At 51.5% G+C, this 279,870-nt stretch overlaps 9 protein-coding genes across 19 annotated transcripts; 3 read left to right on the top strand and 6 right to left on the bottom strand.

Annotated features, from left to right (window-relative positions):
• The first annotated feature begins 376 nt into the window (after nt 1-376).
• Nucleotides 377-131,045, top strand: ERI3 (ERI1 exoribonuclease family member 3). 3 transcript variants are annotated; one of them, XM_088169769.1, is made up of 8 exons: nt 377-483; nt 10,165-10,439; nt 24,183-24,299; nt 30,422-30,481; nt 32,666-32,757; nt 52,468-52,540; nt 93,906-94,005; nt 129,484-131,045. In XM_088169769.1, exons 2-8 carry the CDS (start codon nt 10,188-10,190, stop codon nt 129,564-129,566), a joined length of 777 nt encoding a protein of 258 aa, XP_088025895.1. In that variant the 5' UTR covers nt 377-483; nt 10,165-10,187; the 3' UTR covers nt 129,567-131,045. The 3 variants fall into 3 exon arrangements, with proteins under 3 accessions (XP_088025895.1, XP_014727588.1, XP_088025894.1); XM_014872102.2 differs by lacking the exon at nt 377-483 and adding an exon at nt 705-794; XM_088169768.1 differs by lacking the exon at nt 377-483 and adding an exon at nt 782-820.
• Nucleotides 131,046-136,569: 5,524 nt separating this feature from the next.
• Nucleotides 136,570-165,638, bottom strand: DMAP1 (DNA methyltransferase 1 associated protein 1). Of its 2 annotated transcripts, none has more exons than XM_088169766.1 (10): nt 165,515-165,638; nt 164,987-165,142; nt 162,277-162,368; nt 161,746-161,941; nt 157,284-157,442; nt 155,984-156,151; nt 154,859-155,044; nt 151,916-151,987; nt 139,814-139,886; nt 136,570-137,983 (listed from the first exon to the last, which is right to left on the bottom strand). In XM_088169766.1, the coding sequence occupies exons 2-10, from the start codon at nt 165,086-165,088 to the stop codon at nt 137,637-137,639; spliced, it is 1,395 nt and encodes a 464-aa protein (XP_088025892.1). In that variant the 5' UTR covers nt 165,089-165,142; nt 165,515-165,638; the 3' UTR covers nt 136,570-137,636. The 2 variants fall into 2 exon arrangements, with proteins under 2 accessions (XP_088025892.1, XP_088025893.1); XM_088169767.1 differs by lacking the exon at nt 165,515-165,638 and adding an exon at nt 165,315-165,497.
• Nucleotides 165,639-170,873: 5,235 nt separating this feature from the next.
• On the bottom strand, nt 170,874-174,604 carry KLF17 (KLF transcription factor 17). Of its 2 annotated transcripts, none has more exons than XM_014872103.2 (3): nt 174,293-174,604; nt 173,070-174,045; nt 170,874-172,234 (listed from the first exon to the last, which is right to left on the bottom strand). In XM_014872103.2, the coding sequence occupies exons 1-3, from the start codon at nt 174,416-174,418 to the stop codon at nt 172,059-172,061; spliced, it is 1,278 nt and encodes a 425-aa protein (XP_014727589.2). In that variant the 5' UTR covers nt 174,419-174,604; the 3' UTR covers nt 170,874-172,058. The 2 variants fall into 2 exon arrangements, with proteins under 2 accessions (XP_014727589.2, XP_014727590.2); XM_014872104.2 differs by having other exon boundaries at nt 174,326-174,598.
• A 30,936-nt stretch (nt 174,605-205,540) lies between these two features.
• Nucleotides 205,541-222,889, top strand: SLC6A9 (solute carrier family 6 member 9). Of its 4 annotated transcripts, XM_014872106.2 has the most exons (14): nt 205,541-205,698; nt 208,119-208,265; nt 216,583-216,739; nt 216,896-217,027; nt 218,045-218,297; nt 218,376-218,508; nt 218,934-219,068; nt 219,148-219,251; nt 219,329-219,566; nt 219,653-219,787; nt 220,077-220,176; nt 220,384-220,484; nt 220,669-220,839; nt 221,061-222,889. In XM_014872106.2, exons 2-14 carry the CDS (start codon nt 208,236-208,238, stop codon nt 221,271-221,273), a joined length of 1,902 nt encoding a protein of 633 aa, XP_014727592.1. In that variant the 5' UTR covers nt 205,541-205,698; nt 208,119-208,235; the 3' UTR covers nt 221,274-222,889. The 4 variants fall into 4 exon arrangements, with proteins under 4 accessions (XP_014727592.1, XP_088025898.1, XP_088025897.1 ...); XM_088169772.1 differs by lacking the exon at nt 208,119-208,265 and having other exon boundaries at nt 205,543-205,698; XM_088169771.1 differs by lacking the exons at nt 205,541-205,698; nt 208,119-208,265 and adding an exon at nt 212,467-212,569.
• A 495-nt stretch (nt 222,890-223,384) lies between these two features.
• On the bottom strand, nt 223,385-230,103 carry B4GALT2 (beta-1,4-galactosyltransferase 2). The gene is made up of 7 exons (XM_014872107.2): nt 229,927-230,103; nt 227,243-227,629; nt 226,649-226,884; nt 226,385-226,575; nt 225,999-226,121; nt 224,815-224,919; nt 223,385-224,681 (listed from the first exon to the last, which is right to left on the bottom strand). Exons 2-7 carry the CDS (start codon nt 227,556-227,558, stop codon nt 224,531-224,533), a joined length of 1,122 nt encoding a protein of 373 aa, XP_014727593.1. The 5' UTR covers nt 227,559-227,629; nt 229,927-230,103; the 3' UTR covers nt 223,385-224,530.
• Nucleotides 230,104-232,584: 2,481 nt separating this feature from the next.
• ATP6V0B (ATPase H+ transporting V0 subunit b) lies at nt 232,585-239,179 on the bottom strand. The gene is made up of 8 exons (XM_014872108.2): nt 239,013-239,179; nt 236,061-236,109; nt 235,395-235,478; nt 234,874-234,951; nt 234,236-234,305; nt 233,860-233,911; nt 233,279-233,469; nt 232,585-232,903 (listed from the first exon to the last, which is right to left on the bottom strand). Exons 1-8 carry the CDS (start codon nt 239,077-239,079, stop codon nt 232,880-232,882), a joined length of 615 nt encoding a protein of 204 aa, XP_014727594.1. The 5' UTR covers nt 239,080-239,179; the 3' UTR covers nt 232,585-232,879.
• A 200-nt stretch (nt 239,180-239,379) lies between these two features.
• On the top strand, nt 239,380-243,236 carry DPH2 (diphthamide biosynthesis 2). Its single transcript, XM_014872113.2, has 6 exons — nt 239,380-239,553; nt 241,000-241,112; nt 241,241-241,461; nt 241,654-242,292; nt 242,414-242,599; nt 242,690-243,236. The coding sequence occupies exons 1-6, from the start codon at nt 239,407-239,409 to the stop codon at nt 242,818-242,820; spliced, it is 1,437 nt and encodes a 478-aa protein (XP_014727599.2). The 5' UTR covers nt 239,380-239,406; the 3' UTR covers nt 242,821-243,236.
• Nucleotides 243,237-243,687: 451 nt separating this feature from the next.
• Nucleotides 243,688-275,029, bottom strand: IPO13 (importin 13). 3 transcript variants are annotated; one of them, XM_014872110.2, is made up of 20 exons: nt 274,881-275,029; nt 264,842-265,578; nt 259,314-259,454; nt 259,003-259,144; nt 257,860-258,026; nt 257,368-257,488; nt 256,922-257,069; nt 256,575-256,756; nt 255,685-255,711; nt 254,874-255,008; nt 254,521-254,664; nt 254,052-254,132; nt 253,333-253,470; nt 253,162-253,258; nt 251,279-251,331; nt 245,131-245,197; nt 244,921-244,979; nt 244,702-244,791; nt 244,369-244,550; nt 243,688-244,252 (listed from the first exon to the last, which is right to left on the bottom strand). In XM_014872110.2, exons 1-20 carry the CDS (start codon nt 274,944-274,946, stop codon nt 244,156-244,158), a joined length of 2,874 nt encoding a protein of 957 aa, XP_014727596.1. In that variant the 5' UTR covers nt 274,947-275,029; the 3' UTR covers nt 243,688-244,155. The 3 variants fall into 3 exon arrangements, 2 of the variants coding, with proteins under 2 accessions (XP_014727596.1, XP_014727595.1); XM_014872109.2 differs by having other exon boundaries at nt 243,688-244,255; XR_015805363.1 differs by lacking the exon at nt 251,279-251,331.
• Nucleotides 275,030-275,474: 445 nt separating this feature from the next.
• Nucleotides 275,475-277,770, bottom strand: ARTN (artemin). 2 transcript variants are annotated; one of them, XM_088169541.1, is made up of 4 exons: nt 277,707-277,770; nt 277,442-277,512; nt 277,117-277,306; nt 275,475-276,747 (listed from the first exon to the last, which is right to left on the bottom strand). In XM_088169541.1, the coding sequence occupies exons 1-4, from the start codon at nt 277,753-277,755 to the stop codon at nt 276,314-276,316; spliced, it is 744 nt and encodes a 247-aa protein (XP_088025667.1). In that variant the 5' UTR covers nt 277,756-277,770; the 3' UTR covers nt 275,475-276,313. The 2 variants fall into 2 exon arrangements, with proteins under 2 accessions (XP_088025667.1, XP_014727696.2); XM_014872210.2 differs by lacking the exon at nt 277,707-277,770 and having other exon boundaries at nt 277,442-277,572.
• Nucleotides 277,771-279,870: the final 2,100 nt, after the last annotated feature.

Raw genomic sequence — 279,870 nt, forward strand, 5'->3', positions numbered from 1 at the left:
AGTTCAGAGAATCACAGAATTGTTGGGATTGGAAGAGATCTCTGGAGATCATGCAGCCCAGTCCCCTTGCCTAGGCAGGGTCACCAGAGCAGGTGACAGAGGAACGCTTCCAGGTGGGTCTTGAATATCTCCAGAGAGGGAAACCCATGACCTCCCTGGGCAGCCTGTTCCAGCATTCCTTGCCATGCTGTCCCATAGCAGCACAGTGCTGGCTGCTGTTCCCTGCACAGCTGGCAGGGATGGGGGCTCAGAACCCTTGCAGAGTATGACAGCTAGCGAGATTTGACATGTCCTGGCTCAGGGTGCCAGCCATGTGAGTGGGGAGGAGCTGCCACAGCTCAGGGGTGTCAAGCAACGACCGGGCACAGTTCAGACACAGCTTTAGGATAAGAGAGATGAGTGAACACAGAGGCATGGAGGCATCAGGAGCTGGGGGAGGCGTCCTGGGGACACGGTGGGATGGCCCTTGAGGACACAGAGCAGGTAAGGGGCGGCCGCGGGGGAGACGAGGAGTCGAGTCGGCAGGGAGAGGATGAGATTCCGCCGGGCACGGAGTGTAGGGATCGGCGCCCGGGAGCCCGGCGGGGCCGGCGCGGCGTCGCGCCGCGGCCACGCGGCGGGGCCGGCCGGAGAGAACTACAGCCCCCAGCGTGCCCCGCGGGGCGGTGCGCCGCATGCGCCTGCGCGAGGGGGCGCGGTGGGTCGGAAGCCCCGCCCCCGGCGGCGGCGGGCGGCGCTGCGGTTGGGCGGCGGCGCTGCCGCTCAGCGCGGGGTCGGGGGTCAGAGTGCGGGCGGTGAGTGGCGGTGCCGGGCACTCGTGGTGCGGAGTGCGGGGCGCGGGGCCCGGCCGGGCCGGGGCGGCTCCGCCGCGGGGGTGGTGCGGGAGGCGGGCGGCGGCTCGGCCCAGCCCTGCGGGGCCCGGCCGGCGCGGGGGGCTCCGTAGGCCTGGCGGAGACGTGGGGCCGCTGTGGCCCGGGGCGGGGGCTGGAGGCCCGGCGCGGAGCGGGGAAGGAGGCCCGGCGCCCCGCGGCGGGGGGGTTCGAACCGAGGGCGTGGGGCGGGGGTGCCGGTGGGGACCGGAGGCGGCCCCGGCCCGATGGGAGGGCGTGGGGTGGCGGAGCCTCGTCCGCTCGACGGCCGGGTTGCCGGGCCCTCCGCGCCCCGGTGCGGCCCTGAGGGGAGGTCTTGGGGGTGGCTGTGGCAGCAGCCCTCCACATCCCAGCTGGAGCGGGATCAGTTGCTTTCAGGGCTTGAGGAAAGGAAAACAGCCCGTCTGCCCGGGGTTGGGCACGGGCTGAGCTGGAGACAGCAGCAGCAAGGATTCTTTTATGTTTTGGGATGTAAAGGTAATGAGGGAGTAGGAGGTTTGTTGGGGTTTTTTTTCCTGTGTTTTTTACTCTGTGAGATTGAACTGAACACCTGTCTCAGATCTTGAGTGTGAAGTAAACTTGAGAAAGCTTAGGAGTACAGGCTGTTTACTTGTTTCCTAAGTGGCAGTAGGAATTTCTTCTCTTTTTCTTTTCTTGCCGCTATGCTTTTACAGGTGTTTTTTTCCAAACTGAGATGTATGAAGAGGTGTTGTCATTTACTGCTTCTGTTCTGTCTTTTACAAGTCCTGTGTCTGGTGGATTTACGTGGTCATTGCTGGCCTGTTTAAGTGTGACATTTGTTTTGCTCCTTCTTTACTTATCTAGTTTCTTTATTGAGCTTTTGGTTCCAGAAATGATGGATTGACAGCTGTTGTTTAGTCTGACCTCTTGATATTATTTCAGGTGTGATACAGGGGACCAGCAAGTTTTCTAATATGTTAATGTTTACACAGTGTGTCAGGAAGGATGAGGTATACAGGGCTCCAGGAAGGTACATCTCCAAAGCACTTGTTCCATCAGATGCTGTTAACAGCCGTTTGAGGATTTTACCTGATTTATTTCTAATGGTAACTTGAATTTATTTTGTCCGGTAGTGGTTTTTTGCAATATTGTAGCATCTCATATCACGTGATATTAAAGTTGCCATTTGAATTTTTATCCAAGAATGAATTATTCTGAAATTCAGTAGTATTAGTTAGAAGTCCAGTTGGTTATTCCCCGCTGTGTAGGCTTGGGAAGTTTGATTTTCAGATATTTTTATTTCCATTTTGAAGCACTGAATTCTGCCCTTTGCAACTGAATTTTCACATTAATTTACACTGTGGACTAAATGCTTGTTTTGTTTCAAAGAGTGGCCCCGTGACCCTTTTATGCATCTTGTTCATCTCAAAATTTGGGTTGCTCTACATGAATGGTGTGTTGGGTTTGTTGTTTTTTGTTGGGGTTTTTTTTTGTTGGTTTTTTGATTTTTTTGTTGTTTTTTTTTTTGTAAAGTTAGTGTGTCTAGATAGATTTGAGTGGTACCAAAATCCAAAAGAAGAAAGTGATTAAAGCCTTTAAAAATTGCCTGTGTGCCTGATGCTAGATAAAGAAGACCTTGGATTGAATAAACACTGATAGGATGTAAAGTTTCTGTTCTGCACTTGAGAGATACTTCAGTTTGCTTTCATTAGAGGACCTGACAACAGTTGTTTTGGTGCTTATCTTATTTTGATTCTGTTAACTTTGGTAGGACTTGGGGGTTTTTTTTGGTTTTTTTTTTTTTTTAGCCCCCTTAAATTTTGGAAATAGAGTTCTGGAAGATACTTAAGTGTGTGAAGTATTTGCATTTTACCCTATGTTTGTGTCAGTCCTGTGGCCATCTGCAGTGGAGGGGCCCAAGGCTGTAGATTGCAGGTATGGTGACATCCAGGTAAATGGTGCAGGACTGCCCAGCGTACCTGGGCTTACAGGAGAGCATGGAGGGCTTTTGTCACAAGTCTTTCTTGCATCCGAAGCAGATATTTTTGCTAGAAATAGTCCTGCTGACACTCTGGTGTTTCAATCTAGTAGTGATGAGCTAACATACCAGTATGGTACCATGGCAAGCAGGGGAATAAAAGAAGAAATGGACAAGTTGAGGCTGTCAAGACATAACCTAGAGCAGAGGTGCTGGCTGTGCTAGGGACCATTTGGACCATTTCCTTTCCCTAAGAGAAGTGATCTCTGCTGGCCCAAGGCCAGCTGAAAAGTTATGTTCTCTCTAGATGTGTTGTGTAGGAAAAGATACTTCTCTTCCAACCAAAATAAATTTTTTTGTTGTTTTTAATTTCAGCTGTATTTGTTACAATCATTATTTTTGTTTCGTGGTTGAATATTTGGGTCAACATCTTCCCTGGCAGATTTTCTGGACTGAGACTGGGTTGTGTGGAAACCATACCCCACTGTAGCTGCTACCCTGCTTGGAGCCTTTGCCAGTGTAACAAGACAGAGCTTTGCCAGAGTACTGGTTTTCTTTTAACACTTCTGGAGCTCATTTGTGAAGATCAAAAGCTACCAGTCTATTGGGCAATGCAAGTTTTGTTTCCCCGAATCCAGGCTGAGATTCATTTGGCACTCTCAGGTGTTAACCTTCATTTTTCAGATAACGAAGATGTGCAGCTGTTTAAGTGGTTTGAACAACTATGGCATTCATGTGTATGGAAATGAAGTAATTACGCATGCCAGATTCCATTAAACAAAGGGTGGCCTACTATGTCTCCTTTCCACTAAATTAGGCCAATATGCAATAGTAGCTTTTACTGACTGTGTAGTAGCTACAAATTTCTAGCTCCTGGCACTGGGAGCTGTGCTGAGGATTGAGAGCACTGAAGTGCCATAAATTTCAGAACTTCTGTCAAAGACCAGGGCTGGGAAAGTTTGAATGAAAACTAAGACATGTTGTTTTTTGACAGCGAATGGATTGACCATTGAAACGAGCTGTCTGAAGGTAGAGGGGAACCTCCACTCTTCAAGCTGCAATTAAAGGCTAGAAACTTTTCTGAAAGATGCTCAAGCCTTTGGGCTCGACTAAGGAATGGAAACTTTAGGGCCAGCATTACATGAAGTTGAGACAGGATGGTCTGGTGGGGCTTTGTGAATTCAAGTTTAATGTGTCTATGCTGCTAGAGCCAAGATAACTTCTCCATTCTCTGCAATGTGCTACGTCATCCCAGGTGTCTCTGTCCTGGTCTGAGTACATGGTTTGGTGAGCAGCTGACTTGACCAACAGCCCCGGTGGCTCATCTCATTCCTGCTTCTGCCAGTGTGGGCCCGTCCTCTTCTTTGAACTTTGGTATTCATCTAGCTTGGCCCTGAGCTAATTCATCTCACTAAACCAGCCGGAAACTATCTTGTTTTAATTGTGTTTTATTCTGGCCGTGTTAGTCCTTTTATAGGTTCCTGTGGTTGAATCAGCTCACAGAAGGGCCAGACAAGCTCAGGAACTGGTGTAATGTAATCAGCAGGAAAGTAAGACTGAGATGGAAGGACAGGCCTGCCTCCTTTTGGCCTCCCAGAACTATTGGCTTGGTTAACCTCGTTTTGTGTAGTTTCACACTGGTGTATTTTCTTATGGCTCCCAGGCAGATGCAGGAGATTGGACTAGAGGATTTTCGGTCTGATCCTGTGAAACGGTTCTTTTCCTCAATAGCAAATCTGTTCTTCTTCTTTGGCTTTTGCTGTATGTGTCCCTGTTATTGCTTCTTTGTTTTAATTTTTGTTCTTTCCTTTCTCTACGTTTCTTCTAAGTGACCAGTCCTTTGCTGTGTGGAACTTCTTCAGACTCCAGCTTAGACCCGTTTACTCATCTGCAGTTACTCTTGGAGAAGGTTTAAAAATACACAGCAAAGCCTGTCTTAGGAGACCAGTCAAGGAGCTGACGAAAGTGGGTTGCCTAGCAGAGGCGGCCTAATAAAATTGGAGTGGAATTGTACTGTGCATCTTTGGGACGGCTTCTGGGTGGTCTGTTGAGACAAATTCATGTCCTGCTGGTGTGGAGTCTCATGTGGGTTTCACTGTGTTGTCAAGTGAACTGAGATGTGTTTGTTTCCCAGCTTTGTAGGGTGCCATAGCTCCAGCAAGCGCTTCCCTAAGTAATCAGCGCCTTCGGCCTTGCACATTGTGATCTCACAAGCCATCGCGTCTGTGATGTCACAATGGAAGAGATTCTGGTGCTCTGACATGTGTGGTCGTGCCTTTGACAAAATCAGCCAAGGAACCCAGCGGCAAGAATGAGCTCAAGAAATGGGAGAGACCTTCCTTAACCCAAGAGTGCCCTCCATCCTTTAGGCAGCCTTTTCCATGTTCACTTATCTCTTCCACAATGACCATACAGAGGGAACCAGTGCTTGTATAGGGCGAATTATTTTTTTCAGTTGACCTACCAAGATGCATGTTTCTCCCAGATGAGCAGCTGCCCAACTCTCCTCCTGTACCCCTCATTCTTTTCTGTTGTTCCCCTCACTTGTACTGCTTCTAATTTTAGACTGTAAGTTCTTGAGAACAGGGACCACCTAATCTGTAGTGGGAAGAGCCTGGGTGTGATTATGGAGTACTGTAAAAACAAAATGATGAATTCCAAGTTGTATCTGGGCTGAGTAATGGTGGGGCAGCATATAGACATGCCATGACATTACAGATTTTCCAAAACACAGGCGTGGTTGTCTAGCAGTGCCGGAGACAAAGCCAGCCAAACATGAAGGGAGTGCAGCCGTGAATTGTACTGTTCTCATGTTCAAGTGATGATACTGTGAGGTTAACAAATTAAAGAAAGAAGCAAATTTACCTGTCTAAAATTGTGTCACTTTATTAAACAGTTCTAAAAGCTTTGTCTTTTGTTATTTGTTTTACTTTATGTTGGTTGGGCTTTTTTGCAAATTTGAGTGGTGAGAGTGGGTAAGCTTGTCTTGTTCATAGTCTCTTGTTTCCTGCCTCACAGACTAGCCAGATGCTGTCATTTTTGGACTGTAGTTCATCTAATGAAATACTTAGGTTTAGGTTAAGGTTGATTAAAAAACACCCTGAGTTATCTCTATTATTCTTCAGTTATATCTTCACACAAGTAAAATATGGGCTCACATTTGACCTCTCAGTATGCATTTGAACAGCTACCAAAATTGAAGCCCTGCATTTTTTGTTATACTGTGTTCCAGGTGTTGCTGAATATATGCAATTTCGTTCTACAGAAAGCATTCCATAACTTTTTTCCTCCATGATTCAGTAAAATAGGCAAACCTGACTTACATTTTGGATTGGTTTTGGTTGCACTAGCCTTGAGTTCAGTTGTCTGTTGGAGGCCAGAAGGCACAGCTGCCCCTACCCAGGTTTTGCAAAAAATAATAAACTGAAGCATTTTACTCCCAGAGCTTGCTTGCTTTTATTTTTTAATTTCAGTTTGTCGTTTAGGTTAGTTGGGGGTTTTCTTGTTTGTTTTGTAATATGGTGGAGTGCTGTCTTGCAATGCCAAAATAATTTAACATGTAAGTGAAGGCTCTCATAAAATGTAATTTCTTGGGTCACCCTGCCAATGTGAAGTTAGATGTTGACTTCCTGCCCCTTCCGTACTCAGCTTATCAAACTGGAAAGTAGAGAGGAATATTTTGGGCTTAAAGGCAAACTGTAATTTTAATTAGATGTACTTGTAAAAAGTTCATATTTATGTTATGTGCCAGGAGTCATTAAGCTCAAGTTTGTAGTAGGCTAATTTATCCTGCCATTGATGAATTTGACTCATCTGGAGCTTAGGTGATGCACATCTCTCTGTGGTTTTGGGGCTGCCCTGCAGGCAGGGGGACAGCATTTGCACTGCCCTGCTGGCTCTTGTCACCAGCATTCTTCACGTGGCAAGAGTTCCCTGTCTTGTTCCTTGCTGCTTTGGTTGTCCCTAAGCAACTTTCCCAGGAGGAAGCCTGGCATGCAACAGCCGCCAGTGCAGATTCTCCGCTTCACACTCAGTGGGGCCCCTGGCAAAGCTGATGGCTACAGCTGGCACTTGCCTTTCTCTTGGCTTTCCTTCCTTACTGGTGATCAAACTGTCGTGTTTTACTATCATGTGCTTGGACTGCTAAAGAAGCAAGAGCTGTGGTCAGCCTGAACTTGTCATGGTACCTGCAGCTGATTTTTTAAAAAATTTATTTTTTAAATGCTGATTTTAGCCATGTGTCACATGGGACACATGCTGTTACACAGCACAGAACACATGCTATCTTCCAGCTGAAACCCACCACATACGGCCATTTCCCATCTTACTGGGTGTAGCAAATGTAAAGTGCTGTCACATTTTCCTAGGTCTGTGTACAATCTGTCAAAATAATTCCTGAGGTCCAACCTCAGTTCATGGTCCCATTACATTTCATACGTATCTGTGTGAGGAATTTGAGCTGTGTGATATGAAATATTAACCTAGTAGGGTTGACTGCCAGATGTGACAGCTTGCACTGTCTGAGATTATAATCTGATCCTGTGTGTATAAGAAATATATATATGGTGTTTTATATAGGTTTGGAAATGGAATCACTGAACATGTGGATTTATATGGCTAGAGCTGGGTTTTTAATTTTTGAAGCTGCATTGCTTACTTTGTTGTCTCTTGGAAAAAAATACAGGATAATTACTAGTGCTTTGCATTGTCATAGCCATTATAAATGCTTTTCATGACATCTAATAAAGTGTGTTTGCTCACCAGCTATCTTGTGCTCTGAGGCACTCTGACCTTGCCAAAGAAGATGATGTGAGGTCTTCCCAGGGCAACCAGAGCAGTGGCTGGGTAAACATACCGTTAAAACTTCATTTGGCTGAAGGTGCAGAGTTTGCAGTGGGATTGCCCTTATTTGTATGCTGCCTGTGTAGGGAAATCCACATGCAATACTCCACTCACGCGCCTTTGTTCGGAGCACTGCTCCCTCTGCCACACGGGAGAGTGGGGAGGGAGGCTGCCTTTAGGATGGGGAGCCTGATCCTGTTGCTAGATATGGACCATTGCAGAAGCTGGTAGTGTAAACGGGCACTGGATGTTGGCTGTTGCTTCCCTCCGCTGATGTCACATGGTACTTTTGTGACCCTGACCTGCCATGCCAGGGTCTGGCATGATGCTGCTGTGTCTGCGTGGGGATATGCCTGAATCCTGCCAAGGCGCCTGGTTTACCTTTGCCATGGACTCAGTGGCTCAGAAACCTCTGCACCACTGTGTGTAGTGCAACCCAGCCTGAAGATTCATGGGGTCCATGTCAGATACCCTGGTGTTGCCAGAGAAGAGATCTTGCTGCGGGTGGGTGGATAATACATGTTTTATTACCTGTATTTGATACAGGCCTGTCTACCTCCCCCACTCCAACTGTGTATTTTACTTGATGCAGTAGGCTAAAGACCAGGTTTTCCTTCAACTAACTTAAAAGTGGCTTTATTCTGAGGGATTGTATTTGTTGTGATGGGCCTTTAGACTCATAGTAGTTAGAAGATTTAAAGCATGTTTACCTTAAATATGACTTATCTGGCACATGTTAGAAGTAAATATATGTACTTCTATTTGGTTGTAATGCATTTATGAATGGCAGCCAAAGCTGTAGATGGAAAGGCAACAGGTAGAACTGAGCCCCTTTAATGCTACGTTGGTCTCTTCGTTTTTGGTTTTGGAGGTACCTGCTGTCTGGCACACTGCTTTAATAAAGCAAACAGCTTCAAAACATGAAGGCCTTAAGCCAGGGGTGATGCATATATGCTGTGGAATTGGCAATGTGGGCACACTGGCTCGGTCTTAAACATTTCAACTTCTTTGATTTTTGCCTTTCACTCAAAAGCTTGGAAAGGGAAGGTTACCAAATGTGTGTTTACTCGAAGCACACAAACTGCTTATCTGCAATTATCTCCTAATCTGGTCCTTCCGAGTTTCTATGGTCTCACAGGTAAATACAGATTTAGCTGTTATTCAAGGCATATTATTTACCTCATTAAGTATGTGTTTTGGCATGTGCATTATTTACCTGATGGACTAACGGATGGGAGAGAGCAAATGCTGTCTTTTGTGCAAACAGTGACTTTGTTCTTGAGCAACAAGTCCCCATTTTGCTGTGGCCACTTTGTCTCTATGTCTCACAGTGGGTGCTTCCATCCCTTTATGGTAGAGCAAAAAGCCAGCACAGGTGGGGGTTGGCCATGCTCATAAAAGGGCAGGTGGGTGGCATGTCAAGTGATGGAGTCCTTCCATGAGCAGTGAGACCAACTGTGGGGATAGATTTAAATATCTATAAGATTGTGTGTATGTATATGCACACACAAGTAGAGGGGTACTCCTATCCTTCTTGAAGAGGACTGAGTTGGTGCAATTTGCTTGTGTAGCTATTGATCCCTGTACCCACCATAAGCTGGTCTTGAATTTTCATCTCTCTAGATCTGTTTACAGCCCTGAGGCTGACCCATCTTGGATAGTTACAATCCTGGCAACTTTTTCCTTTAGAAAAGTTTTAGAAGAAAAGTAGCAGGAGGGGAAATCCTGGTAGTCTCAGGGATAATGCAATTTATTAAATAGTGTTTGTTAAATAAAAGTATCAGAAGGTGATGACTGAGTGAGGTATTTCTTTGGGAGGAAGTCTGTAGCCTATAGAATTCTTGTGTGTGATTATTTGAACTGATATCCCCATCTGAGAGAAATACCTGAAGTAAGAAGTGGAGTGTAGCACTAAAATCACATCTCTGAGAAGCCTCGTATACAAAGCAAATGAGAACTTTCCTGGGGAGCAGCCTTCCAGCCACGGGGCACCTGGATTTGTAATGGAAGTGCCATATTTTGGTGCAACTGGCAGATGTTTCAGGGCCAAGCTGTTTGGATAAGTTGTAGTGTTGGAATGTGTATTGCTGCGTTTAATTTTTACTATGCACCAGAAACTGCATTGTATATGAAAAGATAAAAGGCCTCAGAAATTTCAGCAGGGCTTAGACTGGATATTCTGTGTTTTAGTTGGTTTGTGTTATGTTCTGCTATAGTGAGGTTCAGCAGTGGGGTGTGATCTGGTGCCTGGAGCCATGACTGTTGTGTATCTCATAGTTCTTAATTTAGAGTCATCTGCAGAGGTTAATTTTCAGTTGCCTGTGATTCTGGACACCTTAAGCTCAATCCAAATGTCATCTATTGCACTTGGAGCAGGTCGCTCTATTATTTCAGGTTTGCGATGCTGAAACCTCCACTCTCCACTGGGAAGCACAAAGGGAATCCCTGTCAGAGGAGGATGCAGATACCAATAGAGATGATATGTGTGCATGAGTAACATGAGTCTCTCTTCAGTTTCAGATGCCTCTGGATGTTCAATGATAGCATTTCTCCATACTGGAGCAGCAAAGTTTCCCCAAAACTTACTTTCAAGGTCAAGACAAGCTGTGTCCCCCCTCTTCCCAGCTGGTGTTCTCAAAGGGTTCAGCTCCATCGTAAGCAGGAAACTGGCGTCCCACGGCTTTGGAGCTTCCATGGCAGCAATGTCATCCTTCCCTCCACAGAGATATCACTACTTCTTAGTGCTGGATTTTGAGGCTACGTGTGATAAACCGCAGATTCATCCTCAGGTAAATAACTAATCCTGTTAATTATTGCCTTGCAACTTCCTGCTGCTCTTCTGAGAGGTAGAAATTAAAAACACAGTACTGGCTCACTAATCTTTTCTGGTTTGTCCCACCTCCTTTCTGTTGCTGGTTCTCCAGAGCTCTTGCCAGTCACCTGCTGTCTCAGGAGTAATCTCTGGACTATTTGGTGGGAATGAATAAAGAAGTCTTATTTCCATCAAGGAAGTGACAATTCATGTGTTATTGAAAACAACTTTTAAGTCATGTATACTTGTGATTTGTCTGACCTGGGAAGAGTCTAAAAGTTTTTGGCTGGAAACTTGCATTGATAAATGGCAGCCATGTTTAATTCTGCAAGGAAAAAGGCTATTGGTAGTGAACAGCTTTAGGAAAAGAATATTTTAAATGATGGGAATATGTGCAACATAATGGAATTTCTAAGTAGAGAAGAAAAACAGTTTTTAGATAATTTCAGCAAGATCAGGTATCTTGCCTGGGTTTTAACCCTGGAGTGTAATGAGACAGGAAGAGTTCAGCTTCAGAGAGATCTTTCAGCACTTTACCACTTGAGATATACAGAGATCCAGATGAAGTACAGAGCTTTTCTGCAAACAGTTCTTCCACAGTACTGTAGAGCAGATTAGTAAAAATATTCTCATCAGGATGGGCCCAGGTTTTCAACTGGAAAACTGTACTAAAAAGAAAAAAATCCCCGATACTAGGTTGGTAGTGAACAAACAGAATTTCTGAGTCTAAGGTGGACTCAACCTCCTCTGCCAAGTAATTGGTCTGCATATATTGGTAATACCTGCATTGGGTCACAAAAACTTCCTTTTGCTTTGTTTTGACTAAATGAAAGGCTTAAGCAGTTTTCAGCGTGGTGTCTCATTACTGAAGTGACTCAATGCATCGTGTTCATTTCCCAGTGCCGCTGTGGTTTCCCTTGAGCTTGTCCTAACAAAAGGTTGCTGCAAGTTAGGATCAAACTTGACTCCTCTCTTCCCCAGTAGTGCCTTGGTGGGTGCTGCCTGGTCTTCATCTTTCTTGAAAAATGTATAGCAAATTCCCTGCTCTTTTGCTGGCTCTTTGTGGGAGGCTGTTGTGGCTCTGCATCCAATTCTACTAGCAGACTCTTAACTGCTCTCCAAGTGAGATGTCAGGCTATTTCCTGCATGCTCTGCCTCGGGTGCACAGACCTGTCAAAGCTGTAAATTGGATCTACCTTGTCCCTTTGGATATGGGCTTGGTCTGTGCACATTTTGATGCAAAACCATGATGCATGTGGAGCTAGTTTACAGCTGGCAGTAAAAAGGAGCATGAGTGGAATATGATTACTACTGTTTTAAGGAGCTTTGTCCCCAAGTCCTTGCCAGGGAAAGTAATGGTCTGGGCCAATGCAGATCTGCTATATATTTTGTTGGTGAGATGGCACCTTTAAGGTGGAGATATTCTTCAGTGTTGTTTTTCCAGTCTGCTGTGTTCAGTGCCTGTCTGCATCATATAATGTGTTGAAAGGGCTGTCAGTCCCTCACATCCTCACCAACAAATTAGTTTGACAAATAAAGAAATTACTTTTGCTACATGGGGCTCAATGTAGCTGGAAAAGCTGAAGGTGCCTGCCAAAATTGGGAAACTTAATAAAATGAGGCTTCAGTTGATGTCCTTACCTTCCTCTTAAGTCTTTGCTGACCAGCATGGCTTTTGTCCTCTTCACTGCTAGGCTGTATGTCATGGTGAGCAAACTGTGCCATGCATTTCAGCGATGTTTTCTGCAAAGTTTTAGTGACAGGATCTTTCACCATGGGATTGATAGACAGGTTTGGTATGAGGCCAGAGCTGGGAGCTAGAAATGGTTAGGTGCTGATCTTCACTGTGATACTGATAATTTTTTTTGCTTTTATTTTAATACTTGCAAAATAGAAGTCTAGATACTATGAAATTCAAATGCATTGGGATTTGATGAGAAGGCTGTGCATACAGAGCTAAGCTAAGCTGTAATCTATGTTACTTTAAGTGAGTAGGCATAGCTGTAAATTTAGCCAGTTCAGCCTAAAAATCTTACAAGAGTTCACTTGCCACCTATACAGCACATTTCACATTTCTCACTCACTGCTCTTCAAAATATTCTGGCTTCTTACAAGAAACTACTGAAAGAGCTATCTTTTTATGTACACTAAGATGTGTGAGTGCCACATCTGCTCCCCCTCCCATTGTATTTACTCGTGCTCCTCTGTAACTGGCAGCCTTACTGACTTTATCCCTGGGGAAGTCCTTCATGCTCATTCGTGAGCCCTGAAGACCCCTTCATTTCCATTCCCTTTCACATTGCCTGATCTCTCTCTGAGGTCTCGTGCTATGGCCTCTGTAATGGGGATCAAGGAGGGTCAAGGACAGTGGTATTCCCCTGGGAAGCCATCTGCATTGTGGCTCCAGTGGCTGGGACTGCTGGCTGAGTGCTTTTGGCTGCTGCCCTGTGCTTTACCACTCACTCCTGTGTTGGGCATCGAGGGTCCTTCATGTTCCCTGCCCTAAACCCACAAAGGAATGGGAGCATCATTGCAGCCCTGATTTCTGACTGCTTTCAGAAGATACGCCCCTCCATCCAAATGCTTGTTTATATACACATAGAAACCGCTTAGCTTTATTGGTTTTCTGGATGTATGCATGAATAATGGGACCATCCCAGAGAGAAAAGAAGGTGTGGGGGGTTTTAACTGCACAGTATGTGTCATGTAGTGTTTTAGCCAGCCAAAGGTCATTAGGGGTTGGCAGTAAGAGATGTTTATGGCTGGCCTCTCGCATCTCTTTAAAGCTTACCTTGCGCCTTTGGAATGTGATCCGAAGCCCAATGGGGTCAGTTGGGAGCTGTCATTCTGCGGAGGTCAGTGGACCCTGAACAGTGGTGGTGTGTTTCATTTTTCAGCTCTGAGTTTTTTCTTTACTCTCTGGTAAAAGTTTATAAGTACCTTATGCTTTTATACACTGTCAGCCCATAGAGCTGGGTACATATGGAGCTTTAGCTTCATGAGAAGATGCATTAAATAAGTGAGAGTCTTGCTCTTTTGTCCCTTTGTCCTTGTAGACACCAGTGTTTATAGTGGTCAGTGCTTTCAATGACAATGTTAAGCAGCTCCACAGACTTAGATCTGTGGCTGCCTTTATTAATGCAGTAAGGAGGTGTGTCTCTTTCAGTCAGCAAGCCAAGTATCTTGCCTTCAACTTCAGCCGAGTGGTTGAAAAGAAATTATTTGTTTTAAATATAAAAAGTCTGAAGGTAGAAATCAGATCTGTTCAAAGCTGAATTTGAAATTAGCCTTATATATATGATATTAATCTCTAATCTATTAAAGCCACTTAAATGAAAATCAAATAAAATTCAAGCTCTGTATGTCTGCTGCCTGGAAGTGTAAAAGAGCATCAGACCTCTGACCTGGTAGAAGGAGCTGGATCTAGGAGCTGCTAAGCTGCTAAATGAGCTTTTGGTAATGATAAAGTTGTGTTTTCTCATGTCAGTTTTTTCAGGTCTTCAGTGTCTCAGATTTCACTCAAATTGGTAATCATTTGGGAAGTAGAAATTTGCATCTTTCAAACTCTCTATAAAGGGAAAATATGAAATGTTCAGATCTTCTCATTGCTGAAGAAGGTTGTGACCAGAAGCAGAAGAATAAATTGTTTACAGACAATGTTTTCTGTGTCCTCCTAAGCAGTACTTTTTAAATGCAAAAATATCTTGATATTTTTTGTAAGTGTATCCTAGATACTTCAACTGTGTTCAGCACACATTTAGTTTGTTATTTTGGGAGCGTTTTTAATTATAATTGCTGTCAAAATGAAACTGGATATACTAACAAATACAAAACATCACTCACTGTTTCACCATAAACACTGACACTGACTAAGCAGATGTTCAGTTACTAATTTAAGTGTTCAAACAATTCTGGATGATCATAGTACATATTGTGATTGGCAAAAGTGTATTTACAAATAGGAGCCAATCTTTCTGTAAGATAATATTAAGTACAAATGCAGAAGGTTATATCGGGTTCAGTCTGTATTTCCTTGAGTGCTGCCGTAAAAGAGCATTACACGTGTTTTCCCTTGAACATCCATCTCACATCCAGCTCACAGTCATGGGCATGTACAGCTGGAGTGGCTGTGATGATCTGTACAGCTGCCTGTCCTGCTCTATCCACGATCTTGTTACTGCAGCAGGGACAACCGAGTCGTGTGTCTCTGCTCCTGAGGTGCTGTGATTTATAGACTGACCTTGTAATGGGAATGGATGTTGATTTCCACCAAATTTAGGCCTTATCAACAGATGTGCAGTCCCTGCCAAGCTCTCTGCGTAAGGTGACTAGATAGAGCATAGAGAAGCTGCCTTGGGAGCCACAGCTGGAGCTACTTTGTAGGAGGAATTTGTCCTTGAAATCGCAAACTTGCTGCAGGAGGAGGCAATGGGGGGATGGCCCATCTGCTGGGAAGCAAGCTGCAAGGTAGCTTGTGTGTGCTTTCCACGTCATTTTCTATGGAGATTGCATCAAGGCAATCCCAGCTGAAGGCCAGGATGGGAATGCAGATGTCTCACACAGTAACAGACATTGTCACAATCCTACCCAGAGGCAGATAAAGGACATATGTGTGCCTGTACCTGCCTATTCTATCTGGACAATCCCACGTAGCAGCTTTCTTCTTGCACTGGTTTGGCTATTAAGCTCAATGCACTAGAAATCACCTGCCAGAACCTTTATTGAAGATGATCATGAGTTGCTGAAAAATAAAGAAATTCAGGCTTGTTTCCCATGGCAACTTTAACTCAGCGTAAGTATTAAAGTGGAATATTAATCTGCAATTACCTATGTTCACGCATCTTAGGCTTGGGTGTAGTTTTAATTACCTACTTCTCAATTCTGCTTCTTACAGTGCTGTTTCTAAAGAAATGCTGTCAAAAATGCATGCAACATAGCGACTTAAAAGTCTTTTCTTTCTTTTAGTAAAAGTAAGTAAATATATATATATTTATCACCTCTTTGCCAGTTATGGCTGGTTTTATGCCATTGTTCTTACGTCAGAATGCTGTAAGTTCCTAGAGTGGCAGGAAACAGCTCATATAAGAGCCCTTTCAAATGGATTTTCCTGTTTTCATTGAGTTTTGAACAAACGTCTTTAGGCCTTGTAGCTTTAGAGGGTTACACTGCACCTGGCGTCTCGGACCTGCACTCACTTTGCCTTGGAGACCTCCCTCATTCTCCCAGTAAGTGGGGACAACCGTGCTGTGACCCGTACAAATCTGACAGGGTGGGTTATGAGTTCAGGCAACAGAATTAGCTGTATTTATTTAAAACCTGATGAGCTAGAGAACATGAACAGTTATTGAACCCTAATCTCCTGGAGACCACAACCATGAGACCACCAGGCAAGACATCTGATGTATGAAAAAAAATTCAAAGCAATTTCTTATTTAAAGATATAAACCCAGCATTATTATAGCAACAAGTCTAAAATACCAGGGCACTCAGGTGGCCAATGGCTGCCGTCCTAACCTGACCTAACCTGCTCAGCTTTTGGCTGGTTATTGACAGACTGATGAGATGACTAAAGCAATCAGTCATGTTGCCCTTTCCCTCACAATGTGCAGAGGCCCCACATCAGTTATGAATCCCTCTGTGCAATTCCCCACCTGTGCTGTTTGAACACTGTATCCTTAGCTGTGCAAACATTACACATCGTTTAGGTGACAAGTTGCAAAGTTAAGTAGACTTGTTGTTACAGCAGAAAGTAGTTGAGTGGCAGTCACCCTGAAAAGAAAAGATCCGGGCTAGCTCAGGAATGTGCAAGTCTGCTGGATTGTTCGCCTCTCTATAAAGCCGCTGATGAGGGCTATGTGTGCTTCTGGAAATACTCCCATCGTGCATTTTGAAGTGAAGGGGATGGATGTCACAGGTTTGTACGTTTGCTGTGCTAGTCCTGCTGTGTGCGTGGCCCTATGTGGTTGTCGATGATCGGTGTGTGCCTGCTGCTCTTTCACAGCCTCTGACGTATGGGAAATACGTTGCATTGCTCCCAGCTTAATGTTTTAAAACCAAGCAGTATTCTTTCATGACATGGCACCCATCTAGTGCTATTTGGGGATGGTGCTTTTCAGGCTGTTGTGGTTCCTGAGAAATGGTCTTCGCTGTTTTAAAGTGGTCTTGTCTTAGCTTTGAACAAAACTTTCCTGATAAGGCAGCAATGCAACCCAGCTTTTTTAGTGAGAAGGACACAGGACATGCCTAAATCTTGTGTGATTTTTCCCCTTTATGCCAAGCTTGCTGTGCAACCATCCCTGTGTTGTCTTTGTTGGTCTATGCAATTGTTAGCTGGCAGAATAACTCTTCATAACGTTACTTTGTTCCTCTCTGTCAGGCAGAAATGCGCTGTCATCAGCAGCTAGTTGTGATGTCTGTGAAACCCTGGGTATTCATTTACATGCGCTAATGTGCCCTTTCTGCCCATCCCAGATGTTTTAGTGTCGTTGGGAACATTGATCATTTGTCCTGCTCAATATCAGGTGAAGAGGTTGGGACTTGAAATGATCTGATAATTCTGCAACTGGGACTGCACAGGCTGTTTGTCTGCCATAGACAAGAGTGGATGTGAAAAAGGATATAGTGTAGTTGCCATCTTGCAGTGGAAAGGTAATACATGGAAATATGTGTGTGTGTGCTGTTTTTAATCTGGTTTGAGTGCTAAACTTCCCCCAAACTGTCAAGCTTAAATTGTTGTTGACTGTGTCAGTAGAGATGTTCTGGGTGGTTAAATATATGTCAATAGTGCTTGAAGAAACACGTTGAAGTGTTGATGTCTGTTGGTCTATATTTCTCATCCCATGTGTGAAAAGAGGAGGGAGATTCTGCCTTATTCTTGATGTCTGGGTCCTGCTGGAAAAATCAAAATAGCTTAGTGGGTTTTGGCAGGGAACGATGCTGCTGGTGGTGAGAGGCAGCCTGGGAGGAAATGATTACTGAAAGTTTCGTTAAGGATGGCAGGACAAGAGTAGTGATCCTGCTGTCATAATTTCAGGTGGAATGGCAGGCATGAAAAACTCCCTAGGACCACAGTGGTAAGTTTAGGACAAAAGTATCATTTGCAAGACGTGGATCCTCCTTTTGTTGGCTCTGTAAGAAGTAACATGAGCTGATGAAGTATTTCACTTTGTATTCCATACTCTCTAGAAGAAAAAAAAGGTACTATTTCAAGAGAGTGAAGAAGAGAATCAGTGAGTGTGACCAGGGGTCTGCAAAACGCAGCTGTGGTATTGGGGTGTATATAAGATGAGGTCTTTGTTGCAAGGCAATGAAAAAGGCAATGTTCTGGCCTGTGTCTGCTGTGGGTAGGAAGAGCAGTTGGGAATTTAAACAACAGCAAGGGAAATTCAGATTAGACATTAGGAAAAACTTTCCAATGATAAGACTAATGAAACAGGAGGATAGAGTGAGTGCCTGGGGAGTGTGTGAGTCTCTCTTATTGGAGTCGGTAAAAACAGCCTAGACAAAGTCAGAAATTATTTAGGGGGTGATGATGCTGCCCTCAGGCAGGTGCATGGACTAGATGTCTCTTTTAAAGCTGAAGCTCCTGGAGGCATGTGATTAGATGGGGATTTCAGCTTCTATTAAAGAAAGAGAAATGGTCCCTCACACTCAGAGTTGTAAGGCAGCACTGGGAAATAAGAGCCACATTTGATGTCAGTGCAGAATGCAAAATGCAACTCAAAATTTATCTTTGAGGAAATCCAGCCTTTGACATTGGGTTTCAGTGCCTGAGTTTTGGGGGTAGGCAGTGTGATTCACCTGAGAGCAGGGGGAAGAAGAAACATTGGATAATCAATGGTCAGGCAGCAGAATTTTTCTTCACATCATCTTATCCCAGTGTTTCATGGTCTTCCCATATTCCTTCCAGTTCTCTTGTGTTTTGTTTTTGATGTGTGTTTCCCTTCACACTTTTCTGGGATATAGTAGTTCTTTTAAATGTATCAAGTTGTTAGGTGTGTGCATATGTGTATTTTAAGCTAGGTAGTGATGGAAAAAAGAAATTTGGAGGTCATCTGCTTTCCCAAAGGTTTATCAGTAGGTTTAATCAGTACACAGAGTAACTTAGCCAGGACTGAGGCACTGAGAGGCTCCACTGTGTGTGTGCAGGCAGGCATCCTTTGGAAAGCCAGGATAGCCCTGATTCAGCAGAAGTCCTGCTATTCTGCACTGGAGAGGTGTTGCCTTTATGGTATTTGTTTTGGTTAGTTTAATAAAAATTTAGAAGTGGGAAAAGACCTATGAGGTCATCTTGGTTACTGCCCCTGAGGGCCAGTGCAAGGCTGCTCATTTGGAAATGGCTTTAGTTAAAATAATAATTAAGGCAGAGAATGGAAACTGGGGAGGCAGATCCGTTAGACTAGTGCTATCCTTACTATGTCCCTTTTCGATTTTAATTGCCTTGGAAAAAAAAAGAAAATCACAAGGCTTTAAAAGCTCTGATTCTTTCTGCTCTTCAACGCCCCCACACCCTCTCCCCGATCTTGGAGGCATCAACTCTCATCTGTCAAAGTGTAAATCAGCAATTAAAACACAAACAGCGAAATGCCAAAGATGACCCGAAGCACAAAGCAACTGACAAACAAGTCCGGACAAATCGGCGGATAATTTATAAGCATTGCCCTAAAATCTAATTATTTGGCAATTCGAATTTGCAGCCGGCCAGGGCTGTGCAATAAATTTAACCCGCCATAAATTATTTAGGAGCAGCCCGTGGTGTAAATCAAAAACACGAGTGTTTGTTTAAGAAATAAGCTCCTTGTGCATAAAATGACTTTTTTTTTTCTTTAAAGAGAGGGGGGAAAAAAATCCTTGAACAAAATGAGCTGATGCTGAAGCTCTGTCCCTCCACAGATACTCTCTTGCCTCTTCTGCCCTTATATTTTTAGAAAGTGTAAACGGTTCTTTTGGTAAGAAGTTTTATGCTTTTCCTTATCAGACAAAATCAGTTTCTCTCAACAGCCTCTGCTTGTTTTTATTGCATTTTGAACAGTCAGCTCTGATTTTTATGGGCATCTTTTATTCTTGTGTTTATTAAACTTCTTCACATGGAGGTTAGAGTAAGGGATAAATTATTCTCTGGTAGTTTTTGAACTGAATAGACCATATGGTCGTCTTCAAATATATAACTCTGTGTCCTGAAGTGTGCCCTGTCCACTTTGTACATAGGCATTTGGATTAAAAGGTTTTGAGAGCTGGGAAGCTCTTGCTGGGCACTTTATTCTTTCTCTATAATGATGTTAGCGGTACCCAGATCCAAAAGGATAAGCAAAAAGATTCCTCTGTGGGAATTAGGGTAATTTTTTAGGGTGCTTTCTTTTCTGACTGGAAATTGTTTAGCAAGTATAGTTGTGTGCTTGTTCATTTCTTTTATTAGCAAGAAGATCAAGACAGCTGAATTGGTGCATCCCTGCTCTGGTGTTAAAGGGAAGGGAGTTTCATATAGGATGACTGGGTAAGGGAAGGCTGGGTTTATAGCAGTGCTTTCACATGCCATTAAGAATTTTTCGAATCCCTCTTAGAAGAAAGTCCCTAGCAATTCCACAGTTACTCTGCTGCTGCTCACCCCACTGGCTTGGGACAGTCAGGTTGCACAGGAGACTTCTACCTGGAACTTTTTTTTTTAAACCCTTGGTTTTTCAGAAGGACAAAAGTTCTGAGGAAACTGTCACATAGATTTGCTTGAAGTACCTTGAAATCGTAAATGTAGGATTGTTGTAAAGAGAGTGGACCCGGTAATGGATCTGTGTAAGCCTCTGACTCTGTAGGTTCCTATTGTTACTGTGTTTGGGGGCACAGCTGAGGGGAGGGACAGGGTGCTGATGTTTTTTTCTTTAAGCGTGTTAATATTGATTTTAGAAGCTCTTTGTTCCAACAATATAAATGCAAATGCCTGTAATTGGGAGCCTTGTGCAGAATTTCTCAACAGAAAAACATGTTCAACTTTTCTAACAATGAAAGGAAAATAAAAAGCCGCTTATTTATTGGTGGTGGTTTGAATCCTGGATTTCCTTTCAACTTACTTTGCAGTGCTAAATAAAATACCTAATTGCAGTGCTCGCAAAATTCAAATGAGTGCATTTGTTCTTCTGGTAGCTTGCGGCTATTTTCAGCCTCTGGACACCCTCAGCATTATTTTAGCATATCCATAACTCCTGGTTGTGCTATAAGGAAAAGCTGGCAGTGGGGGCAGAGGGAAGGCTTGGAAGCCCCAAATGCTGCTGGCACAAATCACTGCTAAAGTTGGAACATTTACTCAATGTTGGAGTGGATATATGTGAGGATCTCAAGGTAACACTTACGGTTGATCAGGCTCTGATAGAAGAAAGGAAGTGTCAGTGAATCTCTGCCCTTAACTCCTTCGTGCTGCTTTCCTCCACCTTTCCTGCCTGGGAAGAAGCAGTGAAGGTCCTTGAATAGTGGAGATGGAGCTGAGCATGTTGAGCTCACTGAGCTGCTGTGAAACGTGAGAGAGCACCCGGCTGCCTTCCTGCATTACAGTCTGTTGGGGGGTTGTGTATATGAGTGTCTAAGTGCTCACCATTTCATAATAATTACTAATGAAATTCTAGATCTGTAATAACATTTCAGATATCTAAAACAAACCATATGCTTGTTAAAAAAAAAAAGAAAGAGAGAGAAAAAGTGGAAACAGATCAACTTTAAGCCATAAATTCTTGGTAATAGAGGCCTCTTTTCCCCCCCCCTTTCTGTTTATGTTTGATAGATATTTTTGTTTCTGCAGGAATGTCAACTCTTAATTTCATGATGTATCATGGGCTTAAGAAAATTGAATTTAATAAAGGCAAAAGATGAATGGCACCTTTAAAGGTCCCAACACTTGTCTTTATTAGCAGGACAAACTGCAGGGTCTCCAAACACTGCTTCTCTCCAAATGAAAGTTTAAATGAAAAGTACAGCAGTGTCACAGGTTAAATTTCATTGCAGGACTGGCTAATGTCGTTAGTGAGGAGTGGGGCTGATTTCATGGGGCTGGTATCTGTTGCCTTAGATACCAGTGGAGCAAACACTGCCAGAGACTGGAAAAATCTCCGCTCTAGGAAGTGTGCAGATAAACGGCCTTTTGGGAAAGGTTCTTTACCACTTGCTTCAAAAACTGACCTGATAAGCCCAAGAGAACTCCTAAGGTGTTCTAGTTGCCTCTGGGGTTCCATCCTGCTCCTAGCCATGCACTTCCCTACAGTAATTCTGGATTTTGTTAAATTTCCCACGTTTTTAAAGTATGGCTTTTTATTTCCTCCGTCTGTCTTAATCTGACCCTCCTGAAGTGCTTTTTGCCTTTGGTTCTGGAAGGCGAGAGACGCCTTTGTGTACCAGATCAGCAGCAGGCTGTCTTTCAGTCTCACTTTGCATCCAGCCAGTTGATGGCACCTGAGGATGTTTGTGGTCCCTTAGGGCACATCCTGGCATTGCAACACAGCCCTGCTATGCAATCCAGCTGGTGTGTGTCCCTCTCTGGAAAGGGAAGTGTTCTTGCCTTGCCGTGGGCTTGCCTGCTTCCATGGTCACCCTCTGGCCTAAGGGGCAGTGTGATGCCCCAGACCAATTTGAAAGATGGGATGGTGTTATCCTGAGGTTAAGCCTGGCTCTGTTATGGCAGCCTGTCCGTTGACTTCAAACTTTGCAGTCTGTTTTCCTTCTGAACAGAAGTTTGCTGCTTTCAGAGCCTGTCTGTGGTGGCCCTTTTGAGGGGAGGATCAGCTGTATCCAGCATTTCTTACTCTCTTGGGTTTCCATGGGTCCTCCTGGGTGGCTGAAGCTGGTGAGTTTGGCTGCACCACAACAGGCCATCTGGCTAATACTCAAGTGTTTGGCATGTATCTTCTCCTTCCCTTAGAGCCCTTGGGTCAAGTTTGCTCTCTTTCCTGGGAAAACTTGGTGACTCCCATTGGGGTGGTATGGCTCTGGGGAAGGATGTGCCCAGCCATCCACTCTGCCTTATCCAGCGCAGCATGCAGAGAGTGTGGCACAGCTGACCATGAGGAAATGCTTAAGCCATGCGTTCTGTGTAGCTTCACTGCTCAATGTCTACACCTGGGCACTTCCACACTGTTAACACTTTATTTGATTCTTATATTTTTTTCTAACCCTCCATCTCAGCAGCACGTGCTCTCCACGTGCCCTGATCTGGGTTGTGCCCCTGCTTCACTGGGGAGCTGCTCTGCTATGTCTCTGGGCTCTGTCCACCATGGAAATTGGGTGTTTCTCCTGGCTATTTAAATTATCCATTGTTTCCATTTACCCACCCAGCTTCTTGCCCTCCCGCTGCCTAGTGGGGTGGTGATGTCATCAGCTCATATGTGTAACCTCTTGATAATTTCCGCCTGCAGGTCATGAGGGTTGCAACCATGGTCCAAAAAACTGTGTTAGTTCCTCTGCAGCGGCTGCATTTTTCACATGCTAATTTTACTCACAGGAGTTGGATTCTTTTTTCATTTTTTATTATTTCTTATTTGTCTCTTCCAGATGTTTTCAGGCAGTTTTTTTTTTGTTGTTAAACTAATTCCGTTCATGTTTTAAAAATTTATGAAAGCACTAATAAAAATGTCAAAGTGGTAAAAATGTTAGCTTTTGCTCTGCTTTGATTAAATTTTGCAAACTGTTTTTGAATATTAAAAAGCAATATTTTTTTTATTCTCTCTCCCTCTCTCTGTTTTTCTCCAGAAGTGATTTGAGAGGCTTGTTGCATGGATATCACTCAGCGGGCTCATTTGCACTCCAGAACCTTGGTGCCATGGATCTCTATTAAATAACATAGACAAATTATTCTTTAAAGACACCAAACAAATTGTCACTTCTCCTCTTACATTAAACTGGAAAGAAGAAAGGGAGTGGAGAAGGAGGGGGGTGAACACAAAGGATTTTATCGCTTTTATTCAGTGGGCGGCTTTTTTAATTTCATGTATATTTTTTAATAATTGAGAAATCCATCGCAACTGGATTTGTTTAAACTTTTTATTAGCAGGTCCATGTAAATTTTTGATTGCTGATTATTCAAATAATTGAACATTCTTCTGATGAAGGAACGTTTTTATTTCCCTATCAGCATAAATTGGCTACAAAGAGGAAAATGAAGAACGGCTTGCTACTATGCTGTATCCCATAGGGATGGATCTGGGGGGAGCTTTCAGCTCCTCTTCTCAGTCTGTTGGAGGAGGGCAGTTTTCCTCCACCTCTCCAGAGATGGAGGTGCTTCATGCAGTAGTCCCTGTTGTCTGTCTGATTATGTCCACTAAAAGGATGGTGGGCTGGAAAGGTTGAGACTGGTCTTGGAGAGGGCACAGCACCTGTGATGTCCTTGCTAAACAGCTGTGAGCCCTTTGCAAGTACAGCTTCACGTTCCCTGGGTAGCACATGGGAGTGGTGTGAGATCACCTTCCTTAGGTTCAGCTTAGGCAGTGATGTGTGCAGCTGCAGTGCTGAGCACAGAGACTTCCTTGCAGCCTGTCCTTGCTGCGATGAGCATCGGCACCATCCTCGTCTGTTCTAACAGTGTTGGATGTGCTCTGTGCTGCAGTACCACCTTCCCACTTCTGCAGAGTTCTGTGTTGAGTTTATTTTTGTTTGGGACTATCAGGCCACCTTGCTAGATGGGATAATTTCCAGCTTCATCTCTTGTTTGTTTTAAATGAACAGCTGCTTTTCTTTTTGCCCTATTCAGGAAATCATCGAATTCCCTATCCTGAAGCTGAATGGCAGGACGATGGAGATCGAATCCACCTTTCACATGTATGTTCAGCCTGTGGTGCATCCCCAGCTTACGCCCTTCTGTACAGAGGTAAAGTGCAAAGGTTCCCAGGTGCTCCAAGAGTCTCTCTGGGAAGCAGGTTTCCATTGCACCAGGGACTTGGGTCGCCTCTTCATGGTGCAGCTGCAAGGCAGCATGTCATGCTAGCCTTGAGTTAATGACAAAGAGAATAATTTTTTACATTAGTGTGTAAAGACCTCTGTTTGGATTAATAAATAACTCTAGCTTTGGTCTGCTAACTAAGATAATTGTATTTACAGCTAACAAATGCCTTAATTGGGTGACCACCAAATAAACACACTCCTGTTAGCCAATGTTCAAAATCCTGTAACCTCTTTATAAGCTCTTGTGATTTTGCTGTGCTCCTCTGTCGTGGGGGTGGTCGAAGAGAGCATGGACTGAGGAAAGACAGTGCTGTGCAGATGTGTGGTTCAGAGGCACTAAATTACTCTCCTGTGGGCTTGCATGTTGGAATTTGAGGAGTCCTTCAGAGTGGTAGGACAATTCATGTCTGTATTTTCCAGACTTTCTTTTTGATGTTGTAATTGTGGGCCACTTGAAATGATTGCTGGAGAAGTGGCCTCTCTTTACTTGCTTACTCTCATTGCCAAGGACAGCTGCTCTTGAGCTGTGGCTGCCTTTCCCCAGATATGGAATGAAGGTGGTAAATGTGATCCCTGAGGGTTCAAAGGAATTGAGGAGCAGGGGTTGGGTTTTGTTGTTGATTTGGGGTGTTTTTTTGTTTTTTCTTTTATTCAACCCAAAAAATTAACTGTTTTCACAAGTGTGTTTTTTCTCCCTGCCATAATCATCAAAAGAAACTTTAAGTTCCTTTTGCTTTGGGCTTTTTTTCCTGTCAGTCTATTGGTTCAATTTTGGCCAGCTCAATGACTAAAATACTGACTGTGGGAATCAGTGTATTCTTCATTCTGTCCCTGTCTTGTCTAGGATTATCAACACCATGGTGTGTTTTCCCCTACCTCTGTGGCTACAGGCTTAAGCCTGTGGAGGGCTTGTCCCACCTGTACTAGCCTGATGAAAAATGACTCCTCTGTGTTAGGTGGAGTCTTCTCCAGAACCAACCAGCCCCTTTCATATTTTCACATTGTAAAAACAAATACTTATTTTTATTCTCCTGTAACTCAAAACCATCTGAAGGTATTTTATTTAAACTTAAAAAAAAAAAAAAAGGCTAAGCACAGAAAACATTATTCCCCAGAGAAGAACTTTCAGAAATCTATAAATGTGTGAGAACAGAGAGTTACAATGGAAATGGTTTTGCAACCTTAATGCTAGAAGGCTGGACGACTACTTTGGCTGTCTTTATCCCCATGAGACTTGCTGGACATATGCTTGTACAAACGTGATAAATCTCACAGCTTGCACCTGATCTTTGCTAAAGACAACGTCATCTTCTAGGGCTGAGCCCAAAATGTTGGCCTTGCAAGTCACCTAAATTCTGAAGAGAAGTTGTCTCATTAACTCCCACCAAAACTCCATTTTCTGAAAATCTCTCCATTGCGTCCCTTCTCCTGTTGCTAAAGACTGCATTTCTATTCTTGCACAAGAGCCTGCATGACTTGCTTGGTACGTGATTGTGGTTCAGCTTCGTGAGCTGAACAGAGCCTCCAGCCTGCTGCAATCTAGATATTCAGAGGTTCTCTGGACGATGACCTTGTGACCAGCAGTCAGCCCATCTAATGCTCCTGTACTGCAGTGATGGTTTCTTGGTCTTCTCTTGCTCTCGGGGTCTGGAGCAGGTGTTTGCATCTCCTGTGTGGAGCCTTGAAGCAAGTGAAGCTGAGTGTGTCTGTGTGTGTGTCTGTGATGGCTGTGCTTTTACAGGAGTCCAGAATGGACACAGGTGTCCCAGGTCAGCATTCTATTGTAGACTCTGCCAAGAACCTTGGTCTGGTATCATGTCCAGAGTTGGGTGAAAACGGGCAGTACTGAGGCCAGCAGGCAAAATTATTGCAAAACCCTGATTTGTGTGTATCAGTGGTACAAAAATGCCCCACTACCAGGTTTGGCAAGTCCTCTGTTAATAACAGAATGCATTAGGAAGCTGGTTTTAATCCTAGCCTTGCCATCACTGGTTCCTAGTCACCCCCACATTGTACCCCTTGCTACTTAATGCCCAGCATGGCCTCTGTCCTTCCTGGCTTGGCAGTCCCCTGGCCTGTTGGAGGGGCTGCCAAGAGGTCCAAGAGTGGGATCATGCTGGAGGTGTAACTGGGCTTGTTCCTGGGGCCCGTATATGGGGCTGAGTTTGAAAGCCTGCCCTGAGAGCCACAGGTGAACCTTACTAAACAGTGGGGTGCTGCTAGATAGGTGCAGGGATCATCCTTGTGCTGCTGGTGTAGGTTTGTTTGAGACCCCAAGGACACAGCCAGGATGTGCTTTTGCAGAGCTGCTGCCTGAACTCCTCCGACACTTCTTATTGACTTTCTACTGGTTTATGTTTTCTGAAAAATACTCATTTTGCTAAATGCCAGTAAAGGGCTTTGTCTAGGCACCTCTACTTACAAAGGGTGAGATTTATTGGCCTCTTTGTCTACAAAGAAAGACCAGGCCTGATTATCAGATTGTACACCAGAGACAAGTGCTTAGGTAATCAGCAAACTGTCTTGAAGTAGAAATACGATGCTTTTCCAGATAAACTCTCTAGGAAAAGCACTGGTGTTGACATTACATGGGAGCCTGTCTGCTGTGCTGCTGATTTCTCCTCTCCCCTCTGCCTTTGCTAAGCAGTAGAACTGCTTGGTGTAGAGGAGGTGCCTCTGTGTGGAAGGGTTACTGGGCTTGTTTGACATTACTCCTTGGGTTTGGAGTACCTCTTCCATCCCTCTTCCTTCCTGAAGACAACAGCACAGCATGGGAAGGGTGCCTGGAAGGGTGGAGAGCTCGTTGCCACCCTTAAGACATCACTTTGCTTACCTTTTGATGTATCTGTGCTCTCCTCTGGCTACATGATGTTTCTCCAACTCCCCACACCAATGGCCAGGAGCTATCTTCCAGTGCTGGCTCACTCTGAAACCTCATCTCGACCCCTTTCTCCTGACCTGCTTCTATAAAACAACAGGTCATGAACCCTTGGTTGTTGTGAGGGGTGAGCTGAATGCTTAGGTGCAGAAGATGGAAAGTGTTTGCAAGTTGTTAAAAGCTGTGTTTAGGTATATAAAGCTCATCACACCCTTTTGGAAGATGCAGAGGATTTTTCTGGTTCCCAAGAAGGTTCTTGCCAGGAGCTTAAGGAGAGGTTCCCTCTACATGCAAGGTGCTTGTACAGATCTTTTCATGATACTTTGTTTTCTTTTTATGACTTATTTTTATTGATTTTTTCCTGAAGGAATAGACAATGAAAATATAAAAAATAAAGGCATTATAGCTTGCTTGTGTTCCCAAGAACCTCATGCTTCTTGGGATAACCAGTGAAATTTTACAATTGTGCAGTTTTATGTTTTTATACTTTTTCAAAGCTTCAGGACCAGATAATGCTGCAGAGATCCAATGCACTAAGTTAGATGTGGCAGATGGACATAACTGATAATAAAATGTATCAGAAAGGATGAGAGAGTAGAAATCTGGTCCAGTTTGAGAACTCTCTGACCTGCATTGAAATATACCTATGGAGGAGATAGATTCCTTTGTGTTCATATGTGTGATTTCTGCAGCGTGAATTTTGTGTGCATATACTTGGCCATGTGTCCTTGTACAGACAGACTGGTACTTTGCTTGCCATGGCAGGGAAGGAAAGAAGGAGTTTTGGGCAAGAATACATGACTCTTGGTGGCATGTCTGCATCCACCTTCATATCCCTCCCTCCTCCTGATGGGAAATGTCTGGATGAGGCCATTATACTCAGTCCTCCCATGACATCGGGTGCTTTGCTACACAGATACAGTCCTGAGGGTGCCTGGAATGGTAGAAGCCATTTGCATCAGTACTGGCTGAGATAGTGAAACAATGCCTGTCATCCTTAATACAGAAAAGACTTGGACCTCTTGGAGCAGGTTCAAAAGAGAGCCATGAAGATAAGCAGAGGGATGGAACACCTCTCCTGTAAGGAAAGGCTGGGAGCTTTGAGGTTGTTCAGGTTGGAGAAGTCTCCCAAGAGACCTTATTGCAAATATCTAGTACTTAAGATAGACTTTTCTGCTTGGCCCCATTGTGACAGGACAAGGAATAATGACTTTAAACTAGTCAGCTAAGTATACAGAGGAAGATTTTTATATTGAGGGTGATGAAACAGTGGCACGGGTTGCCAGAAAGGTAATATTCAAAGTCAGGTTGGACAGGGTTATGAGCAACCTGATCTAGTTAAACATGTCCCTGCTCACTGCGAGGGAGGTTGGTTTGGATGAACTTTAAAGGTTCCTTCCAAAACAAACTATTTTATGATTCTGTGTTCCTTTCCAAACACACCTTTCAGTCACTTCCAGAGATTTGGGTTCAGCTGCTATCTGAAAGGCAGAACCAGCACTTTGCAATCGGTGAGCTGTCCACCTCTGCCAGAAGAATGCATGGAGAAAAAGATGGCAAGAAAGGCAAAAACCATGCCAGGGAGCTTTAATAACTGCTCTAAAGAGCCATGTTTTAATTCCTCAAACCTATTTGCTTCTCAGAGTATGGAAGTCTGTAGGTAGCAGCTGCTAACCCAATTAAAACACAGATTAATATAAAAACTGTTTCTGAATATAAAAGAGTGCCTGTGTCCCTCCACTTTCTCAAAATTCCACTTCATAATGGTTTGATGAACTTGAGAAACACACCTAGAGGTGCTCTGCATTGTTAAAATTAAAATACTTTCCCTAAAAGGTATGTATTGCCATTTCATGGGAGTCACTATGAGAAAATAATCTTTCCACTTACAGTTTATTCAGTGAGGCAGGTATTTGGTATTCATTAAATGTAATTACAGTTTAATTGGAGTTTAATATCGTTTCTTTTTCTATGTTCCAAGTTCAGTGCTGTAAGCCAGGCAGCCAAAGAAACTGAGAGGTAGAAACCATTTAGCTTCCTTCAGTTGCCACATACTTAATAAAGCAGAGCCCTGTGATTTGTGAGAGGACTTATGGTGTACAAGTAGGTTGAACTGGTCTGTGTGGAAGAGTTACTGCTGAGTGATGGTGGGGCCATCAGTATCTCTCAACTGGATGATATGGCTTCCAGAGGCATGGATGCTTCTAGGTTGTGCTTGACCTTTATTTTATGAAAACGTGTGAGATATGTAGCATCAGGGAAGTGCCATAGGAAGTGAAATCCCATAGTGTGCACTTGTTTTAATAATGATTCTTTTAATTACTTGGGTGCATTGATGGCAAGCTACTGAACTCCAATATTCAATATGTTAAAAGACAGTTTTGTCAGTTGGAAGGCAGGCAGAAAAATTATCTGTTTTCCATGTGCCTCAAGTTCTCCTGGGCAGACACAGGCAGAGGCCCATGAGACTGCATGTTTTAATGCATGCTTTTAGCTTTGAACAGCCAAGCAGTCTAGGAGAATCAGTAGGACTACCTGTTGGCAGGACCTCTTCCTAAGGAACCTCCTTGAAAACAGACTAGACAGGGTTCTGGAAGAAAGTGCTTTTCTTCAGATTTCATTCCATTATTTTAAATACAGTTTTGAACTACTGAGGAAAGCTATGGTGGACTATGGAAAAGTGCACAGTGGCTGTCCAGCTCAGGGGAGGATGGCTGGCACTCTAGGTCTCACTAATACTCCTCTATTTGGTTAATCTAACACTGACATTTTGGTGTCACTGTGATAGCAGAGGAATGTCCAGAGACCTTGGTGGTTACCTCTGCGTGTGTACATCAAGGTAACACCAAAGCTGCTGAAAGGCATGTTGAAAAAGGGCCTCATGCTTGTGCATGACGCTGCTCCCCAGGTGAACCCTGCCATGCTGAGAATTTGCAGTTTTGTGCTGTGGGTAAGAGCCTCACTACATTTTTGTGTTTGGGATGAAGCTGTGCCCTTGCCTGTGGCTGGGGAGCTGCCAGGGTCACTCTGCTGTGGCTGGTTCCTCAGCAGCACCTGTGAGGGTCACATGAGCATGTTTTGGTTGCAGAAAGATGGACAGGAGAGTAGACCTCTCTAATGATCTTTTGAGTGCTGCTCTGATGACTGCTTTCCGTTTGTCTCTGTTTCAGCTGACTGGGATTATTCAAGGCATGGTGGATGGGCAGCCAAGCCTCCAGCAAGTGCTTGAGGTAAGCAAAGTAACCTTTAGTTCTCAAACTCTGACCTCTGGTCCTGTAGTCCCCTCTTCATCTCTTTCCCTGCACCCTCCCCTTGCTGAGAATCGAACCGCGTAATTTGACTATGATTACAGCTTCATTAGAATAACATTTGCTGTCACACTGGTGACACACTGCTGAGATTATTGAACCATTGATCTGTCATCTCCAGCTGTTCATGTCAAGGGTGCTGACAAGATATCCAAACTCCTGCCAGTAGATATGAGAAGAGGCGATTCTTTCTTGAGCCTGTTTTAAAGGACCAAGACATTGCTCAAGACCACTGCTCCTGGAGATTCTGCTTTCATTTCTTTTTCCCTCCCTCAGCACTTTATTAAATTATTTTTTCTACCTATTTAAATGCTTAATAATACATGTAGTATAGAAAGAAAATGCCTCTGAAATCTAATCTAAGGGATGTGTGAGTGCAGATACATCCCTAATAATACCATCTGCTTAATGTGGAATTCCTAGAGCATTTAAGGCTTAATTAGCTTCGAAGTATTTCTCCATCAATAGCTTTCGTTGGTAGTCACATAGCAAAGGAGACCTCCTCAAGCAGAGCCTATTTGGGCTGCAGGTTGGTGTTGGATGCGTCGTCTCTGTCAGGATTTCCACTGCTGTGTTACCTAATTGTTCCTAATCAGAATAATTGCAACAATTGCTTATCTGAGAAAATCAAATTAAAGGCGTTAAAATCCTCCATGGAGACAGCACTTGATGGGTGCTCACGTCAGGGAGTTTAGAAAAGTTATCATTGCTGTCCCCAACTCTGGGCAGGCTCATGTGAGGCTGGCTAGGAGATCCTGTCAGCCAAAGGGAGTGTGGCTGAGAGGCTGGATGCTGCTTTTCTGGAGAGTTTTACTCAGAGAGCTATTGTACAGTTGGTCACAGGAAGAAGCATTGACCCCTGGGAGGAAAGCCTGTGGCAGTGACATGAGACTGAAGATGGTGCTCTGCAGAGGTGATGTCTCACATCCATGCAAACCCTCAGCTCTCCAGAGAGCATATAGCAGTCTTGCTTGTCCATAAAAATATGGATGCGTGTGCCTGTTTCCCCCAGGAGGGTGAGCTCTCTTTGCCTGGATGGGTGAATGTAGGTCACTGCTGGAGTATTCCAGAAGATGGTTTGTTCGTTTCTGTGAAAGCTTCTTAGAGTGTGGAAACACTTATGTAGAATTTTTTTTTTATTTGGACAGAAGAGGTGTTCCTACAGCAGCGTGTTTCTAGGTTAAAATGAGATTCAGGTCAGGCAGCTTCTGAGGAATGCTGGTTTACTCAGGAGTGAAAGCAAGGGAAAAGAGGAGGGATTTCTGTTGCTCAAGCATTGAAAATTCTGCTTGTGAAGTTACATAATACATCTGATTGCCTACCACTGCAAGATTTTGGGCATGTTGTTTGTTAGTTTTAGCTGGAATAAGTGAATATGCAGGACTTCTGTCTATGCAGGGCTTCTAGTCTAGGTTAATTCCCTAATCTCTGAGGCGGATTGCATCCTCCAGGTTTACATGGCCCTTTTTTGAAGACGACCCCTGTGGGGAGCTGATCAGACTTTAAATCCACACTGTCCTGAACAAGCATTTCTTCAGAACTGTAGGAAGGAGAGAGGGATCCAACCTGGAGAGGAAGGGGACCCCTGGCTTTGCTTGTTACTGCCACACAGTGCCTATGTGTGCCAAGCCCTTCCATTTTTTCCCCCTTCCCATATTCCCCTGCTGCTATATGAATTAGAGTATGTGAGAAATGCTGTGGGGGAGGGATGCCATCTCAATATACCTGTCTTTCTCCTCACTGGAGGGGACACGCGTTACGTTGCCTCTGAGCCTCTTTGGTACAGGGAGAGGAGAAATGCCAGGTAACAGCACAGTTGTATCGTCCTGTTAACGCTGCACAACTTTCATCCCTCCACAAGCAGAGCTGCTGCGTGTCTGATAAGATCATCTCTCCTCTGGTTGCCTGATGTCTCCTATCAGAAATCTTCAAAGGTCCAAACGTGCTGTTGTTGAGATGGCAAGCAAAGAGAGAAGAGAGAGAGGGAGAGGTTGGATAAGATCACAATTTTCTTCTCTCTTGATTGCAAGCAGCTTATCTGAGTTAAACTGTTGTGGCTTGGCCTGTCTCTGCAAAACTCATCCCCTTTTCTTGCCTTCCTTTCAGAGGGTTGACGAGTGGATGGCAAAGGAAGGCCTCTTAGATCCCAGCGTCAAGTCGATTTTTGTGACCTGTGGAGACTGGGATTTGAAAGTGATGTGAGTATGGGAGGGGAGGAAGATTTTCCTGGGTTTTATTGCTCCATGCTTGCCTGCAGTGCATATGCCTTTGTCCTTGCAAGCCTCCAGCTGTCCCTAGGCATTGTTTCTTACGGAAATTGTTGTTTGCCATGAGTAATCGGGAGAGGAGAATTGTTTCAGAAGACAGGTGGGTGCTGGGCATGGTGCAAGATCACTGCCGAGGATATTCCCTGTAGTGAGTGAAGCCTTTCAGAACCCCAAGAAAAGTTTAAACTTGAGCTTCGTGACTTTTTGCATTTTATCCAGTATACTTTCCAAAGGGATGGATATTTTTGAGTGCATACATGGATGATCAAGTGATGATCCTTACCTGACTTCCTGCATTTAAGGCTTTTTCGGTCATCTTGGCACAGTAACTCAATGTAAATCACAGAGTAGTCTTTGGAACAGAATACAAGAATATAGGTCTGGCATGCTCCAATGGTGCTCTTATTAAGGTTATCTTCATCAGCTGGGTGAATATGTGGCAAGTACCAGGTGGGAACCTGCACTGGGATCTGCAAGTGTCAATGTATGAGCATGTTTTCTTAGAAAAGTAGCTAGGCCACAACCGAAAAATGTTATTATAAGAGTGGAGTAAATGTCCAAAAATTAAATTAGTTCAATCTTCAAAGTGTTTGCAGATCAGTGTCCTACAGAGCTGAATTCCCTTGGATTCATATGATCTTGCTTCAGCTTTTCATTTCCCTGTGGTGCTGGATAAAGATTCCTGTTGTTATCACACCAGTAAAGCACGGGTTTGACACATCCCATCCTAAACTGACAGCCACAACTCGTTAGTAGTGTTACTTGGTTTTCACTGTGACATTGGTTTCCCCAAGCTGGAAGCCTAAATAAACTGCACATCGTCTAGGAGCAATCAGCACCAGTTCTTCCCTGACGAGTAGTCTTTGCAGAGTGTCAGGTCCTTGCCTTTTCTTGGTGTAATTAGTGAAACATGAGATATGGGGTCCAAAGCTCAGCACAAGCACTGGTGGAGATGAGAAATTGGCTCCAGACAGAGACAGAGAGGTGGTATTTGAACTTCTGAGTCAGAATCTGTCTCTCTGCTCAGGTTGTGTCCAGAGTTCATATATATTGCAAGTTCCTATGTTAGTTGCTTAAATTAGGAGTGAGTTATATTTCTTTATATATAATGTTTAGGCTTCTGTTAGAGACCAGCACAGTTGCTGTGCTAAACTTCTGTTTCTCATGTATTCTATTTTCTCTGTTCTTTACTCCTGTATTGCTGTTGTGAGAGTCCAAATTACAACTTTGTTGATGATTGTGAGAAACAGTTGTCTTTGCTGCAAGCCCATCTTTCCATCACTTTCACAGTGCTCTCAAGATTCCCAGGTAATGACATCCTAACTTGATGTCCATATAGAAGGAACAACCTGGAAGTGTTGAGTGGCTTTTCTTTTTTTCCTTCTTCAGAGCTCTACAGCGGGCAAATAGAAGTAAATCTGAGCCCCATTTCTGGTGAGTCATAGGGGTTGTGAGGTGAGCTGGCTCAGAGGGACATGAGCTGTTCCAGAGTGGAGATACACTATTCACTGTTTGCAGTGATCTCTCGCATGGATTGTCCCTCACTAGTCAGCTGGAAAAGAAGACTCCACTCCTGGCCATGAGGTTGTTGCGAGTGGTTCATTTCTCCCTCTTCCTTTTAAAATTTTGTTTTAAACCATTAACTTCAGAATTCAATCCTGAAGCATCTCCAGGGCAAAGCAGAAAATACATTCTGTGTTTCCAAGCACATGGATAGCAGGAGTCTGGCTGCAGCTGCCTGGTGAGTAGCACATCACGCTGCTCCATCGCCGATTGGGTGCTGCAGCGTGTAGCGTCACATCTGATTAGCACCGTGCCAGTGGATGAGGCTCGAGTGAGGACTCCCTGCCAGCTCTGACTTGTCTCATTTCCCATTACTTTTATCCGTCACCACAAATGCCGAGTCTCCCTCCTGAACTAATTAAGTTTGCGTGTGTTTAGACACATTGCCAAATAGGGTTTAGCAAAGCAGAACTGAGCATCTCTTTTTAAAGGAAGAAAGTGGAGAGCTGAAACAAGGCTGCTTAGATGGGGAGACAGAGCCTCAGAGACATGGAACATCCATGAAGTATTCCAGGGAATCACCCCATGCTTCCCTACAAGACCTGGGGTGTAGCTGATGCCCTTTGCTACCATGATGAGACCACATGCTGGTCACAAAAGGTATTGGGGCAGTAGGAAGGGAGGTGGTGCTGTTTGTTCAGGTTTGGAGGAGTGTTGTTGGAAGCACTGCATGGTAGAAAACCTGGCTGGGTTCCAGAGGAATTGAGGACACTGAGGTGAGTGCAACGCTTCCTGGCTTAAGGAGCCACCATTTGTGACAGGTCCGCTCCTAACTTTGCTCTTTGTTTTCTCAGCTTCCTTGGTGATGACAGCTGCTTGCATAGCTGCAGTCCTCTTACCCATGTCTTGAGTGGTTTGGAGTTCCTGTACTCCATTGTCCTTAGCTTAGCTGGTAAACCATGCAGCTTTGTTATGGCTTCTCCAGCAGTGACCTGGGCGTTTAATGTGGCTTCTGTCTGCATGTGCTGTTCTAGAGCTGAGGCATGGTATCTTCTGAACTGGCCTGTCTACTGTGAAGGCTTCCAGTAGGTACCACTGGTAGGTGCCAGGGAGGCACAGTGGGATGAGCAAGCTGAATGCGGGGAAGTGGCTGTAACAAGGAGGAGGAATCTTCAAGCCTGTGAGAGTTAGATATAGAGATAAGGTGGGGAAATAGCCCTGCCTAAGCCAGGAGTTGCAATGTGTGTAGCACTCTTAGCTCAAACAAAAGCACTGGAGCAATAGCGATTGTCTGGGTACTGCTCTCTGCTGATGGTGTCTGGCACTGCTGTGTCTGCAGGATTCAAGATGTAAACTCAGCTGCTAAAGGATCAGTAAAGCCTCTGCTTGGCTTAGGGATCTTCAGGAAATGAGGCAGTGTTTGGCTACAGACTTGATTGCTCTTGAACACTGGAGCTTCCTTGAACCACAGAGCTGTTTGTCTGTCTTCCCTCAGACAGCAGGGAGCACTAGTCACAGGAGCTGGGTGCCCGGAATAGGAAGGTCTGGGTGCCCAGAACACCGAGCATCTGGGAAGGGCTTATGGAGGTTTAGCATGAGTCAAGGTCCTTGGCCATGCTACCAAAGGCTTTGTCATGAGTGTGGTGCGCCATCAGAAGGTGCACCTGTTGGAGGGATTTGGTTGCTGCTGGAGAGAGTCCATTGTGTGAGAGGGCTCCTAAATGGAGTGCTGATCCTCTACTGGCTGTGCTTGGATCAACCTGCTTTCAGTTCTTGGTGTGTGTGAATCAGGCTGGAGTCGGGGAGACAGCAGCTCTCCTGCCAGCCCTCCCCTTCCCTCTTGTTAAGATGCAATTTCTTTAATGAGGAAAACCTCTTGAGTAGGAACATCACCTTTCTTGAAGGCTTGTCCTGACAAGGCAGTTCAAGCCGACAGAGTTGCATATCAGCCTCAGCAAATATCAGTCACTCATTACAGAGACTCTTCTACCCCCCATCCCCCACCCTCTAGCAACACCCCTCATTCCCAGACAAGGGAATGAATCACACTTCTGCTCTTGAATACATCATGACAAGTCATGGTTCTAATGAGAGAGGGCCATTCATTCTGGGTGGAAAGTTCCCTGTGTCGACTCAGAAATGTTATTAATTAAAGAGAGCTACCTGAAGCAAAAGATGAAAGGAGCACCAGACCTGCCAAGCTAAAATATGAGTGGGGATACAGCCTCGTTAGACACACGGTCCTCAGGCCTCTGCATGCTCAGTGGGAGGATTCCTTTAGCCTGTTGCAAGGAGCTATAGTCCAAGTTTAACAGCTCCAGGGATGGATTCAGATACCTGATGTCATCTGCTTTAGTGCTTGGACCTCATTCTGCACCTAGGTTGGAACTGACACGAGTCATTAAGCAAATAGCATTGATGTGGCATTGGGTGGCAAGGGTAACGTGCCTCTGAAGGGGCTGAGGGAGCTGCTGACTGCAGGAGACGGGTTTAGTGGAAAAGAGGGTACTTAGTATCTGCCAGAGTTGAGCCCTTGTAATATAAGCTCTTTAGTGTAGTTTATCTCTGCTGAAATGTCAAATTGCTTTCCTCTGTGTGTGGAACCAGTTTGTGGGCTCTTAAACACAATGTGAATTAATCTTGGCAACGAAAGAGGCATTTTTACCATGTGTTCATAGATAAAGAGTTGAAATACAGTGAGGTTAAGTGAGATGCCTGTGGCTGTGCAGGCAGGCAGAGGCAGAGCTGAAATCTTATGTCCCAAATCTCAGACCTGCACCGTAATGTCAGAAGCATCAGTTAATCCTTCTCCTTCCAGATTTGGATTGTTCTGTAAATGCACCGAGCATAGCTAAAAGTACATGTAGGCTTTGGTCTATATAATTCTGACATGAAGATGCTTGTACTGCACTTACTGTGGCTGATCAGAACATGCTAATTTATGTCTTCACAGGAAACTACTGCTCAGAAGTTTTTTATTTTCTTAAATAAGTGTTAAAAGGAAAGTACTCTTTAATATAGTGATAAAACATAGTGAAGTGTCTCGAAATGTTTATAGCCCTTGGTGCTCTTCCTAGGTTGGATATTAGTAAATTCTAAGCAGTAAATTATACCATTGCTTAATTTTGTCTTACTGTTTTAATTCTTTCCTTGCAAGTTACACAGGCTGGGAGGATGTTTGTCTTCTCAGACCAGCTCCAAATGTGGCAATGGGTTGCTCTTTCCAGACTTCTGTCCTGCACATTTTTGAGATCAGAATTAGGTCATGAATGGAAAAGAATTGTTAGTGTCCTCTGTATGTGCTCTTCTTTATCACAGCATCAGGAGGGGATCAGTAGCCTCTGCCTCAGAGAGAAATTGCAGATGGCCTTTGACTGGAGTGGGTGGGAACACTTGGGTAGTCATGAGAAAAGACAGGAGAAGACATAGGATGGACTGGCTGTATGGCAGCAGGGCAAGAGGTATGTACAGAGTTGAGAGTTACAAGAAAGATCTGGTAACTGAAAGGTAATGTAGTCATCTGCATTTAAAGCTAATAAAAGAATTCCTTTCCAACTAAGATCTTCGGATTAGCTTGGTGGATGTTTTTTTAGTGGGGATCATTTTGCTGAACAAGCCTATGCTGTATCTCTTCACACGGTTATATTTGCTGAACAAAGAGTGTGGTGTGAACTGCAGTGAAGGGATGGGACTGAGTATCCAGGGTCAGGAACCTTTTGAGTCAGCTTTGCTGATGGAGTTGTTCATGTAATTACATCCTAAAGTGCTTTGCCAGAGCTATGCAAGGGAGCCTTGTGAGCACTTACAGGGAATAACGCTGACCCCATTCACTTCTGCAACCCTGCAGTCCAGCTTTTTGTTTTTGAAGAAAATGATATCACTTACGCAAAAAAAGTTTTGGATTTTAAGATTCCTCATCTGTACACTCTTATTTAAAATTAATATACCAGATTTGACTTCTGTTATCCTTATGTACCAGTTACCCTGGCTGACCCCTGTTCTTGTCTTTATTTGAAATAATTGATTGCCTGGGCTTCTGCAAGTTACGTTGTCCCAGATGTCTGGGAATGCCTTTGGTTTAAGCTTTGGACATGAAATCTTTGCATAGGGATCATCATGCAATGGACTGTCACCTTCAGGTCTGTTCCTTATCTGGCACATAATAGCAAAGACATTTGTCATAGTCAGGGCTGTAGTGGCTACAGGTTTGTTGAGCTGTGGTGCCTGGTGCACTCTGGGGAGCAGGACTCTGCTACTCTGCTACCTGGGAATTAAGACCAAAGAAGTTGGAAGCAGTGTGAAAGACGCTGGAGAAACTTACAAACAAATTTTCAGTGTAGGGGGGAGAATGAGACAGACATTGCATCATGTGCTTTATTTCCAGCACTGAATCTTTGGGATGGAGTAATAAGTGGGGAAGGTAGATTTTCGACCTCTGGGTAACTTAACTCAAGCTGTTTGAAAACAGTCACACTGAACTGGATGTAAATCAATGGTCTCAATGTCATCTGCTCATAGAGTAGGTAACCATAATTCCCTCTGCACCAGGAATCACTAGGGTGAATTCTATGTACAGTGTTTTAGTGAATTCAGGCAAAATGGTTTCAAAATAAATGGATCTATAATGGATGCTTGGTAAAAACACACCCTAGTTTCTGTCTGTATGAGAGCCCTCTAATAGCAGTTCAGATTGTGGTGATTCTGTGCCTTGGGGAATTGAATAACTGGTTGGCTTGAGACTGCAGAGGACAATCACTGGAGGGCTGTTTGCCACCTGAATTTTGTTGTTTGTGGCATGTGTGAAAAACAGGATTAGCTCCACAAAGTGTTTGTTTTCTCTTAAAAGAGCTTAATTTTTCTTGTATTAGACAGCCATAGTGTTCAATGCTGGGTCTGTCAGCTGTCTTCCTTTGGATCCCAGCTCTTCTTACTTCATAGCTGAAGCAGAGCAGTTGTGTGTTGGCACCAGTGCTGCCCTCTCAGCGGCTTGGCTGGGAGAGATGTGCTTATGGCTCCTCTGTCTGGAGAGCTCTGCTTGAAGAATACTGCCAGCCTGGGAGCAGCATCCTTCCTCTTTCACTTGCTCTGCTGTATGAGTCTATAGCTTTCTTGAAAATGTTTTATTTTGTTTGGATGTTTGTTTCCTGTTGGGAGCCATTTTCCTGGATGAGTTCAGTCCCTTTCCTCCTGAAGCTCCTGGATGGCAAAGACCTACTGGGCCATCTTGAGGTCATCCCTGGTATTTTCCCTCCAGCATATTCTCATGTGCCTTGTCCAGTGACAATCTGTGTCCTCAGGAGTGGATGACCAGGTGTGTTCAGGACTGGGAGGACACCAGAGCTACAGACTAACTTTTTGACCTAAGTCCATTTCATGTTGGAGTCACTTTTTCAGTGTTTGGTCCAGGTGCTGTCATCAGCAACCTGCCACCCCAAAGGTGGTGTCTTGCTCAAACATTGATGTGGACCAGGTGTTAGCAATGATGTGAGGCATATGGAGGTGGGACTAGAAGAAAGTAGCATAGAGAAGTTTGTTGGAAGAAGACAGAGGAAGCAGAGTCATGTCCTCCTGGCAGGGTTGTGTCCAGGAAACTCATACTGCCCAGGACTTCATCCTTCCTTGGTCCTACCAGCTTTGCCTCTCTTGGAGCAAGGATTTCTCCTCCTCTCTGCCCGGCACCTACACCCCGGGACACTCTTTGTTTTTCCTCCATAGGTGCCTCTTGGTCATCTCTAATTTCTTTGCTTCAGTTTTTCCATCTGAATGTTGGACCAAGTCTCAGTGTTGACTGTCAGCAGCATGCCCAAGGTGCCTGGGCACCAGCTGAGTTCAGTTCCTTATCCCTGCCTGGAGTCACATCTGTCCCTGCAAACTGGGTAGATGGAGTAGGCTGGTGGGAGGTTGCCAAGACCTCTCCTCTAGCTCACAGTGCTCCCAGCTCTGAAGAAAACTTTTACATTTTATGGACCATTTAGCTTCCCAGTGGTGATCCTAATTCTTCACAGCATGTATATGCCATTTCTTGGTTATTAAAAGGACCCCTGAAAAGGAGCTGCCCTCTGAGTCAGAGTTCTTCCATGCAGTTAATTGAAGGAAGCAGGAAGGCTTTCCTTAGACTGTGAGGCTTAATATTTCCAAACTCTCCCTATGCTAAGAGGGTGAATTAATACCCGGGTTTCCCCATGGCTGCAGAGACTAACCCTTGTGCACCATCAGTAAGCAGGCACGGGAAGAACACTTATGCTGGGAGTAGTTCAGACTTGGAATTGCTCTTGAGGAAGTCCACTTGATTTCTAGACAGAACTCAAGAGTGCTTTAAAGGTTGTCTGGCCAGATGTCTCAGTCTTTCATCTCTATATCCCTATTTCATGTGACACTTCAAGTGCTAAAGTAGCCTCAATTCCTTGGGGCCCCAAGCAAGCACCATGTTTACTGGGAAAGGAGTGATTACCTTGGACTTACTTGACAGATCAGCCAAAGGTTGGATGGATGGGTGGATGGACTGGAGGTGGTTCAATCAGGGAAGTTCTTTGTCAAGTCAGTGTGCCGTGTATGAGAAAACAGCGGCAGAAAGCTATTAGACTATGTATTTCAGGTGTGAGGAAGTTGCTGAGGTCCCCTGGCATTGTGAAATGCCAAGTGAAATGTTGCTTCCATGTGGAGCACAGCAGTGTGTTGGAATTAATGAGTCTGGTGTAGGAAGAGCACATGTGAACAGTCTGGAGGGTTAATGTGTAAGGGTGATAGACTTAGGCAGGGATTTGTCATCAGGATTGCTGTGTTGGGGAAGCACAGTGTAATGGCAAGACCATATGAAAAGAAATTGGGACTTGCAAGGAGAGCACTAAAAGTCATCAATTGCCAAAGTTGTTTTGCTTTGCTGCAGGCCTAAAGCAAATTGCTGGCTTAAGAGGTTCTAAGCACCTCGGTCTTGCACTGGATTTACAGGGAAGGTGAAATTGAGAAGGGGCTAAGTAATTAATTCCTCTTCCTGTGACCAGGATGGGAGATGATTCTGACTTGCCACTTCTCAGAAGTTGCTTCAGAAGCTGGTAAGGACTCTGGTTGTGAAACCCAAGAAGCAAAGAGGATCCCTGGGTGCCTGACAATTCCTTTTCTCTGTTGGTTCTTTCTTGCAGGCAGCCTCGGGCTGCCTGTCTCTTTGTTAAGAGAGTGACAGCAATGTGACACCGTGAAAATAATTACTAACAAATCACGGTGGTGACTGCAAACAGCTCGCTGTCTTCAGAGGCATGTCAGGGAGCATTAGAGCAGGGCCGTGGGAGCGGCAGAGCGGCTAGGGGCTCTTTCTCTGCTCTAGGCTGAGGGAAGATCTTTGGAGACCTTTGGCGCCTGCCACCCCCACATCATTCCTTCCTTGCTGGCTCTTTCTTTCCTCCCTTCCCTGCCTTTGCCATCAATAATTAAGCCCATTAATTGGACAGTGAGTTTAGAAAAGCTGCTAATGGTAAGACAGGGCTTCTGCCTTCCCTGGATTCAGCAACTAGACACAGAAGAATGAAAAAATTCTGGAGATGTATCATGGGCAGAAGCACATCCAAGCTGTGTTTTCCATCTTGCAGCTCTCGTGTTGCCCTGGGCAGTAATGTTTATTAGCAGCGTACCCCTAGGAATTCATGGGCCGCTGGTACAGTTGGAGGATGGCCCATGTCCTTGTCCTCGGGAGCCTTCAGTCTCGGTGAATCTGAGATAGGTTTGTATTTGCGCAGAGCATCCCAGCAAATGTGCAGTTACCTGGCGTGTCCAGCAAGAAAGTGGGCAGAAGAATGAGGATGTTCCAAGATACAGTTGAGACTGTGCCAATCAGTGTGACTTGAAGCTGCAGGTGAAGGCAATTCTTTAGTGAATAAGGAGTGAACAGGTCAAATGTGAGGAAGGTGGCTCGGGGAGTTTCTTCAGGGATGAGCCCCTGTGGCTATATTGGAGTAGGAACCTTTCTTCAGGTCTGCAGAGAGTCTGAGGGAAGCTCCCTCTAAAGCCTCTTGTTATATTGATATAAAGCTCCCTCCAAAGTGCAGGTCTAGCGGAGATACTGATAGGAAACTGAAAGGCCGCTGCTGGCTGAAGTGTCTTTCAGCAGCATTGGTAATCAACCTCCTGGGTAAGCTTTGAGAGGGAGCTCACAGCCTCCCCTCCTTATTCCTGGTGGTATTTCATGCACCAGTTTGAGAACGGGCTGTGCTGTTTGGCAGGGCTGTAAAGGGGAGGCAGAAGGTGCTGATGGGAGCCTGCTCCCAGGCGCCTGCTCTACTGTGCAGCCTTCATTCCCATTCCCTTAGTTACTAAAGTGATTTTCCTGACTGTCACATCTGTAAATAATGTTGCTGGCGTATCTAGCTGGATGCAGAGTGGCAATGGATGGGGGAGGGCTGACGCTGAGGGTGGCCGTAACAGCCCCTCTCCTCGGCTCATACAATATTTATGCAGGGCTGGGAGTCGGCAGCACTGACCTCTGGGTCGTGCTGTTAAACAGCTCCCGCAGCCCCTGCATCCTAATTGCTGCACTTGTCCTTTGCTCTGGAGGATCCGCTGCTCCTTCTCTCAGGCGAAGCAAATACTAATGGCAGCTTGTGCTTGGAGGTGGGAGTGGTCTCTTCCCCACAAGGAAAAGATAAACTTGTTTTCCCCTGTGCATGTTTAATTTACACAGAAACCTGTGCTCAGACCAGTGCTGACAGCATGAGAGCCCATGAAGCTGCTGTGCATGCAGTTTTGGGTTCTGTATCATAAGAGGGCAGAAGGCAGTTTACCCCATCCAACTGGCTCCTATTAGGATTTCTCTCCTCCCTTCAGTGGGGAGTGGGAAGAAGAAGCAATCTCAGAAGTCAGTTGAGAGAGTAGAACTGGGTGATGTGGTGCCAGAGGAAGACAGAGATGATGGCAGGAAAGAAGAGGGGTTCAAACAGAGTCACAAAACATAATGTCATCTTTTCTTGTAGATAAATGGTCTGCTTCAGTGAGTGGAAGGAGAGGTGATGCAGAAGGCTGAAGACTCCCTCTGTGGATGAGGGGCTCTTCCCCTTGCAAGTGATACAACCATGGCTGAAGGTGGAGACAGACCTGGCAGACAGGGATTTTCAGCTGATTTGAGTGGTTCAAGAAAGTCAAAAGACCAAACTTTTGATTCCTAGAGTTGCCATGGCTTTCCCCCGTGCCTTTTGGCCAGGCTCTGTCCTGCTTGGGGCTTCATGTCAGGTGTCTGCAAGTCCAGTGACCTGGCTGACCACCCACGTCCCTTATCCTGCCTTCCTGGGCTGGCAGGTCCCCTCTGTGACTGGAAAAGTGCTGTTTAGACTGGAGACTAATGGCTTTTAAGTGACATGATTGTATTATGTTAAGCGTCTATAGGCTTTACCATTAGGCACTAAACAGTTTATGACTCATAGCAGAGAAGCTCTTGTCCTGAAGAGTTTATATGCTAAATGGTCTGGACAGGCAAGGCTTGGAAGAGGAAAGGTTTGCTCCTGCCTGTCGGAGAGCAGATCTAAGGAAGGCCTGGGACAGGACAAGTCTTCTTAGTTTAGAGGAGCACCTTGGCTCTAGGTCTTGCACGTTGAGGTTTCCTGGGGAGAAATATTTCTCCAATGGGATTTGTACAGTGGGAGGAGAATCATATTTAATTCTAGCTTTTTGTGCATGTTTTGGTTTTGAGCGGGCTTAGACATGATGTGTTGTGGGTACATCCATTTTATCAGATATATTCCCTATTACTCAGTATGTAATTACAGTGCTCTGCAGCAGGAGTCTGAATGCTTCCTCTTAAAGCAGCAAGTATGCAGAGAACCAGGCGATTACTAAATTAGTGTCTGTATGAAAGACTTATTAAGGGACCATATAGACAGAGAAAGGACAAGCTCTGTGTAATCAGGCTCTGCTGGAGCATGATTCCCAGAATAATTTAAATAGAGGTCTCTAATCCAACCACCTGTTCAAAGCAGAGCTAACTTCAAACTTAGATTAGGCTGCTCTGGATCTTCTCCAGATGAGTTTGAATGTCTCCAGGGGAGAAGATTTTGCCACCAATCTGTTCCAGTGCTTTATTACCTGCATGGTGAAGAGTTTTTCCTGATGACAAATTGGACATTCACCTGCTGCAGCCTGTGGTCATGATGCATGACTTTCGCTGAGAACACAGTATTCAGTTTTGTACACTCCTCTTCATAAGATGCTGTATAATGTCATGTTTAGTAAGCAGACAGACTTTCACACCCAGTTTATCTGTAAAAATCTGTTTGTAGTGGTTTTTCATAGGGTAAAGTTCCCAAGGCTGGGGAGGCGATCTCAGCCTTGGAGTCTTTGCAGTTTTCTTTTCTGCAGTGTCACGCATTTCTGATGTCAAAGGGAAGTCCACCTAGTTGTTCTCCATTCTGGAAGGGATGGTGAGAGCATTTGCTCTACCCCTCCACCAATCTGGAGTAGTGCAAATCTTCCACCTCCTCCGCTTCTAATCTCAGCTGAACCATGGAGCCAGCAAGCTCTGTTTTCCTGCATGGTAATTAAGTACTTCTTTAAAAATCAAGAAGCTCAGTTCTGATCCTATTATCTCTGGCTGTTTACAAACTCCACGTAGAGTTACTCTAGATTTACTCCACATGCCTAGCAGCAGAATCAGGCCCAGTAAATAGAGCTATGAATCTTTTTAAGAGAAGCTGTTAAGAAGTAGCACATAGATTTATTGTAGCATCATGTGTGTGCAATTGTTGATGAACATCTTCTGTTGGAGGCTGAATACCTGCTGTGTTACAGCCTTGCTTTTAATGTTGAGATAGCATCGCTGCCAGCATCTCGTTGATGCACAGACAGATACCCATAAAAGGGCCAGATCTCGCTTGGTGTTAAATGCCTTCATGTTTCATTAAGGTTGATGGCAGTGGAAGGCACACACTGCTTTGCAGGACGAGCAAGTCACGACGAGCCACTTGCCCTATGTGCTTTCTGTGGCAGAATTATGTCCCTAGTGTATGCATTTCTCTGGCTGCAAATGGCTAACACCCTTTTCCATTCACGAGCTAGCAACTTGGAAAGCAAGGGTCTTGAGGTTCTCTCAAATTTCTTAGTACCCATCAAAAATTTAGAGAATAGGGATCGCGCTGTTAGCATGTGATAGGTGTTCAGATATTTCTGCCAATGCTGCTAAGAGTCCTGAATGTTAAGGTTTGCAGCTTGCCTTTTAGGCTTCCTAGGCAGGAATTTGTCTGGTAGAGAGAGACTGCAACTCTGTCCAGACTTGGCATCACAGAAAAAGAAAGAAGATCTGAAAGTGCCAGGTATTAGCCTTGCTGCTTAGCCTGTGTTTTTGGCCTCATTACACTAATCCAATTAAAGACTGATGGGAAAAGAACGCACACTCCAGTGAAGGGGTTTGTGTAGCAACTGCTTTCCTTCCTGAGCATCTGGAGTGGCCTAAGTTATGTTGTGCATCACCACACCTCCTCGGGCCCTGCAGACCCACTGGTGCCTCCATGTGCCATGGTGTGTGCTCTTCTCCTGCATCGTGTCTCTCTTATTACTAATGGAGCATGGATGCATTTTAGCTGCTGGTCAGCCCTCATTAATATCCAGAGATGACAGGTTGACATTTGTAAAGAAGACTTGCATTGACCTTCATGTTGTGCATCGGTGCGGTTGCCATACAGTGCCCTGTGCTGGATGCTTCTCCCTGTGCTGCCTCGGGAATGCATTTGTGTTAGCAAAGGTACTGACTGCTCTATAACCCTTTGCTGCTGTCAGGAATTCAGGCAGTGTGTCTGGATGTCTCTGCATCCCTCTGCCCATTCCAGGACTGGTTGCTGTAGAGCCTCTATCCATCCCAGTGAACAGGACTGGAGGGTGTTGGGGTTGCACTTCTGGCTCCTTGTGGAGGTTTGTTATTTGGATACTGGGGCCTTAATGAAAGACAGCTTTATGCCAATAGCAATGACCCATCTTCTTCCTTTTCTTGGCTCTTGTCTGGGAAGCAACAGAAGAAAAGGCTGTGCTGCCCAGGCATCCTGAGTGCTGTCAGTTGCCTGTCTCTCCCCCAGCCCACGCCATCCCGGCTTGAGGATTGCTGCAGCCTGCTCAACAATGACATTTATTAACAGAGGGGGCTTTGAAAAAAGGCAGGCTGCTCCTGCAAAGGCTTCTTGCTGTAACTCTGTCTCCTCTCACCAGCCCGTCTGAGGCAATGGCTGCTGGTGTTGAAATTCATTAGTGTTACCTGACAGGCGATGGAGGCTTGCTCTGTCTGTTCCCACTTCCCTGCTCTCATGTCCCTGCTTCATGCATGCTGATATTTAAAGCTGATATGTGGCTCATAGGCTTGTTGCACTGTGACAAGTCTGAGGGTGGTTGAGAGAACTGAGAGGGTGGAAGGAAAGCAAAGAGGGAGGGAGATAGGACCTGTCTCAGGATTTCTGTGAAAGCCCAGGGCTTTTCAGACCCTCTCCAGATGTACTGTCTTTCCACAGCCACTGCTTGTGAATTTTAAGTACAGCCATGCAGGTGTGGTTTGTCCTGCACTGATGGGGGGCAGAAAGCACACTGTGTGTGCTTGGTGAGAGTGGGGTGCAGTCACCTGGCAAGGGCTTATCTGGTAGAAAGCAAGAGCAAGTGGGTTCCTCTGGCCTCTTGGCTGGTCTGTGGGGCTGTGAAGTGTGTGAGTGGAGAGCCAGAGGCACAGGGTTTGTCCTTCACTTTGGACAGAAGCCTGTTTGCACTTAGTGGCAAAGTCACTCCAGCGCTGAGGAGGAGACACCTCCTGCCAAAGCCTTCAGTTACACAGGAAAGTTGCCCCAGTGTAACCTGAATTACTGGGATGAGGGAGTTGGGATTTGGGGATTTTTGTGGTGGTGTATATCAGCATGCTTCAGTTTTTGTAGGCTGTGGTGTGGCTTGGGCTGTTCTCTGTGCCTGGGCCACTCTACTGTGTACGGTTGCTGTGACATCGCCCTGACAGAGGCCTCCTAGTCTGGCATTGTGGTTTTGGCAACCTGCAGCTGCCCCTTTGGGAGGGTATGGATCTACCCAAACTGCTCTGAATTCCTAGCTTGACCCCATCTCATGGAAGTGTAGGTTAAGTGCAGACAGATGCAGCTTTGCCTGTTGTGGTGCCATTTCTCTGCTAAATCAATTCAGATGTCTTAGCATAGGATGTTATTCCCTTGCTAGCTTGCGCTCTTGGGAGAGGACACCTAAGCTCTCCTCTTGGCTGGGCAGACATGCCACTCCACATCAAAACAGAGCAGCACCTCTGAGCTGTGTGGTCCAGAATGTTGACCAGCCTTGCTTTGAATGAAGAGGCCCAGCTGAGGTGGTTTGACAGCTCTTCTCTTTCACCATGATGCTGTTGTATGCTTCAGCATCCAAGCAGCTTCCTTCTTCAATGAAGCATTTCTAGGGCAGGAGCCTGCCAGTGCTCTCCTTTGCATCCCAATGCACAGGTGTTGACCAGGACACAATTAAAATGTTCTGCATCTCTTACAATGCAAGGTCTCCAAGGAATGGATTTTTTTTGACAGTTAAGATCAGGTCTATAAACCCCAAGATTTAATGTCCCTTTATCTTCCCATAGAGGAACTTGTTTTTTAACTGCCTCGGTATCAATGCACACCCTGTGTATAGCAAGTGGCCCAATTTCTTTGTCTCCTGACTTCCTGAACCCAGAAGCAGATGGACGTTAACCAGCTCTGATTAGTTGGGAGAATCAAGCATTAATTTTTTATACGCCAGAACCACCTGAGTGACGGAAATCAATTATGGCTGCCCCTCCCCCTTCCATATTAATGTGTTGGCTCCGAGCAGAGATGGAGGGACCTGTTGAAATGAGAAACCCCTATTTCTTCGTTTGACCCTCTAGATAATTAGGGTTAAATTGATATGCTATCGCACTGGTGACACATTTTATCTGCCTCTGTTTGTACAAGAGGATACAATAGTGGAGGAAGGACCAATTTGTGCCCTGCTTTAGCTAACCAGACTCAGATAAAAGGTGTCACTAGTATGATAACGTTCTTGCCTCATGCTCCTTTATTGTTGCTCAATTTGCCTTTTTTTTTTTTTAATCCTCTTCTTTTTCTTTCGGTTCCCTTGGTCATATTTTAACTCCATGCCATCGCATAATGACGCCCTGCTAAATGTGTGTGGAGATAGGCAACTCTGGCTGACAGCCTTCCCTGATAACCGAATTCCAGCCCATCCATCACTAGGCTGCTCTCCCTAACTTAAGGAAAGTGATAACTAAAGCAAGGCCGTTTATCACCGCCAAGCTGTGCGCTTCTTGCTGCCTTGGAGAGAGCTGGCTTCAACAGGAGAAATGCAGCCATGTCACCTCGCCTCCTATTTGCATCCCGTTCATCTCCAGGCCCCATTTACTCTGCAGGGTGGTGAAGCAGGGCTGGATGGAAATTTGAGCCTGGGGTGGTGAAAGCTCTCTGGAAATGGTGCAGAGTTGCTACTGCTGACCATGGTCTAAGAAGGACTTAGACTTGCTTAGCTGGTAGAGGCAAGTGTGCTACCTGATGTCACTTGCTCTTCTGCCCAAAGGGGATCTGCCTTTTGGGAGCAGGCAGAAATTACATGCTCCCATCTCTGCTTCTGGGAGGACAGAGCACCAGAGCTGCATTGGAGGCTGGAAAATCCCACAGCTATTTTCAAGTTTCTCTATATTGAATGCAGTTTGGCTGATGGGGTGGTTTTTGAAAGCCAGCTTCCTTCCTAAGGAGTGAGATCTTCAGTGTTTGTGAAGCCAATTAGACCTCATTCAAAAACTGGAATGATCGTGGGATGTTGAATGCAGCAAAATGTGCCATCGTTTTTCTTCTCCCTTACCTGAGGGAGGGCCAAATCCTGAGCTCTCTGCTAAAGCAAAGCTGCCCTCAGTGAGCAAGTTGGCTCTGGCAAGAGCAAGAAGCCATACTGAGCATAAAAGCTTATTTCTCATATAAGTGAATGCTCAAGTGAATGGTGGCTCTCATAAATAGACATACTTCCTTACAGGCCATGGTACTTTAGTTCCACAGGACAACCACAGATGTGCCTTATTCAGTCCAGCCTGGAAAAGATGATAGAGAAACTCCTGCCTGGTCACCAGGCTGAAGAGTGGGGGAGACCCCTGCAGGTGACAGTCTTGGAGCTGGGGAAAATATTTTGCAAAGGTATTTTCCTCCCAGTAGGTACTAGGAAACCTGGGTTCTGTGTGGCGAAAGCCCCTAGTTCCCTGTGCCAGGACTGCTGCATATTCAGACTAGACCACACCCATGTAGCGATCCCTTGCTAATCCTTGCTCAGTGACTGTGATCTCAGTGGCCTGGAGCCACCAGGACTGCATCTTCCACCTCAGGGATAGACTTATGTTTTGGTATGTGCTGCTGACAGTCTGCCTGCCCAGGTTATAACGTGAGTGTTGATCTCCTGGTGCTTGAAAAACTTGAAGCCCCTCTGCTGCTGACAAGAAATGAGGGGAGCAGAAGCTTGGAGGGGGAGGGGGAATGTCCTGAGGTCAACAGCTTCACAGGCAGTTTCTGGGGTTGTTACTTGTTTGCAAAAATGCGTCATTTATTTAGTTGACATATTTATTTGGAGCATTTATTTTCTCCAATTAAAGGCCCACTGTCCAGTGCCCAGGGCACACTGCCATGAGTCTCAGGGTGAAAATAGAACCAGACTGTCCAGTTTGCTGGGCCTTTTGGTCCCACAGGGATGGCAGTGCTTTAGATGTCATTCGTTGCACTGGGTGGTTTGCTGTCAATTCCTGTGGCTAACAAGAGCAATGCTGCTCTCACTTCTTCTGGGCTCTATCCAAATGTTAGGTAAATTGATAATTTTTCTTCTAACTGGAGCTAGGCTGAGACCTGTATTAATGAGAAAGCCTCTTGGGTTTGGAAGCGAAACTAAGTTTTTGTAACATACTTTTTGTTAACTTCTGTCATCATCCTCACTAGCTAAATGTGAGCAGACTGAAAGAGGTTGAGCTAATCAAGCGCCTTTATTTAGACCGGTTGTTTCTTTTAGATGATTCTTTTTCTTGTGATCTTTCTTGATTTGGGCACCAGCAAAAAGCAGCTTTTCTGGAGAAAGAGCTTTCTCAGCATGCTGCTTGGGGCTGGTCAGGTCTGTTCAACTAAGGGATGTCATGAACATCTGTGTAATGGCTGTAAAATGCATGGGCCAGGCTGCTGTTTGTGTGGCAGTGTGCAATTGTGAGGAGTGATTCCAGATGCTTTATTTCAGCACGATGGCATCAAATAAGCTGTGCCCAAGCATGGGACTGTGCTGTTAACTTGCACTACTTGCCCTGCAAAACGCTGTGGCCCTGCTCTTTGCAAGCTCGGTCTTTTGAAGCCTTCCTTTGTCCTTTGGACATTCTTATTCAAATCTGTTTGTATGACTTAAATGATTGATCCTAAATCATCACATGTACAAGTTCTCAGGACCAGGCATTTGACTTTGGCATAGGAAGTCTATTACTTTCCTAGCCTAAGCAGGGCAAAGGTAGTGCACAGGTGGGTCCCAGGGCATGCTGGCTCTGTTGGCCATATATATCCCAGGTGATTCCTCTGGATATGTTTCCCAGCTTCCTTCCTTTTCTTCACATGGAAATGAACGAGTCACCAAGACCAGACTGCTCTGGTACTGCACTAACCTGGGTCTCACATTATCTGCAAGTGCATTATCTGTATTGCTCCTTCATCTCTTTACTTGGGGAAATGTCTGGAGAGATGCTTCCCTGTTCACCAAAGACTTTGGAGCTGGGCTGACCACTCAGGTACTGCTTGGGATACTGATGGTGCACCTTGGGGTGTTTCCCTTGTGTCCACTTCTCACCAGAGCTTGAGTCTGAAGACTAGTCTGGACTATTCACTCTTTCATCCTTGCAGAGCAGGAGAAGACTTTGACCTGGACATCTTGGTCTGTGTTCCAATGTTTGAGCAGCTGAAGCTGGCACTTATAGCTCTTCCTCCTCCCCTACAGTCTCCTCCTACAACTTCCATGTGCCTGAGGAAGTTGGGAGATTCCCCACCCTCTCTGTTTGCAAAAGCTGATTTCTGGGGTTGTGACTTTTAACATGCACAAATGGCGGTAATTTAGTCATTTATTTAGTTGACATATTTATTTGGGATGTTCCTTTGCTTCACTTAAAGATCCTGTGACCAGTGCCCCAGGCATGCTCAGCAGTATGTGAATGAACAAGATCCATCAATTACTCTTGATCAGATCAAAGTGGCCAGGAAATACTCACATAACTCATGTCCCTGCACAGGCTTGGCTGGAGCCACATGGTTTGCAATTCAGCGTTCCCCAGCTGAGGGGCACATCCTCTCTTCCCTGAAAACACACTGGGATTAGTACAGTGTGGGAGAAGCAGCTTTCCTGAGGTGCTGCTGTCCCTTCAGGCAATCTGCCTCCCTTTCTGGTGCTGTTTTGTTTTGAGCCTTATTCCATCGGTTTGCTGTAGGAAGGGAGAGGATCAATATGTGTGCTCACAGGTCTGGCTGCTGTGCTCACATCCCTAGTGAGACAGTGGTGAAACAGGGATTCATCTTGTATCTTCAGACTTGTGTCTGCTCTCCTTCCAAGCACCTGCTTGGAAAAGAGCTCCTGCTTTCTTAGCCCTACAGCTTTGCTATCCAAAAAATGAATGCTGTGGTGCCGTCTTCCCTCCTTCATATCTCTTTTGATGTTTTAACTGTAAAGGCCAAATAGAGAAGCACCAGGGCATGACAGGTGAATTGTCAGTCCTTCTGTCTGCCCTGTAAGCTGCTGGCAGAGCAGGATGGTTTTGCAGGGATTTGTGAGGGGTTTGCTTAGCCCAAGGACAGCCTGGATACTCCAGTTGTGTTTGTGTGTTAGCCAGTGTGGAGAAGAGCTGAGTGCTGCACTTGTACACACAACTGTTCAAAATGTTTAGTCTTAAAGGTTTCAGCAGCCTGGATGTGTCTGGATGTATGTAAGTCTTAAGCCAAGCTATACTCTCATGAGATTTTTTTGCCAAGAGTGATGGTGTTTCTGATGTGCAGCATGATGTTACAGCAGACTTGAGAGTCTTTTCCATCTCCGAACGAAATGCACTTAAGAAAACAGAGTTTGTGTTGTCAAGACACTGATTGAATCAAACTTGCTCTCTCTTCTCTCTTACAGGTTACCAGGACAATGCCAGTACTTAGGGCTGCCGGTTGCTGATTACTTCAAACAGTGGATTAATCTGAAAAAGGTACTTCTGTGCAAGCTGCCGTGGCCCCTGTTTCCCTGCCTCCCTCCTCCCCTTGTCCTTCACTTTTCCTCTTTAAGGAGGTGTCTAATAACTACTGCTGTTTTGCATTGAAATGAGTTATTTTCTCAGAAGCTGGGCTGAGCTGAGTCCTCCAGCTCCCTATTGTATCTTGTCTAATAGAGTCTTACTGTACTTGATGGGATGTGTTCTGCAGCTGGGGAGAATCCCATTGTGGCAGGCACAGTGCAATGTCTCTGCATAATACTGGGACTCCTTTTCAGTGAAGGCTGTGTTGTCACTAGTACTGCTGACTTTGTTTTGTTTTGCAGCCGTATGAGGCTCCTAGGAGCATGGTTCCCACCAGATGAAATTCCGGTTAATAAATGTGGAAATATTCCAATATAAAAATCAGCATTTCTCTTTGTGGCATGAGGAAAGGGGGCTGTCTCAGCAGCACATTCACCTAAGAGATCAGTGATCGCTTTGCTAAGCAAATTGCCTTGGACTGAGTACTATCTAGTGCCTTGTCTTTTGCTCCATGCCTTTACTGGGTGGTTAAGAAGTAGCATGCTGTGCATCCACAAGGACTCCTGGCACAGCTGCTTCATCTGCACAGAAAAACGTGGTAATGCCATAAGGCACAAACCAAAGTGGGAAGAAAAGAACAAGTGTGATTACAAGCAGGAGCAGGGTGAGGGAGGAGGCTGCAGTTTGTGTACAAGAGAAATTGGGGTGGCCCTCCTGGTTAAACCTTTAGATGAGTAAGATTCCCTTCCTCCATCCAATTTAGTGCTTTATTTGGGTTTCTATGCCTTTTCCTGGTAATTAAGGGTCTCAGTAAGTGGAATTTTCTTATAAACAGCTCGTTGTTCTTGCAGGCTTTTCTTTTGTTCTTTTATTTATTTATTGTTTTAAATGGAAGTGTGAGTGACAGGCTGAGCGGCTGCAGAAGGACAATTTGCATGATCTGTTCCGTCAAATAGGGTAGAACATGAACTTAACAAGGGATGCTGGCAGCACATTCCTGGCTGAACTTGTCAAAGGGTCTTGTATTTCCCTGCTGTCAGAGCAAATCTTTTGGCTGATTGCTGGTCCTTGGTAAATGAAATCTGAAAGCACATTGGGGCATTCTGCAGTTCAGTGACCATTAATGATCGCCATTTGAAGTTCACTAAACTTCCGGTGAATGGATAGCAGCTATATAACCAGCAGGTTGATGGCTACAGAATAATAATACTAAAAAAAAAAAAAAAATCATCCCTGTGTACTGTGATGCTTGCTAAGAAGTAGGTTGATCCAGTCATGCTCCTCCTCTGGGCCTCAGGATGAATGACTTATGGCACTTTCCCATAGTTCAAGGCTCCTGGATTTATTGTGTTAGGAGCTAGGATTCATCATTATGTAGATGTCCAGGGAAGTGTGTCTTCTTTGAGGTGAGCATTCATGTATTTCATGTCAGCAAATACTCTGATAGTAAGCTGAGGGCTGGTAAGCATCCATGAAGTCCCAAGGACAGAGCTAAAGGCAGGAGCAGGAGGGAAGTTGTTAGAGTGAAATGTTCCCATAGGTAGCTCACTGAAAGGATCACATGCTGAGCATGTAGGATGGGGGCACGTGGGTTGGGTTGTCCTCCTCTGCAATTGTGTTACTTGGAAAGTAAAGGTTCAGCCTCCTTCAGATTGTGCAGGAAAGGGAATGTGAGAGAGAAATGTTGATCTTCTTCCGACCCCTTTAGTCCCTTAAAAACAATCAAGTTTTTCTGACACTTTAATACCTGACACTCTCTGTGCCACGCTCTGCTCTCAGATGCTTTTGGGGCAACTGCCTGTGTGTTTTCACAAGAGAGAATTTCCAGCCTAGATAACTGATTCTGTCCAAGCAGATGGACCCAGTGGAGACTCAGTCTCTATTGAATGAGCTCCCAGTGTGAGACAGATAAGAGTGGACAGGTAACTAGACCCCCATTCTTCCCTGCATAGCTCAGGTGGCCCTTTTTCCCCTCCCTCTGGCACATTCCTGACTTAGAAATACCTCCTAGGCTGTCTGCCTCTGACCTGATGCATGAAGTAAGTGAAGGTGTTGGAGGGTGGGTGGGGCTTGCAGTGTGAAACTGATGCTTTCTCGGTCATGGATAATGCAGAGACTTGAATGTTTCAGATCTCAAGAAAACAAGGCACATATGACAGAGAGCAGTTTCCTGAAGGATGGCCCCACCTGCACCTGCTGTATCTTCTTTGAGTCTTTACTTATGAACAGTGATAACAAGAGGACCTTTCTGAATTAGGGAGCACCTCCTGCAGCTACCAGACAATGCTGAAGTAGGATTACACACAGACAAGTTTGTGTACCAATGTGTATTGCGGTAGCAACAAAATACGTTCCAGATTCCTCTGCCGATGCACACAGAGCTTCAAGTCCTCTTTGTCTCTGCTTTGTATCGTTTAAAAAAACAGTCCCTTGTCTGGACTCCCTCTGTCAGAGCTTAGGATGCTCCAGAGCTCAGCAGGTCTTCTTCCTGCAGTGGTGAGAGAGTCTTTCTTAGAGTTCATTTGCGAATAAACTTCCCTTTTCACTGCTGTGCTGCAGGAGTAGTTGAGGTGAGAACTTTGTGCCTGCAGGCAGCTTTCACGGTTTCCTACACCTGCCTCTCGGGCAAGCTGGAGACAGGAATTGCCTCCAGTAGCTGTCACACTTGCTTTGCCTCAAGCAAACCTTGTTGGATTGGTCTGGCCGTTCAGGTGGTGGTGTGCTCCACATGTGACTGCTGCAATGGTGGCCACAGTGTCTTGAGATCTGTAAAAAAATCTTCTGTGGAGGAGATGGGGGGGAAGGGAAAAGCTGCCTGTGCACTTGACCATGTTTGCTGAAGTTTTACCTTGCCCTGTGCCCTCCCCAGCCTGCTAATGCATCCCTTCCATCAGGCCTGATCGGTGTTTGCTGACATTTTTAATGTCACTGAGCGATCTTGTATCTCTAGTGAACTGTCAGTGTAGAGCTGACTCGGGGCAGAGAGTTTATCATGTTCTTCACTTCGATTAGCTCAGCCTTGTGGGAGGGGAGCAGAAGGCAGAGGAGGCTTTCTTTGAATGCTGCAACATTTCAGATATCCCCCTAAACCATCTCAATAGAGACCCACCATCCCATCTGCCAGTTCTCCTTAGATACCTGTCATGTTGATCTGCAGAGGCCCTGTGGGTTAGGACTGAGGTGCAGAACCTGAGCTACATCACTGGAGCTGCATGCTCAGGGTGGAAATAACAGAGAGTGCTTCATGTCAGGAGAGAGGGGCACCAGTGGAGTAATGTGTGCAGAAAGCAGGAGGCCATGGGTCAAGATTTATGCAAAAAGGAAAGCTGCTGCAGCTAGCAAGCTACAACCAAGCTGCTGCCCCAAGAGTATCCTCAGATAGCCTGGGTAAAACCATTACTGCTTATTCTAACACAAGGATCAGCTCTCATTTGTGCTCCCTCTGCTCTTTCAGGAGCCTCTGTGGTTTGTTTTCCAGGTCCCACTGGAGTTAGCAGCATGGCTGGTCCCATGGTGAATCATCACCCCTGGGACTGGAACCAGTACTTGTGTTAGGCTGAGGACACAGTGCCTGCAATCACAGGGTGTCCAGAGCCTGGGAATGAGAAATCCTGCAGGAAGTAGGAGTTGTCAGCACCATTGGGCTGGGAGCATATTACTGAAGGGAGAGCAGTTTAAAGGAGGGAGGAGGTGGAAGAAGAGGGGTGAAGATAGATTTTTTTTTACAATGAACTTGTGCAAGAAGAATGTTAGAAAGATGATGAGGCTATCAAAATGGCCAGACCAGATATGTAACCCAGATTATCTTTATGCCAGAGGCCAGTAGCCGATGCTTGCAGGTGTAAGAGGGAGGCATGGTTTGAGTCAGCTTTCTCTGATTCCCAGCAATTGTCTCCTCAAGACCTGAGAGCTGTTCCTGGACCACTGTATCTAGCACCCACTGTTTTTACCATGGCCACTAGAAACTTGTACACACTTTTCTGAATCTGCTCATGCTTTCAGTTTCTACAGCATCCTGCGGCAATGACTTTTGCTATTTAATTATGCATCAATTATACTCTGTTTCTTCATACATTGTATGAAGAAGGTCCCTTTGTTTCTTTTAAACCTATTGTGAGATAATTTTCTTGGACCTAGGTCTTGCATTGTGTGAAAGAACACGTTTCTAGTCCTTCATGGTGTTACTCTTGATTTGAGACCTCAGTCTTATTCTTGCTCAGTTGTCTTTTCCAGCAGAACAAAACTTGTTGGAGGGCTAGCACAAAGGCACTTACAGGCTCTGCGACTCTAGGACTGGCTTGTGGAAGTTATTCTTAACATGTGTACACTATCCTGATCTTCCATTTATTTTCTGGATGTTTTGCAGTTGAGTGTTTTATGTATCCACTAAAGGGTTTGTTTTATTCCTTGTTTCTCAAATTATTATTTTTTTTTCAAAGAAGACAATCTTCATACCTATCACAGAGCTGTTCCTTTCTCCACACAGCTATCCTGGCACCTTTGACCATCTCTGATTTCTGTTCAGAGGGTGCAGCATGCCTTTAGGTACAGTAATAGTGGCTGCTTTAGGAGTGACAGAAAACTGGTCTCAGTTTGACATCCTCCTGAAATTCAGGGGAGTTTTTATGAAAGGCAAGAGTTGAATGATGTGTGTGAAGGAATGCAAATTTCCTTCTCTGGGCATGATGAAACTAGGTTGACAGAGCCTTGGGGAGTACAAAGTGACCATGCTGGAGTGCTGTGGCTGTGCACAGAGCTGGTCCTTTCCAGGGTCAGCCTTTATTGATCTGTAGACTTCCTATTTGGAAGCAAACTGTTAACGCACATTCACAAATGTTTTAAGGTCACCTACTTGCGTTGTGAAATCTGCCAGAGGAAGCATGTAATAGGATGTTTTTGTTAATATTTGGCTACTAGAAATAAACACATCTTAAACAAACAGATTTGCTAACAGCTTTCTGTCTCTCCTCTGAATTAACAATTCCTTCTTCCTTTGGGATGGGAGGAGGGGCTCCGAGTACTTCTCGGGCACTTGGTGCTGAAGTGTCTTGAGTGCTTTGGATGAAGATCGTTGAAATGGGTGAGAAATGGTTTATGTGTTAACCCATATATTTGGAAGTTGCTTTTGTGAGGTCTAATTTCTTGAGGACTTAGAGTGGATGTTATCAATGTCCTGTTTATTGAGTTACTGGCTGCAGGGAATATAAAATGCCTGGTAATGTTAGAAATGTCAGAGAGGGACTCCTCAAGCTAAGTGCTTCATGGCCAGAGCATCAAGCACATGAATAAATGTTGCCTCCCAGCTGCAAAGAACTGTGCCCAGGGCTTTGCTGTTTTGCAGCACAGGTGCCTGTTCCGAGACACTATCAAAACTTACTTCAGTGGGAGCTGGGCTTGCTGGGTTCCTCACCCCATCAGTGAAGCTCTTGGCTTCCCAGAGGATAGAAATGAGAGAGGCTGTGAAAGGAAGCACAAGGAGAAATGTGATTCCGGGGCTAGGAAAGTAAAGGTATCTCTTTCACAGAGATGAGGAAAGAAAAATATCTGTGGAATGGCATTGGTTGATAGTTGGAAGGAAATGGAAGGAATTGCTTGTAACAGCAAAATGACTGTGTTTAATAAATACTTTGCTCTGTATTTAAAGAAAGGCAGAGGTTGCCATATTACTGAGCAAGAGGTTTGGTGTTAAACACAATTTTCTGATAAAGTTGAGTGGTGAATTGGTTGGTATTTTGCATAGCTGGTTTATAGGAGTTTTAAAGACCTGGCTGAGATGACCTGGACTATTAATAAGTCTTTGAACATGGGGGAAGTTCTAGAGGACTGGAAGAAAGCTAATGTTGTACCAGTAATTTAGAAGGGCAAATGGGATGACCGATGAAGTAATTATAGCCCTATCATCTTGACATTAATTCTGGGCAAAGTAATGAAAAGCCAGATATCATAGTTGATTAATAAAGAATGAAAAGAGGGTAATATAATGCCAATCAATGTGGATTTATGGAAACTAGATCTTTTTCAAACTAACTTGATATTTTTTTTATGAGAATACATGTTTGGTTGATAAAGGTAACCACGTCAATGTAATATACTTCTGGAAGGCATTTGACTTGGTACCTTATGACATTTTGATTAAGAAACAAGAGTGATACAAAATCAACATGGCACACATTACATTGATTAAGAAAGAGCAAACTGACAGCTCCTAGCATTTAATTGTAAATGGATAATCATCATGGAGTGCATGTCTTCCTAGTGGGGTCCCACAGGGATCTATTTCTCAGACCTCTTGTATTTAACACTTTTGTCAATGCCCTGAAAGAAAACATAAAAATCATTTTCGGTAACTTGTGCAGATACTGCATCCAGAAGGTGGCTGCTGTTGGATTTATACACAGGGAATAGTGAGGAGGAGCAGAGGAGATGGATCATTTCTTTCTTTGGGTCTGGTTTGACCAGTATGGGATCTGCATCAGAAAGAATTCTGGAAACTTGAAGACTGGATGAAAACTGCAAGACTGGAGGAGCACTGACCATGCAGTAACAACACCGAGAGCCATTTAGGGTACCAGAGAAGGGTAAGAGCTGTAGTTGCCCTAGTTGCTATAGGAGAGCCAAGATGTGACAAGAGGTTCCTTCACAGAAGCAGACAAAAGCATAAGCAGTTCCAGTTCCTGGAAGTCAAAGCAAGGTAATTCAGGTGCAGATCTTTACAGTGTGGGGTAATTAACCGTTGGAACAACTTACCAAGGGCTGTGGTGGATTATCCAGCTCAGGAGGGAAGGCTTTTTTCCTAAAACATCAGCTGTGGTTCAGACAGGAATTTGGGGCAGTGCTGTGGCCTGTGCAGGTCAGGCCAGTTGATGGTGGCTATTTCTCCTACTGTGATGATCTTTGCCCGTTCATCTTGCACAGCTTTGGCCACTCTGTTCCCTTGCAGTGAGAGCGCTCTCGAGGGCTCCTGGCTTAGGGAGCACAGACAGAACGAACAACACAAGGCTGAGAATGGAGGAGGAAGCATCCTGGGGAATGTGGCACCTCTGGCATGGGCAGAGGAACCTTCCTGCTCCAGGGCTGGAGCACAGCAGCCATCCACAGCTTCTCCTTTAAATCTGTCGTGCAGCTGTCTGAACTCTGAAATTTCTTTCACTCTCTCCCTCTCCTTGTTAACATGTGTTGCCTTTGGGGTAATCAGGGAAAAAATATTATGTCCTTTTACAATTACCGGGTTTTGGAATATTAAAATGTCTCTCTGCATCGGCAGTGTTATTTTGATTGGTATTCTAACCTTTGACTAGCCCATAAAGCGAGCCGCTCTTCAAGCCAATATTGCGGGACTGAAATTTAATTCCGAAATGATTCCAGATAATAGGGAGACAGATAATATATGCATGAAGGATATTATGTTTGGACTAAATGCAGCAGGGCCAGGGCTTGGGAGTTGAATAATAGCCCAGAGTGAGTTATAATCTGTGGGACAGAAATACCTTACTGTCAGGGCCAGGAGAGGAACTCTTAAATCAAAGGGAGGGATATGAGGAGGGAGTTGAGGATAGTCATCTCAACGGGAAAGGGCATCCAGGAGAGGCCTTAAAGGAGCAGCCCTTTCTGTCCTTCTGCAGAGCAACCTGTGCTAAGTAAAAAGGTACTTCCATTGAAAACCAATAGGCAGGGATTCTGGAAGTTCTTGGCAGTCTTTTCCCTTTTGTCTTCCTGGATTCATTAGAAGAAGGTACAGCATGGGTTGATGTCTCAGTTTCCCTACAAGTTGTAACCAGATGGACCAAGGGGTTGTTGTTGTAGTGGGTTTGCAATACATGCTAAGGTAGAGTGCTCACATAATACAGAGTAATCAGGGTTGGTTTTGACATCCACTTTCACATAAACCAAAGAAAGCACAGGCACAGTGTGTCGGCTACGTGGACAGTAGTTGTTGTTCAGGGCTCTTCCCCCAACATTCTCAGCCTGGGACTCACTGCCAGGCAAGGCTGTCTCCCTCCCTCAGAGCTGCTCCCTAAGCTGGTAACTGGAGACACAGAGTAGAATTATCTTCTGTGACAGCAGAGTGACTTTTAAACATTGGAGGCTTTAAGAAACAACACCTCCCTCTGGACTCTCTGTACCAGGGAAGGGAACTTGAGGTTTTTGCTATATACTCCTCTACAAGTGGCACTATGTGCTTTGCCAGCAGCTTCCAAACGTGATGGAGTAGTCAGCAGGATACTCTCCACTCTGCAGTAGCTCAGTCCTGTAACTTAACCTGCTGGGCAGGGTGTTGGGAGCTTCCTGTAGCTAGAGTTTGCAGAGCATTGCAGATGACTGTGCTGCCAGCTGTCCTGGGAGGAGGGGAACTGAGCAGGCAGAGATGGAAAATCATGTCTGCCACTGGGTGACACAAACCCATGTCGATATAACAGGCTCTGGCTCAGTGGCACGAGCTTATAGTTTCAAAGTAATGATCCCAGCCTCACATTTCATTTCCTTTCCTCGCATTCTTAGGAGCTGGTCTTGCTACAGCTGAGAGGGGCTCTAGATGCAGCCTGGAGGCTTCACTGGTTTTGGATGACTTGAACAATGACATGCATGCCCATCTCAGGAGGGCAGAAATAAAGTGTCAATTTTTGCCTAAATCAAATGATTCTGTGTTTCCCCTCCTTTGATTATTGGTTTTGGGATTTTTTTGAAAATTATATCATCAACATACAGGAGCAATTTTCTGTGGAATTTATGTCTGTACAAATTGTTTGGAGAGACAGGAAAGATATGATTCCCTGAGGGTTAATGTAAGTTATATGGAAGCCACTAGAGGTGGCTTCCAGGGTAAAGGGGATGCCTGAGTATTTTGGTCCTATTAACAGCAAGCTCTTCCTGGAACTTCCTTCCATCCTTCTATCCTCTTCGTAGCTATGCCGCTTGTTTTCTCATGACATCTCACACACAGGTTAACTTCTTTACCATCAGGGGTTCTCCTACATCCGCTTTTGCTAATACATACTAAAATGTGCTAGGTGCATGTTAAAGTTCACCTCTTTTCCTAGGCAGTGTTTTGCAGCCTGGTCTTACCTTTGGAACAAAAGAGTTTCACATACTGCATTCGGGGAGAACCTAGCACAGGTGGAAAATCCCAGAGAGAGACAGAAGGGTCAGAGAACTGTCCTCCTCCAGAGGAGGACTGAGAGATTTAGAGGACAGAGCCTCCACCTGTGCCAGGGAACGTTTAAGCTGGACATGAAGAAGCATTTCTTCACAGAAAGGGTGATTAGATATTGGAATGGACTGCCCAGGGAGGTGGTGGGATCACCGTCCCTTGGAGGTGTTTGAGGAAAGACTGGATGTGGCACTCAGTGCTATGGTCTTGTTGTCAAGGTGGTGTTAGGTCATAGGTTAGACTCCATGATCTCAGAGGTCTTTTCCAACCTAATTGCTTCTGTGATCTGAGATATTCAGCCTAGAGAAGACTAAGAAGAAATCATTTTTGAGGAACGAAAGTGCTCAATTTCTGACTGGTTGTGGTGTATGGCTCTTGATCACATCCTTACCTGCTGCAAGAAGATCAGTAAGAAGTCTCTATGGGTAAGAGCAGGAGTATGGGACTTCTAGCTCTTGTGAGTTCAGAAGAATGTGGTGGGGCTGGTTTGGGTAGAGCTGGTCCTGCCTTGAAGTAATCAGTCAGTCATCAGTTCTCCCCTCCTGCTTGCCCTGTGTGCTCTGATAACTACTTCCTTTGCCCTTGTGTTGGGACACGGGCTGTCTGCATTCCTTGGGACATATCACTGAAACTCAAGAGTACATGAGCAGGGAAAGAAGGGGTATTTCCCTTGGGTGCCATGTACAGTCTCCACTCCCCTCCTGATGATGTCTGCCCAAAGCCCAGATGTTTGAACTGGGAAAATCCCAAGGCTTTACTATTTGGTCTTCAATTAACAACCAGGGTCTCCTGTAGCCACATCTGATACAGAGGACTCTCAGGTAAGGTCAGAAAGTACAAGAGAAAACTGAGGAGAACAATTATGTTCCTTGGCCCCATGTAGCCTGCAGCTACTGGACAAAGCAGAGAGGAGAATTTGTTGCCTTTGAGCTTTTTTTAACCAGGGTGAAAGATTTGCCTTTTAGGTGAAATACTGAGCAGCTGTTTGCTGAGCACACTGCAATGGTCACTTTACCGAAAACATCCTTATCTATGCAAGTGGTTGGAGGCAGGTTGGCATTTGTGATTCTTTCTATGCACGTCGTTTTAGCTACAGGCAAAAGGCAGAAAGGCAGCTGCTAGACTTTGTGTGCTGCTCTTTCTGCTGAGTGCCATATTGCTTGGCTGCACCTCACTGTGCCTGCATTCCCCATGCTGGGGGATTTGAACATCTGTCCCCTGCACCAAGGAGCCTCCTGGTTTCCATCTGGCTGTGTGTATGTGCTGCTGCTGAGGTTAAACATACTCCTCAGACCTTTGTTCTGTGGGTCTGATTGCTGCTTGTGGGTTGAGGAAGGAGCCACGCTGATACTCCTGGTCCTGCCTCTTTATGGGGCTGTGTGCTGTAGGTGCCAAAGACAAAAGTTTTAGAAAGGACTTGCACCCAGACTTGGTGGCCTTAGCATAGCAGGCCAGGAGCAAGCCAGGGAAACCACAAGAATGGTCAGAATTAGGCGTTTGTGAGCTGGATGTTAGTCTGGCACAGATCTGGCATTTCACATGTGCCTACAGCCTGCTGTGTTGGCAGAAGCTGGGGCCTCCAGTCTCACCTGCCTGTTTATGTGATGCTGTGGAGCATCCTGCATTTCCCCATGTTTCGAGTACTGAGGTCCACCAGAGGGGCTGGAACCTTCTTCATGCCCTGGTATTGTGAGAGGGAAACGAACCCCAGGCATGACACAGCTCCATGCAGTCAATACCAGAGCAAGGCTGGAGGAGAAGGGATTAGAGGCAGGGCATGTTTTACAATAATCTGCAACATGTGCTGCATTCCAGGCCAGGCGGAGCTGGGAGTTGAAGGCACAAATGTGTGAAAAATGGCCTTTCCTACAGTCCCATGGGAAAGGCAAGGCACAGAGCATCCCTGCATCCCAATCCTTCAGCTAGAGATTTACTTGCGTACCAGCACAGCTGCCTAGTGCCTGGCAAAGGAGCTGGTTTTCTCAGCATTTATTTGGAAGACAGGAGCTCCATGCAGGAGCATGAAAATAGGCTTTTGCAGTTCTCCAGGAAGACATGATGGGCTATCAGATTTTCTAGCCTTGGGGATTAAAACACTAACTGGTTTGGTCCTCATTGTCCTACCATAGCTACAAAAGGGACTGCTTGCCATCACCACCAGCAACAGCAGGCTGGTTTTATGCTAGCCATTGGCTTACTTGTAGGTGGGAAGAATAGAACTTTTTTTTTTTTTTTTTGGATGAGATGTTCCTGCTGCCCTGTGCCATGTGTGATGCACTGTCCTATTGAGAGGGTTTGGACTTTGCTACTGGTGTCTTGGCTGGGAAAGTGTGGGTGTGCAGCCTCTGCCCCGTTGCACAGAAGCATACCAGGCTTCTCATGGGCTCAGTATAAAAGCGTCCAGAGATGGTGAGCAGCGAGATGGGAGATACAGTAGTAGAATTCGTATATTAATAACTTGCAGTACTTCACACTCATTTAATTAATTAATTAATTAAATTCCTCAGAACCCCAAGGCTACTAAGCAAGTTGATTTCAGAGTTAGGATTAAAAGTCTCCTGTCACCCTTCCCCCATGCTGGCATAGCACTTCTGGCTTCATCCTGGCTTTTGCTCTTTCCACTTGCAGGTTTCCGTGCTTGAACTCTGCCTGCAGTCCAAGGATTGAATCTATCAAAGTGGCTTTTCTAAGAACTGGCTGAAAAGTCTACAGATATGATCTACTTTTGTGTAGAAAACAACCCATCTTTTGCCCTTGTCTGGGCATAAACTTCTCTTATTTTTTGGCCTGCTGGGGAGGGCAGCTCTCATCACTCTGAAGGATGAACCCAGCCAGAGTTTATCCCATAGTAACTGGTTTTTCCAGTTGCCTGGGCACTGTCTCCTACAGACCAGGACTATCATCTCCTTGGGTGCTCTGACATGAGTGTTGCTGCCATCTTTATAGGGCTTCAAAGCTCCTCAGCAAATGGCCATTCCCAAGCTCGCTCTGTACCTATCAAGCTCTCAGCAGTCCCTTCTGAGTGTCAGTAGGTGTAGTGGGGCAAGATGTTTTTATTTACTGACAAATATGCACCTTTCCTTCCTTGTGTTCAATGTTGTGTTGCAAAAGCTCATAATCATGTTGTTTGATGTTTTCCTGGACATCCTATGCACAGCTGAAAATGTAGGTCTTACTCATAGCTGATGGATCAGCTCCATCCACCTCACCTTTCTTTGAGTCAGATCACTCACTGGCATTTCAAAACTGCACTTAAAATACCTTAAAGCAAATTACTTACATTAAGCCACGCAGAATGGGGTGTAGTTGAGCTCTTGTCTCTCCTCCAAGCATTGGCTGACATCCTCAAAGGTTTTAGTGGTGTGGATATGAAACATCAATTACTGTTCTGCCAGTAACTCCTGCATGTGCTCCTCCTGCATGTATCCTGCAGATGTTTTTAAACAAAGTGTAGATATTTAGTGTATGGTTTTGTGCCAATTTCAGGAAAGCCTCTTCTCTATGCTCTCCCAGTGTGGTAACCTCTGTCAGCCCAGCCCTGATTGATGCTGTTAATATTTGAGAGATCATTTGGGATCTCTGCCTTGGCTGTGCTCCTCACTCAGGGAAGAGCTGTCCTGCATGGACACCACAGCTGCCAGAGGGTGATTCTTGCCTGACAGTGTGTTTTGGAGGAGGCAGTTCTACCAGGACTAAGGGTAGCACAAAACTTTCAAAGAGCTCATTGCTAGCTCCAGCAGGTCCAGACTGGGCCTTTATTTCTGTAGGTGGGGATCTTTCAGCCTCCACGGGGCATGTCGTTCTGTTCTTGCCTTTTGGCACCAACTGTATTTGGCCACTGCAGTGGAGGGGTGTCCCCACACCTCTGCTCAGCCCTCCCAGGTACTGGAGCTGGCCTTGGCAGAGCTGCCAAACCAGAAACAGCTCTGAGTCTCTCCTGTGTTTTGTGTTTACCTTTGCCATTGTACCACGTATGTTTTGCCCATATGGAGCTGGTTCTGCTGCAGCATTCCTTCCCCTGTGGGGACAGTCCATGCCTATCAGGAGGTGACTGATCCTCTGTTGGTAATTCTGCCCCTTGCAGTTCCCAGCTACCTCCCAGGAGCTGCACATGGACCATCTGCTCTACACAGTGGAGGTGCATGGTCACTTCTCTTGATGCAGAAGAGTTCTAGCGATACATTCCTTGCTCAGCTTTCCCTATGGGGTCCAGCTAAATCCAGCTGTAAGAATGGGGCTGACGTGCTGTGGGGATAGGGGCTCCGACAGATCCAGGAGACAGTAAAGCCATATGACTGAATACCAGACTGTGTTTGCTCTGCCTAATTATCAAAAGTATGAGTTTGTTCTGCTAGGTGCACATTATGCCTTTATTGTGGTGTAATTATGCCAGCTGCCTATGTTTAGTGTCATAAAAAGGAATAAAATGCCCATTACCCGCCTAAAGAATTCTTCTTGTGGGTTTTTTTTATTTTTATTGCTCTGGAGTACACAGTGGGGATATCTTTGATCGGCAATTCTCCATGCAAAATAGCTAGTGAAATACTGTGCCTTTCAGAGAGCTCCTCCAGCCAGCAGCCTGCGAAGGCAGCTGGCCCATGGGCCTCACCTGGCTCTGCCTCTGTTGCTTTCTGTCAGCCCGATCTGGTGGTCAAAACGGTGAAGCCACCCCAGTGCCTTCCTCTGCAGGAGCTCAGTTGCTTTCCAGCAGCATTTTCTTGCTGCCATCCAGGTCCCAAAGGTCCCTCCTGCTGACACAGCACATGAGAGGTGCTTTCCAAGCCTGGGAAGAGATGCAGCCTCTCTACCTACTGACCTATTCAGGAAGACACAATGGTGCCTGGGTCTGGCTGAGGTATTTTTTGGGCAGAATGCTGTGTTAAGGAGTCCCATGGCATGGGGAAGCACTTAAGGTTGTTGAGGGAGAAGCCCAGTGAGATGTGCAGGTGGGAGCCATGCGCTCCTTTGCTCTGCCTTGTCTGGAAACACAAACCAAGTGTCATGAACCTACCAACGGCCTACTGGTGCTCTTGCAAGAGCAGGGATACCAAGCCTCCTCCCCCAGCCAGCCCACAACCCCTGCAGTTGGGTTTTGGCTGCTTTGAGGTTTCCTGTGGTGTCTAAATGTCTGAGGCCATGTTTCTGTGGTGCTGAGAGATGCCTCAAAGGAGCCACATCCTCCAAGAGCTGAGGTTTTTCTGTGCAAACATAAATTATTGAAACACATACCCTGCCAGGGAACAGCAGCGGGGGGCTTGCTTTGTGTGTGTAAATCCTAGGGGCGATTTTGGTGATATTAAGTAATTTCTGATGGAAAAAGAAATAAAGCAAGCCCCATATCCAAATCCCACATTTTCAGAGGTTTTTAAAAGCTGCCTCTCTGCCTTTCCTTCTTCTAGTGTTTCAGTCTCTAATTGGAAACTGACTTTATTAGCCTCATTAGGAATGGTTACTGCTGGCTATAGATAGCTCTTAAATATATGGTTTCGGTGGATGTTAAATCTCTTAGATTAGTTGGCTTATTTTTCAACTCGATGTTATGTTCAGCAGGTCCCTGATCCCCCCAGCCCAGCTGTGCCACAGATACCTCGCACAACGTCCCTTTTAATTCCCTCCACTTATTTTTTACGTCAGGTGTTCCTTGAAGTGGCCTTCACAGTTCTCCACCCTTTCAGCCGACGACTACGTCAGGGGAAGATGGACTTGTGCCTCCCTGCAGCTTCATTGCATATGCACACGCTGTCTGCCCCGGCGGCACGATTGCCTTGGTGAAGAATCCAAGGGGCTGCTGATAGCAATCATTGATTAAGAGGGTAATTGTCCTGAAAATTCAGATTGATCAAAAGGCAGAAATGATAACTTGTGTAACTGTGTTTAAAACCACGTCCTGTCAATAGGGGAGACTGAGACGTGGCGAGCAGAAAGCAGGGAGAATTGGATGTGCAAGCAGGTGAGTGTGCCTGTGGTTCAAGGAGGAGGGGGAGCCATTCTTCCTTGGGGTCCATAGCAGGATGTTTCTTGTCACTGACGCTGGGCTATTGGAGATTCAATCACTTTTATCTTCCCCTCTCTCTCAATCCAAATGCCTTTTCATATTAGAAAATTAGAATCAGCTCTGCTCATGCAAGATTTATTAGCTCTGCTGAGCAATACCACAGAAGAGTAAATGATGTCGCATTTCAGGGGCTTTTTACACATTATGACCAAACTTGCAACTTCTTAAGTATTTTTCCATTGAGCCACTGCAGGATGTTAAAGGGATGAGGAGACAAACTTCTCTCTGGAAATAGTTCTGCACCAGTTCAGATGTCTTTTCTTTATTATCAGAATGATTGGATTTGGATTCTAATACAGATCTTTTCTTTGGGCTCAGTTTCTGTGCTTATTGCTCTGGAAATCAAGCTCTGAGAACTGAGCCTGTTTGTCACATTTTTTTCTTGGGTCCCTTTGTAGAAACTCTTTGGTGCTAAAATGTGTGTCTTTGGAGCTTTGCTGCTAGCTGGCACTCATTTACATCTGAAGAAGGCAAATCTTGTTTCCTGCTTATTTTTTTTCCGTTGTGTTATGCACTGGGTGGCTTCTTTTTAAAATGCCTTCTGACCTTGTGCTGTACGCAGCTCATGTTTTGCGTAGTTATGGTCCTTTGGTCTTCAGGTAGTAGATGTTAAAGCTCTTTAAAGAAATTAATGAATTTAAGCTCATACCACTCAACAAATGTTATTGTGGGCATACTGAGGCATGGGGGATTGGATGATTTTCCTGTGAATCCGTGTCAGAGATTGAAACAGATATTAGGTCTCATCTCTCCTGCCTCTGGACTTCAGCCACAAGGCTTGTTTGTGAGGATTTTCACTTTCAAATTGCTTTGCAGGCATTAAATCCATGCAGCATCCTCGTGGGCTGGCTGCACAGGAGGGTCACTCAGCCACAAGAGTCAGAATGACCAGTTGCTGAGAGCCTCTGCCTGAGCTGCTGTTCAGTTTTTCTCCCCATGTCAAAAACTAAAGCACTTGAGATACACAGTATTTCACTGATGCTACCTACACAAATCCCTGGTGCTCTGCAGCATTTCACCCCTCTCAGAATGGGCATCTTGTATGTAGCCCTTACACAAAAATGGCTGTTGTGAAGGTAAACACCATTTTTCTGCTATATCTGGTTTGGAATATTCTCACGAGGAGCAAATTTTTCTCCAGCCATAATTATTTAGGAAAGTAGACAGTACCACACAGGGATACTGATGCCACTGCTCAAGTGTCTCACACCAAAACCAGCATTGAACAAGCTGTGGATGGGAGTGTTCATTCCTAGCTTCATTTGCTGTCATTATGGTGTGGTGGAGCCCAGCACCTGCAGCTGAGCTTCTGCCAGTCTTTTGTCTATTTGGATCGAACTTTTTCTTGACATGGCAGAGCTGCTGGGAGGATTGCAGTGCAGACAGGGTGGAGGAGAGGTTTGGGCAGCCTCATGGTTAAGGCTCCAAATGCTCAGCAGCATCCTCTGCTTGGCAGGTGTAAAGGGACTTAATAAAAATCAGGCAGTACTAATTACATTTGAAATAACACCATATTTGGACCTGTCCAAGTGCCAGCCTAACTTGGTGCAAAGTTTTTCCATTCATCTTAACAAAAGCCATTTCTGAAGAGCTGTGTGGCTGGCAGGAAGGTTTCTCATCAGGTGCTTGGGAGGCAGATACACTTGACAGGCAGAAGGACTTGACTTCTTCCCCTTCCATGTACAAGCACTATATATTATTCAGGGTCTTCTTAAGTCAATGCTGGGTTATTAATCGGTCGTTTCTCTGCATGTTAAATTTGCCTACTAATTTTGAGGCTCTGGGAGAGGACTGTGGGTATGAGATTGCACAGTATTTTCTTTCCCTGTGTGAGTCTCTGAACACCCGTGTGTGCAATCTGTGGCTGCTGCACCCCCTTGCTTCGGGTTCAGATGACATAGTTCTGCCTGCACAGCAGCTGCATGGGGAGGTGAGGTCCAGGTTATTGACGTAATGTTCCTGTTTCCAGATAGTCACGGATGGTGGGAGAAGCAGGGGCAAGGATAGAGCAATAAAAGCATTGTTGAACCTTGAGGTGCCAAGCAAGACCCTCACACACCACCTCCTAAGGACTAGGGGGTGCTACAGTCTCAGGTGTCACTCTGGTATGGTGTCCAGGTGTGGGGCAGGCATTGTACACAGGCCAGGAGGAGTTTGATCCATGACATAGATGCTATCCACCTCCCCTTGGCTCCTGCTCTGTTTGCAGACTGATGTAATGAGTTATTTGTAGCTGGTTTGGAGACAGCCTCTTGCCTTGGGACTCTCTCTCCCCTGTACCCCAGCCAGACTTTATGCTCTGGTCTCCTCTCCCTCCACAAGCTCTGGCGGTGCTGCATGTGGTAGGCAAGGCACGTGGGCCAGTAGCGCCTGCACGTTCCAGGAATCACGTCAGCTGTCATTACTTACATTACCTTGATTGGGAACAGTCAGTTATGTCACCGTTCATCATCGCGTCTCTCCCAGGAGACGCTGAAGAAGGAGGAGAGGAGCAGGAATTATAAAGCGCTTCTGCGGTGCTCTGCCAATCCCACTGCTCCGTTGGCTGAACATCTGTCATCAGGCAGCTTGAAGAGAAGGTGCTTTGTCTGATGGATCTTCCCATTGTAGCTCCACAGGGAGGAGCCTTCTGCAACACCAGGGGTGCCTCATGGGAAGAGCACTGGGGACTCTTGGAGAGTTTAACATGAAGGGAATAATGCTGCTGCATTGGAAGCTCTGTGGGGTACCACAGTAGAGCATGTTGGGCAGCTGGGGCCACAGGATGGGCTCTGCTGGCTGAGGGCTGCATTGAGCCAGGTAGAGTTACCAAAACTGTCTCCAGTGCAAATGAGTTAGAGCTTGAACTTGGACACTGTCCCCAAGTGTGACTGTGGAGGATTTCTGCTCATGTCTCAGTTGGGATTTCATCCTCCCTTTGGCCAGGAACTCCAAATTCCCCAGATGAGAATGAGATCTGTGTTTTGATGAAGGAAAGTTCTTATTTCTAATAGAGAATTATCTGCAAAGTTTCCAGGCCTCTGCCCCAATTGATTTGGGAATTTGACTCCAGTTCCAGCAATGAGTCTCTTTGACTCTGATCTCCCTGGCAGGAGGGGCAGTAGCTGTGTCCATCTCTGGTGGCAAAGCCCATGATGCCATGTGTAGGGAGGAAGATTGTCCAGCAGTCTCCTGTGAATGAATTTGTGACTGTACTAACAGTGGGTTTGAGAGGATAAGATGAAATAGGAGCTCTGTGGCGGTAGCCAGGAGGTGCTCCAGGTCTGTAAGGCCAGGGTCCCCAAGGCTGTGTGACAAAGTTGTCAAGGCTGAAAGCAGGAAACGTTCAAGAAGCACATGTAGCCCAGCAGGACAAACTGGGAGGTGGGGAAGACAGTAGTGTTTCATGCTACGTGTGCTGGTCCTGGCACTGTGACATGGGAGAAACACTGTCTGTCAAGAACAGTGCTCACATTTTCACTTCTGTTAACTGGGCAGAGAGCAAGGGTGGCTTGACAAAAGCTGGACCTCAGTGAGTTCCAGTATGTGGGTATTCAACCCAGCTTGGGACTTGGCAGTGCCTCTCTGGAGATCAAGCCACTAAAGGGGAAGAAAGCCAGGACAGGAGAGGTCTGTACCCAGAGTCCAAATTGGGGAAGGAAGGGAAGTTGTCTAGTTCTGTATGTTTCTCCTTGGAGCAGCTCTGTCACAGGTATGAAGACTGTTCAAAAGGGAGTGGTAAAACACACAGAGGAACTGGCTGACACCAGCAGTGGCACATAGGTGCTGCACGAGGGTGGGGGGGGGGCTGTTCTTTCTGTGTGGCAGGGGCATCACTGCAGTTTCTCTTAGCTGAGTTTGAAGAGCTCTTGCTGTCCCCATCTTTAGGGGTAGGCACTGTTGTGCTGGATGGCCCAGGTGCACGGAGTTTGCTAGGCAAGGAAGAGATTGAAAAGGGTACATGGAAGAGAAGAGAATTGTTATTGAGGAAAGGTGGGTTTCCATGGTGGGTGGATAGCTAGTGAAGTGAGTAAATACTTGCTATAAACATGTTCAGAGCATCTCTGTGTGAAGAACCCAGCACAGCTTTTCTGAGAGAATAGAAAGAGAGCCCGGGTTCAGTTCATATGTCTGTTTTCATTTCTTTTCTTCTTCTGGTCAACTGTGGCTGTAGATAAGAGTTTTCTATTTGAAGTTCAGAAGGGAAGGGAAACCCATTGTTAGAAGGGGAGACTTTTTTTTTGCTTGATATCTATCTCCAGCAACACAGTGGAGAAGGAAAAGATTTGCTATGATAAAGGTAGGTTTAAGGAGGAAAAAAAAAAAGGCACATTGAGTGTTGCTTTTCTCTGTACTTCAAAGCCTGAAGTAATATGGAACAGTATAAAAGAAGAGAGAAAAAAAACCAGCCTAGCCCAGCCTCTGCACGGGGGCTGAGAGTGCCATAATAGAGCACCATCCTGGCCAGAAATCCAGAGCTCTGCCTGAGGTGTTCATCGGGGCTTGGCATGGTGGTGTTCAGTATGCACAGCACTCCTGCCAGGAGTCCACAGAGATGGGCTGCAAGAGGGATGGATGCTCCTTAGGGGGAAAGCAGAGGAAATGTTTTGCAGGTGTGCATCCTGTGGCAGGACTGAACCAAGGAAAGTCACTCACTGGAAAGAAAATCAGGCAAATGTGGAAGCAGTATGGGAAAAATGTGCCAATAAACATTTAATTATTAAAATAACTTGAAGAGTGTATGGAGTGTTCAATACAGCGTGGCAGAGTGAAAAAACTGAACAGCACAGCTCTGGTGAAGGCTTTGGGTGGGAAATAGCTCAACATTTCTGTCCATGTACCTCAGGGCCAGTGGGGTTGGCTTTCTGGGGTCCTGGGCTGTAGGATCAGCATTTCCCAGGGCTCAGCTTCAGTTGATTCTGAACAAGAGTAGAGGAGTGCTGGGGATGGGGTACCTGTGTGTGCCATTCCCTTGCTTGGAGCAGGCATGAGCACAGAGGGGGACTGCAGCTCCACAGTCAGTGGGTTTGGGCTGTGAAAGACAGGCAGGAATAGGAGCTCTCTCCTAGGGGACAAGGCAGGGGACAGAGAAGTGTAACCTGAGGAGCTGGGGCTTGTGACACTTCCACTGCAATTCTGCTCTTTTCATGCAGGCATCTCCTTTCCTCTGGCCCTCCAGCCAGACTGATGGTGTGATGCTCCATGTCTGCTCTGCTGTCCTCATGGTTTTAGTTTTCATCCCCAACCCAAGCTCCATGCATGATCCTGGCTTCTGGAACAGCCCTTGTTGTGTCAGCCAGTTGCTGCTCTGCCAGCCTGTTCTGGGCTTGCTGAGCTGCTGGGACACTCCTGGAACAGACACCATCCAAGGCCTCCTGTTCTCCTCCAAGAAGCTAGTACCTTAAATAAAGGAGAGAGCAAGCCTGTGCTGGAGGCTTTTGCCTCTGTGGGAGTCTGGAGAGGAGAAGAACAAGAAACCAACAAACTCATTTTCAGTGCTGACCTGAGCAGAGGTTGGAAGTGAAAAGATTTCCAGCAAACCTAGGCTGGTCAGGGTTGCTAACGAGCCGTTCCTTTGAGCAATGTTTTACATTCTTTAAGGATGGCAGGGTGCTCTTGGGGAGAATCTGCCAAAGTAAATGGCAGAGTCAAGTGTGCCGGCTCCTTTCTTTCCCTTTTCCCTTTTTTTTTTCCTTTCCCCTTTCTTGGTTCTCTTTATTATGTGGAGTTGCTCTGGCTCTTTCTCTCACTTCTGTTTCTCCTTTTGTTCTCTCTTTGTCTATTTATCACACTGTGAAGGTTGAAAGAGATGTTATTAATCTGGGAGAATGAAGGCAGGATTAGTGGTATGAATCGGATTTTGAGAGCTGTAATGATGGAAAGACTCGCTCTGCTGGCGGGCTGCGTGAGTTTGATAAATGGGGAGCACTCCAAACTGACTCGCGCCTTCCTCCGCACTGCTCGCTTTGCCCGCTGGGGCGTGCCATGCTCTCAGATCTGCCAGCCATCCCACACCGCTCCTACCTGAACCAGAGCAAAAAGCCAAGGGTAAATCAGAGACAAATATCTCCCATTGCACTTAAAGAGATCATTTCTTTCAACATCTTTTTCAAACAGAGTCCTGTCAAGTTCTTGGACAGCCTTGTGTGGAGGTAGGATCTTTCCCTGGAGTTTGGCTCAGAGCTGTGGCTGTGAGTTATTGTCTCCTGCCGTGGCTTTGTGGAGAGCAGTGAGGACTTAGTGTGGCTACAGCAGAGCTCCCATCCTGCACGACACAAAGAAGCAGAATCATCTCCATAGGGCTGCACTCTGCTGTGTTTGCCTCCTGAGAACTGCACCAGGCTTCAAAGTCCTTGTAGAGCTGGAAGAAAACAGGCTGTTTTATCAAAAGTTGCTTTGGAGTCTTAGCCCTGAAATCTCTTGAGGGATTCTCCTCTTGCATAACATGAGCCAGGTTTCCTGTTACCAACCTTGGGATGGGGCAAAGTAGGCTCTGGGAACAGTCACAGAGTGACAGCCCCCAGCTGTGGGCCAAAACAGGACTCTCTACAGCATCTTTAGTGAGTAGGGTTCTTTCCTGGGGTCACCCATCACTGCATACTCACACAATTGAACCCTTCTTCATCCCCACCTTTGGGTGTATGGTAGCCCACATTGCACCCTGCAGAGCCAGAAAAGCTAGGGACAGACTCATAGGTGTGGGTTATGTTGGACTTTGAAGCAAAGACAAAGCTAACTGACTGAAGTTATGCCACCAGGCATTCATATGTGGGGACTGTGCCCTTGTCCTAGGGTCCTTCATGGGAGTCCCTGCTCCACCCTCTAGTATGGCCTCTGTGGACATTTTGGGCTCCCTTCTTGGTCATGTCTGGGCTTGAATCTTGTGGTCCCACTCGAGAGCATGCATTTGCTGAGGAGAGATGTGATTTTGTGAAGGCCATGTGCAATGTGTTGAAAAGGTTGGGTTCTTCAGTGCTCCTTGTCCCAGAGGCTGTGGGAATCGACTTGGCCCTACAAGTCCCCAGGGGAGCAGCAAGTGCCTGGTGGTGGTTGCAGGATAATCCATCATTTCAAGGTTTGCATCTTGTCTGTGCTAAGCAGTGGGTTATTACTCAGTAGAGGAGGGGAAACAGCAGTGTGCAGGAGCAATCCTGCTTCCAAGAGGGAGTCAGACCACCAGGCAGTCCAGAATTGTCAATGTCCCTTTAACTACAAGGTAATGGACTCCCCCACGCTCAGGCTGAGCTCTGCTCCTGCCTTGGCAGGAACAGTAATGATTGTCAAGGTAGAGCTAATGAGACGTGCACATCTTTAAAGGATCGTGGCTTCCAAGACAAAATTAAAAGGAAAAAAATAAAAAAGAGAAATGAGGGAAGGAGAAAAAGTCCAACTGCACTGCCTTGGCCAGCAATGTGTCTGTCCATCTGTCTTGCCTGCCCTTGACAGGATGACCCTAAATGACTAGCAGGACTTCTTTGCTTGCTGCTGCAACTCCTGTTTGGCCCTGAGAGCCCCTTCACCTCCCTGTGACCTTCCATCCAGCCCCTCAATAGGCTCTGGCTAAGTGGGGAGAGAGCAGGGCATTGTTGGGTATGTGACACCTTTGCTGCTGTGTGGCATGGCTGTGGGGACAGTGGAGCTGAAAAGTGGGATAGCAGGAAGGTGTACAAGGAGATTAAGGACACAGGACTATCATGTCCTGGGTCAGTTGAAGATGTGGGGATGGCGGTGCTGTCAGTCCTGGCTCATCCCTCTCTTCATCCTTTTCTCCCAGATCTGGGAGTGATGCAATGACAGCTGTCATTTCCATGCATACATAAAAGTAGGGTCTGGATACCAGAGTTTTAATGATCTCCTAAATGCCTGTCCCATTGTGGGTGGGGAGGAAGAGATGTCTCCCCTTTAGTATTGGGAAATGCTCCATAGCCACTCCTGGCAAGGGAGAAGGCTGCGTCAAGCAGGCTGAGCCAGGATGTGACCCTTTGGGAAGAGCTGGCAGGGGAGCTGGGATGTTGTGTGCGGTGTTTGGTGTGACTGCCTGCCCACACTTTTCCTCCTGTTCTCACTATTTTGACTTCACAGGTTGAATTGGTTCAGAGCAGCCCAAACTAAATGAGGAGAGAAATGATCAGTCAAATATTTCTTAAATCCTGTCTTTAAGAGATAAGTGCTTGGCTGGAACTTTAAGGCAGGTAATGAGGCTCTCTTCAGATCAGCTTGTGATGTGGAAAGTGCTAGATTGACCAGGCTGCAACTGGAAGAAAGCTCTGTCACAGCCGGGGACAGTGCAGCACAGGACTCCCCACACTCCAGCACTCTGCACCAGCTGCTGCCAGCTGCTCTCTGCTGCCTTTACCCTCCTCCTGGCAAGGAGGAAAATGCAGCTTGGAGCTCTGGGGAGCAGCCTGCTCACACAAAACTGAGTGGCTCCTTTCCACACAAGGAATGTCAGTCAGTGCTTTGGACCCCAGCCCCAGTTTGCTCCAGCTATGCAGGCAAGAGCTTGAGTTGAGGTAGCGAGCCAGAGGACCACTGTCCCTCCAAAGGGCTCTCAGAAGTTTTCCATTTTAAGCTGACAGATTTGTTTTGCTAAAAAAATCAGAGTGACTTCAAGCCTTGCAGTGGCTCTGTGAGGGTTCTCTCAATCACCTCTCAAGCTGGTGCAAGGGGAGAAGGAAAATTATGTCATTTTTCCAGCAGCCTGGTAAGGATGTGTGGGTAGGATCATCCTTCCTTTTCAAGACATTATCCTTCCATCGGCAGTGGAGCACCAGCAGTGCTTGTTGCCTCAGGATTACACCTTCACACCTACCAGAGAAGAGGAGTTGGTTTGTTGGAGGAAAAGTGGCAGTGCAGGAGCAGCAGAAGAGAAGGGAGCAGTGCTGTGCAAGATGGGATGTGCCACTGTCTCTTCCTAGCTCCAAAATACTTGCTTCTCCTTTAGTCTGTGACTGGGAAAGAATCTGGTCTGACCTGCATGCTCTACATGACATTGCTGGTGCCAGGCTCCTGTGCCCTTGCTCCCTTGTGCCATGCCCACTGGGCAGCACTTTGCCATCCTGCTCTTCTCTAGGGCTCTCCCAGGCAGGAGCTGGGGACCCTCTGAGCTTTCTGGTTTGTATCCAGGATTTTTAGGCCTTCTGTTGTTAATTATTGAGATGTAATAATTTGATTAGTGCACTATTAAAAAAATCGCTGATATGATTACCATGGATTTAATATCACATGATATATCATTACATTGTTACATGGTGACAGATGTAATTGAAATACACTTATTGGAGCCTGGGGTCGTGTTTCATTCAATCACAGCAGCACCTCCGGGGGGCAGAGCAGAAATGGCTAAAAAAAAAAATAAAAAGACATCAGGATTGGATTTTGTAATGAAAACAAAGAAACTTGCAGCCTGTTCAAGTGTGGGGCAACGCTTCTCTGGCATTTTCTCCGTAGGAATTTAGAAAGGTACTAGTTTTGAGGATTGCCTGGAGGAGATTGGTCAGTCGAGTTGAACCTGTTTGCTCAGGGGACCAGCAGGAGGATGTGAGCAAAGGATCTATACCCAGAAGGCTTCCAGCCATCTTGCAGCACATGAGCCTGGCACTATGGGCACTATACCACTGACCTCTTGGTCTGTCTTGACTCCTTTTTAAAAGAGAAGTGGACCCAAAGATAGTATTCACTGTGCTGTGGGAAAGCCAGCCAGCTACTCCCCACCTTATGCCTAATGCATTTTTGGAGTCAGGGATAACTCATTTGCCTCTGTGTGGCTCAGGCTGTGCCACAGAGGAAGGGTAGGCAGTGGTGAGCTCACCTGCACAACTGTGACCTGGGTCATGTTTCTTTCCATGTCAGTGAGAAGAGGTGACATCTGTCTCTGCCACATTATCCTTGAGGGCATCTGCACTTGGGCTTTGGGCAGCTGGGGTGAGAAGAGAAGCAGCTCTCATGTACCATCTAAACCAGAGCCTGGGCAGGGAAGGGACTGGGCTGTCACTGCCCGTGGGGCAAGGCCTGGGCTGTAGAAATGTACCTGCAAGAGAAACACAAAGACCCTGCCTGTTGCTGGCTCAAACCTGCTGCTTCTCAACATGGTGATGGATAAGAAGCTAGTGGTGAGCACAGAGATCTCCTTTTCCTTCATCTTCTCCCCTTCCCAGGGTCACCCACCCTCCCAGTCCCCCACAAGGCAAGTTTGGGGTGTTGCCTTAGACAGGATCAGGGGTGTGGCAAGACCTCAGAGATCCAGCACAGCATACTTAATGCACTTTAATTACTCTTTTCATCACCATGTGCTAAATCTCATCCATAAAGGGGGCAGAGACGTGATTTTGTCTCAGTTACACCTGTTCCCACCTCTACTGCAGGTCCCAGGGCTATTTTGTCTTTGCAACAGTGTGTAGGTGACTTTGAAACTGAAGGGGATGTGTTTAATCTTGCCCTCATCCAAAACAAAGGAAAGAGGAAGAATTTGTGGACAGAGTGAAGGCGACTTTTCCACCAAGAGGGGAATGGCAGTGTGGCAAGCTTGAGACATCTGGATGTTTGCATAATGATGTAGTAGCATCTGGTCCTGGTCACTGGCTCAGCATTCACATGTTCAGCACAGCATCACCCCCTACTCCAATGTGTCTGTCCCAGAAACTAAACCTTACTGATGATTGAGGGATCACTTCTATTTTGGGTTTTCAATTCTGTGTCCTCCCCACAAAAAGTGCTCCTACCCCTCTTTTGTGGAGCCAGCATGCCCATTTTAAGCCCTTGTTTTGCTGGGAGCTGTTGAAATTAATTTCCAACTGGCATGGGAGCTCTCTGGCTGGGAAGACTCTGGCAAGCATCTTTCTTTTGAGGTTAAAAACATAATTTCAGTCTGACCTCTGCGTTTCAGAGCTTTTGTTGGTTTTCTCCACCCCCAGATGGTTTGTGTGTGTGATTTTAAAATAGCCTTCTTCTCTTGGTTGAAGCTAGCTGATGCGTCCACTTCTCATTTGAGGATTGTTGTGTTTTATTAATGCTGTTATTATTCCATTACTGTCATTGTGCTCTTTTATAGCAAATAGCTTAATTTAGTTGAGATACACAGATGCTGAGAGTTTAAGTGAAATCTTCAGCACTTGGTATGCTGGGCACTGAGCAAATATTCCCTAAGCACTTCAGTATAAACCTTTCACTTAAAAACAAATAGGCTCCTGGGGCAGTGCTGGGTGGCAGGAGTTTGGGAGAGGGGAGAAGGGGTGGGGGACTACCTGTTTAGTACTATTACAGAGAACCTCATAGTTAAACGTGACTATAGGTGCTGAAGAATGGAGGATTTCATCTCCTGAGGATTTCATCCCCAAGATGGGCTGTGATGGGCTCTTCCCTACCAATGCTGCAGGACACGGGGAATTAAGCCACCAGCACTGCTGGGTGCTTTGCGTTGAGATTTTTAGGGGTGTGGAGGAAAAGTAGTTTCTTCAGCTGAAGCTGCCTGGATACTGGGAGAGGTGAGGAATGAACATGCTGCCACCCTGGGGTGGAAGGTACAGTGCCAGTGAAACTCAGTGAATGTTTGAAGAAAAACGTGGCTGCTGGAAAGTTGTACTGTGCTGCAAGTAGATCTTGGAGTAGAGGAGTTGAGAAATAACACTGGTCCCAAACAACTTAGGGGCCAGGACCCTACTATTAGAAATTACTTGGGTGCTTAAGCCTCCTGGGAAGCTGAGGCAATCCAGGCTTTGAAGTACCTTAGCTACTTCTGAAATGTTACCACTTACTGTTGACAGATGTTCGTCTGAAATGGATGCTTCTTGCTCAGTGCCTCTGGGCATTCATTAATACTAGTGATAACAATTTCAGATTGTCTTCTACACCTCTTTCCCTGCCTCCATTCTTTAAAAATAACAAAGGTAAAGCTTGTTAGTATCATGTTATTTGTGCACTTAACTCTTACTGCCTTGGCAAAACCTGCTGATTTTGGTGCTGTTGGTGCCAAAATTTCTTTATGTGGGGCAGAGAAAGCCAAGAAGAGAGTAAAGTAAAATGGAGTGGGCATGTTCCTACACATTGAGGTTGAGGTGGAGCTGTTGGTCACGTTGGCTCAATTTGTCCTCTACACCTGGCCATGGCATGGAAGGTGCCATGTCCCTGCCAGGTGGTTCTTTGGGGAGTAGCAACTTTGCCTTCCCTCTCTACCACCCATAGCTCTAGGACACTCCAGTCTTACTGGGGAGGGCTCTGCTCCCCTCTCAAGCCCCCCAGGGGCAGCCTCTTTCTGGGTGCAGCTAGCAAAGACTTACTTCCCCCCTTTATTCTGTGGCCAAGCAAGGGGAGCAGCTCCCTGTGGTGGGGGACAGTTTGGGGAGAAGAAGCGCTAACCCATGCTGCCTGTCCCCAGTGTGCAGTCATAATAGCTTGAGGGTCTACGGGGAGTTGCTGAGATCATTTTTATTCCCTGCTTTGTGGCAGCTTTGTGACTTTATCTGGCTTTTGAGGCGACTGGGGTAGCTAACAACATGCATGGAGCATCCTCTGCGGAGGAGGCCTGGTGCCCGGGTTTGCTAGAGGTCTGCTTTACCACTTACGAGAAACGAGTTAACCTCCCTTTGATCTCAGTTCACGGCTAACCCTTTAACAAAGTCCGGGATGTGCAAGGAAATCAATACTCAAGGCATTGAATTTAACACCAGCCATCAACTCAAGCGTAACACACACACTGACTGACTCCGATTACAAGGAGCGCTCTGGTTTGAAGCTTGTTTGCTAGCTCTCTAGGGTGGTGCGGGGCAGCAGTGGGGAGGGCAGGCAGGCTTACATGGCTGTCATTCAGAGAGGGAGTAAGAGGGACCTGGTGTGCTCTGCCGTGTCCTCCTGATCAGCTCTGCCTTCTGGTGCCCCATGTCTCCTTATACCTCTGATTTGCAGCCCTAGCAGCTGTTCCCTGACACTGGAGCAGAGAGCTTGGATGCTGTGTGTGATCACTGAATGCCTGTTTGTGTACACATGTAATTGTGCTTTGCTGGTGAGAAGCAATAGGACCCAAGGCAAGGCAGATTCTGCTGAGCTGGACAAAAATCAGGACTGCAGGTTGAAAATCTGAAAAATGAAATGCTGCAGGCGGGAAAGGTTGAGTGTCTGGTCAAGGAGGCAGCCGTGTCATTTCGCCAGCTCCAGTCGTCCCCACAGACATCTAATTAGATTAGTGTTGAACTAATTGGGACACCTTGTTCCATACCAGCTTCTTACTCTTTGCTGGCACACTGGCAGCGGGCAGGCTGCTTGCCATGGTTCCACATTGGGAAAGCCAAGTGGTCCACAGCCAAGCACTTTCTGGACAGCCCATGGACCTACTCATTGCATGTCAGCCCTCCAGCCCCCAGCTGCAGACCAGCTCTTCTCTGGGCACATTTGTTCCTACTTGCTCTTCGTCTTTTCACCAGCCATAGCCAGAGCTGAGACAGCACATGTAGGTTAGGGATGGGTTCAGAGACAGCTGAAGGATGCTGAGGGGGTGAGATGAGCATTCTATGACCCCACAGCTCTGTTCTTGCACCGTGGCTGTGTGGGGGCCATCCCTCTGCTACACATGCTCAGTAATGTTGGGCAGAGCTCCTGGGACTTGCTCCTCAGGTCTGGTATCACCAGCAGGCAGCAAGGCAAATCCTACTAGCATTTCCCAGGCTCACTGGCGGAAAAGAGCCAGCTGAACCACAGAATCTGGGCCTCAGCAGTGGCAAGGAGTGATGGCCCCTTCCACAGGGAGGAAGACCCAGGGGCGTCCATGTGTCTGGGTGTCACAGACCTTCCCAGCACCTTAGAGAGGAATTGCAGACATGGTTAAAAGCCACATCCAGAGAGTGTCCCAGCTTGCCCAGTAAGGAGACCCTTCTTGGCTGGGTCTAGGTGGCTCCCTGTGTGCTTGCAGGACCCCAGCCCAGCCCAGGAGGTTACTGAAGCCTGGTGGCACCAAAGAGCTGTGGAGGCTCCTTAAGCTCTCTTGGATGATGCGTTGAGCTCCTGAGGACCCAAAGCCCTCCATTTCATGTCAAGTGTGACATGATCTTCCCTGTCACCTTCTCAGGACTATAACATGGTGCTAGTGCCCCCTTTTCAGTCCAGGTAGCCAGTCCTGCCCCAAACTCCTGCCTAGCTGTAGTGGTTTATCCCCTCATGCCTCCTTTAATAACCTCTTCTCAGGACCTTGCCATGTTCTCCTTGCAGGTCCCTTTATTCTCTGCTTTCATAACCTCTCTCCAAATTGATTCTCTCATGATGTGTTGCCCAGACCCTCAGACCATCTCCTTCTGTTTGTTCTTCCATTGAAATTGGGAAACCTCAATTTTGCTGCTGGTGCCCCAGCAGGCTCTGCTAGCTGAGCTGCTTGCCTGGTGTTTGCATCCATCACAGCTCTTAGAGGCGCCTCTGCTTTAACCTCCTCAGTCTTAACCCTGACCTGAGTCAATAATCATGAGGAAGAGCTGCTGCTTAGATGATCCAGTGTAAACTCTACCTTTGATTAGACAGGTATCATCCCTAGGCACTGGTACAGCAGCACCTTGTTAGCTTTCCTTGGTGTTCCTTTACTGCAGCCATGAGAGCCTCCAATGCGGGCAGGGGATGGGCTGCTGCCCTAGTAATCTTTATTGATCTTTTCCCTGATGTCTCATGCATTGTATTTCTTGCTTTTCTCTCATTCTTCCAGCTGCCTCTCCTTTGAGCAGCTTTGCATCTTGTGGGAGTGCAGAGAAACTCTGCTTTTTTCAATTCTTGCAGAGCAGCAGCACTCAGAGACTCCAACAGCTGTTAGATTGTTGCTCTGCAATGAAAACTTGGGTTTTGCTCCTGTGTGTTTGCTGTCTGGGAGGAGGAAGTAAGAAGGAGCAGGGCAGGTATCTCCATGCCCCTCTGGTCTGTTGTGTATGGACCAGTTTCTCTGCATTGCACCAGAGGGGTTTTAGAGAAGGTCATGTATGTGTCCCAAGAAGACCTGACCTGGCAAACATGAAAATGGAAGGGATTGTAGGATGTGAGCTGAGGGAGAGGTGTGTGGTAAGACATGCAGGATAGTAGTGATGAGAAGGTCCTGCAAGATCACTCTGATTTCTTTCCCATCCTCCAGGGCCTGGGTTTTTCAAACAGATTATGAAACTGAGATGTGAACATGCTGGTCACCCAGCATCCCTCCTTTACTGCCACCTTGCAAGCACCTAACTTTGGCAATGACAAGTAGTGGAAACCAGACAGTTGAATTGCCTTGTCTGGCACCTGCACTGTGAATGGATGTGCAGTTGTACATCATCTCCCCTGTGCTTTTCTCTTGGTAACCTGTCTGTGGGTCTCTGCCCTCTATGGTCCCATCATCCCCATCTGGCATGTTTGTGCACAGCAACTAAACCATCGCCAGAGGCGTCCTTGCCAAAAATGTCCAGACTACCATATGCTGAAACATGCTGTGTGTGGTGCAAAGGAACAGTGTGTCTGCTCTGGACAAATGGCTTTGTTTTACACTGGGAAAAACTGGAGTCAAAATGTCAAAGCAGTGTTTTGCACAGGAATAGATTGTTCCTTTCCAAAGGGCAGCAGTTATGTCCCTGGCTCTTATTTTGTGGTTCCCAAGCAGAACTATTCCCATACAGTGAAACATGCCAATACTTTGGCTTTTCCATCGTGGCTTAGGATGAAAAGTAATGTCTTTGGTCTTTCAGTGGGGTGGACGCAGTTTCCCAGCCCTTTACAGCAAGAGCACACTCCCTGCCAGGAGGCAAGGATGAGTCCCAGGGATGTGTTGCTTCTGCTTTCAGCACGTTTGATCCAGCCAGTCTCTTTCAAGGTGTGTGGAAATGAGCTACAATCTCATCATTCCTGCGGAGGCTTCTCGGAGGAGATAGCAGAAGGGTCACAGCGCCTCTGGAAATCTCCCTTCAGGTGATGTGCCGTCGCATTTCACAGCAGACAGACAGAATAACCTTTAGGGCATGGTAAGAGGCAGCGTTTTGAACTCTGAGCTGGGGAGCTCAGGAGCTCATTTCTCTGACACATCATCTGTGTCCCTGCTGGTTCCTGCATCCCCCTGAAATACCTTTGTCCTAATCCATCACTTCCTTAGCTAGAATTAAAAAAAAAAAAAAAAAAAAAAAAAAAAAAAAAAAAAAAAAGGTTAGCAGTTGGTCCCTTGTGTGCTGGCCACACAAAAGATAGTCTCTCCTGCAGAAATGCACCCAGACCCTCTGCTGTGGCAAATTTTGCCTTAATTTGAGCTGGTCTCAGTCTGTGTGGTGGTGGGGGGCTGCCCCACCAGGCCAGCTCCTGGCAGCTGAACAGTTCTCCTGCACTCACTTGCCTTTTCCTGCATTTCAGCCTCAGAATGTGGGTCCTGAGTTGCGTTCTGTCCCCCCGTATTTATCTTTGCAGTAGTGGGGAGATGAGTGGGCTGGAGGCAGGTGAGCTGAGGTATGTGTATGCTGGCACATGCTACCCCTATGAACCAGAGGCTGGGAGCACTGGGAAGAAATTGCTGACTCTTCCTCCTCCCTGCTCTGGGGTAAATAATGGTAGTTTTTATTTAGCTATTATTTCCCAATGGCAGATATCTCCTCGGCTGTCTGTTTAACTATCTTTATCTCGCCCTCCTTCTCTGTTTGATATAGTTATAGATAAACAGATAGCTACCTTATTAAATAACATGTTTTAAGAGACCAGTGGTATGGTTAACATAATGCAGCAGCTGTTGATTTGTCTTTCACTGTCGGTTTGTTTTTTGGTTTTTTTTCTTAAGGAAATGCTTTAAATAAGGGATACTTCATCTATTAAAAAAAATACACTTGTAGCAGCTGCTAAGCCCATCCATAAGCCTGCTTTACGTTGTATTTGTGATGGGACTGACAGTGCATGGAGGAGCCTGATTATACACAATTCCATTTTAGCAAGCCCTGCGATGTAATTTCACAGGGCGATCAGTGTTTGAATGTAATAGCAGCCTGTGCTAAGGTGTCAGAATATTAAAGGCGCTAATGGAAAAGCTCCCTGGTACACAAGGGGGACAGCATTACAGGAGACGTCGCAGATGGCTGGGCACTAAACTAATGGGGCAAGATCCAAAAAGGGAAAAAAAAACCTAGAGAAGGGAGAGCTCACGGGAGCACAGGCACCTGCTTCCCTCTCACACGGAAATTAAACAGCGAGCGAGGGAGAGGCAAGCGTGTGCGTGTGTAAAAATAGAAATTGAGGGGGGAAAATAGCCCCTCTTGAAAGGCTTGAAGGTTTTGACAGCAAGCCCAGAGCCAGCTCTGCTTGAGAAAGGCTTGGGGTTAGATTAAAAGGATGTGTGGGGCGGTCTGAGCATCACAGCCATAGTCCGCCCTGGAAAGAGTGATGGATGGATACTGTTACCCACCCTATGTAATATGGCAAAACTGCAGCTCTGTTTGGTGGTTGTTCATCTCTAGTTAAATCCAAGGAGGGTGAGTTGTATCCACTTTGCAGCTGCCCTGACAGCTCAGTTCTGCAGTAAGGTGTATCTGGTGGGGCCATCATGCTCATTTCTGTCTTCATGTATACAGGGGCTGATTATGGGGCAGTGTCAACATTTTCCTGTTTTCCAGCACAGTTAGAGGCATCTTCTCCCTCCACATGAGCCCCCAGTTTCCCAAGGAGCAGCCAGAATTGGACCAATCCATTCTTCTCTGTATGGAGAGGCTTCTGTGCCTGTGGTGAATCATCCATGAAGTGTGCTTGTGGGTTTTCCTTGGTATCATACCCAGCTTCCCGCTCTGCTGGCCACAAAGCTGCGGTAGGGAAAGGCTTAGCGCTGCTTTCCTGCTTGAATTGGCCCCACAGGGGCTGGGGTGGTCGGGGGATAGCACTGCAGGACGTGAGCCTGTCCTTCCAGGGCTGGAAGGGTAAATCAGCCACGTGTAGGTACTCCCTGGAAGCTGTCTGCCATGTCGTCATGTGTCTCTGCCTTTCAGGCACTAATCGGGGGCTGCTTGTGTATCTTAGTTCTGGGAGCCAATTGCATACATCAGAATAACCCAGCTTGGGTCTGTCACCCTGCAGTGCCACCAGGAATGCAAGGACACCATGAGAAGTCAGCCCTGCCACTTGTCCCAGACTGGGAAAGGCACTGGGCACGTGTTGCCCAGAGCCTCTGTTCACGCTAGTAGCCCCCATCCTTGGACTGCTTTCTTGGTGGTTTATGTCTCTGCTTGTCCCCTCTCCTGGGCCAGCACTGGCTTGTGCACGCCCCAGCTCTATTTCCCAGCCCTCCAGGAACCCAGACCTGTAGTTTTGTTTTGCTTTGCTTGTGACCAAACCCAGGGCTTTGACCCAGATCTCCACGGCATTAACCTAGTGTGTCACTAGCCACTGAGCACACAGCAGTCAAGAACATTTTATCCAGGATAATCCGTAGCCTGAGAGCAAGGCAAAGACTGTTCTTGTTCAAACACAGGGAAATGTGAAGCCTAAACCGCTTGGCACTTTGACACCCTGGGGTCAGGCACACCAGTGTGTTTCTACTGCAGCCTAAGCCACGGCACATGGTAAACATGCATGGCACCAGGGACACCTTTCTGCTGCCTGATGGGACCACAGCATCCAAATGCACCCTGGAGAGGGGCTCTTGGTGGCTGCAGCGTCGCTCCTGCCCCCCCTGAGGAGTTTCAGCAGTGAATTTGTACAGTTATGGCTGAGCTGAGATATTGGCAGGACACAAGCAGGATGAGGCTGCTCAGATGTGTCTGGATGGGAATAGGCAAGGCAAGAGATCACAGTGTGCCTCAGTTTCCCTTTTGCAGAGCTCCTATGTACAGAGCTCTGTTGGCATGGGCTGCTTATTTTAGTAAGGAAAGAGCACATATAGTTATGCTGCATCCTCTGCATCTTCTCTGACATCTTGGTGCCTTCCCTTAAGATTGACCTGTCCTTCTCCCATGGTCTGGGGGCACCTTATCCCCTGTAAAACATTTCCCAAAGGTGGGCAGAGCCAGGCAGCTCCTGTGTGCCTAGCGCTTCTATTTCAAAAAACAGACCATTCATCTTTTTATTTGTTTAATTTACTCCTTGATGTGAGGCATAAAGTTGTTTCTGTTCTAACAAGCAGCTTTGCAAATGGACTGAAGTGGACACCAGCTGGGCTTGCCAAAGGTTCCCGGCATCCAGGACATGAGGGAAGCTGGCTATGTGGCACTGATCTGTGAAAAGCCCTTGTGTGAAGAGGGCAGAGTACCAGGCAAAGCCTCAGCACCTTTTTAGCAATGGGAGAGGATTTTGTCCAGATCTCATCCTCTTACTGGCAGGAATTTCCAATTTTCCCTTCCACCCAAGTGGGGCCAGACCCCATGCATGGTGTCCTCTTTTTCAGTGTGTCAGCTGCTCTCCTTCCCCCCAAAGCTCTTGGAGGGTTTGTGCTCTGGAGAGTGATGTTCCCTGGGGAACGGCACTGCTCACTTCTTCTCCAGCGTGGTCCCATATCCAAACCCCAGCCAAATCATGTCCTGCAGTGGCACTGCAGATGTACTTGGCAAAGGACATAATGCTTTTGTAACCCCCACCCAGTAATGATTGGCACAGATGTTTAATTCAAGGCTTAGGTTCACAGGTGCTACATTGGGCAAAAGTTGTTTTTGTGCACCCTGTACCACTCATGAATGTTATCAGTGCACAGAGAGAAACTAATTAAACATGAGTGGTGTTGATGCTGTACCTGGTCAGTCTGGAGGCCCCTCTTGCCACTCTGTTTGTAGAAATTAAATGCTTCTTGTTAGTGGTACAGCAGAGATCTCTAATATGTGTGGACAGAAAGGCAGGGATGGATGGAGTTGGTGTCAGGGCAGCAATTGCTTATCGTGCCTTATCTGGGAATATGAAACTGTATTGCATGACATCCAGAGGCAGGCTGAATAGATATGCCAATTCATCTCGAGCCCAGGCTTTGACAAGCTAGACTGCCCTTGTTGAAAGGCATCAGTCAAACAAGAGCTGCTGGCTGCTTTTCCCTTTTTTATACTTTCTCTCGCTCCCGCGCTCCCTCTCCCTCTCTCGCCACCTCCCCTCCCTCCACCTCTTTTTTCTAAGCTTTTTCCACACAAAATTGAAAAGCTTTGGAAATAATAATAATAAAAGCTCTCCAAACTAATACCATTTTAAGTACACCCCCCTCCCTCCCCAAATGGGATTGATAAGGAACCCCAGTGTATGAAGGCATGTTTAGATAACATTGAGAATATTATAGCGGGTGAGAGAAAGTAGGGGGAAAAGCTTCCTGCCGCGTCTAAGCCGGGAAAGGCGACGGCACCCGGGCTAATACGAGTGTTTAATATTTGATGTGTTGGGATAAAGCAGGATCACCTTCGAATTGAATTGAGTGTCAGAATGAGAATCTATTACTGAAATTCTTGTGTGATTTGACAGCAAAGCAGACGATGTTATTCTTCACTAGTTACCGCAATCTTCTCCCCTACATCACTTAAATATTTTTTTCTTTGCTTGAGTAAACACACATTATCCTTTTTTTCCACCTCCCTTTCCTTTTTTCTCTCCCTCTTTTATACTTATTTTTTATTTATTTTTTTTTCTTAAATCAAACCTGCCTTTCACAGGGCTGATGGAGTAGATTGTTATTTCTTTATTTGTCCTATTAAATGGAATTCCTGATCATTTAATCCTGCTTTTGTAAGTGATTTAAAAATACTTGAAAAGCTGTGAATGTGGCAGCACTTCTGACTAAACTGCTTAAAAGGCACACGTTATACCTGGGTTTAGCTCCTGCCTCTTGACAGCCAGTGAGGGTAGCAAGCTCTGGCGCTGCTGGAGCCATCCCAGGCTCCGTGCCTCCATCCTGCCAGGCAAGCTTTCCTCTGTGCCTTCCCTGCCACAGAGGAGTTCTGCTGTTGTCAGCTGGGGCTTGGCAAGCTGCTTATTCATTACCTGACTCTTCTTTAATTGCACTCAGCCCTGTTCGGGAGCCTCCTACTAAATTATTTGGTGGTGGGGTCAGCCCCTACGTGGTGTTACATTTGCCTCTTATCACGCTGGTAAATTTGCATGGCAAGAAATCCCAACAAGAAATGTCCACCTGGACTGGCATGCAATTAAAATGCGAACACTCTGGAGCCTCCAGTGTGCTGGGTGCTATTCAGGGATGTCCTGGAAGACAGTCCCAGCCCTAAAACCTTACAGTCACTAAAAACATTTCTAACTATGTTTAAAAGCCCACTTAACCATAGACATGACCTCTTTTTTCTTCCCACTGTACGAGGTAATAAAGAACCTTGACACGTCATTGTGGCAGCAGTGGAATAAGGGCAGTTAGATGGGAAATGCTCATTTTGGGTGGATGCTGTGCACAGTTGACATGACAGGAGGAAGATGATTTTGCTGTTCCAGAGACATTTTCTCCATTGCAGAAATGTCAGGGGGTTCACCTTCGATCAGCAGGCAGCTGTGCCAGCCTAATTCTGGGGGAGCACAGCTGGTACCTGCTGCTTGCCCAAGCTAAGAGCAGCTGGGAGTTCTCACACCTTCTTTCTGTGTATTTAAAACCATGTATTTTTCATGTATCTTTTTGAAATTCTTAACGGAGATTTTCAGCAAAACCCACCACTTTTCTTATTCCTTAGTACCCACCCTTCAGCATCTTCTCAGACTGCTTAAGCCCCTTTGCTCCTGGGAGGATTTTTTCCAAAAGGAAATATTTTGTCTGTGTATTAATATTAAAATCACAATTAGCAGATGAAACATAGCATATAAAACCTCTTGGTAGGACATGTAAAATAAAATTAGTTGCCCAGCTGCTCAGGGCAGGACACTCTGTGCCAGTCCTGGAAGTTCTTGCTGCCGTGGTTTGTGAACATGCTCATGCCATTGCAAAGCACAAAGATCTGCTTCCCTCCTGTCCTTCATCTAAAGCATCCAGGGTGATGCAATGCCAGCAGCTCTAGTGGAGGGCAGAGGGGCCAGGAGCTGTCCAGCAGGTCACAGCATGGACACGTGTGGAAAGAACAAGGCTGGCTCTGCTGACATCAGTGCATTAGAGCTCTGGCAGCTCTGTGAGGACCAGCTCTGTTCCTCCCTCTGCATGTGGGAAGGATTTGTGGGGCTCCCTTATTCTGACTTCTGAACAGGTGCCTGTTTATATGCTGTGGGGTGTTTAATTTTGTCTTAATGTGACTGTCGAACACCGGTTTTTGTGAAGTGTGCTGGGCACTTCCCTATAAATAAATGATGGAGCATTATTCAGTCTACTTAGATCAATACATCAGCTTGACAAGTTCCAGTTCTGGGAATTTTCTGACCCCCTGGAACATCTTCTCTGCAGCCGTGCTGCTTATAATCCATGGTGTGCAGCTTAAACAAACTCCAGAGAGCAGCACATCAGGACCCAGCTATGTTGGTGCTGTCACTTTGCCAGCCCGGGCGTTGCTGGGGATGGGCACTGATGTGCACTGGGATTGCAGCAAGAGCAGGAGAGTCAAACTCGGTGCCAAACTGCACAAGCAACCACCACCATGGGATTGCCCAACCTCACTGGCACACCCTCTGTCCCAACACAGGGGACCATCTTTGTACACCAGTGCTATCAGAAATAGGACACAGAACATGTTTCAGGCTCTTTGCAATCTGAGGCAGATGTGTTATAGTATAGCTACTGGGAAGGTCTGTGACCTGGTGCAACAGGAGGTTGGTTTCAGATCTTTTTTTGCTCTGTTATAAAGCCAGCCTCAGATGCTGTGATTCTGCACATGTCTGTGTCATGTCTATGCCCCATGTTTTATCCCCACTTCTGGTTTTAGGATTTTCTGCAGGATATGTGGGGTGCAGGTTACCAAATTACCTGCCTCCTCACACCAGCATTTGTTTAACAACATGTGGATTATCTGTGGTGCTTGCTCTGTGCATGGAAACACAGTATGTTCCTAATCTCCTGCTGCTATTAGCTCACATTTATCACAGGAGTATCTGCTTACCTTTGATTCGAGATCCCTCCATCAGGGACCCAGAGCAGTACTTGTCTGTGAACTGCTGTGTATGCCTATGGGATTGCATAAGTAAATAAATATAATTAATAATCATCTGACTTCAGAGCAGCATTGGTAGGGAGGTAAATGCAACCTTCATAGAATTGCAAACAAAATCAGGAAAAAAGGAAAATCTTTCTGGGAGATCGTATGAATGAAAATAATTGTATTCAGGCTGCTTGAAAATTATTCTGTAAACATTGTTCAAGTGTTTTTTAGTAGATCAGAAACATTGAGTTTCTCTCTAAATTGGAATTTTGGCCAGAACCATTTAAAAATAGATTTTTTAAAAGATGCCTGCATTTTTATCAATTAAAATGCAGATAAAAATAAAGAAAACTGAGAGTCCTGGCCCTGCTTCAGTGTTGGACCTTAAAGGGAGCAACCCAGTCTCTGGCAACACTAAGACTGAACCAGAGAGTGGGAGAAAGTAGTGCAGTTTCCTCACAGAACAGGTTTCATGGCAGTTTTTTGGCTTGCGAGTGAACTAGGAGCATTTCAGACTTTCTCACAGTTTGCCACAAGGATAAGCACTGAAGAGACAGAGGTCTGCACCACTGCTGGGTCATAGAGCTGGCAGGGAAGTGGTTGACACCAGAGTCCCAGCAGCTCCAGTGAGCCAGTGGCCACAGCCACCCCTGCAGGCTGGGTACCCCTGATGCTGGTGAGCCACCGGCGCTTTCTGCCTCGCTTTAACAGTCAGAAGAAGAACTTTCCTGTTTAAAGATTAAACGTTGTCTTTAAATATTAAACAGCAAAGCTCCTTGCTCTTGATTGTGTAGCTGCTGCCAGCAGGCGGCTCAGAATTGCCACTTTTAATTAAAAAACTTTATTTTCCATCGCAGCCCAGCAGTGGCTCCTCCTCTCGGCCAGCGGTGGCTGACCTCTCCCCTGCCTTCATCCCTTCATCATCGCTGCCTGCACTTCCCTCTGCCTGCAGCAGTGATGGTCCCTGCCAGCCCCGGTGTGTGAGCAGCCTTGTCTGGGACTGATCAATGCCCCTGGCACTTCCTTCCAAAACCCCAGGAAAAACAATTAAAACCCGATCGATCCTGCAGGCAGCTTTGAATATGCATAAGTGCACACTTGACCTTCAGTGGTCAGGCCAACTTCCACCCCAGCTGCTTAGGTAGTTTGCTCAGGTATTGTGGCTGTACTGAATGACCTTGATCAGGAAAGCAGAACGCGATGCAGAGATGGGCCCAATGCTGATCCGGGGGCTGGGGCAGTGCTGCCAGCTCCCTGCTGCTGCAGAGCCAGGGGAGGCAGGCTGAGGTTTGCAGTAGCACCCAGCTGCCAAGAGCTTTCCAAAGCTGTCCCCGTGGCTTTCTCGGGGTCTTGCCAGTCTCCCCCTGTGCTCCTTCAGTTGCTTCTGGCTAGAGTCCAAGGGATGTCTGAGCTAGGAAGGCAGCCTGTGATGTGGTAGCTCCCTGTCCAGGGACACGGACACCCTTGTCCTTCCCCATCTGGGGATATCCCTTCTCGAGGATGGCCCCCACCGCTGTCCAGCCAGTGGTGCTGAGCATGGGAGCCTTACTGTGCTCTGCCTGTGTTTGCTCTGTGGGATGGAGCCCAGGAGAGGGAACAACACGTGGAACCACTTCTGCCACCTGGCAGCTGGGTGGCAGGATCCCCTCCTGCACCCCAATCTCTGGCTGCCCCCACCCTGTGGCTGGCTGGCCAGCATCCCGATCATGGCAGGGAACATACCATAGCGTGTTTGTCAAAGGCAAAGGAAATCTCCCCGTTGTGTACACAAAGTGTAATTTCAGTGAATTATGCATAGACTTAATTAGGAGTTTTAATTGCTAATCATCTCCCAACAGGATTAGCAATGCTGTCTATTAATTATCTGTGGAGCCCCCTGTTTTGCTAAGGCAGGAGTAACAAAGCAGCATGAATGGCTACATGGGCCACTAATAAATTAACTCCCCCAAGCCCTGTGGCTCCCGGGGGGGCTGCCAGCAGAAGGGGCTGCACAGGCACTGGACCTGCCTGCTCTAGACAGAGCAGCAGGTAACAGGAAAGAGGGGCTGGCAAGAGGTCCCAGCAGCAGGCAGGTGGCTGGTGGGCTGATGAGCTGGTGGGGGACACCTCTCAGCTCTGATCACCCAGTTCATCCCCATTCCTGCTGCAGAGAGCATCTCCCTGACACTTGCAGCCTGCAGAGGGTGTTAGCAATGCCCTGCCACACTGTGGCTGCGGTTAGCGATGATCCCCCGCTGCAGGAGGGAGATAGGGGCTGCTGCATTGACCTGATCTCATCTGGGGACAATGGCCCTCACGGCAGCAAAGATAGTGCCAGCATGAGCAACGCTAAGCCAACGCACCTTTCTTACTGCTCACAATGCGTTCTGAGCTTAATTCCTCAAGATGAAGAAGATATGTGGCTGTCAGGCTGTAATTACAGCCGTGCGTGTGACATGGAGGACTGGCTGCTTTTATGTTTGCATTGTCCAGTGGGTTTTTGTGCTGCTTTGGCTCCCAGCTGCCTTGCTCCTCCTGGAAGCCCTGCCAGAGGATGCTGTGAGTATGAAGCAGGTTCCCTCTGGCCAGGCAGCAGGCTCTGTGCAATGGGGTGAGCAGTGTGGCTCCCAGTAGAATTTATCCCAGTGATGGAGAGCGCCGAGGCAGTTGGGGCTTGAGGGTGGAAAGGAGAGGGAGCTGGGAGGGCTCTGCTTGTCGGGGCCTGAGACGGGGCCTGCTGGCCAGACCAGCCTGGGAATGAACACCCCTTTCTAAACCCCCTTACTCCTGTTGGCAGCCCTGTTAAGGCTGGAGTGGGTGGATGATTTTGGAGCAACTAATGGACATAGGGCATGAGCTTAGCCCCTGGCTTGCCCCACCACAGCATGGCAAAGGTGTCCTTGAGTGATGCAAGCCCCTCAATCACAAGGTTGTCATGTGTACAGGACACCACCAGAGGCTCTGAACACCTCTAAGGAGAATCAGGTGGGACAGGGCAGGGGGAGAGTGCTTTGCGTGGGCAATTCCAGAAGAGCTGCTGTGAGGGTGATGTGCGGGTCTATACTGAACACGGTGAACACAGACACACGCCAGCCCCTGAACACAGACCTACTCCAGCCCCAGGAGCAGTCAGACCTGGGCAAGTACAGGGCATGCTTGCACATGGGCTATGTCTGACCCTCTGCTTCTCTCTTCCAGGCGTACAGCTTTGCCATGGGGAGTTGGCCAAAGAACGGGCTCTTAGACATGAACAAAGGACTGAACCTACAGCACATAGGGAGGCCTCACAGCGGGATAGGTGAGTGATGCTGCCCCGTGCCATTTCCATCCCCACAGCTGCTGCTCCGGGTGTGTGGGACATGCCTCAGCTCTAAGACATTGTCCAGTCTGGGGTGCTGAGAACAAACCAAAGGGCTGCAGAGTCCCCAGCTGGTGGAAGGGATGAAGATGTGTCAGGGCAGAATGGGCACATGGATGACCTCTCTGTCCTTTGCACATGCCAGTGTGCCAGACATACCTGCCAGTCTCTCTGGCTGGGGAGCTGCTTCCCTCCTAGACTTCTTTAGCAGTGCTTGGATTAGGGTTGGGTGTGAGCAGCACCATGTGCCTGGAGCACAGCACAAAGGTCTCCAGGCTGGGTGGGATGCTCTCCCTGTTGGACCAATCCTCCAGTTGCTCTGGATGCTGCAGTCCTTGGAAAGGAGGCTGTGCTGCCTGACTTGGGAACTGGCTGGAAACACACTGCAGAGTGAAGATGCGTGATCCCAGCTGGAAAACTGAATCACTGTCCTGTTTGTTAACATGTATGATGAGTTTCGTGGTCCTGCAGCATGCTCCAAGATAAACTGATAAACAATGCTCTGAGATAAACAGTGGCAGAATTTCATGTATCCCCCAACTCCTCTGCACCAGAGATCAAAGTGATATGAGAGAGCCCTGGCCCAGGACACTGAGGCCGTATATCTGCCTGCTGCTTAACAGTGGGGATGCAGAGCTGGTATAGCAGCAGGCTGTGGTACTGGCAGGAGCTCAGATTTACTGGGCTGTAGACAGTGTTGTGACTCAGGGCTGCATCACTCTTATCTGTCTTGTTTCTCTGTGGAGCAGTAGATCGCCTCTTGGAGACCAGTGGTCAGGTATTCTCTCTGCCTCCCAGCCCTTCATCCACAGTGACTTTTGAGCATTAAAGGTTGCAAGGAGGTAAGATTTACTTGGAAGTCACTGGCTACCTGGGCCTTGAAGAGGCTGTTTAATATTGTTTCAAGACTCTAACCATTAAACTCTCCAATCAATCCAAGTTAGGGAGATGAATTATTTAAAGCTCACCAGCTTTTAATTAGCAGGCTCCTTTTGAACTATGGATCTGGTTGCATTATTGACAAAGGTAGCATTAAAATTTGCTTCTCTGCCTGGGAGCAGATTTGCCTGGATTGTGTGCCATGTTGGGAGGATCATGGGGAGGGAGCAGGAACTGCAGGAGCTGTGTGTGCATGTCCTGCTCTGGGGACTTGGGCTTTTTCAGGGGTTTCCTGGTAGATGCAGAGTTAGTTTCTGCCTCATCATTCCTCATTCTATTTGTGTGATGACCTCTCTTGTTGCTGTCATCCCTTACTCCAACAGTGCCCCCATTCTCTGGAGTATCATCTGTCTGCTATTGGTTTCTACCCCTTTATTTCAGTGCTGTTGTCTTGCACAGGTGTGACTCCTCTGCCTGACAGAGTTCAGGGATTTGCTGCTCATGTCCCTTCTTATTCCATTCCTTTAGGAGAGTTTTGCCAAACTCCCTCTGTGGAGGAGCTTTCCCAGTACAGGGTGAGCCATAGGCTAATTGCCCATAGAAAGTGAGGCCCAGCACCCGAACTCCCTTCTTGCAGCACTCCATCCCAATGGCAAACCTGCCTTTCCCACACTGCTTGGAAGGGGTTTTACATGGGTGCTGTGAAGGATGCCAAGCCAGCAGTGTGACAGTGTGACATCTCCTTGGTACTGCCAGTGGTGCACATGTGCCCTGTGTGTTACAGGCTGCTGGCTGCTCCATTTGAGCTGGCTCCAGAGCAGATCTGTCCTCAATGTCTACAATGCTCTGACTGCCTGCAGAGGTGGTAGCCGCTGGCACCGTGTGCCTGCTGGCTTTACCAGCAGGCTGAGTACCCCAGAGTGGGCTGGAGTCAGGGAGAAGAACTCTTCCTCCCAGCCAGCTTGGCACCAGCAGGTATAGCTGCTGTCAGGGCTGCTGGCTTCATGGCTTATTGCCTCAGAAAAGGCTTGAGTCAATGCTGGTGTCTAGAGACATGCCTTTCCTGGCATTTTTTCAATGAACCAGCTTCCTGGGTTTCTGGCCACTTAATTTCTCAGCCTGGCCTAGGCATGGATCAGGTGTTGGTTCTAGTAACAGCCCAAAAGATTCCCAAGTCAGGGGCTGAGGAGGGACTGCTCACTGCAGAGGCAGCCTGGCTTGCTTGGGTCCAGTGTTGCTGCCTCATCCTGGAGACAGTGTCAGTCTCCACAGCCAAGTCCTTCCATATTGGCCACTAGGACTGGACACAGTCATCCAAATTGCTGATGGTCACCCTGCACCCTTACCTCTCTCTTATTCATGCTTTTGACTGCCCGTGCATCAGTGTTGGGAGGAGCTATCCATCCCTTTCCCTGCTCAGGCTGCCCTTCCCTTCTCTCTCTGAGTATATGGAGCCTTGGTCCCAACACAGCCCTGCCTTCTCAGTCGAATTTATTTTATTTGGGCCCCTAATCAAGGTCTGCTGCAGAAGGAAGTGGAGAACAGTGAAGACTGTTCTCAGCTGCCAGCCTGTCCACAGTGAGACAAGGAGCTGGCTGTGGATCTGGGGATGGTCCCATGCCATGTAGAGCCTCCCTTCTCTTTGTGCTCAGCTCTGGAATGCAGCAGTGTTGAAGGAATGTTAGGGAGCTGAGAGGAGGCTTCTTGGGTCATCTAAGGAGCCTCTGATTTTCATGGCCCTCATGGGTCACTGATGGCCAAAAATCTGCAAGCCAAAGACAACTGAGAAGGGAGCAGCAAGGAGATCTGACAGCCAGTCTCACCAGTTTCACAGGTACCATGCACTGTAAGAGTGTTTGTGCAGCTCCTTTCTTAGCAGTCTGGGGAGCAGTCCAGGGAGATGCAAACATTCCTGTGAAGCCTCAGTGTGCTTATGCAGGAATGCACAACACGGATGTTTCCCTTCAAATCTGACAGAAAAATTGCAGTGGATAGCCACTTGTTTTTGCAAACAATTTGCAAGGAATTTTGCTGTCTTGCCTGAAAGATTCTGTATTGCTTTGTTTTCAAATCATCCTCTGTTTCACTGTCTCATCAGGTATCTGTTCCAAATCCCTGCACTTGACATGCTCTGGAACCAGTCCTGCTCTATGTTTCATCTTCTTTCCTCATCATGTTCAAAATCTGCAGAGTTCAGGGTGCTTGACACCCTGCAGGGCCAAGGCTGGATTCTGGATAGGAGCCACCTTTAGCATCCAGTTGATACAGGCAGGATGGGCTCGTGCTGGAGCACAGTGGAATCTCCCTACATCCCCTGGAACACAGCTGCACATACAGCAAGCTGCTGCACAGAGCTCAGGTTCTAGCTTTTGTCTGGTTTCTAATCATGAGCAAGTGAGCTGCAAAGCTTATTGAGAGGTTAGAAAAGTGATTTGTGTTCCCAAATACACCAAAATGTATCTGCATACACTGCAAATACAGCTGCCTTGGGGTGGGATGGGTGCAGGTCTAGTGCCATTGTGTTCTTGAGAGAAAAAATGTAAAGGAACGGGGGAAAATGTACAGATTTCAGGATAAGGAGATAGAAAAGTCCTGCTCCAGAGGGTGAGGATGCAGGAATTCCTTTGGAGATCAGGAAGGAGCAAAAGGGGTATGAAGCCTATTCTTTCATGCTCTTCCTCAGGTTGGTATTTCAACTCTAAGGATTCCCTCTGGGCTGAATGTGTCGCTGGAGACTAGAGAGGACATTTTTATGCCATTTCCATCTCTTCTCTACAACAAGTTAGATATGTGTCAGCTCCAGTGTGGGCTGTAGAATCTTGGGGTGAGGAACTTCTCTTTGTCTGCTGTTTTATTGGCCCTCAGCAAAATGAAGTTGAGTCTTGCCAAGAAGTTACTCAGTCTTACATATATGGGGACATTGCCATTCTTAACACATGTGTTTGAGGCAGTGCTTGCCAAAAACAAGCTTCATCTTTTAATGGGAGTCTTGGCACTTGCAGGCAAAGACCGGCATTCACAGGCTCCACACCAGTGGAGCTGGGAACCTGTGTTGGGATCTCTCTGCTGAGAGTCAGAGATTCCTACAAATCACAAGGATTAAAATCCCAGGTTTTAGTTGTGATTTAAATCAGACAGCAGATCACCTGCATTCAGAAATTCATTTTCTTCTGGTTTTGCCTTTTTTAAACCCGTTTCCCTGAAAAAAAGGTCAAATTTCACTGAACAGCACCTATTAAACCAAGTACAGCTTTCCTTACTACTGCCCAGTTGTTAAATCTGGTTATTCTTTTACTCATTCAACACTCTATTTTTGCTACATTTATTTTGATCGATTATGTAACGTAATATGCCTTTAGACTTAGTTTTAAAATATTTTTTGCACTAGAAAAATGGTGAATTACTATTTGTTCTTGAAGAGTTGGTGATTAAATTATTACTCATGATTGCTCTTTTGGATGAAAACTGTAATGCCGTGTTAATGCACCCCAGCGGTAGTTTGAATTGATTTTATTAGGAAAATCCTCTTTCCCTTGCAGATATTCACTACAGAAGGAAAAGTAAATCTCTGAATACTTTTTAGGTAAAAAAAAACTGGTACATGAAACCAAAGCAAGAAGTGATCAGTGAGCTGGAGGAGTGTTTCTAATACCTTTCAAGGTATTAGAATGAGTACTCTCATACTCTCACCTTGGTTGGTTGGTTTGTTTGTCTTCATTGATTATTGGAAAGATAAAAGACAAACCTTCTTTTCCATTTTCAATCTTTTGTTGTTTCTCAGCTCTGAACTAGCCAGTTCTTGAACTGAAAATACACCAAAACCAGCAAAAAATTTTCAAAACTGCAGAAGTAGCAGCTCCTACTGGAAAAGATTTTTTTCTCATTTGTCAGCTCTGCTTCCCTCTCCAGTGCATTGACTGTCTTTAAAACATGACATTATTCCTTGCTACTGATCTTTTTTGAATCTAATTTAATGTAATTGAATCTTTAAAGTTTAGGTTTTAGCACATGTATTACTGTGATTTTAGATTAAGTTTTAAATGTCTGGTTTGGGGTTTGTTAGGTTTTCTGGGGTTTTTTGGGTTTTTTTTTAGGGGAAAGACATTAACTAGCTGCTGTGTCTCTTGCTAGTGAACCCTCAGTACCCATTCCAGGTGACCAGGAGATCTGGTCCCATAGTAGCACCTGTCCTGACATGGTGCCCTCACTGGGATGTTTTACACCAGCTGTCATCATCCTGTGAGCTCCAAGCCTCTGCACAGACGGCTTCACCATCTTCTCTGCTCCACAGTTGCCCTGGCCGGGGCTGTGCTGTGCTCCCTCTGTGGGGGGATCTCTGCCCATGCCAAACAGAAAAGCCTCACTTGCCTGGGCAGGTCAGCAGCCCATGCGGTGAGCGACCCAGCAAGCCACCGTGCCTTGCCGGCTTCATCTCTCTCTTTTCTTTTACTGATTGGAAATCTCGGAAGGTTAGGGTGTGATATTGTTCCTGATCCAGAGCATTAATTAGGCCTCGAAAAGAAGAAGAGGAATTGCGTGTTTTTAACAGTGAGGTTAATGGGATGCTCGCAGAGTAGACAGTTTTAATGAGCTTCAACTCGATGTGCAGTGAGTTTACTCTTTGTGTTAAAAGGGTCACACTGCAGTAGTTTGATGTGGATTGTCTCCTGGCCCCCAGTGTCATAGGTGAGCGTCTGTCAGAGTCCAGTCAGAGCGCATTTACTTAGTGACACGATTCTAATTAACTACCTCGAGCTGCCACCGCCGCGGGGAGCCGGGGCAGCGCCTGCCGGGGCGCTCCTGCCCGGCGGAGCCGTCCCTCTGTGCGCCCGCTCGGTCTCGGCGGTGCCGGGCTGCTCCCGCGCTGACAGTGAAGGGGAGGGCGGTGGCAGGTGACGGGCTACCCGCCCTAATGGGGACCTCGGGCTGTCAGCCCAGCTCTCCCCCTGGAGCTTGGCGGGGGCGGATGAGGCTGTGCTTCACCCTGTAAGGTGCTGGAGGTGCGCGGTCCTGGCAGTTTGCTGGCCTTATTTTAGCCTGATCTCACTCTTCCCTGTTTTCCTTTCCTGTCTCTCGCAGCATCTGTGTGATCCTTGGTCATCCTTGGTGCCCGTCTGCCTCCTCCGCATCAGGGCAGGGGGAACAAGGAGGTGGGACAGCATTTTGTGAAACTCCCTTTCATGTTTTTGACCACTTTTCATCCCACCCCACGTGGCAGAGTCAGTCTCACCCTCCCGGTTCATCCCAGGGTGTGGGAAAAGCCCCAGAGAACCTTGTGCTCCCCTAGAGCAGACATACCCCGTTCTTTCAGAGCTCTTCGTTTCTCAGCGGAGGTGGCACTTGCACGGCACCATCCTTCTGCTGAGGGATGCTGAGAGGGAGAGCCGAGAACGGGGCTCATTCCTGCGGAATGGGGCACTGCCCCGCACACAGTTGCCCCAGCTCAAGGCAGAAGGGGAAGGAGTCTGAATTAAATAATTAAAAGAGACTTAAGTACAAATCAACAGAAATGTCACCAAATGAGCAGTGTCATTTTGAATTAGCGTTCATAAAGGTCAGGCGGATCCAGAACAGGTGGAGCGGCCAGGCGGCGTGTCCAGCACCCAGGCAGGGTAGAGGGACCGGCACAGCCACTCCGGGGGACCCGCTGGGCCGTGGGCACAGGGACAGCGCGGCTGGAGGGGTCCGGCTGCGGGCACGGGGCCCCAAATCCCTGAGGAGCGGCGGGCAGGGAGGGCTGGCCGGGCCAGCCGGTTAGAGGACGAGCAACTGTCAGAGTCCAGTCAGAGCACATTAACGCGGTGACATGATTCTAATTAACTACCGTGAGAGGTGTCACAGCTGGAAAAGCAGTGAGCAGAGACAAGCTTTTAAAAAAAGAAAAAAGCAATGTGACAGTCTTTTTTTTCTCTCTTTCTTTTTCTTTTCTTTCCCCTTTTTTTTATTTTTTTTTTTTTTTTACTCTTGTGTGCTCTCTCCCCTCCATGTGGGAGTGGATCTAAAGATAATTAGGATGTCTGGCTGCCTGGGAACCTGAGCCGGGGCTCTTTTGCTTTCAGTCATTTAAGTTTTCGACATCTCTCTGAAGGGACTTGGTGGCGCAGTGGATTACTGCGCGCCAGAGTGACAGAACACTCTTCTAATCGTAAACCCTTTTTAGAAAGGATTCTGCTCTCTCTTTTTCCCCTGGAGCAGCAGGGGGTATGTTCTGATCACTGCAGCTCTGTTCCCATACATGCTACAATGGGAAACTCAAGGTCTTTCAGCTGTTTCCTGCAGTTAACAAAGGAGGCACAGAAGAAAGAAAGGAAGGATGATTGAGTGTTTGTGTTGACTGCACTCACCCCTCCATCCTACCCTGCCAAAAGTTGGTCGTGTGCCCATCTGACCCCACTGCCTGACAGGGGTGTGATGGGTTTGTCACACCTTGTCCTTGGCTGAGGGCTCGAGGTTCCAGAGAGCAGCCTTTGGAGGGTCCATGAAGGCTGCAGGGACTTCAGCTGCCTGAGAAGTCAGGGTGCTTCCATGTGCTTCTCCCAGCCCCCAGGCAGGCAGTGGCAGTTCCTGCTCCCTGGGGATGTGTGGAAAGTAGGCTCGAGTCCCTCTCTTCTGTCTGGAAGCAGTTGTTTGCAGCATCAGTGTTAGACTGAAGATTTAAGAGGGATTTCTGGATTGTTTGCTATGCTGCAGTGCCTGGGAAGCCCAGCTGCAAACCAGGACAAGTCTGTCTCAAGTCTCAGATCTGGCTGATCCCCAGCAGGATGGCTCTGCCATCATCTTGGAACTGCCCTTTGGCACAGCAGCAGCTCTACCCTTTTCCTCTGGCTTCTGGTTTTAGGAATAGTGGTGGGGACTGTCTCCTTTGGCAAGAAGATTTGCTGTCCTTCCATTCCTCCCTTCCACCCATGCCAGTTGTGATCTTCAGCCCAACACCTGGCCCAATTTCTGTCCCCAGTGACAGATGAGAAACCTTTTAAATATATTTTTCATATCACTCTCAACTGTTGTAGTGGGAGCACAGGGAGAGGCCGATGGTTTGTATTACATTTGTATTATGTCTGCTCTGTTTTAGTGATCAGCTAGTCCCAAAACCAGGAGTTCGCAGACCTGAACTTATCTGTGCTGTAGAGACCCTTGCACTGCCTTGTACTCATTGCGCTCCTGGCTATTTGTCCAATCTTTTTAGTTATCTGTGGCTGAACCTTGCAAAATATCCCCCTCACTGCTACTGGAACAACCCTTGCACTTCCCAAGCCCTGTCCAATGTTGTGCTGGGAAGGTAGAACATCTTTGCTAGCACTTGTTCTCCTGCCCCTGTAACAGACAGCACTTCCCAAGCACCATGATGCACCCTCTGACACAGTGAGATGTGTTAGGTGAGAAACCTTGGAAGATCATTAACTTTCTACAGAGCTTTTTCTGTAGAAAGTAGCAACGTAAAACACCAAGTGACATTTTGATTTCCCGTAGATTCTTTTGGTGCCTTGGTGTCTCTGCAGTATGTCCCAGACAAAGCAAAATAGTAGCGTGTCTTCCCTTACCTGTGAGGAGGGGAAGATTTTCCTGTTAATGAACATAAACATCTCAGTTAAGGGCACGGATTATCTGCCCTGCTCCGCCCTGGACTCTGGTGGAAGGTGTCTTTTAATGTCTTAACTGTCCTGCAACAGCAGTGTGTCCCCAAATCTGCCTTTACATGACTGCATCCAGGGGGATCACAGGCCTGCTGTTGTCCCTCCTAGGTTAGCCCTTGTGACCAGAGTTTGGGCATCTACCTTGTCCCCTCTCTGTCCTCCCTAGAATGCACAGGGCTGGCGAGCACTGTGGTTTGCCTTTGCGAGGAGGAGAGACTCCTGCCCAAGTTTTAGTAAGGATCTGCCTTTAAGGAGAGTGATGGCAGAGGTGCAGAGGGAAGGCTGTGTCAGCAAGGGACGCCGGGTTTAGAGCTGCCCTGCTTCACCTAATGAGAACCGATTGCAAGGTGCAGGAGGGCAGGGGGTAGCAGTCAGCCAGAGAGACTCCACCACAATTTAACAAGTTTTCATTCCCCTGAGTTCCCTGATAAGACCCCCCTCGAAGTCTGTACAGGAATTCATAAGAATAGGATAATTAGGATGTTTCAAAGCTGCGACCCTCAGAGGAGTCCTTGGATTAATCTGTTTTTTCCCTTAAAGACATCTGTAACTACAATCTTTGTTTCTCTCCTCTTCTTCCCCCCCTCCTTCTTTTCCCTTCTTGTCTGTCTCTGTATCTCCTGTCAAACCGTGGCAGACATAAATGACAAAGAAATCAGAAAGAGAGATCAATGCAGTCCAAATTAGCACTTGGAGATAGACTGTGCTGGAGATGTCAGAGCCTGACCCCAGTTGATCTGCCAGCCTCCACTGGTGATATTATGCAAATTGCATCCATCTGGCAGAGCCCAGTAAAGGACTAATGGGGCAGGGAGGTGGCCAGGACCAGGCACCTTTGGGAAGGGGAGAGAGATGGGGGTCTTTGGGAAGGGGGGTCCATGATCGACGGGGGAGATAAGGTACTGCATTGGCTTTCTTTGCACTCCTGGGCGGATTAAAAGCCAAACTCCAGATACAAGATAACCAAACTTCATTTTGCTTTTTATTTTATTCTTTATTGCTCCCCCCATGCAACCTAGTACCAAAAAGAAGTGGGGGAAAAAAGGTGATTCTTGGTGCTCGTTTCCTGCACGTCATTACCACTAATGGCAGTTTGAGGGGAGAGACAAAGTCAAGGAAAGAAAGCAAAAAAAAAAAAAAAAGCTGGCTGCTTAAAAGACTGTTGTAATAGGAGCATGGATAATAGAAATCTCAAATTACGGTGATCGCCTTGTTAAGAAGTTTGAAAATACAGCCAGATTGTCTTTAATGAGAGAAATATGGCTGTTAGTTAGTGAAGGAGGAGGGAATGGACCTTGTTTCAAGATCTGTAGCTCGCCCATCAAAGAGGCACTGTCTGTTTCATTTCAAAATCCTGCTCCTCTGCCTGATATTAAAAATAGTTGTTAAAGGCTTTGACTAGCAAGACGATTCTCTTTGACTTCCTACTCTCTTTCCACCTCCCCCAAAAGACTTCGCTAAGATAACTTCTGCTTTAAAAAAACACCTAAGCAAGGAAAGAAAGAAAGACTAAAGTTTTAGGTGCTGCAGGATGATACTGCCTCTGGCACTCCAGGGTGCCTGGAGCTTTAAGCCTGAGCACTGCCAACACCCGCCATGGCCATTCCCACCATGGCAGAGGGGAGCCTCCTCTGTGCCACGTGCTGCTGTGCTGGGATGAGCACTCAGATGTGGTACCACCACTGCTTTCCTCTTGGCAGCCCTGACCCAGGCACAGGGCGGCAGTGTCTTTTTTTTGCCATCTGGATTCCCATTAAGTATCATGATGCTGCTTTCCTTTGGTCTATCCTGAGCCTGGGAAGTGGCACCAGGCCAAGGATGAGGATGCACAAAAGGGCTCTGACAGAAGCCAGGTCTGGCAGCTGCCCACCACCCCCACCTCTTGTGAAGAGCTAAGGGGCACCTCTGTGCTGTTAGGCTCTGACCCGTAACTCCTGCCTCGCTGTGGTGCTGACAGTCCCCTCTTCATTCTCCCCTGAAATCAAAGGATCACATTAATTGGTTTCAGGATCGTGGCCCCATTTCCTGAGTGGCCTGTTTAAGATAACGAACTCAGAGTGTGTTAATAGCTGGTATAGCTCAGCAGAGGATCTAGGAACAAGGCCTGGATAGGGAAGATGCTGCTGGGTGGGGAAGATGGGCATTGACACATCTAAAGTCTGTCCAGTGCTGTGTTTTACTCTGTCCCTGATTTGTGAATTAGGGTAATTCCCTCACTCCCAAGTTGCTAATATTTTGAAATCCCAGGGCAAAGGACACTGGCCAGAGGGGAGAGCTGCACCAGCCAAAATTGCCCTTTCCCAGTGTGGCCTTGCTCTTTTCATGGGTCTGCAGCGGGATCAGAGGGGATCTGCTTGTATCCTCCATAGCTTGAGGCCCTTCCCAAAGGTGAAGCTGCCACTGCACAGGTTGATCCCAGCTGTGCCATTAATCACCCAAGTTCTGGCTTGTTCCTGATTCTGCAGGAGATATCCGCAGTGGGCTGCACTGGGATGACAGTATTTCCATCTGTTCCCGAGAGTCATGAGCAATCCAGCTCCAGCTTGGAAGCTGCATTTTTCTAATACAGAAGAGCCCAAGCAGTTTCTCCCAGCCTGGGCCCTGAACTGGGCTACCAGTTTACAGGACCTGGAGGGGAGGCAGGAAGGGAGGGTCACAGTCATTGCTGAGGGTGAGTGTATCCCCGTTCTGCTGGCACCAAGATTCCATGTTCAGTACTGTACTCTGACATGTCTGTGCTTGAAGGTCTCTGAAGAAATGGCATGAAGGAGGGGCTCAATGACTCCTATGAATTTTTGGCCAGCTGATGGCCCAGGGATGCAGCAGGATCAGCTGGCTGGGCTGCCGTGCTGGGTGGGTTGCAGAGCTGTCCTTCCTCATCCCCTCATGGCACAGAGCTGATTTTTAACCCCTACCCAGAGATGCAATCCAAACCCCTCAGTGATGGAGAGTGCCTGGTGGTCCTGGGTCACTTTTCCCACTATAATTAGCCTCACTGTTAGTTACTTGCAGGCCTGTGGTGTACAGGGGTAGCATCCACGCAGCCACAGGGGCTGCCTCTGCACAGACCCTCCTGCAGTGCACCAACCAACCCTGCATGTCCCCTTGTCTCCTGCCCACCTCAGCAGCAGGCATGGCACTGGTGCTGTTGGTTGCCTTAGCATCCCAAGGTATGCATCTCCCTGCCTGCTGCCATCTCTTAGCCAGGCCCCACAGGGAAGGGGACCTGTGCCCTGGCACTGCCACCTCAGGAGCCTTTCCCCAGGGGCTCTGTGGAGGGGTGAGCCTGCAGACAGCAGGACTCCCAGCCCGTTGCCCTAAGGTGGGCACAGCAGCACCACCTTCCAGGAAGCCCACTACAGCCCTTAGCTGCCAACTGCCTGGTGTTGAGGGTGTTGGGGCCGGGTCCCCTCTCCCATGCTGTGTGCTTCCAGCCAAGAACCACTGATTTGGCTCTATGTGCATGCCCAGGAGTCTTAGGGCTTGGCAGCTGGGTCCTCTCCAGTACCCACAAAGCCTCCTGCTCATGCTCTCCCCCTCTGAAAGTACATACATAACAGCCAAGAGAGGCAGAGAGGGAGAGAAAAGGAGAAACGCCAGCTTTGCCTCCACGCTCCCATCCAGAGCAGTCTCCTAATGAGAAGAATATGGCTGCTAGTTAGCAGAGGGGTGTGTCCTGTAGGCTAAAATGAGATAGTTACACTGCACTGATTGAAGGTTGAGGTTAGAGGGCAGCACAATTATGTTCAGGAGATTCAAGGGCTCTGTTTGATGCGGCAGTTCTAAGCTCCCAGCCAGTGTCAGTAGTTTAGCTCAGGGTTTCTTTTTTTTTTTTTTTTTTGTGGGCTAAAGACAGGAAGGATAAAAACTATGGGAATGAGTTGTTTCTATTATTATAAAGTGGTGTGAGTTTTCTTTTTTTTTAAACCACCAGTTCACCCCCCTTTTGCTTAACTGTTTCCTGATCATTATTTTTTAAGCTGCTCAGAGGGAAGAAGAGCACATCCCTTTCCCCCTGGAGAGTGGCTCTGAATTTCCCCCAGACAGGGAATGTGATTTTTTTGTGTCCACTTCTGCTCAGTTCACTGACTATGGATCAGGAAAGCAATTAGCAGTTCAAATTATGTCAGCACCAAATTCTTTGTCTCAAAATCATGGGTTAAGAGTTGCAAAAGAACCTTAATTGTCTGGTGCTGAACTAGATGTTGTTTTTTTTTCTGAAAGCATTTCCAGTGCTTAGGGCTGTTTATGGGGGGAGCCTCTTACGTTTTGAAAATTGTGGGTCCTTTTTCCAGAGCCTGCAGCAGCGTTCAGGCTCTGCAGCAGCATCTCTGGGCTCTCCAGCAGCATCTCTGGGCTCTCCAACCTGTCTCCCATCAGCTGGCTAGCTGCCTTGCAGGCAGCCATGCACCATCTCAAGATGATCCTGGTGACTGTCACCTATCTCCACTGTCCTCTAACCCATGTGTAGCTCTCTGGTCACTGCACGCAGCCTCTGCCACCTGCATGCACTGCAGGGAGATGAGGACCAGAGGGACTGCTGGCCTGCAACAGCAGCACATGGCAGCTCCATGGCAGCTGCCTATGCAAGGAGGCTGTTGCTCTCTTGGTGGCAGCACCCAGCCCTGCTGGGCTGAACACTGTCCTGCCCATCTCATCCTTAAGGATGAATGAAGGGATGCCTGCCCCTTTTTCTCCTTGCCTGCTCCCCAGGGCCCATTTTGTCCCAAGCCCACACTTTGCATTGCCTTTTGATCTGAGTGACAGCCTGGTTTATTTACTCTAATGGTTCTCAGTTTTAAATGTTAATTCCTCCCTCAAGAAAATGTCTTTTCAGGATGAGTTGCCCATCAGCAGAGACATGGGTGTGTTTGCATCCCCAGCCTCTGTGCAGAGCCAGGCCTTCCCCCAATGGGCAAGAGCCTGGGAGGTGATGCCCAGGGAATACCTAAGTCCCTGTCACCACTGTGGTTGGGCTGTCCCAGGGACATCTCATTGCTGGGCAGATCAAGGTGGCATGAATGCATCCCTAGCATCGCAGTTTGTCCCTGTGCAGCCTGTTTGGCACAGTGCCACACATCACTGCCACAGCCCCCCGTAATCCTGGCTGCAATTAGGGGTTGATGGATTGTCCCTGGGCCAGGGTCTCAGTACAGTCCCCTAAGAGGGACGAGGCACACAGAGAGACGGGCAGGGGCCTGCTAGGCTGCCGCCATGCAACAACAATTTCTAATCTTGATTGGAGAGGGGGGCGGTGGGGTAGGGCGGGGGGAAGAATCAGAGATAAATGTTAGCTCATTTCTTAAGTAATTAGTTACCTCCTCATCCCCATGTTGTAATTGTGAACAAGCTGTAATGTTTAATTAGTGTGTAAATGAAACCCCAATTTCATAATGGCTGCGGTGACAGCGCTAAGTGAGACAGGCACAGAAGGGGCCGCATTGTTTCAGCAGGAGATGAAGCTGTCGCCCAGCAAGCCAAGCGTCTCTGGGAGAAAATGGAAATGATAAACGAAGTGAGGCTAATTAGCAAAATCCTACAGGCCCCACTGATGGTTCTCATCAAGGGGAGGTAATGAAGCGGGCGGGCCAAGCTGAGGGGGGATTAATTGGAGCTGATTGCTGCACATAGAGGCACTGTAGAGCAGTGGATGCAGGGATGCAAACTTTCCCGCTTTTCTCCTCTTGCCTTTCCCCAGTCCAGCTGTGGGTAGAGCCTGTAGGGAGGACACAAGTGAGAGTCTGGTCCTGGAGCAGGCAGGACACAGATGCACAGGGCTGTTCCCTGCCTGCAGGTGTTGGGCCAGAGGCACATGGGCACCCATCCCACATGAAAAGCATAGTATGAAGGATCTGAAACACTGGAGAGTTGCTGCAGAGCTGGTTTATAGCACACGGAGGATTATAGCTCTTCGATAGCTCCCTTGAAGTCCTCTTCCCGCGCTGACTGTATTTTGAGTATAGACATTTGGAGAGTAAATAAAGCACCTCTGCATGATGGGTGCTAGGGAAGGCATGAGTCCTCCCTGCTCCCCCTCTGGGTGAGAGTTTCTGCAGACCTGATACCTGTGGCAGCATAGTGTGGCAACCGAGCCAGAGCTCACTGTGGTGGGGGAACCTGGGGCATTGTGGAGCTGAACTTTATCCTTTCAAGCTGTGTAAGAAATGCCCTTTCTGCAACTGTTGGCACACAACCCCGATCACATTGCATTACTTAGTGACATTTCAGGGAGCACACGGAGCTCTGCTGCCAGTGGGCTCGGTCCCAAATGTCCCATCCCTGCTGTGGGTGGGGTTCATCTGCCTGCGGGCCAGACTGCCACACAACTTGCTCTTTACCTGCTGCCAAATCAATATCAGAAGTGAGCAAAAGCCTTGCCAAGCAGAAGAGAGGACAGCAATACCTCTCTGAGCTTGCATGCATTAGTCTGTCCAAGCAAGTTATTCATGGCTGCATGTGGAACCATGGTACCATGAGCAGGTCTCTTCAATGTCTCAACCTCCTTTTCTGACAGAAAATGAGAGAATGAATTGTCTGCTTGACAAGTGCCCATACCTGGGATGTCCAGTGCCTGCCCAGAGTCATTGCATCCCTTCCTCACGGCATCTCCAAGCCCCCTGCTGCCTCTCTTGCTGAGTAATGAGAGATTTCCCTGGGCCTCTAAGGGCTCTAAAGAGGAGCTGAGCAATATTATTTATTCAGTTGTTTACAGAAGCGTTTGATCGGGAATAGTTCTTCACTGCCAGCCTGTTGTGTATTATTCATTGCAATAATCTCTGCAGATTGTGATAAACTGTAACTGCGGTGGGGCAGCGTGTAGCTGGGTTGTACTGCCACCACTGCCTGCTCTGGCCTCTAAAATATCGGCAGCTGCAATCATAAATCTCAATTTACAAGTGGGACTATTGCACGGGGAGTTATAGTTATACTAATGATTACTTCTCTGTCTTATTTTTCATGTTGCAACAGAGTAATAAATTTTTAAAAACAGCCTGGGCAAAGCGTCAGCAAAGACTGTGCATCCTCTCACCATGCTGTCAGCAGAGAGGGGCATTCCTGTTCTCCAGCAGGCATCTCACTGGCAGGTCACCGGCCCCACTTCTCGAGGAGGTGGCTCAAAGAAGGGGGACTTTGTGTCCTTACACTGGGAAAGATGCCATAGAAACTCCCTGGGCATGGTGGGGCAGCAGGCTGGAGTGCAATGTTGGGATTAATCCTAATGCTTGCTGTACTGGAGAAGAGAGCTGAGCTCCCTGCAATGTCTTCTCTGCTGAGAATGGGGACTGAGCCCTGCATTTGTCACTGACCTAGTCTTTCTCAGTCAGATTTAGGCTATCCTAGGATTGATGGGGCCAAGAGGTGGGGATGGCCGAGAGTGGAGCTGGCATTTGAAGGGTGTATCTTATTCCTGTATTCACCACACTCCCAGCACTGGGGCTTTCCCAGATACAGAGAGTTGGAAGCTGTCTTTTTGCAGGCAGTGTGGAAATGGGGTGATGGCTTGGATGATTCCACCTGAAGGAAAGCCCCCCTTTCCTGGAGGACAGCAAGGGTCAGAAGGAAAGGCTTTGGCTTAGAGGAATTCAGACCTTGCCCCCATCCCCATCTGGGAGCAGTGACTCAGGAACACTCAGTGGCATCTCTCCTGGAGGAGTCACCATGGGGGGCAGCCACCAAAGACCAAGTCTCTTGCCCTGAAGGCAGCAATGGGGCGCGGGGTTCAGCGAGCATTTCCTGAGTGTTTATCACAGCTTCGAGGTCTGTGATGTGAGGTCTCTGATGGATGCCTCCATTCACAGACTTGACATTATGATGTACAGGGAGCCTAGAGATATATAGATTTTCAAAGTGGCCACTTTGAGCATAATTATAAATATCCAGCCTCTTTACATAGTGAATTGCTGCCAGGAAAAGAAGGACCCCTGGAGCTCTGAAATTTGGCATCCAGGATTTCTTGAGAAAGGAGCCTTCGCAGAGGTTTTACACCCATTTTGGGGCCAGGATGGCGTGGGTGTTAAGGGATGATGATTTTCCCATCCTGAGCCCCCCTGGCAAGTCCTCCGCCGTTCCTCATGGTGCTGGCAGTGTCCCTCTGTGAGGGACATCTCCAAGGCACTGTCTTGGACCCTCACCTCCCCTACTTGTCTGCACCAGCACACTGTAATATGATTTTAACTGCTTCCGAGTGGCTGGCTCCCCTTCCAGATCACAGCACAGAGCACCAGGGGCATAACGGAGCTGAGAGTCAGTGCTCCTGGTCTCTGTGCCTGATCCATGGCCCCAGAGACACAGCAAGGGAGAGATCTTCCCCTAGCTCAAGGCTGGCTCATCTCCTTACCTTGCTTTTGGAGCATCCCAGCCCACAGAGGGCTGGGGCTCAGCACAAAGGGATCAGTTTTCACGTGAGCAGAAGATCCCCCCAGTGGGATGGGTGCTGGGTGCAAAACCAGTAGTAGGTGAGACCCAGGCACAATCAGGAGCACTCCCACATGCCCTCCTTGGATTCACAGACTCCTAGAAGAAAGGCAGCTGTCCTTTCCAGGAAACCATCTGGAAGTCCCCTTATCATGCTTTTCTCTTGCCATTTGGATGATATCAGAGCATCACCACTTCCATTTCCATGCTGGAGCTGGGGTGAGTGTGCTCTGGGGAAGGTCTCTGCAGGCAGCTGTGTGCCCATCATTGTGCATGAGTGTCTAGGCTCAAACAGGCACCAGTTATCACATTCTCCACCATGGGACTGGGGCATGCTGGAATATGGCAGGGAAAAATGAAGAGAGTGTTTGAGGATTTGTGTTCTGTTTGCGAGGAGGGTCTGGAGGAGAGAAGGTCAAAGAAGAAAATTGGAGCTGAATTTAAATCAATGGCCGGTAGAGATTGGAGCAGTGGCCCAATTAACTGCAGCAAGACAGGTGGAGGCTGGGGGAGGGCTCCAGCTCTCCAGGTTAGGACGTTTCATTGGACCTCAGTTCTGGGTCCATGGAGATGTGAATACCACAACAAAACAGGGAGCATGGCCAGGGACTTGCTGGTGGGCAAGAGCTGGAGTAGCTGGAGGCTGTGGATGGTAGCAGGAGACCTAGGTGGTTTGGTGTTGGATTGAATCCCCCTCCCTCTGTCCTTCTCTGCACGTCTTGTCAAGATCAATCCGCCTCTCGATCCAGACACCAGCTCTTTGTCCTTGTTTTCTTGTCCCAGTCTCTTCCCCCATGCCCTACTATCATCTCAGCTGTTCCCACCACCAGCCCCACTAGCTCCCCGGCCTCCACACCTCATCACTGTTTCCTCCTGCTTGTCTGTCCCTTGACTCCAGCTCTTGTTGGTGCAAGTGTTTCAATGAAACAGTTTCCTCCCTTGCACTTCCTGAGGAAGTTATCCAGCACTGAGAGCTGGCTCCCCACTTCCCATGCAGGTGTTTAGCATGGGTGCCAGGGGAGTTGCAGCAGCTGGGAGCAGGGGCCAGCATTGGGATGGGTGTCAGTGCACGTGCAGCTGCCCAGGGCCACATGTAGCTGTCTTTGCCCAAAGCTGGCTTGATTCTGATGGGAAATCCAAAACATTCCAGGTTCCCAAAATCACCTTCCCAACAGACTTCAAGGCTTTGTTCTGAAACATCAGGGTATATACAAAAAAAGCTTGCACTGACAAGTAACTGGAATTTAAATGAAATAGTGACATTCTTGTCATTCTTGTTGATGGTAATGTATTAATGGTTCGTGCTGGAATTTCCTAGGAAAAGAATTCAGTGTGAGTTGAACATCCAGCGTGGAATATTTCAGCTGAATCACTAAATTTTGGGGAAAATCATGGTAGGTCACATCAGAGCAAGGGGAAGCCACCAGCCCCTCCTTGTTCCCAGCAGACATCCCCCATGTGCACCTGGGGTCGGGGCAGCCAAGAACACAGCTCCCATGTCTATAGGCCTACAGGGGTCAGGCTTTGCTCTCTCCAGCAACCCTGTGCACTGCAGCATGTTTTACATCACCCAAGGAACATTAATTAACATTGCTGGAAGATCTCAGGAAAGGTGCAATTTGAATGATCTGGCACCACAGTCATTCGGATGCTGAGTTAATTCAATCCTTGCACACAGTGCTCCTACAGATTGTTGGCTTTAAACAAACAGCGGTGACAGATTTGTTGCTGCGGAAATGTGGTCATTAAGTCAGGAGCGTGTGTTTGACCTGAAAGCGATTGAGTGATGGATGCAAGTCATTTTAAAGCTGCAGCAGCCAAAAGGATGCTCCTTTTGGAGAGTAATCTTGCATCTAAGGAGTGTAAATAATTTAAACAAACAAGTAAAGTAAGGTGAAAGCACTGCTGTGTTGTGGCACTAAATGCAAAGCAGGGCAGTGATGCCAGTCCTGTGGTGAAGGAGAGCTCCTTTGCACAGTGCTGTTGTAAAGAGGTGCGAGGTACCAGCTTTGGGGCTGTCTGTGGGGATAAATGGTACCAACCAAGCTCCCATCACTTCATAGTCACCGTGGGAGCTGTGCACCTGCCACACTCTGAGTGTGAGCAGTGCGAGCACTGTGGGATCCCCAAGGAACAGTAATCAAAGTGGATTGGTGGACATCACTTTCATGTCCTGGAAGAGCAAGACTCACGTGTCCTGCAGTGTGGCACTGTGCCACTCCAGCTGCTTCTCTTGTCAAGCTGAAGGAGCCCGGTGCTCCCTTGGCTTCCAGACAAGGTCTGGCTTGTCTTGTCCAGCAAGGAAGGTTTGGTGAACCAGGAGCTTGGCATGCTGCTGCTCCATGCCAGCCTTGCTCTGAGCTTTCTTCTGATGGCTGTTGAAGATCCACTCGCCCACAGAGCGTGAGCAGGGAGGGAGGGTTCAGTCCACACCGGGCACGTCACATGGGTCTGCGCATTCTGCTGCTGGATGTGGTGTTCCTTTAATGGGGATGGTAGTTACTGTGCATTAGAAGCAGCCATTGCTTAAGCCTCAATATCTCGGCCATTTAATTTAATGGGTTTTTTTAAATACCAAAAGCAATTAAGTTCACATTGCGAGCTAATCGCCTACAAAATTTCATTTCAAAGATGCTCAGACTGTTTGTGAGAGAATTGCTGGGAAGCAGCCCAAATACACCACAATGTCTGTCTGTTTGTCCTTCTTTGCCTTCCCTCTTTCCCAACCAGAGTTAAGCAGACTTTTCAAAGGAAACAATGACATTTTCAGTTCCCTGCTTTTCTGATGGTTTTTCCCTGGTATGAATTTTGGATGTCTTAAGTTAAATGCTATTGATTGGTGATGATTATAGTACTCAGCTGGTACTACAAGAGTTGAAAACAGGGGTTTGAGGTTTGGCTGATGGGCAGGAGCCAGGTAGCTGTTGTTGGGGAGTGAGTGGGCACACAGCTGTGTGCCCAGGCCAGGAGGATATGGTGGGAGTTCTGATATTAGCTTGTGTTACCAGTGCCTCGAGGCCATGTGTCTGTGCTATGTCCCTAGGGGTATAAGAGTTGCCTGAGCAGTAACACCTAAACTTTACACAAGCCCTTCTGCTTTGGAAAAGTGTTCTGGGTGAGCTGTTTGCAGCATGTCCACCGTATCCCATGGTGGCTCTCCTCACGTCCCTGCCTTCCTGATCTTCCTCCTGCCTTAGCAGCTCCAGCCCATGGCATTCATCCGTGGCAGCCCCTTCAGGGATCAGCTTGCCTGTAGGCTGCAGGGCTTTATCAGATTGGAGAAGAGCCGGAGTTCTTTGACAGAGATTACTTGTTCTCCTAAACAGCCATGTTACTGAATACGGAATAATCCCCCCTCAACATCCAGCTGGGGATTTTGTTTCCTTCACTGTGGGCTATCATGTTAACGCTATCTGCTTAAAGCACCTTTGCCATCTGAGTCACCCACGTGATGCCCATCACCCGACCAGCACAGTGGGCAAGGGCACACTGCACACCACTGCCCACCAAGCTGCCTGCCCCCACTGTGTTTGTCTGAGCCATGCATGGCTGCCATCCCGTTTTGGCTATGGTGTTGCCTTCTTCATACTCCCATTGACATCCCCCCAGCTGGTTTCCCTGGATGGCAGTGGGGAGGTGATTTATGGAGTCCCACATGCACCCGGTGAGTCCAGCTCTTTGCGTTTCAGGGAGATCCATCGCACAGGGAGGGGAGGTCACTGCGTTGCAGGTTTGCTAACCTTGCCCGCTTATTAAAAATGGTAAAAGCCTCCCTCAGGACTCGTGAAGTATAGATCCAAAGAGCTCCATATGCTGTTCCCCTTAATGAGATGTCTGCCTGAAGAGCAATAGCAAAACACACCATCCAGTGCAGGGTCCCTATAGCTAGATGGCCTGGCTGTAAACAGAGCCGTCCGTCTTAATGGGCTATCGTGTAAAAACTTCTCCCAGTCAATAAATCAAAGGGGCTCCATTTATATCATGTGCTGCCTTCGCTATTAGGCTGCCTCTGGATGGCATGTTCTGATACAGAGCTCCCTGGGCCTGCCAGACGAGGCCAGAGGCTCTAATAGGCATTTAATTTAGGCTTCCCCTTGCTGATACCCATGCAGAGTTCAGCATCTGGGACTCAGCAGGGGCTTCCTCGTGGTTTGGGATAGCCCTGCTGTGCAGGAAAGGGTACCCGTGGATCGGCACCTGGCAGGCATCACCTCCCCTGCCCTGCTGGGTAGGAGCCTCTGGTGTACAGGGAATCAGACCCTCTCTGTGAAGGGGTGTGTGGGTTTGCTGAGCACCCCTACTTGGTCGGGAGCAGCAGCCACAGCCTGGCGCAGTTATTTATTTTTCATCCCCTCCCTTGTGCTGCTCGGATGCCACCGGAGGGAAGTTCCGCTTCAGCCACCATCCCAGGCAGAGATATTAGTCCTCATTACTAATTAAAGGAAGCAGGAGTAATTGACGGATGGTGGATGGCAGGGGAGCCAGTGTGATGAACAGCCCCTGTCCCTGTGCCGGGGACGCATGCTGAGCGCTACCTGTTAGCTACAAATAAACAAACCTGATAAATAATAAATAGTTTGAGAAGAGTGGGCAAGCATTATTTAAATTAATAGGGATTAGAGGGAGAGGTCTGAAAGAGCATTCCTCCAGATGAGCTATCCCTGGACAGACAGGGACTCATTTGTTGCAGACTGGAGTAAACAAGGAGAAGGGGAGGATTCATCACAGCAGGGCCTCGCAGCGCTTCTCGGGCTGATAACAGCATGGCTGTACTTTTCCTGGCCACCCCTGCACCAGGGCTCCCTGTGTCCCTGCTGCCTCACCGGTGTCACTGTGCTGTCACACCTCTGGTGCCATGCTGACTCTGAGGGAGTCAAGGTGCTGTGGCAGAGCAGTGGGGAGTGGATGCTGGGCTCCAGCTGCTGGCGAGGCCCCACACCACGACACCTGCAAGTTTTCCCAGACTGCTTGATGGCCACCTGCAGCCTGTCTCCACCCAGGCACTCACTGTCAGCCACAGGTTGGTCCCAGCCAGCGAATCCAGCTGCAGAGAGGGTCTCTCCTCACCCCCTGATATTTGGGTACCATCCTGCCTGCGCAGGGCAGGAGGCTGGGGGTGGTGGAGGAAGGAGGAATGCTGCGGGAGGCGGGGGAAAGAGGGGAGGACAAACGCTCTGCTCGCTATCACATCTACTCCATCTTATCACCACAGTAATTTGATGATAAAAAATAATCCAAGGCTGGAAAGGAAACATGTGTAGTGGAGTAAAGATTGAATATAGGTGGATTGTGCCCTGGGGCGGCGGCTGGGAGAGAGAAGGAAATGTCCTTCTGTTTGACATACTGCCGAGTCGCAGCCGTGCCCCCGCCTCGCCTCGCCCTGCCCGAGGCTCTGGGAGCCCGCTGGCCCGTGGGCCATGTGCCGGGCTGGAAGGTGCCTGTTGCGGCTCCCCCGACACATCCTACCCCTCCGCCTGCACCTCCTGTGACCCCTAGTACCCTGTGGGGTGCCGCCCTCCACCCTCCCACCCCACAGCTCGCTCCCAGCACACTTCTGTTTGGTTTTTTTTCCCCTTTGGTTATGCTTCACAACTCATTTTATCAGCTGTCAGTAACCAAATGTCTTTTTTAAGGAGTGGGTTATAGCCGCTAATGTACTGAATGCTATTGCACTGGCTGCAGTTAGTGTTCCACAGCTAAATTACTATAATTAATGTTCCACTAGAACTGTTTGTAACAGGCGGCTGCGGGAGCCCCAGGTCTGGGCTTTCACAGCCACTGAATTATCTCTTCTCCCCGGAGAAAGCGCCTCTCACAAAGGGGAGGGACGAGGTCAGCGCTGGGACAGGCAGGCAGTAGTCGAGCCAAACTCCGGCAGATGAGTGGCCTGGGAGCTGTTCCCGGGGTACAGACTCCCTGTGTCTCCCCATCTCGGCTGCTGTGCCCCATGGGAGTGAGGCTGGGTGTGCGGTGGAATTCCTGCTGGGATTCTCAGGGCACTGCTGCATCGCCAGGGCTTCGCTCATCGCCCTCTGCGACGGCATTTTAAAGATGGAGCACAGCGCCTAGAGAAACGCTTCCAAAACTCGCTAAGGGCAGTCAGCAGAAATATTTCCCTGTGCCAGGCATGGCACTTCAGCCAAGTCTGCACCCAAAACCATCCCTGCCCTCCCTGCTCCCCCTCTCAGTGAGGCAGAAGTGCAGGGGAAAAAAATGTGCTCGGCGGGCACACACACCCCTTGCTTCGCTAAATGCATTGTTCAATACCTGCAACAAACAGATTAGCCGAGGCTTTATCAGGGACAAGAGAAGGGAGAGCAGTGTGATAATGGTTTTCAGCAAATCCTCGGGCTGTCACAGATTAGAGCCGCGGCAGGAGCATTATCAGCCCTTTCCTCCTCTCCCCATCACCTCCCCCTTTGTCTCTTCTCACCATCGGATTTCTCCAGCCAATCTATCCCTGAGAGAGCCGGGCAGATACAAGAAGAAGTCGGTTTCCATCTGATCTGCAATTGGTTTTTCTCGGCAGCCGATCCGTGTCGCAGCATTGATCCTTGGGTCCCCCAGCGCTTGTCACCTTGCGTGTCTGGAGAGGAAGGTGGCCGAAGGAAGGGGGGCTGGGGTGGGGATGCTTTAAACTTGCTGTGTGCCATTGATCTGCAGGTGAGAGCATGGCCGGGCCTGGCCTGCTCTGCCACGCAGGAGGGCATGAGCCACCTGGCCTCATCAGAGGAGTTTAAATGGCTGTGACCGTATTAAAGAAGAGGAATGTCTTTGGAAGGCCAGTGGAAGAAAGGGGCCAACCCCAGGCCCTGGGGCAGGTGGTTGGGAGCTGCCCAGCCCTCATCATCTCACCAAGGGACAGCTCAGTGAGACTGGCGCTGGGGTGCTGGGGGTGCTGGGAGCCCTCCTCTCTCCAAGGGTCACCCGCTGCACCCACATCCCCATTTCTGCTCTGTACCTCTCTGTTCCACTGCAGCATGGCCAGGCATGAGTAGAGACCCCTGTCTTGGCTCTGCAGCTTGCCCGAGCTTGTGGGAGAGAAGCTGCCAGGTGGGAGCTGTTGCATTAACCCCAGTGGGTGGGCAGCTTTCTCAGGAGACCTGAAGCTGCAGAAAGTTATGTTTCCCTTCTAAATGTGGGACACAAGGCTGTCTTTTGTCCCAATGACTGCAGCCGGGGCCTGCAGGCCCCATCAGGTGGAGGTTTGTTGAAATACCTGGATGCTCAGGAGCCATGGCCCAATGGGCAGGGCAGCAGTGCTGTACCAGGCAGGACCCGACATCTTTGAGTCAAGCTGGGACGTCCTGTCTGTGCCACCTGCCCTGCCCTGCCCTATACCCTTCTGCCAGGTTCCTGCTAGGGTAGAGCTGTGGCAGCTCTGCCTTACTTCGCCTTTTCTGCCTGACCTGAGGGATGGCATGCTGGTTGCTGGGAGGGCAAGAGGGGATATAACAAGTAATGGCCCCAAGTGTGGAAACAGTGTTAATAAAGTGTATTTCACTTTTAATTTTAGCATATAATGTAATGATCTTTTTTAAGGCCCTATCATATTATCTGCATGACTAGATTATTGAGTCTTCATCATCTCCAGATAAATTTATGACCAGGATGATGCTTGGAATTTATTATCAGTCAATAGAGCTCAATACTGTAACAAGGCGTGTAATAAGATATACATATTTAATGATCCGGAGTAAAACACCCCGCTAATGGGCAGGATGAGACGGAGGCTGGAGCGTTAATTTCCATCCCTTGCCCCTTTCCACGGGAGCCTGCACCATTCAGATGAGATGCAGCCCCAGGGTCCCTTGCATTGCCTGAGGTCAGGAGCAGGGACTGGCTGGGGGACATACAGAGGAGCACAGCCCTCATGCTGCTGTGGCTGTGAGCATGTGCCTGCTGCACGAATGCACTCGTGGGAAGGCACGTGTGCCACCCATCCCTGCAGAGATATGCAGCTCTATCTCACACAGCACACGGCTCTCTTACATGGCTTTGCAGGTCTGGCTGACATCCTTGTCTGCACCAAGTAAGGACTGTCACACATCCACTTTGCAGGTGGCTCTCTCCAGTCCAGCAGTCTGGGCACGCCTTGTACAAAGCTGCTGCTCCAGCAGTTGCTGAGATGGCTGGAAAAGCCACAGAGTGATTTTTATGTTCCAGGGGCAAGCCTGAAATCTTACCTCTGGGACAGTGCAGGGCTCTCTGGCTCAACAAGGGGAGCAGAGCCTGGGGCAGACAGATGCCCTCTGTCCACACCACATGAGGACATCTCTGGCCCAGCAAAGCCCTTAGTGGGGACACAGTCCCATGCACCCTCACAGAGTCCCCCAGCTCTGGCTCACCTGGCTATCTTTCTGACAGGAGACCAGACAGCACCAGAGCAGGCACAGCCCAGGGAGGTGGCAGGTCTACGTGCCCAAGCACCCTGGCGCTGTGTGCAGCTGCCAACAGACTATGTTGAACAGGGGGCCATCTCCTTTGCCAGGCTATATTTTGAGCTGCCAGTGCTGATTTTTCCAGCCTTTTGGGATGGTGTTAAATTACTTTCCAAGGACTTTCAATAAGCACTTTTGATACCTTTGAAGCATGCAGCTTTGTGGGAAGATTACAGTCCCGCATCCATCTCGCTGGGAGAGAAACAATGGCAGCAGGGCTGGTGTTTGATCTCTCCTCCAGAAGGCAAGAGAGGGTTTGGGTTAGACAAAGAGGTGAGCTGCTGATTTACAGCTAATGTTTAAAAATAGGTAGGTCTCCCTCCAAGATAGAGAGACCTGCCCTCCTCTGTGTAATCGCCTGCCTCTGCCTCGCTGGACTTGCAGAAACACAGCTCGCTTTATTTGAAGGCTTCGAGTGCAGCATCGCAGTTTGATTCTTGGTCCTTTTAAAGCAATAACTAGGCCATCTGACCAAGCTTTAAAGAGCAGGAGAACTTTCCATTAGGACTTGCGACACACTCTTGGCAGCACTGGAATTACATTCTTGCCTTTTATTTCCTTTCTCTGACATCTCATGTCACTCAGGCAGGAGAAACCTAGCTTTATAAACTCACTCATCTCTACCTTGAAATTTCTTCCTAATTAGGGTCCCAATCCCAGTGGTGGGACTGGGTGTCAGAAGCTGGATGTGGAACAGAGCCAGCAGCAGTGGTGGAGGTCAAACCAAACTGCTCCCTGCAGCACAGGGACCACCTGGTCCAAGCAGCATCAGTCAGGGGCAGGGAGACAGCATCTCCCATGTCTGTACCCAAGATTCCCACAGAGGAAAAACAGAGCCACCATCCCTGCCATGCTAAGCATCTGCATGTCTGGCCCCCCATACTGCCTCTGGCAGGGACCATCGGATGAGTTACAACACCACGAGCACCCAGCTCCGGCCAGGCATGCCTTCACTGCAGGGAGAAAAGGTGTCAAGGGAGTCGAATTCCCTTTATCTGTGGATAACTACTGCTGCCTTTAACAGCCTGGAATAAACTAGCCATAAATATCATGATCATAAGTGCTTAGATATGGCAACTTTACACTGAACAGAGGTTTTAACCTTCCCTGCGGAGGATATCCAGCTCTACATCACTGACTGTTTCCATTCAGCTGCACGGCCAAAGACAAGCTCTTGATGAGCTGCTCAGAGCAGCTGCACCAGCTACTGGCCACCTTGCAGCCCAGTCTAACCCAGTCCTTACCCCAGTTTTGGGGTAGAACTCACTCCTGTTTTCAGGGCCAGACAAGAGTCCTGCTGCCCTCTCCCCCCCTGCCAGCATTCTTTCCTCTTAAGGAATCACCAGCATTGGAGCCTGCAGTTTACTGGGTTTCCTGTGGGGATGCATCTTCCATTCGCATTCCCGCCCACATGAGGGTCTGAGCCACCAACTTCTGCAGCAACTTGTCACCGTCACCTTGTCCCTGAGCCAGGCCAGGGGTCCAGTATCAGCAAGAGGGCAGTTTGCATCCTCCCTGCACTTTGCCAGTGCCCTGCCGTGACTTTATTTTGCATGGCGACTTTGAGGGGAGCTGTAAAACACTCAGACGAGTTAAATAATACACGACAGTGTACGGTATAAATTACAGGAAGCCAGCGGTGGAGCGACATTGTATGCTGAATAAATTAAAGGCTGCGTGACTTACAGGCAAGATTGATCTGCCGAGCATTTTGTTTAGTGACGTGCTTGTCATAAGGGAGAGCTAATTACAGACGCGGAGGCGCGCAGCTCTGGCACTCGGGAGCACAGAGCAAACTGGGCTTACGAATGTCAGCGGGGTCCCTGCACGTCCAGGATTTGCTCTTTCTGAGGCCAGCCACATGCCAGGACCCGTTAGCTGGATGCCTGCTGTTTTCCCAGGGCCATCCAGCACTGTCACAGCCCAGGAAAAGAACTGTGCTGCCACAGGGAGCTGCCATGGTTGGGAAGTGGGTGTGCTGGTGTGGGGGACGCAGGCAGCTGGTGGCTCTGGGGTCTGCCCTGAACAAGGGCTGGCACTGGGGCTGCCTCAGCAGCTTAAGGGAAATGGAGATATTGAATCCTTAGCCCGTTCTTAATGGAGCAGAGCCATATAGGAGCACATCCTTTGCTCCTGTGTCATTTTTGAGCCCAGTGCTGCTCACAAGGTGACAGGGATTTCGTTGCTCTGGGGTACCCAGGGCTGGCTGAGCAGCAAAGCTGAGAGCTGTGGGGGCTGATTTGGGGGCTGAAGAGTACAAAAACACAAACATAATTCAGAAATTAGGTAGGGATCCTGTAATAGCAGGATGCTGCCATGAGCCACCGAGGGAAGGGACAGCCTTCTTCGGGTCACAGTTTGGACTGGATAATTTTGGGGAAGATGTGCTTTACCCACAGGGATGTGGGAGTCTGGTGAGAAGCTTGGATTCAGCTGGGTGAATCTAACCACCAAACTTGGGGCTGAGTTTGGAGGCTTGTCCTGCTGGCTCTAGAGCAGAGACGGCTCCCGTGCCAGGAGATCTGTCCCCGCTGCCCCCACAGCTGAGCGATGCCGTGCAGGCTGAGGTCACGGCAGAGGCTGGGCCATGGGGCTGGTGGAACGAAGACGTCCCTGGCCTGCGCCGGTGGCTGGAGACCGTGCTCCGGCCATCGAGATGTGCTCCCCTCCGGCTCGGCCGGCTCGGCGGTTGTCTGTCACTCGGTGGGATTATGAGTAGTGAGTGTAATGCATCGGCGTATGAATAGGGTTGTCTGGCTGATGGTGATGTATCGTTTTTCATTACTGCCTCTCAAGCCCTCCTTGCTCCACGTGTGGAAATTCTATTTATTCCCTAATTTGTAAAAATTCCCTCCTTATCTGATACCAATCAGGGAGGGGTAATTGGCTCTCCAGGGCTAGCGGCTGGGGTCCTGATGAAGAGATATGTGTGTCTGCTCTGGCTGTCCAGGCACCCTGCCCTGCTGCACCAGCGACACGGGCCACAATTAATAATGATTTGCAAATGGCAGACAAGCAATAACGCAGAAAGATGTCCAGCCAGCCTCCTGCCCGCCCCTTAATTTCCTTCTGTAATATAAATGGCACAGGAACGAAAATCCAGCGCTATAAATTCTGAAATTAGTTATTCACCGTAATAAATGGTTCCCTTTTTGGTGCATGGTTCTCCCCTTCTCCCCATCCTTCTCCCCTGAACATCCCCCCCCCCCCACTTCCTCCTCCCCTCCCAGCCCCCTTGCCTGCTACCTACTTCATTTGAGTCCTAATATGCAAATGCTGTAATTTAACGGGATGGTGAAGTTGATTTTCATGTTAACTTAATTACTTTGATTTATGAAGGGCTGGAATGTAGATACAGCTCCATCCTTGCCCACCTCCCACACTCACCCCTCTGCAGTCCTGCTGACCCGCTACCTCTCTTCCCTTTTCTTCCCTTGGCTCAGTCCTCTTTTCCTCTTCTTCCCAAGTTTAGTGTTTTATTAGCTGCCTTTAAGTGGACATAAGTCCTCGCGACAATCGCATGATGCGGAGGACAAATTCCCCGTCCTGCCTTGTTTAATCGTGCCTGGATAATGGATGTATAATTGACTCATTTGAATGCTTTTGCCTACAGGAGTGCAGAGCATTAAATGTTTGATTGCCTTAATTTCCAAACAGATCATTATCCCCTTCTTACCCGCTCTTAATAAACACTTTATGAGGATTTTTTTTGTAAAGGAAAAAAATCTCCACTCCTCGTACTTCTCTGAAGTGATAAACTCTAATTAAGTCTAATATTTAAAAATATGGTAATGGTGACTTGCTTGAATAAGTGGCCTGCATTTCCATAATTTCATTATTACGTAAAACACGCTAATTATTTGAAGTGTGCTTATTACTAAAAGAGAAATCTCCTTCTAATAAAGATGAAATTGGCTTTTTTCCCTGTATTGCTGTGCGTGCTGCTCCCTTTCTCTCCTGGACGGTGAGTGGCCACAGCCAGGAGCAGGGTGATGGCAGCATTCGCTTTGTTTGCACAGGCAGGGGATGCTGGAAGTGCAGGGTCAGGCACAGAGGCTGAAGGACAAGCTGAGGTCTCTGTACACCCTGTGTCACCCTTGGCTCCAGCAACATTGGTACCCTTTGGACTCATGGGCTCCAGGAGTTGTTGGGAATGTTGCAAGACAGCTCAGCCCCTGCTGCCCATTCCCTCCAGCAGGGGTGCCCAGCTGTCTTGGTTTCCCCACATGGCATCACCTGTGCCAGGCTATCCAGCAGCCTGTGGAGCTGGAAGGTGTCTCAGCAGCCTTGTGTCTTGCAGTGCAGAGGCACCAGCCACCCGGCTCTGCCCTGGGAGGGGACCACCATGATGGGTGTGTGATGGGAAGAGGGATTCCCAGTGCAGAGGACAGGAGGAAGCATCTTGTCTCCTACGGGGTGACAGTGGCCAGCCTGGATGGGAGAAGGAAAGTGCCCAAGGTGCTGCTGGTTGATGGTCAAGACTGGTCCCCTTTTGCTGCACTTCCTACTGACCTGGGAACTGCCAGAGATGGGCCCTTCCTGCTCCAGTGTCCCTGCTGGGATAAATTGGATTTGGATGTCTTGCTGACCCCAATGTGCAGGGAGTGGGACAGGCATCCTGTCCCTCTGGGACAGACACAGGTTGAGGGAGGATGAGTATGAATTGTGTCCAGCCCCTCTTCAGAGCCTGTGCAGGTGCTCTGTGGTGGGGCAGGCAGGGAGGCACTGGGATGAAGTCAATATAAAACTAATTTTCTTTTCTTCGTGAAGAAATGAGGTGTGTGGCAGTAACGTAATTGCAGATAATGAGGTAAGTTATTCTTAATATTCTGCACGTCGCTGTCAGCTGCACCTAATATACCTGCCGGCTGTGCGGGACACGCACAGCCCCTTGCCCCATGCACAGGATTATGAGGCCATTAATTTGGGAGCAGCTCAGCAGGACCATCCCTGGCGTCCCTGTGGATCCCTGGGAGCACTTGGTTCTGACACGTCCTTGATGCCACTATGGCGGGCATCCTGGTGTCCCCACCTTGACCAGAATAATGGGGATGGATTCAGATCAGACACAAAATCCCTGCCAGCTCCAGTGTGGACAGGGTAGGTGACACAAGAGCCTGTCTCTGTGTACTAGGAAAATGCTGTCACTCCCTGCCCCGACAGTGACATTCCTGCTCACAGGGAGCAGCACAGCCCACTGTGGGGACACAGCACCCAATGCTCCCATTCATGGTTGCTGGGGACGCCAGCAGCAGTGCCAGACTGTGTGAGATCTCTGCGGTCCATATGGCTGCTGCCACTCACAAGGCCACCTGCTGTCACCCGGGGGCGGCAGTGGGGAGGCTCTGGGTGGCGGTGGCCGGGCGGCCCTGTTTCCACTTTGCAGGGAGCTGTTATACAAAGGCAGCGGTGATATTATTCATTAACAGTAATCTGCCATTAGAACATTGACAAATGGCCCCTCGGTGCCTGAGCATCAGTTCTGGTACAGCCCATAAAGCATGGGGACAGTTTAAATATGGACCTGCTCAGCTCGGGCCGGGGGTGATCCGTCTTCCCGGCCATAACACAGGTGCGGTGGGGTTGCCTCCAAATGAGCACGTTTGGGGGGGCCCTGCAATCCCTGACCACCCACAGCCCACCGGGGCAGCTGCTGGGATGGAAAAGCTCCTTCCTTGCACCGGGAGCATCTCGGCCCAGTGCACAGCAGTTGCAGCAGCTCTCAGCCCCCTGAGCCCCCGTGGTGGAGGTGTGTGTGTGATTTGATCATGTGGGGAGGTGGGAGAGGTGGGACAAATGCTGGCACATATAGGGATGCAGCCCTTGCCCTTCTCCCCAGTGCCTGGGCTGGGTATGGAGGTAATGCTCTCCTGGAGTGAGCCCGATCCAGCAGCACAGACTCCTGCTGATGGAATCTTTGAGCTCATGTTGGGTTCACAGCAGTGCCACCGTGCAGTGGCTGGTGGGAGGGCACACGCCAGGCAGTCAGCCCAGTGCCATGAGCTGGGGGCTTTCTGCTTCCATCTCAGCAGAGGAGTGCAATGGGAATGTTTATATCCCTCCAAGGACAAGGCGACCAGTGATGCTGAATGGCCACAAACTCCAGCCTAAACTAGGAGAGCGTCCTGCTGCCCAGTGTGTGTGCACGTGTTGCTGTCTTTGGCTGTCACTGCAGTGAGAGCTTGGCAGGACATGGAGAGGGCTGAATCGAGGGTGTGGAGGCAGTGTGGTGTCACAGTGAGTAATGCTGAAACACATGGAGCAGGAGGGTTAAAACCTGGTGGGCTAAGCCAGCCAGGGTGAGTGGAGGCAGGGGTGTCAGGTTACCCCACACTGCACTGGCAACTGGACCAAAGGAGGGTCTCAGAGGTAGCCAGCCCCAGAACCCATCACCTCAGGGCAAGGTCAATCCCAGCCATCCTGGGCCACTGCACGGGGACATGGGGCAATGCTCGGAAGCAGCACAGCAAGGTGAGGGGCAGGGAGGCAGGGCAGAGTCACTGCTCTGTTTGCATGAGGCAGGATAACCCCAGGCTGACCCCTTTCACACACACCACACAACACCCCTAAATCAATTGCATCTTATTATTACAATATCAATATACAATATTCCTACAATAACACCATTGATTTTCTACTCAGAGGCTGCACCTAAGTCTGTTTTAAAGAGGAGGGAGTTAATAGTGCCCTCATTAAAAATCTATAGATTAGCCCCCACCCCAAAAAAAAGAAAAAGCAGTTTATATTCATTAGGGCTATTGAATATAAAGTAATATGTTTGTGTAGGACATTGGAGTAATGTGATAATCCGTCCGCATATCAGGGAGAAATCCACTTAGCAACCCTGTCAGCTTGACAAGAAAAATGTGCCCATAAAGTCGGGAATACATTGAGGGAGTGAGTGGGAGGAGGGCGGGGGCGCGCCTGCGTGTGTGCGCCTGTGCAGAGCCGTGCTGGCCATCAGCGTGGGACCACCTTCACCCCATCCCCCTGCTCAGCCTTGGGACACAGGCAGGCACTCCTCAGGCCCCTGGAGGTGTCTGGGACTGGAACACGCCAGATGTTCTGGGATGGGGATCAAGTTGGGGGGCTCCACAACCTGCCAGCCTCCCTGGCCCCAGGTTGGGTCACCAGATGGGACAGGTTGGTGGTACTAGGGGGGGTGCTGGGGCAGCACCGCCACAGCCATGTGCCCCCCAGGGAGAGCTGGGCTGGGTGGGGGCTACAGGGTGGGCAGGGCTACCTGTGCCCTCCTGCCAGCTTCGGACTCTGCTTGTCCCCCACCCCATGGTCACCTTTGCAATGGATTAAGCCCTGAAAAGCAGCAGAGCAATCCTGGTCGCGCTCTCTTAGGCTGTCAATTGCCATTTTTGTAATAGAAATTCCTTTCACAAGGTAACGACGGCCAGATTTAGAGGATTTCATATTGTTAATAATTCCCCAAACAGCCATCTGACTGTGTTGTTTTAAAAGCCGCTTAGTTTTTTGCTTTGGAGTTTATGAAAATCTCCCACTCTAATATCCCGAGAGCCAGCCTATAATTGTGTTATTAAATCAATTGGAGCGGATTACATTGTAAAATCAATAGATGGCTGTAATTGCATATTAGAAAGTTGTTCTGCTGTTGTTGATTTTTTTTTTACATGGATAATTATAATAAGCGTGTTTACCTTAGTGCTGATTTGGAATGAGTCTCACTAAATGACATATGATGAGCTTGGCACACTCGCTGCCAGGGGCCGTGGCATCGTTTGGGACAACAAGGACAGCACTGGCGGCATGGGCATGTGGGTGGCATTAACCCAACAGGGTCCCACCAGGGTGGCAGCTCACAGTTCAGGGTGTGTCCCAGCGCTGGCGCCTGGCAACAGAGCACACTGGGGTTTTGGGGAGGCAGATGATGAGGTGCAGGAAGCAGAGAGTGGTTCCAAACAGTGTCCCCAGGGACCAGCTTCCAAATCCCAGAAGTGCCATGGGGTCTTGCTGCCGCTGCCTAGTCTCTGTGCAGTTCTCCCTCAGCAATATGGAGCAATAGTCAAGTCCCAGTGCCCATTCCAGTTCGGGGCAGTGCTGCAGGCTGTGAGGTTGGCAGTGGGACACCTGAGGCTATGTTTTCACATCCATACTGCTCACTTGCCACCCACCTCCCACAGCTCCAGGATTTGCTTTGCTGTTACTTTTTGCGGGGTATCAGGCCAGGGCTGGCTGGCCAGGGGTACTTTGGCCACAGACAGTTGCGCTCCTCTTACCTCTGTTTCCCCAGCTTTCAAGCCACTATTACCCTGTTAGATCCCACTGGGGATCCAAAGGCTGAGGGCTTTCCAAGGGGCTCAGGTGTCTGGGGGATGAGATAGAGCAGACGGTCCTAAGGACAGTGAGAGGATCGCTTGAGTGGGAACAAGTGATAACAGCAGGAAGTGGCATTCTGGCTTGGCTGGGCAGGACACCTGTCACCTCCAGGGGCCTTATGCAGCCACCAGTGTCACCTTGGGCAGCAGAAAGGATGATGGCACAGAGAGATGGGCTCACCTCTGTCCCCATGCCAGCCAGTGGGCTAGGGACCCCCTCCTTTGTTGAGTTGTCCTCATGCCCAGCGGCTGTCCCCTGTCTGGCACACAAGTGACAGGAAGGGGTGCCTTGGGAGGGTCTCAGGGGACACTCCAGAGGCACGTGGCACTGATGGAGATGTTACTTGTTTCACTGCCAACCATCAGCCAGGAGGGTCCCTGGCAGCTCATGGCAGCCCCTTGGGGAGCTGTGCATGGGGAAAGTCCTGAACCTCCAACAGGCTCTTGTGGACAGGCGATGTCTTTGCCAGTGGGTCACCGGGCACAGCAGGGCTGGGCAGTGCTGTGGTCTGGCAGGGAGCATCCAGGACGCCGGGCAGCCCCATCCCTGCAGGCAGATGCCTGGCAGCAGGACAGCACTGCCCGGCTGCGGGAGGCCCTCAATCCGGCACGCAGCACTGTCAGCAGGCAGCCTGCTGTCTCCTAGACAGTGAAATATGGCCACAATTAGCCCGGATACAGTTCAATTATGATAAACAGCGTTTGCACCCTTTAAGCTGTGATTAAAAGGCCTCCTCCCGTTGATAGAGAGACCTAATTTCACATTATTATCGCTGTAGCTTGATTATAAAGCACTCCCTGGATTTACAGTTGGGAGATGGATGTGGAGGCTTCTTTATCATTTACACATCAGTAATGATGCAGCCTTCCCTCCACCACAACATCCATCCAGCAGCGGCAGGGAGAGGGGGGCCTTGCCTGCACCCCCCTTCCGGGGCACCCTCTCCCCGTGTCAGCCAGGCCCCGCTGCCACACGCAAGTGGGCAAAGTCACCCTTACGGTAACAGCTTGATAAATGGGCGGGCGGTAATGAAATGGAGACATCAAGGCGTGGGGCGAGGAAGAAAGAGTGGTAATCGGAACGAGTGGAGCTGTCCCGAAACGGAGGGGAGCGGGAAGAAGGATCGCCTCTGCGCCGTGTGCTGTCAAGGGAGAAATTACACATTTACTCTTGCTTTTTCTTAAGGAGACGGCCCTCATAGATCAAAACATGGATTTACAAGCCAATTTTCAACATGAAATATAGACACTAGGAATCAATTTAAGCCCAGCTTCTATTTTAGCAAACGGTGCCTGAGTTTAGTCCCAGGTAAATAACACCAGAGCCTTCTCCTTCCCATCTTGCTGCTCTGCCATGGCCCAGCACCAGGAGTGGCTCTGGCTTGCCATCCTAACCACTTGTCAAATTCTGGTTGGTGGGCATAGAGAGGCACTGTGGGCTGGCTCTGGTGGGGACATGGGTGACCCAACCTTGAGGTCTAGGGCATGGATCTATCTCAGGGCAGCACTGGGTCATACTGGGATGCAGGTGGCCAGTGCTGGGACTGGGAATTCTGCAATCACACCACATCACTGCAAGGTCCTTGGGACAGAGTACCTGGACTGGTGAGGACACAGGCCCAACATGGGATTCAGAACTTGCTCCAACAACTCCTGTTTGGATCATGCCTCTAACCCAGTATCTCTGTGCTTTCTCCTTAGATGATTGCAAGAACATTGCCAACATCATGAAGACACTGGCCCATAGAGGCTTCATCTTCAAGCAGACCTCCAAACCTTTTTGATCCCCGAGGCAAGCCAGGCAAGGGCTGCATGTGCCCGGTGCCGGCGAGGCGGGGAGGACGGGCTCCAGCATTAAAAAAAATCCGGCAACCGAGGCCAGAGGAACCGACACAAAAAAAATCTCAATTTCAGCTGTTAACTCCAGTAGAGGTTGTATATATGGGAAGGCAAATCTGTGTAGACCTGATGTGACTCCCTCTCTGGGCTGCTCCGGACATTATGCCATGCTAGCGGACAGCCGCGTAGGGCGCTTGCACCACATTTTAGACTTGTAGTTCGTTCTTTTTCTTTGGCTCCTGATTTCCGTCCCTCCCTCCATATCCCACCCCGTCCTCCCTCTCCCACCCCGTAGCCAGAGCATCCCCCATCTCCACCTTGGCATGGGCCATACCCACCTTCCCTTCTTCTTTCTCTTCTCTGGTTTTATGTTTTCAGGCCTCATCGCTGCTGCAGCGATGCCGGTGTGTGCCTGCACTCGGGCAGCACTCGTGGAGGCTCAGCGTGTCGAGACGGCCCCTCGCCCACCCCGCCAGCTCCCCCCGCCTCTCCCCTGAGCGCCTTTTCCCCTTTTTCAGTCAACACTAACCCCTCTCTGACTCCTGTATGTGACAAACGCGATCCGTCTCTTTATGTTCAAGGTGAAGTGCCTGTATTCTCCGCTGCAGAGCCCCTGGCAGCCCCACCGTGGGCTGCAGGGCCCCGGAGGGCTCCCTTCAGTGAGGCAGGGGCCCAGCGGACAGGCGGGCGGCAGGAGGGAGGTGACAGTGTCCGCATGGAGCCCCGTCCCGTCCCCGTTCCGTCTGCTCGTGCCTCTTGCGGGGCTGGGTGGGACGCCCAGCCCTGCCTCGTCCCCGCCGATCAATTCCAGCTCCATGGGGGACAGGCCCGCCACAGCACCGTGTCCGTGTCCAGTGGTGGACGTGCCAGCGCGCGCTGGCCCCCGGCCCACAGGTACCTGAGCAGGGGAGCTGCAAATTGCCCCAGGCCCCTGAGCGTGCTCCCCGCAACCTCCCTCGGTTCCCGAGCTGAGGCTCAGCCCCCCCGTCGTGCTGTGCCCCTCACAGGTCCCCGCGGACGCTCAGCAGCAGCTGGCTTGTTGCCTGAGAGAGTTGCCGAGCACATCCCCTCCAGCTGGGTGGGCTCCCGGCTGGCCAGGGCGGTTAGGGGGAGCCGTGGGGCGGGCTGAGGGCGCACATCCTCTCAGTGTCACCCAGCCCCAGGGCCCTGCTGAATGGAGCCCTCGTCCGGGCACTGACCTGCAGGGAGGCTGCAGCCCCAGGCCCGTGCGTGCATGGCCTGGAGCGAAGCCGGTGACGGCAGCCAGAAGGGCAATACAGGCACTGAACTTGGCGGTACATGACTGCATGGTGTGTGGTGTTCCAGTTAAACCAACCGATAATGCAACCCCAGCATTTTCATTGTCTAGTTATTCCAATCCTTGCTGTAAATGTGCCACATGAATAAAGTTTGGGGGTAAAGGAGCCCGGGCTGTGCCCATGCATTTGCAAGTTTGTATGGGGGGGGCAGAGGGCAGGGAAGTGCACCTGGCTATGTGGGAGTAGGGTGCTCCTTGGGGTATGGCACATCCATGTTCCTCATAAAAGGCAAGGGTTTTGGCTGTGAAAGGGCAGTCAGGATTCCCTGCTGCTGGGAGCACTGCCCCCACTCTCCAGCATGGGCACTGTGGGTGGGCACCAGCCCCACCACCACCTCCGGTTTGCCTGTGCCCCAAGGCAGCTCTGCCCTGAGGGCCCCATCAGCCCATCACTGCTGGGCCTTATGCATGGGTGCACCCCATGCAGTTTTCTCCCCAGTGCAGGGTGACAAACACCACTACATCCCACTGGCACCTGTCACCCCAGCCTGTAGCCTGGCACACTGTACCCACACAGCTGCCACTGCATTTGGAGCATCTTGGCTACAGAATAGAGCCAGCATGGCTTTGCTGGGCCTTGGGGCACCTGCTCTGCCCTGGCCAGCTGAGCCAGCAACACTGACTGCAACACTGTGGGATGCAGGAGCCATACCCAGCTGTGCAGAAAACACCACTGCAGCCAGGTGGCCAGGGAACCTGCCCTGTTCCAGAGTGCCAATGGGTGACAGGGATGCAAGTATCCAGCCAGCACCGAGTGGGCAGCTCCCAGAGGGCAGGGGCAGCCCACTTGCTCCATGCAAAGGTCACAGGGGTTTTACCAGTTCCCTCTGTGCAGCCCCTGATCAGCTTTATTGACCCTTTTTCGATGGGAGTCGTCTAATTAGTTTTTTATGAAAACTAAGAAGTTGGCCTTTGTCCTCTGCTCCTCCAGGCAAGAATGTGACTCAGAGGACATTGTCACAGTGGATCGATGATGGCCAGTTACTCTTAGAAGGCAGGTGCAGGGGACACAGGGTGGGCAGGTGGGCAGCAGCCCAGAGCAGGGCATGCAGCCAGGGCCACCAGTGCCCACAGTGGGCAGCACATAAACACAGGCTCCCATTGTGATGCTTCAGCCCCTCCAAGGCCCTGCAAAACATGAGAGCAGGGACCAGGGGCCCCTCCCACCACAGACTGAAGCCTTGGGTGGGCAGCAAGAGGAACAACTCTACTGACAGTGAATGCTGGGGACAACACAAGTGTTTCCAGCAGGGGCAGCCCCTCACTCAGGCAAGGCAGCACTTGCAGGTGTCAGATACACAGGCGTTGCTGCAAGAGAACAGCTAGCTACACAAGGGCTGGGCATATGGGATGCTGGAAGGAGCTCTCCAGCCTGGTATGGGTAACACAGGAGCAGCCTGACTCAGGACATGGTAGCCTCAAAGGGAGCAGGGGCTGCAGCAACTCCAGCTGTCACCTGGTGACTGAGGCAAATGGGCTTAGGGGCAGCCACTAGCAGCCAGCAGCTCCCAATAGGGTCAGTGGCGCCTAGGCTGCCTGGGATGGGGGTGAGACAGCTCCATGCACCAGGGCTAGTGGGCACAGGGCAGCCATGGGTGGCCTGGGGCAGAGCCTTGCACATCCCTGGGGCAGCTCTCCAGCACCTGCTACAAGTGCTTGGAGGCTGCACTGCTCTGCAGGTCAGATGGTGTACAGCACTGGGCAGGGGATAGCTCCCACTTTTCTCTGGAGCACTGCAGTGTTTGCCCCAGCAAGGCCCCTGTCCAGTCCCATGGCTGCAGGCAGCCAGCAGCCCCTAGGGGGTCCAGGACAACCAGCACTGCCCCTGCACCTCCTCATCCTCACCCTAAACAGAGTGCTCATGGTTTCTTCCCCTTCTTGATGGAAAAAGAGCTGGAGGCCAACTCCCTTTACTTTCCTCCAAAAGGGAGACAGGAAAGAAGAAAAACCAGGAACAGCAGGTGGGAACACTTGGGTTGTGGCAAACACACCCACCTGTCCCAGAGCTAGCCCCAGGGAAGCACTCTAGGCAGTGCCAAATGGACTACACTGCCTGGCTGAAGGCAGAGCCAGGTCTCTGCATGACAGGAGGGACAGAGCTAATCCAACAGTGACAAGGGGGAGGGACAGCACACTCACAAGGGGATGTTACCTCCCTGGCAAGAACAGGGCTTTGGGATGGTCAGGAGGAAGGGGCTGAGCTCTGCAAGAACTCGGTGGTGCCAGGAGCCCTGACCAAGCAGCCAGCATGCACCAAGCCCTAAGGAGCAGGACAGTGTGAGAAGGGCAGAAGAGCTCTGTGCTATGGGCAGTTGTCTCAGGGATGCTTGACATGGGACAGGTCAGAGCCTGCAAATGATCCTCTGCCATCCACACCTGCTGTGATGCGGCCCAGGAGCAGATCAGGAGGCTGACAAAAATCCAGGGCTCCTCAAAAAACCCACCCCTTTTCTGGGCAGTGCACACCAATATACCTGCATGAGGCTGGCAAGTTCCAGGGAGTTCCCCTTCAGAGAAGGTTCAGGGCTGCACCCAGCCCTCGAAAAGCTGGGGCCACTCACCAAGTGGGACATTCCTTCAGCCCCATCACTGCATTGCAGTGAGACTGTGCCAGGTGCCACAGGGACCCTGTGCCCAGAGCCATGGCAGGGTCAGCACCCAGAGCTGGGCTCTGTGTGTGATGTGCCCCAGGCACGGCACAGCTACCAGGTGTGCTGGGTGCTGCAGGGACAGGAGGTGCCAGAGTCCCCGTCCCCAGGGCACAGCAGGCAGTGGCACAGGCCAGCCCTGCACTGGCACAGCGACTGCAGCCTGGTGCTTGCCATGCCCAGCCCCGCAGCCCTCCCGTTCCCACAGCCCTGCAGAGCCACTACCCCAGCCCGCAAGCACCCAGGGGATGGACAAGGCAGCAGGGACCCGCTCTCAGGAAGGAGCTAGCCCTGTCCATCCCTGCTCCCGGCGGCAGAGCACATCGTGGGAGGCCCCGCTGCCTCCCCTGGCGGGAAGCGGCCCCCAGTTCCCGCCGGGCAGACGGCAAACAGAGCATGGAATTTGCACGGCTGAAAGTTAAATACAACACACACACGGATTTCGTCAGAGGCCCTGGCACCGCTGCCTTTGCGGGATCCGATTAACAGGGAAATAAAAGGGCCAGAGAACCCACACAGCAGAGTGAGCAGATGCCCTATAAAAATCAAATACAGGGTAATCAAGGGGACCGAAAGGTACATTTAAAAAACAAAAACCCACCCTGGAAACAAAGGAGCTGGGCTTTGTGGCTTTCCTGGGAGGGCTGCAGAATTAATGGGGAAGAGCACATGTGTTTGATAATCTTTATATGGCAAAAGACCCATCTTTCAAATATGTCACAAATTCATATTAATCACCTTCCTATTGCCTTCCGTGGCACAGCTATTCCAGTTGCCTCGGGCAAAATTGGGAACTGTCTGGTTAAAAAAAATGTTTTACATTATAATTTACAAGAGCTTACAAGTCTAGTTTCTTTTAATGGAAAGAACGATTAAAAAAAAGAGAAGAATATATATACACCCTGGTATATATACACTATATATATTAAAATATATATATATAAAAGACAGATATTGTAACTCCATCTGGAAAGAGAGAATGTTTGATCTTAACAATGTAACTTCTAGCTTTCAAACAGGCTCAGAAAACAAGAAGTCAGCAGGAGTTCAGATAAAGGAAGCTTAAAAGTCAAATAATTCTGACTCTGAACCCGAGACTTCTTAGACTCAAGGTCCTTTCCTTTACCCATTAATGGGCTGACTTGTGAGCTCAGGAACAAAGTGCTGCAATGTGAGGATTTCTGAGAGTCACTCATTACAGATCACTGAGTGGAGTCTGAGTTGTGGAAATCAAAGGATCCAATCTGGAGTAACTGGCTGAACTTCTGCTTGGAACTAATTTGTTCCGAGTTCGGCTCACCTTTCACCTCCTGAAGGCCCCGAGTAAAGTCCCTACCGGGGTCAGCCTCAAACAGCACTGGGGGGATCCCAGCTCAGCTTTAATGGTCAGCCATGGGCACTGCAGTCCCTGGGAGAGGGTGGACAGGTAGCCAGGGTAGGAGAAAAGTGGTGGACACAGCAGGGCAGGACAGCACCAGGCTTCCCACTGCCCCATGGGCTCTGAGACAGATGCCTCTCCCAGCTTGGCTGACACACCCTGCTGACATGTCCCCATTCCCTCTGCTGGCCAAGCAGGGTGCTGGCAGACAGCTGCTGACAAAAACAGTATCTCGAAAGATCCCGGTGTGCCTTTGCCCATTCATTCCAATTCCTGGAAAGGAATCCAGGCATGCCAGGCAGCGCTCAGAAGTCAGGACTCCGAGTCCTATTCCTGGCTTTGCCACTCATTCCCTCCAACATCTGGAGCAAAATACTTCTCTCCAGGGAAACAAATCTGGCTTCAGGGGAGCAGCTGGTTTGGAGGCTGAACTAATCCATGCTTAATCCAACATGTAGAGTGCTATGGACAGGCAGTGCTAGACAGCACAAAGGGATTCTCCAACTCAGAGGAATTTGAAGGAGGGAGATTAAATGATTCCCCCAAAGGCCCTGGCAGCTCAGTGGCAAAGCTTGGGAGTTCAAGGCTGGCACGGCAGGGTTAAACCACTACAGCAGGACAAAGGCAGGTGTCATGGCCAAGCACCCACTGCTGCAAGAGGCGAGGGTAGGAATGGCCATCAAAATACACTGCTGTGCTCCAGAGCTGCCTGCTCCCACCACCAGCCACACTGCTGCCCTGCTGCCAGCACTGTGGGGCGGGGACAAAGCACTGTGCCCTCCACAGGCTGCTTCCTCAACACCCTGTCCTGGCCTTGCTGTCCCCACCACGGCCTGGGACACCTCAGGGTCATCGCTGTGCAGGTGGAGACTCATGCATGCACCCATCAGCCATTCCCCTTCTCAGTGCTGAACAAGCCAAACGATCTTCCAGAGGCAAATTTCAGCCATGATGTTGGATAAGAAGCACTGGAGCTGCATCTGCCAGCTCTGGGCAGGGCAGGGAGGATCACCAGGACATGACCTCTACTCAGCTCAGCCTATCTTTGGAAAAGCTGGGCATGGGCTGCAGGGAGTTGTTCTCTCCCACCACCACACAGCCCAACAACCATAGAAAGGTTCAGGGGAAACACAGTGCCAAGCCCTGCCTGACTCTCCAAACATATCTGAACCAGGCAGAACATGGTACAGCAGCCCCATCCTCTTCCTCTCCAAAATACCCCTCCAGCTGGGATGTAATTCCCCCCCGCATCAAAAGGTAGCAAAAAATGGTCACAGTGTGAATGTGCTTGACCTTTTGTCTTGGACTAATCTAATTGTGTCGTCTTTGTGTAATCAGCCGGTAAAGGTCAGTGCTGTATTTAACATGGGGGCCCTTTAGGTACTGAATTTGCCTTGCAGTGAATTAACTTGATTATATTTCTTTCAAATATGTCAGAGACCAGGTCAGTTTAACCCTCTCTGTGCTGCCTGGGCCCATGCCTTTGTTTCCAATTCCAGGAGGTGGCACCGAGGAACAATGTGGTCAGAAACACGCACGGGCTCCCTCCTCCTGCAGTTACAGCCACCACCACCATCTCTCCCCCCTTCCCAACAAGCCAGTTCTCAAGGGAGACCAAGTGTACTGTAAATCAGCCCAAAAAGTTTGCAAACCAGGACACTCCAGACCGCAGGGAGGGAGGGGTGAGATTCCAGATTGAATGCAGTAGGGAAAAAAAATAATAATTCAAAAGACTCCTTTACAAACATGAACCTGTCTCAGTGGAACTCTTCCTTACGACTCAACATTGTCACAATCAAATAGGACATCACTCAAGTCCAGGTTAACGTGTCGCCTCTGCCGTTGACAGATAAGGTGTTCTCAATATCCTGCAATACATTATACATTTTAGAAAGTAAAGGTCTGTGCCGCTACCAGGGGCAGTGCATCGGAGGCGTCAGGGATGCCACGGTGTGGAGATGGGCAGCTTTCATCAGGCAGTTCAGCTCAGCTGTGCCAGGGGACTGCACAGAGGGGAAAGCAGCCTCAGCTGATTCCCAGGCTTACCCTTGGCCCTGAGGCAGTGGTGAGGGGCTGGGCAACCTGCCCTCTGGGAGGCAGGGAGGAGAGGCCGGTGATTCACATCCTGCAGAGGTACATGCACAGGACACTGCCACAGGGCTTGCACTGGAAGAAGCCCTAGGCCTGGCTTTTCTTTCTTGGCACTGGACGTAGAGTATAGAAACCCTCCTTTGCTCTTCAAATACCTCTGTCCTTCCCAAGCCTCCTGCTCCAGGCAGGGCTACTGCTTGACTCCAGGGTCTTGGGCAGGTCATGTATCATCACCTGAAGACTGCTTTCCCCACTCGCTTCCCTCCACTGAGCAACCCTTACGAGGCTGTGTCTAGAGGGAATATGCCTCAGGTTTGCAGCTGTACTGTTGCTGCCTTAGAACAAGCTCTCATCACCCAAAGCCTCACCGCTTTGGTCCACAGTGGCACCCACACCAAGCCATCTGCCTGCATGCAGGATGTAGAAAGCCCTGCTGACCCCACCTGTAGCACCAAGAACACTGTCCAGCACAGGAGACAAGCCCAGAGAGCAGCACTGGGACTTGGGGGGGAACAGGCGTGTTCTGCTCCCTTGGACGCGCATGCCTGGAGGGAGAGCAGGGCAGCATCCCCAGCGCTTGTCAGGGCATCTGCGTCGGAGACCTGAGTGCGCCCTGTTCTGCCCCCCCGACCTTCCTTCTCACCGAGTTGGGGGTCAGTGGTGCTCCTACTACATCAATGATCTGGTCCTTGGTATCTCCCTTGCCCTCCTCGATGCCGAGCCCTGTCTGGCCATCTGGATGGGCACCTTCCACGCTGAGGGGGCCGATGCTCCCAGCTTTGGCCAGGGCCTCGTAGCGGTGCCGTAACATCTGCAGCTCATACTCGCAGTTGGCAAAGGCTTGTTTCAGCTCGTACAGCAGCACCAGGTCACTCCGCAGCTCATTGAACATCTGCACAATCTCCTCTGTGGGCATAGGGTTGAGATCTAGGGAGAAAAAGATGTCCTGTTAAACACCCAGACCTACAACCCTACAATGAAAAATCCCTATCAAGGTCTCGGCTGCTCTTTTATTCCCACAAGGATATGCCAGGAGCCTTGCTTCAATCACATGGATGAGTAGCAATTGGTGTCCCTAAGGGCTGCACACCTATATTTCAGGCTGTCCTTTTGTTCTGATCAAGGACTAAGGGCGATCCTGCGAAGTCCAGGACTCTGCAAGTGAAGGATGATGGAAGACCAGATGATTCAACCTTGCCACTCACCAGGTCACACGAAGAGAACTCTGTCTTACAGAGAGACTGGATCCACACTACTGCAAAGGGCAGAAGAGCTTCTGCTGTTCCCTACACCTTCACCAACAATGGATGGACAGGCTGAGCTCTGCTGCCTCTCTTACTGCTCCTCCCAGGGCAGGTCCAAGGCAGAGAACTGCCCTGCTGCTGTGGTTACAGACCTGTTTGTAGCAGCAACTATCAGATCACCTCCTCACACCTTGCATTCTGCTGCACCCCACCATGCACACACATAGAGCCAGGAATAGCTGCAATTGCTGCAAAAGGATGAAGCTCTGCATGTTTGCCCTGATACACAGCAGTAGCCCCTGTCTGCAGGGCTGCCCACATGACCCCCTTCCTACTGGCACTGTGTTCACCCCCACAAAGCACAGGTGTGGTTCTGCACTCTGAGGTACAGCAGGGCCAGATCCCCAAGAGACCCTCAAGATATGTTTGTTCTATGAGGCAGGAGAGGGGAGTCAGGAACCCCTCCTTACTCTCATGGAAAGTGAGCTCCAAGAAGCACTCACATGCTTCCCCCAGACTTCTCTAGCAAACACAAACAGCAACTCCCTTAGTTCTACAGCAGAAAGAGGAAACCATCCTGGCTGAGCCACTTTCACCAGCCAGAGGAGCCCTTCAGAATGGCACAGTCTCCGAGACAACAAATCGAGCCATAAAACCAGTTGGTGCAAAAAACTAACACTTAACAGAAGTCAGTGCTGGGAACAGACTCGGTAATCTCTTGTAAACCATTAATAAAGCTTCTGTTTTTCTTTCTGTTTTTCTCTTTTCCTACCTTTAAATATCTCTTCAGCTACAGTGGGGGGGAAAGGGAACATCAGGTGCCCAATCAAGAGACACTTCATGCTGGGACCTGTAATACCTGCAAACTGTCCCCTCTGCATGGAGAGCAGCTGCTGGCCATGGGCTGCACTTCTCCCCCTCTAGCCACGAGCAGGTATTGTACATGTTAAGTGAACCCTTCTTTCAGCTGCTAAGACACTCGAGTTCAAGAGTGAGGGATGTGTGTTTACTCGCCTTTCAGCAGAGATGCTCCAGATTTTCACACAGCATGCAACCTATAAAGGGGGGATGAACAGTCCCAGATGCATTTTGGACTTGCCACCGTGAGCAGTAAATTAAGAGGAAATGAAGCTTAAAAGCAAGACAGGGCAGCCCTGAACAATGCTCGTGCCGTGGTCACTAACACGCTTAGAAGTACCTCTCCCGGCAAGGCTGAGATTTGCCTTCCTAATACTGAGCTGCCTCTCTTGATGGTTAAAAAGGCCCAAACAAGAGAGAAACAAAGGCTCTTTTAAAAGATTTTTCTACTGGGAGGAAAAAAAAAAAAAAACCCTGTGCATCTTGTTCTGGCTTTTACCCTCTCTTTTTTTTAAACACATAAAATATTTTAAAAACCATTCACATACTGTTATTCAAGAAACTGGCTGTATTACTAGGGGAAAAAATAGCCCATCTTGAGAACAAAGGCTAGCTCTGTGTGTCTCTTTCTCTCTCGCGTGCCCCCTTTACTCACCTACTCCGAGTTCCATCAGCATCTGCTCCAGGGCTTTAATCTTCTTCTGTCCCACCGAGCTTGGCAGTTTCATCTGGAACACAAAGGTAACAGAGCCACACAGCTCAGAGATAGCCCTCACTCACAGCCGTCTAGTTCAAAAGGCAAGAGAGCTTTTCTTTTTATAGTGCAGGGGGAACAAAAAAAGAAAGGGAGAGAAAGGAAAATCAAGTGGTAAGAGAGGGAGACAGGGGCTGAAAGTTTTCAGACTAGGTCCGAGGGCAGGTATTGAAAAGCCCGGTCGTGAGGGCTTTTATTTTCTCTCTCGTGTGTGTGCAAGACACGCTGTTTTACAGTTTCCATGTGTCACTGAATTAACAACAAAAGTTCTTCTTGGCTTCAAACCCTCTCCCGCGGTGCCCAGCCCATCAAAGGGCTCATTTACACAGTGGCTAATGTGCAATGCTGCCCTACTTTATTCGCTTTAGCCGGCCTGATTAGACTCATGCGCTAACAGACTCACTTCTCCTTTTACCTGCTGAGCCCCAGACCTGTGGGATTCATTTACAGAGCAGGCTTTGTAACAAAGGGGAGAGACAGAGAGAGCACAGTTACTTGACTGGCAGAAGTGTGCACACACATTTACATCGGAGCTAAGGGGCTAGGTGAGAGAGGAAGCATCAGATGTGAGCTATGAAAGGGAATTGGAGCTGGCCAGGAGAGGAAGAATGCACACACTTAGCGGGGTCCTTCCTCTGCATTCATTTGGGCTCTAGCAGGAGTGCTAGCTGCTCAGACCAAGCATTTATTAGATTACCAGCAGCACAAACGCAGCTGGCACAATATGGCAGGGAGAACAGGTTTCCAAGCCCTGTGGATATAGCCAAGAAAAAATGAAAGCACTCAGCTATGCTAGAAGATGCACCAGGAAAGAATGGCTCTCAAGAGTGCATTGTCAAACACCCTTCTGCACAAGCACAGGCTGCCCCTCCATATCCAACCCTGGAAAGGTGATCTCAACACCTCAACCTGGAGATCCCAATCACCAACCCAAGTTGCCTGGCAGGCCTTTGAGCAGTCAGGAGGCAAGAGCATCCTGCACACACTGCTTACTGACCAGGGCCCCAAACCTCAGCCAAACCAACCATGAGTCTGCAAAATTACCTGAAGGAAGAAACATTATTCATTCCACCTTAAAACTGGCCTCTGAGGAGAGCTCACTGGGAACGCCTGTGGTCACCTTACTTCCCATAAGCCACAGGCTGAAGTTGCCCAAAGCAGGCAGCCCAACATCAGTCTCCCACATTAGACCCATCACTTCCAGTGCTCACTGCCCCAACACAAAAATGCCAAGAGGCTCCATCTGGAACTTCCTAATTCCTCTGAATGCAGGAGCACTGCATGCACACACACATCCCCGAACGGTGAGAGCTCTAACCTTAACTCAGCTATGTTTATGTCCCATCTGTTGCTCCACAACACCAGTGTAGGACCTGGGGGAAATCCTGCCTTCTCCATTACATCACTTCAGCCAAGAAACCAGAGCATGGATGCCACAGAGCACACCAGGGAAATGGGCCTTTCACGGTATGTGTTGAGAGGCACCAGGTCCTTTTTGACAGATATTAGCACAACAAGAAAAACTCCAGCAAAGGACCAATACGACTATCAGGGGAGGATTTCTAAGAAACCAGTCTGACCCAGAGAATCCAACAGGAGCACCAGAGAAAAAACAAAAACACACCTTCATGCAAACAGTTAGCACAGATAAGGACTTTAGGATGCCTCTGCCTTTTTTTTTTTACCCCAAAGGTCTGTGGCTTAGTGCTGGGGATTCTGCACAGCAGTCAATTTCATACTTCTTTCCTACTTGTAAAAAACCCAATTCTTTGCAACTCACCACAAAATTATTGTTTTAGCAGAAGAAAGACTGTCAAAATTATGACATATTTGGATTTCAAACAAGTCTTCAACCCAGAGTCTCAATTGGAGCAAAACTTCACTAAAAGAGGGTTTTTCCAAGGAGCTCTTCTGCTGAAAAGGACAGGGTAGAGCCCTAAGATAAGGCAGCCCAGAGCACTGGAACAGGAGATGCTCTGTTTATTTGATGGGTACCATGCTGCAGCTAGCAGCAGGATGCCAAGGAAGGAAAGGTCACTTTGCACAGCTTAGCAGAAGACTGAGTAGTTAGTCTAGAACATCAAGAAGACATCCCTGAAAGCAAGAGGATTCAGCCCAGATAATTGCACCATGAAGAATCATACAGAACATTTAAATAGGTGACATACCCAGCTCTGCCTCAGCTTGGGGATGTATGGGCTGACCTAGTCAGTAGTTATTACCCTTAACTTGGGGGACACAATGAGCCCAGCATCTCCCCACTGAAGAGCCTGTGGACACACAATACTTGTGTGACTATCACAGCCCTGAGAGACTGTCTTCACCCCTGCCCACACACCAGGCATTGGAGCCTTTTTAGCCAAAGACAGGATTTCCTTCTGTTCATTTCCCTTCTTGCAAAAGCATGCTGGCCACCAAGCCAGCTTCAGGAACAAACGACAAGAAAAGTTCATCTTTGGCTAGGCTAGGTAGACAGACAGGAGATCTTGGTTTGTTGGTCAAAGGAAGAGTACAGGCTTTCCTCTTGGGAGGCCTCCACTAATTCAAGCAACTACTGGCAGTGACAACAACCTCGCAAAGCCTTCAACTGTGATGTGCACATCTGGATCATGTCCCACAGGACTCTGGTCTTCACTGACACTCTTGAAGATTTGAGGATGGAGCAGTGAGAGGCAGGACAAATTAATTTAACTTCAAAGAAAGGAACACTAGAGATGCAGAGGAAGAGTGAGATGACGAGTTTAGTTTAAAACCACATCAATTAAGCTTCCTTTTAATTCAGGCAGAAGGATCTGCAAACAGGAAGGCTTCATTGGTTTCTCAAAGCAAGAGTATATTTTAATTTTACCATCATTAAGAAAATGTTATGATTTATGTGGCTGCTGTCAGACTAATATCTTTAGAATTTAGCTGGCTAAGCCAATTCATCTCTAAGACTGATGAAGGCTGATTGCTCTCTATGCAAAATGTATTAAAACTAAATGAGCAGTCTATTACTCAAATGCTGCTGATAATCTGTTAGCCAAGGTCCGTTAGTTGGGCTGCCTTGTTGCAAAAGAGAAGTTTTCATGCTCTGTACAGCTCTGATAAGACCAAGCTTACTTCAGGAAGCCTTTCTTTGTTTTGGTCTTTCAAGCAGATATCCAGAGAAGCAGCATAGTGCTGGAAGTGGCGCTCACTTGCCCCTCATTCCCAAAGAATGAGGCAATCTGCAGGAGCCACAAGTCCCAGCCAGCAGCCCAGAGAAGAGCTCTCTGGCTCATGATGTCTGTACTGGGATTTGTGATTTCTGTGGACTTATCTCTGCATTAATGAAAACACCCCTTCAGACAACCTTACTGCGGATACCACAGCTCCTGGAATGTTCTTGGTGCTGTCAGGGATGGAGGCCTCCTCAGGGGCTGAGGAAAATTATGTTCCTTGGAGAACTCCAGTGAGCAACCACAGCTTCTGAGGTGAATGGCATTTGCCCTTTTCTTTCCTTCCTCATAGTAGACTATTATTGTTATTTATTATCTTTAAAGTCCCCATATAATAATAATACCTGGGAAACAGATTGCTCCCGTCAGAAAACTGATTAGCTGGGATTTTTGAGGTTACTATATTTTGGATGCTCTTCTCCTTTGACAGCCTCTCCCTACAGCCCTCTTTGCAACACCAGCCTGTGCTTATAATTACACCAACATCACTTTTGATTTAAGGACTGTAATCCTTTGTCCTTGCTATAAACAACCTGCATTAAACACATGAACTGCATGTACCAAGAGAAAAATAAAGAGCTACAGAAAATTGTGAGTCAACACGAAAGCCACAGTAGTAAAGCCTGCCTATACAGAGAGAACCCTGGGATACACAGTCTCTGCTGGAATGCACTTGGTCTGGGAGCATGGAATACAAGGCACTAACCTGCCCTTCTCTCCCCTGAAGGAGGAGGATATTGCTCCAGAGTTGGGTCATGCAGTTTAAAAAGATCAGAACAGAGCACCCACGACACCTTCACAGCAAGGGCTGGGACTGGAGTGGACCCTCTGCACTTCAATTTCTGTACAGGATATCACCATGGAGTACCCTTGAGGTTTTGCATGATACAGGGTTTTTATTTAATGTTCGAGGCATTCCGCCAACAAAACCTTGCTAATTCACACTAATGACTAGGAGACCTACTGCAAATTAATTGCTAATTGGCAAAATTCATTAAATGAACAAACAGGATAAGAAATAACTGAAGATATAGCCTCCCCAAACAGACTCAGCTAATTTATTTTTGCGCACGATTCAGTTTTCATGATTTATGCTAATACTTTTAAGCACAGTTGTAAGTGTATTTGAATCTATTTTAGTAATGAAGCCTGAGTAACAGCAGAGCTTGCAACACAGTCCTGTTATATCTCACAGCATCACCACCTGGCAGGTAGAGACTGTCATGGGGACCTGCAGCAGGAATGGAAGAGGTCTGCAGGATCAGATTCAGTCAGGGCTCTTGAGTGATTATATCTGTGTGGCCATCTTAAGTGTCCTGCTTTCAATTCATCACTTTCTTCATAAATGATCCTCTTCTGATGCCCCCAACTTCCCACTCCTCCCCAAAAAATCTTCTTTTGTGCTGAAACCTTTTGTTTGGTCTATCACCAAAATACAAGGTTTTTAAAGTTAACCAGTGGTTATTTTAATATTTCACATGTACCTTCCCTGATGCTGCACTTCATTTTAATTCAATTTTAAGGTAATCTTCTCCTTAAAAATCAGCCTTCCTCAACCCTAAACAATATAACTGTCCTAAAAACATTAATTCTAAAATCTTCACACATCTGACCTGTGTCTGTACAGCTGTAAACTGGTTTTATGCACCAGCACCAGTATTGTTCAGCATTATAATACAACTCACTGACATTGAAAACCATCTTCCTTGTGGATTTCAACAGCAAGAAAACTTTCTCATTAGGCACTTTCTTCATGGATATCTTTAGAGTACTGAATGGTTTAGTAGATTTCCAGGAAGGAGTGCAAAAGTTTCAAATTAATAATGCTTTTTGCGTTTTCTGCCTGAAGGTCAAACATTCCTGGGCTGCATGGCTCTACTCTGCAGGAGCAGAGAGCCTCCATTCCTGTTCAGTTTTAAGACTCAAGGAAGGAAGGACCATAGTAAGTACTTCAGTCTTAGAGCTCTGAAATTTGAAAAACCTCATCTGAAAAATTCAGTTTTAGATATGAACCTGCACATTTCTGAAATTCTGAAGTGCTTTACTGCATGGAACTGAAGTGCTGCAGTGGAAGGTGGATGGGTAAATGCAATGAGTATATGCAAAAACTAGAAAAGTATGAAATTGCACAGGTATTCTCTGCCTCAATGAACATACATGCTCCCCTCTGCCCCAGCTTACAGCTATGTCTTCTGTCTGTGCCTGCTGCTCTGCCATGTTAAGACCTTGCACAGGTGAAAATAAGGAATAATACCACTATATGCCATCTCTCTGATGCTATGTGGGACATTAAACACAGCCATCTCTCTGGAGTGGCACATGACCATCAACTTGCTCCATCAGTGAAGTTTAATGCCAAATAAACCAATCTTTTAAAAAGAAAACATTTCTATAGCAACTTATGTAAATGGTTATTTAAGGGATTTTTGGACTGTGGTTAGACATACCTCACAAATTCCCAAATCAGTTGTGCAAAACTATAAATTCTGTACTTGCATCCGCCTAGTAAATTAACCCAGTTTTACAGGAATATACCTAGCGAAAGCTCTGTCAAGATGAGGGAGGCCAACAGATACCAGAGAAGCTCAGCACACCTTGGCATAGGGCAAAGAAGCAGCACACTGATCCTATAAACATTAATGCCTCATTATTCACCTGTAGCACTGATTCAAGGGGTAAAGCTAAAGATTTTCTGAAGGAACCGAAGGTCTGGGGCATCAATATCTCAGTATGAAGGGTTTTCACCAGTGCAGACAAAAGGGTCTTCAAGGTTTTTATACTCTCCCACCCCTTCTCCCCTGGAAAGGGGATACAGATTTCTTTGAAACAGTACAAGTGGCCTAAAATTAGGGCTACTTGGAATCCACAAAATTATGGCCGAGAACCTGGAAAGCATCAGCTCTCTCCCCATTTGACACATAGGCTATGACAAGAAACAAGACACCTGAGAAGACAAGAGGAACTCACACCTTGCCAGGACTGCCTGCCGTTTTGAAGATGGACATCCTCTGGCAAGCAAAGTATTATCAGCCACTTACCAATCCTGAGATTGCTTGTCCTTAAATTCCTTTTGCTTTAAAAATAGTGCAAGTCTATAAAACAAATGCAAAAGGACTACAGAAAGTGTTTGTGTCGTAAAAAATAAGAAAATACATGGTGCAGAAGAAAGAACTCCACAGAACATTTTGACTGGTGGGTATTTTATGCTAAAAGAACATTGCCAGAATGACACTACAGTAGTTTGCTTTAAGCAGATCTGCAGATTCCCAGATAGTCCTACTCTTGCCTCTCCCTACAGGCATGGAGACCAAGCTGAGACCTGTAGAGGTGGCTGCAGAAAATGGAAATGTCTGCAGCTTCTGAGCTGCATCTGACAGAAACAAATCAAGAGCACAGCAGTGTGTCCTGTGATTGCAGGGAGGGCCCTAGGACAGGCCACAGGAGGGGGAATTCCAAGGACATTCTACCATAGTACAAGAATGTCATGTAAACTTTCAGATCAGACACAGGAAAGTGTAGCAACACATGCATCTAGTCTTGAATTGATGTTGTTTTTCTCTTAAATAATTTAACTGAATCTGCACTTACACAAATACAAACAACCACAGTGACTAATTACAGTCCAATCATTATATTGGTTACACTAATGAAAGAAAAAAGTGATATATGTGGAGCTCCGCACATGTTACACACAATAAAACTGGCTGATGAATGACATTTGAGACTGTGTCACTGTGGGCACACAAAGGTAGTAAAAGCTTCTCAAATCCAGGACTGACAAAGGTCCCTGAGGCCTCATACTGCATGGACACTGTTGGTACTGGATGATTCAACAGAAGCAGCAACATGGAGTGTGCTTTCCAGAACTGCAATTTATTTTAAAGATCCCATTCCTGAACCCTAAGTGATCCCACTCCTGTACCCAGAGTGCTCTCCTTATACCCGAGAACCTGCTAAGGCTTTGGTCTAGATGCTCTCCCACATCAATGACCTCCACAAAAAAGGTGATGGATGCATTTTCTTTCAGCAATTTAACACTAAGTGTCTTTTGGTTTAGCTAAAAATAAAAATGGAGGAAAAGATATGTTGGATTCACCTTCTCTAGTTCATACACGATTTTGTATCCTTTGCAGTTCTCTTTAAAAATAAACACACCAATATTTTTGTCTTATTTCATTCTCTACCGACAGGAGTTTGATTAGGAAATGCACCAGCACTCTCTTGGCCCTAATTAAAGGGCATGTAATACAACAAATAGATGGCAATGCCACAACATGAATTCGATCCAGCCTGTGTCATTTCTTCATAAGTTTTATTCACAGAAATGAGAGAACTACTTCCCTTCTACACCTCTGTCAAACTCCCCATGGAAATTACTCCCAGCCACTCTCTTGTAGAGAGACATACAACTTCACTAATGAAAAATTGCTAGCAGAAGCAACAAGCACATCTCAGCTAACTAATCCATGGGATGCTCAGACCTGGAAACATAAACTTTCCCCACCTAATAAGGGTGTGCTGATCTCCACGAGATTGATGTCAGAACGCCTTGGAGTACAATCAATACAAAGCAAATAAATAATTAATTGCTTCAAGTAATTAAATTTATCAAATCCAAATAAGAATAACTGGTATTTTATGGAACTGCTTCCAAAAGCTGAACCTCTGAAGGGATGATATTGATCACAGAAGGACAGACAGATGTGTCACATGTTCACTGCCTATGAGGTCTGAGTTTGCATTAATGATAGGGAAGGAACAGAGCCAGCAGCCTCCAACGCAGGGTAAACAACCAGCATACTTGGCCATTTAATTATTGGTCAGATCAAATATAGAGAATAAACATGTCTAAACACATACATACAACCCCATCTTCCTCTAGAAATATTGTTCACCTTGGGCTTGAAGGAAACACTTAGTTCTCACTCCAAGAAAAAAAAAAAATGAAGAACTCACACACATGCTTTCCCCACACAACCACAGTAAATTCTTATTCATTAATCAGTGCTAAAAAAGTGCTCAGAAGGCTACTAAATATTTAAAAGATGGTGAGCGTGAATACTTGAATCAATGGGTACTAAAGCTCTACTTGTAATTTTCTTTCCTTTACTTCTTTCTTAATTTGTTCAACTGGCAAATTGTCTACAAGATCCCAGTTTAGCAGATGGAGTCAGGCTGCTGGCTGGAAGCCTTTTCTGAGGGGAGGAGGCCAGCTTTGAATGACTAAGCTGGAGCATCCTTCAGTCCCTTCTGCAGACTGAGAATTCTACAAACATCTTTTCATCACAGGGTTTGGTTTTGTTTCCAGATGAGACATCACTCAATCAATTCTCTTCCAGTTCCTTTGCTTCCAAACCCATGACAACAAAGCAAGGACAGACATACACACTTCAACATGCAGGAGATGGTACAAACATCCACCCTTTTCCATGTATCACCTTCCTTCTTAAAAGCACTGCTGCAACAATTCAACAGCATTACCAAAATCGTAAGTTAAAATCCACAGACAGGGCTGAGAGAGGAGAACAACTTAAACCACACTGCAGAGAGGTTAAGTATGCTAAAGTCAAGTGCTCCAAACATAACAAAGTCAAAGACAAAGGTTATATTTAAAGGAAAGCTGAACATAACATTTCACTGAGTTGAAATCAGAACAAAATCAGTTCTGCCCTACTGAAGTAAAATCATGCCCAGATCACAAACACGTGGTTACTGTTGGTTTGTCTGGATCCTGGAAAAGATCCAAGTTCAACAGCTCCCATTTTCCTTCAGGCAGATCCACAGCAAAGTATTCCTTCCTCATAGCTCCCTGCTTTCCCTTTAGTCTTTTCCTCACCTTTCCCTGTTGAAATTCCCTACACATCTCTCTTCTTCTCTGGCTCTTTGGCTGTCTTGACCTCCCAGCTGAGCAGAGCTGGTATAACAGGAAGTTCTCCAGAAGTAATGCTTAGGATTAATAATACACTTCTAATGTTATTTTCATAACACTGTTTTACTAACATCAAATGCAAAGGTCTAAAATTCTTTTCAAGAAACTCTTGGAAGACTCACCCCTTCCCAAACATCTGCTACAGCCTCTTGTTCTCAGTGGCACCAAGGCAATACACTGCCTTGAATTAAGAGGAAGCTTTTCATAATGCCCAGCTTCCCACTGCCTTAGAGAAACTTGTAGTCTGTGCTGTCAGGAGGCAGAGGGAAATCCCATGCAGAGCAAGGGCACGGGGGCTGTGGCCTCCTTTGCCTGTGGCCACAGTCCCATGGAGAACAATGGGAGACTGAGGCCAGTCTGATAGAAGGCAGCTTGTCGAAGTCACTGCAGAAGATTACTCTTCAGCGTCTGCTGAAGGAGAAACTTTCAGTTATGAAGAATAATGGCTGTAAGTGACCATTAATCCTCTCAGGAAAAAAAAAAAAACAGTCTTCAAATTCAGCCTGTCCATAAGATTGTGTAAGCTTTAACGACAGGGGGAATTTGAAGAGCCATGGCTATTGTCATAAAAACTACTGGGAACAAATTAAGTTGAATACGGATTCCTAACTTTTTCTTCAAGGACTCATTTCTATAAATTAATTTTAACTCAGATTTGAGACTAATTGTAAATCCTCAGGGAAAAAAAATCTCTAATCAAAGAGTAAGTGCTATTATCCTGGGGATGATATGGTACATTTTTCACACATGACAGAGGTTGAGCCCTATCTCACTGCAAAATCACCTAACCACGAAGGCGTAAAGCACAGTAGAAAAGTATAAAATAAAGGAGGACAACAGAAGCCTTTAGGTGAGGAACTCTTTAGGTCTTCAGGCAAAAGAACTTACTGCAGGACAGCACAAGCTTTTAGAAATCATTTTTCAATGTGCTAAGAGCAAAATATCTTATGCTGGATGTTGCCAAAGTATGAATTTCCAGCACTTCATTCCAATTCCTCACTTAATCCTAGTCAGCCTCCACCCTGATCAATTCAACATCCCTGGAGTTCAGAGGGTTTGCCATATAAATCCCACAAGTAAAATAATTTGGATTAGCATGGACTGTCAGCTCCATAACATTTGGCACTTCAGCACCTGTTACCAGTTCAAAAGGCCTGTACTGACCTCATGTAATTAATTCTCCCCATCATGCATCTGTGAAGCAACTGAGTCTAATAGCTCCTGTTTTAAAAACAGAGAAGGCTCGGATAAAGAAGTCAGGTGACTGGCTAAAAGCCACAAATGAATTAATTTTTCTAGGTTAGAGGTAGGTTTCACATTTCCAAACTGCAAAGTGTTGTTTTTTCGCCTAGATCAGTGATGAATCATCTTTCTAATTCACAAACCACTGGTAATTCTAAGAAAAGTATTTAACTCCTTAAAAATTTCAAGAAAAACATAGAAAGATACTGTAGGTCACTCCAGAAGCTCGGATGCTACAGGCTAAAAGTTGCTGAATCAGACTGCCATGCCTCAGCTTAGCACTGCATCTTGTGAGCATTAAAGGGAACAGATAAAAGCATGTACCACCCATTTTCATGAAGGCTGGGATTTGAATTGCCTGTTTGGCGCACAAAAAGACTGCTGGCTTTGCCAGATGGTTCCATCACTGATACATTATTGCTCAGCTTCTCTTCCAGAGGGGGTAAAAAAAATAGAAAAGATCAACCATTACTTATTAGTTTTCAAAATCCAAATCAATCTCCATAAATTACTCTATTTATCTTAGTGCCAAAGAACACATCTGCCACGTCTCAATAAATCTCAACACTTGCACTGCAGTCTTGCTTGTCTCTGGACTGGGATCTCCTCAAGGCTGTAGCCCCTCACTCAAACAGGTATCCTGCAGATGGTGGCACTGGTACATTGAAGGAGCCCCTCAGCAGTGACCCTGCTGAGGCACCCCACCTCTAACACACACATGCACCAGTACATCAAAGTAGCATTATCCCAAACACATTTCTATTAACAGCCAGCAAGATCTGAAACCATTCTATCAAAAGAACATTCCATGAAAAGTCTTTTAAATTTACTAGGCCAAGTGAGGATGCCAGGCAAGGAATGTACTAATCCAACTTCACTATAATAAAGCAATTAATTTTTTTTTTTTTTGGCTAGGAAAAAAGCAAAAAGTACTTGCATGGGCACACAGGATTTTGCTATCAAAACTTCTCTGAAAACATTCAGTTGACCAAGCAGGTTTAAGTTATTTGATATCCCAAAACCTGTGGCTAAGAGTCAGATGTTAAGTCTTGCTGATACAAGAAAGCAGTACAAAAACAGCAAGAAAGTTCTTTATCCAGGAGTATCTCTGCAATAGATTGAATACAGGGGCTTTTCTAAAAAATATCTTCTAAGATAATGTAAATAGAAAAGCTAAAAATTCTACGCATTTATGTGTTTCTGTTTTTCTCAAGGCAACCTGAACATCCAGTTCTTAATCGTCTTAACTAGATTATCTTTTAAGGTCCTTCCCAACCCAAACCACTCCAAAAGAACCTCTCAGCTAGTAACACACGTGCTCCAAAGGGCCCATTAGCTCTGGCTGTGAGCTGTGTTTGGACTAGACAGCTCCACTTGGTTCTGTTACAGCTGTCTAACAGCAGAGCAGGCACACTAGTGACAAACACCAGTAAGTTCAGGTGCCTCTGCAAGGCAATGAGTTGGCTTCCAGAGAGCCAGCATTCCAGGTTTCTGAGTCTCCACGTTTATGGAATTCCTTTCTTATTTTAGAGGCAAGAACTTGACTGTCTTTAGCTATAAAAGGATGAGGAGAGAGCCAGGCAAAATGAAAGACGTTAACAGGGGTCCCATGGGAACAGGACAAGAGCCTACCCTCTGGCTCCGCAGCGTGACACCTGCAGATTTGAAGTCAGGAAACTTGATGCCAGCAGTCTCAGGAACAGCCTGAAAGAGATTGAAACAGGATGTGTTGATGGAGGAAACACAAGAAACACAAGATTTCATATAGAGACTATTTGAAGGGGAAACACGATTTCCTATGACAGAGAACCACCTGCCACGGCCACATGCCAGACCTGAGGCAAGAGGAAAATCCCAAGCAAAGGGATTCAGTGGGAAAATCCCAAGCAATTCATTGAGAAAAATACTCCAGTTCAAGACATCTTTGGGAAGCTCAAACATTTTTGGTCAGTTGGTTTAAATGCACTGCTCTGCACAGAGACTTACATCCACCCACACAGAAACCCTGACCCTACATTGTATTCGTACGTATTTGCACAGTATCATCCTTATCCAACTTTGACCCATTTCACTGATCAAAACAGCCCAGGACTTCCCTAAATCTTGCCTTTTGACTGTAAACTCCCTAAGGAATGAGCTAAGAAACCTCTGATCTGTAGACATGAGCCCACTAATGAGGATGCAAGGACTGCCCCCTCCCAGGGAGGCCTGCTGTTCATCCATGTTTTGCCATTTGTCCATTCATTAGACAGTTTCCTTTCTTACTTTGTATTTTAAGCACAGCATTAAAATGCAGCAAACTTCCAATACTTCTGTTGCTGACAGCAGAGCATATGGTTTCAACAAAATGGAAAAAAACAAATGCAATCCCTTATAAATCTATGCTGATCTGCAAAGGAAAAGGTGAGCAGACTTTTAAACTATTAAAAGTGCACAGGCTATCTGAGCACTGAATGGTTTGGGGTCCCCTGAATGGGTCAGCAATACTTAGGATTCAAGCTAAGAATAGCCACAGCCTCTGCAAAACACATGCACAATTGCACTTTTTCCAAAACTAACTCACCTCAAATCTCTCCATTTCTTTGGAGACAGCATTTGTCTTGCTGCTCCCAGATTTTTCTGCAGAGAGGTTATGCAGCTTGCTCTTTCTTTGTTCCAGACAGGGCTGAGACAGCCAGGGCTGCCCCAAGATCATAAGAGATGCTGAAGGACAGAGACTCAATTTTTCAAGTTCCCTGTCAATAACTCTCTCATCCCTATCAGCTATCTCTAGGTCTTGGTCTTGAGGTGGCATCCTGTAAACCACTCTGCATGGCCAGGCAGTAATAATATTTCAGTTATCTGTTGTCTGCCCAATAAACACAGGACCCAGGAAAAGATTCCTAAACATGACCATGAAGGAAAAAGTATTCTCTAACTACCAACAGGGCTAATGAACTTGTAGAGATCACTTTGATCTTTGGTAGGATATAGCCTCCCTGCTTGCATTATTAATGACAAACAAGGCTGCAATCAAAAAACAATCCTCTCTGCTTCCTTTGAATGAAGCCTGGCTTCCAAACTCCCCAAACTCTGCCCCTCAGCCTGTTGCTGAACACCCTCACACAAGCAGTGTAAGGAAATCAGCATTGTTCCCTCAGCCAAGCCAACTCTGACTTGCATTCAGCAATAAGCAATTAAATGGGTTCTTTTGCCTGATGTGCTTGTACAGCCTGTATATGCTGTAAACGCTTCAACCTCAATTGACTCTTTGCTAAATGATTTTCCTTTGTTGAAATGATGCTGATGCAGCTCCCGATTCAAATTCTTAGTTAAAATGCAATTTTTTTCTTAACATTTCCTGGCTATAGTTGGTAATTGACTCCTAATGGACTCTGTCATGGTTGAAATGATGCTAGTGCAACAACAGAAACTGCTTCTCTGCCCACCCTGCTGTGCCTGTGCACTACATGCCCGCAGACAGGCCCCAGCCAACATTTAGGGGTGGACTCCCTCACTTCAGCATCCTCAGCATCTTTATAGCCCCATTCTCTAGCCCTCTTTTTCTCACTACCACCAATGACAAACTGCTTTCTCTACAGGGAGATATGCCAGCCATGGCTGAGCTTTCCCAGAACAACCCTTAAGGGAATTCAATGCACAAGGTGCCCAGTGATATTATACTCATCACACAGCAGGGACACACATGGGACACGACAGAGCAAAAGAGTGTTTTGAGGAAGTGGTGGCCATTAGGCAGACTTCAAGCAATAACTGTCTAGAATTCACTGCTTCCCTCCCCTCTCTGTAAAGAATCTTTTGGAGAAAAATGGCACAAGTGCTCTCTGTTCACAAGGTGGAGGGACAGGAATTCCCAGGGACTCACTGGAAACATCTGAGATTTTTTTAACAGCCCTTTCCTACTGAAGGTGCTGAATTTAGATCAGTCCATGCTGTCCTCCTCTTTCCAGAAAGGGAAACTGAGGTAGCATCAAATGTGAACTGAAAGCCGTATTCTGGGCTCCTTAGACTGCAGCTCAGCTCATGGAGAAACAGCAACACCTCCCAGAATACAAGAGTCCCACAGCAGGGCTGCTCTGATCACAGCTGAGGATCAGGGGAGGGGCATGCACTGAGCTTGGGGAGATGCTGCTGAGATCCAGGAGCTGGGGAAGAAAGGAAAACTTGAACTAGAAAAAGAAGGCAGGTGAAAGACAATGGGTTTGTGGGCCAACCCTACACAGCAGTAACAGAATACACTTGGAAAAAGCAGGGAGACGCTTCTCCTTGCCATGATGCATGAATAGTTGGCATTATTTCACCCCTTTACTCAGGCAGGGAAAGAGTAACAGGACTTAAACCAGCATTTTTCAAATGGGGGAGAGACCAAGAGCACACCAGGGGACTCTGACAATGGGTGCCTTACACCAATCTGCCTTCCAAAGATGTAACCAAAAAACATCTGCCAGAAGGCAGCCAGAAGTTACCTCCCCACCCAAAAAGGGCCTGATACCCATAGGACTGCTGCAGAAAACATATTACCCAGCCAGAACATAAACAGGGTGAAAGGGGAAAAAATGAGAGAGAAATGTTTACAGGCTTCTCTGTCTCCTTCTTCTGTGGCAGCTTCTTCTTGGGAGCCTTGCGCTCAGCACGCCTCTGCTCAGTGGTGGTGTCAGCAGCTGTGATGAGCTTCTGCAGGTCTTGGGTTCTCTTTTCTCTCTCTTTCTTCCTGGTTTCAATTTTGCGGAGCTCCTGGATGAGGTATTCTTCTTCTGCCACCTGCAGACCAGAGCACGTCAGGGCAGTCAGAGAGCAGAGGAGGCCTGGCAAGGCAATGGGGCCATCTACCGATAACAGTTCTGCCCTGGGCCAGCCCGGGAATGATTTTATGGTCCTGCTTAACTTCTTGGATTTGTAGAGGATGTTACATTCCATAACCTTACTGTGCACCCATGGCAATGCCACTCTACAGAATGGCAGGTATTGTATCACAACATTTATGATGCACTCTTCAACAATCCATAATTACTAATCCCATCTTTCAGAGACCAAAAGCACAGACAGAAGGGTTAAAGCCCAAATATGCTGTAGTTGCAAATAGAGCGTTGTGAAAAGCTAGCTCCCCTCCCTAGACATAGCATAGAGAACCCAGAACAGCTGTGCCTAGTACTGACACCTATAAATGGAGAGGAAGCAGAGTAAGTCACATACGAACTTTCCTTGGAGGCAACTAACTGAAAAGGATGCTCTCCCCCAGCCTATGGAGAACACACTTTCTTAATCTCTAAACTGTAGGATCTTTACATGACTTGAACATAGAGAAAAACTAAGCATGCGGATTTAGTCTTTGATGTTTTCTGGAAAGATTTTTAAATAAATAATTATCTCAAATAAATAACTCTCTCCACAAGACTCCTGTACCCATAAGGACACTGAGAATTTGCTTCTATCAGATGACTAATACAGGTCAGTGTCACTGAGAAAGTCCTGGCAGCTACCAGAGACGATTACTCTGCTCATGTAGGCCTTTCTCCTGGATAGTCAGATTTCTCAATTATTGTCCTTTTAAACTCCTTAAAGGGACAAAAGCTGTACTTGGGTGTTGCTTTTTTCTTGCCCAGCCCTTCTTTATCTTTCCCACCCTCTGGCCTGCATCATACACCTACTAATTCAACTTATCAATCTTCTGGAGAAGTGATGCTCTCTTCCCCAAGTTACCTGCTCTGGTGTCCTATTGTAAAGCCTTTCCAGCTGTTCCTTCCTTCGTCTCTCATGGCCAGCATCAAAGACTGGGATTTTTAGGTCTGTGCCTGGAGCTGCACGAATGTTTGCCAGCTTGGCACAAATGTGGTAATACCGTTCCTTCAGGTCCTCCACTGACCTTTTCTGTGGAAGACATCACAGGAGGACAACATTATGGAAGAACTAAGCAAAACCTTGTGCAGTAGCCACCTAAGGACCACCAGCTGAAGGATGTCACATACAGCACAAGACACGGTGCCTGGGAGGAAGGCCAGCAGAAGCCCTTGCAGGTGCTAGGGGAATGACAGGGAAGGAGGAGTTTCTCAGTGAATGCATTAACTGTCACGGGTTCACAGCTTTAAAAACACCCACCAAATGATCCAACAGTGCTGAGGGTTTAGAGACAATACAGCAGTAAAGCATCCCAAGCAGTGAAGATAAAAGGATGCAAGGAGAATTGAGAGGAGAAAGCCTGTGAGCAGGAAACTGCAATAAATGTGCAGGTCTCTGAGCTGCTCCAGACAACGGTCATTCAAGTCACAGCCAAGAGGGTATCAGCTGCATCAATTCACTGCCCATGATTTCATGAAGTCTGAGCTGTGTTCCATTAACCCAAGCACAAAAGACTTTGGGCTGCTCAGCTGGCCATACTCTTGTTATTTAACTTTGCTACAGGCACTTCATGTGAGCATTTCAGAGGATAACAGAAACAGCATTTAGTGCTATTCTGTACATGTCACATTATTCCCTATGTCACTTGGAGGCATGGAAGCAGTATAGGAGATCAGCAATCATGACTCCAGGGCTGCAATTTCAGACTGCTGATGGTCCATTTCACAGCAGAGATGATGGAAACTTGCACCATGTCAGACCACAAGTCAGGAGCAGCACCACGGAGAAGTCCCAGCCCCCAGGGTTCATTGGCAGATCTTTCTCCAAGGGCCTAGACTGAAATCCAAAACATCTAGCCTGCTCAATTAAACTCCTCAACTGCCTTATCTTCAAGGAACAACAAGATGTTCTCCTGGCAGGTGCAAACCTTCTAACTTTCTAATAAAACACAACAGGGAATGAGAACAAGTCACAGCAGATTGAATTACAAACAAAGCAAGCAGCAATGTCTTGTGCTGGAAATTCAATATTCCTTGCTGCCAATAATTCATTATTTTCCCCTAATTAAGTTGATACGAAGGGTAATTTGGTCTTTCAAGTGCAGAAAACCCTGCATATGCCATAGCAGCAGGTTGCTAGCAGCAACTTGGCCCCCAGGACTCACCTTGAACTGCTGGTGATCGTAGCGGTCGTGAATGACCACAAAGCGCAGATCAAAGCGCCGAGCCAGGTCAAAGAGATGGTCTGTCTCAGCTTTGGTCCACGCATCATCATGGAGATACATCTGGTACTCCTGCTCTGAGTAGACAGGAACCTGCACTGTCTGTGGAAAGAAGAGAAAAACCATGGTAGCTCTCCTGCAGCACTGCCCTCCTCACTGCCAAGATACCTGAGCCAAGAGCATGAGCACAGCACTGACAGGAGGGGGCTGCGGGGACCCTGAGCAATGAATCCTGACAGGAAACATGAGGAGCAGGCAGAGGACTTGATATGGAGCAATGTGTGATCCCAAGGCCATAATGAGACGTTCAGGGAAGCCTACCAGAAATTACTGCCTAGGAGGTTGAAACCTATTTCAAATGGTTGACACAGGCAGAGGTCAGCAACCCACATCCTGACTATGGGTTTCAAAACTTCAGGCTAACATGACAGTGAAACCAAGGTTCAGCCAGCCTCCCTGCATTCCTCCCATACAGCAAAACCAATACCTTGGCACAAAGTGCTCTGACAATTAACTCTTTACTTGGGTTGGGACATGCTCACTTGTACAGGAAGAACAGGAAAGGCAAGGAGCAGTAATCCCCAGCCTTTAGCACACCTTCTGCTTTGATACTCAGACTACTTCTTTCATGTTTTGTGCAGACAGTATCATGAAGATCTTGAAGACTGTGTACTGTACAACTGAAGGCCATAAACTTGGCAAGTAACTTTGTCCCTCCCTTCCCCATAGATCTTTTCCCCAGCAGAATGACAGAACCAAATGACAGCCCAGCTCTCACAGTGTCCCAGGTGCCTAAAAGACCAAGCCCACACTACTGCCATTATCCTGGAACTGCTCTGCAAGGGCTCTATCCAGAACACAGGTGTCACATGAGTACTAAAGAAACAGCAAAAGTACTTACTATATAGGGGAAATCCTAGCATGTGGTAAAGCAAAAGCATAAACAAGCCTTTGCTTTTCTCCCTTATTTCCCCTCACTCACTTCCTCAAGAAGCAAAACTTTGCTCAGCCTGAGGAGGTCCTGCCTCCAGAAGAAAACTGCGTTCATGCAAGCAGCAGATGTGCTTCAACATCTCAGTGGTTTTGTGTCTTGTCACCAGAAAAGTCGTCCTCATGAACTCCATACAGCTCTGATGAGCATTTCTGAGCCTCCAAAATATAACTTCTTTAGGTCTACTGCCCTTCCTCTATCATTTAGACACAAAAACTCAAAGGTGAAGCAGATCTCTTGGGGATGCACTGAAACTAAACCTTCAAGTACCACTTCCAGCGGGAGCAAGGTCATCTTATCAGACACTCTAATGATGTCTCATGCACATCATGAAACAAAATAATTTCTAGAGGAACACATACACACGAGAAGAGCCAGCAGGGCCTTCTGCAGGGGATGGAAGGGAAGGTGGCAGATACCCTATCAGACAAGAGAAAGCAACAAGAGCAAAGACACTTCCAGAACACTTCCTCAGCACCCACTCATGGCTGCTCAGGTGAGAATCACTGAGAAATCAGAAGGTGGGAACAGATGGAAAGCTTGAGCCAACCACCGGTTGACTATACATTCAAATGCAACATAACCATGTAAAGGCAAATATGACCCCCAGAGAGGGATTTCCAGCAGAAACTGGCAGGGTTTCAACTGCAAAACAAGAACACTGGCAGGAATACCAACTACAACACTACTGATCCCTGGTCAGGAAAGATGCACTGAAATGGAAACAAGTACAAAGAACATGAGTAATGGGGTGGTGAGCTTGTCTTCCCACAGCAGACTGGAAGAGAATAGAGCCTAGCAAAGGAAGTCTGAAAGAGAATCTGACTGCAGGCTTCAAGTATGCTAGATGAAATAAAAGGAATACTCATGGGAAGAAAAGAACAACTGAAATAAGAACAAAGAAATTGACTTGCAAAGAAATGCCAATTTAACATGGAAAATTTAACCTGGAAATGAAATGGAGCAAAGATAATCTAGAAGAGCTTCCCAAGGAAGCACAGGGGCAGGAAAAGCCAAGTGCTTTTCAAAAGGAACTTGATCAGTTTATGAAAGGGACTAGATTGTGGCAGGACCTGAAAAAGCAAAGAGGAGGATTCAATGGCCCAGAAACCCTCTCTCAGTCCAATATTTCACACTATAAACTCACAAAATTATGAGTATTAAATTAGCTGAAACTGCTCAGCATCCTGGAGCCACAAGTCAGCTCTGTGAAAACATCAGCACAGTGCCTAACAGAGGTGAAAACACAAATCAAACAGTAAAAATTATGAGGGAAATAGAGAAAAACAGCCCACATAAATCCACCGTGCTCTCCTAAGTGCAACACTCACTCCTAGTCCACCCATTTCAAAAGAAAGGATATTTGAGAACAAAGGAGTGCACAGGAGGGCATGTCACATTACAGAAAACACAGTACACAGCTAGGACAATTTACTACATCATGTAACACAAGATCTCAGAGGGACTAAACCACAAGGCAGCAGTTTGAAATGAGCAGAAGAAAGCACCTTTGCACACCACACAAAATTAACCTGAAGAACTCATTAGCATGGGTTACTCACAAAGCAGCTCTCTACCCTGAATGTACCTAGCAAGAATTATTAAATACAAATTTAAAATTAAGAAATCCTTAAACCAAAGACCACCATAAGGTAGGAAAATATGTATTTGCCCTCTTCTCATACTCTTTGGCTAAGCCTTTACTGATGGTATCCAAAAAAAACAGTATTGACTGAGAGAAAACTTTGCTCTAACACCAGCAAAGCCGCTTTTAGACTCCTATTTCACACCCTGAAACAAGGCTCAGTGTACATGGTGAAACCCAAGTTCACATTTTGGATCTCACAACAAAGAGGAGGGAATTGTATTGGAGACTGGAAGCACAGAGAAAAGGAAAAGCAACTGAGCAGTGACCCAGAAGCTTGGTTAAAGAGCTTGAGTGACCAACACAGGAAAACAGGCTCATGCCAAGGAGAGAGAAAGATTCAGCCAGAAATATCAAGTATGTGAGAAGAAACCCACGAAAGAAAAGTAAGTAAATTTCCTCTGATAAACCAAATATCTGCAAAACTCTTCATCAGTGCCTTCAACTTTGTCAACTACAGCACCACAAGGATAACAACTTGCTCCTGATATCACAGAATTGTGCATCTGCAGATGGCAGAGGTCTGTACCACTAATCTAAAGGTTACAGCCTTGCTGAAGGCTCTTCTGTATGTCAGTTCACAGTACCTGATAAAGTTAAGGAAACGAGAATCTTATAATTAAAACACCCATATGTGATGTGTGGCCCCCTCTGATAAACTCAGTTGAACTCAGCCAAAACCAGTTCCAGCAGTAGAGTCTTAGAAACAATTAGCCTCACAAAGTTTCACTCAGACAGCTACATAGGTGCCTCGACTAAGTGAGTCATACTTCAGACTTCCACCCCAGACATCAGAGAAGAGATACCACAGGAGGCTCTTACCAATGTCCCAGCTAGAGGAAAAGCATCAGTCAGCGCTTGAGCCTTCTAACATATAAGGTCAACCAACCACTTAACTCTGCAGGAAGCCAAGCTTTGTTAGAGCTGATGCTCTGTGGGTTACAAACTTAAAATATTGTATACGGTTACACACAAGCAGAGCTTTTGTGGAATCATGTTAGCACACGGTTTTTTCACTCTTTCAGATTTGCATCATGAAGGGAGTTAAATTACATTATGGAAGCACCCTAACTCCGCTCCTTCCTAACTTTGGAGGTCCTGACTTTGAAGTATAAATCTTGATGTAGTTTTCTTTGTGCATACACATGAAAGACCCAGCCACTCAAAGCAGATACATCTGGGACAAAAGACAGCAGGAGATTACAACAACACATTGTGGCAATTTAATGTAAGACGCAAAGAACAGGGGACTGCACCACACTGATACCAGGAGAGCAATTTCAGAGGGAACACAAAGTAATTCAGCATCTGTGCTGGAATCTGGCCAAGAGGTTGCAAGCCACCTTTTTGGCCATGAAGCTCAAGCTATTTTTTTCATATTGAGCAAAATAACAAGACTTATGACTTTTATGTCTCACTCAGAATAGAATACCTTTTAATACCCTGAGCCTGTAATCAGGGGGAGGATGTTGGTCAGGAACAGAGGTAAGTATCACGAGTCCTCCTCACCAAATCCATGACTACACACCTGAAACACTGGGGTCTCTAGCAAGCTCTGACCACATACAAAAGCCCACTTCTCCTGAATGTAATGGAGATATCAGTCCATGGTCACATGGCTGCAGGTCATGGTGCAATACAATTACCAGATCTAACTCAGCCTTCACTGTTGAAAGAATCAACTTCCTGTATGGACAGCCAAGAAACTGGCTGAAGGGTATTTTCCAGCTGCTATTTATGTGCTTTTGTTTGAATGTGCTCCCACTTACTTTATTAAATCTGGCAAAAGGGTAATCCTTCCCTTCCTCTGCTGCTCTCCTCCAGTGGTAGAACATCGCTCCATCTTTCCTTGCTGGGTTGGTGAAAGGCATCCACTTCCATGGCCGGACTTTCTTGGAGCCCAGTTTTGCTTTTACTGTTCGATAACCCTGAGTTGTATCACTTGGCAGCAGCGGAGGTGCATCCCTGTGGTGGAGAAAAGTGCTATGAGAAGCAAGGAGCAGCTCAAGACAAACCCAAAGAGATTTCAGGCTCAGAACTCTTTTTGCAGATATAAAAGCAGGTGCTGTTCCCAGCTGAGATTAGGAAAGAATTAAATTTCCTATATCAGGCAAACCCCTCAAATTTAGAAGAGAGAAAACAGACACTGTCCATGACTAAGAGAAGGGCACAAACATGGGCCGAGCACAGAGGGGAATCCATCTGGGAAGCAAGACTGCCCCTGGTTTCAAGAGGATGCTGCCCTGCCACCAAAAGCCCAGGCCACTCCACAACCTGCACATATGACCATGTGCTCTTACTTCTTGTCAGAATAGAGAAGTGCATAAACTTCTCGGTGCATTCCTTCTGGCCTCTTAAACGTCAATGTCTCTGAAGATTTCTTGGATTTTTTCTGAAACAAAAGAATTGCACTTTAGATTCAGATGCAGAAATTCCTGAGGGAACATTAAAACTGTATAACCTGGTGCCCTGTGATGGTTTTTACTTTTATCTGGTTTTAGACACCTTGAATTTCTCCACAAGAGTGCCTATTCCTGGTGTAAGACACTGACAGACAGAACGTACCCACCTTCAGTGATAGGGCTCACCAGTACCCACATTTGCTCTTGCTGATAACACACTTAAATTCCAACCTCTGAACATCTGGCTGTAGATTGCATGGGCTGGTGCACTAAGTCCTTTCTTACTAGGCAAGCACTGTCCTCCCTCAGAGGTATTAATGCATTTAATTAAGTGATTCTCTACCTTTTCAAGAAGACAATAAATAAGAAATATCTTCCCAGCTTTTTATAGATTTTGTCACTTTGTTCTGCAGCAGCTTCAGTTTTAACCACCTATGATTAAACTCTTGGAGTAGCCCCTTGGCAAAACCCCCAGTATCACCTACCAAAGCTCTCTGGTCCCAGCTCCACTCTCCCATTTACACAGCAAACAATTTTTTGACAGTTTCTTCATAAGAGGAATTCAGTGTACACAACTCAACCCGGCCCCTAAACTCTTGACAGAACTGATGGTCTCTAAGACACAGTCCAACTCATACCCATATAAAAGTTTATCAATAATCAACTGTATCAGCTCATCAGCTTTGGATTTAGGTAGGTACAGTAATAGCAACACTAAGAAGTTACACCTTATTTTAGAGGGAAAAGTTTACTGAGCATTTGGTCTAACTGTATCATCTTTATAACTACTACTAGCCCAGTCACTACTATTACATACTTGATTACCAAATCTCTACCAAATTTTAAATCTGAATATTTTCCAGTAGTAAAACTAACACTGCATCATAAATTATGTTAAATCCATACAGTCACTTATAGCAAGCAAATTAAAAATTCCACTGAAAAAAATAAGTCCCTGTCATCTTGGACTACAACTACTTTCCATAAAACTTCATGACAGACATGCATTATATCAGCACCTTTTCATTGCCAATCAAACACCTTTCTCCTAGTGTGTCCATCACTTTGTCCAGGAGCAATGTAAGGCCAACCAAGGCAGTTACCCACAGGTCACCACATACCCTTGTGTGAACACAGGCTTCTGGAGTTCCCCCTAAGTTCCCAGATTTATTAGAAGTTAATATCAGCAGGCCAGAGATCAGCTCACCCAGCTCTTTTAGGAGTTGAGAACAAATTACTTGGTCATGCTGATTTAAATGTTTTTATGCCTAGTAATTTTTATTTTAACATTCTCAGTCCCTAATGGACTGGAAAGGACTTCATAGTTCTCTTGTGATTTCAAGACATCAATCTGTTTCTTTTCTAATTGAGAACAGATCTATTTCCTGAGCAAGTGCTGCACTGTTATTAGCAACTTTACATTCTCCATGTGATAACAGCTTACACCTTTGGTTTGGCTTAGTTTCAGTACTTTGCAGAAAATCAGAATGTTTCATTCAAGTGGCCTCCTGCACCCCTCCTAAAACTTTTCACAGTACCTTCCCTTCCTCTCTTTTCCCATTACAGTAAACTTGAAGAGAAAACCATCTTGGTCCCTGCTCCAAAGACACAGCCAGCAACCAGTACTCCTTTGGCTCTTTGCTGCCTAACACACATGTATATTTAAACCAAAGAACTCATAACTCCAAACACTCAGCGGCAACACTGCAGGCTGAATCCAGCCAACAGGCTGCTCACCAGACACCGTTCACCAACACAGCTGATAACTGGGAATTTCAGCATTTCAGCCTTTAAATGACTGGAACTCACTGATTGTCCATTACACCAGTGTGCCTTAGCAAGGCAGTGAAACTACAGTGCTTCTCTTCAGAAACAAACATTTCAGAGGAGGAAAACAGTAACAGCCAGGAAGTGCTTTTGGGGATGGAGTGGTTGTGTATATTTAGTTTTGTTTTGATTTTTTCCCTGAATACACAGGCTTTACTTCAAATCAGACCATCTCCATAAGAGAGCTCCCTGGGCTCATTTCAAAGCACCTCCACATCTCATAACTACTCCTAAGTCGACCTTCCCAACACCTTGCAAAACATGGGACACCCACGACTTTGCCCAAATATAAAATACAGAAGACAACAAGATACTGTAGCACATTACCACACAGAATGCAGCACATCATGTCACACATCCTTAACAGAGCTTATTAACTTGCCACGTTCCCGCAGGCAATGCATCCCAGTTGTCCAAAACCCCAGCCACATGCCTTCCCCACACAGGTTGTAAGACTTCTGTCATTGAAACTAGTCAGACAATATTTTCTTACTTCTAAAACAAGACTGTGTTATATTATTTCCATTTGCTTTGAGGCTAGATACCTCACAAAATTAGAATTTTAGAGACAGCGGAGAATGTCCTAGGGCCTGGCCCAGCTCAGTAGGACACCACTTACACAGCTCCAGCTTAAATCCCACACCAGATGCCATAGCACAAGTAATTAAGAAGGTACACGCTTTATTCCATCTTTTCTTCCAATATTCACCCCAAACACCACAGGCAAGGTCAGTAAGTGCCCAGAAATCACGCAGCAGCCCCTCAGGGCACTGCAGGTCACCTTATCCGAGTTGATGATGTCCTTTTTGTTGATGGTGCCCGTGTTCTCTGACTCCACGCCTCCCAGCTCCAGGATGTCCCGTACATCTGCCCCCGTCGCCATGTCTCCGCCTGCCCTGTGGCCTTCTCTGCGCCGTCCTGTCCGTCCCCTCCAGCTCTGGGAGGGCGGGAAACCGGGGGTCGGGGGTTAACTCCCGCGGGGGTATCCCGGACTCATACAAACACGCGTAGGTGCGTGTGTATATACATACACACACGGATATCTGCGCACACACACGCATATACATGCACACGCACATTCACACATTTACATCTACATAGACACACACCCCCCTCGGCCGCCTCCCATCCCCCCGCCAGGCCCAACAACGGGGCCTTGCACCCGGCGGGTCCCGGGGGTTCCGCACGCCGCGCCCGCAGCCCGCAGCCCCGCGGGGGGATCCCGGGAGGCCCGCGGGAGGGCGTTCGGGACGCGGCGCTCCCCGCGCGGCCGCGGCCGCCCCGCTCAGAGCGGGACCCGCGCACCCACCGGCGCCGGCTCCGCGGCCACCGGGACGTGCGGCGCATACGGCGGCCCGGGCAGCGCCGCTTCCGCTCCCGCCAAGAGGCGCCCGGAAGTGCCCGGAGCGCTTTCAGGGACACACCACACGAGGATGAGAGCGAAGGATGGCGGGTTCGAGTCCCGCTGCTGGTAGGTCGTGGCCGCTCGGCCCGAGGCCGCCGGCGCCGCTTTTTTTGCGGCCCCGCGGCAGCGCCCGGCCCCAACCGGGTGTCGGCACCCCCGCCCCACTCAGGGCGTACAGCCCGCTGCTGGCGTAGCTCGCTCCCGCGCCAGGAGGTGGCAGCACCGCCGCGCCCGACCGGCGCCTCCGAGCCCGGCCCGCGGGGCGGGGAGAGGGCGCCGCGAGTCCGCTCGTCGTGCCTGTCGTGGCCCCAGGTGCTGCGACCCCGTTCCCTCGGGGACTCTGTCGTGGGTTGCAGCTCTCCCGGAGTCCCGGGGCTGACCCTAGTTTCCCGCAGAGCTCATGAGGAGTTATTCCGTCTCCTTTCCCGAGGCGCTCGCTGGCGGCTTTGCCCTGTCCAGTTCTCCCCGGCAGCCGTGCTAGGGGCCAGCCCGGTGCCAGCCGCACTCGAGCTGCTCGGCCTGGCTTCGTGTGCCACAGCATGCGCTCCTCGCCCTCATGGTCTGTGCCTCAGAGCTGCAGCGCTCACATGAGGCAGCCCGGAGTGAAAGTTTTATTAATTAATAAGACTGTCCTGTTTCCTCTTCCCTGTGGGAAGAGATGGGGAAAAAAGGAAACGGGAGAAAACAGTGTAGGGCCAGGGGGACTTCGAGAAATCACCTTCCTGTCAGATCAAAGCACGGCAAGGCTGCCTGGTAGAGGTTTACCTGAAGCAGATGGTTTCTGCACAAGGCACAGAGATTCACTGGGACCTGCTGGCCGCTTTGGATAGTTCAGGAGAGGGAGTGCCTCTGAGGGGAATCTCTTCTCCTGTGCAGCCCTGGGATGAGTTAAGCCCCACTTGCTCTTACATGGAATCCCTTAACGCCAGCCTGGCTGTGCTGAAGTTAGCACCATTCGCATCCTGTTGGTGAACCCTTCCCACGAGGACTGGCACATCACCTCTGTATCAGCGCCCAGCCAGTGCCACTGTGCCATTATAGGAACATTATGTGACGCTCCCCAGAGTACCATCTGTTGTCCCCAAAAATCATTTATCCCTTTTCTATTCCTTTCCACACTACCCGGGATGGCTTTTAGCATCTTGGCCCTTCCACAGGGACAGAGCTGATCCTGAGGTTTTCCCTGTCCTACCTATTTGCTCTCAGCTCTGCCTCATCCACCCAAGTCGTCCCCCATCAGTGTGTGTGTGTGGACACTGCTAATAATTTCTAGTACATTTCCTTGCTCTTTGCCGCAGCTGTCCTGGAAGTGGGGTCCACATTCACCCAAGGTGGGCTTGCAGAGGGAGACAAGGCTTTCCCAAGTTTTGCAGTCTCCTCCTGCCTGGCAAGCCTGGTACTGCGGCTGCATGGACAGCTTTGTAAGACCAAAAAAGCGGCCTCTCTTTTTGCCACTCATGGGGGGGGGGGGGGGGGGGGGTTGTTCACAGTCCGTTCCCCCTGTTAAACAGCACTTAAAGAAAACAAAAGCCGGTTCCAAAAAATAAAACGCAGAGACAGATGGGCCATTCAGTGCGTTTTTTGATTATATCTCCCACTTATCGGCCTGCCTCCCCCACATCTCTGTGAGCCTCAGGAGCTGTGTCCCACAAGGAGCTGTATGGACCTGCAGGTGAAACACATTAACTAGGTGCTTCTGCTAATGGGCTCATCAGCAAGGCAATTAGCACTGCTTCAGGGGGGGCCTGGAGTTATTGTTTCTGGCCACTGCATCCCAGAACTTGCACAGAGCAAAGGAGAAAGGCTGGAAACCTGAGTCATGTACCTGGTCTGTCATTAAGTCCTGCACTGGGACTGTGCCAAGACTGTGACCACAAGGGTCCTGCTTCATCAGGGCACAAGGAGAATCGAGAGAATGAAGGGAGTCGGGGAAAGCCAGCAACGAGGACGAGCCCAGTACTCCTGTGCCCTGGAACTCTGGCATCACTGTCTTATCACTGCAACACCATCTCCCACTCCCAGCTGTCCTGGATACCAGGCATGTCCAGGGTACCAAGCCTGGGCAATCTGCCACCAAGCAACTGGGGTAGACATGTGCCCCCAGATTTATCCCTGACAGGAAGGCCCCTTCCAGGCCAGCTCCTCACCCACCTCAGGATGCTGGGGAAGGATGAACCTCACGCCCTTTGCCCATGCCCTGGCTGCCCAGCATGACCAAAGGTGGCCCGAGGCCAGAGGTGTGCGTGCCTTTGGACCACGGCTCAGGGTGTGTGTGTCTCCCAGCCTGGCACCAGCGGAGGAGGACAAGTGCAAACACTGTGGCCAGTGGAGCAGGAGAAGGTTATCTGGGGCCCGGCAGTGGAAAAACTCTCAGTGTGTGACTAAGGCACAACAGCGCCAGGTGTGGGTCCAGGCAGGGCAAGTGAGCCTGGAGTTATCGCTTCCCCGTGGGTTCAGGTGCCTGAAGCCAAATGTTTCCTAAGGGTGCGGTGACAGCCACAGCCCCGTTATCGTGGCACCTGGCCCACCCCAAGCAGCACGGACATGGAGACAGGTTGCTGGACCTTCCCCCTGTGGCAGGGATGGGGCACTTCCCACTGCTCCTCTGATGAGAGGCCCTGGGAGCGTGCTTCAGCAGGGACACCTTGATCCTAGGGACTCCAAGCTCTGACCTTGTGGTGATGAATGGTCTATGTCAGCCTGTGTCTAAGTACCCCCAAATTATCCTCCCACCCTGGACCATCCAGGCTGCATCCCACCCACAGCACTCTTGTCCCCTCCCCAGCTACATGCTGTCCCCATGGACCACAACATCCCCAGGGTCAAGCCCTAGCCAAGGAACCCTCAGATCTGCAACATTCCTTCTCCCTATAGATCGACAATCCTAGACCAGCTGTGGGACCTGTTGGCTGTAGCATGGGGGTTTCCCCATGAGCTGGGTCATCCCCAGGCAACAGAAGCCCACTCAAGCTTCTCTTTCACCCCTCTCCAACTGGCAGGTGACTGCATGGTGCCAGGTCATACTGTGGCCACGACTCACACTTCTGCTGTGAGGTGTTTCTCCATACCTTGCTCCTTCCTTTCTTTACCCACTTGCCTCCTCGTTGGACCAGGTCAGCTGTACCCCAAAAACCATGGGGCTTAAGAGTTATAGAGGGTTCAGGGACCTCTGCACAGTTCTCGGGTTCTTTTTGACAGGACATGACCAAGGTGGAAAAGGAAGCGAGACATGGCCTGGCTCCGGGTTCTCCCGCTGACTGCAGGTGCACGTACTATAGGGATTGCACCCCAGCCATGCCTCCTTCAGTGCTGCCAAAGGTGTTTTCTTTGCTGTTCTCATCACTTTGCCAGGCAGGTTTTGCTGGGGAGAGGACTGGCCTCCCTCCTCCAATGGAGAGTGTGTCTTGGTCCAGGCAATTGGAAGAGGGTGTTCTTTATTAACAACAAAGTAACCATAATTGTCTTTTCCACTACAGCCACTCATCCCCTGCCATGCGGTGATTCCCAGCCATGATGGTCCATTTGACTCCATGCCCCATTGTGTGCCTGAAGGAGTGCCTTGCCTCAGGCACAGGGAGCAAACCCAGATCAGCTCCGTTTGGAGGAGCCAAAGCACCTTCCCCTGCTCTTGCCTCCATGTAAGGTAGCGGCAGCAGAGCCGGACCTCACTCCTGCCCTGGCACAGCAATGATGAAAGGCGAGAAAGAACTAGTTTGTGCTCTGATCTCAGAGCTGAACCTCAAAACAACCGTGAACCGTCACTCCAGCTCCCAGGATGCTTAGGGAGGACAGGACAGCAGAGCCAGCCTTTCCAGTGGGACGGGATGGTTGGAGAAATTCATCGTTCCCCTGGAAATAAAAATAATAATCATAATAAAAACACAAAGCCAGAGATTACTTATACGCACACAAACACGCAGGCACGCACTCTCCCCATCTGGCTTTGCCAGCCTGACTCATCGCTAATTCAAACAGCCCACACCTTTCCCTCTCCCTCCATGTGACGTTTTGAACAAGTCTCCAAGGAAGAGGCAGAAGTTTTGTCCCAGTTATCCCCTGGCATTGTAGCTTTTTCCTGGTGGTCCCAGGAACAAGACTTCCCCAGTACCTCATCACAGGCCACATGTGTCCCAAACACAGTCACCTCTCAGAAAGTGGGGCAAGCAGAGTGTGGAGGCAGCAGTGGAAAGGACAAGTGATTGAGCCTGATGGATCTATGACACCTGTGGATGCGGCCCCATGGTCCTGATCTCGGGCCTACAGGCAGAACATGATGTCCCAAACTCCTGCCACCCTGCCTGAGATCACCCATGCATTTGTGCCTACTCAAGGACAGAGCACAAGGCTGGGTTCTGGTCCCAGAACAAAGAGCCCAACACTAAATATTAGCCACTCCTCAGGGGAACATCAAACCTGCTCTGCCATTCCTATCTGAATGGGGAAGAGTGGGATCAGCCCAGCTACATCCCACTTCCACTTGCAGGGCACACAGCCCCAGGGCACCCCCCAGCCCTGGCAAGCCGATGGGGATTGCAGTGGTGAGTACAAGAGGAGGGAACTGCTGCCACCACCACCCTGGGCCAGAGCATCATACAGCCTGTGTGCTCCCTGCATTGCCAGCATGGTGTCAGGTCTGGACAAGTTCCTGCCTTCAGAGGGATTCGTGCATCACAGGTAATCAGCTGTGGGAGGGAGGGATGGAGCCAGACCTGCTTGCTGAGCTCAGGACCTGCCAGCATGCTTGTGCTGAGTCACCACCTATTAACGCAGGGAAACCTCAGCACCTGAACCCCACCAAGCTGCCAGGCCATCCTCAGGAGGACAGTGGAGACAGCACCCAGGACCAGGCAGCTGGCACCAACCTCCCTCCTGGCTGTGACCACAAGGCCAGTACTGCAGAGCTCCCACTGTGAGGCACAGCGGGACAGGACTGCTCGGGAAGAATTCGGGACCAGCAAGGCTCTCAGTTGAGTTTCGGCTGCCATTCCCCTTGGAGATGACTCACTGCAGGACCAGTCACACCATCCCAGTGCCACAATTGCCCCATCTGCAGATTAGGGAAACTGAGGCACAGGGAAGTGGGGTGACTCAAGAGCTGTTGCACAGGAGATGCTACTCAGATGCCGAGGCTTGGGCGTTCCCCATCGATCCTCCGCAGCTAACTTAAGCAGAAATGAACATCGATGTAAATATTTACTGACAAACAAGCTCAGCCTCACCCTCTCCTCTTAGAAGAAACCTTTAAAGTAAACTCTCCTGGCTCTTTCATGTTTACATCTTGTTTATTTATTATACAGCAGATCACAATATTTCAACAGTTTGCATATAAAGAAAAGTAACATTTCAGAGTGCAAGAGACCTAATGTGCCCAAGCAGAGAAATGTTAATTAACAATATACACAGACGGGAACAGTGCACTTCCCAAAGCTGAGACTCATCTGTGTTCCCAGCTGGAAGAAAATATATTAAAAAAACAGAAACATTTATATATTACTGCTTTGTTTAATTTACAAATTGCTTTGCAGAAGCTGCACATAAAAAGACTCATTTTCTTCTGAGCTTTCTTTTTTGTCCCCCCCCCTACAAAAGTTTCAAGTATAGCAGAGACCTGGGCATTCATAGCTGGACTCACTGTCCTTTACATACTAAATTTTAAAAAGCAGCACGGGGAAAGGCAGCTGCAGCAGTACCTGGTGTCATCCTGAGGGGAAGAACAAGACAAAATAAAGCAGACAAGAGCCATGAGAGACAATTTAGGCTCTTGAGCAGAAAACTGGGAATGGTCAGGGCTGGATTGCCCAGAGGGGTCCCAGGCTGGTGACGGGGGCATCCCTGCCCTCTGTGCAAGGTGATGCTGTGCTGCCAACACCTGCAAACCTTTATAGCCATGAGCCAGTCAAATCCCACCCTCCCCCCATCCACTATGGTCTTTGGGTCAGGAAGTTTTGTTCTGATGATCACAACCGACACAACCAGCAACCCATTTCCCAGCACCACAAACGACGTGCCCGACTGGCATGGCTCTTCAGCCAAAACGCAGCCAGAGTCAGCCACCACAGCCCCTAGAGCCAGGAGGGGTGCCAGAATCTGGGAGAAGGTTAAGCTGATGCCAAAACAAGCCAGGAGTTCTGGGGACAGAGCCCTTATGCACCAGCCCTGCTACTCACCAGGTACCTGGCTGGGGGAAACCCTCCAGGCATGGGGAGCTGAGTGGTTATGCCTGGGCAGGTGTTTCTTCCAGTTTTGCTCCCCACATATATCCCCAAAGCAGCCCTTCCCCACCACTTGGCTGGGCCAGCTCTCACAGGGGCAGGAGGAGAAAACTAGTTATCAACTACAAGCGGAGAGGGCTAGGCGGCCAGGCTGCTCCCCCATTGCTATCCCTGGCCCGACGCTATTTACACCGTGAGCTGGCTCTGAGGACATCGAGTCCGGCCGCAGGCACTGCTCACATGTGCCGCTTCATGTGGAGGGCGAGGTGGTCTGAGCGGGAGAAAGCGCGCTCGCAGAGGTGGCACTGGAACGGCCGGTGCCCTGTGTGCTTGCGGTAGTGGCGGGTCAGCTCATCGGAGCGGGCAAATTTCCAGCCACATCCTTCCCAGGTGCAGTGGTAGGGCTTCTCGCCTGCAGAGGAGAGGGGGTGTCAGTGGGCTTGTAGGTTCCTACCCTCCCTATGCCCTCAGCTCCGTGCCGTCCTACCCCGCATCCCCCTTTTCAAAGGGGTTCCCTGGTCCCCACCCTTCGGAGATGGGAGCCCCAGTGCACACCTCTGCCGGCCCAACTTTCCCCTTCTGTCCCCCATTTTTCTGCCCTTCCCCGTGTGCAAAGCTTTGTTCTCTGGGCATTCCTGCCCCATTACAGCATCCGTCCCATGTGTCCCTACTTCACTTTAAACTGTGGGTGGTCCCCAGGTCATCCTTCCTGTGGCATGGCACCATGTGCCCCGTCCCAGCTCGGCCAGAGGGTCTCACCTTACAACCCCCCAGTCTGTCTCCCTATTTTGTTTGTCCCTAGCCCAAGTGGAGGGCTTCTCCATGTCCCCAAGTCCCGCCGCCTCAAGCACCCCCGAGTGCCAAAGCCAGCAACTGGAGGCGCCACAAAAGTGGTCTCACTACGTGCCTTGGATCCTGTGTGTCCCTGCCAAGACCCACCAGGGGGTCCTTCTGAGCACTTCGGGATCCATTCCCATTGCCCCCTGCCCTATACGCAGAACGCCTTCACACAGCCCCATGCTGACTGCGGGCTATCTCTGGGCGCCCTCACACAGCCCCACCACGAGGACCCACCGTGCACTCCCTGACATACCGCAGGAGTCTTCTCCACACGACACGCATCCCCCCGTGTCACCTTCCCCGACGCCCCTTCACATCCCCGGAACCGCGCTCGCGGGTCTCACCACGTGCCGCGATACCCTCGCCCGGGACCCTCTGAGAGCGTCCCCGCCCCGGCGCGCCCTTACCCGTGTGGGTCCGCATGTGCGCCTTGAGGTGGGAGCTCTTGGTGTAGGTCTTGCCGCAGCCCGGGTATTCACAGTTGTGCGTGGCCGTTCGCTTGCGCGCCCACGAGCGGCGGCCGCGCTTGGGCTTGCAGTCCTCGGGGGCAGCCCCGGCCGGGAAGTACTCCAGCACCGGGGAGTTGGGCGGCGTGACCAGCAGCCCGGGCAGCCCCGCGGGGCCCGGCCCCGGCCCCTTTAGGGGCTCCCTGAAAACACTGAAATGTCCATGAAACTGCGGTGGCGGCTGGGGGGCGAAGTGGGGCGCATAGCGGTGTGGGGCCACGGCGTAGTGGGGCGGCAGGTCGGCCAAGAGGTGGGGATCGGCGCCAGGCAGCGGCTCCTCAGGGGGCCCCAAGCGGCCGTGGGGGAAGCCTGGGTAGGGCAGCGGCGGCCCCGGCACCGGTCCCGGCCCGGGACCCGGCGCCACGCGTGGCTTGTGCTCGCCGCCGCCCGGTCCCAGGTACTCGGCGGCGGACACCCCCAGCATGCAGGCGCGCTCCTCCGGCTGCTCCTTCTTGATGCGGGGCCCGAAGGACTGCGCGGGGTCCAGGGGCAGTGGGCGGGCTAGGGCCGGGTGGAGAGGCGTGTGGTGATGGTGGGGAGGGTGGTGGTGAGGGCCGCCGGACACCCGCAGCTCCGTGTACTCCCTCCGCTGCAGGTCGTAGTGGCCGGGCAGGTCCGGGGTGAGCAGCTCAGCCACGTAGCTGTGGCCCTGGCCCTCGGAGTAAGGCGCCGGGAACTTGCCCGGCGTGGAGTACGAGCCGTCGCTGTCGTAGGTGGTGCCGCAGCTCTCGGGGGTCTCGGGCAGGGGGTAATTGGGGCCGGTCGGCCCCTGTCCGCCACTACTAGTGTGCGCCAGGATGAAGTCCAAGTCTACGAACTTGCCCAGGTCATCCTCCTCCCTCTTGACGGCAGCGGGGCCATCCTGTTGTAGCATCCTCTGCGGGAAAATGAAACGTCAGGATCGGCGAGCAGACGGTTACGGCGGCATCCGCCGCCCCAACACCGCGGCTCGCGCCTCCCGCTGGGGGCGGCGGCTCCCCCCAACCCGTCCGACGGGTCGACACCACGCCGGCTGCGCTGCGCCGCGCCGCTCCCGGGGCGCCCTCCGACGGCGGGAAGGCGGCCTGCCCCCCACACCCCAGCCAGGCTGAGCCCCAGCCCAGAACGCTCCGTCCCGTACCCACCTTGCCACCCTCTTCCCGGTGCCAGGTGCTTACGTGGAGCATATCGGTGGGCCGCTCTTCTAGCGGCATCAAGTTGGCGAAAGTGGAGATAGAAGGCAGGGCGCTCTCGTCCACGGCCGCCGCCATGGCGAACCGGGCCGAGGCAGCGGGGCCGGGGCGGGCTGGGGGAGCGCGGTGCTCGGAGCCCGGCACCACTCCGCTCCCCGTGGCAGCAGAGCTGCTCTGCGCCGCCCCGCGCCCCTAAGCTGTTAACAGCATGGCTGCGTCCCGATTGGCCCGGCCGTCATTGATATTCGCCGCCGCCACTTGCCATTGGCTCTGCTGCAGCCCGAGCCACGCCCCCTCCGGCGGGGCTGCCCTGGCGGGTGGGGGTCGGCAGTTGCCGCTGTCCCGACCGCGCTCGGAGCCCGCACGGGGTGGGAGAGGACGGGCAGAGCGGTGGGGTCTCCATGCCTTGCTTTGCCTTGCTCTGCGAGAGTGTCCCACGGGGGACAAGAGTTAAGGGTGCTGTTGTGGATCGTGGAGGCCAGAATCTTGCCCGCGACGTGAGCAGGGCAGCGGCGCCCTTAAGCCTTGCCCACACTAGGAGCAGCGAGGGGGGCTGTGGGCGGCAGGGCCGGACGTCCCCCGGCACCCTGTCCCGAGTGGGGCAGGGCAGTGGCCGTGTCACATGCACCCAATGTGTGGAGGCAGAGAGTGCCAGGGAGGTCTGGCGCAGGAGTACAGGTAAAAGTATTCCGGCCGATATGCCGAGCACTACACTCGCCACGGGGTCCACCGAAGGTGGAGTCCCAAAAAAGGGTACTTGTGCCACCATAGCTGAACCAGATAGCCGAGCCCCGGTGCCCCCACGCTTCATGTAAGCGCACCCGTGAAGCCGCGTCCTCCCGCGCCGCGGCTGTCGGTGAGGCAATCAGCAGCGCAGAGCATACCAGTTCGCATCTGGCTGCGTGCAGGGTGCGTGTGCGAGCCGAGATAACTCCTCGTCGACCCTGTCGAGAACTGGCACCCTGCCGGCATAGCTTCATCTCGCCCCACAGCCCCCACAACACGTTTGTCTGCCGTCCCTAGGGACCAGTGCTGTGGCTGTCTCCGACCGCCCTGGCACAGGGGAGCATGGGCCGGCTGTCCCACCGTGCCCACCCTGAGCAGCCCCGGAGACAGTGCTGTCCTCCTGAGGGCTTCCTCATGGCAGGGCACGCAAGGACAGCAGGTTATCCCACCTTGCAGGAGACATTCAAGTCACCCATCCTATTCTGGCTTGTTGGATGACGGTACAGAGACCCAGGACACTGAGCTGGCCTCCCCAGGGGCTCTCTGCCTCCCTGTCCGGCTCACAGCAAGATCTTCGCCGTTTGGCCCCCATCCAGCCAGTACCAGGAATGGCCTTGCTACTGTTGCACTCTTCAAGCAATGGCCCTTATCTCTTGAAGCCCGTCTCCCTGCTTTCTGGAGCTGTCCACCTCTAGATACCTTTCTAAGAACTGAGGCTGCTGCCTGCTCTATTCAGAAGCAAGGAGTCAATTTAAAAAAAAACAAATATAAACACCAAAGGTGAGGTGTGCACACACACCACACGCACATGCCGCTTCTGAATCCAAAGCTACTCTACCAGTTGCTTTCATCACCGCACTTTAATTATAAGGGTGGAGCATTGCAATAAATTATTTCAGTAATCCAGTGGAACAACAACAATTCAGATCTTCCCCCTTTTACCAAGAATCCCTGCCCTGGTTTCCAGAGCACATGTTAGGCTGCTGCCTGGGCCCCATCTGCTTGTCTGTCAGCAAGGCAGCAGGTTTATTAATGGCACCTATTGGGTCGAAACACATGGGCTCCAAAGTCCTTCCTTAGAAAAAGTCACCTCCGAAGTGGCAAAGAAGCATGTGGGCATTACTTTAAATTACTTTTAGCTTGCCTCCCAGAGTAGTTTATTCAAGTCACCAGTTAATCCCATTACTTGATTCTTGGCCAAATAATAATTAATAGCAAGGCAGTTCCTGCCCCAAACTTTTATAGATAAGTAAGAGAAGATGCCATAGGAGACAAACACTAATTCCTCTTGGGTTTCCCCTTTTCCAGGCAGTTTTGGCAGCTGCACCCATGCTCACTTATTTTGAGAGGTGTCGCCAACAGATCAGCTTAATTTTTACAGCCAATATTTCTTGCAAATGTGGGATATTCCCCAGGAAACTCATTTTACTGATGCTCTGGTGGGAGGGCCAGCACAGTGGGGAGCGGCAGCATGCCAGGCACCACAGCAACATAAGCACTGCCAGCGCTGACTGTGCAGGGAGCCAGGAGTGCGTCACGGGTAGGGTTCTGCTGTGAGCCATGGGGTGGGCACAGGGTGTCCCTGCCACAGCCTTGTCAGCCCCTCAGCCACAGAAGCCCCCTCTGAGGTGAGTGGGAGGCGAGCAGGAGCAGATAGTGCACATACAGCCCCCTGTTGACAGAAGGCCGTTTAGGAAATGTGGGCTATCTCCCACACCACTACAGCAGACTGTAAAGTCACTGGCATCCCAAGAGATCAAACAGCAAGGCAAGAGAGCAAACAGAAGGTAGGAAGGGCCACTCTCCCAGGTGATGGCTAAAGAGGAAAGGGTTAATCCTTGCTTTTGGCACATCTGGCAGCAGAGGAGTGGGGAGAGTGGCTTGCCCAGCACGGTGTGCCAGAGGTGGCCCCGTCAAACCAAGAGCATTGTCAGCCCTGCCAACACTTCCACAGTGCCATGGCACCCACCCCAATAGCACAGAGCACGTGTGGGAGGGACAGGGAGACAATGCTCTGTGGCACTGCCAGAGGTGGAATTGGTGCCCAGGTTGCTGGCCCCAGCAGGGCTCCCAGGAGACCCAGAGAGGTCCCCTACCCCACAAAACATTGGGGACTGAAAAACACCTGCACTGCATCCCTTTCAGTGCTGTCACCTGGAGTTGGGAGACTGGAGTGAACCCAAAAACTCTCCTTCAGATGCATCTCCAGTGCCCCCTCTCCAACAGCACCTACAGCATCACAGCCCAGAGAGCTTCTGCATCAGTGGGAGGTAAAACCTAAGTCCCAAAAGTTTCACAGGGGTCCCCATGAGAGGTGCCAGGGAGATCCACACCACAGAACAGCCTAAATAACTGTGACATTCCAGGGTTATATCCCTGAGAGCAGAAAATGAATCTGGCTGGGTTTTACTCTGTCTTCCCTTCTGCCTGGTACTGGCCTGCCTAGAGAAGGGTCCAGGAGCCCCCAGATTTGCCTGGTATCCCCAAAGCCCCCTTCCCTTCCCGAAAAGAAAAGAGGAACTGAAAATGAAATTAAAGCATAATTCAATCCGGAGCAGGTCCAGAGTAAAGTCATCTGCTCTTATCGTGTACTGGCAGGCTCTTCCCGCTCCGAAACAAACACAATGTTATCAGGGCACAGAGGGCAGATTCGTTTGCACCGGCCGAGCAAGCTGCAGTGTCCGCCCTGCCTGCCCTGAGGTCTGGGGAGCAGTGGGATGCACGGCCAAGGACCGGGCTGCCAGGGGCCCGAGGAGGCAGGCAGCACCCCGGCAGCACCGGCAGGAAGCTCAGTCCCAGGACGGGGTGCTTTGGCTGGAGGCCATATTCAGCCTCCCTGCTCGGCTCTCTGGCCAGGGGAGACGGGTCAGTTTGCTTCCAGTGAATGTCAGCACAGAGTAAAGACTACAGAGGGACAGAATCCGCGAGTGATATCTGCCTATGGGAATAGACATGGCCTCATCTTCCATGAGTGCTGCTCAGCTCCTTGGCCAGGAGGCTGCCAAGCTGGCAGGTCTTGGCGTCCCACCCCCTTGGCAGAGCAGCCCAGTGGCACCCCCAGACCCCACACAACACTCCCAATCCCACTGCATCGCCTGGACCGCATCCTGCTTTGATCTCTGCCTGCTGCCTGGCTGTGCCCTGGTGGCTGCGGGGCCAGCGCAGCCCTCTCAGTCCTTCTTTATATACCCCTGTTATTTTTAACTCTGCCTACGCAAATCCCGAATCCGGAATGAGCAGCGGCCGGGGGCCAAGGGGAAATGGACATGGTGCAAATTTCCTGCCCTTTTTACCTCTCTTCCTCTATAACATACAGCAACGTTTTTCCTCCAGTTCTTAACTTTCACTGGTACAGGAAAGCTGAAAGCTCCAGGCTGTGCATAGAGCTACAAGGTTCAGCACGGCAATGGACGGGGTATCCCACTTGGAAGGGACATTGCACTCAGCATGGTGCCAGGAGATGTCCCTGCCTGCACACACCACAGGCTCCATCAGCAGTGCAATGTGCTGGGGGCATCCGGACAGCCCTCAAAGCAGCAGCAGCCTCACGTGCAAACATGTGTGCTCACGTGCCAGCCCCGGGGCCAGTCCTTCCCCCTGGCCCAGCAAAGAGCTCTGGCCCCAGCCACAGCAGCTGGGACTGGACCACAGCCATGGGAGCCATTCCCTTTTACCACTCACAAAAATGCTGGACATGACCTGTGACACTCCAGCAGCTCCAGGAGTATTTGCTGTTTTCTGGTTCCTTGTGAGCAACAAGAAGGAGGAACACAGTAGGAACCCAACATCTCTGGTTTAATCTTTACCAAAAAAGCCACAACAGAGAGTGCCACAGTGAGTTGCACAGGGAGTTTTGCAGAGGATGTCACGGTATGGCTGCAGTGCCCAGGGGATGTGCATGTTTGAGCCCTTCTCTCACGTGCTGGAGATTAATAGCTGTACCTCATGTAAAAGCAATTTGTCTACAAAAGTTCCAAATGACCCAGGTAAACATCTCTTGCACTCTTTTCTGAGCAGTGTCCATCCCTCCTCCTAGCTATACTCTAGGGTATTCAGTCTCCAATGAACCTGAATCCTCAGTAAGTAAGGAAAACCTCTCTTGCCATGCACAGTCAGGAAAAGTGTGGATGCCGAGGCCAGTGCTGTTCAGACCTGATCTACCCAGATATATACCATTTCCCAGCATGGAGAAAGCCTGGCTAGCTCTGGAACCCGAGCACTGGTGTGGCTGCAGTATCCAAGCACTGCTGGGCCAGTGAGGGAACAATTTTCCAATGGGAGCTGTGGGATGGGGTTGAGTGAATGGTCTGCACCATGAGTCACTGGTACCCATGGGGACACAGCTCCGTGTGAGGCAGTGGGGGCCAGAAGACCAAGCAGAGAGCTGGAGAACTCTGTGTGGAAACTGTTTTCCAGGTAATTTGATTTTGCTCCCGTGCAGCTATCTGCCCTGCCACTGTAAATCACACACCATAGCACATAGCATGGAAAACTCATCCTGCCACCATCCCATGCCCCTGGGACACTGCACCAAAGCCACCACTGTGGCCAGGATGCTGGAATCAATCACAGTCACATGTGGCTGCTGCAGTGGTTTTACAGAAGCAGCCCACAAAAGTGCATCCTCCCACCCGCAACACTTGTGGGATGTCTGGCAAGATCAGTGGCCACCCTGTGTCGAGAGCAAACCCCTCTCCACCGGCATTACATAGGGTGCTTCATTCTGCTCCAGGAAGTGGCATTTAATTACCCAGCCTCCTGGTAGTAAATAGGTTTCCAACACATTACAAAAGGCTGTATTATATTTTTTTTATCCCCAGCCTTGCTCATGCTCTGCGCCGGTGAGCTCATCCCCTGGGAATACTGTCTCCAAAATAGATTCACTCCCTTGTTGGAAATAACCAAATGGGAATCCAAGCTGCTGAGCCCAAGCCCAATTCCTCCCTTTGTTCTGGGGCTCTGGCAGTGAAGGGGTTTGGAGCAGGGTGACAGGAACTCGCCTTCTTTTTAATTGACCTTCGATGATGAAACAATCAACCAAACGATTTAGAAATGTGCATCCAGTGAGATCATCAGGAAAACTTCTCCACAAAGGGGCCTGGGGAAAGGAAGGTGCAGTAATCCACCTGCCCCAGCCGCCTCAGCGGGCCTCACTGCATGGCACAACGTGGCACAGCATGGCATGGTGTGTCACAGCCACCCAGCGCCTCTTGGGCTACCTTGTTGTGGCTTCATGCCAGAAGCTGCCTCACTAGGTCCAACATAGGGAAAAAGTACAACTAGATCTGTCCCACTGAGGACATCTGCTCCCACGGGACATCTATCCTCCTTGTTTCCAGCCCCAGCCCATCCTTAGCTACTGGGCACCCATTTATCCCAAGCCAGCACCAAGTGGTAGTGCTGCCTGTCTCTACTCCCAGACTCGCTGCAAGTGCTGCCACCCCAGTGGGCATTTCTAGAACAAGATTCCATGATGTTGTGGGAGAAAAGCCCTCCCAGCCCCACGAGCACTGCTTCCCTGGGGATTTCCATCTCTTGCACCCTTTCCCCAGCTTTCTGTATCCTGGCAGGAGGGCAGCCACCCGGGAAGGGCTGGCATGGCTCCCTGGCCCCAGCTGTGCCACTGGGGCTGCCCCGGCTTCCCCAGCCCAGGTCAGTGCACACTCCAGCTTGGCATGTGGCAGGCGCTAATTTTGGCCCAAAGGGTTTCCCTTCAGCAGACTCTGCCGCCAGGGTGGTTTTGAAGACAATCTTAGCCAGAGTCTTCCTTCCTCAGCTGCCAGCAATCCGGAGCCAGGCTGGTGTGTTTGTGTTGTGTGTACATGTGTGTGTGTATCTCCAAACCGCAACAAATATTTCATATTCGTTTTCTTTCTTTCCCTTTTTTTTCCCCTTCCAAGCCCTTGGCTGTGGTATTTAAATAGTAGGTGTGGTCCCGGTGCAGTGTGCCAAAACCAACACCAGTTCCAGAGCAGATAACCCTGCGAGCAAACGCAGCAGCAAAACCACACTGAACTGCTGGGAGAGCTGTGCCGGGATGGGCAGTGCTGCGGGGTATGGCCACGGCATGGCCCTGTGGGCAGGCAGGCAACAAGCGGGCACAGTGGCCACATGGCTCCCTGGCCTCACAGGAAAGCTCAGCCAAAGGGTCCAGGTGAAGGGAGGACGTGGTGGAATCAGCATGTCCAGCTGAAGAGCCACACACTAGCTGCTCACTGTGGGCAACCAGGAGCTGTTTGGGAAGGACTGAAATGGTCTTTTGGGGTTTTTTTTAATAAATCAAGGTAAAACATGTTACTTAATCATCTGTTTTCTATGTTATAAACAATCAAAAAGATTTGTTTGTTAAAAAGGCTACTTTTCTTCCCTAAAAATGTAGAGCGTGAGCAAGTGGGAAGAGAAGTCTCCCCAGTGTTTTAAAAGCAGTCCACAAAGAAACTTTCTTACGCCCTGATGTTTTTCTCATCCAAGCTGAAAGCTCTGAAATATGGTGAACGTCATGTATTTCAGCATGAGTCACCCAGAGAGAACCAGCTGCGTCACCTTCCCTGGCAGTGCTAGCTGTGCCTGTGTGTACTAGGGACAGTGGGGATGGAGGGAACTTCTGGGTGCTCTTCATCTAAGGGTGGATAGAGATAAGTCAGTTCAGGCAGGAGAGGAATGAAGAAGGATTGCTGCAGACCCAGAGCTGGAATGCCACCCTCCCCTTCCCTGGGGCAACTGCCATTTTTGGGGATGGAGAGGGTTGCCTTGCAGTAGCCATGAAGTTTTGAAGATTCATGGTGTGAGCATAATCCCCAGAAAGTTCACAAACTCATCCACAGAGGAGTGTGCACACAGTGCTGCAGGCAGTCAGGTGAGTGCCACAGCACCTCGACTCCAGCAGAGGCTGTGCCTGGCTGCTGGTGTCCCCCCAGAGCAGCACCCACATCTGAAAAGATAAAGGAAGATCTTTATTACAGCCTTCAATCCCCCAGCCTTCCACAGGGCTGGTAGGGCCCCAGGTTTCTCGGAGGGTTGTTTCTCATAAGATTTTGCTTCAGATGGGACCTATTTGCCTTCAGCAACCTGTGGGAAAGTGGGCCATGTCCTGGGACAGAGACTAGGGGAAGCCTGAGCTTTTCCAGACCTGGCACTCACAGTCCATTCTCCTCCTCGCTCCCTGGGTGGCTCTGGTATTGCATGCCCTGTTTGCTCCTGCTCTAAGCCAGTGCCTTGTGGGAAGTAGGCAGAAGGGGCATTGCCATCCTACAATTGTGGGCCCAAGCAGAGACCACTTAGGTGTACCTGGAACACTCATCTGCTGGGGACAATGCCAGGAGATGGGGATGCTCCTCTCCAGATGAAGCTCAAAACCCTGCCCCGAGGACGACCAGGAATTAGTGTCCCCTGGCTGGACAGTGCCTGGGGGTGGCCACAGGTTGCTTGTCCCTGAGCTGAGCTGGTGCATGGCCACGGCCAGGCGTGTGGCAGGCACAGCCAGCACACCTCTCCCTGCCTCCCGGCCCCACCGCAGCTGCAGCGCTGGAGAGGAGCCGGCCAGGCGTGCAGCACTTTGCCAGCAGCACAAGGTGCACAGCGGGGCGAGGATCCACCCAGCCCGTGGCAGAGTAGGAGGGTCCTTGGCAGACAAGGTTCTATTTTAAAATCCACAGCCAAGCCGGCTCCCTGCCCAACCTCAGCGCGTGTTCTGGCTATGGGCAAACAGCCTCGAGCCCAAACCCAACCTCTAGTGGCCTCCATTTTCCCTGACATGCTCCACCACTGCCTCCCGTGTGTCAGCTCTGTGCGGTGTCCCGTGGCTCCCCAGGGATCAGTTGGCCCCACTGGCACGTGTCCCAGCGTGGAAAGGAAAATAAAGTTCGGATGTCACCTCCCCAATCAAGAGTGGAAAAATCTTTCCCAAAAAACAGCCTTTTAATCCCTCACTGAGAGTAGCCAATGTTGAACTCCCCAACTACACAGGTTCAAAGCCAAACAGGGAATTTTCCACCTACATCAAAGCAGACCCATATGGTTTTACAGGACATGGAGGTTGTATCCTGTGCACCTGTCTGCCTGTCTTCTTGTTTTGGAAAATTGCAGTGGCCACGAGGCACTGTGCAGGTCCCCTACTCCACACCATGTTGATTCAGCCCCTCGTGCCTCTCCCAGCACCCTATGTACTGAGGTGTAGGGAGCCTGGGGGCTTTCCCAGGAATGATTACTCTAAATTCATCTCCCCTTCCAGACAGTAAAATAAATGAGGCCTAACTGAACTCATGGTACATGTGATGGTGAGGAGGCTGCTCTGCCTACAGCATGGGATAGGAAGAATTGAAGGAAGTGGAGAGGGGATCTCAGTGGTTTAGAGCCGTAAGTCTGCTCTGGCCCCACCACTACCCCCCATGCATGACCCTGCATCCCTGCCTCTGCTCTGAAGGGGAGGATGCTTGGGGGGCAGGGGGAGTTTCTAAGGGGCTAAAGTGAGGTTCTGTGGCACAGCGGAGCTCTCTCCACAGAGCCGGGGTCCCCATAGGGCTGTTTGTTGGGCTTTTCCTGAGTCAGTGGGCAAGGGATCACATGGGGAAAGCCCAGCCCTGGATCCCAGGCTTTCCCCAACACCGAACCCTTTGTAGAGCCTGCCCTAACAAACTTACAGCCCAGGAGTGGAGAATAGGATCCATGGGTTGGTGGGCAGCTGCCACATCTTAGTGGCCCAGCCTTGCTCGTATCCCTTGGGTGGATTTAGGAAGCCAGGATGCTCTAAAATTACTTGAACCCAGCTTTGCCCCAGTAAGCCCGTTCCAAGTCACTTGGTGCACACGGGGCCACAGCAGGCACAGGGACTTGGGGGTACCCGGCCATGCCTGGTTACCTCCCCCACACCATCTGTGCCCTGGGAAGGGGTATCTCCTCATCCAGCCCTCCAGTGTGGGTCAGGTGCTGTATCTTCCCACCAGCCCAATCTGATGCACTTCAAAGCCGGGGCAGGAGCACGGGCCGCCTGCCCCGGGGACATTAGTGTCAGGCAGGGGGACAGGCAGGCATGCCCGGCTGGCGATGGGGATGGTAGGAAATTGCTCCGGGAATCTGCACTTCCCGTAAAAGGGTTGATTCCGGGAAGGAACCCTGGGCTGGATCCATCAGTGGGACCATTACGGGCCACTCCAGCCATCTGGAACTTTTAGTCTCCAGCCAGGTCTGTTTCCACGGACGGTGATGTGTGGGGATTCTTTTGCCCTCCAAGTACACAATTGCAGGGTCATTTGCATCTAAAATGGGAGCTGGGCCCTTTAGCGGCTCGTCTGCTCCTGATAGCGGGGCTGGGAGCCTGCTCCGGCATTAAACGCGCTAATGCAATCAGCGGGGCCGGGGCTCTGCACATCAAAGATCTCCGGCTCCCTTACAGCAGCCTCCCGGCCACAAACTTCCCCTCGGCCACCTTTCATCACTGCCGGGGTGGCTGTCACCCCTCTCCTGGGGAGCCGTGGCTGGGAGAAGTCCAAGGAATAGAGATGATGAAGGGCCACCAGCCCTCCTTGAGTGCAGGATCACTGCTGCACCCTTGCCTGCACCCCTCTCATACAATCATAGAATGATTTGGGTAGAAAGGGCCCTTAAAAATCGTCTAGTTCCAACTCACCTGCCATGGACAGGGACACCTTTCACTAGATCAGGCTGCTTAAAGCCCCATTGAGCATGGTCACTCCCCTGCTGTTGTAGTTTCCTTCCCTATAGGACTTCTTTTGTCCCCATTCATGTTGTGGATGGAGAAACTGGGGAGGGGGCCACAGCCCCCACCACTGACCTGAAGGAACCACGGGGCCAGCACAGGACAAAAGCACCCACAAGCACTGTGACTCATTAATGGGGTTACTAATAACATCCGAAAGGAAACTGGCTGAGGCAGCCCTGCCCCACATTCTCTGCATCAGGGAGTGGCACCGTCTTCATCCCACTGCAAGGTGTCCCTAGAGAAAGGACTGGCAGTCCTGAGCTGCTTGGCACCTACGTAACAGGGTGCTGGATGCTGGAGGCTCAGCTGCGTGGTTCAGCCAGCACCTCAGGGCGTCCTGGCTGGGGCTGCTACATCCCCCAAGGCGTGCTTGCAGACCAGCCAGCATCTCCTCCTCTTGGGAAAGTGCTTTCCTCCTTGTTCATCCTGTGCACCCCCAGGGTCACCACAGAGAACCTTCCCTGAGAGTAGAGAGGACACTGCCCAAGGTGGCAGCACCTGCAGGCAGGACAAACCTGAGCCATCCCTGAATCTGGAGGACTGCATTGGGTGCTCCCACACCATGGGCTAGTGGCCCTACTCCTCCTGCTCAGGTAGACCCTAGAGCCCCCTTGGGTCACTGCATAATCCTTGCCATATGCAGGTACTGGAGACCATGCCCTCCCTGGATGGATGGGTAGCTGGCTACAGCTCCCCTTGGGTCATTCTACAGCAGGGTCTAGGTCTGCTGAAGGGACAGCACAGTGCTCCTGGAGGGACATGAGGACACCTACTTGAAGGCACAGGGGTGCTGGCTGCACTGGCTCGGAGCCATCCAGGGCGCTGGCCCACGGCTCCTGGCCAGCAGTCAGTGCTCATGGCAAACACAGCTGCTTCCCCATCCTTGTCCAGCCCCGGCTCGTGGCGCCAGAGACCGTTGCCATATGGTGCTGGTGTGTACACAGCGCCTGGGTACACAGCGTGCCAGGAGCGCCTGCATTGGGGTCTGCCTGGCCTCAGCACCCTCCAAATGTCTGAACCCTTTGGCAAGCAACGGGGTGGGGGCCCTCAAGTGCCTGTACAAGGGATGGGGCCTCACCAGTGGCTGAGCCATGTCTGATCTGGCCTGCTGGAGATGGGCTCCTGGCATGGTCAAGAGCTGCCCCCTGCCATGCTGATGGGGAGCTCTTGGGGAAAAGTTTTTTCATGCCTGCTGGTGGTTTGGTGCTCCCAGTGCAACCAGTGGGATGCCAGGTGGCTGCGGCAGTCCCACCCTGGCAGGGAAAGCTGGCAGTGACTCACTACCCACACTAGCCCTGCCTGCTGGATGACTCCTCCTGCAACCTATCCCATTGCTACTGCCAGCTCCTGCTCCCTCCATGGGCCCAGATCCTTTGGGGTGCTGGGAGGATACTGGCTGGGCTGGCTGCCACCCATGGGGGACATCCCCTGAGCCTGGGGGACCCCACACCCCATGGCCAAGGCTGCACCATTGACACTCTGTTCCTGTGCCCTGGATTGATGGTGCCACATTCAGGACAGGGGGAAAAGAAAGTCATCCCCCACTCCTTTTCCCCTGTTTTTCCACCCTCTCGAGGGGAATCCCCAATCTCTTCCACAAGATCCCTCCATCCTTCTGCTCCCAACCAGTGCATGGGACAGAGAGAGGGGGAGCTCTGCTGGAACAGTTCTGGTCCCCAGAGCAGTACCTGGGGCTGAGTCGAGCCCTGCTCAGCCAACACCTCACCCAGCTGCCCCAGGGCTTGCAGGGATGTGTACATCCTGGGGGAAGGATGTAGGCAACGTTTGCGTGAATCCAGGGAGAACGGAAAGTCATGTTGGCATGTATCCCAGCTATAAGTTGCCATTTTGGGAAAGGAGTTGTGGGTCTGGGTGGGGCAGATGGACCAGGTAGGGGTGACACAGTAGGCAGGAGGTGGGGAGAGGACTGGCTTTGGAACCCTGGAGGTTCTGTAGAGTTTAGCTTCCCTGCACTTGTGGCAGCAAGGGGGCCCCTACAGAGCAACAGTCTCCTGCAGCATGTGATGTGCTCTGGTGAGAAGTAGGAAGTTGGACCCCATCTCTGCTGGGTGGTGGTGATGTTTGGGATTACAGGGTGGTTTGCATTTTTGGAGGTCTCCCTGCAGCCCCGCTGGGAGGCTGGATACAGTGAGGGGAGGAGCAGAGGGATCAAAGAGGTGGGGGAGAGCTGAAGCTCGTGAGTTGTGGGTCATTATCTGCTATTAACATCTGTAATCTCCCAAGAGCAAACTGAGATTTACAGCCTGTTATTAGGCTGTTACTCAACCTGTTGTGCAACAGCTCAATTAAAAAAAAAAAAAAACCAACCCAAAACCTGAACGTGATTAATAGCCTGCTAATAAGGGGGAAATCTCTCCTATTTAATTCAAACAGCCTCTGCCTAAGCACTCCAGGAAGGTATGGGCTCTCAGCCCAGGTTCCCAGGCTGACTGCTGGGCTCCTGCTGGGATTCCCCCAGGGAACTGACACTGGATAGAGGACCTGGGGGGCCGGTAGGTGCTGCTCCCCACCACAGATCTGGATTCTGGGTTCCCAAGGGTATTGGGGTACAATTGCCACCTCCTTCCAATACTGCCTCCATGCAAAAGGGGTACCAAATGGTTCCTGGCCATTCTTTGTGGTCACTCTCTGGAAGAGGTGGAAACTCTGAGTCATCTGGGGTTCTTATCCAAGAATCTCACCTTTTCTTTGGCCATGACTCGAACCTGAGTCACTTTGACCCCACAGCTTCCTGCCCTCCCGCTTTTCACTGCCTGTGGTCCAGAGGGTGCTCTCTGTCCCTAGATGTTCCTACCTGTTACAGCTTCACCTCTTGACTCCCACTCCCTTTTCCAGACATCCAAACCAGTCCTCCCTGTAAACACCTCCATGACCTTGAGACCACTCCACTGGGAGTGCTCTCTGACTCCTGGGTCTTTGTTTCTTCAAATTGCCCCTTCTTAGGAGAGGAGAAGCAGGCAAGTGTCACATGGCTGTTCCCCTCAAATCCAGTCTCTGGACACCATGTGCACCCCACTGGGACCCCAAGGGCTTGTCCCTTGTCCAAGATGGGGTCATCACCACAGGCTTAAGTAGAAGAGAAGGTACCAACAGACCCACACTTTGCAGCCTGGATTCAGCCCATGTCACTAAGTCAATGGCCTCACTCAGCTGGCGCTTGACCCAGTGACTGAGCACCATGGTTAATTGGATTGCAGCCGGCCCCGTTCCTATCCCTGCTGCCAGCCCAAGTCCAGCCTGTGATCCTGGGATGCTTCAGGAAAGCCGCTGTCAGGGATCCACCTCTCTGCAGCATTTTCCTCTCCCTGCGGCATTAAATCCCTTGGCCACTTCCCTCTGAATGCACACTGGCCCTGCCCAGAGGGACTCACAAGCTCTACCCAAGGTGAAGAATTTAGCTGCTGTCTCCATCCCTGGTTGAAGGCAGCATCACCTCTAAATACCAGTGCTTCTGGTCTTGCCAGCAGTAGCTGGTCTCCAGGGCCATTCTTTACCTGTCCTGGGGTGGTTGGAGGCACCTGGGATCAGAGAACAGCCCATGCCACCTCAAAAAGTCACCCAGGGAGGACTGAAATGTCCCTGAGCAGCTTTTTCAAGCATCTTGATGTTGTTTGGGGAGCAAATTCACCTGGGGAGGGTTGAGTTGGGATATCACAGGGCAGTGTAGACACAGACAGCATCCATAGGCACCAGGGCAGTGACACATCACAGGAGGGAACAAAAACATAGAGTTGGGGTCCCTACTCCCCACACCTGACCACCCTGCAAGCCAGGCAGCATCAGTTCACCCAGCCCACGTGCTGGTGATCACCACTGGAGCTACCACTCACCACCACCTCCAGCACAGGGCTGCAGTGGACCGGGGCTTTGTTGGTGGCCCCTGGGCTCCCAAAGCATCCCGTCTGGTTGCTGCTGTGGGACGTGTGGGCAGCCACACTATGGCAGTTTCCCGCAGGCTTGCTCAACACCACGGAGGAGGGCGAGCTGAGCCCGTCCTCACAGCCCACGCGGGTAATGAGGGCTCTGGCAGTGCCTCGTCAGCAGCGCCCTCGCTGCCCCGGCCACGCATCCATCGCCCAGCGCGGCACACGCGGCTGCAGCCCGGCCGCTGGCAGGCCCAGCCCTGCCTGCTTCTCACGTGGCATTGCGTCCAGGCTGCATTTTCCACATTCTGCCCCACTCTGAGTCATCGACACTTCTGCTGCCAAAATCTGTACCTGTGCCTGGCTGTGCCAGCAGTCTGTGCTGGCTCCAGAGGCATGGCTCCATGCAAGGTGATGGGCATCTATCCCTGTGTGTTTGCTCCAGGGCGCTCTCCTCTGCCTCAGAGATAAGTTTGCCACCCCTGGCCCCAGGAGAATTGCGCAAATGCTCCTGCCTTCCCTGGGGAAGCTTTGGTCCCGAGGTCCTGTACTTCATGGGGAGCACCCAGGTTTGTACCCTTTGCCTCAAGCATCTCAGGGAAGGGGTTTGCATCCTTTGCATTCCCCAGCTCCCTAGCTCCAGGCACTGCATCACTAACCTCCTGCTGCCTCTTGTCCCAGCTCACTGTGGTGCTTGACTCTTTCAAAGGGTGCAGCAATGCTGCCAGCAGCCTCACCCTGCTGGCAGCCAGCCTGCCCCGACCCTGGCCCTTGCTCAGCTCCATGTGCACTCTCCCGTGTCCCCATCCAGACATGCCAGCAGTGCCACTCCCCCAGCCCCAGGCTGCACTGGCATTTGCAAAAGTAGCCATGACCAGGGTCAGACACATGAGAAGCACTTGACTAGGGCCACTGTGTGCTGGCTGTGGGGGTCGGGTGCAGGTGGAGAGATGTGTGGGCTCCCTCCTACCCACAACCCCCTGGCAGCACCTTGCAATGGCTGACTGTCCGCAAGGAAGGCACATGCCTCTCCTGTCACCTGTCTATTCAATCCACTGTGGAGCCTGGCACAAGTATGCCAGGGATTGCCAAGACACAGCACCAGAGCACTGTGTGACCTCCAGCATGGACGTGATTCCACCCCACCGTGGGGCCCTTGGCTCACACTGGTGCCAGTGTGGCAGTGACTTTGCCAACCATGGCTGAGCCCAGGACAGCGTGGGCACATGAGTGAACGAGTCTGGGTGATCAGCACTCCATAGCACCCCACCATCCCACAGTGAGACAGCCCTTCAGGGAGCAGCCAGGGGAGGAATCAGTGTGAGTGCTGGATGTACAGGAGCATATGGGGATGTGTGGCAGGAGTCTGTGTGGTCTGTGGATGTCCACGGTGGTGGACCATGTGTCCATATCCCCATGTGATGTGCAGGCACATGTGAGCCCAAACTGAGCCTGTGTGGGTGGGGGCCAGGGAAGGAATGAGGTGAAGGGGGCTGGTGAGTGTGCACACGGGGGTTTGCATGTGAGGAGTATAGGGAATGTGGGGGGGATACACAGTGTGGGGTCTGGGCCCACCCAGGCATGCATGGATATGGTGGGTGTGTATGTGATCTATGCATGTGTAGGGCATGTGTAGGCATGTATACACATGTGCAGGGTGTGCATGTGTGTGAGGGGTGCACATGCATTGCCATGGGGGCATTTGTGTGGTGCAGATGTGTATGGGGGATACTGATGTATGCCCAGCATGTCTAGAGGGGTCTGGGGAGGCTGTCCAGGTGTGTGCCTCACTCTTGGGGGAGACAGTGTAGAGGAGGCTGTAGGAGCTCTGTGTGTAGGTGGTGTGTGTGTATACACGGCATGTGCACTGCAAGGTGTGCATTATGTCACCTGGTGTCTGTCCACCTGTGCCACACGGAAACACGTGCAAGTGTCCACGGCAGCAACTCCCAGCAGTCAGCAATGTTCCAGGGAGCACCGCTGGCTCATTCAGTGCCAGCAGCCAGCAAGATCTCGTGCAAGCAGGTGGCTGGGGAACAGCCCTGAGCCCTTCCTGGTGCCTCTCCCCACAGTGGTGGCTCCAAGCTGTGACACAGGGACCAGGCTGTCTCTTTCCGGCTGTTTCCCAGCCTGTCAGGCGAGTCATGTTGGGTCTTGCTGCGATTTCCCGGATGGTTGCTTGGCACCTTCCTCTTCCCCATCCGGATGGACAAGTTCCTGGAGCACCAGGCTGGGGCAACATATCTCCTTGGCTCCTGCCCTACCTTTCCACCTCCGTGCCCTGGCTTCAGAATCCATCCCCACTGCTGGCCGGCTCCCTGCCTGAGTGATTTGAGGGGGATGGTGAGGCAGGGGGGCAGTGAGGCAGGGGGGCTGCGAGCTCCTGCTGCGGGCGGGCACTGAGTCACACAGGGCGGGAGGCAGGGGACAAAGCTGCCGGCGCTGCCGAGCGGTTGGGGCGGCTGGACTGGCCGGGCGAGTCAGGCTCGGGCGGGCAGCGCGTTCGCCGCTGTGGCTGTAGGACGTGCCGGGAGGAGCAGCGCTGGTGGGCACGGGCACCTCCCGGTGCTGGAGCTGGGGACACGTGCCCAGGGCTGGGCAGGAGGGCTCCCTGCCCAGGCCCGGGAGCTGGGCAGCAGAGCTGGGCTGGGATGGCTCCAGTGAGCTTGGCTCTCCCTTCCACTGTGCTGGATGGTACCGGCCATATGGGGATGCTCAACCTTGGGGAGAGGCCAGATCTCACACTGCCCGTGGAAAATCCCTTCCTTGCCCGGAGCCACTCGCAGCTCCGTGCCGGGGGTAAGGATGCAGTTTTGAGCAGAGGGTGTAGCCATGGCCACAGGCAGGCTCGTGGAAGCCACTTGCCATGCTGAGTCCTGCTGTGTCTTGCTGTCCCTGCAGCCTGCCCGGGGTAACTCTCACCATGCCACCACTCCTACCCTGGCAGCAGGATAGCTCACATGCCTGCTTGCCCACCCTTCATTCTGCACATGGGAAAACTGAAGAAGAGAGTGTGGCAGAAAAGACATGTTGAGTTAAGCCCCAGAGAAGCTGTGGGCACTGAGCCATCAGCCCTGCCCAACCCCACACACTGCAAGAGCATCCTTTGGGGAGAGCTGGAATGTGCAGCTCAGGTACTGTGGTAATGCCAGATCCATTTCAGTGTCCCCAACAGCCAGGGGACTGCCCTGGGCACATGCCCCTCAAGCCATGCTAAGCTGTGGTTCTGTGCCCTCTTGGCCACACGGGCTCTCAGTTGGGGCAGGGGAAGTGCAGGCCCTCAGGCATTCGGACCTGTTCCATTTATTCCCACAACCTGTGATTAGCATTGCTGCCAGGGTCTGTAATTACCCCCAGCTCTTCATAGCAGGAGCATGGTCCTGGTGGGACAATACCCCTGCAGGGAGCCAGAGGGACCCCTAGGCTAGAAGTCCCCTCTGGTACCTTAGGAGACCAAGGGGCTGCATCTCCATTGGAGGGAAAAAGGGCTTCCTTCATTCCTGGTGTTTCCAGCAGCCCTTTGGCTGTGGTGTCCCACCAGCCACTGCACAGGGCAGCAGGGGCAGGAGACAAATGGAGTGGGGATCACTGGCTCAGCCCAAGGGATGAAGGAGTGGGGCTGACCAGCCCCACTGCTGAGTCAGGGTCTCCTCCCTGGCAAGCAAGACCAGATCTAGGAGGGGTAGAGCCCCTTAGTGCCCAGAGGCTGGGACATTGAGCTCCACTCTCCATCCCTAATGAAGTTCTTCCCACCCCTGCCATAGACATCTGGTTAATGAGCCCCATAGCTCCTACTGAAAAGGTGCTGGGAACCTTGTCCTTCTGTGGTTGTAACCTTTCCCAACCTGGGCTCCTGCAGCCCGCCCTGTATCCTCTCCTGGCTGGCAACTGGAGGGTGAGCTTGTACCAGCTATAGGAATCCAGACTTCACAGCTATTGACAAGTCTATATAGCAGAGCCAGGGTATGTCCAGCTTGTGTGGTCCCATCCAGTCCCACAAGTATCCTGGAGGATGGCTTGGGGGAGGGCCATGTTGGAGAGACCCAAAGGACCTTGTGGACCCCACAGGGCAGTAGGGTGGAGGTACAGGAATGGGGGGCAGTGGTAAGGGCCAGGCTGCACTCTTAGTGCAAATCTGGGGTGCAGGTCTACCACTGCAGCCAGTGGCAAGGGCATGCTGTGGTGTAAGGAAGCCAAGTGCATTGCCCCAGAAGGGACAGCAGCAATTTTCATCACTGGAGGAACCTATTCCTGAGGGTGTCAGAGCCTGGCACACCTGTGCACAGGGCTCTATATGCCTGGCACACACACACAGGGATGTGCAGATTCCCTGGAGCAGCATGTGGGCAGCAACTGCAACCTCTCTCCTGGCTCTAGTTCCATCAGATCAGTGTACATAGCAAGGGTGCTGGATACTAAGACCCAAACAAACCTATCATGTTCCTGTTGTCCCCCACATTGTCCCACCAGAGCCTTCACCCCATGAGTGATGCTTGCCTGGGGCCAGGACAGGTAGAGCAGGATCTCTGCTGTGGCCTGTCATTTTGTCTCTAATTGGATCCCCTGCTGTTCCCTTTCGTCAGGACTGAATGAGGGCTGGCTAATGAGGGGAATCTGATTTGCAGGGCAGGGGGCTGGCTCTGGGCACAGGAGGTTTCCCTGGGCCAGGTAATGACAGGCTTTTGTCCCCTCTGCTCCAGCTCCCAACAGATGCAGGGGGATGAGGATGCCCCAGGCAAGAAGTGGGTACCAAAGGGCTGAACTCAGCAAGTCCTGGCTGTTCCCACTCATCTGTAGTGTCCTGCTAAGGGGATGCCTCAGCTGCCGGAGCCTGACTGGGGACCCGGGAGTCCTGGCTCCAGTTCAACTGGCCAGACCCAGTGTGTCAGCTGTGGGGACATCCCAGCACTGTCACCCCCCAGGCCTCAGGATCCTGGTCCCAGCTGGGAAACTCATCCAGCCATCAGGTCCTGTCTTGAGACACCACATTTCTAGTGGCCAGGGTTTACCAAGATGGGACAGATGCCTGGACAGCAGGCTCCAATTCACTTCAGTCCTGGGCCACAGTGCCACAGGCTGCAGAGTCACAATGGGCCAGTTGCCCCCTACTCTGCTCACCTGTGCAGGAGCCAGCATGAGGACACATCAGGCAGAACTGTTCGGGAGACACATTGGAGCCCGTGGCTGCTGGGATCCAGGAACAAGGTCTGGTTCTTGTGTGGGCTGAGCTGAGTGTTATACTTGGAAGAGGCCAGGACAGAACCAGGAGAAGAGTAGGACTGGGTCCCACTCCTGTGCATGCTGAGGGTGCTCTCAGGCCTTGGGGGATGGAGGTGTGGGTCCCCACTTTAACCAAGGCCACATAGCCAGTGCTTGGTCATACTTCAGCACTGCTGGGGTCTTGCACCCTGTGAGGCTGCAAGGATGTGGGGAACCCAGGATGAACATGGTGTGCAGAGGCAGGACCCTGGTGAAGCCAGCACATGGGACAGGTGCTGTGCCTGCAACCTGGCAAGCAGGAGAGTGGAGAGGCAGACAGATTGCATGTGACAGGTCGGGGATAATTCACTGCTCCTGAAGAGTGAAATCTTCTGCCTGGAAAGGAATCTTCTCCCCTCCGCCCTCAGCCCAGGAGGCTGCAGGGCCCAGAAGGGCAGGGAGGGGTGTGCAGGTGGGCTGCTGCACTGTTAGCCTGGACAGGCAGGGCAGGCAGTACCCTTCACTGGGCAGGGCACCTGCAGCACTGCTGTATCTGCATGGGTCCCCTCTGCCCCACGAGTCCTGACTCTGATGGACGCTGGGATAGAAGTTGGAGTTGGTGCCAGCTGCTCACCCACCCTGCAGCTGAGCATGCACACCCACCACAGCCAGCACTGCCCCTATGCCAGGTGCACATGCTGGAATGAGGTGGAGAGTGCTTCCTGATCCCACCAGTACTGGTCACCAACAGCCTGGAACCAGTTCCCGTCCTGGCATGATCCTGGTGGGGTGCTCAGAGGCCCCAGCAAGGTGCAGTATATGCACTACCTAGGAAAAAGGCTGTGGAAAAGGTGCCAGGCAGTGCTGAGAAGGCTGGGAGCCAGGGTGGCTGGAGGGCTCATGGGGAGGGTATGGCCTGCGTGTCCCAGCCCATCACTGCTGTGTTAGGGAAGCCGGCTGCGTGGCAGGCCCTGGCATGAAGCAGCGTCTTTGCTGAACACTTCTCATGTCTTAGCATCTCCCAGGAGAGGCAGCGTGTTCCTCTAAGGGTGTCCTGGCCTTCAGGCTGCTGAGTACACACATATGTGTACACATATGTCTGAGCATGAGCATACTGGCTGTGCATGTGACACATCTTCAGTCAGGGCTGAAGTAGTGAGCTGATCAGCAAATGACCCTGAAAGCATTGGCTTTCTGGGGACAGCAAAGGAGACAAATGAGGATCAGTGAAGACACAGTTTCCCTTACAGCATCTCTCTCAGACACACCTGAGCCACAAGCAGCCTCACACCAGGGTCTCCTGAGGGCGGGATTTTCGCCGCCTTCAGCCAGGTACATCCATCGCTGTTGTCCTTGTCCCCAGCTCTCTGCCTCGTTGGGAAACAGGCTGAGATGATGAGGACAACATGCCAGCAAGGATGCTGGAGCAGGCTGCTAGCATGGGGAAGGCTGGGCACCCATGGAGGTTCCCCAGGGTGGACAGACACACCAGGGGGACACAGGGACACCCTGCTGAGCTGAGGGCACAGGTGGCCATGCCAGGCACCCTATCTGCAGTGTTCAGAACTGCAGCAGTGTGAGCAGTCCTCTCCCCAGCATTGTCACACTCCCCTGCTGGTCCCCGTGTCGCCTCGCCGTCGTGTCCCGCACAAACATTCCCTCACTCCTGGCCATGGTAAATATTGTTGCAGGGCAAACAGTGAATCAGCCCTCTTTGTTTGAGTGCTGCTGGCAGCCCCATCTTGTTCGACTGCTGTTTAATGACCCTCCAGTTGTGTACCCTGGAGGTACTCATTAACCTTGCAGATGGTGAGGAGGATGGATCTGAGCTAGCCAGGAACGGTTTGACAGTGCTGGAGACAAGCTCTGGGCAACTTCTGGTGACCTTTTACCAGGAGCGGATATGGCAGAGGTTTCCCCTCACACCTCTGCAAGGTGCGGCCAACCTGCTGACAGCTCAGCATACCCACACGCTGATGTTCTTATCACAACCCATGAATTCTATTTTATTTTCTTTCCTGATTCTTTTCCCCATGCTCTTGGTGGAGGAATGGGAAGGGAAAGTGAGCAAGCAGTTGTGTGGTTCTTAGTTGGTAGCTGAGGTTAAACCTTGGCACCAGCCCACAGTACAGCACAATGGACTTCACTTGAGCAGCATCCCCTTTAGAGCATCCCTCTTCAGCTCAGCCCAAATTCCTGGCACAGCCGTGGGGTGCAGAGAAGATGCTGGCTCTTGTCGAGGAATGCTCCAGCCCCTGTGTGAAACAGGAGGGTTTCAGAGGCCTCATGATGGTATCTGTGGATAGGAAGGCTGTGCAGCGCAACTTGGGCAGGTTGGTGAGAACCGTGAAAGTGAACAGCAGGACATCCTGAGACATGCAGGATGCAGGACAGGGACTGGAAATGGGTAGTCCAGGAAGAACTAGGAGAAACATGAGTGCTGAGCCCATGGGAGCCTTCTGCCACTGCAGAGAAGCTGCTCCTGCCACTCTGCCTTGTCCTTACTTCCCATTCATGTGTTCCTGGCTCTCTCACTCGAACTCCACCCTATATTGTAATCTGGTTCCTTCTCCCATTGTGGTCCAGGCCTCACCCCTAATAGTGGCAATGGCTCTTGACCCATGGTGGTCAGTCTCCAAGGGGCAGTGCCAGCACAGCCCAAGGACACTCCATGCACCAGCTCTGGAACTAGGCCCAGGATGCCTCAGGGTCCCCAGGGCTCCAGCACTGGTGCCACAGCCTCTACAGTGGTGCCCACACGAGCAACAACAGGTGCCAGGATGCCAACCCCAGTCCTCTGTGCCCCCACACAAACTCAAGAGCCAGGAAAACCGGGCTGGTGGCAATTAACAGAACAGGGCTTGGGGCCATCCCCACTCCCACTAGCAAACTAGAGTCAGCAGTAGGAGTCAGCATCCCCACAGGAGCAAGTGCCTGCTGGATCTTTACCTGAGGGCCTAGTGGGATCTGAGCAGGGCCATGGTGTGGGGCAGGATCCTGTGACCATATCCCTGTAGGGCTGTGCAGGACCCAACTGTGCTGCTGGCAGAGGGGACAGCCTGGGGAGAACCACAGAGGCTGTGCGGGGTGCTTTGGCATGTTGGATTGGGGCTGCCAGGAAGGCCCCGATAAACATCTAGCCTCTGTTTATTTATGACTGAGGATATTTATACCGCAAAGTCCTTTAAATTTAGCTGAGGACACACCCAGGCACCATCCAGTGCTGACGGCCGTGGGGAGCTCCTGGCGCAGCCTGAGTTGGCACACCAACTCCAGCAGTGGGTACACCAGCAGCATCACATGTGTCCTGGAACTGTCACCTCCAGGACTGACATCCACTGTGGGGTGTGAGGCACAGGAGCACGGCTGGGGGGATAGCAGCACTTCTCATGAAGACAGGATGAGGCTGCACCTCGGAGGGAAAGGGTTTCCAAAGATGATGGCACAGGCTCCATGCCCATGCAGTGAGGACCCATGCAGGGCAGGTCCATGTCTCCTCTGACACAAACCGACACCTTCCTATCCTATTCCTACGGCGGTCAGTGCCATGTGAGGCTGGTTGTTGGGTCAGAAACAATCTTGGGGCTACATCCCGAAATTACAGCCCGGAGCTCAGCCGGGTGGGTTCGGAGCAGCCCATGGCCGTGGGCCACTCTGTGCCACCCCGACTCAGCCGCCTGTGCCCTGCGCTCCTGTCGCTGCGGCCGCTGGTGCGGGGCCGTGTGGAGCATCCCCGGCCGCCCCGCGGTGTCTGCCTCCCTCTGCCGGCAGCCGACACCCGCCGCTCCCCGCTGCCGCTCCCCGCTGCCGCTCCCCGCTGCCGGAGCTCCGGGCTTTGCGGTGCCTCAGCTCCGAGGCAGCACGGTCCTCTGCCAGCTAGGCACGCTGCCCCCTTCTCCATCCAGCTTTGGGTGAAATGCGGCATTTTGCTCCCACAGTTTCCAGCTGCTCCATGTGTGGTTCTGTCCTCGTTGCCACAGCATTGTATGGAGAAAAGGGGTTGGTATTTCCCCTGCTCTACAGTGAAGCACAGAGCAGCGTCCAGGCACTCACAGACCTGAATGCCCCTTGTCCCGTGTGGACCCTCTGTATGGCGCCATGGGCACTCAGCCAAACACCCTTTAGCACCTGCAGCTCTGTGCCATGTGGACGTGCCACCATGCTCATCTTACCAGACTCCTTGCTGGTCTACTCAGTGCCTTTAAACAAGTTAATTCCTTGTCTTGGAAACGGACTCAATAGTTTTGGACAGGCGAGGTCGAGTTTACACGAGGCAAAGGCAACGTGCATTACGATCCCCACCCATTCAGTCTTTATTAATTAGATCCTATCTCAAACTCTGCTGTTTCTCTAGGACAAATGCCATACCCACCAGCCTATGATTGTCCTTGACAGCTAAGACAGCCAGCCCCGTGTCTTTCCATAAATGTGCTGCAGTTCATTCTACTCTGACACCAAGACTATTACCTTCAGCTTGTCCTAAAATCCCTGCCTCACAGATCAAAAGAAGTCCTAAACGACTCTGTCTCTCAGCAGTGGGAGCTTAGGGCTGGCCAGTCTGGACAGTGCCTGCATGCCTATCTCTCCACCCCATGGGGACCATGTACCCGGCTGGTCCCCAGGCCTGGCCCATCCTTCTCAACCATCTTTTCCAGCTGTCCCCTCTGTTCCCTGCTTCCCTTACTGCTGCCAAGTCACATTAACAGCTGCAAAGCTGCATGGTGGAGCTTGCTGGGGTGAGTGTCCCTAGGACAGGCAGCTCCGCATGGCAGAGCCTGGCCTTGCCCAGAGGCTGCTTATCCCTGTCCTCAGACGTACCAGAGCTTGCTTTCATATTTGGGAACACTCTCAGCAGGGATATCTGGATTTTATCTGCTGTGATATCTGATTTTATCTGCTCTCCGTCCATCCAGCCTTACACATGGAGCTCCTGCAAGCTCTTCACAGGGGAGGTTATGAGCTGTTGTGGTTACAGGGGTGATGCGTGCTCGGCAGCACCGGTACACGCCAAGTATGGGACACAACCCAGGGGGAGACAAACCTTGTACCTGCCAGCAGCGAGGGCTAAGGGACCCAGGCCGGGCTGTGCCTACCGCCTGCCGGGGACAGTATCCGTGAGAGAGCCGTAGGAGCCAGGCAGGATCGGGACCCGCTGCTTCGCCGGCGGCTGCAGTGAGCAGCGGCTGCCGGCAGAGGGAGCGCGTTTCCTTCCCGGCCGCCCTCCCCCTCCCTCTCCCATCCCCCTCCTCCTCCTCCTCCTCCCCCTCCTCCTCCTCCTCCTCCCCCTCCTCCTCCTCCTCCTCCTCCTCCTCCTCCTCCTCCTCCTTCTCCTCCTTCTCCTCCTCCTTCTCCTCCCAGCTGTTCCCCTTCAGGCCCCGGCACCTCTGCCCGTGAGTGTGAGTGCTCAGCATCCCCAGGGGTCCCCTGCACAGAACCAGGGCTGCGGGACAGGAGGGCAGAGGGGTGACCCTCACTGAGCAAGGTTGGGTCCCGCCTGAGCTTTGTCCATGTGGCATGGCTGCCTCCATCTCTCTGGGTATGTTCTGGGGACGTCCCCCCCCGCCCCAAGTTGCTTAGGGGATCCCCAGTGTTCAGGTCTGGACATGCCTGCTGGCAGCAGCCATAGAACCCACTCATCTCTGCCAGCGCCAGGAATTCTATTTAAAATTACCTGTCCCGAGGTCCATGGGCTTCAACCATGGAGCTCTCCAGCCCCTTCACACTCTGAGACTTCCGCTCCTAATGCAATTAGTGTCCTTTTTGCACTAGAATGTGCTGAATTGTCATAATTCCAGTGAGAAAGGCACTCAGATGAATGAACATTTAAAATGCTGTTTAATAGAGCTCACACTATAAAGTGACTACTTTATAAATAATCTTAGATCCCTTGTCATACAGGAACCCTGAGGGGCCCCTCATTGAACAGACCTTCAGTCCCCACATAGCACACCATGCAGATCCTATCAGTAGAAAAGGTTATGCCAGTTTAGTCATTTGAACTATTATAGAATTTCCTTAGAAAAAACAGCTCTATTCAGTATTTTACTTCCAAAAAGAAAGATGTAAGAAGAAGAGAAAGAAAGAATAAATGAGAACTTCTTGCTTTGTTTCAGATAAAGGCACAGATATATACGTGGCAGGTACCAGGAATGAGGTCCCTTCAGACTCCTCTGTTACAGGCTGTTTTCTAACCTGGATGAGCTTAGCCTGGAGCCAAGGGATGCCCACAGCATAGCTCTGGGCCTGTGCAGGCTTGCTGTTCCATGGGTCACTAACTCCTCCTGCCCAGGACAACAGCAACACCTTGGCTGTAGTCTGTCAGAGCTGCAGGGGAATGGGCTGTTTCCTACGGCTCCTGTCCCAACATGTCATTGTGTCCCTCCCCCATGGGGATTCTTGGCTGATTTCCCCAAAGGGAATTTCAGCAGAAGTCAGAGAGTGGGTGAGGAGAAACGTCATGGATATTCCCCAAAGGGAACTGAAACCCCTGTGTCATGCAGGGTAAGCTGGGTGGACAGCACCTTGCCCTCTTCACTGCCCTTGGGGATGCATCAGAGATGGCCTTGGGGGCTCTCTCCAGGGATTTGCACAATGGACAAATGTCGTTTGGGGGCAAGTACTGGCTGCTGCTTTGCCAGGCTGCTGCAGCCACTCAACGCGTTCTCTGTGGGAGTGCCACTACCCCAGGGACGCCGTCCAGCCCAGCCTCAGCAGCCAGGTGTGATTTATGCCTGCGTCCCTGCCTACCCAGCACTCCCTAGGGATGCAGCACCAGCCCTGTGCAGGGAAGTAATGCCATCCCCTTTTGGCAGGACCCAAGAGCCAGCTGGCCAGGCCGGGGAGAGGAAGGTGCTTGAGGCAAAAGGGGAACAGCATGGGGAAGAGGATGGGGGTTGGGAGATGGGGGCATGTGCACCCTGCAGCAGATGGCTGCCTACCAAGTTGCAACAGGAGATGGGAGCATTTCTGCAAGCCCTGCTGAACCTCCGGGCATCAGCTATCCCTATCTGGGAGGCAAAGGTAGGTGTGCCAAAGCCCAGGGTTACAGCTACACACCCTCCCCGGGCAGAATGCCCAAGGGTGCACTGGGTCATGGCAAGGAGACAGGCCCTGTGGTGATGCTTGTCCCAGCTCAGGGTGCTCTGCAGCCTGTGGGTGGCAGGCTGAGCATTACAGCGATCGCTTCCAGCTGGCTCCACGTCCATGGGGCGCTGTCATGGGATAGCTTCCAGTGGCTAGGCAGTGGAGGACTGGGGGCAGCTATTTTGGGCAGCCCAAGACACCTCAGCTGTCATGCTCTCTGCAGCATAGTGCACTGGGCAGGGACCTGGGTGCTGCCCTCAGAGAGGAGGACATGCTTCTCACAAAGGACACAGCACCTTGTTGCCCCCCATGCCTAGGGGAGAGCCACATTCCAGGGATGAGGCATCCCAGTCCAGAGCTGACCTGGGTGATGCTGAACCCATCCAGACGACTCTGTGCCTCCCAGACAGGTGCCACCAGGGCAGAGGGGGGCACAACAGCCTCAGGACCTGAAGCCAAAGTAGGAGCTCCCAGCAGTGAAGTCCTTGTCTGTATCCAGGACTGTCCTCACCAGCCACATGTAACCATGGTGTTAAACACAAGCTCTGTGTTGTGAGCTGGGTGCTGTGTGTGCTGCCAAAGCTGCAGGAGGGCACAATGGGGCAGTGTAGGGGCCCAGCTTCAACCCCTGTGGCTGCTGTCCCCTGGGCATCCACACCCATCTTGCTGTTCAGCCAAGCCAGAGTTTCTCCCAGGCTGTCTGGATACTCCGTGAGGGAATTTTCCCAGGTCATTAGCAGGCACGCAGGCACGGGAGTGGAAAGTCCCCAGGAGCTGCGGCTGCTGGGGATGCAGCTCTCTGTGTACCACAAGCAATGATGCCTGTGGCATTTCCTCCCGATGTCACTTGCCTGTGCTGGCACTTGCCCAGGCTGTGGGCACTCAGTGGAAGCCTACAGAGGGTGTGAGTTGCTAGTAAAGCCTGGGGGAGGGCTGGGGGAAGCGCAGCAGGAACAGGGGTCCCAGGATGCAGAGGGATGCCAGAGCAGGAGTATGGCACTGCCCTCACAGCATTGCCAATATGCCAGATCTATGCTGGGGAACAAGGCAGCTCTCACTAGATGGCTTCAAATTGCTGGAAAATCAGGGACAACTTGGGGGGTTTTCCAAGAGTTTTAATACTATCAAAGTGCTTTGGGGCAGGAGATGACATGCTGCCATAGAACAGTTCAGTTCCCCATGTGTCAGGCAGGATGAAGATGACATGCCAGAGAGAAAAGAAAGATGGGAAAGCTGGGAGGACAAAACGCGAGCTGGTGGCTCTTCTGTGGCATTTCTGCTGCTCATCTTGCAGCATCCTTCCTGATAAGACAGGGCCAGCTGTGAAATCCTCAGAGTGGGCACAGCCAGCCTGTGTAGGGACTTCTATCCCCATTCCTCCCATCCTGAAGGCAGAGGTTGTTCCCCAGCAGCTCCTACCCCAGGATACACACAAGTACTGGAGCTGTCATTCCAGGAGGGGTGGCTAAGGAGCCCCCAGTCCTGGATGCAGCATCCCACTGCAGGGAGACCTCAAGGTCAGATCCAGACCCTGCAGTCCTGGGGCTCATGGTGCTTAGGAAGTGCTTGGGACACAACCCCAGGATCTGTCTGGGGAGGTGGAGAGCCAACCTCCATGTCAGGCACACAGCAGGGACAGCATTAAGTCCTGCTGCATTTCATGCACGCCTGATCTCAAGGACAAGCCCTGGACCACGTCAGGGCTTCAGCCACTTGGGGATTATCACAAGCCCGTGCTGCAAGCCTGGTGCACGAGAAATCTTCAGATACTGCTGGTATTACTGCTGGTATTACAGCAACCAGCCCATCCCTCTCGAAGGTGCTGGGAGCTGGCATTTCCTCCCCACCCTTCACCCCTCTGGATCCCTGCCCACATTTCCCCATGGTTTCCCAGACAACAGCACCCGTGGAGATAGGAGGGGAGAGGCTGTGCTGCCTAGGCAGGGGTGCCACCCACGTGTTGACCCATGTCCCCCACAGAGATGGCACTGATGCCAAGAGGTCGCTGGACCTGCCCACAGAGGCAGAAGCTTCCAGCCTCACAGATTTGAATGGCACTGGGGTAGGGGTGCTGTGGCCCCACCAGCATGCAAGGATTTGGGGGACATTGTGACACCTGCCAGCCTGGGGGAGGGATGGATAGCAAGGAAGGAAAGAGACGAGTGCTCCAAAATGGGGAATGAGGGGATGATTGCAACCAGATGGGGAGAGAGGGCTGAAGAGAGCACAAGTACGGGCTGGAGCACCTCTCCTAAACCCATTTGGGATTGCAGCCTCCCACCTCACAAATCACATTTGGCCTCCCTTCCTGCTGTGTCTCGGGGCACCAGGAGAGCCCAGGAAAGTTCTGACTTGCGTGGTAGGACCATGACCATGGATACACAAAGCAGCTAAGCTCCTGGAAAGAAGGTGTTTACACTCAGGTGTAGGCTGCTAGAAGATGCTGCAACATATCAGAGACTGGAGAGGAGAAGGAGCAGCCCCTTGCTGACCCACTTGGGGCTGCAGGGCACTTCCTCCTCTTTCCCCATGCTGAGCACACAGAGGAGATGCAGAGAAAGTGAGAGAGATCCTAAGAAGGATGTTTGAAAGCGTGAGTTTCATTAATGGAAATCCACCCCTTAAGGATCAAGTCTGCAACTCCACAGCTGGCAGCTCGTCTCCAAAGCTGAGATCCTGGGGCAGGGGTGTAGGTTGCAGCCACATTCTGGCTCTGACACAGGACGCTGGGTGTGGAATGCTGGGTTCAGGAAGCCAGGTGTGGGATGCTGGATTCAGGTTCTGGGTGCAGGATTTGGGCTGCATGGTGGAGTGTGAGAGTGTGAGGCCACACGCAGCTGGGAGCAAGGGTGCTAACGATCAACCTGGCTCCTTGTGCAGAGCAGCCATGCATAGGTGCTGGGACGGTGTGGGAGGACCCGAGCACCCGACAGTTTCACTGCTGTCTTCCCCTTCCTGCTGTGGGAGCCCTCACTCTGGCTTTACCATGCTTAAAAAACGAAAGCAGTGCCGGTGCATAACTGCACTCCCATCCTGCAGCCCAGCTCACTGGTGAGACTGCTGCAGTGAGGCCTGGACAGACACAGCCTGGGGCACCACTCCATTACTGCCTTCACATCTACCCTATCCCTGCAGAGGATTTCCCTAACCAGACAGCAACCCTCAGGGACAGCAGGGATCTGTGGAGAGCCTGGTAAGAGGTGCTTCCCGAGTTGGTTGGAACAGGGAGGTCAGCCCTGGGATGGTGTGCAGGGCTGTGGAGGCAGAAAGGATTCTCAATGGGATGTGGGAAGGGCTGTGCTGTTGCTGTACTTGGGGTGCTGGGCTGCACCCCTGCCACGGTCTCCAAAACAGCTGCTTCCTGAAGATGCAAGGTGCAGTGCCAAGGCCTCAAGGTGCAGGAACTGGAAGGGATTCAAGGAGCAGGGCAGGGTGCTGGAGAACAGGCACACATCCCAGCACGTGGGAAGCCCATCGGGATGGAGAGGGAAGGGAAGAGAGGCCTCGGCGAGAGGCCAAGCAAGGGGTGGTCCCTGGCTCACTCATCATGCATTACTGGAAACATCTGGCCTGGGATGTGGGGGCGTGTACTGGCTGTACACACATGTGTGCACGGGCACATGGATATACATATACACACATATGTATTTATGAGTACTTGTGTAAATACACATGTGTATTTATCAGTATATGTACCCACACCTGTACACGTACCCATATGTGTGTACCTATGTGCCCATACACGTACAGACACACATACACAGGCATGAACGTTTGCACTCCCATGTAGATGCCCCCAGATATGTGCATGCATACAGATGCAAACATGTACAACTACATGTGTACACACCCCTAACCACATAGGGATAAATGTACAGATTTGCATGCATACGTGTTTGTGTACATGTGCCAGCAAGCACAATTGCTGCAGCATGCACATGCATGGACACACAGGTGTGTGACACACGTGTGCAACAGACATCCACACGACGCTCATATGCACAACAGACAGAGCGACTTCATGCATCTTGGCCAGAGCTTGCGGCCATGCCGCTGCCTGGGATTGCCATGGCACTGTGCCCTGGCAGTGTGTGCACACTGCGTGTGAAGGTTCCTCTGTGTGTGAAAATGTGTGTGCAGGGCTGTGTGTGTGCAGGGATGCATATGTGCCCAGTGGGAGCCTCTGTGTGACCATATCCCACGTATGTTCACATGTGCCACATGCCTGTGCAAGCCTGCATATGCCCCTCCACGTCCACATACCTGTGGGCTGCATGTGGGATACCGGGCACGTTCATGCCCAAGTGCGCCAAGTGCAGAGTGTGCCCATGCATGCCCATGCGTGCAGCATGTCCGTGTGTGCCGTGTGTACTCGTGTGCCCACGCGCGTGTGTGTGTGCCACACGTAGCCCGTGTGCCTGCAGTCCCACGTGCGCTCTCGCCCTCCGCGGTGCCCCCGGTGCGGCGAGGCGCGGTGCGGGCGCGGTGCGGGTGCCGAGGCGGGGCGCTGGGGAGCGCGACGAAGCGGGGGGCGGAGCACGGCGGCGGGGGCGAGAGGCGGTGCCAGCCCCCACCGACCTCCAAACTTTCATTAACTCGGCAGCACCGGCGGCGGCGGCGGCTCCGGGCCTGGTGAGCACCGGCACTGACACTGACACTGACACTGACACCGGGCTGGGCGCGGCGGAGCGGCGCCCCCGCAGGCCCACCCGGCGCGGCGGGAGGGGCCGCGCATCGGCATGGGCACGGTAAGGGGCGCGCACCTCCGCCGGCACCGGGTGCCCGGCCCGTCCAGCAGCTGTAGTAGCGCTGGGAATGGGACGGGAGGAGGAATGGGTGGGCTGCCCAACAGGGATGAGAAGGGGACGAGGGCGGCGAGGGCCTCCGGAGCGGCGGAGTCGGGGACATCGTTAGCAGCACCGGGAGCGGCCAGCCGTCAGGATGGTGTCGGGAGCGGAAGAGCGGGATAGCGGGATGCGGGGCGGTCCCGCATCTGTTGCTCTCGCGGCGCGGTGCCGAGGGAGCGCGGGGGCGCGGCGCACAGAGCGGGACCATTGCCACCGCACCCGGGGAGGGCGCCGGGCACCGGAGCGGCCCGGCTCGGTGACGGGCCGGGGGGGTTGGCGGTAATTTTCCACGGGCATGTGCCGGGGCGGGGCGGCGGAGCAGCCACCACGTGGCGGCTGATGTAACCGGGCCCCCCCCGCCACCGTACTGCACCGGGCGGCGGCGGGGGGAGCCGGGCGGCGGGCGCGTCGCGGCGGGCGCTGCCCGCGGAGCCGCCGCCGGAGCCGCCCCCGCGGGGCGGGAGGGGAGCATGGCGGCGGCGGGCCGGCCTGCTGCCCGCCTTCCGTGGGCACCGGGGAACCCCGGCCTCGGTTGCGGTGGGCCCGGCGGATGCTGGCGGAAGAAATGGCCTCGCAGGTGGCAGCGGCTGCACCGGTGCATCGGGCCGCCCTCCCGCCGGGCGTCAAGGAACAGGGGCTCTATCCTTCGGTCGGGCATCCCTGGCCTTCCGCTGGGTGCCGTGTGCTGCCTCCCCGTGCCGAGGTGTGATATCCTGTCCGGGAGCCTCTGTAGGTGCCCAGGCATCTCCGTTTCCACGATGCTTGCCACCCGTGCCGGCTCTAGGTACGAGCTGTGCTGCCCTCTGGTCTATCATGGCATCCCGCAACTCTGGGAGAGCCACACCGTGGCACCAGTGTTTTGCATCCTTGTCCCTGCTGAGCTGTCCAAGGAGACGCTGCAGCCTCGGGCATCCTTGCATCCGTCCCGTTGCCACACCACCGCTGGCTTCGCGCTCGGCGCTTGTCAGGCTGGGAGCCAATGCCAGCGGCATCTACGGTGCTCGTGGAGGCTTATCAGCACCTGGCAGACCCAGAGAGGAGTGGTAGCCGTCCGGCCCCGTGGGCACTCCCACTTCCCAAGGCACGGGATTAGCTCCCGGTGTGAATTCGGGGCCGCGGGGTGGACAGTTTTTGACTGGCTGGTGGTAGGTGTGTGATGGGGAGGAGGCCTGGCTACTGAGCCTGCACCTCCCACCTTTGAGAGGTCCCTGTGCCATTCGAAGAGCCAGGCTTGTGGCAGTGATGACATCTCAGCTCCCCTGGAAATGCAGGCAGTGCTGAAGAGGGCATTGGCAGTGGGGTGCAGTATCTGCGGTATCTGCCGGCAACAGCCTGTCTGCGCTGGAGGGGCTGGGGGCTCACAGCACAGTCCCTGGATTCCTGCCCCTTATCTACACTGCCCATGCTCCTTCCTTATGTCTTAAGGTCTTCTTCTGATTGCTTCAGAGTCATGGCAGCCTGGGGATAAGCCCTGGGGTGTTTGACTGCTGCTGGTGGTGGTTGGGGACCCTCAGTGCAGGTCAGGGGTCCTTCTTCAGCCAGCAAGGGTACTGAGCACTGGTGTAGGATCTGCAAACACCAATGCATGTTGCACAGATAATCAAACTGGTGTTTTGCAAGAGTGTGTGTCCCTTCCAGTGAGGTCAGGCTTCAGTGTCCCCCTGGGGCCTCCAGCAGCCCCAGGCTGGGGCAGGGTGAGGGCCAGGGAGACAGATGCCTGTGCCCATGCACTGTCCAGCAGCACCTGGCACCCGGCAGAGCCCAGCGGCTCAGCCCCGCTGCACTGCACGTGCATGCGATGCACCGGGGCAGAAGGCAATCGTTTCCCATCTGTGTCCTGCGCGGCAGCTGAGCCCTGCGCTGGCCCCGCTCAGCGCCCAGTCCCGGCGCTGTCGTGTGCTGCAGCCACTTCAGCTTCATCTCTCGCTGGGGGAGAGCTCAAGGGGCCCCTGTCCTGCCCACGGCCCCTGACGCCCACCTGCCGGGGGGCCAGCAGCCAGCTGTCCGCAAGGTCGTCTGTCCACACCGGGTAAATCTTTAACTGCTTCTTGGGAAACACCTGGGAGCTGCTCGTGTGGGTGCCAGGGGGTTCAGAGACACTACAGGGGCTGTGAGCCAGCAGGAAGAGACCCTGCCATCAACCTACCCAGCCCCGGGCCCTGCATCCTCCACCAGGAGTCCTGCTACCCAGTGGGCAGGTAGAGGGGAACAACTTGCCTGGCACAGCCCCCCCAGTTCCTGGAGGGAGGGGGAGACCTGGGGTGGGGATGTGCCCACCACACCAGTCACATCTCTCTTGGTGTCTTCTCCCCTCTGCCCAGCTTGCTCTGACGGAGGATTGAAGGACTCTAGTGCTGGTGCTGCAGCCAGCGTGACAGAGAGCGGGCAGGCAAGGGACCCTGCGCTGGGCAGCCGGCACCGTGCTCCAGCCTCCAGGAATGGCCGATAAGTGCAGCGAGGGGCTGCTGGTAAGTGCAGGGGTGTGGGGAACGGGCTGCTGTGCGCCACTGCCTCGGGACACAGAGAACCTGGGGCTCCTGTAGGATTTGGTGACCCCTCCGGTTGGGGTTGTGGCACCATGGTGCTCTCCCAGCATGATGATTTTTGGGCTGATGCTCTCTTTCTGTGAGCCTGTTGCCTGTGGGGCTCTTCGGGTGTGGTGTCTCATTGTGCCTGGAGATGCTATCACCTGTTTTCGGGCGCTCTGCCCAACCTTATCAACCACCCCAGCTTTGCAGGCAGGCAGCTCTACAGCCTGGTGTTGGCAAAGGGTGCAGGTGTTCCTCCAAGCCAGGTGCCTCCGAAGGGGCGCCTATTGTGGGTGCTTCTCCTTGCATTCACCCAGTAGGCTCTCTGAGACTGGGCTGGTAGGATGGTGCACTGGGAGAGGAAGGTTTCTCTGGGCACCAGTGTAATGCCTGACCTTCCATCCTCATGAGTGGTGTGTTGCAGAGTACTGTGAGTTTCCATGCACTTGCCTGCGCTGGGGTGGCTTTGGTGTTCCGGGCAGATGTGGGATGTGCCCACTGCATGTCTTTGAAGGAAGGCTGCGATGGCCCCATGCTTGTGGTAACTCAGGTTCCTGTGACAGGCTGCAGTGCCGCCTTGGGCAGGTGAGCCCCCAGGCTGGGCTTGGCTTCTTTCCCCTTTCCCGAAGGATAGGAGCTGAATGCTGAGATTGACATGGTCACCGGGCCCTCCCCTTCCCGGGGGGCTTCCTGAAATAGCTGCACACTCCAGCTGGAGGGCTGGGAGCCAGGGTTTGCCTGGGAAGCCAAGAGCCAGGGAAGCGGCATGCTCCAGCAAGTGCTTCCAGCGCTCCTGCGTGCACGCAGTTCCTCTGCTTGTGTGTCCCAGCATGGCCCCACGGCTGTGCCAGCAGCAGGGAGCCCAGCACCCATCCTACCCCCAATAGAGATGGCGTTGAGGCAGCTGGTGGGATAGGAAGGCAGATTTCTTCTGGAGAAGCCGTGGGCTGGTAACAGGGAGGTGGTGAGGATGTGTCTGGGCACAGTCGGGGGTCTGTCATGAGGACACACTTCTGCACATGGCACTTGCAGTGACTCCATGCCGTTGATGTTTTCTTGCTATGACCAGAACAGTCAGCATCGCACTGGGGAGAGGGCTGAGCCTGACACCCGTGTCAGGAAGCCAAACATTGGAGTGCCCACCCACTCCTCATAAATCTTTAACCCGCTTCTCAGAAGTACCTGACCAGCCCACCCCAGGGCCAGGGTGTCAGGTGCAGCAGGGTCTGACATGTGCTGTGTTGGCCACCTTGGCTCTCAGACCTCTTCTTGGCCCTCCTCTGATTGCAGGGTGCGAGGATACCCCCGCACAGGGTATTGCTGCTATGAGGTCTGTGGGGAGAAGGGTAGATCCCTGTGAGAGCATCCCTGCTCCTGAAGCATCCCCATTCCTGCATCCTGTGAGCCCTAGGAGGAGCTGCCTGAGTCCCTGGGAAAGGAACATAATCTCCTTGGCCTGCCTCCAGGGCCCTGCCAGTAACCTCGTAAAGTTTGGTCCCTGCCTGTCCTCTCATCCCTACCTGCAGGTGCAGCTCCCACCCCCACCACCTCCAGTCCAACCGGGCTCTCACTGTGCAACTCCTGCCGAGCATTGTGTGCAGTGCCTGTGGCTGGACAAGTTTACAGTGCCCACTGTGCCCCACCTGGGTAGGGATAGGGGTGATTGGAGGCAGCAGGTGGGTGATAAGCAGCTGTGCCTCAGTTTCCCCACCTGGGGCCTGGAGAACAAGGCTGATGTGTACTGCTTTTGCAGGATCTGTGTTTTCAAGTGTCCCTGTGAAGCTCTGAATGCTTACTCCAAAACAGGAGGCAGTTGGAAGGGGCCATGCCCATCCTACTCTCCCAAGCCCCAGAAATGCTGTAGATACCCAACAGAGTGCGGGACAGCTCCAAAGGTTTGGATCAGTCCCTGTGTAGCTGGGCAGAGGGGATCCCTGTGAGCCACAGGGGAGGGTCTGACTGCTTTTCCCTCCCAGGCCTTTAAGAACATTTTGTTTTGTTGTCCTTGGGTGCTTTGTTCAGGCTCCAACATTGCCAGTGGCTCCTGACTCCCAGGGCTGCCTTGCTGGCACGGCCAGGCAGCCTTTGGCTGCAGCTTGCCCAGTTCAGGTAGGCTTCTGCTGTCACCCAAGACCACCCTGAGTACACACTGGGATGCTGCTCCCATTGCACTGCAGGGGGGGGTAAGGGCTGGGGGGGTCCCTGCCTGTTCCAGACACCCCCAGCGGCGCAGTGCCACTGACCAGTGGCAGGAGCTGCGGAAGTGGCTTTTGGCTGCGGGAGCCCTTCCCGGAATACCAAGGGGCAGTGATGGGGGGGCTGGCGGGGGATTTTTCTGCCTGAACGCCCCAGGAGAATCATGTCTGCCCTGGTAGAATGGGGCCGGAGAAAGGCAGCCCTGTCGGGAAGCACTCAGCTAGGCACTGGGACAGGTCCCTGGGCATCATTCCTACCCCAGTCACCCTGCAGTCCAGACAATGGGCTGGAAGACCTGTGGGCCACCCTCCATGCATGCATCACCCTTGTATCTCTAGTTGAGCCCCAGCACCACCAGCCAGTCAGGTTGGGGACGAGAATGCCAGGGTAGGTGAGGCCCTTTGTTTCCAGCAGTGTGCCTCCGTGCAGCTGGCTGTCCCCTCTGTCTGCTGGCTGGGCTGCCAGGGAACTGGTGGTTTGCTCCCACAGGACAAGGCTGGCACATCCCCAGGACAGGGCGGTGGGTCCTGCTGTGCTGTGCTGTTCTCAGGCTGCTCTAAGGGGGAGGGGGTGCAACGTGCCCAGGGTAAGACATGGTGGGGGCACACAGGTGGCCCAGGCAGTGTTGCAGCTGAACTGGGTCGTGGAGGGATGCCCACGAGGTGCCCACACATCTTGCAGGGTGTCTGGGCACAGAGCTTCCTGGTTGCATGTAGGGCAGGACTGGGCTGGAGTCACGGGCTGGCACAGCATGGGGTGGCTCTTCGCTTGCATATCTTGGGGGGCACAGCTGGGTGCTGCCATTGCATGAGTGGGACATATCCCAAGCTACTGGGTGGCTGGTGCAGGGGGGGACAGGACCACGCTACTGGGTGCTGGCATGTGGGAGGTTGAGTGCCCACCCTGCACACGTGTGCTGTTCACGTGTGCGCCCACGGCTGCTGCTGCCCGGACCCCAGATGGTCGCCCGAAAGCGCCAGCCCGTCCCCCCCGCCCTCGTTGCACCATCATGCGTCGCTGACGCCTTGGCCACACTCCCCAGCCGGGACACAGGGCTGGGAGCAGCTGGGGCACCCCAAGCCTGGCTGCAGGGCACCCTCTGACTGGCCTCCAATGGGATACAGCACCCCACCAGGGTCCCACCTCGCACTGGCAAAGGGGTGAGCAGGGAGGCTGTGGGGTGCCTGGGCAGTGAAGGGGTCGTGGCAAGCCCTCCTGCCAGCCAGATGGTCCCCCTCGGGGCAGTGACCTTGTAAGGGTTGCCATGGAGGCGCCATGATGTCACCAGTAGTATGACGTTGAGTGAAGTAGCATGGCACCAGGCTGGGGATGGTGCCAGTAGAAAGGCTTGTCCCTGTGCTCCTATCCCCAAGCATGGCCATGCCCTGTTGCTGCAGCCCTTGAATACCCACTGTTGGGATTGGACGTGCAGGGCCAAGCTGCTCTGTGGATGATGGGCATAGGGGGCAGGAATGCATGTTGAGGCACGGGAACAGGGGGCTCTGAGGGAATGTCATCTTCTGCTATGCTCCAAGAGCAGCTCCTGGCCCCGACCAGACGGGCAGCGGTGCCCGCAGGGAGGGCAGTGCTGCCCACTGGAGCGTGCAGGGCTGTGAGCAGCTGGACCCCGCTAATGAGGCCTCATTAAGTGGGACAGGGCTGAGCCCGCTGTGCAGTCTGCTCTGCCTTGTCCTGCCTACTCGAGCTAGGGAGGGCACCTGGCTTTTGGGGGTACAGCTCGTGGGGGGTAGCAGAGGCACGGCAGTGCCTGCGGGGTGGGCCAGGCAGGCATGGTGCCAGGGCAGGTGGCATGGTGGGGTGCTGGTGCTGCATCGGAGCGGGCGACAGGGGGCCGAGCCTGGCTGGGAGGCAAGTGGGGAGCAGTGCCAAGCGCTGGAGGCAGCGGGCGGGGGAAGGCGGGAGGGCGGGCGGCTGCTGCTGCGCCGGAGCCCGAGGTGCCAATGAAGCTGGGGACTCACGGAGCCGTCCAGCCTGGGCCCCCGGATGGCAGCTGCGAGCAGCCAGGCCCCCTCGGACCCTCTCAGCAGGTCAGTGGGCAGGTGAGAGCAGGGTCTGGGGGGCAGACTGGGGGGCGGGCCAAACGGAATGGTGGCCATGCTGGTGCTGTCCCCCCACCATTCATGGGTCTCCAAAACCCTTTGTACTGTCTTCGGGGTGGTGGATCTGCAGGACTGAGCTGCAGCTGTAGATTTGTGCCATGGCATGCTGGAGAGATACCCCCAAGCCCCACAGCCTTTGATGTGGGGTGCTCCAGGGAGGGAGGGCAGAGCATGGCACCAAACCCCTCCATGGCTGCAATTGTGTTGGGAGCAAGAAGTGATTGCCTGACAGCTGCGTGTTTGTTATCCCTGGAATCTACTGATTTTGCAGAAGGGGTTCACAGCACCTGAGTTGCAACTCAGTGCTGCAGGGGCATAGTGTAGCAAAGATCCTCCTTCTCTTCTCTTCCCCTCCCCTCTTCTCTTTCATTGGTATTAATGTCAAAGTTTGCCCCAGCCCCACCATGGCACCTCAGGGCAGTGGCTCACAGAACATGCTCAGGGCTGTCACTGGGACTGGACAGACTTCTGCAATGAGAGGTGGTGAAGGCTGTGTAATGCTCCTGAGAGGTCCTGGGGTTTGGGCATGCCCCTCATCACTGCATTATCCCAGCTCTGGGACTGTCCCCAGCACCATGCTAGATGCCTTTTCCCCCACAAGATGCCTCTGCTACACCGGGACAGGGACAAACATGGGGCTGGGCACCAAAGAGAGAGGGAAGGGAGAGTTAGGATGTGCTGGTGAGGCTGAGAGTCAGGATGTGCAGGGCACAGCAACCTCTGATGCAGGGATGACATTTGTGGATTCATTACCCCATGTACCAGGGACAAGGAGTGGAGTGCCAGATTATAGGGCCCCCAGCACTTGGGATCAGTAGAGAGTCAGCAAGGGCACGCAGGACACCCCCTCTCTAAGTGACCCCATCCCTTCATCCCTTGGGACCCCCACCTCAGGCTGGGGTTCATCTGCCTCCAACATCCTGCACCCTACTTTGTTGCTCTGGAAGAGCCACTTTTGTGGCAAATGATGTAATTAGCTTATTTTTCTATCTTCCAGCAGCCCCTGCCTAAAACAGCCATGAGTGTGTTGCCATCGCCATGGCAATGAGCAATGACATCAGGCTGATGACATCAGGGGTACTGGTACCCTCTGCTGGCATTGCAGGAGCATCCCTGACAGCCCCTGAGTTGAAGGTTGGATGGAGAAATTGGGAGTCCCTTAATGGTTAATGGGGGCTGGATAAGGTTTGTGCCCCACAGAGTGCCTATGCGAGGCTGGCATACCCCCACGTGGACAGTTTGAATGGGAAAAAAGAGGAGGGGGTTCATGCTGGAGATGCCTCCCATGAGGACATCCCCTTCCAGTATCGACCCTGCCACCATCACAAGCTTACCAGCCATAAATCAGGGCCCCTTAGGGAAGTGGGGCGCATCCGGGCACCCCAGCCAAGCTGTCATTGTGTGAGGCAATGCTGCTTAGCATGAGAAAGACTTTGGTGCCAGGCAGGGTGATGGATGATGCTGCCTGCTTTGCTGGGCTGGGGAAGTTTTGGCCGTGGTGTATGAGGGGTTCCCTGGGGAAAGGGGAGGAAGGATGCCTCGGGCACCCCAAACGTCCCCTTTTGGGAAGTTTTTGGATATTCCCTTTTGGAACTTCCCTTCTGGAGATATTTGGGGTGCCTGTGGCATCTTTCCTCCTCCCTGATGTTATCACCGAAGCCAGGCATCCTTTGAAGCTGCATTGGATTACATGCATGGAAAATTTGGGGCCTGGGAGCAGGACCTGGTGCCCCCAGAGACTGCACTGTTGCTGGGTGGCAGCTCTCCCTTTGCATTCCAGCTCTGTCTTTTTCCCACAGCAGGGAAAGGGGGGAGTTTGATCTTCCCAGATGTCTGGATTCTCTCTATCCACCCCCTTCTTTTACCATGTGGGGTTGGGAGGGTGGTTAATGAGTGTAAAGGACAGGGTGACCTTCCTAGATTTGGGGGGGCGGGGGGGGGGGGGTGGTAGCGGGCTGATGGGTGAGCATGCAAGTGTTTGTGCACGTGTGCTCACTTGTGCATGCATGGACACACATGTGGCTGCCCCCTTATTGGGGACAAGTGCACCAAAACCCAGTGCTGCAGGAAAGGAGGAGGGAGCAGCACAGGCCTGGTGGTTTCATTGCACTGGTGCCAAGCAACTCAAATTTGGGGTGCTCCATGAGGCTTGGGAGTGAAGCCAGGGTCACCTGAGCAGAGTGATGTCTTGGAAGAGGGATGAGGTCCCCTGTGGGCACCAAGGCTCCTGACTGAGCTGGAGCCATACAGTGTATCTGGTCCCCTCACTAGAGCCTTTGTCAGGGAGGCTGGAGCATTGCCCCACTCCTGCTGGCTGTGCTGCTCATTAGGAGCCTTGTTAGTGCGAGCAGCTTAATCAGAGCTTCCCGGTCGGATCAGTCTGCTCGAGTGGGCAGTGTGCCCTGGCATGGGGACACTGCCAGTGTCCTGTCCCCCGCTTTTGTCCCCCTGACTCTTGCTCTTGCACAGCACCCCACAAGAAGAATCTCTGCTGGGAGGGAGGTCCCTCAGCACCTGGAGCTGCTGTGAGCTTGTTTCCAATGGACCCTTGGCTCACAGGGTCAGGTGGGGGCACTCAGGTTCCCCGTCTGGGCACGGCAGTGCATTGCCCCTGTAGCCCTGCCCCAAGTGCCCTCCGATCCCCCTCGCTCCTGTCGTGCAGCCCTGCTCCCCTGCAGCCCCCCCGCAGCCCGCGGCGCGTGCGGGCCCCACTCGCAGCAGATGGCTTTGTTTGGCAGCGCGGTGCCGGAGTCGCTGGGCATCACGTCCCGGCTGTGCCGGCCCTAATCAAATGATACGGTTAGGTGCACAGCGCCTGCTGCCTGCACCCCGCTGGCGTGAGCAGATCCAAAGTGACGGCTCCCATTTGTGGCCCACTCACTGCTGGCATCAGCCATTGTGGGGGGCACATGTGGAGGTGGGCATGGGCACTGGGGTGTCCGTGGTGGTGAGTCCAGCACTGTGGAGTTCCAATAGGCTCCTAGAGTTGCTGGCACCCTGTGCTGCTCCTGTAGGAGCATGGGTGCTGTGGGATTATGAACTGGCAACCAGCACCCTCACCCCCATGAACCCATCCATCACCTGGGCTCGGGAGGGGAGGGCTTGGGGCATCCCTGCATTGCAAAATGCCATCTACCCTCAGCCTAACCTGCCAGAGCTCCACAGTATCCACGCAGGGCATTAGTACGACCCTAGGGCTGTGCTGGGACGGAGCCATGGGGTGATGAGTTCCATCCCTGCTGGGGTGACAGGCACTCATGTCCTTTGTTGTTGTTCTCCTTGGTGTGAGCTCACATTGTGTGGCAGTCTGCACAAAGCGCCCTTTCTTGACCTCTTCTGCCCCCCCCCCCAGTCCCCTGCAGTGAGAGACAGCTAGGCATTGGGACGGTCCACACAGGGGACCCAACTGCATGGGACCCCCTGTGACCTGCCCCAAGCATGGTGCCCTTGCTTAGTGCTGAGCTGGCAGCAGGACCCTGACTGAAGCAGGGTGCTTTTCCTCGGGGGGGTACCCAGGCCCCTGCCAGCTCTAGTCACTGCACCTCATTTCCCATCAAGAGGGGCTTCTGCTTCACCCCGGGGGTCCCACAATTTCCCCTCCTGCTGTGGGCAGTGGCCACCCAGCAGGACCTCTCTTGCTGGGCGCAGGGAGGGGGGGCACGAGAACAGAGGCCCCTTTGTGCTCTGGCGCCTGGACCTGCTTTGTATGAGTTGCAGGCTCTCCCTTTGCTGCAGCCGGGCTCTAGGCAGAGCCATTCATTGGGGGGGGGCAGCACTGCTGCCCTCCCCCTCCTTGGCACTGCCTGTGCGTGGCGGGTGGTGGGGGGGTGGGATGGGGAAGGATGCCGGGGACCTCCCAGTCCCGCTTGGTGGCTGTCACCCTTCCAATGGGGCCAACAGGGGGGTCCCCAGTTGACACATCCCACGGCATATCCCTGCAGAACGGTGCCGTGCCTGGGGAGCAGGGCAAGCAGGAGAAGAGCGTCAAGCGTGGCAACTGGGGCAACCAGATCGAGTTTGTGCTGACCAGCGTGGGCTATGCCGTGGGCCTAGGCAACGTCTGGCGCTTCCCATATCTCTGCTACCGCAATGGAGGAGGTGGGTGTCAGGGGGCCAAGGAGTGGGCTTCTTCTGGGCAGGTGTGGGGCTGCACACCCCAGCCCCACATGGTATTTCTTGGGGTGATGCAGGGCATGGGAAGCACAGCCATACCTGGGGTTACTGCTTACTCATCCTCTGGTTCCTGCTCACCAGGTGCCTTCATGTTCCCCTACTTCATCATGCTCGTGTTCTGCGGCATCCCCCTCTTCTTCATGGAGCTCTCCTTTGGGCAGTTTGCCAGCCAGGGCTGCCTTGGCGTCTGGAGAGTCAGCCCCATGTTCAAAGGTAAGAAGCTGCCGGTCTGTACTGGCACAGGCCAGCATGGGACACCTGCTGTCACAGTACCTGGCAGCTGGTGTGACCCTCACACACCATGGGATGCATGCACACCTCTGGCACATCACATGGCCCGGTACAGGCACCTGCAGCCTGTGCAGTCCTGCAGACGCATGCCCTGCACATGGATCACCGTCTGCATTGCACTGGTCCCCTGTGCACATGCCCACCCTGGCTACGCTGCCCTGCACAGCCTGCCTGGCACGCATTACATGTGCCCCTGCACATGCATCTCCTGCGCAAACCCCAGCCCTGCGTTGGCATCCACTGCAGGCATTACACACGCATCCCTGCATATGCCACACGTGTCCCCAGCACATCACTCCTGCAGAGGCCACTCAGGTCCCCTGAACACACTGTGGCATGTTCATGCAGTCGTCTTCCTGGACCATAGGTAGCAGGTGCTGTGCCCACGTGCTTGTCTTGCCATGGCTGGACCCTGCTCCAGGTGCATCTCCTGGCTTCCTGGTGTGCTCCCATGCTGCTGTCTCCCCGGCCCACACCTGCAGGCTGGCTCCCAGATGACATGCCCACAAACTCACATCTGAGTGCAGGCAGCCTATGCACACACTCTTGTGTGCTCTGCACAGTGACATGCCGAGCCTGGGCTGCACTTCCCTGTGCTCATGTGGCCTGTCACATGCCACCAGATAACTGCAGGACTAAAATTGCTGTAGCCAGGAGTGACCCCCACCCAGTTGTTCTCTTGGGCTGCAGACCCCAAGGATTTGCCTGCAGTTTGTGTGCATTGCTATGTGTCTCAGGGAACCCTTAGTACCTAGGCTTGTTTGGAGGTAGAGAACTCCATGCAGTGCTCCTCACACCCATGCCAAAGCCAGGCGCTGAGCTGCAGCATGGCTGCAAGGCTGCTGACAGCATCGCATGCAGCCCACCCCTCCCATGCCACAACCCCTGGTGCCGTGCCGCCGCACCCTGCCGCTCACCCCTCCCCGGTGCTGTTCCCAGGCGTGGGCTACGGGATGATGGTGGTATCCACATACATCGGGATCTACTACAACGTGGTGATCTGTATTGCCTTCTACTACTTCTTTGTGTCCATGACGCGTGTGCTGCCCTGGACATACTGCAGCAACCCCTGGAACACGCCTGACTGCGTGGGGGTGCTGGACGGGAACCTCTCCAGCCGTGCTGCCCTCAACATCACCCAGCTCCTCAACACCACCCAGAAACGCACCAGCCCCAGCGAGGAGTACTGGAGGTACCAGGGCTGCGATCAGGGATGGGGGAGGTGATGATAGTTGGGTCCCACTGACGCTGCTGCCCCCTCCCCATACAGGAGGTATGTGCTGAACCTGTCGGATGATATCGGGAACCTGGGCGAGGTGCGGCTGCCCCTCCTGGGCTGCCTTGGTGTCTCCTGGGTCGTTGTCTTCCTCTGCCTCATCAAGGGCGTGAAATCCTCGGGGAAGGTACCTGTGTGTGTGTACCCCTCTCTGTGGGTGTGGACATGCCTTCAGGATAGATGGCTATGTCGCCTCTAGGTATAGCCCCTCCCCTACTGGGAATGAACCTCCCCTTGTGGACATGTCCCTATCGCTTCTGGGCACAGCTCCTCCTCTTTTAGCATTGTCCCTGCCCTCTGTGTATGCTCCTCCCACTCTGGGAAAGGTGACACCCCTGTGACCTGGCCACGTCCCTTCTGGACACAGCTCCTCCCATGTGGCCATGGTCCCACCTCCTTGAAGATAGTCCCTTCTCTGGACCAATCCTCTCCTCCTGGTCTGCCACTCCACACTCTGGACCATAACCCTAGCCCATAGCCACACCTTAGCCACAGCTGCCTGTGTCCCCACCCCTGCCCCCATCCCCACCTCACTGAGGTGCTGCCCCACAGGTGGTGTATTTCACGGCCACCTTCCCGTATGTGGTGCTCACCATCCTCTTTGTGCGCGGCATCACGCTGGAGGGGGCCGTCACTGGCATCATGTACTACCTGACACCCCAGTGGGACAAGATCCTCAATGCCAAGGTGAGCAGGGATGAAGGGTGGTGGGCAGCCAGGGCTGAGCAGGGCTAGGGGCACAGCATTGAGCATCCCACTGCCACAGGTGTGGGGTGACGCGGCCTCTCAGATCTTCTACTCGCTGGGCTGTGCCTGGGGTGGGCTCATCACCATGGCCTCCTACAACAAGTTCAACAACAACTGCTACCGGTGAGTGCCTGACCACAGTCCCCCAGCTCTGCTACTGTCCTTGTGTCCACTGCCAGCCTTGACTCCTCTTCCCATAGGGACAGCATCATCATCAGCATCACCAACTGTGCTACCAGTGTCTACGCTGGCTTCGTCATCTTCTCCATCCTGGGCTTCATGGCAAACCATCTGGGTGTGGATGTCTCCAAGGTGGCTGACCATGGACCAGGTCTGGCCTTCGTTGCCTACCCTGAGGCCCTCACCTTGCTCCCTATCTCGCCACTGTGGTCCGTTCTCTTCTTCTTTATGCTCATCCTCCTGGGGCTGGGTACACAGGTAGGTCATGGTGGGGCCAGCTTATTCAGATGGGATGGCATGGTGGGGCCAAGGAGGTGACATGCTGCCCTCTGCCCCATATGCAGTTCTGCCTGCTGGAGACTCTGGTCACGGCCATTGTGGATGAGGTGGGCAATGAGTGGATCATCCGCAAAAAGACCTTTGTGACGCTGGGAGTGGCTGTGGCTGGCTTCCTGCTGGGTATCCCACTCACCACACAGGTAGGTGACCGCAGGGTGCCATTGCTTTGGCCACCTTCATCAGCCACATCCACTTTGTTGCCACTGTGATGGTAATGACAGCCAGGGCCTGGTCTTGCCAGGCCAACATGGGTGATGGTACCCAGAATTTAGTGTCTCCATGCTGACTTGGGCATCAGGCATTGCTGTGCCAGCTGTGGTGGTGGTATTCGAGCTGTGTGCTGCCAGCACAGTCAGCATGGCTGTGCTGTTGCCCTGCCAGCAGTGGTGGTACCACAGGGGCAACTGTGCCAGTGTGTTTGTCTCCTAGGCGGGCATCTACTGGCTCCTGCTGATGGATAACTACGCTGCCAGCTTCTCCCTGGTGGTCATCTCCTGCATCATGTGCGTGGCCATCATGTACATCTATGGTAGGTACAGCTGCCTGCAGCCAATCAGATGGTAGGGCTGACCCAGCCAGCCAATGGGGAAGTGTTTGTCCCAACATCTGGCCAATCAGCAGTTTGGTCTCTGCTGCATGGAGAGGCTGTTGCCTAATCGGGGGCTGGGGCTGGAGCCGGGTGGGCGGTGAGGGGGCTCAGGTTGTCACCAGGGCTGATGGTTACTTTTCTCCCCAGGACACCGCAACTACTTCAAGGACATTGAGATGATGCTGGGTTTTCCTCCCCCGTTCTTCTTCCAGATATGCTGGCGCTTCATCTCACCTGCCATCATATTTGTGAGCATCACAGCCATGGGGCATTGGGCTGTGGGAGGAGGGGGTGAGGAGCTCACCTGCACATGACACTCCCTGGAGAGGAGAGTGCTGGGCTCAGGAGAGCAGCAATAGTGCAGAGTGGGGAAGCTGTGGGGGCACAGAGCAAGCTTCCTGCTCCTCACTATCCCTGCCTATCCCTTCCCAGTTCATCCTGGTCTTCACAGTGATCCAGTACCGGCCCATCTCCTACAATGAGTATGTCTACCCTACCTGGGCCATCAGCATCGGCTTCCTCATGGCGCTCTCTTCTGTCATCTGCATCCCCATCTACGCCATCTACAAAGTGTGCCGTTCTGAGGGGGACACACTGCTTGAGGTGGGTGGCCAAGGGCTACACCCTTTTGTCTATGTCCCACCTGGGGCTGCCATCAAGACTGTCCCTGACCTCACTGGAGCTGTCAGCAGTGGCTGTGTGCAGGCAGCATGTGTTGGGTACCATATGTCTGTACACCCCTGGAAGCTGCTGGCAGCTTAGTGCCGACTGGGGCAGGGGAGCATGGTGGGTGCTAATCACGTCTCCATCCTCTCCCTTTCTAGCGCTTGAAAAATGCTACCAAGGCAAGCAAGGACTGGGGCCCAGCGCTGCCAGAGCACCGCAGTGGGCGCTACGCCCCAGTGTTCAGCCTTTCCACTGAGTCCCACCTAGAGGTGCAGCCTCTGCAGCCAGAGAAGGGCCAGAATGAAGCAGTGGCTGCATCCCCCGTGCAGGGCAGCAATGGCTCAGCCCACAGCCAGGACTCCAGACTGTGACCCCCCACAATCCCCGCACCCCCTCTAACCCCTCTTGCACCTTCCGCTGGCGGAGCCTGGCTCCGGGCCGCACTGGACCATGGGGGCTCTCAGCACCCATCCCCGAGACCCCCCCACCTCCTCGCCGGTTAACCCCTCCCGCCCCCGCCCCCGTGGCGTTCGTTAACCCTCGTGTTTACGGTAACCTTTGTGCTCGACGCTGGGACAAGAGAGGAGGGGGCACAGCCCCGGGAGGGCCGGGAGCCAGAGGCACTTTGCAGGGGCCTTGACCTGGGGGTATGCACAGGATGGGGGGGTGGGATGTTCCCAGGCTCTCACCCCCCCTTCCCTAAGCCAGGCAGCCTGCCCTGCCATGGGGCACCCTCCAGACCTTCCCATGGGGAGGACATGGGGTGGGACCAGGGTTGGGCATGTCAAGATTGCCCACGGCCTGTGTGTGCACAAGGCCATCGTGGCAGGGGTTGGCACTGCAGGGACCCCCAGCCTGTGTGCACACTCACCGTGGCTCAGAGCCTACTGGGTCTCACAGGTGGTCATACCTAGGGGTGCTGCCAGGCACCAGGCCAGCACAGGGAGATGGGGGGCAAGCATGTTGCTTGCACCGGCAGGGGGATCTGATGGCACAAGACACAAGCACTTAGAGCACACGTGTGTACACGTGTGTGTCCGTCACAGACACAGGATGGGCACAGATGTGGCGTACATGGGCATGCACATACGCACGGTACGCCGGGGCTGTGCAGGCAGTGAGCTGCTCCTCTCCATGCACCTCTCCACCCTGTGGCCCCACTGGGGTCTGTGGGTGCCCTTCTGGGTGGCCAGGCATCGCCTACAAAGCTGGGCACAGCCACAAGCAGCATGGGCACAGCCCCATGCCGCTGCTTGCCCCACAGTGGGGCAGGAGGCTGGGGAGTACTTAGGCCTGGCCGGGGGGTAACTAGACAGGGATGAGGTCCAGCTCTCCCTGGCAGCCCCAGCACTGGCAGGGGAGGACCCTCCATGGTGCTAAGGGGGAGCAGGATGGACCGGCCTCCCCCATCTGCTGCTTAGCAAGAGGTACCAGCGGAGACACGAAGGGCTGCACCAGCCCACTCGCTCCGAGCCATCTGGGGATGCTCAGTCCCTAACCAGTATTAGTGGAACAGGATGCACTCGCAAAGGCTGGGTGGTTTTAAATCTGTCTTCCAGCTTCAGCCAAAGGGCTTGGAGCTCTTGATTTGGGGTGGATGGGATGAGACCCTTCCTACCCCACTCGCTCCCCTCCCAGCCAGCACCCTGTTTTCCCTATGTTGCAGCCCCGAGGCTGGCACAGGGACATGGCACAGCTTGGCACAGTGGCGGGCGGCGGTGGGCGGCGAGCCCCAGCAGGATGTTCCAGCTCCCCGTCCCGAGCCCCCCGTCGTGCCGCGGCGAGGGGCGCAGGTTCCCGCATGGTGCCCGTGCTCTGCCCCTCGAGTCACGCCGCTACTCTTCACCTCTAATTGTTAGCAATAATGCGCGCGTCCCTGGGCAGCGCTGCCTGTGCCAGTGTCTCTGGGCAGCACTGCCTGTGCCAGTGTCTCTCCTGGTGTAGAGTTCTAAAGTATCCTAGATTTTAATGAGATTTATATTCCTGAGGCTGTGTCCTGCTGTGGCCTTCTTTGGGAAATATATGGAGGGAGGGAAGTGTTGAAGAGTGGGGGCCCATACTTGCTGGGTGCAGGTCTTTTCACCTCTGATACCAGGTATTGACACTCAACAGCCAGCTAAGTCCTGGGGAATTCTTTTCCCTACCAGCTGGTGGTAAGGCAGAGGATGGAGGACAGGCTTATTCTTGCTGGGGGAGAGCATTGTCCCCAAATGGACAGAAGGGCAACAAAGTCCATGGTACAGTGAGGGCAGCTGGTTTTGCCCTGTGTGCTTTGCCCTAGGTGGGCACCTTGTTAGGCCCCCCTGCATTGCTGAATGAGCTGAGGGGTCCCCCAAGGGTGGACAAGATGAGGCTGGGGCTCTGCCTCCCAGCCAGCAGCTAGAGGTGGTAGACAGGACTTCTTCCCCTCTATACTCCATAATCCCACTTCCTCATCAGATGGTGCTTTCTCCCACCCCCACCCACCCCCAGAAAGCCTGCCAACTTTTCAAACTTTTATTAAATACAAAACCCCTGGTCTCTACGACCAAACGCTGCATTCAATGTACGCTGAAAAAGGGTCAGACATTCAAATGTACAAAAGTCGCCGGTGCCCCCCAGCCCTGGCGAGCTGCCCTGCTCCCAACCCCACTGCTCCCAGCCCCCCATGGAGCATCAGGGGTGCTGGGGCTCCCAGTCCTATGGAGGGGTACAGGGCTCCCGCCCTGCATGGTCCCAGTCTCTCCTGCCAGCAGCCCCCCTGCCCCTGGCCTGGAAGGGGGAAGGCAGACAAGGGGAGACCTTAAAGGGAAGATTCCCTCCCTGCTAGAGGGGGGCTGCACCAGCCCCCACCGAGAGGGGCTGGGGGTTCAAATGAGCCCTATTTCCCCACCAAAGTAGGGGGGGTGGGCAGGCGCAGGCAGGGGCTGCACACACACACACAGAGCACCTGCCTTTGGGAAAGGGGGATGGGATACAGCTGCCATCCCCCCAGCCCTGGGGAAACTGAGGCACAGCGAGGGGCATTCGCTAATCAGAGGTCTCTGTTTGGCAGAGCTGAGACAGGGCCCGGCTCTAAGCACCAGACTAAAGCAGAGGAAGACAGCAAGCCACGTCTGTGTGCCCAGCAGCATGGGCAGTGCCTGGCCAGGGCAGCAATCTTGCCCTGATCCTGCCTGCCTGGGGGCCCCGGGCTGCTCCCATCCCCAGCTGGGCAGTTGTGGCTCCAGCGCTAGTAAAGGGGGAAGCCTGCACCCCACTTCTCACAGCGCTGGTGGGGACCCTCCAGCTCTCAGAGAGCAGTGGGATTTCACCCTCCCCACCCAGGGTGCAGGCAGGAGCTGGCATGGACTGGGGGATCCTCGCCAGGCCTGGGGTTGCCCCCTCCCTCTGTGCCAGAAGCTGCTCGCAGGGCAGCCGGGCTCATCCACCAACACACCACGTATGGGGCAGGGGTCCTGCAAACACACTCGTGGGGATGGGGGAGACAGAGAAATCCTGGGGACCAAAGGGCCGGCTGGGGGGCAGCCGTCTCCAGAAGGCAGCAGAGTAGGCAGAAAACATCCCTGTCCAGTCCTGGCTCTTGAGCGGAAAGAAAACCCGCCATGCCCAGCCAGCCCAGGCACTGGGGTTCCCGGTGACAGGAGCACTAGCCGCGGGCCAGGCGGGGCGGTGGCCTGCCGATCTCCACCGTGATGTTGGTGTACATGGGCTGGCGGGAGATCTCCACCAGCCGGTACTGCAGAGAGCTGATCCCGTCCCGCTTCATCGTCATTTTGGTGTTCTGGATCTTGGTGAATCTGGTGGAAAGAAGAGCAAGATGAGGATGGAGGAATGTCTAACTGTAGTGCCAGCAGTGCTGGACCTATGTGGGGGTGAGCAGCCACGTGATTGCCCAGCATCCCAACTTCCCCAGCCCTGTGGCTCACTCACCTCTGCGGGTTGGGCTCATTGTGTTTGTCGCGTTCATGCTTAATCATGCGGTACCTCCCAATGCGGATGTCGGGCCTCGACACCTTCATGCCATTCAGGGAGATGCTGGGGGCCAGGAGCAGGGTGGGATCAGTGTGCGGGCACCAGGGTGGGACATTCCCCAGCCCGGAGACCTCCAGGGTCAGACCTCGGGCAAAATAAACCTGTCCCTGGTTAAACAAAGCTGTGCCAAGCCAAGATGAGCAAAGCCAGGCCCCACCCAGGCCAGTATCATGACCTAGGGTGCCACATGCCCCATGGCAGTGAGCCTACACTGCCACTCCCGTCCAGAGATTGGCAATTGCATTCAGCCTGTGCTGCACACAGGCAGCCATCCATGTGCAGCCATCCATCCCTCCCTCCCTCCCTTCCTCCCTCTGCGGCCCCTGCCCTTTACATTCCCTGAATGCCGCTGCCTAGCCCTTCCCTTGGAGCCCTCCCCTCAGATCAAGGGCTGCCTGAAGCTCTTCCAGAGCTGCACACACTTCTTGTCCCCCACCCTGAGCCCACCTTGTGTGGAAATCGCAACTGGGCCACATGCCCAGGGTTCCCACAAGGGTGCTTTGCTTGTCTGGCCATTACAGGCTGGTTACACTCCACTGGCTGCACACTGCTTCCCTGGGCAGCACCATAGGGGAACCCACAGGAGGTGAAGGGGGCCACTGCCCAGCTCTGGCACCCAAGGCAGGGTGTGGGGGAATTGGGCTTTGCTCGGCATGCAGGTGTACTGCTGCCTGCTGGCAAGAATGGCTGTGTGGCTGCTACACGGCCACCACTGAGATGCTTCCAAGTTTTTAATCTCAGCCCTGGACACATTTAAGTCTAGCATCCAGCCCCTGTATAGAGCAGAGCCCACAGGCACACCACACTGTGGATGCAGTGCATACCACACTGCAGGCTTCAGCCACAAGGGAGGCAGAGGGGTGTCCTACAGCCCCCCAGCATTCTGGGAAAGGCCAGTTCCATCCATGAGGGTCATCAACCCCAATGCTGGAGTGTAATTCAATCCCTCCCTGACACGGCCCGTGCACATACATCCCCCACAAAACAGGGAACACCAGTGCTGTAAGAGTGCTAATTCAGTGCTTCATGGGGAGCCTGGTACACACCAACCAGTCAGTGCTAGTGAGGGGTTGGGCACCTACCGATTAAAGATGTCATCGTCCTCTCCTCCCCAGCCCCAGTACTCATTGGGAAAGCCATTTATCTTCAAGAACTGGGACTTGCTCAGCCCAGAGACACCACCAAAGTAGCCGGCATAGGGCAGCCTGCAAGTTGACAGCAAATGGGTCAGCCCCAGGAACAGGCAAAGATGGAGGTGAGCCCCATGGGGACCCTCAAGTACAAGGACCAACTGTATCACCCTCCTACCCAGGGCTCCGTGCCCTCTCCCATCTCAGGTCCACAATTCCAGCCATTTTCCTCATGCCTGCCCCAGGTGACAATTGAGGGTGGTTGCCCTGATGCCACCCCAAAGAGATATTCCAGCCCTGCCTGGACAGAAACACCCCAGGTTCCCCAGGGCACCCACCTAAACCCAAACTTGTCCATGCCAACAGCAAAGTGCCGTGGCTGCTCATAGCAGCGATAGAGGTTGCGATCGTCCATGGGGATGAGGTCCACGTCGCTGAAAATGAAGCAGTCATACTCCTCGTCATCCTTGAGTGCCTCCATGAATCCCACGTTGAGCAGCTTGGCCCGGTTGAAGGTGTCTTCACCGAACTGCAGGGCAAAGCTCAGCAATGTCTGCTTGTCTAACCCAGCCCTGCCATTCCCTTGCCCTTGCCTCCCTCACCTGGTTGATGATGTAGATACCATAAGCCACCTTCTGCCGGCGCAGGATGGGGTGCAGGTAGTGCAGCCAGTACTTGAGGTGGTGCTCACGGTGCCGGAAGGGGATGAGGATGGCCACCTTCTGCCGGGGTAGGCAGTCTGGGGGACTGTACTTGCCGCCTTGGCGCACATCAGGGTTCTCCCGCTGCACTCGTTCCATGCTCATGGGAGAGCTGAACTCGATGAGCAGGCGCCCAACTGTGAGAAGAAAGGCAGGGCGATGCACACAGGACAGTACATGGTCAGGGTCATGGTCACTGCCGCTCCTGCCAGGAGTAGCAAAGCAAACAGCGAAGGGGACCTGCAAGGGGGACTGGCGCTGCCGAGGGCAGAGCACACCCAAAATCGTTCCTAAACAGGGGCAGAAAGACTGGGCTAACAAAACCTGAAACCAGCTGTCCTGATACAGTTCAAGGCTGGGGTTTCTCTATTATTTCACGGGGAAGCCATGCCCAGGGCCCAGGGGATAAGGATGTCAGCTGTGAGGACCCATCTTAGCCCCATGTTCAGAGTCAAAGCCCAAATTCACCCCCAACGCTCACCCAGCATGTCTCACCTAAGCCAGGAGGCATCTCCTGACAAGGCTGCAAAGGCTTCTCAGTGGTGGACTGGTTGGTGCTGGGCTTGGTGCTGGGTGATGGGGCCTCAGCACTGGCTGGCCCGTAGCTGGGAACGGTGCCGTTGGGGCGGGAGGAGTTGGAGAAAGGGTGGGAGCGCGAGGCATTCCTGGCGTTGAAACGGCTGAAGAAGTCCAGGTGCTGCGCGTAGACGTCAAAATAGAGGATCATGATGATGACAAAGTGGAGCAGGCAGAGCAGCAGCACGGCCTTGCAAATCCTTTCCAGGGTCACCCCCAAGAGCAGCCTGGTCATCTTCTGGGCACGGGCAGGCAGACATGTGCGCTTGGCGGGGCAGGGGGGCGGCTCCAGCCACGGTCCTGATCCTGCCAAGACATCTCACACTGAGGACACCACAAGCCTGAGCTCCCAGCCCAGCCCAAATGACACTGGGACAGCAGGAGCAGCACAGACCTGATGCAGACATGAAGAGTTTGCAGGCTGGTATGCCAGAGAACACCCCAGGGGGAATGCTGCACCTGGATCCCTGCTCTTAAGGCACAACCATGAAGATATGAGAGGTCCTCAGTCCCATATAGTAAGTCCCCTCCTTGCTTTCCTAGGCCAAGTCCAGAACAGGACAGACCCACTCCCCTTCCCTTTCCCCCACCCAGAGAGAGGATGCAGACACCTCCAGACATGCCACAAAGAACCTCCATGGAGGTTGGGCCCTTGACAAAGGCTATGCTCTCCAAAAACATGGCCCGTGTGGGATGTCCCAAGGGCACCACAGGTGTCCCCATTAGTTACCCCTTTCCCTCTCCCTCCCCACAGAGCTACACCCCAGCAACAGCACCAAAGTGGGGTGGCAATGACAGTCATACCGGAAGGGGCCCTCCTCAAGGCACCCAGCGGGTGAGCAGCTGCACAGCAGACACTGAGCCAAGACAAGCCCAGCCCAGCTTAGCAGGACATCCCAGCCCCCCTGAGTCAGGGTTCCCTGCCCCATCCAGGGGGGTCTGGCTTACAGCCCGTGGTGCAGATCCTCTCCCCTACTCCTGATGGTGAGGCCTCCTGGGACACTGGACTGCTGGAAGTCAGGGTCCCCTTATCTCCCACATGACACCTGGAGCTGGGCCAGAGCCCTGCCGGGAAGCCAGCCGAGAGAGTCACTAGAGAATCCCAGACAATCTGGCCTTTCCCAGCCCTGTCACTGCCAGGGCTCAGGCCACAGCTCAGCCAAGCACCCCAGTTCCTGCCCTGATCCCTGCCCTGCTAGTCCCTGCTTTCAGGGAAGCTGCTAGGACATGACAGAGCAATCACAAGGGACAGGCACTGGGGTTTACAAAGTCCTGAGAACCTCAGAACAGGCCAAAGCTGCTGCATGGTCCCTGGGGGGGACCTTAGTGGCTGGGGATCTGCAGCACGACCCCCAGCAGCAGTGCAGGTAGCACCCAACAGCACTGGCAACCAGTCACTGGCAGCTGCCAGCCCTGTCCAGTGGAGCCCTCCAGGGAGCTGCAGGGCACTGAGTCGGCAGCAATGACTACACTGGATGGGTATGGGGATTGGAGCTGAGGTGTGAAGCGGGATCCTTTGCCCAACCCTGCTCTGGGGTGTTCTCTTCCAGTCGCAGGACTGACGCTGGCAGGCAGACCCTGGAACCCACTGCAGGCAGAGAGGTGCTGGAAAAGGCTCTGAGCCCAATGCCCCAATTATATCCACCCTCCCTCTGCAGGATGCAGAGCAGTATCCCTGTGGATACTGGTGGATAGGGATGTCCTGGCATGTGTCAGCAGTCCAACCCCACATCCATTTTTTTTCTAGAAAGTAGCCCTCTGAAGAAAAGCTCGCTTTGCTGTTGTTGCTCAAACTTTCCCCCAATCACAGTGCCTTGTCACCCGGCACAGCCCGTAACACAGTCACCTGGCTGCCTCCAGCACCTGCCATAAACCCTCCCCAAAAACCTGTGCAGTATATGGAGTGGTGGTGCCCCAACAGCCAGATGGGGATGCAACAGGGAAAAATCAGAGCTGGTTTGAGGGGCCCTTTGGCAGAATGGTCCACGACGAAAGCAGAGAGTGAGACACTCAGAGACACTCAGCAAGAACAAAAGCAAAGCACGCCATCGAGCAGTGGCCACAGGACACCACGAAGATGAGTGGGCTTAAACTGCTAAGGAGGGGGTTATGAAATATGTTGTCATCTCCCCTCACCGCAGCGTCTGTGCAGGATGTGAGAGGCCAAAAGCAACCTGGGGCTGGGGAACTGGTCCCCAGGGTTTCAAGCCAGTGCAGTATGTACCATGGGGCTGGTGATACTCGTTTTGGAGGGGATGCTCAAACCCGTAGACTCAATCCTTCTTCCCACAAGACATCCCACGGCTGGGAGAAGGGAGGCACGGAGGGAGCCGGTGGCTTCATGCCCTAAAGGTGGCCACCTTCCTCCCGGCCAAAAGTGGGGCGAGGGGCCGCATTCATCACAACTAACGCTCCCCCGCCCCCTAATTTTTCCCAGTCTCCGACACATGCAAAAACTTATTTAAAAAATGAGAAACAACCTCAAGATTAGGCTTTTTCCCGAGCCGGAGTGGTGCCGCCCATGAGTGACCGGGATCGCATCTCCCGGGTCGCATCCCGGGCCTCCCCCGCCCGGCCAGGCCTGCCCGCGCCGCTGCACTCACCGCGGCCTCGGGGCTGCCGCGCCGCCCCGGCGCCGGTCAGCGGCCCCCGCCGCCGCCTCCTTCTCTTCCTCTTCCTTCTCTTCCTCCTCCAGCCCCGGCCGCCGGCCCGTGGGCTCCCATGCCCGGGGCTGCGGGGGGCCCAGCCGGCCGGGCCGCCGCACCGCCGAGAGCCGCAGGGAGACGGGGCCGCGCCCGCACGCCGGCTCCGCCCGCCGCCGCCGCACCGGGCGGGGCCGCCGCCACCGCCCGCCCCGGAGCCGCGGGGCGAGGGGGGCAGTCCCGCAGGCACCGGGGCCCACGGACGCGGATCCCACGGATGCAGACGCACCCTGGGGTGCGCGATACCTCCGGCTCCGCCACGGGATGCTCAGCCCTTGGTTACAGGAGCGGCACCGGGGACCCCCTAAGCGCCTCCGGGACACAGGCACAGGGTGTCCCAGCCTTTCTTCATTCCCTTGCTCCTTGTTGCCAGAAGGCAACGCTTCCATGGACCCACCTGCGGCGACTCCCACGCTCCCGGCCGTTGGTGCTGGCTCGGTGTCCGTTGCAACCTATTTGTAGCTCCTTCCTCCCCACACCACCCTTCCTGTTTCATTGCTAGGAAACACTGGGAATCTCACTCTCCTTACCACAATGGCATCAGTGAAAGATCTTGGTTTGGTCCCACCGCAAGTAGTTTTTGTACTGTCTGCAGCCTTTCCCTTTCTGCCACCCCCTCAGCTTGTGCCTGTTTAGAGCAACCCTGTCCCCTGAAAGCCTCTCCTCCTCCTATGCCTGGCTGCTCACCCAAGCGAGGACTTTCCAGCTCCCTTCAGCAGACAACCTTTCAGAAGAGAACCGAATGGCACCCACTCAGCCCAGTCCTGCTCCACCCCTGCAAACCAGCCCGGCTGAAAGCAGTCCAACTTCTGCCTCCAGCTCTTGGTTTGGCTCCTCAGCAGGTGGCATTTTCCTCATCTATACCTACACATGGTTACCAAAATATCTTTTAACTCCTGCTGCTGCTGCTTCTAAATGAGAGGTGTAAAATCCTGGAGCCTCGTTTAAGCTTCCTTCTCTGCTTGAGCAGGTGTTTAGTCCAAGTCCTGGAACCCAAGCATCCACACCTAGAACGACGTGAGCATGGGCCGTGCTCACCTTATCACTGCTGGCTATGGTAGGCGGGCTGTGGGTCACCCTGAGAGTAGCCCTGGTGGGTCTCCTATCCTTATAAGGGGCCTGTGGGCAAGTCTGGAGCCCATTCCCCTGCCAAAGCTGTGATATACACAGGCAGGATTGGGAGAGTGGAAAAGCACCCCACAGAGACACATTTCTAACAGTAGATGCATTTCTATCTGGGCAGGGCAGGGCAAGGTCCGTCCCTGAGAAACAAATGGGTGTGTCTTTCAAGACAGCTGCTACCCAGGAAGACGATTAACCCATGCAGCAGCCTCTCTAATCCCAGGCATCTCCTTCCTGAGCTTGGTGTGGGTCTGATGAAATGGTTCTGCAGCTCCCACACAGGACAGGCAAAAGTCCACACCTGCCACACTCTCTTCCAACCAGGCAGGGCCCAGTTTGTGTCCTGCCACTACACAGGTCTCACATTGCTCCTGTGAGAGCCTCCAGCCCCAGGGGACAGCCAACACAGCTAGCAGGGGCAGCAGCTTGGTTTTTCCCCCACAGCTGTCATGTACCCAGGGCTGAAATACACTGCAGTGCCAAAACTCATAGGACAATGTGGAGCAGAGGCAGGAGAGCAGCAGATCTCAGAGAGGTCATGCAGAGGCAGCTGCCCTAGTTCAAGGGCAAGAATCAGCAGTCTCACTGTTGCCCCAGCCTGTGACATCCACCTGGGAAGAGAGAAGGGTAGCTCTAAGTGTGCATCTGCTCTGACACAGCACTGAAGAGCAGTGCTTTCTCTATGAAGGTATACTGCTAGAAGAACAGGATGAGGGCCCTGTACTGGATACAGCAGAAGCAGCAGCCTCCAGGCTCTCTGCAGAGGACATGCAGAAATGTTGTTCTTCCCTTCCCCCAAACAGCAGATGACCTGCAGACCCAGCTGTCTACAGCCAGCTTCCCCACACTATTCAGCACAGCCAGGGACAAGGAACAGAGCCAGCACAAAGTGTCCCCACCCCTGGGACCTCTGCCAGGGCCCCCTGGACAGAGGGGCACTGCAGACTGGAGAGCTCCAGTATGCAGCCAACAGTTACACATGGAGCTGCTGGCTGGAGGACATCCTTTGAAGTGCCAGAAGTTTCACTTATCTGCCCTTCTGGTGCTCCCCAGCTGCACGATGGTGCTACGGACACTTTATACCTCCACTACACTAAACTATCTAGATGGGAAATGAAAGGCCCAAAGCAGCTTGTGCTGGACTCATGCTGGGCTGCTAGGAGCCTGGCAGAGGCAACTCAGAGCTGCCTGCTGCCTGTTCCAACAGCCTTGTACCTGCTCCAGGCAGCAAGGCACAGTTCGGCATTCCCACAGCCCAGACAGGGTGGCTCTTGCAGCCCGAGAAAGCAAGAGAATTAACCCCAGAGGCAGGACACCACCAGGCTCCTGGAACAGGACAGGGATTTTGCCAGAGGCAGAGAAGAATCTCTGAGGGCAGCCCAAACCAGCACTTGCTTTCTGCAAACCTCCCTAGCACGCACAGTGAAGAGAAAGAGCTGGACGAGAACCATATTTATTTCACTGACACAGAATTGCACTGATGGTTGATTCTACACACCGGGGACAGGCAGCAGCAGGGCCCCACGGGCTGGGCTAGGCTGCTGGGGGCAGAATTCACACAGAGAAATCTGTTTCTTCCAAGGGGCCGATTGATCTGCAGGACGGGGCTCTACGCAGTCAGGCTCCTGCTCCCGACGCCAGGAATCTCCCACCCCAATCAAGTATAGAAACATTAAATAAGTATATACAGAACCTCTTGGGGTGGGCTGGAACAGGCTGAGTGCAAGAGGGCTCAGCCCATTTTTACTTTAGATGTCTAGAAAGAAAGAAGAGAGGTTAGGTTGTGGCCCACAAACCCCAGCTCAGCACCCCAGTCCCACCCAAGCACCCCAGGACCATCCAGAAGCTGCAGACAGCTTATCAGTCCTACTGGTAAGACATGATCATCACACAAGGTGCATCCAAGGTCACACTCTGGTGACAGAGGGGCCATTAGAAGGGTTCAGAATGTTGCAAATAGGCACAGCATGCTGTGGGAAGAGCTGTGCCACCCCAAACCTTGTAAGCAGCCTCCCCATCCCAATGCAGAAGATTGTGCTGAAACCCAAGTGTGTCTCCCTGGGGCTGGAGAGCATCCAGGGTAACAGCACCTTGTGCTCACGTAGGCCTGGTGGCCTCAGGAAGCAGGTACCTGCAGGATAGCAACGATGACTCCAAACAGCCCTATGGCACTGCCAAAGATTTCCACGATCAGGATCTTGACGAATAGGCTGGCATTCTGGGCATCAGCCAGGGCAGCCCCGCTGCCCACGATGCCCACACAGACGCCACAGAACAGATTGCATAAACCCACGGTCAGACCAGCTCCGAACATAGAGAAACCTGTGAGAGAGGAACACTGCAAGAGCAGGGTGTAACCCCCTTCCACCTGCACCCAGGACATGCTGCAGAAGCTCTGCCTCGAGGTAACAGGAGACCTGGAACTGCCAAGCCCCAGAAACACCCTGTTTGGGAAGCAGGACTGCTCTGAGGTGTGCCCCAGCTCCCACAGTGCCAGACCACTGCTCCACCCACAGAAGAAGCAGTGCTGCTGCTGGGCAGCACAGCCCACTGGGTGCAGAACGACCTCGAGAAGGTAAGTAAAAAGCTGCCTTTTGGCAGAAGAGTCACATCCTCTTCTGACCTACCCATTTTCTGCTGCTGGTGTCTGAAGGTGGGGTCAGGGTGTGGCAGTGCTCACAGCCACAGCACTAGGGACCCAGCAGTCCTTACCTGCGTGGTAGTTCCTGGCTCCAATCTCTTCTGGGGTGACTCCGCTGAAAGGCTGAGGGAAAGCACAGGACCTGGGTTAGTGACAAGTCTGTGGTCTCTGGAGAAGGTATCTGTCCCCAGTACAGCATGAGGCAGACACATTTCGGCCAGAGCTGGTCCCTCACTCCACATCAGGGTGCCTTGTGTGTGCTCTCCCAGCCCTCTCTTCATCACAGGCAAGGATCACTACACAGGCCACCGGTCCAGGGCCTCCCAAAGCCACAACAGAGTTCAAAGTCCCCACAGGGCTCACCCCTCACAACATGACCAGCTACCTATCCCCACCACAGCCCTGAGGCTGCTACAGGGATAGCATGGCAGCCCATGTGCTCCATACCTCAGCCATGTTGCTGATGACTATTGCCATGATGATACCATAGATGGCCACGGCCTCGCAGAAAATGATGCTGTGGGAGAAAGGCAAAGCCTGAGCACAGTGTTTCAGTCAGTCTGACCAGTGTCCCAGGGGAAACCCACCTCAAGGAGCCCCTGCCACTTCATGCCCAGCCAGTCAGACACCTCCATAGCCATATGGGAAGCTACTCAGTGCTTTCTTTTCAAATTAGGGGGAGCTGCCAAACACAAAGGCTGGATGCTGGCTCTGCTGTGGCACCTGATTAAGCCGCAAGGATCCTGTTGGAAGCAGGCCTAGGAAGCCCTGCCCTTCACCAGCCTGTTTCTGCTCCTTGTGGAAGGGCTGTGCAAGGAGAACCCTTGCCTAGGCAGGATGTGTGATCTCAGGGTGTTTGTTTTGAACACACTGGGCTCATTCACAGCATGATACCACACAGTGACCCTTCAAAGCAGCACTTTGGCTCCTTTAGGGCTCTTTGTTTTGAAAGCAAACAGCATCATTAGCTCAGCAAGGAACAGTCTGCCAGCACCCAGCTAGAGAGCAGACAGAAGCCTCTTCACTGGGTTGTGACCTGCTTCACTCAGGTGCAGCACAAGAACTAACCCCAGGTCTGTGCTTACCTCACCAGATTCTTTGTTTTGATCCGCGGGGCTTTAACTCCACCACCAATGATGCTGGAGCCCGTGATGTAAATCCCCCTGTAGCAGACAAGGGTGGTTAGTGGAAGGTCTGGCACTCACAGAATTCTATACAGAAACCAGGATCTTTCAGCTGAGCAAAGAATCAAGAATGCAGCTGGGGGACACTTAGCACTCGGTCCAGCCACTCCCAGGGTATGAGTGGCCCCAGGCTGCACCACCTACACCAGCAGAACTGCTGGGGCACAAGAGCTACCACTGGACAGCCCAGGCTCAGGGGTACAGCTTCCAGAGACTTCCCTGTCTTTCCACTGCCACTGTTGCCTGTGGGCTGATCCACCCAGACCACGCAGTGGCCCAGCAATTTGGCCCCACTGCTGTGGTGACCCACAGCCCTACACGCACACACTGTTCTACCCTGCTCTGCTGTGGGAAAACTGCAGTGCATACACAGTTATCAAGGTGGGACAGCAGGAGAATGCTGAAGAGCCAGTCCCACTCACCAGGCAGCTCCCACCACAGACAGGGAGATGGCCAAGCCAATGCCCAGGTTGGACCACATGTAGGGTGAGGTCTCCGTCAGAAACCTGGAGAGGAAGAAGCATCCTGAGTTATCAGAGAGGCCGAGCCCCATAGTCACACTACACAGCCTATCTCAAAACAGGTACCCCTCCACCAAATTATGAAGCCCAAGATAGGTTGGGCAGCTGGACAGCGGGACATGAAAACCTCTCTCTGCCAGCCAGAAACACAGGATCCTCACCTGCATGGATCAAGATCTTCCTCCCAAACCCTCACTCTGAAGCGGAAGCCTGGACTCGGAGATGTGGGGGGCAGAGCAGCAATAGCTGCACCAGGGACCTTGTACAGAGCCTAACCCTAACCCTAACCCTATTTTTTCTACCCTCCTTCCCCAGGAAGCCACAGGAACATGTGGGGGGCACAGCAGCAATAGCTGCACCAGGGGCCTTGTACAGAGCCAGCCACAGGAACATGTGGGCTGCATCCATCCCACCTCCCGGGGAGCAGAGGCCCTGCTCACTGTAGCTCTCGTTCTCCTGTGACCACTGCCCATCACTCAAAAGCAAGTGCTGCTCCTGGGAGGCACTGCCAGCACCACCTGCCTCCTCACACAGCCCTGAGGATGCCCGTGTTTACAGGGAACTCACCAAGCCACATCGAAGCGGAAGCCCAGGTCAAATATTGTGTAGCAGATCCCTGGAAAGCAAGAACAAGATGGAAACCTCCAGGGAGGCACCAGCTGGATCCAGCACTGCTGGTTCCTCCCACACCTGCAAAGCCCCAAGTCAAAGGAACACAGCACAGCATGAAGGAAGGTTACTGGGAAGACTGGCTCAGGCGTGTAGAGCTGTGGGGCAGGATATCCCATCCAAATCCTACCCCCGTGATATTACACTTCCACATCAGCCCAGGACAGACAGCCTGGGCCTATGATACTCTCAGACCCCATCCCAATCCTGCCCAGAAGACGATCATGGTTGTTGTCATGCCCATTTTCTATTCCCTGGTCCTGCTGAGCACCACAGACCATGCTGAGCTACAGGGTCTCAAGGGCAATCCATAGCCCCGTGCCCTGGCATGGTTTCCATCATGGCTCTCCAATGGCTCAGCTCTGCTGGAGAGCCACAGCTCCAGGAGACCAGCTGTGAGCTCCTCCCTGCCACAGGAGGGAAAGAGGAGTGAGGCTGTGCCCTGACTGACCATCACATGCTGCTACATCACCATCCCATCAGTGTTTGTGTTGCTTCCCAGGTGCCCATCAACCCAAGAAGCTCCAGTTTTCCTCCAACATTCCCTTTCCATGGTTGTGGGTTCAAGACAAGAGTGTTGTCCTCAGCATTTTCACCAGAGTAATTTCCAGATAAATTTATGCTCCAACACAGGTGGGAGACACCAAAGCACTGCCCTGAGAAACTCAGAAAAGCCCTTCCTTTCCAATATGCTCATTTCCCACCAGGAACCACAGCCAAGAGTCACATCCCTGCACAGCCCAGGCACATGCAGAGGTGCTTGCATCAAAACCCTGCCTTACTCTGAGGTTCTGAGTGGGAAACATGGCTGCAGATCAGAAGAGACACTTGCTTTTTTGGAAAAGGGAGGGTGACCTAGCCCTAAGGAACAGATAAGCACAAGCATCATGGCACTATGTGCTCCACACCAGACAGAGGATGAAGGGACACGTTTACCATATCTGACTGTAACCAGTCAGTGCCTGTGTGACGCTGATCCCGCACACAGTTGGGAAAAGAGGACATGGGAGACTTCTGAAATACTCAAATGCAACAAAGAGGTCACTGCATATGTCCCACTGCTCCCTTCCACCCCAGAGCAGTAACCTGGAAGTAGGGGATGATAGCAACAAGCCCAGCAGAAATATAGGGACAGGACCATGCCCCCCAGGTTGGAGAAACCCTTCCCTGAGCACAGCCAAGACCTGTAAGACAATTCATCCCACTGGAAGGCCTCAGCACTGCAGATCCCTTGCGGCAGAGATGTCCCCATTATTCCTGTGTGCTCACTCCTCCACGTATAGCTCAGGTCTCTGCACCCCACTCACCACACTCAGGGGAGCACACAAGTACTGTCAAGCCAGTGAGCCCCATAATGGGAGGTGGTAACACTGGTCACTCTTTCTTCCACAGATCTGGGGTGCCTCCCTCCCCTGCAGCGACACACAAGAATGAAGAATGTGCCACAACAGCCAGGGAATACAGAGGAAAGCCACAGCCCAGCCTGCATGTCTGGCAACCTTCAAGTATGATCTCTAGTGCTGGGCCTAGCCAGTCTGTTACTTGTGTTTTGGCTTTGCTGCTTGGCTGTCAGAACAGGAACTGAACCCAGCCAGTCTCAGCTGCCTCCACTCCCCAAAAGTGGTAAAAAAGAGCTACAACCAGCTCAGGGCAGATCTTCAGGGCACCTTTCATCTCTTCAAGAGCAGGTGTAACCTTAGATTCATATGCAAAAGAAACAGGGTAAAAGGACGCTCTCCTGTGAGCTCTGACTTGCAGCCCTGAAGCCAGGACAAAAGACAGGGCAGCGGAACCGGAGGATTAGGGCTTAGGACAGACAGAAAACACAAAAAGACACTGCTGCAACACTGCATGGAGCAAGACCACTTCCTGCTCATGGCCTTCCTCAAAAAGGGATTGCAACAGGGCAGGGGAAATTAATAGCAGCTGGGCTCAGCCAGCCAGATTTTCCGAAAGTCTCACGTTCACAGGGTGAATATGCACTAGTGTGAGGTATATGATTCAGAGAGCCCACTGAGGCAACCCTAGGCCCATACTAGGTTCACAGGCCCTGGAAACACGAGGAAGTGAGACACCCTTCATATCAGACTCATTCTCTCCCCTCACCCTAACACTGAAGCAAGAGCCAAGGTTTCCCCAGCCTCTGCGTGGTTTGTGGTCACTTCATTCTGTGCTAAGAAAAAATAACCAGCATTCCCAGCACAAAATCTACCTGCTGGCCCTAGGGCACTAAATTAATCTTCCAAAAGCCCAACACCTTCAGCAGCAGAGCATAGGCTGCCATGAACTGCAACACGGCCAAGCAAGGCGATCTCTCCACCCGAGACATCAACCATCACAGTCTGAAGGACCAGGCTCCTCCTGCCTTTACCTCTCCTAATCTACCAAATCCAAGCACGATCCCTGACTGGCACCAGCACCTTTCTGCTCTCGCACACACAGAGAAGTAAATCAACTGCTCAAGACAGACGGGCTCAGAGTGCTGAAATCCAACAGCACATCCAACAGCGACTGGGAGATACACGGCACCGCCAGAGGCTCTGAGGGAGCAGCTGCAAGCCCCGAGGGGTGATGCCCAGGCTGGGAAGCACCATAGCAGCACTCCCAGTCGTGCTGTTGACCACGGACCAGCCCTGGGGAGCACCGCGGCAACCGGGGGCCTGACAACGCTGCACCCCTCAACGTCCGCCTTCCTTTCCCACACCAAAGCAACCCTGACAGCTCCTCTGCAGCAAAGGAGCAGCCTCTCCTCGGGCCCGGAGACCCCTCCTGCCCCACGCTCAGCCCCGCAGCGCGGCCCCCTGACCCCCGTTCTCCGCGGCCTCGCGCCTCCCCCGCCCCGGCGCTGACCGATGCCAAGCAGTGTGGTCCAGAAGGCGAGGCCGAGCCCCGAGTAGAGCAGGGCGAGCCCCGTCATGGCGGCAGCGGCGGCACCGGGCGGCGCGGCGGGAGCAGATCGGGCCGGGTCACCTGACCCGCGCGCCGCACGTGACCGGAACTGCAGCGCCCGGAGGGAAGCAGTGACCGCTGCTACCGCGCCCGCTTATTGGCTGCCTGGTTTGACAGTGGCGGGGGAACTACATACACAATAATGCACCGCGACCAGCACATATTTCTATTGGCTGTCGTCCCCTCTCGGCCCCGTTGTGGTCGGGACGTCTGGGGCGGGGAAGGCAGAGCCGAGCTTCTATTGGCCAGCGCCGCTCCGCAGCCCGGAAGCGGGCGCAGGGTCCCGCGTGCCACCATGGCCACGGCCTTCAGCAGCGATGGGGAGGCTGCGCTGCGGCGGGAGCTGCGCGCGGCCGTGGCGGCGGCACCGCGGAGCGACCTCGACGGCTTCTACGAGATGGGTCGGGCCGCCGCCTTCGTACGGGATGGCAGGTTCCGCAAGGTGAGTGGGACCGAGGGTGGAGCCGGCCGGGGGCTGCGCCCCTTCTCCCAGGATTGTTAGCGTTGGAAGGGATCTCTGGAGATCATCCAGTCCAACTCCATTGCTAAAGCAGGGTCACCAGAGCAGGCTATACTGCAACGCGCCCAGATCCGTTTGGAATATCCCCAGTGATGGAGACTCCACGTCTTCCCTGGGCAGCTGTTCCAGTGCTCTGCCACCCTCATTGTAAAGAAGTCCTTCCTCATGTTAACATGAAACTTCTTTTGTCTTAGTTTATAGCCATCGCTCCTTCCTCTGTCCTGATACTGTGTCTGCTGGACTCCACTGAAAAAAGTCCGGCACGGTCCTCTTGGACCCACCTTTGAGATATTTATATGCATGAATGAGATCCTGTCCTTGTTCCAGGCAGGTCAGGGTTAATTTTTGCAGTAGCCAGGAGAGGGCATGGCCACGACCCAGACGTTACTCTGTACCACCTCCCATCGTGTTCTGGGGATAAGGAAGGTGTCCTTCCCGGGTCCTGTAGTGTGGCACGGTCAGATATTGTCAGAGCCCTGCATCGAGCACTCGTGTGTGAATCATTTGTCTCTTGGACATTGTTATTAGTAGCGTTGCTGTTGCCGTTATTTAATTTGCTGTTTCCAGTAAATCGCTCTGATCTTGACCGGTGATCTTTACCCTTTGTGCCTCCAATTCTCTGCTCCATTCCGCTGCAGGAGCAAGGGGAGGGGGAGCAAGCGAGTGACAGCATGGTTTGGAGAGGCTCACTGGGAGCACTGAATTGGGGAGTACCATTCCTAAACCACAACAGATCTCCTCTCAGTCTTCTCTTGTACAGACTAAATGGGCCCAGCTCCCACAGTCTCTCGTCACAAGAGAGATGGTCTAGACCCCTCATCATCTTTGTGGCCTCTGCTGGACCTTCTCGAGTAGCTCCTTGTCTTTCTTATACTGAGAAGCCCAGAAGTGGATACAAAACTCCTGATGTGCCTCACCAGGGCCAACTAGAATGGCAGGATCATCACTCTCCACCTGCTGGCTTCCTATTGCACTCCAGGATCCCACTGGCCCTCTTGGCTCTAAGGGCCCTGCCAGTTCATGGTCACCTTGTCACCTACCAAGACTCCAGGTCCCAGGTCCTTATCTGCAGAACTGCTCTCTAGTAGGTCAACCCCCAGCCTTTCTGGTAGTTGGGGTTATTCCTCTTTCAGTGCAGTACCCTGCACTTGCCCTTCTTAACCCTCATTAGGTATCTCTCTCCTTAATTCTCCAGCCTGTAAAGGTCATACTGAGTGGCACAGCCTTCAGGTGTATCAGCCACTCCCCTCAGTTTCATATCAGCAAACTTGTTGAGGGTATATTCTATCCATTCTATCTCCTTCTGTCTTTTCATTTCACCCTCCCCAGTGCCTCATTCCTGTCTGCCTCACCCCTTGTTCCCACCAGGTTGCCCTGCAGTTCCCTGACGAGCTCCTGGCAGACGCAGTGGAGGTGGCAGGCAGGATGGAGACAGCGACGGGGGCCGAGATGTACGTGTTAGGAGACACCACGTACGGCAGGTCGGTGTGTGGAGGGTGTCCTGGGGCTCCCCTGCAGGCAGTAATGGGGCGGTGCCAGGGAGGAGGGAGAGCTCCTGAACCTACTGAACCTCCTGCTGGCCCTGTCTGACACCGGGTTCTCGTCGCAGCTGCTGCGTGGATGAAGTGGCTGCCGAGCACGTGGGTGCTGAGGCAGTGCTGCACTACGGCCCAGCCTGCCTCAGCCCCTGCAGAAAGCTGCCGGTGCTGCACATCTTCGGGCAGCAGCCCCTGGACGTCCGGCGCTGCACAGAAGCGTTCCGGGAGCTCTACCCCGAGCAGCAGAGCTTTGTGGTGGTGCTGAGCGATGTGGTCTATGCCCATGCCATGGGTGAGTGCTCCGGGGCAGGGAGGGGGCCTCTGCTACTGCTCTGAGCTCTGCAGAGCTGCCAGGGTCAGACCAAGGAGGCATTCATTCCCCAGACAGTGGCAGCTTTGATTTTTGTCTTTTCCCTTGATCTGTTGCACCTTCTCCATGTCAGGGCTACGGCCAAGTTTTGTTCTCACTCCTCTCTTCCTTCAGGTGAGCTGGAGCAGCAGCTGTGCCCCGAGTATCCCAATGTCATCTTCTCCAATCTGGTGTGTGGAGACGCTCCTGGCCCTGCAGTGCCTGGGGAGGAGCGGAAGTTTGGTCGCCAGTTCTTGGTGAAGGCTGCAGGAGGGCTGCAGGACTATGCCATGTTCTATGTGGGAGCTGAGGGCCTTACCCTCACCAACTTCATGCTGACCTGGAACTGCTGCCCTTTCAGCTCCTTCAACCCCATCACTGGCTGTGGCCGCCGTGAGACCCTCAATGTCAACCGGGCCCTGATGCGCCGCCTGTACCTGGTGGAGCGGGCCCGGGATGCCAGTGTGGTGGGCATCCTGGTGGGCACCCTTGGCGTGGCGGGCTATCTGACTGTGCTGCAGCACCTCCGGGAGCTGCTGAGCCGGGCTGGCAAGCGTAGCTACACACTGGCCGTGGGGAAGCCCAACCCCGCCAAGCTGGCCAACTTCCTGGAGGTGGACATCTTCGTCCTGGTGGCCTGTGCTCAGAACTCCCTCCTGGACTCCAGTGACTTCTACCGACCTGTTGTGACCCCCTATGAGCTGGAGCTGGCCTGCAACCCAGCCCGTGAGTGGACAGGCAACTACCTCACAGACTTCCGAGACCTGCTGCCAGGTAATAGCTAGAGACAGCTGCCCAACACCCTCCCACGGCATATTCCACCCAGCTGCCCTGCCTGTAAGCTATGGTTACTCCAGGATAGATGGAGCAGGCTAACATTACCGTTCTCTGGCAGGTGCCTGTGCACATGTTGAGCTCCCACCAGCTGTTCCTGCAGCGGAGGCTGTTCCAGATGTCTCACTGATCACAGGGAAGATGCGTGGTGCCCACCTCTGTGACCCCCTGACCTCTCAGCTGCCCCCCAGCGCCACTCTGGCCTGCAGGGACCAGACATGGGCGCTTGCAGAGATCAGCCCTGCAGGTTTGTGTTGGTTTCATGGTGGGGCTGAGCCCTGCTGCAGGAACAGCGCCACCTTCTTGCTCTTGGTAACAATTCCCTTTTTCCTCCCAGCCTCCTTCCTGGAGTCCCGCAGCTGGCGGGGCCTGGAGCAGCAGCTGGGACAGACCCCCGTCTCCCAGGCTGTGCAGGGCCGACGTGGGATTGCCATTGCCTATGAGGATGAAGGGTGTGAGCAACCGTGATTCAGCAGCATTGGCACTCAGCCAGGAGCAGGGCAATGTGGGGGCCCAGGCATTGTGTCCCACTGGGTGCTGGACCTGTTGTCAGCTGGCACCTTGCTGGATGCAGCCTTGGGTCAGTAATACTGCAGTGGGAGAGCAGGAGTACCACTTGTGTTCAGGAATGCCTGTGGCACCCTGAGGCTCATGGCCAGGGCAGCAGCAGGGCCAGAACAGACATGCACTTGGTCCAGACCTAGTCTCTGAGGGCTCCTCCATCCAGGGCAGCTTTGTTCCTACATGGAAAGGTCACAACTTTGCAAGAACTGACAGTGCTGGGACTTGAGGCTTTTGTGGACTATTTCAGCTAACTAAAGCTGAAGAGGATTTATGAATTAACTGTTTTTAGAATAAAACATGGGCTGAGGAACGCAAATGGGCGATACCAGCTGTCCCAAAGTGAAAAATGTATCATGGTGCCCACCTGGGGAGCAGAACCCTGTGTGTCAGCTAAGACCAGCCGGAGGGAACAGAAAACCAGGACTAAGACCTCCGACAGTGAAAGCATAGGCTGGGCTGGGGTACTAAGGCAAGGGCAGAACTCCAAGCACAAACAAGCCCCTCAGCTGCTCTTATGAATGGGAATGGGGTCCACAGATCCTGTGCTGCAGGAAGGACCCCTCTTTGGCAGGGGTGGAGCCCAGCCCTTCTCATGTGAGGCAGGGCTGTTTATGCTCCATGCTTCGCAAGCAGGACAGTTTTTTGCCATCCCTCCCAAAGGCAGGGAGACACTGAGGCATCCCAGCCATGATTTAACCCCCTCCACTCAGTTCTTCCCCAAAGGGAAGGGGCAGGCAAAGTCTGGGCACTGCAATAATGACAGCCACAACATAGAAATATTCTTAATATAATTAGGTGCAGGGCCTCCCCCCTCCCAACCACACGTACAAATGAGCAGAGGGAAAATTCCCCCCGCCCAGCCAGCCACTGCTGCAGGCACAGGCAGCCTCCCCACTGCGGGGCACAGGCACCCACGGGGAAGGGCTGGGGAGGGGCTGGTAGCCCAGGGATGGGGCAACCCGTTCTGGGGCAGTTCTGCCCAGGCTTCCCCTGCCCTGCCACCACCTCCTGCAGCCAGCACTCCTGTTCCCTGCGAGGAGGGAGCATGCTGGGGGAAACAAAGATGCTGACACCGAGATGCGGCCACCAAATCTAGCTGAGGAGCGTCCCGAGTGGGTTAATTTTAGGTGGAGGGTTATTCTATGAGCCGTACTGCAGCAGGGCAGGGAGGATGGGGGGGGCTTTTCCTTGTGGGGAAGAGCTGGTCCAGGCAAATCGTCCACGGTCCTGGCCAGGTGCTCAGTAGTCTGCTGTGTATTCTGTACCATGCAGCCCTCTGCATAACAAGGTGAACTCCTTCACCATCTCCTTCACTCGCCGCTTGTTCACACGCTCTCTGCTAAGACAGAGGGAGGGGACAAACATGAAGTAGGAGGCCTGCACAAGCCGTGCAGGGGGGTCATTCCTGTGCAAATTGTGGGGCACAGCTGCCAGGGCAAGTGGCACACAAACCTGAGGATCTGCTGGCTGAAGTTTTCCTTCTGCTCTGGAGTTACTCGGGCCGAGGGGAAGCCATCTTGCTGCATGGCCTCCTTGATCCAGATGCTCAGGAGGCTGAAGCAGTGCTTGTTCAAGGCAAAGAGGATTTCTGCAAAGTGATCCATGAGGCTGCGGGAAGCCTGGCCACCGATGCCCTGCCACAGAGCAAAGAACATGCTGAGCCCACACTGTCACTCTCCCTGCTCCCACCCATACTGCTGGGCTCTCTGGCCCTGGTTCCGCAGGGATGCTGCTCAGGAACAGAGCCCAGTGCTGCCTGGGGAGCCCGTGGTCAGGGTCCCTCACCTCCAGCACTGCCTGCAGCAGTGCTTTGCCGTTCTCATGCACGACCTGTCCCACCGGGGCGATCTCTCCACAGCGAGGCAGCAGCTCCGTCTGCAACACAGAGGCCAAACTCACTCAGTGCCAGCACAGGCTCCACACTGCAGCACCCGTGCCCAGCCTCAGCCCCACTCCTGCCTTCCCAGCTCTCAAGAGAGGACTCCACCATAGCATCATACTCACAAAAAAGCCACAGGATGCTTTAACTGTTGGGGCCTCGGGAAACTTGAGTGAAAGGACACCTGCAGGCAAAAATTGCTCAGATTAGCAGCCAGAAAACCCCTTGGCCATCCCCAGTCAACCCAGTGGTCCCCAGCTCTTGGCTGTTTTGCACCCAGCTCTACGGGAGGAGCAGGCTGGCTTGGAGCACATCTCCATGCCCATGGTACTCACCACACTGAAACACTGCTTTGACATCCAGGTTGCTACACAGGAAGAGATCCGGTTTCCTTTTCAGAGCCTGCAAGGCACACAGACAGGCAGCATGAACCCAGCGCTGCAGAGACAGCCAGGAAGCCTCCAAGGAACCCGGTGTCCCAGACAGCCTCTGCCTGGACACACACTTACCTGAGCACACCCCCAGGAAAGGGAAGATTCACACAGTACAGCAGGAAACCATCACTTTACCCCTCCCTAAGAATATCATTCAAACAGCCAGGCAGTTTGCTACGCCCAGGATCCACTGACCCCAGGACCTGAGGACAGGTGCCACAGTGGTGTGCAGATACTCAGACACAGAGGGCTCCTGTCCCATCAGAGCAGATCAGGCAGCAGCACCACTCCCAGGACAAGGGCAGCCATGCAGGGCTCAGCAGAGACCAGCCACCCGTGTACTTTGCTCCTCTCCTGAAGATGCTGGCATCCCTGGGGTCACAGCAACTGGTTCAAGCAGTAGCCCCAGACTGCACTAGATGATAGGGAGATGCCAACATTTCTTGGCAGTTCCTGAGCAGCAAGTCTGAGATTAAGAAAGCTTGGGTTTTTTTAATGCCACACAGTGATTCCACCAGCCTCTGTGCGGGTCAGGCACTGCTGCTGGAGACGCCCTGAGCTATGGTACCTTGTGCAATGACTTAGTCCCCCTGGTGCTGGCACTGAGCAATTACTGGGCGGGAATGTTTCAGCCTGCACCCTCCACTCAATGGGAAGGGTTTCCAACCTGCCCCAGTGAGCTCTGCTATATTAGGCAGCCACATCCATACCCTGACCACCATACCCACTGCTGCAGAAAAGCACTGGGAATGGCAGCCATGCCTCCTGCCCTGCTGTCCCTGCAACGCTAGGGACATCAGCCATAGCACTGGAGCAGCCCCGCTGTGTGCCTTGAACTCAGAGAGCGCCATACCAGGGCAGGCAGCCCTTGGGCTGAGCTCTGTGTGGGGCCACTGCTGCTGTCTGAGCCTTCCCCCTGGGATAAAAGCAGGGACAGCTGTCAGTCAACAGCACCCAGGACACACAGCCATCTGCCCCTGTGGTATCTACTTGGTGCAAAACAGATTTAATTCCCACACTGTCTTCTCCAGGGAAAGTCCCTGGAGATCTTTCCAGATCTCCAGATCTGCCAGTGCAGAGCCATCTGCCCAGAGCAGATGCTGGAAAACAAGAAGCTGAGGAGCAAGTTTCAGAGTTACTCTCTCTCCTTTCTCACCTTTTCTATCATACACTGAAAAAGAAGATTCAGATACAGAAGGCATCGCTGTACCAGGTGGAGATGGCACAATTGCAGGGACCTGCTCCTGCTGGATACAAGCAGAGAGCTTCATGGGGCGACCAGGGGCCACATTATACTTGTGTGTGTATATACAAGCTATGCACCATTGCTCCTGAGGCACTGGCACCAAAATGGCTTAGCCATTCCAACATATCCACTCATCAAGGCTGCTGCTGTTCAACTGGCCCCATACAGGACAAACAATTTCAAGAGATGTTACAGTTTTAGCCTTGGGAGACTACTCCTGCTGGCACCCTACTGCGAGCTCCAGAGCAGGGACTATGAGCCTTTCCCCCAGCAGAATGTTGCTCAAGGGCAGCTGGCTCCTGTGATAACCACCCACCTGCAAGTTCCTCTACCCTGCCAGTCCATGGGTTTTCACCTGAGTCCTGCATGCTACAAGTGTTCCATTTGGCACAACTCTTCCAATGTGCTCAGGTTCCCACCTACCTGCAGGGTACTTCTCCCAGCCAAACCAGACCCGCTCCAGGCAGAGCCCCCCAAGTTCTGCAGATTCACTGCAGCATCTGCTTCTCACTCCATCAGTGCCATGGGGAAAAGCACGCCAGTATTAGGACAGCTCCTTCCCATAGGACACTTTGCAGAGTGCAAGCCCAATGCAGACCTGGGTACATATGCACATGTCTGATGTAAAGAGAGATGCTTTTTACCTCCACAAGATGGGGCCCTGTGGAGCTTCTCCCATAAGAAAGCAGCACCAGGTACTCTTCCCCAACACCACGTATGTCCAGCTACTTTTTCCTAGCACTAGGAACCCTGCTCCAGCTCTAGGACCTCTTCTTGCCAGCCCATCTTCCCTGTCTCCTGCCAGAGCACCTCTGCTAACATGGGGGTGGGTCTTTAAATGCTTTCAAACTTCCCCCCCGGCATCCTCGCATGAGCAGCCACTGCAGAGATAGGCACTCACTCTCCCAGAAGAACTGTCCTGCAGGACAGCATAGAGGGAATGTTGGGTTCTTCTCCACAGCAGCTCAGAGACCACCAGACAGGTCTTCAGGCTCCTCTGTTCTCATTTCTTCATAGGCAGACAGGCATGGAAGGGACACCCACTCCTCCAGTAGACAGAGCACAGTGGGGACTGCACCACCAGTTCCTGCAGCTCTCCAGACACACAGCCTTAGTACCCAATCTCTTCCCAGACCCCACACCTGGCAGAGCAGAGCCTCTTGCTTTGAAAAGGGCACATAAAGCTGGCCAGGCAGGACCAGTGAGCCTCAGCAAGGGGATGCTGAACCCATGTCCTCCATGGGGTTCTCTGAGTCTGGCTGGAGCAGGTAAGGTGGAGAACTCAATGACTGCTGCATACAGCCTGGACCAGACCATGAAGGGAGGGAGGTGGGGGATGAGGCTAGCTGTGCTTGGGCAGGCACTGTCTGTGCCATCATAGACAGTGATGCAGGAGGTCAATCCTGCATCTTCTGCCTGGTGAGGCCTTGTGCACCCAGATTGCCCCAAGGATCTGTCAAGGGAAGTCACCAAAATGCTCCCAAGGTGTGTGCAAGCAAGAGGCCCTGCTGGGGTGGATGAGGTGGAAAGGCAGGCTGGAGAGTCCCAAAATCCTACCTGCAACCATGAGCACACATGGGATACCCACTGATTCCTCAACTTCAGAACCTGCCTGCTTTTGCCAATGCAGACCTGGGTGCAAGCCCCAGCCACCATGGCCATGTGGTCCTGGGCAGAGGTACTCCAGCTGCATGGGTGGAACTGAGCCCCATGCCCTCCAGGTGGGATGCTCACCTTGGGCATTGCAGTAGCAATGCTCTGCACCAACCCCAGCATGCAGCAGAGGAAGTAGGGAGCAGCTGAGAACAGAACTGCTCTGTGCAGCCTTATGGCAGACTGGTTATTTTATTCATAGCTTTGAGTAGTATGATAACTTTGTCCATCATTTGGTTTAAGCCAGCAGCTCCCATGATCAGCTAGCCATCATCAAGAGTGGACTGCCAATTGACACTGTGGCAAAAGGATCAGCTGCAACAACTGGGCAGTTCCAGGAGCTAAAACCAAGCCCAAAGATAAAGTCAGCAGGAATCCTGTGACAGAGAGTGATGCTTCCCTGTGTGCTGGTGACAGAGTGCTGATATGCAGGCCTCATGAGCTTCTCCTGAGTTATCAGAAGTCAGGACAGTACCTGCTGGAAGAGAGGGCAGAAACAGTGCCTACAAGGAGGAACCAGACAAGCTTGAAACAGGGAAGATGATATTTCCATCAAGGTGATCGACCACAAAAACAGATGGTCAGGGTAGTGGGAAAGTCTCCACCTTTACACATTCTTGGGTCCAAATTCACTGCTGCTCCACAAGATGCATTACTTTGCCAAGGGCTCTGCAGGCAGAGCAGGCTGGGTGAGAACACAGTTCCTGACACACAAAAATCTGAAGAGATCTGCAGTTCCCTCTGAGTTTAATCCTCTGATCTGCAAATCCTCAACAGCATCACTGCAGAGTATGGTCCTCTGGAAGAGGACAGGCTAGACCCATCTCTGCCATCAGACATCCCTCCAAGTCGAGAGCAAGGAGTCAATCAGGGATGCTAAGGCGAATTCTTGATGAGTTTTAAAGCACATCACTAGATCATCTGAGAAGTGTCAGGCCAAGGAAGAGGAAACCTTGAGTTCTATGCATGAAGAGAGTAGATGGGGATGGGATCCTTTGGTCTCCATGGGCTTTCAGGAATACAAAGCCCAGGAAAACAACAGGTCTTGAGTGGGCAGTGTCAGGCTGGCAGCATGATGTCAGATGTCTCACAGTAATCCAAGATGGAGAAGACACAGAGGTAGGAGCCTCTCAGCTGCTCCTGCAGAAGTGCCTCTGAAGGACATCTGGAGATCTGCATACGAGACAGGGCCAGCTGCCAGCACATTGTCCCAGCATTGCCTGTAGATCCTGCCCACGAAGACAGTGTGTAACAGATTCCCAGCACTTTGGATGGGCAGTGTTTGGTCCCACAGTACAACCCATGGAAGTTCAGCATGGTTGCACTTTTCTCTCCAAGGAAGCACAAATATTCTGTGTCCAGACACAGAGGAGGAACCCAAGCCAGAGAGAAATTCAGTATTTTCCAAAGAAACCACAAGTAGCCTTGGAAGAGTCTTTCAGAGCCACCTAATGCCTTAAACCCTGTCAGGATCACTTCTACCTACCCTCCAAGAGCAATGGGCTTGTTGGGTCCTTTCAAGAGCTTCACACAACAACAGCCCCCCACTTGATCTTCCAGTGCTTCCCTGCCCTCTTAGGAAGACTTGCTCCTGCCAGACCTGAATCCTTTACCATGATTTCCTCCCATTACTGATTATCGCACTCATGGAGAACAGAAAAGGGTTTTTTGCCTACAACTGGCACATTACCTTTTACACATTCCAAGACTCTTGCAGCTCCACAGGCTCCATCAGCTTTTCCTCCCCACCATGTGTACAAGGTTGCCATCTTCCCAGATGCTTTTCTCTGTGGTATCTGATATAAATCTACAGAAATGTTGTGCCCCAAACTAGGCACAGTGTTCAAATGGAGGTCCTGCTAGCAGTGAGGACACCACCAAAAACCTCATGCACAGACCCCATTTAAGACCTTCCCATCATGTTCAAAAACCTTGTTAAACGGTCACAGCTTCCAAAACCAAAAGCAGAGCAGAAGTCTGATAGCCTTGATTATGTTACGTGCTTCAGGATGAAAAGCAAGGAAGAAAAGGCTGCAATATGGCTTTGAGATGTAATGGGTCTCAGCAGGCACCAAGGTGAAAACTGAGGAGAAGACCCTGCCTGGGGGAAGTCAGGTGCAGCCCTTTTGCCCACTCCAACCCTCGACCCACGAGAGGATCAGAGGGGTCTGACAGCTTAGAACCAAGACATGCCAGGCACCCTTCTGGGGCTGCCAGCAAGGGTAGGATGGCCACAGCTCTGAGAGGAGCCTGGGTGAGTGTTCCTGCACAGCCACTGGTCCAGCACGTGTGGTTGGAGGTCTCCCCATTACAGAAACAGAGCAGAAAGCAACTCTGCCAGGCCCCTCCTCACCACAGGCCCACCCTGTAGGTAGGTGGGCAGGGAACACATCTCTGACAGGGACACTGACTACATCAAGGACATCAGGGGATATCAAGGGGGGCTGAGGAGCACCTGCAGGTGTATATACACACACAGCATAGCACTGGCCCTGCCTGCCCACTGCCAGCAGTGACACAAGTGCCAGCCCACGTGCCAGCCTGCAGCCCCTGCCACATCAACACAAACTGTCCCCGTGCACTGCTGAGCCAGCAGCTCCTGCACAGGAACTGCCACCACCCGGACAGGCTGCTGGGGCAGGAGGCAATGTGGCACTTGCCAGATCCAGATGCCATCACAAGAACGTTGCTCAGAGCCAAACCCTGGCAGCTGTTTGCTCCTGAGGGCAGGGGCTTCCTTCCACTGGCCCCTGGGCAGGGCAGCCAGCTCAGCCTGTCCCCACTCCAGAGGACCCGTAAGAGGACAGGTAAACGGGTTCGAAAACATCCACTTAATGCTCTAATTTGTCTGTCACCCAAGGGTGACTGCAGCAGCAGCAGCACCAAGCGCCCCATGCCAGCTTCAGCCCAGCAAGGGGGTGGGAGCTGGAGCTGCCCTGCAGAGGAGGGCACTGCCCTGGGGATGGTGTGAACCCAGAACTAAAGGAAAATGTTTTGTTTTCAACTTCCACGGAAACAGATGGAGAAACTCGATATTCAACTAAAAGGAAAAAAAAACGTTGTCAACAGAAAGCTAAAAATAGGTTTAAATTGAATTAAAAAGAGAAAGAGAGAGAACAGAAAGTGAATGAATAAGAAACTAAAACACACCTGTGCCAGGAGTTGCATAAATGAATCAACAATATCAGGATGATCCCTGGGCCCTAAAATATAATAAAGATGTAACTTAAGAGAAAAATCATACAAACAGCAACTCAACATCATATAGTTATGTGATACAGAAAGAATTTACAAGTGAAAACAGGAGTGTAAGGGAGGAGGGGTGTGTGGGGAAGGGGATGGGCAACATGAGCAGCTTGAAGCAAGTTAAAGAAACAAAACATACAAAAAATCATGAAACTTGGAGAACCCAAGAACAGAAAGAAACTGCAAAGGAAAGGGTCTAAAGCCCCAGGGTCTCCAGCTAGCACCTGCGTGCTGCAGAGCCAAGGAGATCTTCGTTTCCTTGGGGAGGAAGAGAAGGAGGAGCAGGGGCTAGCTGAGCACCATCTCCACAAGGAGAATTATAGCTTTTGCACTGTGGGGACTGAGCAGGTGTCTTCAGAGCACTGTTTGGTCCTGGAAGGTAACTGCAAGTGAACGACAACACCTCAGCAAATGCTTGACAGACCTGGCTGGGCTCAGGCGTGCACATGCTTGTCACCAGTATCAGCTGCTCAGGAGACCCTGGCACAGACACCCTCCCACCCTATTCCCAGATGCTCTCCAGGACGGTGAGTCCAGGACCCTCCTGGAGGTCTCCTCCAGCATCCTCGTGGGAGAGAGCAGCTCAGTTCCCAAAGATCTCTGTGCCAGCACCGCTCACCCTACCTTGGCATCTGATTGTGCACACTCGCTTCTTGGCCCTTGTAGGCTCAGGCATGCCCCCCTTCTCCTGCCACACGTGGGCTCAGCAGAAGGGGCTCGCCCTGCTCACCCACCCAAGGGGTCAGTCCTGGGCACACACCAAGCTGAACAGCCGCTTGCCTGAGCAAAACTCGCATCCAAGTGTTGGCACAGCTTGGGCTCTGTCCCCTCCCTTTTCCTCCTGCAGACGTGCCTGCTGCTGCCTGGAGGCATCATCAGCTCTCCAGCCCTGAGGCAAAAGGGTTCCAGCACAGACACATCCACATGCCACTGGCACGAGCAGGGACCTGATATCTGAGAAAGCCTGGCTTGCTCATCACTGACCCAGGGACACCTCAGCACAGTGGGATTTGCTTGGACCGTGGCGTGATGATGAAGCAGGGCTCCTCAAGTCTCCCCCCACCTCTCTAGAGAGCTCTGAGGCTTGAGCTGGGGAACAGCATCACCCTACCTGGCACCCAGCTGTGAGCAAAGGATAAAACCCTTTGGGAGCTGCATGTAATGCTGAAAGACCAGATCCAGCAGTTCCAATGTACATTGTCTCTATCACAGGGCACGTCACCAAGATGCTGAGGGGAGCCATGGTGCAAAGGAGCCTGTTCTAACCCCATCTGCTTTTTGTAGGGTGGGCAGTGAGCCAAAGTGGGGCCCCTGCCCTGCAGGAGAACACCAGCATCCTCAGCATCACAGCAGGGACTCAGTGGCCACCAGTGACTCTGAAAAAGTAATTTCCCAGCTGTTCACACACATTCTCCTGCTCATATAAGGGCTTGATTTCAGGCCACTACAAGCAGCAGTGGTCCCTAGAGAAGCCCCGAGATCTTCCTGTGGGCATAGCCTCTCTGCCAAGCTGGACTGCAGTTCCAGTTTGACCCTTGCTGCATGTGATATCCAATCTGGGCTGCTGTAACAGTACAGAGGCCCAGAGCACCCAGGGAATTCCTGCTTTTGTTGCCTGCAGGGAAGGTACCCACCTTCCAGGGATTGGGATGAATCCAAGAAACAGAGATGGCCCCAATTATTTTAGCTAGGAGTGAAAGCAGCCATTCCTGGTAAGACGCCTCCAGATTCCATGCATGCAAAGCCTGACAACAGCCCCAGCACGAAGACGGGCTGATCCTACGTACCTTGCTGGAACAGGGTCAGTGTGACTGAGGTAACGAGCAAGAAGAGGGCCTTGATGGGAGGGAAGTGGGCAGGCTCATGGGCAAAGATGTGAACCAGCTGCAAAAGAAAGAGAAGGACTGAATCTTCTGCTGGCCCTGCACATCCCCAGGCTCCCAAGCACAGTTCCATACCTGCCGGGTGAGTTCAATGGCAGAGACCTGGGGTATGGTGCTGTACATCTGCCCCAGCATCTCACACAGCTGAGGCACCATGGGGGCAAAATCATCCAGGAGGGTCTTCACAGACTTCTCAAATATGGCACAGACAGACTGTGGGAAAAGAGGGACTGCATGAGCAATGGGCATCAGGAGACCTTTCCCAGGGCTTAATGGATGGGTCCCAAGGGAGCAAAGAGCTGGCAATGGAGACAGGGACCAGCCAGGTAAAGGGCTCAGACCTGCTCTGGCACTAGTGGCCTGCCCTGCAGCACAGGATGCTCCCAGTGACCAGGAAACACCCTTCCCACTGCAGCAGGAAGGCTCCCCAAGGGCCAGGGAAAAATGGCTGGTGATACGTTGCACATGGGCATTACTGGACTGAACAAACTGGACAAGCACCAGATGATACAGGTCCAGTTCAGAACAGAGCTGTTCTCTTAGGGAACACAGGTTGGGTAGACCATATCTCCCTGCTCATGGCAGGACGTCAGTTACTGGGAGAATCAGAGCTGATGGAAGAACAAGACAAACAAAAATGACTTGATGCTGCTGGTGACAGCAAGCAGCACTGGTCCAGAAAACCCAGCAAGACATCCCTCTCACAAGCCATCACCCAGAGTTTGTCCTTTGCTGTCCCCCACTCAGCAAGGACAGGCAGAGCAGCAGGCAGTATACAGGTGAAGCCTGGTTACCTCCACCACCTGGGCATCATTCAGCCACTTGCTGAGAACCTTCTGTATGAGCTGGAAGACTTGCTGCAGAACCACCACCACCTGTAAGGAATGAGACACACTGAAGAGAATTGGCCCCCATGTCACTGGGAAGGAGAGATTCGAGACTAAGCATGGCCTGGACTCAAACCTTCAGGCACCACCCCTCTCAAAGCTGGACAGCTTTTTTTCTGAAGCAGCCTGGCACAGCTCACATTTAACAGGTAGCACCCAGGCCATCCTCCAGAGCAGTACCTAGCCAAGAGGCATCCAAGAGGCAAATCATCTCTGTCTACCTCAAGAGCGCTGGGATCAGCTGAAGGAGCTATTTTAGCTGGAATAGACTAGCACTACCCTCTTGCTAGCACATGCTGCATTCCCCATTAACTCCCCTCTCCTGCAGTGAGTTGTGAGTCCGTGACAGAGAACAAGGAGCTATTGCTCTACTCACCGGGTTGGGTCCTTGCTGCACTGGCAGTTTTTTGACCTCGGTGCTTTCATGGTCATCATCGTGGTGGCTGATGTCTAGAGTGGTGAAGAGGTTGGAAAGCAGGCCCAGGATGTGAATGATGGCCAGCTTGTTGGAGGGATTGGGCTGCCAGGGAAAATAAAGCCAAAAAATAAAGCCAACTGCACTACTCAATCATAGTCATGTCTTTGGGATACTGAGGAGCTAGAACTGCAGAGCAAAGTGCCAGAGAGGGGCTCCCTGCATTGCCCATGTTTAAGAGTGCTGCTTCAGCACAGCAGCCCCAGGGCTACAGCCAGCAGGAGAAACCACTTCTGGATGGAGGCAGCACTCACCGTTTCATCAGCCAGCTTTTCCAGCTGCTGGATGTAGGGGGTGATCAGGGAGTGCAGGTTCTTCAGGATCTCCTCCACTTGCAGTGCAGAAAGCAGGAATCCAAGAGCCTGCATCAGCCACATGCACTGGCTTGTCTGGGACAGAGAATACACAATAGGCCAGGTCATTGCCTAGCCCACAGCCTGTGCTCTGACAGCTACCAGGGTCCCAGCTGGGTGTGCTGCAGCTCCTGAGCTGCTCTATCAGGGTCCCTCTAGGTGCATCTCACTGTAGGAGAGGAGAACAGCTCCCTAACAGCTTCTGTTCCTAGGGAACAGGAGTTCTGGCTTCAGCACACCTAGCCTCTTCTCAGCACCTGACAAGGAAAGACCAGTGGGGATCTCCACAATGGTATAACTCACTGTAACTTGACACACCATCCTTTGCACAGCTTGTCTTAGTCACCCCATCCTAGTCGCAGGCAAGGCTGGGGCTCAGTTCCTACACTTATCTCCCTTTTTCCTCTTGAAAACAGGCCTGTCATCTTGGTATCCTTGGGTTTGGAGAGACTGGGAACTGCTAGAGTTAAGCCTCCTCCTCCCCCTCTAGGGGATATACCCTCCCAGCACAACCCCAGCCCTCAGCCCCAGTGTGGTGAAGTGAAGCCCAGCAGTGCAGCGAGAGGCAGCCAGCAGGCTCTCCTCATCCTGCAGACCATGGATGCAGTGCTCAGCTCTCCTCTGGGGACAGCTTTGTGTCTTCAGCTGAGCATGACTAAAGGGGCATGGGGAGCAAAGAGAACCAGCAGAGGTGTGAGTCAGCCTCTCTTACCTTGTGAATCTGCTTCATCAACACCTCCTGTCAAAAGGAAAGGGAGAGGAAAAGAGGAGGGTGAGTGCTGCAGAAAGGCCCTTCCCTTCCAGGAGGCAGGACTGACAACAGGAGGTAGGATTGACACAGGAGGTCAAGACAACCTGCCCACCAATGTGGGCACAGACAAACATCATGTGCTCCCCACAACCTGCCAAAGGCAAGAACTAAAATTCCTGTCCCCTGAGTCAGCCTACTCAGCCACCCAGCAAGGGGAGCTCCAGGCTTGGACAGGAGTCAAACTGAGCCAGGGTTTCCTTATTCCAGTGACTGGTCCCCAGGCTCTAAAAGCAGAGATGCTTTTAAGACCACTTCACCTCTCTGCTCCCATGTACATCCTGGTAGCTTGCCTGCCAAGTCCAGCCCTTCTCCTAGTGCCTCTGGACTCTGAGCCCCATCTGCCCCAAATATTGAGAGTCAAGAAAGAGCATGAGACAAGCTGCCCCAGCACTGCAGGGATCATCTCAGTCTCTAAGGAGAGGTCTGAACACCAGGGCACTGTCCCCCAAGATGCTCAGCAGTGGCACTGCACTAGCGGTGTGGCAAGTGCACAGCTGGCAGGCTGCTGCTCCCAAGGCAAACAAAACCCTGGGCGAAGGACAGACACCCATGTGCAACCCCAGCAGAGCCCTTGGCAGTTGTGTCTGTCACTGGCTGCCATTTCTGTATTCACAGCAGGACACAGGCCCTGCAACATGGGTTTACTAGCCTACAAACAAAACAGGCAAGAAATCTGCACACACTCAAGATGCCCTGAGCTGCTCCTTTGGCCCCCTGCCCTGATCCTTAAAAAGGAAAAGGTGTGCAGAGAGCACATTCCAGGTCACCACCACACATCCACCTGCTCCTACCTGTGACACAGCGACAATGTTGGCAGCATAAGGTGGCAGGTCGTACTTGCACTCTCGGCAGATCTTTTTCAGGGTGGAGACACTGGAGATGGAGAGCTCAGGGTTGCCCAAGGCTTGGAGCACCAGTGGTAACACGTTGTTAATCATGACAGGGTGATCAGCCAGCCACTCAGACAGGGACCCTGAATACACAGATGAGATCAGACTGCAGGACTGTACCACAGGTTCTTGCTCTCTGCATTCTGCAATGCCCAGCTTTGCTTTTCACCACTGGTACTGCTGGGCAGATGTGGTCTCAAGGGGGCTTTCCCTCCCCAGCCCAGCCCAGCCCAGCCCAGCCCACTCACCAATAGTGAACATCACAGTGTCAGCAAGCTGCACGTTGCTGATGCTGATCCGGGGAATGAGCCCAATCAGTCCTGGCACCACATCGGAGTAGTTTACATCAATGGTCTCAGCAATGGACTGGAAGCCATAGAGCAAGGCCTCCGTGTGCTGCCAGGGTGGGAGAGGTACTGTCAGAGCCAAGCACTGACCCCTGATGCCCAACCCTGCCCCAGCTCAGCACCTCCACAGTAGCTGAAGAGGCTGATCCCTTGGCAGCACTAAAGACAGGAAGGCAGAAGACCTATTCCCGTCCACAGCAGACCCCAGAAAATCTGTATGTGTGCTGGCAAGGTGCTTGTGCTCCTCACCTCTGTCATGTCCCTTTGCTTTCAATGCTCCATTGAGGGTGAGACAAGTCCCTAAGGGCTGGCTGCTGTCAGCCTAGCACCTGGGTCCCTTTGCTTACCTGCCACGTGGATGGCTGCTCCGTGTTGGTCAGGAGACGTCCCAGTTTGTCATAAAGGCTGCTCAGGAGCTCAGCGCCCAGCATCTCATACACGTACATCAGTGTGTCAGAGATGTCCACTCTGCAGAGAACACGGATGTCTCCAAATGCTGTCCCCAACCCATGCAATAGAGCTCCATGTGTGGACACATCACTTTCTCTCCTGCTGCCAAGTAGGGCACAGGCACTGCTCATACAAGCACACTGTCCCAACCAATGGAGTGATCCTATAGCCTCTTGGGCAGGGTAACTGGAGCTGTGCCAAAATTTTGCCAAATGAGCCAAACCAACTCCATTTCACATTACCACCACAGCCAAAACAGCTCTTGGTGGAAGGCATCTCCTCTCTGTCCCTCCTTGGCTCATCATACAGCACTCAGTCTCCAGGGTGGCAGAATGCCATCCCTGCATCCTCACCTGCCTGACAAGCAAATCCAAATCTCCCACTTGTACCTGTATATCCGAAACTGCTCCTTTTCATCTGAAGACCAGAAGCCATACTCCTCATCAGAGGGGAACTGGGCTTTGTGCAGCAGCACGTCCACCAGCTGGAAGTAGACAGGCCTGTAGACCTGCTGGTACACCGCCTGCTTGTCTGGCTCAAAGGAGAGGATATCATCCTGGAGGCAGGAGGAGGAATAAATACATCAGGTGTTGCAGGGAAAGGAAAACAGAGCTAATATGCCTGCTGCACAGGGGACTCAGGCACATCTCCCTGGGCTGGTGGGACCTGTCAAACCTTGGAAGGCTGCATTTCCAGCTCCTTAAGATCTACTTGGTGCTGTGCCCTTCTGCAGTGGAAGCATTATCTGGAGGCAAGATGCCGGAAGCCCCAGAAGCTGGGCAGACCCTCAGCATTGTTATAGTGAGTGGCAGTGTCCTGCCATGTCTTATCCTTGGGAGCACACCTACACCAGGAGATGCCTCCGACCTCAATGTGTGCCTCAGATTGCTGTGAGAGCTGAGCACAGTGCCCTTCTGCATGCACCTGTAATCTCAGACCCATTTGGAGAAGCAGCAAGAGGTCGTGGGAGCCTCAGCCTGGCCTCGCAGCAGAGGAGCTGCTGGCACGGCACTGACTTTGTTCCTCTCCCTGCCCACGTTCAGCCACGCCACATTGGATTGCGGAGGAATGGAGCTGAGGCATGAAAGGGAGCTAAAAATAGAGCACAGTGTGGCAGGGCTGCTCTGCCAATCCAGGGAACACTGACCCTGGGAGAGGGAGCCCACACTGGGCAGCCACCAGAGCCATGCTCTTGTTCCTGCCTGCTGCAGGCACACAGCAAGGAGTTAAACAACCAGGTCTGCTGCTGGGAAGAAAAAAAAAAAATCAAGTTTTAATTAGTTTTGTTAATGAGCCTCTTAAAGGATGGCTCTCACTTCTAAGGAGGACTGGTGGCAGAAAGAGCCAGCCACAAGGCCAGCATTTCCTAGGTATGTACCCTGCCCTAGCTGCAAATGCAGGGCAAAGAGTAGGGACATTAGAAATCCCTGGGACCAGTTAAATCCAGGCCAGACCCCAGTCCCCATGCACTGGTGCCTCTGGCCCTACCTGGAGGGCAGAGCCCAGGCAGGCTGTCCACAATAGTCACTGACCTGCAGTGTGTACCAGAAGGTGAGGGTCAAGGAGCTGGTGGTTTCATTGACAGGGTAGTGTCCAGGGATGCCAGTGCAGAACATGATCATGTTGACCAGGGCCAGGAAACTCTGCCAATGCTCCACCTGGTCCAGAAGGGCTCTGGGAAGCAGAGAGCACGGTCAGAGAGTGACATCTCTGCTGTGAGCCCAACTTCTCTGCCCTGATATATGCCATTGGGTGCAGGACAGGCCCTGGACAAAGCAGCACGTGGGAACAGCGGGCTGCTCCAAGCTCCGTCCCCCTCCTAGGGACCATCCCCAGCACCCACCGGGAATGGTTCTCCCCCAGGGCCACAGCGATGCGGCAGATTCCATGCGACGTCTCCATGTCCCCGCTCTGGACTGCCTGGCGCAGCTGCTCTTGGAGCCCCAGCACGGGTGGGATGAGCTTGAGGAGGGTGTTCACGTACCTGCAAGCACAGCCTGAATCAGTACCAGGCATCACATCCCTGGCATGGGCTGCCATGGCATCCAACCCTCCTCATGCCCTCCCAGGGCTCCTGCCCTACTTGAAGGCTGCTTTGTACAATGGGGTGCATGCAGGAGCCCTTACTGCTTACATGAACTCTCCTTGCAGGCATTAGGACAAAAGCTGAAGCCCTGAGCACTGCTGCAGCAGAGCCTCTGCAAGTGAAGTGCTGAGCCAGTGGCCATCAGCTCTGGGCAAACCCCCCACGGCACCACAGTGTGGACCCCTGCCTCTGCCCACCCACACCTGCCATCAGGGCTGCCAGCACCTCCAACTTGCCACTGCCACAACCAGCTCTGAGTGAGCTGTGCCTGCACACAGAAGTATCAATGTGGAGCAGAACAGCAGCAAGGGCAGACCTGTGGGTTCTTCCCACCATCCTTGCAGCCTTCAAATTTGTACAGAGACAGTCCAAGCTGCCAGTAGGAAACCACACAGCTCTCCAGCTTGGGCACATCCAGAGTGTATGCCATGTCTGGGATGAACTGGGCAGCCACCGTTGGGGAGTCCCACCCAGGGACAATGCTGGCCCCTGGCACATCTCGGGCTGCCACAGCCCAGCGCAGCACTGCTCTTCCACATCCCATCCTGCACATCAGCCTCCCCTCCGCTGCCTATAAGGGATGGTAACCACGGCAACGAGAAGGAGGCAGCCAAGGTGAAAGGCAGCCCAGGGCCCCCGGAGAGAGGCCGTGCTGGAGGCTGATGAGCAGCCTGCCTTTTCCCTGCCATTTCCCTGCCCGCCCAGGCGTGTTATCTGCAGCCGCAGCCTGTGCTCTCTGCCCGCCTCCTACACGCAGGTGCAGGGCTAAGGCTGCTTGGAGTGGGAGGCATTCTTGATGTGCCCACCCTGGGGAAGCGAGTGCTGACAACAGGACAGCCAAAAATCCACCCCAGAGTGGCAGAGTGGCTTTTGCTATGGATGGTTTAGGAGAGAACAAAGCCACTAGTGCCACCAGCGCAGGGACAGAGTTGTGCTGGTGGTGGCAGCTTTCTCTCTGGGTCAGCAAGAGAAGACAGAAGAAACAAGGTGTCTACAATCCCAGCTGTCGTCCCAGAATTCCCTCTGTGCTGCTGGGGGTCACCTTCCTCTTGCCCTCTCCCCCACAGAAAATCACACAGCAAAGGGTTTATTTTTGCATAAACCATTTCCAAGCCTCTAATGCCATGTGAGTTATACATGTGGCAGCATGGGAACAATGTGATGATGAAGAATTTGGAAATTCAATAGCTCCTCTCCCTGGGAACCAATGCTGCATGCAGGGTAGGCCCAAGCGAGCCAGGGCACTGCCCAGACAAAAAGCCACAGAGAACCTTCCACTACTCCAGTGTAAGGCAAAGCCATCCTTCCTCCACAGCACTGGATTCACATTACCCTAGGGAGGATTTTATGGCTTTATGACTTTTCTGACTTTTTCTGACAAGGATCTTGCTTCTGCTGGTTACCTCGAAATACTCACAGTGCCTGGACGTGATCTAATCCTCTGGTATCCCTGCACAGCCAACAGAGATAACCACCTAGATTTGCTTCTTATCCCATATTATTGAAGACTTCTAGAAAATGTTGGGTGAACCATGTCTCCTGAGCACTACCTTGCTCTCCTAACTGTTCTGCAGACATAAGGGCATCCTGGATGCAAGGGTCCCTAGCCAGGAGGGAACTGCTTGCTCTAGATGAGTTGTTTTAACCACGGTCAAGTCAGCCAGAGCTGAGCTGCTCTATTCCATATCCAGGAGCATGGAGTCCCAGGTCACTTCACCTGGTCAGTGCTGCTTTCCAGCCCAAGGGACTGGCTGATGCCATATCCCTACCAGGTGCAGAGCTTGCCCCAGGAGGTGCTCCTAGCCACCACTTCCCCATAGGCAGAAGAAGACAAAATCATCCCAGTTCAGAAGAGCCCCTGGATGCCCAGCTTGTTTCCAGCAGCCAAAAACTGTGAGTGCCTGTGAAAGAGATATGAACGTGGCAGCCACAAGGTGACTCTTGCTCATGCAGGTCCCTGCAGTGATTTGTCTTAGCCTTCCTGAGCAAGATTTGCTACCTCAGTATTTAGGGGCTGAACAAATTATGCTTTGATGAGTTTGCCTGGTCCCTTCTCAAAGCCCAGTGAACTGCAGCATTTGCAGTTCCCTCTGTGGGACCAGCAGCTACTCTTGCTCTTCCCACAACCCTCCACAAACTGCACCAGTGTGGGGGACAACCTGCAGAGGGGAGATATGGGCATATGGGACAATCTCATCCTTCCTGATCCAAAATCTGAACCACATTTTGATGGGATAATAACCCAATCTTATTAAAACTCTGTTTCTAGTGAAGCTCTTGGAAAACTCTTGAAGTGAAATTCCTCTTCAAAAACTCAGCACCAGGTACCAAGACCAGAAAGAGATGGGCTGTACACCAGGCAATCCCATAGAGACACCCGTAATCCTGCCAGGTCCACCACTGTAGCAACATCCTCCTGCTTTCAGAGAGGAGATTCGGTGTCCAACATCCACACTCTGTAACTTCCATCATGGGCATAACCACAGGGAGGTTCCTACCCCACTCTGATGCTACCCACTGCACTACAAATGGAAGGCCAAGTGCCACATGCCAACTCTCCCCTTGCAGCACGTGCTGCCAAGCTCTCTGACCCATTTAGCTGAGGGGACAATCCTCAAATGAGATGGAAAATACAGCCCAAGCCTCTCCTCTGCAAATTAGATGCAACACTATGTCCATTCCTCCCCTCTTGCAACTCAGGAGCTTCCCACCACCTTCAAGAGCAGAGGTGTGCTCAGAGATGCTCCAGTGCCAGCTCCTGACCCATCCTCCAAGGTTTCTTCTCAGGAATGCCATGTCCTAACAGAGGAGCAGCATCAAGACTCCAGCAACACTCGGCCTATCCCTTTCTCTGGGTTCACAGGGCTCCCACCCACCTAGCAGGTAAGAGATCACACACTTTGCACCTACACATCTCTGGTGCATCGTTTCTAGTAACACCTCAGAGGCAGGAAACCACTCGCTGCTCCTTGCAAGTAGGGAAATGGGAGCTGCCAGCACAAGTGACTTACCCAAGTGTGAGGCAGCACCAGGGCCACGTGGTCCTTACCCACGAGATCATACCTTCCCTCCACCTAGACACAGGTGCTGTGCACCTGCTACAGAAGGAGAGCTGCCTTGCAAGGTGGTGCTCCCCTGGGAAGACGACCCACAAACTATCTAACCCTCAAAGTCAGAAGCCAAGTTCATGAGCCTCTGAGACTTCTGCTGGTGGCAGAAGCACACCTGCATGGTCACCTCTGCAGAAATGTCAGTGAAGACAATTGAGAGGGAGTGAGGGGAGAAATACACAGTGTACAAAGCACTCAGGGAACCCACAGCAAAGTGGTGAGCTCCAGGACTAACTCTGTCATGGACCAATGCCCTAATGAGCTCTGGAGAGGACCATGCCAGCAGCCCAGTGCCAAGAATGCTCTGAGCCTACAGCCAAGAGCCCTGTGGAAACAAAGGCGAGAGACCATGGAGGAAGAGAGCAGCTGAAAAGCAGCAGGGATCTCCCAGACTATCAAGATAAGAGACAGAAAGGTCAGGAGACTCCCTGGGGGCTCTGGGAAAGAACTGGATCCACTTTGGCTGAGTGACAAAGCCAGAGGGGTGGGACAGCTGGCACCAGGGGAAGCAGGAGGAGGAACACACTATAGCAGACACAAGAAACAAAGGGGAGGAGAGCACCCACCAGGGCTGGGAAGCAGCCGACACCACACACCGCCTGGCAGGGCATCCCTGTGACAATGCCACCGCTGTCCCCACACCCCGGGGCAGGAGCAGCACCAGGCTCACACACTGGGTAGCCTGTCAGGCCAGCTGCCTGCCTTGTCTTGGCCACTGCCTGCACGCCTACAGACAGGAGGGTGCTCTGCACGGCTGGTGATGCCTCCAGGAAGAAGGATGGAAAGCGAGTACTGAAGATTCTGTAAGGGAGTAGCCAGCATGGTAGGTCTGAATGCGGCCAAAAACTGCAATGCGGGGTCAGCACAGAAGCAGAGAGGAAACCCCACTGTTAATCCACAATTCACTTTGAAAGCTCAGCAGAAAATTCAGCCTTTTAACGCAAAGAGCAGCACTGCAGGGCCAGGCTCCTGCACAAAGGTATGGAATTGGAATCACATCCAAGGGATTTCTGGGACTCAAGGGAAACAGAAAGCAGGAAGACAGAGTCCAACATTTCAGAACTGCAGGTGACCTTCTCACACCTTCTCACTTTCTGCCCCAGACCTGCTACAAGGATCTGAGTTGGTCCACGGCCTTTGCCAGGCACAAGAAAAACGTTTGTGGTCACCTTCTAAGCACTGGCAAATGAGGCAACCCCTCCCCCCATCCAGCAACACATTAAAATCCTGATGGTTCCCTCTGTGCATCAGGATTTGCAGTCCACAGATTCAACTCCTTGTCATTGAAAAGGACAGCTCCAGGCTGCCCTAGAGGTGGGGAACATGCAGGCTGCCCCTGCTCTTCACCAAAGGGAGGACCAGGGCTAAAACTGCAGTGGCAGCATCATTCCCACCGCTGCAGAGGGTTGGAGCCTGCACGATGTGCAGCCATGCACAGGGCATGCACAGTGGCAGCAGCTCATCTCAGCCTTCAAGGAAACCCTCCTCTTCGGGGGAAGGTTGCTAAGCAGCCAGGAAGGGATGTGGCCACGGGAACTGGAGATGTACTGTCCCTTCTGCAGGCATTGGTCCCAAGGGCTGACAGCAGCTCAGGCAATGCAGCCAAGCAGACAAGCTCAGAGCCCCATAGTGCAGCCTCAGCAGGACCAGCTCAGCTGCTCCCAGGGCAGCCATGGCCACAAACAAAGAATGAGTCCCTGGCTGGCACAAGCTGTTGGAGCCAAGAGGAGGGAAAAAAATGACAGATCTGTTTTTATTATCTCTGCATTGAATCAGCTCCTTGGCTGGACCAGCAGCACAAGGCAGAGGAAGGTCTCTGAACTGCTGGCAGGAGTCGGGAGGTTGCTCTCCAGTTGGCTGCTGCAGGATCTGACACGAGGAGCCAGAAGCACATATCCTCATCTGCCTCAGAGGCCAGCATGGACATGGGCTACAGCTGTCCAAGACTTCATGGCCCCTACAAGTCAGCCATAGTGCAAAGCCTTCCAGGACCAACAACGAGAAACCAACAGCCTTCAACTGCTTTTGATACTCTCCCACTTCCAAACCCTGTCATCGTTACCTTCACAGCCAATGACAGCTAGAAAAAAGTCTGAGATTTTTTCCTTCCCACCCTGTTTCCCTGCTGATGTCCAGGAGCACCAGCCTACAGCACACAGGAGAGGCTGCCCTTACCTCTGGGCATCGGGCTGGGAAATGGCATTGACCACAGCCTCCACTGCTGTGTCAAAGAGCTCTGGGTCCTGCAGAGAGGTGAAAGCTGCCTGGATGAGGTTCTCGCAGTCCATCAGCGGGATCTCCAGCTGAACCCAGCTGGAGAAGCACTTCAGTACCTTCTGCTTGATGAAACCCGGGGAGTCCTGCTGCTGCAGCAGCTGCTCCAGCAAAGGGAAGACAGAGCTGCACTCCTGCGCCAGGACGCTGCGTACCTGGCCCTTGCGGTACTGTGGAAGGCGGCTGGTCTGAAACTCCTCAGGCAGCACCGTCAGCAGCTCCAGCAGCGCCAGGCAGCGTGCCCGCCCGTCCACGTTGGAGTCCTCCGCCTGGAACATGCGCACCATGTCTGCCACAGCGCAGGGCCAGGCCTCTGGCATCATGCTGAGCGCCAGGGAGGCCAGCGCCACGCACAGCCGGGTCAGCACGATCTTGGAGCCGCTGGCGAAGCGCGTGATGTGGGTGAAGAGCTGCGACTTGAGGCTCTCATACTGGTCAGCCGGGATGTCGTTCCAGTAACGGGAGATTTTAATGTGGAGAGCGCTGGCACCAAAATACTGGATCTCAGGCACCTTGTCCATGTGGAGAAGCAGCCAGCTGAAGTGCCATGCCTGGGGGGACACCTGTGCTTGCATCAGCCATTTCTGAGCCAAGTTCTTGTTCTCGATGTTTGGGTCGTAATACAGCTGATGGAGAGCCTGCAAGAGAGAGGGAAGCACCCTAGAGCAGCTGAGGAGCACCACTGTGGCCTGTCCTGCCTGGGAAAGGCTTATCAGGAAGGCTCACTAGGATGGAGCCCAGTGCCCACGCTGCCCTGCACAGCCAGCCCTCCTCCCCAGGGCAGCCTGTGTTAGCTGGCCTCCCACTTCCCATTCTCAGTGAAGCGAGAGTGATCTGGTAGCAGGAGAGGACCTGCAAAGCATCCTTCCCCTCCTCTCATGCTTCACTATAGAAATGTCTTTTCTTTAGTCATTTCCCACTGTCACCTTCACTCATACTGAATCTGCCTGCTTCCCTGCTGATGTGCCATCACTGGGGTGGGCACAGGACCCTTCTTCCACATGGGGACTGTAAGGGACATGCTGAGCAGCATTCCTGCCGTCCACTCCCACCTGCTCACTGAAAGGTGCTGTGGTCCACAGCTTGCATCCATGAGCCCATGGAATGCAAGAGTCATTGCAGATCTTTGTATGCCAGGTTATGTAGAGTCCTGAAAACCTACAGTCACTAAATTGAGGGATTAATCTCTCCATTAAGTCCCTTCAAAATATTCCCAAACCCACCCAGTTACAGCTGAGCCAAGAGAGCTGGCATCCCACCCTGCCTCTGCCACCACTTTCTGTGACAGTCCAGTGCTGCTTAGTCCATCTCTCCACATGGAGAAGGGAAACATCACTTACCTGCTCCTGCAGCTTTGTGAGATCTAGTTACTGCTTTGCATAGCTCAGATCCACATGAACAGCTTCACACAGGCTTTATTTCCAGAGGATTATTATACACATATGAAGCCCAACCTTAATTAGCTACTTATCCTGAGTGGGTACAGCCAGCAGCTAGTGAAGTTCTCGCACAAGGAGGGGAAGAATAACTACCCCTTGCCTGAACTCCATCTTCCAGCAGTGAGGATTTCTGCCTGGCACAGCACGTTTCATTTCAAATTGCTGACTGCACGCGCCAGGAGCAAGGAAAATCCATGACACCTGTCGGGCAATCAGGCATCTGTCACACCCCACCAACAAATCAGAGGATGATTGCAGCAGATGCAGGGGATTTTTTGGTGTCCCCACCCTGGCTCCAGGTCTCAAATAGCCTCCCCCTCCCCCTCTAAAAAACTCTATGAAATTCTTGCGCTTCTTGTACCCAGGAGAGGATTTAAACCCTATTTTTAAGCATGCAGAACTGGCAGCTTGGGGCACAGGAACAAGCTTCCCAAGCAAGTGCTTGTGCCTCCTGCTGCTTCCCAGCGTGAGACCAAAGAGCAGGACAATATGGTAGGAACTTTACAGAGTCGGCATTGCCTGGGTCATAATTTGAATCACTGCTGTTCAAGACTTTGTAACAGGGGAAAATGAGGATAACCTCTTTGTAAGAAAGAGGTTATGAAGTATGTCGTAGGAGACTGAGTCAGCCAGCATGGGCTGCAGAGGGACAGCGTCTGACCCACTAAAACATCTATCCTCACACAGAAAAGGTTAACTCTACATAAGCAGGACATGGGAGAGAGAAATCTGTCCTAACAGAGCAAGCCAAGGGGAGAACATGAGCTCCCAGTAGTTAGCCAAATCTTTGCTCTGTTCCCAGTTATCTTGGACTTGGATGCAGGGAACATCACTCAGCTGCTGGGGCAGAGGCATCCCCTGCAAGCAAAGCAACAATTTACTTCACTATAGAGCAGCAGCTGCAGATGTGCTAAAAGCTCAGGCACTCCTGGGGGGTAGGAATCTGGCTCCTACCCCTGCTGTTGTGCTAAGGACTGAGTCATCCTGCAGCAGGGCTGAAGCTGGAGCTCCCAACCATTACCAGCTCAGTCTCTTGCTCCCATCAGAGCTTGCTGCTTTTTTTTCTTCCCAAATAAATCTCATTTGAGATTCCCAGTAAGGCAACAGCCCATTCTTTCCCTTCCCTGATTGCTGAGCACTGTCACAAGCTGAAATGAGCAGTGCCCTCTGCATGCTCCCTACCCCAGGATCTTTCCCCACCTCTTCCTAGCCTCCATTTTTACACCTCCAAGCACATCCTAAAACATTTATTTCTTCTATTTTGAACAGTGCTACTGCTTAGAAAATTCTGGGGAGAAAAAAATCCCTATGCATCATGTATTACAAGGCACAATGTGTACACAGGAGCCCTAACCTCTAAACCTGCACAAGCTTTGTAAAACACAGATCTCGCCATGTGTGCAGGATGGACCTGGCCCACAGCTTTGGGTTTCTGACCCACAAGCTCCCCAGCTGCTCACCTGTGCTAGCAACAGAGCTGCTGCATGCCAGTCTCACATCAGGGAAACTGCCAGGAAAAGCATGGCACTGTGCATGCTCCAGGCACACCACAGTGAGCCCCAAGAGCAATGCACATGCAGGGCAGCAGAGCAGCGGTTGGCAGATACAGTCTGCCTGCTGGGAAGCAGCTGAGGGCTCATCCTCCACCTGGCTGGGGCTGCCAGTGCTGCTAGCTAAGGCCTGATCCTGCCAACAGGATCTGCTTCAAACCAGCAGCCTCTGGTGCTTCCATGTGATCATCCAACTGAATGGAGAGGAGTGAGCAACCAGGAAAAGCCCAGCATGAAGCTGAGGTGCAAGCAGGTACCAATCCTGCACACAGCTCCAGCACACACACATCCTGCACACAGCCCCATCAGAGACTCCAGCACTAGCTATGCTAAAAAACCCTGGCTGCTGCATTGTAACAATGGCAAAGGAGAGAGCACTATCATAGCTGTTCCCCTCAACACTGGGGAGATGTTACTACCTCTGCATTAAGAGGAACAGTGAGCAGTCGGGTTGCAAGACCCCTTCCCAGGCAGGGACAGCTTTCCAGATATGTGGACAGCTCTCCCACCACCACCATCCCAGCACCTTGCCTGCATCCCTGGTATTCCACCCTGTGCACAGTCCCCACTGTCACCACTGAGCTCTCTGGAGAGGCATCCACGCCCAGCAACACCAGCTCGGAGCCCTGCTCCTCCCACTCTTCCTGCAGGCTGTCTCTGGGGAGGTTTCCAGCAAAGATCCCCAAGGACACGCTGGAGCCTCCACTGCTCAGCACCTCAGGGTGAGAACGTGAGTGGTAAGATGAAAACGTCTACCAAGTACACAAAGAAATTCAGACGATGGAAGCAAAGTTAATGCTGAAAGTTCATGCTACAAGCTGTTGGAAGTTAGAAGAATATTCTGGAAAAAAGCATCTGCTCATTATCTCAGCCCACTTTTCCAAGCTCTCTGCCTGGGAGGGGACTGATTGTGGTGGCTCCTGAAAAAAGCATGGCTGTTCCTGCCTGCATGCAGGACATCAGGGGAAAAGGTAAAGGAAAAGGAAAAGGAAAAGGAAAAGAGCACGTGTCCCAGAGCTACCAACAGCACACCCCATCTGGTACTCTACACAACATGGAAGACTCTTCCAGAGGACCTCCAAGGCTGGGCATAAATACTGGGACATCTTAACTAAGCTCAAAGCAGCAGAAAAAGCCCCTGGGAGCAGACTAGGCTCTCTCCCTGGCCTACCACACATATTAGCTGAGTACTATCCTCTGCTGAGAGCATTGGGCAGGGGACTGCAAGACCCCATGCCCTGCAGAAGGCCACCTGAACACCCAGCATGCTCCTCCTTAGCAAGGAGGCACTGCCCTCATGCCAGACCAGGCACAGTATCATCTGCTGTTGGACTTCAGTCTGACCACTCTGGCCAGCACCCTGAGGCCCATCAGGAAGCACTAGAGAAGACAAGGGGAACTCATGAGCATCAAGAGGGAGAAGCAGAAGGCATGAAATCAGGTGTCGTCTAACAGGGAGGCTTTGTGCATTCCAATTTAAATGGGTAGCTGACACCAGACCTGCCTTCTCTGCAATTAGACCTGTAATGTGAGAGCTGGTAAACAGCCTGGCTGTCAGCTATGCCCTTTGGCCAGGGAACGAGCCTTCTCCAACATCAGCTCTGCTTGGCTGAAAATAATTCAAGCTTATTACGATAGCTCTTCCCTGCTCTAAAAAGCTGTGATCAAAGCCTCAGTCAAGCTTTAGTCACTGAAGCAACATCAGCCCCTCAAGTAAGCTGCACTGGTGCAGGGCAGCCTGCCCAAAAGACACGGGTCAGAGATCCCATGCTGGTTCCTTTGTCAGGTGGAATGGGAGCAGTTCAAGGAGAGTTATAGCCAAGCAGAGGCCCCTGATCTTAGACTGCACTCAGGTAGTGCAAGAGAAGAGGATCTGCTACAAGCCCAGAACCCCCAGCTCTTACCCTTCAGAGCTTCTGCAGGGAGCCCAGTGCCAGCAGGCTGTGTCCCTCACTGCAATGCATAAATGCATTAATATGGGGTACCCCGCAGAGAGGTGCTGTGTCCATGCTGTTACGGGGTGACAAGATGAGCCTCAGACACCTGGCTCTGATCCCAGAGCAGGAGTGTGCTGCCTCCTGTTTTTGGGGGCTCCATGGGGAGACTGCTGCCCTCCAAGGGCCAGTCAGCTTGAGCACAGAGCTGACAGCAGGTACGGACCTGAGTGAAGTCTGCATAGAAGCTGGGGAAACAGAAAGCTGCAAAATACATTCCTGCTCTGCTCCTGGTAGCGTGACCACAGCCACGGCACGTCAGGGGCAGCGGTGGCCACGGCCCCTTGGCAACCACCAGCCTCCTTCCAGCAGGACCCCCGGGATGTCTCCGCTGCAATCTCTCGCTGTCCTTTCTACTTGAACGCACTCGCACCGTCAGTGCTCTAGGCCTGCAACAGCACAGCCATTACCCCGGCTCTGCCAAGCGAAGGGAACATCATCCCTGCCTCCCCTGCCTGCAGCAGCTGCCCCCCCCGGCCCCACTGGGGCAGGCTGAGCAGCCAGCACCCCGGGAAGGTGGCAGCCTGCCGAGGACGGCAAATGGATGCAAAATAAAAACGGGTGTGTACCGCCAGGCATGCTGCTCCTGTTCAAGGACCCACATTTTGCCAGCAGTCCAAAAGAAAAGGGTTTTTCTCCCCTCTCCTAATAAAAGGTGCTGCCACTCTGAAGCCCCTCTTTGAGCCCAGCTTGCCCACACCAAGTCTTCGGCTGTCCAGAAGAGGCTGCAGCCCAGACATAGCTCAGCAGTTTTGGCATACCTCCCACTGCTTCACTGCCATCAGCCCTCTGCAGAGCACAGGGTGGTCCCCAGCAGGGACAGGGGCTGTGGGACAAGTGTGCACTCCCAGCAAGAGTGGGCAGGGGCCTGAAAAAACAAAGGGTGAGAAGAAACCCTGGAGATGCAAAGCCCAGGATGAGTTGCAAAGGTAAGCCAAACACCCCTGTAAATTATCCCTTGTTTCTATTCAATGCTTCCATGATGGACCACACAAGCAATTTGAGAGAGGAATTTCTACTGGAGCCCAGGCACCAATCCCATCCATTCCTGCACCATAATATATCAGAGCTGAGATGAGGCTCCAGCGATGGCCCTTGTAGAGCTCAGACCAGCACTGGACAACAAGATGCTGCTCTCTCATCCCATCACCACCACACCACGGGAAGGAGCCACATGTTCAGCCAAGGTTGGTTCTGGCTGGAATCTGCTTCTGCAATAAATTTGCTTAAACATATAACAAGGTGACTCCCTGTTTCCCTCAATTCTGCAAGAATCTCTCCTCCTAAGGCTCCCAGCTTACCATCCCCAGTGTGGCTGCCACATCTCACACATGCTGGCTGCCTCTAAGGACTAAGTGGTCGATCCACTACCAGAGGATGCCATTCCCTCACTCTCGAGTATTTGTAATTCTCTTGATCAGGTTTCTGAAGATAGGCAATAGCCTTCCGAAGAAACCAGATGCACTTGATTCCTCCTCCCTATCCTCCCGGGCAGAAGGCAGCCCCAGCAGCTGTCACATCCCCGAGGCTCAGAACCTCGGAGGAGCAGTGATCAAAGCCATCCCTCTCCCATTGCGGTAGGCTCCGGATGTCAGCTCCATGACACCCCGCCTACCCATCCTGCCGGAGAGACTCTGTGCATTCATCAGGCATCTCTAGAGAGGCACAAGGCAATCTGGAAGGCCCAGAGATGCCAGACCGCTAATGTACTAGGGAAAAGACGTCAGCAAATATTACAAACACCCCAGAGGATCAGACGCAGGACAAGGGAGGAAAGACCTGGAAGGAATTAGACAAAAAAAAGAGGGCGAGAGCCTGCACTTGGGAAATTCACGGAGGAATGGCACTGCCTTCTTTCTTATTTCAAAAAGGGAGATACTGCTGAAGCAGATTCGGCTGCACTAAGAACATGTGAGGAGGGTCTCACATTCTTCCTCTCCTGTACAATACTGCAGCATTAAGTGCTGAGGGAAACCAGTATCATAGGGCACAAGTCCTGCTTGTGCACTGCTCCTCTGAGAGGGACAGAGCAGCTTGGATTAAACATCTGCAATCCATCTTCATCACCCCAGCACCAGGCTATCAGTCACACCAGGGACAGCTCCTGGGCACACAAAAGCACAGGCAGGTCAGAAACCAGATTGCACCATTTAGGCAATGAAAGGCTGAACATTCTCACAGCCTGAAGCCCTTGGCTTTCCTAGTCTTCCCGTCCCTCCAACCCCTCCAAACACAGCAAGAGAGCCCCACTCAGCAGCAGGTGCAGGGGAAGCAGAGCCAGCCCAGAATTGCTGGACTCCCAGCAGGTCCACACAGCATGGCCATGCCAGTCAGCTCTAGCTGTGCTGAAGTCAGAGCAGCATCTAGGTCAGGCTCAGAAGAAAACAAAAAGCAGACAAGCAACCCTCAGCTAGGACTGGGGGATGTTGACACAGTAACCCTATCAAAACAGCTCAGCCCCAGTGCAGCCACGCTCCTTTCCTGTGCCATGGGAGAGCTCCCTATGGAAAAACAGAGGAAAAAAATACAGGGAGAAACTTTCAGATGGTTCCTGAAGTGCAGCACCTGAACCTGGCACCTGTCCACAGGCTTTTAGACCTGTCGGCTGGCTCTGCCTTCAGCACCTGCACCCTCCTGCCTCCCTGAAACCACTGTTCACAGCTGAAGGGATCTCTCTCTGGCACTGGTTATTCATAAACACAGCAATGATCCTCTTCAGCTACACAGGCACCCCAGAGCTCTGCAAAACCCCACTGCATAATAAACAACAGTAGGGGTACAAAAGCATTTTCCAGAGACAGAATCTTCTCCATGAAAACAGTCAGAAGAGTGTGACAGACACAGTCTCGCCAGACTGCCCTAGCTACAACTGCCACACATGATGACTTCCACTGCAGGGGACCTGGAAAAGCTTCAGCCCTCTGATTTAAGAGATAACCAGCTCCTCACGCTATTCCTAACCTCAGCACTTACCACTGACTGACTCAGAGTGGAGTCAAACCCCAACTTTAATCAGTATTCAGTATTATTAATAGAGCCATACACAAAACCTGGCAGGTGGAAGAACCCAGGCCAGTAGGTGCATCACTCATCTGCCAGCATCACTTCTGACAAAGTGGCTCTACCCACCTGCCTCCCACCAACCCCGCTCCCAGCAAGGCCCATCCTTCCTTCACTTTGTACCCCACAGACCTTCCTGGAAAAGACTGACACAGGAAGGCTCTGAGCTGCTGAACCTCTGTGTTTTTTTCTGATCCCACCCTATGCTTCTTCCCCTGTTCAGGCTCTGAGCTGCAGCCCCCCACCAGCAGCTCAGAGCCCCACTGCAGTCCACAGCTGCACCTTCAGAGGACACCACTGAGATGGCAAAGCCTGCAGAGATCAGGAGAGGCAGAGGCAGGCTGGGGGAGGGGAGATGAAGCATCCTAGAGGGCATCTCTGCCTCTTCCCAGACACTGGGAGACTAAATCCCGAGCAGCTTGGCAAGGATGAGCTGCCTCTCGGCACAGCCGCACCTCAGCCAGGCTGTGCTGGGTGCCCCCATCCTGGCACTGCCCACCCTTCCCGGGCAAGTGTGTGCCTCATTGTTGGTGCAAACAAAGGAGCGGTTTGTGTCTGAGGAAAAGAAAGGGAGTCAGAGGCAAAATCATCCGGCAGCCCTGGATGTATGCAGATTAAGCTGCAGAAGGTTGCATGAACACAGCATTTTGCAGACATCAGTTAATCCCCCAGCTGTGCTCTGTCTCCATCTCCCTGGAAGAGGTGGGCTGTGTCTCACCTGCAGCCACAAAGGCAACCAGCGCCCAGTGACAAACCTGACATCCCTGACCTGACATCTCCTGTGAGGCCAGGCAACCTACTGGGGAGGGAGGGTGTGAAAAGCTTGGGGAAATGGTTTAATGGTGGGCTTGGGAGGGCTGCACTAACCATTGGACATGATGATCTGAGAGGTCTTTTCCAACCTAAATGATTCCATGATTCTATGTGCCCACCAGCACTCCCATGAGTATTGCCTTGGCAAGGATCTCAGTCTATTCTTATAGAGGAAAAATGAGGACACTGGGATTCCCACTAACTGTCTGAGGACCAAGCTATAGATGTGCGTTGGATGTCTGGTTACAGGCTAAGTGGAAGAGTGATGCACTTGCCGTTTGCCCTTCAGGGATGCATCCTCTGCTGCCCTGCCCCCATCACCTCCAAGGTGGCCAAGGGAAGGTTTTTGCTCAGTTGCCCTCATGGGTATGCTCACTGAGGTGCCTTGTTTAGCCCCTGTGATGAACCCCAGGTCACACATCAACTGCTCAGGGCTCATCCCAGCAGCAGTGTGATGCCAGCAGGCCTTGGTTTGCCGTGGCCATTCCCTGGATCCCAGATTTCAGCAATCAGCCTCAGTCCTGTTGCCCTGCAGATACTTTGAAGGACATTGAGCATCAGCAGGAGCAAAGGGGCTGGATTCCTGGTTTAGAAAGGTATCAGTGGACCATCCGCCTGCTGAAGGCTTTTTCTAACCGTAATATCCAACAATTCCCAGCACCTAGCAAAAGTTGTTTCCTTCCCTGCCTAACGGAGACACTGATAATGGGCTTCACATTGATGCAGCTGGTTCAGCAGCCACGACCAGACTCGTGGGCTCTCCCTACCCAGCGCTGCAGCTGGCGACCTAGAGGACGCCAGTCAGAAACACACACAACCCCTCCCTTCTGCTCCCATTCCTGCCACATCATTTTCCCTCTCCGGGCTGCCCCGGCGGCTCCCCCTCCAGCCCCACGTCCCGGGCCCCAGCAGCGGCAGGCACAGGGAACGCCGCCACCGCCCTCGCCGGGCCCGGCACCGCCGAGCAGGTGCCCCCCGCTCCCCGAGTCGCATCCCCCGCAGCACCGCGGCACCATCAGCATCCCGCCGCCGAGCTCCCCCCCGCCCCGCCACGGCCACGGCTGGGCCGGCACGGTTCGCTCACCTTCTCCACGTTCTCCACGGTGAAGTCGAGGCCCTGCGGCGGCGGCGCCTCCGCCCTCCGCTCCATGGCTGCGGCGGCGCTCAGGAGGCGGCGGCGGGCGGGCGACAGCGGCGGCGCACGGGCAGCCGCATCGCGGCGGGACCCGCCTCCCCGCCCCGACGGGGGCGGTGGCACCGGGGCGGCGCGGCTCGGCGCGGCGGTCGGGCCGGGAGGCGCCCGCGGGACTCCCCGAGCAGCCCCACTGCCCGGCTCCGCTTCTCTCCGGCCCCGCCTCGCCGCTCCCCGCGGCCCCGCAGGCGCGGCCGGGCAGCCCAGGACCTGCCGCAGCGCCGCGCCGCACGCCGGGAGCGGTAGTCCCGGCCCACGCGCGTCCCCTGCCGGGCACAGCGCACCGGCACCGCGCACCGCGCACCGGCACCGCGCACCGGGCACCGCGCACCGGCACCGCGCACCGCGCACCGGCACCGCTCCCCACGCGCGGGGCGGGCAGTGCCGCCCGCAGCACCGCTCCGCACCCTCCCGCTGCCACCTCAGGGGCGCTCCCGTCCCCGTCCCCATCACGGGCACACGCAGGGGTTGGACGCGCAGCCCATCGCTTTATTGCTACAGGAAAAGGCGACTGTACAAAAATAGAGTTTATCCCTCAAATTTTACAAATAATAGAAAAAGGGGGCGGGGTGCACGGGGCGCTGCCCAGGGCTTTAGTGCAGCGCTGGGGTTAAATTACACCCGGCCCCCGGGGGCCCAAAGTCATAAATAGGAGCTGCCGCTCAAGAACAATAAATAAATAATTTAGAGTAATAAATAGTTTAGTGCCACAGCACCACGGAGCAGCCAGAGGACCCTGCCACTATCCTGGGAACCAGGCAGGGGTGGGGGTCCCAATGGGTGTCTATGACTGAACACCCTGCAGAATACTAGGGGCTGCTCCTGGTCCAGGTGCAGGCCCCCCATTCCACACTGGTGCAAATTGGCCCCACTGCATCCCTGCGCTCAGGGACACTCCTTCCCTGCACCATTGACCCCAGGGTCCCCGAGGGGACAGGGAGATTTTGCCCTCTCGGAAGCTTGGGTGATGCTTGGCCCCTGGAGCACAGGTGCAGGAGTGCCGCTGATGGACACTGGGCTGGCAGACTCTTAGGAGTGGTGGGGATGGTCCATACTCTCTTCAGCTCGTCTCCCAGGGCTGAGCCAGGGCACCTGGGCAGGAGCCTATGTAGCTGGTGGCACCAGCTGCTTGGCACTGAGCAGGAGCAGGCTTGGCCACCCACATCTCAGTCATGACTCCATCTCACCTCAGTTCTTTGTGGCCACATAATAACAGGGGCACCTGCCTCTGCCAGACTCTTGTTTCGAGCAACAGTGCCACTGCACGTGGCAAGCTGGAGTCTGTCGGCATGTGTTGAGCTGGGGCCAAGCCAGTGCCCCCCTCCTCAGCCAATACAGCTGCACTCAGCTGCTGAGAGCTTTTCCACTGTCTGCCACGTGTTCTCCACATCCATGAAGGAGACAGCCTCATAGCGGGTGGGTCGGCAGCAGGGGTGGCTGAGGACCCGCTCCTGTGGTCCCGGGGTGATGAGCTGCTGCCGCAGCAGGCTGCCCAGCGTCAGGTCATAGTTGCTGCGTGCCCGGTGGCAGGATCCACTGCAGTATTTGAAGAGCACAATCTCGTCCGAGTTGAAGCCCAGGCCCAGGTCACGCACCTTCACCATCAGGTTGCGGATGTGGCAGTTGCGCCCACGGGTGCCCCGTGAGGTCTTCCGTCCCTTTTTGGTTTTGCTGGCGCCTGGTGGTGAGCGCTCAGCACGCAGCAGCAGGTCCTCGGTGAGCTCTGTGGTGCCTGGGCTACCTGTTGTCACGTTGTCCCCTGCACATGGAGGAGATGGCATTGTCAGAACCCATCCTGCACCCAATGCCCTCCTTCTGAGTCTGCCAGTCCCCACTGTGACGTACAGATCCTTCCTGACCACCCAGCATGGCAATGGCTGGTGCCTGAGAGGGTGCATGGATGTGTGGGAAGATTCTTCCAGCCAGGAATCTTCTCATCTTCTCATTTCTAGGGCTCTGCCACATGCCCAGCATGTAGCTCAGGGACCCATGCGTTCAGATTCCCTCAGCCCAGCCCCCAAGTGCAGCCACAGCCCCACACAAGCTGGGCCCCCCATGCTCCCAACATGCACATGCCCCACACATGGGACTACCATGCCCAAGCTGGGGGACCTGTCCCAAAACGCACCGTACAACTGGCTCCAGGCAGCAGCAAGTGGTGCCTCCACACCATCCTCCGCAGACACGCTGGCAGTGGCCATGCCCCGTGGCGTGGGGGCTGTGTCCAGAGTCTCATTGCAGTGTGGTGTTCGCAGGGTGCCTGTGGCCAGCCCAGCCAGCAGTGACAGGATGGCAAAGAATCCCCACAGTGTCCCCTCCTGCAACAAATCACAGCACAGCAAGGTCAGCCCCAACCAGGGTTCCACACCAGGAATGAGGCTCCATGAGCGGGGGATGGGTGGGGATGGGGTCATGTAGTCTTGGCCATTGCAGCCAGACAGACCTGGGCTCACCTTGGGCTGCAGGTGAGTGGCAGGTCCTGCAGGCCTTCGCTCTGGTGGCCCCTGTTGCTGGTCCATGCTAGCTGCAAGCACAGAGGTCGATTTCAGTGCCCACACAGGGCTGGCTGGGAGTTGGCACATGCCTCCCCTGCTCTGGCCAAGCATGCCACCCCCTCCCTCGCCCCCCAGAACCTCACACCTTCTGCACCCCATTCATGGCCCACCCCTACCCCTCTCCTCTCCTGGCATAGCCAGGCATCCTCACCACACTGAACACTCCTTCCAAGAGACTGGGCAACTTGGGCAACCCAGCTTTTGTACAGCATCTCTCCTCAGGGGCAATGCAGCCATGTCCTTGTGTGAACAGCCTGGGATGCCAGGCTGGGCTGTGAAGCAGTGGCTGGGACTGGGAGCGCTGCACGGGGGGGCCCTTTCCCATGGCCCTTCCCTGGGAATGTTTTTCTTGCTCACAGTGGGAGCCTGACCTTGGAAACTCCAAATCCATTAGCACAGGGTCCTCGGGTGCAGCCACCCCTTGGCCCTGTGCTGGCTCCCCAGGCTGCTGCCTGCGCCAAGCTGGGACACGCAACCCTTGAGCAGCCTGGATGAGTGGGACTGCAAGGGGCAGGATGGTCAGGCAGGTCCTGTGGGGGCATAGCAGGGTATGCAGCACAATGCTGGGCTTACTGTAGTCATTCACCCCAACACCATTGCTTGGCATCCACTGCCCTGACACACAGAAAGGAACTGCATCCCTGCTGTGTGTGGTCGCAGTGAAGCAGCAAGCACGGTCTCAGGGGAGTGATGTGTCCCAGGAGGTACTGGGGCAACTCCCATCTGCAGCATCTTCACTTCCTTCTCCAGCTCCCCCCTATAGTGCAGTGGTGCCCCAGTGTCCAAAGCTAGGACACCCTGGCTTTGAAGGGCTTTAGAAGTGGTTCCAAATGGGTTGTACCCTCCTTGGCCTATCTGCTGCATACCCTCTCTCTCAAGACAGGACTGTCCTCTTGGAGCTTAGTGACATTCTGCATTCAGGAGTTCCTCCATCCCCTCTATGACTTTGGCTTTGCCTCAGCATGTCCCAGTTGCTTCCATGGCAAAGGAAGCAACGGGGGACGAGGACATGCTGAGGAGAGCACTCCTGACCAAAAAAAAGTGAACGCACATGCCTGGGTACTGCTGGCACAAGAAGAAAAAATAATTTCTTCCAGACCCTCTAGGATCTCAGGGGATGGTCCCCACGTCCCATTTGTGGAATCTGATGCCACCCTGCACTGGCCATACTGTGACATGGGTCTGTAGTGGGCGCTGCCAGGCCCATGTTCCCCCTCTAGGAGCCGCGCACCAGGCAGGATGAGCCCCCGGTGCCGGCAGGGCTCGCACCGGCCCCCATGGTCGCGCCAGCCTCCACAGCCTGGCCAAAAACAGCCCACGCTGCACTTCGCTCCCGTGGCGGCCCGTGGCCCCACGCCAGCTGCTGCCGCCAGGTCATGGATTTCCCAGGCCGGCACCACCGGAGGGTCCTTGTGCCCTCCTGGGAAGGGACGGACCCTCCGGTCCTCGCTTCCGCGGCCGGCCACCCCGCTATGGCCCCTCGGCTCCAGCATCCCGGCGGGACCGGATGGGAAAGGGGCGGGGAATGGGACGGGACGGAACGGGACGGGACGGGACGGGACGGGATGGGGACGGGGAACGGGACGGATCAGTCGGTGCAATTCAAGCTTCTCCCATTCGGCGGCAGCACGGCCCCGGACTCTGCTGCGGGAGCGCTGCCGGCGGGGCGCCGAACGAGGGCAGCCTCCCTTCGCCACCGGGAGCCCCAGAGCCGAAGTGACGGACTAACATAACCAGTGCCTCCTCAGACGCGGGGCCCCGTCCATGGGTGCAGCTCCCGAGCGCGCAGGACTGCAGCCCACGCTGGCCCCGCAGTCCCTCTCGGCATCGGCTTTCGTCCAGCGCGGCCAGGCCTGAAGCTGGGCACTCCACAGGGGTGCCAGACCGGCACACTCCATAGCAGACCCCCATGTCCCGTACGGGGAAATAAATCTGGCTTAGATCTGTCCCAGACAAGATTGCCACAGCCCTGCGGGCGATTCATAAACACAAGTGGGCTTTTTCCCAGGGTCGGAACCGAGCCCATCCACGTGAGCACCTGCCTGGACCCCCACCACCTGCGTCCCCCGCCCGGGGCTAAGCAACAGCAATTGTTGGTGCAATCCCTGAGCAAACCACCTCACACTCACTCTTGCAGAGCCCGGCGAGAGCCCCGCTGCCTGCCCAGTGCACGGGGCGCTGGGGGAGGATGTCCCGTGGCTGCACCAAGCCCCCGGGGGAGGCAGCAGACACTCGCGAAGTGCATCCACGCAGGCCCATCGAGTGCCCCAGGCCCGCGGTGAGTGTCTCGGCTCTTGGACTAGCTGTGCCAACCCTGTAGCCGCGAG

The sequence above is a fragment of the Sturnus vulgaris genome, chromosome 9 (genome assembly GCF_052056855.1).
Source record: "Sturnus vulgaris isolate bStuVul1 chromosome 9, bStuVul1.hap1, whole genome shotgun sequence".
NCBI classification, from domain to species: domain Eukaryota; kingdom Metazoa; phylum Chordata; class Aves; order Passeriformes; family Sturnidae; genus Sturnus; species Sturnus vulgaris.

Coding starts and splice junctions, on each gene's coding strand:
- IPO13 (XM_014872109.2), bottom strand. CDS start 274,946: ATGGAGCGGAGGGCGGAGGCGCCGCCGCCGCAGGGCCTCGACTTCACC. Junction 254,665..254,873: donor AAAAGCTGGCTGATGAAACG/GTGAGTGCTGCC, acceptor TTTCCCTGGCAG/CCCAATCCCTCCAACAAGCT. Junction 245,198..251,278: donor TTATGCAACTCCTGGCACAG/GTGTGTTTTAGT, acceptor TGTGCCTTGCAG/GCTCTGAAAAGGAAACCGGA.
- ARTN (XM_014872210.2), bottom strand. CDS start 277,570: ATGTGCCAACTCCCAGCCAGCCCTGTGTGGGCACTGAAATCGACCTCT. Junction 277,307..277,441: donor CCACTCACCTGCAGCCCAAG/GTGAGCCCAGGT, acceptor GATTTGTTGCAG/GAGGGGACACTGTGGGGATT. Junction 276,748..277,116: donor TGCCTGGAGCCAGTTGTACG/GTGCGTTTTGGG, acceptor CTCCATGTGCAG/GGGACAACGTGACAACAGGT.
- SLC6A9 (XM_088169770.1), top strand. CDS start 212,483: ATGAAGCTGGGGACTCACGGAGCCGTCCAGCCTGGGCCCCCGGATGGC. Junction 218,509..218,933: donor GCGTGAAATCCTCGGGGAAG/GTACCTGTGTGT, acceptor GCTGCCCCACAG/GTGGTGTATTTCACGGCCAC. Junction 220,485..220,668: donor TCTCACCTGCCATCATATTT/GTGAGCATCACA, acceptor ATCCCTTCCCAG/TTCATCCTGGTCTTCACAGT.
- B4GALT2 (XM_014872107.2), bottom strand. CDS start 227,558: ATGACCAGGCTGCTCTTGGGGGTGACCCTGGAAAGGATTTGCAAGGCC. Junction 226,576..226,648: donor GTATCTACATCATCAACCAG/GTGAGGGAGGCA, acceptor TTTGCCCTGCAG/TTCGGTGAAGACACCTTCAA. Junction 224,682..224,814: donor AATGAGCCCAACCCGCAGAG/GTGAGTGAGCCA, acceptor TCTTTCCACCAG/ATTCACCAAGATCCAGAACA.
- KLF17 (XM_014872103.2), bottom strand. CDS start 174,418: ATGGCGGCGGCCGTGGACGAGAGCGCCCTGCCTTCTATCTCCACTTTC. Junction 174,046..174,292: donor ACCGGGAAGAGGGTGGCAAG/GTGGGTACGGGA, acceptor ATTTTCCCGCAG/AGGATGCTACAACAGGATGG. Junction 172,235..173,069: donor GCACATGCGGACCCACACGG/GTAAGGGCGCGC, acceptor TCTCCTCTGCAG/GCGAGAAGCCCTACCACTGC.
- ERI3 (XM_088169769.1), top strand. CDS start 10,188: ATGATAGCATTTCTCCATACTGGAGCAGCAAAGTTTCCCCAAAACTTA. Junction 32,758..52,467: donor GACTGGGATTTGAAAGTGAT/GTGAGTATGGGA, acceptor TCTCTCTTACAG/GTTACCAGGACAATGCCAGT. Junction 52,541..93,905: donor AGTGGATTAATCTGAAAAAG/GTACTTCTGTGC, acceptor TCTCTCTTCCAG/GCGTACAGCTTTGCCATGGG.
- ATP6V0B (XM_014872108.2), bottom strand. CDS start 239,079: ATGACGGGGCTCGCCCTGCTCTACTCGGGGCTCGGCCTCGCCTTCTGG. Junction 236,110..239,012: donor GACCACACTGCTTGGCATCG/GTCAGCGCCGGG, acceptor CTTGCTTTCCAG/GGATCTGCTACACAATATTT. Junction 235,479..236,060: donor TTCCGCTTCGATGTGGCTTG/GTGAGTTCCCTG, acceptor CTTCCTCTCCAG/GTTTCTGACGGAGACCTCAC.
- DPH2 (XM_014872113.2), top strand. CDS start 239,407: ATGGCCACGGCCTTCAGCAGCGATGGGGAGGCTGCGCTGCGGCGGGAG. Junction 241,113..241,240: donor GGAGACACCACGTACGGCAG/GTCGGTGTGTGG, acceptor TTCTCGTCGCAG/CTGCTGCGTGGATGAAGTGG. Junction 241,462..241,653: donor GGTCTATGCCCATGCCATGG/GTGAGTGCTCCG, acceptor CTCTTCCTTCAG/GTGAGCTGGAGCAGCAGCTG.
- DMAP1 (XM_088169766.1), bottom strand. CDS start 165,088: ATGGCGACGGGGGCAGATGTACGGGACATCCTGGAGCTGGGAGGCGTG. Junction 161,942..162,276: donor CTTCTCTATTCTGACAAGAA/GTAAGAGCACAT, acceptor TCTCCACCACAG/GGATGCACCTCCGCTGCTGC. Junction 157,443..161,745: donor CTTTTGCCAGATTTAATAAA/GTAAGTGGGAGC, acceptor TTCTTTCCACAG/ACAGTGCAGGTTCCTGTCTA.